At 43.7% G+C, this 253,827-nt stretch overlaps 10 protein-coding genes, 3 non-coding genes and 1 pseudogene across 21 annotated transcripts in view; 4 read left to right on the top strand and 10 right to left on the bottom strand.

The window, feature by feature from the left end:
* The first annotated feature begins 21,158 nt into the window (after positions 1-21,158).
* Positions 21,159-37,764, top strand: LOC120044521 (MAGUK p55 subfamily member 3-like). Of its 2 annotated transcripts, none has more exons than XM_038989177.1 (18): positions 21,159-21,183; positions 21,438-21,556; positions 23,470-23,547; positions 24,112-24,192; positions 24,931-25,068; positions 25,294-25,375; positions 26,812-26,897; positions 27,087-27,161; positions 28,761-28,957; positions 29,796-29,860; positions 31,275-31,295; positions 33,091-33,132; positions 35,450-35,611; positions 36,157-36,237; positions 36,375-36,468; positions 36,581-36,689; positions 37,017-37,145; positions 37,585-37,764. In XM_038989177.1, the coding sequence occupies exons 1-18, from the start codon at positions 21,159-21,161 to the stop codon at positions 37,762-37,764; spliced, it is 1,764 nt and encodes a 587-aa protein (XP_038845105.1). The 2 variants fall into 2 exon arrangements, with proteins under 2 accessions (XP_038845105.1, XP_038845104.1); XM_038989176.1 differs by having other exon boundaries at positions 24,094-24,192.
* Positions 37,765-43,084: 5,320 nt separating this feature from the next.
* LOC120043993 (sterile alpha motif domain-containing protein 14-like) lies at positions 43,085-70,409 on the bottom strand. Its single transcript, XM_038988585.1, has 9 exons — positions 70,370-70,409; positions 60,519-60,676; positions 59,181-59,514; positions 58,738-58,837; positions 58,549-58,617; positions 58,244-58,400; positions 52,437-52,565; positions 50,272-50,427; positions 43,085-43,249 (listed from the first exon to the last, which is right to left on the bottom strand). Exons 1-9 carry the CDS (start codon positions 70,407-70,409, stop codon positions 43,085-43,087), a joined length of 1,308 nt encoding a protein of 435 aa, XP_038844513.1.
* A 17,352-nt stretch (positions 70,410-87,761) lies between these two features.
* On the bottom strand, positions 87,762-104,854 carry LOC120035163 (suppressor of cytokine signaling 7-like). 3 transcript variants are annotated; one of them, XM_038981986.1, is made up of 10 exons: positions 103,023-104,854; positions 100,064-100,128; positions 99,746-99,850; positions 98,210-98,299; positions 96,786-96,931; positions 91,342-91,510; positions 89,879-90,007; positions 89,432-89,567; positions 88,871-89,023; positions 87,762-88,685 (listed from the first exon to the last, which is right to left on the bottom strand). In XM_038981986.1, the coding sequence occupies exons 1-9, from the start codon at positions 104,585-104,587 to the stop codon at positions 88,894-88,896; spliced, it is 2,535 nt and encodes an 844-aa protein (XP_038837914.1). In that variant the 5' UTR covers positions 104,588-104,854; the 3' UTR covers positions 87,762-88,685; positions 88,871-88,893. The 3 variants fall into 3 exon arrangements, with proteins under 3 accessions (XP_038837914.1, XP_038837921.1, XP_038837928.1); XM_038981993.1 differs by lacking the exon at positions 99,746-99,850 and having other exon boundaries at positions 103,023-104,853; XM_038982000.1 differs by lacking the exons at positions 98,210-98,299; positions 99,746-99,850 and having other exon boundaries at positions 103,023-104,853.
* A 1,889-nt stretch (positions 104,855-106,743) lies between these two features.
* LOC120035148 (importin subunit beta-1-like) lies at positions 106,744-127,928 on the bottom strand. Of its 3 annotated transcripts, none has more exons than XM_038981971.1 (22): positions 126,898-127,928; positions 126,582-126,640; positions 123,153-123,335; positions 122,552-122,752; positions 122,163-122,315; positions 121,807-121,875; positions 121,603-121,692; positions 121,192-121,302; positions 120,691-120,792; positions 119,668-119,892; positions 116,280-116,471; positions 115,628-115,758; positions 114,936-115,083; positions 114,631-114,702; positions 114,104-114,248; positions 113,130-113,212; positions 112,677-112,784; positions 112,225-112,368; positions 111,703-111,808; positions 111,072-111,186; positions 109,050-109,211; positions 106,744-108,656 (listed from the first exon to the last, which is right to left on the bottom strand). In XM_038981971.1, coding segments are annotated over exons 1-22 (2,625 nt in total). In that variant the 5' UTR covers positions 126,923-127,928; the 3' UTR covers positions 106,744-108,655. The 3 variants fall into 3 exon arrangements, with proteins under 3 accessions (XP_038837899.1, XP_038837883.1, XP_038837891.1); XM_038981955.1 differs by having other exon boundaries at positions 127,628-127,928; XM_038981963.1 differs by having other exon boundaries at positions 121,816-121,875; positions 127,628-127,928.
* Positions 111,386-111,529, bottom strand: LOC120045254. The gene has a single exon (XR_005476683.1). It is a non-coding gene; the product is annotated as a small nucleolar RNA SNORA79 (small nucleolar RNA).
* Positions 112,024-112,167, bottom strand: LOC120045253. The gene has a single exon (XR_005476682.1). It is a non-coding gene; the product is annotated as a small nucleolar RNA SNORA79 (small nucleolar RNA).
* LOC120045252 lies at positions 112,909-113,052 on the bottom strand. Its single transcript, XR_005476681.1, has one exon. It is a non-coding gene; the product is annotated as a small nucleolar RNA SNORA79 (small nucleolar RNA).
* A 661-nt stretch (positions 127,929-128,589) lies between the features above and the next one.
* On the bottom strand, positions 128,590-155,521 carry LOC120035141 (F-box/LRR-repeat protein 19-like). Its single transcript, XM_038981942.1, has 11 exons — positions 154,906-155,521; positions 148,469-148,654; positions 140,154-140,297; positions 139,882-139,968; positions 137,893-138,075; positions 137,115-137,147; positions 135,559-136,784; positions 135,226-135,389; positions 134,904-135,065; positions 132,401-132,622; positions 128,590-132,069 (listed from the first exon to the last, which is right to left on the bottom strand). Exons 2-11 carry the CDS (start codon positions 148,637-148,639, stop codon positions 131,912-131,914), a joined length of 2,550 nt encoding a protein of 849 aa, XP_038837870.1. The 5' UTR covers positions 148,640-148,654; positions 154,906-155,521; the 3' UTR covers positions 128,590-131,911.
* Positions 155,522-163,553: 8,032 nt separating this feature from the next.
* LOC120035134 (NEDD8-conjugating enzyme Ubc12) lies at positions 163,554-173,502 on the top strand. Its single transcript, XM_038981932.1, has 6 exons — positions 163,554-163,861; positions 165,407-165,501; positions 165,793-165,831; positions 170,703-170,806; positions 170,934-170,997; positions 172,655-173,502. Exons 1-6 carry the CDS (start codon positions 163,747-163,749, stop codon positions 172,793-172,795), a joined length of 558 nt encoding a protein of 185 aa, XP_038837860.1. The 5' UTR covers positions 163,554-163,746; the 3' UTR covers positions 172,796-173,502.
* A 2,611-nt stretch (positions 173,503-176,113) lies between these two features.
* LOC120043991 (E3 ubiquitin/ISG15 ligase TRIM25-like) lies at positions 176,114-189,679 on the bottom strand. Its single transcript, XM_038988584.1, has 9 exons — positions 189,056-189,679; positions 187,233-187,328; positions 186,563-186,796; positions 186,138-186,303; positions 185,416-185,493; positions 179,438-179,464; positions 177,743-177,769; positions 177,336-177,511; positions 176,114-177,101 (listed from the first exon to the last, which is right to left on the bottom strand). Exons 1-9 carry the CDS (start codon positions 189,677-189,679, stop codon positions 176,736-176,738), a joined length of 1,794 nt encoding a protein of 597 aa, XP_038844512.1. The 3' UTR covers positions 176,114-176,735.
* Positions 189,680-196,040: 6,361 nt separating this feature from the next.
* Positions 196,041-211,834, bottom strand: LOC120044520 (annotated as a pseudogene).
* Positions 211,835-220,610: 8,776 nt separating this feature from the next.
* On the top strand, positions 220,611-223,236 carry LOC120044519 (nucleoside diphosphate kinase A-like). Its single transcript, XM_038989174.1, has 5 exons — positions 220,611-220,726; positions 222,148-222,277; positions 222,357-222,458; positions 222,638-222,750; positions 222,993-223,236. Exons 2-5 carry the CDS (start codon positions 222,152-222,154, stop codon positions 223,108-223,110), a joined length of 459 nt encoding a protein of 152 aa, XP_038845102.1. The 5' UTR covers positions 220,611-220,726; positions 222,148-222,151; the 3' UTR covers positions 223,111-223,236.
* Positions 223,237-228,244: 5,008 nt separating this feature from the next.
* Positions 228,245-239,232, bottom strand: LOC120035123 (MBT domain-containing protein 1-like). The gene is made up of 17 exons (XM_038981920.1): positions 239,137-239,232; positions 237,908-238,109; positions 237,608-237,741; positions 236,491-236,605; positions 236,191-236,273; positions 233,474-233,591; positions 233,044-233,178; positions 232,593-232,681; positions 232,114-232,348; positions 231,853-231,908; positions 231,649-231,753; positions 231,379-231,526; positions 231,121-231,203; positions 230,504-230,738; positions 229,965-230,036; positions 229,115-229,309; positions 228,245-228,858 (listed from the first exon to the last, which is right to left on the bottom strand). The coding sequence occupies exons 1-17, from the start codon at positions 239,155-239,157 to the stop codon at positions 228,734-228,736; spliced, it is 2,151 nt and encodes a 716-aa protein (XP_038837848.1). The 5' UTR covers positions 239,158-239,232; the 3' UTR covers positions 228,245-228,733.
* Positions 239,233-246,250: 7,018 nt separating this feature from the next.
* The window catches only part of LOC120035104 (zinc finger protein 646-like), a 20,671-nt gene continuing 13,094 nt past the window's right edge, over positions 246,251-253,827 (top strand). For 2 of the 4 annotated variants that reach the window (XR_005474111.1, XM_038981889.1), the window contains exons 1-2: positions 246,251-246,507; positions 252,943-253,827. The exon at positions 252,943-253,827 is cut by the window's right edge and continues 1,904 nt beyond it. Coding sequence is in view for 3 of the 4 variants with exons in the window: in XM_038981889.1 (XP_038837817.1) it covers positions 253,141-253,827 (687 nt within the window). In the remaining variant the exon portion in view is untranslated. The remainder of the gene's footprint in view (positions 246,508-252,942) is intronic. The other 2 variants (XM_038981902.1, XM_038981910.1) reach the window with 2 other exon arrangements.

The raw sequence follows: 253,827 nt of genomic DNA, 5'->3' as shown, positions 1-253,827 counted from the left end.
ATCAGGGGGACAGGGACTACATTCAAAACCGTATAGCAGGACCTCTATACCAGGCGGTGTTAAAGGAAGGCCCTAAAGATTTTCAAAGACTCCAGCCGCCCAAGTCATAGACAAGTCTGGAACCAACAGGACCCTACCTCCAAGCCATGAGACTGCTAAATAGCTAGTTAAATAGTTAACCAATAGCTACCCAAACTATCTGCATTACCCTTTTTGCACTCTTTTGACTCATCACATTCGCTGCAGCTACTGTCTATTATCTATCATGTTGCCTAGTCACTTTATCCCTACCTACACTGAGTGTACAAAACATTAGGAACACCTTCCTAATATTGAGTTGCACCCTCTTTTGCCCTCACAACAGCTTCAACTCCACAAGGTGTCGAAAGCGTTCCACAGGGATGCTGGCCCATGTTGACTCCAATGCTTTCCACATTTGTGTCAAGTTGGCTGAATGTCCTTTGGGTGTTGGATCATTCTTGATACACACGGGAAACTGTTGAGCGTGGAAAAACCCAGCAGAGTTGCAGTTCTAGACAGAAACCGGTGCTCCTGGCACCTACTACCGTACCCTGTTCAAAGGCACTTAAATCTTTTGTCTTGCCCATTCACCCTCTGAATGGCAAATATACAAATATACAATTGTCTCAATTGTCTCAAGGTTTAAAAATAATTTCTTAACCTGTCTCCTCCCCTTCATCTACACTGCTTGATGTGGATTTAACAGGCGACATCAATAAGGGATCACAGCTTTCACCTGGATTCACCTGGTCAGTATGTGTCATGGAAAGAGCTTGTTTTGTACACTCCGTGTACAATGCCTTCGGAAATTATTCAGACCCCTTGACTTTTTCCACATTTGTTACGTTACAGCAGTGGTGGGCCGTCAGGGCCTGCAAGGCCTTCTCTGCTGGCCTAAACATCATCAGAATATAATTTTTTTTTAAATATATTTTCCCACAAATATGTATTAAATTATTCCCCAGAGTAAGAGTTATACTCTTCATTTCATAGCTTTCCTCTTGGTTGCACTGCTTCCAGCCCCATGTTGAGATTTGGAGGGCTTGTCTTTATGTTAGATCTTTTATCCAATCATATTCAGCCATCATGTGTTGCCAGGGGTCTAAAATCTGCCCTCAGGCCTTCAGAATCAACAGTGCGGGCGCTTGTCGCTTATAGTGAATGGAAATGAAAATTTAGTGTCAACCAATCAGCTTTAGAGTTGGCTATTGTACGCCTGCTGGCTGGCTCCAGTGTTACACAGGAGCCAGCTAGCAGGCGTAGTGCGTGCACGTCTTTTGATTGGATTACCAATATTGAGAGGCAGGTCCTATGGAGATCTAGGAAACTGAATTTGATAAACGAATTAATTTGCGTACTACTAAGCTGTTTTTTCAACCCACAATGGCGGAAGGAGGAGAAGATATCGATTTGGTCGAGGATATAATTATAACGCCATTCTCAAGACGAACTTTTCAAGAAAAGTTAGACATTGTAAGGAGAGGCGGGAAAGGGCTTCGTTCGCTCGCCACTTTCAAAGTTTCAACTACGAGCGCTGTCAATGGCTCCTTGGCTCCGAGAAGCACTGCAAACTGTACTGCTGGGAATGCCTATTATTTGCAAGTGATCGATTTGGTGTTTGGAGCCACACTGGCTTTGCAAACTTGAGTTGTCTAACCAAGGCAGTAACGAGACACCAAAGTACGTCTGGGCACTAACAAGCAATGGTGCTTTTGAAAACTTTTGGGGACACCGGAGTGGATCTACAGCTCAAAGAACACGCGCGCAGGGCAACGGAGCTGCACAATGAAAAGGTGAAGGGAAATATTGAAAAGACTCATTGATTGTGTCATGTTTTTGGGTAAACACTGTTTACCCAAAAATGTCAATTTGTCAATTTCAAGGTGACGCAACGCCTGGTTATACTGCGTTTCTGTCTCAATGTATAGTGTCTAGAGCCATGGCATCATAATGAGGTGGATTAATTCGGGTGGGACTGTGTAATACCTCACTGAAGGCCCAGGCCCACGGCACGCCACTGCTTACAGCCTCATGCCAACTCCTACCGGAGGATGTTTGAGTGTTGAAATGTTGAGATAGTTGTTCCTGTTCCCTCCTATGTGTTGCTAGAGGTAGTAGAGGCACCACAAACAGCTGCATGGAGAGCAGATGTTGAAGGGCTGCTGTATGGGAGTAGAAGAGGTGTAACACTGGCCGATGGTGGAAGTCATTGTTTACTATCACTCTGACTTAAAGTTTAACTGATGATGATAATAATACAATCTAGTACATTTCTAGGAAAGGGAATACTGGTACTACAAAGAGAGCTGGAGCCACCTGGCCTGGTCAACTATTTTATAGCTGTTGAAGGTTAGGATCCCGTCCACTGTCTCCTCACTCCCTACTCCCTCCCTCTTCTCCTTCCTCCCTCTCCTCTCTGTTTGGTGCAGACAGGCAGCAGGCAGGCTGTAATTGACTTAAATGAATGTATCCTGCTCCTGCACAACCGCTGCTATAAACACAATGAAACATTTCCCAGCTGCGAAAACGTGGCATGGTTCCCTCAGCCAGGCACCTCACTGAGAATCATACCCCTCCTTTCAGTTCTTCAGTCATACAACCATCCGTGTATCCATCCGTCAAGCATCTGTTTATTTTCTCGCACGTCATATCCGGAGGTTCTTCTTGCCCTTCATGTGCTCTGAAATATTGACTTTAACAACAAAATTCAAATGTAGCGTAAAGGAGAAAACAGGTGTGGATTAAATTGTTGGGCCGAATTTGCGGTGCTATGAGTTCATCCTATTTTCTAGTCCACGTGCAGTATCTCTGGCAAAGTGACTTATCTCTCTGATAGCTTCAATCTTGAATGTGTTCCACTGTTATTGGTCGTATCGGATCTTTCTCCGAGCTGTTATCTGCAGCAGCCTGGACAGAGAAGTGGAGATGGAGGGGCCTGAGTTGAGAGCTATGGCCTTGAGAAGGCTGTCTGCCAGGAGCTAATGCAGGGAGTGGTAGGGAGGGAGGAGATAGACAATCATATTGAACACTCCTGGCTGCTGCAGGAAGAGAAAACAGTGAGAACCTGGCGCCGAATGGCATTAGGCTAAAAGGGCATTAAGCCTCCAGTCAAACTAAACGACAGCAATCTGATTTATATAAGAGAGAGAGAGAGAGAGAGAGAGAGAGAGAGAGAGAGAGAGAGAGAGAGGGAGAGGGAGAGGGAGAGGGAGGGAGAGAGAGAGAGAGATAAAGAGAGAGAGATAGAGAGAGAGAGGGAGAGGGAGAGGGAGAGGGAGAGAGAGAGAGAGAGAGAGAGAGAGAGAGAGAGAGAGAGAGAGAGAGAGGTAAATATGAGGGCAGTTAATATCAGAACATTTCAGCACAGTCGTGTAGCTAGCTCTAACCAGGAGAGATTGATTTGGCGCCGTGATTTCCCCATTAATCATTTCCTATTTTTACATATCAAATAATAACAACAAGCCCTTTACACCCACTGGAAAATCAAATAATGTCGTCAATAATAATCCATTCTCATGAGATCATATTTTATCTAGACTGTAATACAAGAAAAGGGTCATTCATTGAGTGCCTATAAAGGACAGACTTCTTCCATAACGGAGGAACGACTACATTTCCTCTTAGATCAGTACTGAATCAGGTACAACTCCTGACAGAAGCTGATGCTTGGCAGTGGCACAGTCTGTGTGCATTCTGTCTTTTTATCGTCTGTTTATTTAGTATCTGTCTGAGTCTGTAAGTCATCCAGTCCTTGGAGAGAGGGGGGCGAGTGAGGAAGTGACTCATGCCCAGTGTGGGGGCCTGTTTCAGGCTAGGATGTGTCACGACTCCCTCTCGCCTGATCCAGGGGTTAGATCACAATGTGGCTCCTCTCAAAGGTTATTAATCAGGAGCTGTTGTTAATAGATGCAATGTCTGATCATTTCTATGTAATTGTTGTAATCCATTATGTAATGTGCTTATTGGATTGAGGCTGCTGGCTGTGGATATTGTGTTAGATTCTGATAGGCTGCACAATATACAGCATTCCCGAAAATATTCAGACCCCTTGAGTTTCTCCACATTTTGTTACGTTACAGCCTTATTCTAAAATTGATTTAAAAAATAATAATTATGACATAATGACAAAGCAAAAACAGTTTTTTCTACATTTTTTCAAATGTAGAAAAGATCAACTGAAATATTACATTCATATAAGTATTCAGACCCTTTACTCAGTACTTTGTTGAAGCACCTTTGGCAGCGATTACAGCCTCGAGTCTTCTTGGGTATGACGCTACAAGCTTGGCACACCTATATTTGGGGAGTTTCTCCCATTCTTCTCTGCAAATCGTCTCAAGCTATGTCAGGTTGGATGGGGAGCATTGCTGCACAGTTATTTTCAGGTCTCCAGATATGTTCAATCAAGTCCGGGCTCTGGCTGGGCCACTCAAGGACATTCAGACACTTGTCCCGAAGCCACTCCTGCATTGTTATGGCTGTGTGCCTAGGCTTGTTGTTCTGTTGGAAGGTGAGCCTTCGGCCCCAGTCTGAGGTCCTGAGCGCTCTGGAGCAGGTTTTCATCAATGATCTCTCTGTACTTTGCTCTGTTCATCTTTCCCTCGATCCTGACTAGTCTCCCAGTCCCTGCCGCTGAAAAACATCCCCACATCATGATGCTGCCACCACCATGCTTTACCGTAGGGATGGTGCCAGGTTTCCTCCAGACGTGACGCTTCGCATTCAGACCAAAGAGTTCAATCTTGGTTTCATCAGACCAGAGAATCTTGTTTCTCATGGTCTGAGAGTCTTTAGGTGCCTTTTAGCAATCTCCAAGCGGGCTGACATGTGGCTTTTACTGAGGAGTGGCTTCCATCTGGCCACTTTAACATAAAGGTCTGATTGGTGGAGTGCTGCAGAGATGGTTGTCCTTCTGGAAGGTTTGTCCCATCTCCACAGAGGAACTCTGGAGCTCTGCCAGAGTGACCATCAGGTTCTTGGTCACCTCCCTGACCAAGGCTCTTCTCCCCCGATTGCTCAGTTTGGCCGGGCGGCCAGCTCTAGGAAGAGTTTTGATGGTTCCAAACTTCTTCCATTTAAGAATGATGGAGGCCACTGTGTTCTTGGGGACCTTTAACGCTGCAGAAATGTTTTCTTTCCCTTCCCCAGATCTGTGCCTCGACACAATCCTGTCTGGAGCTGAATTGACAATTCCTTTGACCTCATGGCTTGGTTGTTGCTCTGAAAAGCATTGCCAACTGTGAGACCTTATATAGACAGGTGTGTGCCTTTCCAAATCATGTCCAATCAATTGAATTTACCACATATGGATTCCAATCAATTTGTAGAAACATCTCAAGGATGATCAATGGAGAGCTGAATTTCGAGGGTCTGAATACTTATGTAAATAAGGTATTTCTGTTTTTTTATTTTAAATTTGCAAAAAAAACTGTTTTCACTTTGTCGTTATGGTGTATTGTGTGTAGATTGAAGAGTTTTTTTTAATTTAGTCATTTTTAGATTAAGGCTGTAACGTAACAAAATACGGAAAAAGAGAAGGGCTCTGAATACTTTCCGAATGCACTGTATGTGGTGACAGGTGGTGTAGTCATGAGACATTGAATCCTTCCTACTCATTCTAACCTGAATGATATGAATCATAGAAACAACACAAGATAGGTAGTATTATTCTGTCTTTCTCCCTTATGTTGTCTTTGTAGTCGGAGATATCAGTGTGTCACATGTTGATTGCAGACCCTGCCTCTGTGACCTATATGTGAAATGGATGGCCGGCTGAGAAAGGTAGAGAGGGAGACAGGGATGATATGAAGAAACAGACAAGCACATAATGTACAGTACAGAGAAACAAGCAGATGGTAAAGCCCCTTTTTCTATTGACCCCCCCCCCCCCCCCCACACACACACACACACACACACACACATACACACACTCCCCAAATCCCACCATTGGTCCCTCCTTTCTCCCCAGAGAGGATGAGGTTAACAGATGCCTGTGAATCAGTTAGACCAGAGACCCATAACGACCTCTACTGTAATTAACGAGGCCGGTTGGCAGGGAGGAGGACGCCCCTCGTAACATGTGACCTCTCAGAGGCCAGGGGTGTCATGATGCTGATATACACACATATTCCAGGTCATGACAGCAACATTGTGTGTGTGTGTGTGTGTGTGTGTTTCTGTGTTTGTGTGTGTGTTTGTGTGTGTGTCTATGTGTCTATGTGTCTGTCTGTCTGTCTGTCTGTCTGTCTGTCTGTCTGTCTGTCTGTCTGTCTGTCTGTCTGTCTGTCTGTCTGTCTGTCTGTCTGTCTGTCTGTCTGTGCGCCAGTGTCACAGTGCACGAAGGCATAACATACATAGAACATACACATTTCCATATCATTCTGTGTCATGAAGGCATTTTAGTAAATCCAGTTGCCTTGCATATAAACCAGCCAAAACATAGTTAGTACAAAAACATAAGAGCGGCTGTGTCATTCATGATATAAACACTAAGACAGAGGAATGGCTGTCTGTCACATCGTTGTCCTTTATTGATGTGTGTAGGTACGTTTCTGTGAGAATGTGTTTCTTTATTTGAGAATTATGACTGTCTTTGTGTGTGTTGGTGTGTTTCTCTGTGCTTCTCACTTGTTACCCCGAGGACCCTGGGAGAAATCCTCACATGGCACAAAAGCACACAGACAACACTTGCCCTCCTGTATTACCATGAGAATACAGGGGGGAACCCCTTATTCAGACGCTGTGTGTCTCTGTGAGAGAGCTACACGTTAGCGGACAAAGGAGAAGCAGCCGCTACCTAGCCAGCGTCCACAGCACCGACACAGGAGGAGAGGGGGAGGGGACAGCACTCTCTCTCCGTCTCTTTTTCATCCTCTAGACTGATCGTGAATGAGAGAGAGAACGCGCCCGAGTATCAAAGACAGCCGGGTGAAGGCAATTAACCAGGAGGGCAGAGGGGAGAGGATAGGAGAGAGGGATTGAGAGAACAGAGGGAGAGGGTTAATGGAGGAGAATGGATGCTCTCTTCTGGAGGGTACTGACCATAGACAGTATACCCTGTATATATCATAACAGATAGCAATATAACAATCCCAGCTGTCAGCTCCAATACAGCTCCAAAGCAGTCTGATGCTGTAGAGAGAGAGAGAGAGAGAGAGAGAGAGAGAGAGAGAGAGAGAGAGAGAGAGAGAGAGAGAGAGAGAGAGAGAGAGAGAGAGAGAGAGAGAGAGAGAGAGAGAGAGAGAGAGAGAGAGAGAGAGAGAGAGAGAGAGAGAGAGAGAGAGAGAGAGAGAGAGAGAGATGGGGAGGGGAGGGAGGACCATGAGGGGAGGGGAGATTTGAGAGAGAGAAGAGAGAGAGAGGGGAGGAGGTTGGACACTCTGTAGCAGCAGGTTTGTGAGCGCAGAAGCCGGAGGAGGAATCAGAGCGAAAGAAACAGTGTGGCTGCAGCGAGGAAGGAGAGACACATACAGAGAGAGAAGGACAGAGAGAACGGTAAGAAAATCTGTGTGTACATTACTGTCATGTCTGCTCCTTATGTTTGTATTTCTGGTCTTTCTGTGAAGTGTCAGCTAGAGGAAAATGCTCTGTGTTGTTTCTCTGCCAGCCGGCCAGCCGGCAACATGAGAAAAGCGGAGCACCGTAGCACTGCAGAGAGAGGAGGATGACAGAAGGAGGGAGGAAGAGGGAGAGAGGGCAGAGGATGACAGAAGGAGGGAGGAAGAGGGGGAGAGGGCGCATCAGGCAGAGAGAGGAAGTGGGAATGGAAAGAGGGAGAGGAAGAGAGGAAGAAGCTGAAATAGAGGGAGCTCCCAGCAAGTGAGCCTGCCTGGCCATTAGAACGGTGTGGAGGTTTAAGTGCGTGGTAGAGAAGAGGAGAGGGGCGGGGTGTGTTTGACTGACACCATGCAGCAAGGAGGATGTGAAATGGTAACACAGAAGGTTTTCCTCCTTATTACTTAATGATATTTGGATTCCCTGGACCGCACTGCTACTTCTGCTATGGGTTCTCAACATGAGATTCCTGATGTTGTCACCTCCCTGTGTGTGTGTGTGTGTGTGTGTGTGTGTGTGTGTGTGTGTGTGTGTGTGTGTGTGTGTGTGTGTGTGTGTGTGTGTGTGTGTGTGCGTTCGCATGTGAGTGGTGTGTGTGCGCGCGCGCTTGAGTTTATGCGCATGTGTGTGCATGTCTGTGTGTGCGCCTGTCTGTGTGTGTGATTGTACAAAAGAGACAGGGTTTTTTTATTTTTTTTATTTTATTATTATTATTTTTTTTAATTTTATCCCCTTTTCTCCCCAATTTTCGTGGTATCCAATCGCTAGTAATTACTATCTTGTCTCATCGCTACAACTCCCGTACGGGCTCGGGAGAGACGAAGGTCGAAAGCCATGCGTCCTCCGAAGCACAACCCAACCAAGCCGCACTGCTTCTTTAACACAGCGCGCCTCCAACCCGGAAGCCAGCCGCACCAACGTGTCGGAGGAAACACCGTGCACCTGGCCCCCTTGGTTAGCACGCACTGCGCCCGGCCTGCCACAGGAGTCGCTGGAGCGCGATGAGACAAGGATATCCCTACCGGCCAAACCCACCCTAACCCGGACGACGCTAGCCCAATTGTGCGTCGCCCCACGGACCTCCCGGTCGCGGCCGGCTGCGACAGAGCCTGGGCGCGAACCCAGAGACTCTGGTGGCGCAGTTAGCACTGCGATGCAGTGCCCTAGACCACTGCGCCACCCGGGAGGCCCAAGAGACAGGGTTTTTGGCTGTTTGCCAAGGTCCATGTCCCAGCTGCTGTAAAATGCATGTCGATTAGAGGAAGATTGAGGGGCTAGTAGTGAGGGTAACGGTGTGTTGTGTGTGAAAGACACATTTGGACCTTGTCCAAGTATGGTAACCGCTGCTGTCAGTGGTGTTTAGTAACAGTGGATCCGTTGTGTGTTTGTGCAGCCAGTAGCCAGTAGAGCAGAGGTTTCAGACAAGACACAGTCTAACCTCATTATTGCTCAGGGCTGTCAGTGAGAAGCTGTTCATCACTTAGTCCGTGTGGTGGCAGGTGTACGTGGGTGCAGTAGGTTTGTCATCACTCGCTGATTTTAGAGTTTGTATGCACTGCGTGTCATCACCCACTCACTGGCTGTTGTGTAGAATGTTGATGTGCTGTCACACTGAGTTAGAAGCTATTTGGTATTGGCATCATGCCCCTCTCTACAGAATTTGGTGCCTGCAACATAACGTTTGGTGCCTGCTACATAACATTTGGTGCTTGCTACATAACATTTGGTGCCTGCTACATAGCATTTGGTGCCTGCTTTGTAAATGTCACTTCCCACCACATGTATAATGTAAACCCACAGGCTCAGAATGGAAGCATTTGACCCTAAAAGTTGGACAGACAGTGTTGACCCAAACCACGAACGCTTCCTTCTCCAACCGGTAATCTGTTAAAACAGATGTGTTTTCTTTATTTGCTTTTAGAGTAGTGACCAATGCTGTTTTATAATGTGTCGGCTGACCTTTTGACCAAAGAGCTCTTTTTGTTCCTAATGAGGAAACGATTCATTTGCACTTTCTCATGTTTACAACCCTTTAACATCAATGGAATGTGGTTCCAGGCAGCTTCAGTCCAATAATCAATGATATGCTTCAGCCGCGCTTCCTTGGGATGGCAGAATAACAGAATAACTTGTTGGTGTATACCAATCCATACTCAGGTACCATTTCTAGTCGTCTCACTAACTACTGCAGAGAGCACGGTGTGTGTGCCTGTCTAAGCTAACTACCAAATAGTGCGCTGCCAAACAACTTGATTCCCCCCTTGGCGTGACTGGTCAGACGCTTCAGAAGGCGGTCAAGTGCGTTTGCAAGGCGGAGGTCCCTGGTTCGAGCCTTGGTATGAGCTGAATCAGGAGGAAGCAAGCAAGCAGGGTGACGCTTGCACCTGGTATACATCTCATTAATGGTGAGACACACCAAGAACCAGTCAGACCAGTCAGAAGCATCACGTTGAGCCTTTATAGGAAACAGTGGTCATCGGAAGAAGATGATCACGCGATGCAAGTCACAGATCTGTGCTTCTTTCCAGTACAGTATATCCACTGGAGCGGCACTCTGAGTCACTCCTCATACCGTATTCTCACCCAACATCATTAGTATAGCCAGGAAATCTGTGCTCTCAGCAATCGCTGACCTTTGCCATGGCAACGCTAGAACAACAACAGCAACATACGTTGAGGAGTATGGAACACTCTAAAAAGGTAACATACGGTGGCTGTACCGTAGTAGCCTGCCTGAGGGGCTCTTATGGGTGCAGTTTTGATAGAGAAGGAACAAATGGTGCTGGGCCCGGATGGGTCTTGTTGTTGGGTCTGTTGATAGCAGCGAGGCAGGCGAGGCCCACTGGAGCATGTGCAATTGTCTCCTGCTGTTGAACCTGTTGACGTCAGGCAGGGCCACTCCAGGGAGCAGGGAAGGATGGCTGGGGACTGAGAGAGAGAGAGAGAGAGAGAGAGAGAGAGAGAGAGAGAGAGAGAGAGAGAGAGAGAGAGAGAGAGAGAGAGAGAGAGAGAGAGAGAGAGAGAGAGAGAGAGAGAGAGAGAGAGAGAGAGAGAGAGAGAGAGAGAGAGAGAGAGAGAGAGAGAGAGAGAGAGAGAGAGAGAGAGAGAGAGAGAGAGAGAGAGAGAGAGAGAGAGAGAGAGAGAGAGAGAGAGAGAGAGAGAGAGAGAGAGAGAGAGAGAGAGAGAGAGATATGCTTGTTTTGGAAAGAGACAGAAGTTCTGTGGGAGGGTCGTAGAGACTGGCATATGACTATGTACATATTTGAGCAGGAATGCTGTGTGAGTCCTGTTCTGTGTGATCTCAATCTTTGGATCCATCTAACTGAATGAGAATGTCCATTCAACATATTTACGTCCGTAAACCAAAGGGCAATACATTGACGCATGAATCACCATATTGGCAGTAATCCACTGGGTGTCACTAATAGATGCCGTCTCTGTGGACATTCTGGAGGTTAGGATCCGATTGGCTGAGTTCTGAGTTTTGCAGAAGAGCATGTTTGTGTGTGTAAGCTTAACTTGATTTGAGGAGAAATACCAATTTTATCGTGAAGATTTCTCAGTAGGAATGGAAATATGACGTTGGCGAGTTAGATAAGAAGCCGTGGTGTTTATGTGGTGTCTTTGAATCCTTTTGGCAGGATGTATCACTGTGCTGCTAGAATACTGCTAGAATACTGCTAGAATACTGTGAGAATACTGTGAGAATACTGCTAGAATACTGTGAGAATACTGCTAGAATACTGCTAGAATACTGCTAGAATACTGCTAGAATACTGCGAGAATACTGCGAGAATACTGCTAGAATACTGTGAGAATACTGTGAGAATACTGCTAGAATACTGCTAGAATACTGTGAGAATACTGTGAGAATATTGTGAGAATACTGCTAGAATACTGCGAGAATACTGCTAGAATACTGCTAGAATACTGCTAGAATACTGTGAGAATACTGTGAGAATACTGCTAGAATACTGCGAGAATACTGCTAGAATATTTGTGTCAGTGTATTTGACAGGAGCTAGCTTTTGATGGCTACAGCCCAGTTACAGTGAGATATGTAGATACCTGAAGCCCTCAGACTGGTTTGGCCAATAGGGAGCTCTGTCAGTCTATGTGTGCGTCCCAAATGACACCCTATTCCCTAATATTGCACTACTTTTCACCAAGGCCCACTGGTCAAAAGTAGTGTACCAATTGGGAATAGGGTGCCATTTGGGATACACTCTATAACCATAGATCACTTAGCTTTATTACAGTTGACACCCTACCCTGTTTCCCCCGTCAACACGGCCCCTGTCCCTAGTCCCCTGTCCCCTGCCCCTAAACCACGGACCTGTCTCAAATTGAATCCCCACCCCCATTGTTTCTCTCTGCCCCCCTCCTCCTCCTATTCCTGTCTCCATCACACCCCCGGGTCCTACTTAGATGTGCCTCTCTCTCTGATGACCTCACAATGGGACTGTGCAACTTGCCCTGACGGTGATGTCATCCTCCCAGCAGATTCAGAGAAACAACATTATGTTATGTGCAGTGAGGGACCAAGCTCCTCTCACTGCTGTAAAGATGCTATATATTCATACTTATCATTCACCTAGGAAGGTCCTCTGCTAATTTGTCCTCTGCTAACACTGCTCCTATCCTGTATGGTGGCTTCTGTTTTATTCTCTAGAATCTAGTAGAGTCATTATAATCTATGCTATAGTATGGATTGTAGTCTCTGATATGGTTGATGGGTAAAATGATGAAGATGATGACAATGTTCCTGCTGATGTTTCTTCCGAGGCACATTCTAGCCTATGACCCCTGTGTCTTGTTGCCTGGGGCGATGGGGTTCTAGAGCAGTATGGTGCCTGTCACACAGTATGTTGCCTGTCAGACAGTATGATGTCTGTCACACAGTATGGTGCTTGTCATACAGTACGGTGTCTGTCAGACAGTACGGTGCCTGTCAGACAGTATGGTGTCTGTCACACAGTATGTTGCCTGTCATACGGTATGGTGTCTGTCAGACAGTACGGTGCCTGTCAGACAGTATGGTGTCTGTCAGACAGTATGGTGTCTGTCAGACAGTATGGAGTCTGTCAGACAGTATGGTGCCTGACACTCAGTACGGTGCCTGTCATACAGTATGGTGCCTGTCACACAGTATGTTGCCTGTCAGACAGTATGATGTCTGTCACACAGTATGGTGCTTGTCATACAGTATGGTGTCTGTCAGACAGTACGGTGCCTGTCAGACAGTATGGTGTCTGTCATACAGTATGGCGCCTCTCACACAGTACGGTGCCTGTCACACAGTACGGTGCCTGTCATACAGTATGGCGCCTCTCACACAGTACGGTGCCTGTCACACAGAATGGTGCCTGTCACACAATATGGTTCCTGTCATACAGTATGGTGCCGGGCCATACAGTATGGTGCATGACACTCAGTACGGTGCCTGTCATACAGTATGGTGCCTGTCACACAGTATGGTGCCTGTCAGACTAGGAGACCCCTGCAGTTCCGAGAGAGAGGCTGAGGCAGGTCTACCCAGCTCAAGGTTACAACCTTGCTGTCAGCACAGGAGGCTGGTGGAACCTTAATTGGGGAGATGAATTAATGAATTAATGGCTGGAAATGAATAAATGGAATGGTATCGAACTTATCAAACACATGGTTGCCATGGTTTCAATGTGTTTGATACTATTCCATTCACTCCATTCCAGCCATTATTATGTGCCGTCCTCCCCTCACCAGCCTCCTGTGAGTTGTCAGGTATACCCAGGCCTCTAACCAGGCCTCTACCCAGGGCTTTACCCAGGCCTCTACCCAGGCCTCTAATCAAAACCCTCATTATCGCCTGGTCACGACCTAAGGTACCGATACCTATTCCCTATATAGGCACCATGTGGGCCTGCGTGGAGCTGTGTGTGTGCATGTCTCTCTGTGTGTGCATGTCTCTCTGTGTGTGTGCATGTCTCTCTGTGTGTGCGTGTTTCCCTGTCCTGTCCTCAGCTGTCTTTCTGCGTGCATGTCTTAGAGCCCTTTGTTTTTCTAACTTCATAGTTTTGTGTATCTTTGTGACGAATGTTTTTTTACATGTTCATTTTAGAACATGATAAGTGTGTTGAGGCACTGTGAGCCTGTCTTTCCTCTCTTCTCTCTGCCGCTCCCATTCTCTCGGCTGTCTTTGTGGTTAGATTTATTAGGCATTCACACCCTGTCTTTACTAACCTCAGTCTCTGCACATGAGAAAATGAGACATTAACATTTGATCTCCCTATTTCTGGTCGCCGTCCACTGATTCTGCTGTTCAAAGGAGCGGTTAGAGGGAGGAGGGGAACTTTTAAAAGGATACATACCCATCGTAGGTAATAGGCACGTATAATACATGTAAGTGAATGTTGATGTTGTAGCTCTCATGCTGGGTTTTGTCACGAGTTATAAACTGGTTAGAGCCCTGAATGCTGATTGGCTGACAGCCATGGTATATCAGACCGATTACCACGGGTATGACAAAACATTTATTTTTACTGCTCTAATTACATTGGTAACCAGTTTATAATAGCAATACGGCACATTGGGGGCTAAGGGCTGTATCCATGCACTCCACGTTGCATGGTGCATAAGAACAGCCCTTAGTCGTGGTATATTGGCCGTACACCACACCCCCTCGCGCCTTATTGCTTAAGTATACTGTATCAGCAAGACTGCTGCCAACTGTGGTATTTCTAAGAATGCTCTCGTGCTGGGCTTTTCCAAGACAGTATAGGGCCTACTGCTTCGGTTAGATTGTTACCAACTGTCATTCTGGTGCGTCTCCAAGAAAGAATTGTGTTCATGTTTCCTCTTCTTGTCTTCAGCTTCTTAGTGAAAAATGGCTGCCCTTGTGGTGTGGCACTTGGGAATAGAAGTTTCTATTCTCACAGGAGATACAGAACTCGAAAGAGGCCTCCATCCTCCCTCCCTCCTCACCTCCTCATTCTCTCATCTCTCCAACCCTCTCCCGCTGTTTCATTCTCTCTGTTCGTAATTCATGAGCTGGTTGCTGTCTCGGTAGGAGTCAAGCCTGCTGTAGTTACGTAGCATCGCAGCAGCACCGTGAGGAAGGATCTGGAGCACACTTGGATAGGAGAATACACCCTCGGTTACAACACTGCACCTATAAAGAGCTATGATTGTACCTGCTTAAACCGTACATGAAGCACTCTCCACCTCACTAGTTATTGTACAGGCAGAGCTAAACGCAGCTTGTCCTTATGAAACATCAAAATACATCAAACAGCTTATATACATCACATGTCTTATGCTGTAGAACCGTTTCCACAAGTGGAGGCTCAGTTTCTGCCAATAGAGATGTTAAAGCGGGCCGTTGATGTGTCAGTCCTTTGCAGGAGAGAGAACAGTGCAGTGCATTGTTATCCAACCCTGTACTTTGTTTTATTTTGTTTGACATGGCCGTCTAGCATCAACACCCTCGCAGGTGAGTGACAAACATCTCCATCAATCTCTCCATCTACTTTGTCTGCCGCCTACCTCCTTCTTCCCCCTCTCCCCCTCCAGCTCCATCTCTTGCAGTTAGTTGTGCTTCTCTCTCTCTCTCTCTCTCTCTCTCTCTCTCTCTCTCTCTCTCTCTCTCTCTCTCTCTCTCTCTCTCACTCTCTCTCTCTCTCTCTCTCTCTCTCTCTCTCTCTCTCTCTCACACTCTCTCTCTCCCTGTATCTCTCTGTCTGGCTGGTTGGCTGAGTTGATGCTGAGGATTCTGTGTTTTGCTTGAACAAGTGAAGTCCTTTGTAGCTTCACTGTTTGAAGTGCCTGCCTTCCAAATTGCCTTCGGCTTGGCATCTGTGAGTGTGAGTGCGACTGGGTGGATCTGCCTTTGTTTTCATTGTTTCTGAGTCTGTGTGTGTGTCTGTGTTTTGATGTGTCTAATAGGTGTCATTTGGATGTGTAAGATGCACTTGCATATGTGGTAATTGTTGTTTAATCAAGCCTTGAAAACTGTTAGTTGAATTTCAATAGCATTTCATTGGTATTAAATCAGCTGTGGCTGTAGTGGTGGCATCAGTGTTAACACTGGCCTTGCTGGCAACAGTGGCCGAATATCGTCTACAGTGCAGTGACACTACGCCCCCCACAGTCTAGCTATGCATTTCAAATGGCACTCTATTCCAATAGTGCACTACTTTCACCCAGGGCCCATAGGGCTGTGGTCAAAAGTAGTGGACTATATAAGGAATAGGGTGCCATTTGGGAACCAGTAGTCAGGGAGGGTGTATACTGGGTGGCTGTCTGTGATGTGAAGGCAGGATAAAAGATGGCGTGCATAAAGAGGAGTGAAGATGGGGATTGAAGGCCTGGTGTAAGATTGCACTCTGTCCATCACACTGCCTTACCGTACCTTATTGTACCGTATGCCTGGGTTACACCAGGAGGAGAGGGGGAAGAGAGAGGGCTGGGGGAACTGGGAGAAATATGCTGATGCTGTTTTGGAATCAGTACTTTTTTTGTATGAGGGATAGGGTTCTACCAAGAGCCGTTTTGATGTGAAAAACCCATTTTGGAAGACAAGGGTTCTCTGATCATTCTTTGGAAAGCAAGAAGGGTTCTACATGTCCCAGCATGCTCTATTGCAGGGTGATTTTCAGAATTGTTTGTTTTGATGTCTGTGTGTTTGCATGTACATTGATTGATTGATACATTTTATGCTACACAAAGATAAAGAGCATACATTTTTCTAAACTAATCCAATCGGACTTGTTGCACCCATTACTGAGATGTTTCTTTTTTTTACAGTTTAGGTGATTGAGGTAGTCTCAGTTTTCAATCTTTTCTACCATTCTGAATAGAGATTGTGGGTGATTTAAAACTCCACTTGTTGGATATCTTAACTCTGGCTGGATTTCAATAGGAATTAAACATCACTTTGCAAGCCAGCATAATGTTACTTGCAGGCCTGATGTAGCCTGTAAACCAGGAGTTTCCTAACACCACTGTGTTAGGGCAGGGGTTCCCAAACTTTTTCACTTAGGACCCCCTTCCAGCATTGGGGAACATCCCGCGCCCTCCATGCACGTGCACGACGTCTATTTCTATGGGCACAAGCACATTTCGCAGGTTTAAAGCAAATTTCCTTGAAATTCTATACATTGTTACTTGCAGGCCTGTGAATTCATGTGATATTTGAGTAACTGAAACACTGTAACAAAATCTATGCGCTAAAATACCTAGCTAAAAAACATGAACTGACCTGGGCTAGTTGATCTGGGCATTTCAGACAAGTTATAAATAGCTCTCTAAGGTATGCAATGACTGACATGACAAGAAGAAAACTGATGATGAATTACCCAATTTCAAAATTGCGCCTTGTGCATTCTACTATTACGACTTTCAAGAGTTATAGGGGGGCGCGCCCCACAGTTTGGGAACCACTGGGTTAGGATATAACTACAGTAGGCCCTCAAAGAAAGGCCTTATGATATATGTAATGTACAGTATTGTCATAAATCATTTCATTTGAAAGGCTGGTGAAACCCTTCATATAGGGTTCTAGTAAGAACCCTCCCAAGATAAAAGGGTTCTCGGTAGAACCCTTCATAGAGGGTTCTAGGAATAACCTTTAGATGATAAAATGGTTATTGGTAGATCCCTTCATAGAAGGTTCTAGGTAGAACCATATACAGGGCGTTCTATAAAGAACCCTACAGGAATGGTTCTAGGGAGAACTAGATGGTTCTACTTAGCACCTTCTTCTCTAAGAGGGTACTTTACTCAGAATTGCAGATTGTGGATCTAAGAATTAAGCACAATATAACATCTGTTTTGGGAGAATGTTCCAGTTTCAGTATGTGTAGTATTTGGTATATTTTGAGGGCTCTATTTCGTTTTTATAAGCATTTTGCTTCGTCCAGGACATGCCGTAATTCTCCCTGCCAAGAGACCAGGGAGCTTTATGGGCATTCATTGTTAGTTTGACAGTGAAGGAATGGCTGTTTAAAGGGGTAGATCGTCATGATTCTCCCACAGCTGACAGCAGACTTGAGTGTAATGGATGTGGTTGTGTTGTTGGTGTTAGTTGACAGACGAAGCAGAAAGGACAGATTCACACACACACGCACGCACGCACGCACGCACGCACGCACGCACGCACGCACGCACGCACGCACGCACGCACGCACGCACGCACGCACGCACACACACACACACACACACACACACACACACACACACACACACACACACACACACACACACACACACACACACACACACACACACACACACACACACACACACACAAATCTTCCTTCGCCATAGAACTGTTAAGGCTCTAAGGATGGATGCAGAATTGAAACACTGTATGGTTGAAAGAGATGGGGCAAAGGGAGTGTCTACTAAGTCCATCTGTACCTCTGGCTGGCTGACTTACTGCAAATTGAGAGATTACGTGACTAAACTCAACAAAAAGAAGAAGGAACTTCATTATGACGCCAAGATCAATGATATAAAGAATGATGGGAAAAACTTTGGAGTACTTTAAATGAAATTATGGGCAGACAGACAAATTCAACTCCATATTTCATCGAATCAGATGGCTTATTCATCACAAAACCATTTGGTGTTGCCAATTATTTTAATGATTACTTCATTGGCAAAGTGGGCAAACTTAGGCAGGAAATGCCCACGACAAACAGTGAGCAATTATATTTATGTATAAAAAAAAGGAATAATGAAAGAAAAGCAGTGAAAAGCAGTTTGAATGTTGTAAAGTTAGTGTGGGAGAGTTGGAAAAATGACTGTTATCGATCAATAATGACAAACCTCCTGGCATTGACAACTTAGATGGAAAGCTACTGAGGATGGTAGCTGACTCTATAGACACTCCTATCTGTCATATTTTTCATCTGAGCCTAGAGGAAAGTCTTTGTCCTCAGGCCTGGAGGGAAGCCAAAGTAATTCCGCTACCCAAGAGTGGTAAAGCAGCTGTCACGTTCGTCGTAATGTGGAAGAGAGGAGGACCAAGGCGCAGCGTGATTTGAATACATTCTTCTAATTTTAATGAAACGAAGAACACTAAACAAACTATACAAAAACAACAAAACGAACGTGAAGCTATATATCAAAAGTGCAGACACAGGCAACTAACATATAGACAATAACCCACAACCCACGATACAAAACAGGCTACCTAAATATGGTTCCCAATCAGAGACAACGCAAAACACCTGTCTCTGATTGAGAACCATATCAGGCCAAACACATAGAAATAGACAAACCAGACATACAACATAGAATGCCCACTCAGATCACACCCTGACCAAACAAAACATAAAACATACAAAGCAAACTATGGTCAGGGCGTGACAGCAGCCTTTACTGGTTCTAACAGCAGACCTATACGCTTGCTGCCAGCTCTTAGCAAACTGTTGGAAAAAATTGTGTTTGACCAAATACAATGCTATTTCTCTGTAAACAAATTAACAACAGACTTTCAGCATGCTTATAGAGAAGGGCACTCAACATGTACTGCACTGACACAAATGACTGATGATTGGTTGAAGAAATTGATAATAAGAAGATTGTGGGAGCTGTACTGTTAGATTTCAGTGCAGCCTTTGATATTATTGACCATAACCTGTTGTTGAAAAAACTTAAGTGCTATGGCTTTTCAACCTCTGCCATATCGTGGATTCAGAGCCATCTATCTAATAGAACTCAAAGGGTTTTCTTTAATGGAAGCGTCTCTAATGTCAAACATGTAAAGTGTGGTGTATCGCAGGGCAGCTCTCTAAGCCCTATACTCTTTTCTATTTTTACCAATGACCTGCCACTGGGATTAAACAAAGCATGTGTGTCCATGTATACTGATGATTCAACCATATACGCATCAGCAACCACAGCTAATGAAGTCACCAAAACCCATAACAAAGAGTTGCAGTCTGTTTTGGAATGGGTGGCCAGTAATAAACTGGTCCTGAACGTCTCTAAAACTAAGAACATTGCATTTGGTACAAATGTGCTAGACCTCAGCTGAATCTGGTAATGAATGGTGTGGCTGTTGAACAAATTGAGGAGACTAAATTACTTGGCGTTACCTTAGATTGTAAACCTTCATGGTCAAAACATATAGATTCAATGGTTGCAAAGATGGGGATAGGTCTAGCCGTTCTAAAGAGATGCTCTGCTTTTTTGACACCACACTCCAAAAAGCAAGTTCTGCAGGCTCTAGTTTTGTCTAATATTGATTATTGTCCAGTCGTGTGGTCCAGTGCTGCAAGGAAGTACCTAGTTAAACTGCAACTGGCCCAGAACAGAGCGGCACATTTTGCTCTTAATTGTAATCAGAGGGCTGATATAAATACTATGCATGCCAGTCTCTCTTGGCTAAGAGTTGAGGAGAGACTGACTGCATCACTTCTTCTTTTTATAAGAAACATTAATATGTTGAAAATCCCAAATTGTTTGCATAGTCAACTTACACACAGCTCTGACACACACACTTATCCCACCAGACATGCCACCAGGGGTCTTTTCATAGTCCCCAAATCCAGAACAAATTCAAGAAAACGTACAGTATTATATAGAGCCCTTATTGCATGGAACTTCCTTCCATCTCATATTGCTCAAATAAACAGCAAACCTGGTTTCAAAAAACAGATAAAGCAACACCTCACGGCACAACGCCTCTCCCCTATTTGACCTAGATAGTTGGTGTGTATGCATTGATATGTAGACTACGTGTGCCTTTTTAAAAATGTATGTAGTTCTGTCCTTGAGCTGTTCTTGTCTAATGATGTTCTGTATTATGTCGTTCTGTATAATGTTTCATGTTTTGTGTGGACCCCAGGAAGTGTAGCTGCTGCTTTTGCAACAGCTAATGGGGATCCTAATAAAATACCAAAATACCCTGGAGCCCACAGCACGGTGGACACGGTGCTGGCAGTCAATATGATGAATGGTGCCCGCATTGAGAGTGTATCACCCTACTTTACATCTATATCTTGTTCACACACACACACACACACACACACACACACACACACACACACACACACACACACACACACACACACACACACACACACACACACACACACACACACACACACACACACACACACACACACACACACACACACACACACACACACACACACACACACTGAGGTGAGGCGTTGGCTGGTTACTGCACAGGAAGTCTAATACGCAGGCTAGAACCTGTCTATAGAGGATGTACTGGCACCATTAAGAGTCTACCGCTCTCCAGATCCCAGCACATCTGTTCCAGACACACACACACACACACACACACACACACACACACACACACACACACACACACACACACACACACACACACACACACACACACACACCCACACTGAGATACACACATCATTAGAGTATGCAGTACTTTTAGGATCACCTAAAACTGCCTGCAAAGCCCTTAAACAGTTTTCACCCAGTGACATCCTCTTCAGGAAAACACAGTGTGTATGAGATCAAGAGAACTAAAGGGAGTATGTGACTTATTTTCATCAATTTTCTCTGCTTCTCTCTGCCAGACCTCACCTTTTTGCTGACCCATGAAAGAAGCCATGCCGGTCCTCTCAGCAGGCACAGGTAAGATGAAATACACCACACATGCGCCAACCTTTGTGCATCAAAATCGAATCCCAGGCTTAGTTGGCCAGGGTAGTGGGTTTGATTCCCAGGACCACTCCTATGTAAAATGTATGCATGCATGACTGAAAATCTTTTTGGATAAAAGCGTCTGCTAAATGGTATCTATCATTATATATTACATTACTCCGTCGGATCTGGAGGATGTAAACAAAGACGGATCCCAGTTCCTTCACCCTCCCTCCTCTCCACAGGCCTGCACGAGACTCTGGCCCTGCTGACGTCCCAGCTGCGTCCTGATGCCAACCACAAGGAGGACATGGTCTTCCTCAAAGATGTCTTCAGTGAAAAGAGCCTGGGCTACCTTATGAAGGTACACATAAGACTGGGTGGCAGAGGCAAAACGTTGGTTTTAGAAGTGTGGGGGACATAACTATATATATATATATATATATATATATATATATATATATATATATATATATATATATATATATATATATAAATATATATATAAATAGTACCAGTCAAAAGTTTGAACACACCTACTCATTCAAGAGTTTTTCTTTATTTGAACTGTTTTCTTGTAGAATAATATTGAGGACATCATAACTATGAAATAACACATATGGAATCATGTAGTAACCAAAAAAGTGTTAAACAAATCAAAATATATTTTACATTTGAGATTCTTCAAGGTAGCTACCATTTGCCTTGATGACAGCTTTGCACACTCTTGGTATTCTCTCAACCAGCTTCATGGGTAATGCTTTTCCAACAGTCTTGAAGGAGTTCCCACAAATGCTGAGCACTTGTTGGCTGCTTTTCCTTCACTCTGCGGTTGAACTCATCCAAAACCATCTCAATTGGGTTGAGCTTGGGTGATTGTGGAGGCCAGGTCATCTGACTCCATCACTCTCCCTATTGGTCAAATAGCCCTTACACAGCCAGGAGGTGTGTTTAGGGTGATTGTCCTGTTGGATAAAAAAATAGTCCCACTAAGCGCAAACCAGATGTGATGGCGTATCACTGCAGAATGCTGTGGTAGCCATGCTGGTTAAATGTACCTTGAATTCTAAATAAATCACTGACAGTGTCATCAACAAAGCACCCCCACACCATCACACCTCCTCCTCCATGCTTCACGGTGGGACCCACACATGCGGAGATCATCTGTTCACCTACTCTACGTCTCACTAAGGCACGACAGTTGGAACCAAAAATCTCAAATTTGGACTCATCAGACCAATGGACAGATTTCCACCGGTCTAATGTCTATTGCTCGTGTTTCTTGGCCCAAGCAAGTCTCTTCTTATTATTGGTGTCCTTTAGTAGTAGTTTCTTTGCAACAATTCGACCATGAAGGCCTGATTCACGCAGTCTCCTCTGAACAGTTGATGTTGAGATGTGTCTGTTACTTGAACTTATTCTCTGCAGCAGAGGTAACTCTGGGTCTTCCTTTCCTGTGACGGTCCTCATGAGAGCCAGATTCATCTTGATGGTTTTTGCGACTGCATTGACTGACCTTCATGTCTTAAAGTAATGATGGACTGTCGTTTCTCTTTGAATATTTGAGCTGTTCTTGCCATAATATGGACTTGGTCTTTTACCAAATAGGGCTATCGTCTGTCACAACACAACTGATTGGCTCAAACACATTAAGAAGGAAAGAAATGTTAATTGAAATGCATTCCAGGTGACTACCTCATGAAACTGGTTGAGAGAATGCCAAGAGTGTGTAAAGCTGTCATCAAGGCAAAGGGTGGCTACTTTGAAGGATCTCAAATTTAAAATATGTTTTGATTTGTTTAACACTTTTTTGGTCAGTGCATGATTCCATATGTGTTATTTCATAGTTTTGATGTCTTCACTATTATTCTACAATGTAGAAAATAGACAAAATAAAGAAAAACCCTGGAATGAGTAGGTGTGTCCAAACTTTTGACTGGTACAGTATATATATACAGTATTTATTTTATCCAGTTGGATAAACACTCGAAACAGCCTACCCGACCGCTCGGAGGCATCCGCATGGTCCCAAAGCACACCGATGCCTCTTTTTGTATCGCATTCCAATTATTAAACTAGAGGGACAAAAAGGCAAATTCAGAATTTTGGGGAGGCATGTCCTCCCCCATCCCCAGTGAAAGTTGGGCCCCTGCTGGGTGGCAATGTTGCCAATGTTAATGGAATTTACGGTACACTTATGTTGTTAAATTTGTGTATGTGTGCGTGTGTGTGTGTTTGACCTCCCTGACCTCTCCGGTGATTGGCTACATGTTGCAGATCCATGAGAAGCTGAGGCAGTACGAGCGCCAGAGTCCTACACCTGTCCTTCACAGCGCCGCCTCTTTGGCTGAGGATGTAAGTTCAACAAAGCACACGCACACAGACACACACACAAACAAGGAACACACACACACCACACACACTGCCGAAGTGTGAAGCGCCCGTCCAATAGAATCAGTCCCAGTGTGTTTGCTGAGACAGAGGAGCGGTAGATGCAGGTAGTAAAGGTATGGAGATTTATAGAGTTACAGTACGGTAATGTGTTGTGGTCTGAAAGTGCTGATTCATCTCAACACTAATGAAACTCTCTCCACATCCTGCCTCTCCTCTCTCTCCTCACGCCAGTTAAGTGGAAAAGTGCTGAGCCATAAGTCCTGGCTGCTTATTCTCCTGTGTGTGTATTTGTGTGTGCAAGCACACACTGTATATTTGCTGCTTTAGGCAACAGCCATACAACTCTACAGTATATATCTATATTTGTTGATTCTATTCTAGACTATTACTGCTAATAGTCTGCTACACTTTCAGTATATATCGGCTATATTTTTCAGTTATATCCCAAGCCCACACTGTTGGACACACAGGTTTATTCCAGGTCAGAGGTCATGGTCTGACTGACAGCTCTGTTGTGATTGGCAGGTGGCAGAGGAGCTGCAGAGTGGACCAATGAGTGTTGAGGAGAAGGAACTCCTACAGCTGTTGATGTCCCCCCATCTCAAGGTAAACAGAACACCCATACACACATAGAGACCTGGTTATGGAAGGTGGGGTGGCTATTCATGCATCCATATGTATTGGATCGCTCGATCTATGTCAATCTCTATGTACACTGAGTATTCAAAGGTGTTCCTAATATTTGGTATACTCAGAATCAATGGTGGAAAAAGTACCCAATTGTCATACTTGAGTAGAAGTAAAGATACCTTAATAGAAAATTACTCAAGTAAAAGTGAAAGTCACCTAGTAAAATTCTACTTGTAAAAGTCTAAAAGTATTTGGTTTTAAATATACTTAAGTATCAAAAGTAGTAGTATAAATCATTTCAAATTCCTTATATTAAGCAAAGCAGAAGGCCAAATGTTCTAGTGTTTTAAAAGTTACAGATAGCCAGGGGACACGCTCCAAATCAGACATAACTTACAAACGAAGCATGTGTTTAGTGAGTCCCCTAGATCAGAGGCAGTAGGGATGACCAGGGAGGTTCTCTTGATAAGTGTGTGAACGTTTACCTGTCCTGCTAAGCATTCAAACTGTAAAGAGTACTTTTGGATGTCAGGGAAAATGTATGGAGTAAAAAGTACATCATTTTCTTTATGAATGTATTAAAAGACAGATACCCCCAAAAAACTACTTAAGTAGTACTTTAAAGTATTTTTACTTAAGTACTTTACACCACTGCCCAGAATGCAGTTCTGCATTTCTAACATTAATCCTTCTCTCTCCGCTATCTCTCATCAGGCAGTTTTGTCCGTTCATGACACGGTTGCTCAGAAGAACTTTGACCCCGTGTTGCCACCGTTGCCTGACGACTTCGAGGACGAGCTGGAGGAGGAGTCAGTGAAGATCGTCAGACTGGTCAAGAACAAGGAGCCACTGGTGAGCCATTGTAACAGAGAGGATGACAGGGGGATGGGGGAAAGAGATTAAATGGTCAAGGATGAGAGGACAAGGGGTTGAGGAGATATATATGGAAGTGGGAAGTGGGACTGGTGCTGTGTTGATTGATTGATCGTTAAAGAAACAAATAAAATAAGAGAAAAGAGATGGGAAGAATGAGGATACAATCCCGGGAGGAGGAAACAATCATATCTCTGTTCCCAGGGGGCCACCATCAGACGGGATGAGACCACAGGGTCTGTGATCGTGGCCCGCATCATGAGGGGCGGAGCTGCAGACCGGAGTGGTGAGTGATTCTGTCCCTCTCTGTGTCTGGTCTTAACCCATACTGTCTGATACGTCTTGATTCATCATCCCTTTCCTCGGGAACTTGCACAGACAAGACAGGGAGTTTTCGTTGTTCTGTCAAATGAGATCTATGGACTGCTCAGATAATATTACCAGACATAATACGTCTGAAGGCAAGGCTAACCGAGACGATGTAACTTAGACAAATAATCAGAAGTCTGAACATATATGGCCTTCTATGCAGCGGTATACTGTAGCCTAAAGTATGTCAGTGGATATACATTTTATTGGTAACATCCTGTATCCAGCTACAGCTGGGAGAATCCTCCACTAATGATTCTGAGATGTTGCAGAGATTAAAGCAGCAGCATAGCGAGAGCGAGACGTTGGTAGACAGACAGACAGACGAGGATCTCTGTGGTTTTCCGGCTGTTTGAAGCTGTGTTCTGTCTTTCCCTTGAGAGCCAATCACATATCACACATTACACACTCTCTCCAACGAGCTGACCGCTGCTGTTACCATGGAAATACCATCTGCACATTGGGAGGGAGACGTGCGTGTCTTTATTATGTTTGGTGTGTGTTTAGTGTGTGTGTGTGTGGGGGGGGGTCATTAGAAAAAGGGGCATTACCGTCTGTTTGTTTCTCTGTACTGTACGGTACACTGTGTGCTTGTCTGTTTCTTCATATCATCCCTCTCTCCCTCTCTGCCCTCCCTTCCTCGCTCCCTTTCTCCCTCTCTCCCTCTGTGCCCTCCCTCCCTCTCTCCCCTTCTCCCTCTTTGCCCTCCCTCCCTCTCTCCCTCTGTCCTCTCTTCCTCTCTCCCACTCTGCCCTCTCTCCCTCTCTCCCTTTCTGTCCTCTCTTCCTCTCTCCCTCTCTGCCCTCTCTCCCTCTCTCCCTCTCTGTCCTCTCTTCCTCTCTCCCTCTCTGCCCTCTCTCCCTCCCTCCCTTTCTGTCCTCTCTTCCTCTCTCCCTTTCTGTCCTCTCTTCCTCTCTTCCTCTCTGCCCTCTCTCCCTCTCTCCCTTTCTGTCCTCTCTTCCTCTCTCCCTCTCTGAGCAGTGATGAGATTAATTGATCCTATCGCTCATCCCTCTTTGTCAGGTTTCAATGATGTGACTGCAGTAGATCATGACTGAGGAGAGTGATACCACCACTCCCAAGCCCTATTGTCCATATCTCATCCCAGTTAATAGCGGTATGATAGATATAGTACACCTGCTACTGATACAGTGCTGTGCAAGATCTCCTCGATACACGATATGGGGTGCAACCCAAACGGCACCCTAATCCCTATACAGTCCACTACTTTTGACCAGATTCTATAGGCCTTGGTCAAAAGGAGTGCACTATATAGGGAATAGGAACCCAGGCATATATCTCCACTCCAGCTCGCCTGTTGTCTCCCCTCACCACCTCCTCCCCTCCATCCAGGACTGGTCCATGTAGGAGACGAGCTACGGGAGGTCAACGGGATCTCCATCATTCACAAGAGACCTGATGAGATCAGTCAGCTTCTGGTGAGACTAGAGTAGAATACGTTATGTCTTCCTGTTATTTTAGACCACCAGCACCAACAGCACTGTTTTCCTTTGATTCATGTTGGCAATACATGCAGTATCAACTCTGTTGGGAAGATACAGGAGTTGAAATTATGTTCGAATTCTGTGAAGCTAACATCCTGCTCCTCTCTGTGTGTTGCCCTTCAGTCCCAGTCTCAGGGCTCCATCACCCTGAAGATAATCCCAGCCATTAAGGAGGAGGACCATCTGAAGGAGAGCAAGGTGAGGAACACAACACAACTGCCTGGGCACACTCAGTACAGACAAACACAGACACAGCTGCTCTGGAATGGAGGAAGGGTCAGAATACTGAACAGCCATGGTTCAAGCTCACACATACAGCAGTAGAGTCAATGGCAGACGAATTGAAACAGTTTGTGCCAACAAGCACTGAGATGTGTAGGTGTAATTTGAGACATGTTTCAGATACACTACATGACCAAAGGTATGTGGACACCTGCTCGTCGAACATCTCATTTCAAAATCATGGGCATTAATATCGAGTTGGTCCCCCTTTGCTGCTATAACAGCCTCCACACTTCTGGGAAGGCTTTCCACTAGATGTTGGAACGTTGCTGTGGGGACAAGAGCATTAGTGAGGTCGGGCACTGATTTTGGGCGATTGGGCCTGGCTTGCAGTCAGAGTTCTAATTCATTCTAAAGGTGTTTGATGAGGTTGAGGTTAGGTCTCTGTGCAGGCCAGTCAAGTTCTTCCACACCAATCTCGACAAATCATTTCTGTCATGCTTAAAGAGGAAAGGGCCTTCCCCAAACTGTTGCCACAAAGTTGGAAGTACAGAATCGTCTAGAATGTCATTGTATGCTGTAGCGTTAAGATTTCCCCAAAAACAGCCCCTCACCATTATTCCTCCTCCACCAAACTTTACAGTTGGCACTATGCATTGGGATAGGTAGTGTTCACCTGGCATCCACCAACCCCAGATTTGTCCAAAGGACTGCCAGATGGTGAAGTGTGATTCATCACTCCATAGAACTCGTTTCCACTGCTCCAGAGTCCAATGGCGGCGAGCTTTACATCACTCCAGCCGACGCTTGGCACTGCACATGGTAATCTTAAGCTTGTGTGTGGCTGCTTGGCCATGGAAACCCATTTCATGAAGCTCCAGACGAATAGTTTTGTGCTGACGTTGCTTCCAGAGGCTGTTTTGAACTCGGTAGTGAGTGTTGCAACTGAGGACAGACAATTTTTACACGCTACGTGTTTCAGCACTCGGCGGTCCCGTTCTGTGAGCTTGTGTGGTTTAGCACTTCGTGGCTGAGCCGTTTGTTGCTCCAAGACGTTTCCACTTCACAACAACAGCACTTACAATTGGCCAGGGCAGCTCTAGCACGGCAGAAATTTGACAAACTGACTTGTTGGAAAGGTGGCATCCTATGACGGTGCCACATTGAAAGTCACAGCTCTTCAGTAAGGCCATTCTACTGCCAATGTTTGTCTATAGAGATTGCATGGCTGTGTGCTTGATGTTATACATCTATCAGTACGGGGTGTGGCTAAAATAGTGAAATCCACTCATTTGAAGGGGTATCCACATATGTTAGTATATATAGTGTATGTTGTGTGCACATGTTGTTCATGCACACACACAGAAACATGCACAGATAGACTGTGATTCTGAAATCTATTTGCAAAAGCATCACTTTCCCTCTGTGTGTGTGCGTGTGTGTGTGTGTGTGTGTGTGTGTGTGTGTGTGTGTGTGTGTGTGTGTGTGTGTGTGTGTGTGTGTGTGTGTGTGTGTGTGTGTGTGTGTGTGTGTGTGTGTGTGTCTGTGTGTCTGTGTGTCTGTGTGGTCTCTCAGGTCTACATGAGGGCCCTGTTTGACTACATCCCTGCTGATGACAAGGCCACGCCCTGTCAGGAGGCGGGACTTCCCTTCAAGCGAGGTGACATCCTGCAGGTGGTAACCCAGGACGACCCCACCTGGTGGCAGGCCAAACGGGTGGGCGACAGCAACCTCCGTGCTGGACTCATTCCCTCCAAACTCTTCCAGGAGAGGTGAGCCTATAGGCAGAGAGGTCCATGGACAGGTGCTAGCTCATAGCTCAGAGAAGAGTCTAAATACAATATGAAAATGATCCGATCAAGCCTAGTGGTTGTACTGTACTGTGTCACATTATGCCTCTTATGCATGTACTGTAGGACTCTTATATTAGGTGCAGTATGTGGACTGAATTGCTTTCACAACAGCGCCGATATCGCCATAGAGCTGTCTCTATCTGTTCCATATTCATGTGCTCCACTTTCAGGGGTCAAATGTGTTTTTAAATCAAGTATCAGAGCCGCTTGGATCTTAACACATGGATCTAAATATAGGCTTGAATGGGAACGCTCCATTATGTCAGTGTCATAATCCCTCAATAGGGTGAATATGTAAACGTGTGGGGGTGCTCTGCATTGGGGGTATAAACACACCCAAGCCCCAACCCACTGCCCACTCTGTATTCTTCTTAGCTAAGCAGGGGGGAGCGATACCAGCGGCTGCAGCCTGATTGCGGACACACACACTCAAACACGCACACCGTGTTGGATTAATCATGGTGGCCGAAACACAGAGAGGGAACCTCAGCCAAGCCATGGGTTTAATTCATCTCTCATGCTAGCTTTACTCCTTTCACTGATAACACATACGAGGCAGGGGTCAGTATGTGTTATATCTCTCTGTCTCTCTCATGTTCTAATCTTCTCTTTCAATCTCTTTGCCTCCCTCCTCCACTGCCTCTCTTCCTCCCATCTCTGTTTACCTGTCTGACACTGTCATGGTCCCTCTCTTTCTCCCCCCTCCTCTCTCTCTTATTTCTTCTCCCTTTCTTTCCTCCTCTGTACATTTTCTTAGACGGCTGGCTTACCGGATAAAAATGGGCACACTTCCGAACCCTAAATCCCCTAAAAATCCGACCTGTAAGTTTCCACAAAAAGGTGCTATCTAGAACCTTAAAGGGTTCTTCGGCTGTCCCCATAGGAGAACCCTTTGAAGAACCCTTTATGGTTGCAAGAAAAACAATTTCTACAGAGGGTTCTACATGGAACCCAAAAGAGTTCTACCTGGAACCAAAAAGAGTTCTCCTATGGGGACAGCCGAAGAACTCTTTTGGAACACTTTTTTCGAAGAGTGTGCAGATATACAGAAACATGTTCGCTGTTGTAACCAATATCAAACTGAAGCTGAAGGATATCTTTTGAAGTATAACTTATTTGTCAGTGATGGTTCATGTTATTTTTCACAAGATGTAGATTTAACCACCAGATGTGTTTATGTTGACATTTAGTTACCTTTTTTGCCCGGTAATTGGCGTCCCCGGGTGTATTAGTATTGACTGCGTATTCTCTGCTGTCATGAGAGAGAGAGAGAGAGAGAGGGACAAATATTTAAAAAGTAAGAGATGGCTTTGGGAGGGGGGAGAAGAGAGGGAGGGATCACAAAGATATGAATTAATCTTTCATGTCTGGTCCATCTGGCCGGTCAGCACAAACTGTATCTCTATAGTGAGAGACAGACAACAGACTAGAACCAATTAACAGGATGAGTGTGTAACAATGTCCATTTTGTCCACTCTGGCTCTCTCCTGCTCTGTGTTGTGTGGTAATAGTATTGGGTATGTCTGAATAGAAGTGGCCAGGTGAGTGTTTAATGCGAGCGGTGGCGCTTCGTGGTCCATAATCCACAGGCGATCCGATTAGGTCTGAGCCCCAGGGAGACAACAAGAGCTTAGCAATATGTCAGCTAGCTGGGTTATACCATGGAGGCCCATGTCTCTTCTCTCTCTCTCTCTCTCTCTCTACCTCTCTACCCCTCTCTCTCTTTTCTCTCTTTTCTCTCTCTCTCTCTCTCTCTCTCTCTCTCTCTCTCTCTCTCTCTCTCTCTCTCTCTCTCTCTCTCTCTCTCTCTACCTTTCTACCCCTCTCTCTCTCTCTCTCTCTCTCTCTCGCTCTCTTTCTCTCTCTCTCTCTCTCTCTTTCCCTCTCTCTTTGATTAATTCCCATGCCCCTAGTGAAGCTCCTGAGGTTGCCTTTTTAATGTGGGTCAGGGGCTCGACCCCTCGATGACGTCATAGAACAGAGACTGAGACTGAGACAGTTTGTGCGTTTTAAAATCTATAATTCCCATCTCTCTCTCTCTCTCGCTCGTTTTTCTCTCATTCTCCAACGACTCGCCTGCTAGAAAAAAAGTATATTTTAGAGTTTGTGAATATCAGACAAAGAATTGAGAGAGGAGATAACACCAATACCCCATCCCATTGCCCGTTGGGGTTTTTTGTGTAACTGTTTGTCAAAGATTTCTCATCATCCTCCTTTCCCTCACTGCTTACCTCAGATGACCAGGGATGTGACAAAGGTGGGTATACTGGTACATGCCTGCAATCCTCTCTCTCTGTCTCTCTCTCTCTTTCAGTCTCTCTCCCTCACTCACACATAACCATGATCAGGGAATGAGGGCAGTGTGCCAGTAGTTTCATTGTCACTGTCAGTGATTAGACAGGACAATACTCCACATGGACATACTAGTAACCATCCACAATTATGCATAATCAGATACATGGACATGTGGTGACAGTTTATTACTCTTATATTTCTCATGACTTCCATTTGACTATTTGCGTTCCGTGTTTTGAAACTCCTTGGTATGACTATGAGAGGACGGTTACTGTCTGCTGGCAGGCTCCTACTAGAAGGTATATTAGTAGAGGCATCAAAGCTCTCAGCCGTCTCTCTTTCTTTTGGTGTGTGTGTGTGTGTGTGTGTGTGTGTGTGTGTGTGTGTGTGTGTGTGTGTGTGTGTGTGTGTGTGTGTGTGTGTGTGTGTGTGTGTGTGTGTGTGTGTGTGTGTGTGTGCGTGTGCTGCGGGGGTGGATGAGACCCCATGGGTCCTGTACTGCTCTGCTTCCAGCTGAAATCCTCCCCCACTGTAGGCAGCCTACGAGACCAGAATAGAGATTCACCGCGATTGCAGTGTGTGTGTGTGTGTGTGTGTGTGTGTGTGTGTGTGTGTGTGTGTGTGTGTGTGTGTGTGTGTGTGTGTGTGTGTGTGTGTTCGTGTGTGTGAGTTCGTGTGTGTGAGTTCGTGCGTGCGTTCTAATAACGGACTGGACACACTACAAAAAATCGAACTTTCCAAGATTTTTTTTGCATTTGAACTCGTTGTTCTGGTGAAATGTTCTGGTGTGCTCCCCAACCTTCATACGGTACTCACTTTCTAAGTCGTGGACCAGCTCCCACCGTACCTTATAAGAATATTACATAAAGCATATTATGGCTATGCTTAAAGAGCCCGTATTTTGAGAGCCCGTACCTTATTGTATGTGTGTGATGATAAGGTAGGCCTGCAGACTGGAAAGCACAGCCAATCACTTAAAGATAGCAGTGACCCATCCTCTCCATCATCATCAGCTTCTACTCTTTTGTTCTCTCTTTCGTTCTACTCTGTGACTCATCTTGTTCTGTCTACTGCAGTTTGCTATCCTCTTCGTCTCCTCTACTGTGTCTTGGCTACCTGTTCTTTTCCTTGCAGAGGATTTCTCTTCCTCCCTCTCCCTTTTCTGCCGTCGTCTTTTGTACTTGCACCGTTTTTCTGTGTCACCTATTTTCTAATCAGTATCTCTGAGTTGTGAATCTGCCATTGTCAGCACTTTTGTTGTATATCCAGAGTTTCAGAGACATCAGACATTGAAACTAGTTTTTTTGCTGAGTTAAATATTGAATTCAGCAGTTATAGAGTTGTGAATTGCACAGGTTTTTGTATCCTAGCTACCATAGCTTTGTGAACTGTCCATTTCACAAAGCCATGTGTGTGGGCCAGGGAGACCGGGTTCCCTTTTCCAGTCGACTGCCTCCAGAAGTACTCGGTGTGTCTGTGTGGTGTCTGTCAAACCTCCCCCATCATGGCTGCCACAGTGGCTGCGGGCTCCGGCTGAGGGCCTGTCCTGCTGAAACCTTCCTGTCCTGACCTGCTGGCTTAGGGACCTACCCTGCGCCCACCCCTCTGCCCGCCTGCCTGACCCTGCCTGTCCTGCTTCGGAGCCCGCAGCCCCCCCACCTCTGTACCCCCCCTCCCCACCCCTCTGATCCTTCCTTCAGGTTACTTACCCTCCGCTCACCCCTGCCCCCCTCTTCTCCCTGCTTGCCTCCCTACAGAGGACTGTGATTGTGAGGGCTATTTCAATGGACAGTACATAGGTGAGAGCCTGCACGTCTTCCTCCTTCTGCCGCCTTTACCTCTTTTGCTGTCTGATGTGTCTGTGTCCGCCAGGACCTTGCTGTGTGCTGCTGGCTAACTGAAATGCCGCTTTGGGTTGGGGAATGTACGGATGTCCTGAGGGTGGGACTGGCTGGAGTGTCCGTGTGGGAAGTGATGGAGAAGGGAGGAGAGAGGTGAAGAGAAAGGCGGCGGGGAGAGACACTGCTGAGAGGAGACGGAACTGATCCCAGTTCATTTGATAGGGAAGACTAGTATTGAAGGAGAGAGTGTGCGCTCCAGCACCAGTCTTTCCAGCTTAATATGAAAGAGGGAGGGCGAAAGAGGGGAGTTTAGTCTCTCACTCCTTCAGGTGTCGATAACAAATCGGTCTCGTTGCCTAATTAGTGTAATGAGAAAAGTGCTTAAGAGGGTGTGATAGAGAGCGAGTACCAGACTTGAAACAGTTTTATCCCCAGTAGATATTGACACATGCTATGCGTCTCTGTCAGAGTATTAACACGTCTTAGGATCAGTATCAGTTCCCCAGACACCAGAGTAGCAATCATTTCAGGGCATTCAAAAATGTTACTACTTGCTAATGAGTGTTATCAATTGGATTTAACCCTCAAGCTACCGACCGTGGTAAATACAGTTTGCATCCAGACTGAAATTGCATTGGCACGACAATATAACACTTTTCCCGGAATCCTCAGCCCCCTGCTGCCCTCCCACTGGCCTCCCCTCCTTCCACTGTCCTCCCCTTGCCTCCTTCACCCCTACATGACCTTGAGGCCTCACCCCATACCCCAGAAACTGTTGGAATGAAAAGCAGAGCACACGGAGGGATCTGAACACGGCTGACAGTCAAACACTGCCCTCCCATGGCAATAAGACCAACTGCATTATTCTACGTGATTGTTTACCTTCGTAATGACACAGAATACTGACATCAACCAATCAGGTTACTCCTTATATATGGAGATTAGACTCAGCACCCTTGCCCTGCCCCAAACTAAGCCGTGTTTGGATCCTCCTGAGACTCCCCTCTTGCCTCTGCCTCTGCTGCTATGGCTGGTGCACCCCTCCTACCCTCACCCCCCACGAGGGTCCTGCTGCGTTGGATGCATTGCACACTCAACCAACCAGACACGTTTTGCTGCTTGTTTCACCCTGTGTGGAGACTGAGGCGCGAGGCTGGGTTGTGTGATGCTCTAATGCCAGTTATAGTCTCTCCTAAGTGTAAAGCAGTGGCGCCCTCCTGTGGCCAGGTGTTTTCCTGGGAATTTTATTCAGGTACTGTTACCGGCTTGTTCCCTCAGGTATTCCCACTGTCCGCGGGCAGGGGGGGATGGGCACCCATGGGCCTGGAGACACTGTATGTGCGTGTCTACGTGTGCCCGTGCGTGTGTGTGCGTGTGTGTCACTAACACTGCACTGTGGTCTCCAGAGTCAGGCTGCCCTATCCCTCCTGGTCCACTCCTGTAGCCCTCTGTCAAGCAGCATGTCTCTGTTGTACTGTATACTCGTACATGTGTTACAAACCAGACCATTGTCCTTCCAATTCTATCAAGGCCAATTGATCTTTTATCCTTCCTGTAGTATTACTAGTTGTCCGTCGAGTGAAGCCAAGTCTCCCATAAGAAGAGAAAGGAGAGGCATGAGCTTGATATTGATAGCAGAAGTGTGTTCGCTTCACTCTCAGTCCCAGAGCTTATTTCTCACTGTCAACGTGGAGCTGACAAACCCCCTTTGTCAGATATCAGCTGCATGTGACTGATACGTGTTGGACACACGCTTGTAAATGAGCAGATTCAGTCGATATCTCACAATGCCGCTGGCAGCCCATTTACCTTAGAGATAAGCACGGGTCGGGCTGTCAGACCTGTAGTATCACTCACTGGTTAATGACGAATCCCAGTTTATCACTAGTATGTGAATGGTCACACGGTTCACTGGGGTTTTAATGCATGATTATCAAGGGTTGCACATTCTTTGTTAATTCGATAACCAACACCGAATAATCCAACAAAGAATAATGTTATGGTTATGTTGGGGTTTGATTTGCATGATGTCCTGATATGATGTCCTGATATGACGCGTTCAAAATGTTTGTCAGCAACACTAATTGCCGAGTGAGAACAACTGCAAGCGCTATCTAACATGCCTTAGAGAATACGGTTGTAATTATGTAGAAAGAGCATGTGTTAGACAGTGTATCAAACCACTTAAGTGGATGATCATATCTGACATTTTGACCCTTTGCCTCCCTGCCTCACCTTGCTCTCCCTGCCCCTCCCACCTGCCTGTCCTGCGCAGCGGGTCTGAGGAGGAGTTTCCGTCTGAGCCGGAAGGACCGGTCAGGATCCCTCGGAGGAGGGGCCAGCCGCGACCCCACCGATCCAGACTTTGCCACCTACGAGGAGGTGACTCGCTACCAGCACCGGCCCAACGAGAGACCCCGCCTGGTGGTTCTGATTGGTAAGACAGCAGCTTCAGGATGTCTATGGCAGTGTGGTCATTCTACTTTGACGATACTGCCCTCTAGTGGCCAATACTACAAACAGCAACTTCCTCTAGTTGTGTGGAAGCCTTATGAGAACCAGACCAATCTCCCGATAGCACATATTCTCTTTCATTTTAAGCAGTCAGTCTGCTTGACCAAGCTAGTTGTGTGGGCCTGTGACGTCTTATCTACAGTACCTAATGCTATTTATATTTTTGATAAGTTAATTCATCAAACTGCACAACAAATGGCACATCCTGTAACTAATCAGTGGACTTAACTTGATGTTGATGCAGATTTTTTTCAGCAAATATAGATTATTTGTCCCTGATAGTTATGTTTAAATAACTCTATGTCACTTCCTGTCTCTACCCTCTCTCTCTTTCTCTTTTTCTGTCTCTCTCTCTCTCCCTTTCTTTCTTTCGCTCTCATTCTCTCTCTCTCCCTTTCTTTCTTTCACTCTCATTCTCTCTCGCTCTCTCTCTCTCTCTCACTCACTCTCACTATCACTCGCACAAAGGCTCCCTGGGAGCTCGTATCAATGAGCTGAAACAGAAGGTGATAGCAGAGAACTCACATCGCTATGCTGTGGCCGTACCGCGTGAGTTACACCTTCTAAACCTCACCCTCTTCTTTCTACACTGACGGCGACACCCTCTGACACCCTAGTAAAGAACTGCTACACCAGTAAAACCATCGCAGCTTTCCCGATATTCCCCCTATCACTTGTGTCTCCAGATACCACCAGGCCCAAGAAGCCTCATGAGAAGGAGGGGGTGGAGTACCACTTTGTCACCAAACAGGCGTTTGACGCAGACGCTCTGAGCAACAAGTGAGTTCTCTTTGATACCATATGGCTGATCTGTGGAGCCATACTGTCCGTCTCTGTAGTACTCTGCCTTTTTTTGTCTGTTTCGTGCTTAAGTTGTGTCCTGTGTGTCCAGGTTCATCGAGCATGGGGAGTACAAGGAGAACCAGTATGGTACCAGTATAGAGGCCATCCGCTCTGTACAGGCCAAGAATAAGATGTGCCTAGTGGACGTGCAGCCAGAGGTAGGGCCAAAGCACATCCTCTACAGTGATGCATTTCCCATTCTGTCATAATGCACTGTACAATATAACCACGGCTATCACATGCAGTCTGTGTCACACCCTATTCTATGACGGCCCCTGACGTTTCTCCTGTGTTCTCTTGGTGAGAGTACTTTCTGTTTCAGTCCGGCAGGCTGCCATATTATCTTGTCCCGGTTATCCGACGCATCTCTGACATCTCAAGAGGACATTTCTCTGATAGTATCTGTTCTCTAAACCCTGTGCACTCTGTGTGACAACCAACGCAGACTGTGTGATATCGTGTCTGACTGTGTCCTGGCCCCTCAGGCTTTGAAGACGCTGCGGACATCTGAGTTCAAGCCCTATGTCATCTTCGTCAAGCCACGCGTCCCGGAGAGCAGACGCCGTCGTAGTGCTGCTACCTCACCAGCAGGGGGAGATCATGGGCGAGTGACGGTGAGACCTGCTGAGTCTGAAATGTGCTCATATGAATGTATCAATGAGTTATTTCACCTTTTTTTCTGTTACTCAATCTTCTTTTTTGGGTGGCATGCTTTCTCCTTTCCTATTTTCTCCTCTCCTAAATCTGATATCACCTTTATATCCTTACTCACTCTTATGCTTCTTCCTCATTTTCATGTCTGTCTGTCTGATTCTCCTGTCTCTGTCTGTCTGTCTGTCTGTCTGTCTGTCTGTCTGTCTGTCTGTCTGTCTGTCTGTCTGTCTGTGTCTGTGTCTGTGTCTGTGTCTGTCTGTCTGTCTGTCTGTCTGTCTGTCTGTCTGTCTGTCTGTCTGTCTGTCTGTCTGTCTGTCTGTGTCTGTGTCTGTCTGTGTCTGTGTCTGTCTGTGTCCGTTTCTCCGTGTGTGTTTCTCCGTGTGTGTGTGTCCGTTTCAGGATGAGGACCTGCAGGAAATGCGTCAGTCAGCCCAGCAGATGGACCAGCAGTACGGACACCTGGTCGACCGGGTCCTAATAAAGGAGGACTCAGCCAGCGCCTGCACAGAACTCCGAGGCATTCTGGAGCGGCTGGAGCGTGAGACCTTCTGGGTGCCCCTCTGCTGGGTGCGAACCTAACCCCCCTTTCCCCAACCACCACCCTCCAGAGGGGGGATCACAGCCCCCAGCCCTTCCTCCAGCAGGACCCCTACCCTACCCCCTCATCCCTTTCCTAATCTCCTGGATCCCTTCCCCTTGGCTCCATGGGCCAGCCTGTGGGGTGTGGAGGATACTGCCCCAAAACCTGATACCTGATGCTGGGCCAGCCACACACTGGCACTATGGGAGAATGGCATGCGGCAAAACCCTTTGGAACATTTCTGTGTTTGGGATGTTCAGAGGGAAAGACTGTTGTCCTGGCTACCCCCCCCCCCCCCCCCCCCCCACACACACACACACACACACACACACCCCCGCCCCACCCACACACACACGTACAGTACATGCAATCCATTGTTCAAATTCAGGTTTTTCAGATATTTCTTTAAGTTTTTTTTGTATTATTTATGTCACTCAGCCAGTCAATCAGTCAGCCAGTCAGAGAGACAGACATCTTTATTGTGGCTCCATGTGGAGTGTCATCTGTAGCTTCTTTTGGCCCGCAGTGTCTAGTACTTGAGTTTCCCCCCTTAATATAATAATATATGCCATTTAACACACATTTTTAACCCAAAGCGACTTCAAGTCAAAAAATGTATACAGGAATCCTGCAGGAAATCCAACACAATTCCTTCAGAAAGACAACATGACTGTTTTGTAAGGTTTCCTCGCTTCGTGTTTCCTCGCCTATGTCCGTTGCTCGTTGATACAATGCATTCTGAGTGAGGCCTGGCCATTGTTATTATAATGTTATTGAAATGTTATCCAAAAGCCAATCCACCTGCTTCCATTATACCTGGAGAATGAGTATAAATACATACATAGTATTATTAACCAACACACTCTGTAAATAGTACAGTAGGATAGATGTAATGGTACAGAAATATGGAATGTGAAATAGAATATTATTTCATAATGCTTTTTTTGGATCAATTATTTTATGACTTGGATGTGTTTTAAGGAAGTGCACGACAGTTGAATTATTTAGTCGCAGATGTAAATATTGCACATGCAAATCCTACCGTGCCAACGAACGATCTCATAGCACTTCAATGCAACCTGTTGAACTTCGACCCTAAGTGTCTAATCCTGTCTAATCTGCAGTAGGTGTGAATTACTTCAGTTCTGAGACTCTGGATGTGTGGATGTCATGTACACACACAAGTGCACTAAAACATGCTATGCTCCTTTTTGTGTACATAGGAATGCCCTTTGTATAGCTGACATCAGACACGTTTAAGATGCAGGTGCAGTGTGGGTAATAGGGTTTTGGGGAGGGGGTGTTCTATGGTCCATCTTGATAATCAGGGTCCTTGTTAAATTGTTCTGTATGAGTATTTATCTACAGGTGAGGACTCTGGGATTAGTGGGATATGGACTCATCCAAGTGTGATTGTGGGTTGGCCTGCTCCAAGTGTGATTGTGGGTTGGCCTGCTCCAAGTGTGATTGTGGGTTGGCCTGCTCCAAGTGTGATTGTGGGTTGGCCTGCTCCAAGTGTGATTGTGGGTTGGCCTGCTCCAAGTGTGATTGTGGGTTGGCCTGCTCCAAGTGTGATTGTGGGTTGGCCTGCTCCAAGTGTGATTGTGGGTTGGCCTGCTCCAAGTGTGATTGTGGGTTCAAGCCGTCATTATAAATACACACAGATGTGACGTGTTTCTGTTACGTTACCTTGGTGTTTACAGAAACAACGTTAAAAGCCATTTCAAGGTTACAAGGTAATACACAAGAGAGAAACGATGACTCGCGCTAGTCCAACTCTTGTTACTTGACTGAAGCAGTCAGAAAGGTTTTGTGAAACTCCGCCTGTTCTCAGTCTGTATATTGGCTCTGTCGCTCGGGGCTACTGGTGATCTTGGAGTAGAGGCATCAAAGCTCTGTGCTCTTTCTTTGTGTGTGGGTGTGGGTGGTTCCGTGCGTATGTGTGTGTGTGTGTGTGCGTGCGTGGACTTCAAGTCTTGTTTCATTGTGGAGAACTGATCAACTATCAACAGGTACTTCCAGATCCTCCTTTCCACCAATTCTAACCCTGTTCTCTTTTTAACATGCAACGTGTTCTTAATCTTTTACTGTGCTACGTAAACCAAGAAACCCCGAATGTTGACTTTGTAATGTGACATGTATAAAGTGCCATAGTAAAACCAGATGAACCAAGTGCTACGTCGTGTACGTTTTGTTATCGTCAAATCCTACCCGTTTTGAGTTGGACTCAATTGTTATTTTGAGTTGGGTTAGGGTTCTAACCGTACCCCCGATGTGTCAGATGTGTTGCATATTAGTTGTACAAACCTGAGTGTGAATCAGCCCACATGTTGAACTGAGAGACCAGAGATGAGAGACCAGTAGCAGCAGACGTTTGGGAGTGCTGACATGCATTCTGCATTTTAAACCATATTTATTACATATTTCCATTGGACACAGGAGTTGAAAATAAATGAAGTCACCGCATCATGGGAGGACGGAAATCAAGAAACGAGTCCTAAGGACCATGTATGTGTAAAACCTGGAGCTAATATCCATGTCACTGGTTCTTCTGACCACGAACCAGTCCATGAATTCAGTGTGAAAACTGGGCAAAATGGGGGGTACGGTTTAGATGGCATGTCCCAGCATCAGTCCTTATACGGGGCCCTGAATCCTCCAAAGATGATCGGTGCCTTTCTTGTCTTGTTCCAGGAGGATCCAAAAAGTTGGAGACTCTCAAGACAAAAACAACTAAGATGACGATTGGTGCAACGTGGGAGTAGAGACAGAAGATTGACAACACCCAGAATTCTAAAGTGGCCACCTCAGAAGACTCCTTTCAGGAGAGCCAATCCCATCCCCATACAGTCGTTACCAAGGAAATGACCTCAGATAGCACATATGCACACTTACACACACATAAACAGACAGTATATCATACGCCACAAACATGCACGTACACCACAAACATACAGTGTATACAAATATGCTCAAAAATCACATCTGTTTCATCAGCATCTTATCAATGTCAATGTCTTGGACAAATCTTCATGTTACTTCAAGTTTTACTCCTGTCCACTGACAGAGTATTGATGCATACTACAATATGAATGTGGTTGTGTGTTACTGGCTTGTGGTTATGAGTTTAAAAAAAAGCTGAATTCTGTGATTATATTCTTTGTAAAAATAAATAAATGCTAATTTCTGTAATTATATTCTTTCTATAATAACTCAGACCATGGTTAGGTTTTGATAGTGTGTAATTTGCTAGAATGTACTGCATGTGTGTATGGTCAAAAGCTATGGGAAAAGTATGACTTTGTTAATGCATTGAATGTGTGTAGAAGTCACATAAACTCAGCAAATAAAGAAACGTCCCTTTTTCAGGACCATGTCTTTCAAAGATAATTCGTAAAAATCCAAATAACTTCACAGATCTTCATTGTAAAGGGTTTAAACACTGCTTTACAGACGGTAGGCAATTAAGGTCACAGTTATGAAAACTTAGGACACTAAAGAGGCCTTTCTACTGACTCTGAAAAACACCAAAAGAAAGATGTGGCCAGGGCAATAAATTGCAATGTCCGTACTGTGAGACGCCTGAGACAGCACTACAGGGAGACAGGACGGACAGCTGATCGTCCTCGCAGTGGCAGACCACGTGTAACAACACCTGCACAGGATCGGGACATCCAAACATCACACCTGCGGGACAAGTACAGGATGGCAACAACAATTGCCCGAGTTACACCAGGAATGCACAATCCCTCCATCAGTGCTCAGACTGTCCGCAATATGCTGAGAGAGGCTGGACTGAGGGCTTGTAGGCCTGTTGTAAGGCAGGTCCTCACCAGACATCACCGGTAACAATGTTGCCTATGGGCACAAACCCACCGTCGCTGGACCAGACAGGACCGACAAAAAGTGCTCTTCAATGACGAGTTGCGGTTTTGTCTCACCAGGGGTGATGATCGGATTCGCGTTTATCATCAAAGTACACCGAGGCCTGTACTCTGGAGCAGGATTGATTTGGAGGTGGAGGGTCCGTCATGGTCTGGGGCGGTGTGTCACAGCATCATCGGACTGAGCTTGTTGTCATTGTGGGCAATCTCAATGCTGTGCGTTACAGGGAAGACATCCTCCTCCCTCATGTGGTACCCTTGCAGGCTCATCCTGACATGAGGGCTTGTGGGCCTGACAATGCCACCAGCCATACTGCTCGTTCTGTGCGTGATTTCCTGCAAGACAGGAATGTCAATGTTCTGCCATGGCCAGCGAAGAGCCCGGATCACAATCCCATTGAGCACGTCTGGGACCTGTTGGATCGGAGGGTGAAGGCTAGGGCCATTCCCCCCAAAAATGTCTGAAAACTTGCAGGTGCCTTGGTGGAAGAGTGGGGTAACATCTCACAGCAAGAACTGGCAAATCTGGTGCAGTCCATGAGGAGGAGATGCACTGCAGTACTTAATGCAGCTGGTGGCCACGCCAGATACTGACTGTTACTTTTGATTTTGACCCCCCCCCCCCCCCCCCCCCTTTGTTCAGGGACACATTATTCCATTTCTGTTAGTCACATGTCTGTGGAACTTGTTCAGTTTATGTCTCAGTTGTTGAATCTTATGTTCATTCAAATATTTACACATGTTAAGTTTGCTGAAAATAAACGCAGTTGACAGTGAAAGGACGTTTATTTTTTTGCTGAGTTTATAACACATACTCAATTCCAGTAACAAAATATTAGTCCGATTTTTTTCCACAAGGGTGGATAACCTTACTGATTGACAAAGAACAACACATGTTTCATAGCCAGGAAGAATGAGACATCTGAACACCAATATGGGCGGGACCTATCATGTTGCGTCAACCACTGATTGATTGGTCCAAAGCAGTTCTTAAGCTTTTTCACCTCGGGACCCAAATTAGAAATTGACAGTCCTGCCGTGACCCAATTGTCCTCCAACTACCCAAATTAAGAATAAATAGTGTGTGACTGTAGATGTATTCTCATAACTCGCGACCCACCTCTCACATGCCCACTTTGGGTTACCGAACTTGGTCTAAAATAAATCCATTTGACAAGAGCATGGAGCTTTCATTCTGTTATTATTCATGTGTCAGTGATAGACAACACACTGTCCCGCCCATCGCAGGGTTCAAAGCCTCACATCCAAACCAGAGGTACAGTACGAAAGTCTATGTGCAAATTCCAACTTTTTGCACAAAACTCCACTTAGCATCAATGCTGTCATGATCACGTGAAAGTTGGAGATGTGCACCAGCACCAGTTTCTAGTCAGGACTATTTCTGTGGTCATTTAGCGCCATCTGGTGGTTATGTCTAGCTTGTGTTTAGCTTGCGTAGCTCCTGGTCCTTTTTGCGCTGTTTCTCTTTCTGGCGTTCCAGTTTGTCCAGGGCCTTGCGCTCCTTTTCCGCTGCTGCGTGAATGTCTTTGATCCGCCTTTTCAGTGCACTGCGGTCCGTGGAACTGTTCACTCCCAAACCCTGAGAATAAAATATAATAAAATATCAAATAAAATTTTATTTGTCACATGTGCCGAATACAAAAGGTGTAGACTTTACCATCAAATGCTTACTTACGAGCCCTTTCCCAACAATGCAGAGTTAAAAATGAAAAATATTTTGTTAAATAAAAAAAGGTATAACGAGGATTGGAGCACCTTATATTTACACTGTAGCCTCGTTATTGTTATTTTATTGTGTTACTTAAATTTATTTAGTCAATATTTTCTTAACTCGATTTTTCTTAACTGCATTGTTGGTTAATAAGGGTTTGTAAGTAAGCATTTCACGGTAAGGTCTGCACCTGTTTTCTTCGGTGCATGTGACAAATACAGTTGAAGTCGGAAGATTACATACACTTAGGTTGGAGTCATTAAAACTCGCTTTTCAACCACTCCACAAATTTCTTGTTAACAAACTATAGTTTTGGCAAGTCGCTTAGGACATCTACTTTGTGCATGACACAAGTAATTTTTCCAGCAATTGTTTACAGACAGATTATTTCACTTATAATTCACTGTATCAGAATTCCAGTGGGTCAGAAATTTACATAGTTGACTGTGCACTTAAACAGCTTGGAAAATTCCAGAAAATGATGTCACGGCTTTAGAAGCTTCTGATAGGCTAATTGACATAATTTGAGTCAATTGGAGGTGTACCCGTGGATGTATTTCAAGGCCTACCTTCAAACTCAGTGTCTCTTTGCTTGACATCATTGGAAAAATGACATCATACAAAAATTGTAGACCTCCACAAGTCTGGTTCATCCTTGGGAGCAATTTCCAAACGCCTGAAGATACCATGTTCATCTATGCAAACAATAGTACGCAAGTATAATCACCATGGAACCACGCAGCCGTCATACCTCTGAGGAAGGAGATGCATTCTGTCTCCTAGAGATGAACATACTTTGGTGCGAAAAGTGCAAATCAATCCCATAACAACAGCAAAGGACCTTGTGAAGATGCTGGAGGAAACAAGTACCAAAGCATCTATATCCACAGTAAAATGAGTCCTATATCGGCATAAGCTGAAAGGCCGCTCAGCAAGGAAGAAGCCACTGCTCAAAAGCCGCCATAAAAAAGCCAGACTACGATTTGCAACTGCACATGGGGACAAAGATTGTACTTTTTGGAGAAATGTCCTCTGGTCTGATGAAACAAATACAGAACTGTTTAGCCATAATGACCGTCGTTATGTTTGGAGGAAAAAGGGGGAGGCTTGCAAGCCGAAGAACACCATCCCAATCGTGAAGCATCATGTTGTGGGGGTGCTTTCCTGCAGAAGTTAGCTTCTGCTAATTAGCAGAAGCTCAAATTATGTCAATTAGCAGAAGCAGAAGCTAATAATTATCAGAAGCTTTTAAAGCCATGACATCATTTTCTGGAATTTTCCAAGCTGTTTAAAGGCACAGTCAACTTAGTGTTTGTAAACTTCTGACCCACTGGAATTCTGATACAGTGAATTATAAGTGAAAATATCTGTCTGTAAACAATTGTTGGAAAAATTACTTGTGTCATGCACAAAGTAGATGTCCTAACTGACTTGCCAAAACTATAGTTTGTTAACAAGAAATTTGTGGAGTGGTTGAAAAACGAGTTTAAATGACTCCAACCTAAGTGTATGTAAACTTCTGACTTCAACTGTATACTTTTACTCAAGTATGACAATTGGGTACTTTTTCCACCACTGCATGTAGGTTGTGGTAAAAGTGACTAGGCAATCAGGATAGATAAACAGAGTAGCAGCAGCATATGAAGAGTGTGAGTGAGTGAGTGAGTGAGTGAGTGAGTGAGTGAGTGAGTGAGTGAGTGAGTGAGTGAGTGAGTGAGTGAGTGAGTGAGTGAGTGAGTGAGTTTAACAATGCAGTTAAAACAAAAATTGAATAACAATAGGAAAGAAAAGTAACAAGTAAGTAAAGAGCAGCAGTAAAATAACAATAGCTAGACTATACACAGGGGGGTACCGGTACAGAGTCAATGTGCGGGGGCCACCGGTTATTTATTTTTAATTTAAAATTTAACTAGGCAAGTCAGTTAAGAACAAATTCTTATTTACAATGACAGCCTAGGAACAGTGGGTTAATTGCCTTGTTCAGGGGCAGAATGACAGATTTTTACCTTGTCAGCTCGGGGATTCGATCTTGCAACCTCTCGGTTACTAGTCCAACGCTCTAACCACTAGGCTACCTGCCGCCCGGTTAGTAGAGGTAATATGTACATGTAGGTAGAGTTATTAAAGTGACTACGTATAGATGATAACAACAGAGAGCAGCAGCGGTGTAAAAGAGGGGGGGCAATGCAAATAGTCTGGATGGCCATTTGATTAGATGTTCACGAGTCTTATGGCTTGGAGATAGAAGCCTCTTGGACCTAGACTTGGCGCTCCGGTACCGCTTGCCATGCGGTAGCAGAGAGAACAGTCTATGACTAGGGTGGCTGGAGTCTTTGACAATTTTTAGGCCTTCCTCTGACACCGCCTGGTATAGAGGTCCTGGATGGCAGGAAGCTTGGCCACGGTGATGTACTGGTGCCGTATGTACTACCCTCTGTAGTGCCTTGCGGTCGGAGGCCGAGCAGTTACCATACCAGGCAGTGATGCAACCAGTCAGGATGCTCTCGATGGTGCAGCTGTAGAACCTTTTGAGGATCTGAGGACCCATGCCAAATCTTTTCAGTCTCCTGAGGGGGAATAGGTTTTGTTGTGTCCTCTTCATGACTGTCTTGGTGTGCTTGGACTATGTTGGTTTGCTGGTGATGTGGACACCAAGGAACAAAGCTCTTAACCTGCTCCACTACAGACCCATCGATGAGAATGGGGGCGTGCTTGGTCCTCTTTTTCCTGCAGTCCAAAATCATCTCCTTGGTCTTGATCACGTTGAGGGAGAGGTTGTTGTCCTGGCACCACACGGCCAGGTCTCTGACCTCTTCCCTAAAGGCTGTCTCGTCGTTGTCGGTGATCAGGCCTACCACTGTTGTGTCATCGGCAAACTTAATGATGGTGTTGGAGTCATGCCTGGCCGTGGAGTCATGTGTGAACAGGGACTACAGGAGGGGACTGAGCACGCACCCCTGAGGGGCCCCTGTGTTGAGGATCAGTGTGGTGGATGTGTTGTTACCTACCCTTACCACCTGGCAAACTTAATGGAGTCATGCCTGGCCGTGGAGTCATGAGTGAACAGGGAGTACAGGAGGGGACTGAGCACGCACCCCTGAGGGGCCCCTGTGTTGAGGATCAGTGTGGTGGATGTGTTGTTACCTACCCTTACCACCTGGGGGCAGCCCGTCAGGACGTCCAGGTTCCAGTTGCAGATGGAACGCTGAGCTGTAGTCAATGAATAGCATTCTCACATAGGTGTTCCTTTTGTCCAGGTGGGAAAGGGCACCTGATGATGCAATAGAGATTGCATCATCTGTGGATCTGTTAGGGCGGTATGCAAATTGGAGTAGGTCTAGGGTTTCTGGGATAATGGTGTTGATGTGAGCCATGACCAGCCTTTCAAAGCACTTCTTGGCTCCAGACGTGAGTGCTACGGGTCGGTAGTAATTTAGGCAGGTTACCTTAGTGTTCTTGGGCACAGAGATTATGGTGGTCTGCTTAAAACATATTGGTATTACAGACTCGAACAGGGAGAGGTTGAAAATGTCAGTGAAACTTGCCAGTTAGTCAGTACAGGGTCGCAGTACACATCCTGGTAATCCGTCTGGCCCTGCGGCCTTGTGAATGTTGACCTGTTTAAAGGTCTTACTCACATCGGCTGCGGAGAGCGTGATCACACAGTCTTCCGGAACAGCTGGTGCTCTCATGCGTGTTTCAGTGTTATTTGCCTCAAAGCGAGCATAGAAGTAGTTTTGCTCGTCTGGTAGGCTTGTGTCACTGGGCAGCTCTCAACTGTGTAGTCTGTAATAGTTTGCAAGCCCTGCCACATCCGACGAGTGTCAGAGCCGTTGTAGTACGATTCGATCTTAGTCCTGTATTGATGCTTTGCCTGTTTGATGGTTCGTCTGAGGGCATAGCGGGATTTCTTATAAGCCTCCGGATTAGAGTCGAGCTCCTTAAAAGCAGCAGCTCTAGCCTTCAGCTTAGTGCAGATGTTGCCTGTAATCTATGGCTTCTGGTTGGGGTATGTACGTACGGTCACTGTGGGGACGACATCATCGATTGCACTTATTGATGAAGCCAATGACTGATGTGGTGTACTCCAAATCAAATCAAATCAAATTTTATTGGTCACATACACATGGTTAGCAGATGTTAATGAGAGTGTAGCGAAATGCTTGTGCTTCTAGTTCCGACCGTGCAGTAGATCTAATAAGTAATCTAACAATTTCACAACAACTACCTTATACACACAAGTGTAAAGGAATTACTAAGAATATGTACATATAAATATATGGATGAGCGATGGCCGAACGGCATAGGCAAGATGCAGTAGATGGTATAGAGTACAGTATATACATATTAGATGAGTAATGTAGGGTATGTAAACATGATATAAAGTTGCATTGTTTAAAGTGACTAGTGATACATTTATTATATACAATTTTATATTATTAAAGTGGCTAGAGATTTGAGTCAGTATGTTGGCAGCAGCCACTCAATGTTAGTGATGGCTGTTTAACAGTTTGATGGCCTGTTTTTCAGTCTCTCGGTCCCAGCTTTGATGCACCTGTACTGACCTCGCCTTCTGGATGATAGCGGGGCGAACAGGCAGTGGCTCGGGTGGTTGTTGTCCTTGATGATCTTTTTGGCCTTCCTGTGACATCGGGTGGTGTAGGTATCTTGGAGGGCCCCCGGTGATGCGTTGTGCAGACCTCACTATCCTCTGGAGAGCCTTACGGTTGTGTGCGGAGCAGTTGCCATACCAGGTGGTGATACAGCCCGACAGGATGCTATCGATTGTGCATCTCTAAAAGTTTGTGAGTGTTTTTGGGGACAAGCCACATTTTTTCAGCCTCCTGAGATTGAAGTGGCGCTGTTGCACCTTCTTCACCTTGCTGTCTATGTGGGCGGACCATTTCAGTTTGTCCATGATGTGTATGCCGAGGAACATAAAACTTTCCACCTTCTCCACTACTGTCCCATCGATGTGGATAGGGGGGTGCTCCCTCTGCTGTTTCCTGAAGTCCACGATCATCTCCTTTGTTTTGTTGACATTGAGTGTGAGGTTATTTTCCTGACACCACACTCCGAGGGCCCCCATCTCCTCCCTGTAGGCTGTCTCGTTGTTGTTGGTAGTCAAGCCTACCACTGTAGTGTCGTCTGCAAACTTGATGATTGAGTTGAATGAACAGAGATACCGTGATTACCGTGCCATTCATCCACCGCCATCACCTCATGTTTCAGAATGATAATGCACTGCCCCATATCGCAATGATATATAAACAATTCCTGCAAGCTGATAATTTCAGACTCATTCCATGGCCTGCGTACTCACCAGACATGTGTCGTAGCTGAATCAAAATTAGTTAGGTAACATAGATAAATAAGATATTTTATTTACTTTCATACTATGCAGAATATCAGAAAGGGAGAAGGGCTCCACTATGTCTGTACGCTAGTCACTCCCTTCTTTTCCCATTGGGGGGAGGAGTATGGAAGTGTCTGGAATCATTGTATTACCCCTCTCATACTGTTGAACTTATATTTCATGGTATATGACCTAGAGAATCACTCCCCTTTCTGAGCTTGTCCAGGAGGGGGTGTATTTGAGATGGGAGTATCTAGAATTGACAATTGATATATGCCATTGGATGAGGTAATGTTTTGGTCCTAAGTGGTACCAAGAACGAGATTAGAACCTCGGTTAAAGAGACCAAACTGAACGATAATTTATAGCTAATGCTATAAATTATGGGATACTCCTCTTTCAAGTAAAAGGTTCTTTGTGAACTGTTCCTAAGATCTGTGTTTCGTCGTGTGAGTTGAGAGGGGTGTGTTTTGGCTATAAATGATACTAAGAATTGTTTTGTAGGGACTCTCAGAGAATTCATTTATAGACACTGAATTGATCTGAGAGTCAAAAGGGCTATGGTGAAGCTCATATAATTAAAGATGGACTTTATAATATAACTCTGACTTGTGTGTGGTTTGCTCTCTCATCACGTAGTAATACAGGAAATTACCACGACACATGTCACCCATTGAGCATGTTTGGGATGCTCCGGATACACTTGTGTGACAGCGTGTTTCAGCTCCCGCCAATATCCAGCAACTTTGCTCAGCCATTGAAGAGAAGTGGGACAACATTCCAAAGGCCACAATCAACAGCCCGATCAACTCTATGCGAAGAAGATGTGTCGCGCTGCATGAGGCAAATGGTGGTCACACCAGATACTGACTGATTTTCTGATCCATGTCGCTACCTTTTTTAACTGTGACCAACAGATGCATATCTGTATTCCCAGTCACGTGAAATCCATAGATTAGGGCCTAATGAATTTATTTCAATTGACTGATTTCCTTATATGAACTGTAACTCAGTAAAATCTTTGAAATTGTTGCATGTTGCGTTTATGTTTTTGTTCATTGTAGTTCACAGATGGCATGAAAGTGGTCCCTCTCAATAGCAGAGGGCAGTGAGATCCTACTTAAAGAGAATGACTATCTGTATGTTGTTGTTGGTGGGTGTTTACATGTTTGTTCTGAGTGTTTTTGAGTGGATCAATCAGAGAGTCAGAGATACTCTATGTTTTACTTTGATCCTACATGCACTCACCTCCTCTCATCCCTCTCCTGTACCTTACCCTCACCTCTAATCTTGTTGTCACTTCTCTTCCACTCTCATGGCCGCTTCTCCCCTTTCACCATCTGTACCATCCTCTCCATCCATCTGCTCTTCTTCCTCTCCTCGCCTCGCCTCTCCTCTATTCTCTGACCCTCTCCATCCATTTACCCTCATCTCCTCTGCTCCCCCTCCTTTCCTCTCCTCCCACCTTGAACTTAGTCCCCTTCCTTCTATCCTCCTCACTCTCCCCGTCTCCTTCCCTGAACCATCCGCTCACCTTGAGCTTGGTGCCGTCCATCAGGAGGAGCTGCTCCCCGTCGATGTCCCTGGCAGTGAACTCTGGGATGTATTGCTCCATGTTCAACCCCTTCAGCCACTGGCACACCTGCTGGGTGCTCCACGACGACACTAGGCACAGCGGCTCGTCTATAGGCTGGAAGGAAGGTTGCCCAAGATATTCAGTTATTGAGTACAATTGCATTGCTTCAGCTCCCTAATATGAAAAATAGCTTTTTGTGAGTTAGCAGTCAGAAGAGCATGTTAATCTGCCCCCTGGTGGTCATGAATAACATAACACAAAACAATTTAGCCTTGCCCCTCAGTGCAGCGACATACAGCTAACGTATTACACCCACTGATATGGCTCTTTAGGTTGCAGTGACTGAATTACAAAGCTGCCTCTATAGTCTAGACCCCCTTGAGTCACACACACGTACGCACGCGCACACAATCAACATTGTTTAACTGATCTAACCGCTGGTCTGGTGTTGTTAGCCTGGTGGCTAGCAGGGTCTTGTCAGGTTGGCTGTCTGCCAGACACTGAGGTGTTCTCAGAATGTCTCTCCACCAGCGGTGAAGCACAGGAACAAGTGAAGCGCTGCTAAAATTAACTCAGGGTGATGGAAGAGGCAGCCGGCTGAGAGGTCTCTCTCTCTCTCTCTCTCTCTGCATCTTCTCCCTTTTCCCTCATGTTATTAGCGTTGAATAAACATGATATCAACATACAGGCAGACTTATCCGATGGGACGTGGTTGGTTTGAGAGCCCCTCTATTTTACATTATTAGCCAAAGGTTTTATAAAAAGTGGATTACATGGCCTAGGCTACCATATACAAACACTGTTCCATTACTTCAACCATGCTAATTCAGGTCATGTGCTCTGCTGGAAGGCAAAACAGCACATTCCCCATTGGGATTTTCAGTCTCACCAGCAACCGGGACACACACCGACTCTCACACGCTTACTCAACCAGATGTGATTAAGTCCTGGGTTCAAATACTATTTATTTTAATTTTAAACACTCTGGGTGTTTCATTGAGTGAACCTGAGGTGTGTTTAACAAGGGGCATAGATTTTGATGGTTAGCTAATGTTAGCTTAGTGTTAGCCGAGAACATAAGGTTATGTCTGAGAAGGTGGTCGGTTATGGGTCTAAACTGCCACTACAAATAATAATGTGGCTTTCTGTTATTGTACATGTAGAAGGAATAGCAAAGTTATTTGCAGTTTTATTATTGCCGCTGAAATGGCATAGTAACTTTGACAAAAATGTGCTGTTTGATGTTTCACTGTAACATTTCAGAATGTTCATTGAAATCATCCCGCTGAAATTGCAACTAATGGAACATGTTCGGCACAAATGGAAACTCAGTTGAGCGCACCTCCGGAGTGGCAGATGGGCAGGGTTCGCACTTTTGAGACTATTCCATTGGTTCCTTTGCGCCAGACATGCGTCACACAATCAAGTGCAGTCAAAGTATTTGAACAAAAAGCAAATACTATTTGTACCTAGGTCTGACGTGCATCCTGCATCCCTCTGTAATGGCAGCTTAAGGAGATGAGAGGGAGAGAGTCATAAGCCCCTCTGAAAACCCAATATCCCCTCCAACAAGCTGAGCTAAATCAGATGTGACGGGAGAGAGAGAGCTAGTTTACCGGAGGTAATTGATTCCCTAATCACTGTGCAGCCGTGTCTGACAGCATCTGGCCAGAGAGTGTTTTTGAGAGAGCAGAGCACTCACCACACTCAGGCTTTAAAAACACGAGGACCACACACTCTGCACTCTTACTGTTATGGATCTAAGTGAACTGCTTGGAACTTCTAACTGAATGCAGTGTGTGCTATAGTATGAATAGTGTAAGCTAGTTGCCACAGGTAACCAAGAAGACTACAGGATGCCCAGTTGGGGTTATTTCAGGTAATGGTACATATTTTACTGAAGAAGAATTCAGAGTTTTGTTGGTACACTATTAGAGATTTGAGGGGAACGCTGCTTTAATCAAAAATAGTATCTTGCATTCTCTCTCTGAACAGTGATCCAGGCCTCAGGCAAACCCTCTGTCTCATATACTGTATCATAATGAAATAGAGTTTAGATCCATTTATTCCTAGGCAGAGAATGCCCACTAGCACCACCACAACTGCATTAGGAAGCCCCTTACCTCGTCTGAGGACTGGGAGAGGGTCTGGTAGCGTTGTGAAGAGCGGGAGGACGAGTCGGCTGTGGTCCCACTGGAGGCGTGGGGGGGACTACAGGGGGGCGGTGAGAACTCATCACTCAGGGCAGACTCCTGAGGGAGGGAGGGAGGGAGGGAGGGAGGGAGGGAGGGAGGGAGGGAGGGAGGGAGGGAGGGAGGGAGGGAGGGAAATGATCCAATCATGATAAATGAATACTGTTTTCTCCACATTGTTTCCAGTAATCTTTGACACTTTGGGATTAAGTACAAGTGCATAGTGATATTTTTATTGAGTGTGACCACTGTGGTCAAACAGTATTGGATCGATTGATTTATCCAGTTCAAGATCAATTACATCTGACATTAGTAGGATATTAATGCATTGTTTGTAAACCTTATTTTCAAACAGTTGTAGCTTAGAAATATAAAATGTTTGGTCACAGCAGTAACACTGAAAAATACTACATAAGCATCATATTTTGGATGAATTGCCCTCTCAAATGATGCCCCTGTAAACACATATGCATGCACACACACAACAAAACTCACACAGACACACAGCCCTATAACAGCCCTTGACAGTCCCCTTGAGAGCCACAGTGCAGGGGCCAAAATCTCCAGTGCAGAGGAGGAAGGCAAAGTCATGGGTATCTGCCTCCTCTCCAGACACCAAGCTTATTAGGGCTGCGTCCCAAAGGGCACTCTGTTCCCTACACTACCGGTCCAAAGTTTTAGAACACCTACTCATTCAAGGGTTTTTCTTTATTTTTACTATTTTCTACATTGTAGAATAATAACGAACACATCAAAACTATGAAATAACACATATGGAATCATATAGTAACCAAAAAATGGTTAAACAAATCAAAATATATTTTATATTTGAGATTCTTCAAAGTAGTCACCCTTTGCCTTGGACAGCTTTGCACACTCTTGGCATTCTCTCAACCAGCTTCACCTGGAATGTTTTTCCAACAGTCTTGAAGGAGTTCCCACATATAATGAGCACTTGTTGGCTTCTTTTCCTTCACTCTGAGGTCCGACTCATCCCAAACCCTCTCAATTGGGTTGAGGTCGGGTGATTGTGGAGGTCAGGTGATCTGATGCAGCACTCCATCACTCTCCTTCTTGGTCAAATAGCCCTTACACAGCCTGGAGGTGTGTTGGGTCATACTCCTGTTGAAAAACAAATGATAGTCCCACTAAGCCCAAACCAGATGGGATGGCGTATCGCTGCAGAATGCTGTGGTAACCATGCTGGTTAAGTATGCCTTGAATTCAAATAAATCACTCACAGTGTCACCAGCAAAGCACACCCACACCATAACCCCTCCTCCTCCATGCTTTACGGTGGGAAATACGCATGCAGAGATCATCCGTAATACCCACAAGCCGCATCTCACGAAAACACGGTGGTTGGAACGAAAAATCTCCAATTTGGACTCCAGACCAAAGGACAGATTTCCACCAGTCTAATGTCCACTGCTTGTGTTTCTTGACCCAAGCAAGTCTCTCCTTCTTATTGGTGTCCTTTAGTAGTGGTTTCTTTGCAGCAATTCGACCACAAAGGCCTGAATCACAGTCTCCGCTGAACAGTTGACGTTGAGATGTGTCTGTTACTTGAACTCTGAAGCATCTATTTGGGCTGCAATTTCTGAGGCTGGTAATGCTAATGAACTTATCCTCTGCAGCAGAGGTAACTCTGGCTGGATCTTCCATTCCTGTGGCAGTTCTCATGAGAGCCAGTTTCATCATAGCACTTGATCGTTTCTGCAACTGCACTTGAAGAAACTTTCAAAGTTCTTGAAATGTTCCATATTGACTGACCATGTCGTAAAGTACTGATGGACTCTCATTTCTCTTTGCTTATTTGAGCTGTTCTTGCCATAATATGGACTTGGTCTTTTACCAAATAGGGCTATCTTCTGTATACCTCCCTACCTTGTCACAACACAACTGATTGGCTCAAACGCAATAAGGAAAGAAGTTCCACAAATTAACTTTTAAGGCAGCACACCTGTTCATTGAAATGCATTCCAGGTGACTACCTCATGAAACTGGTTGAGAGAATGCTAAGAGTGTGCAAAGCTGTCATCAAGGCAAAGGGTGGCTATTTGAAGAATCTTTAATATAAAATATATTTATATTTGTGTAACACTTAATTGGTTACTACATGATTCCATATGTGTTATTTCATAGTTCTGATGTCTTCACTATTATTCTACAATGTAGAAAAAAGTAAAAATAAAGAAAAACTTGAATGAGTAGGTATTCTAAAACTTTTGACCGGTAGTGTATATAGTGCACTACTTTTGACAATGGTGAAAAAAGTACCTAATTGTCATACTTGTGTAAAAGTAAATATACCTTAATAGAAAATGACTCAAGTAAAATTGAAAGTCACCCAGTAAAATACTACTTGAGCAAAAGTCTAAAAGTAATTGCTAAAATATACTTAAGTATCAAATGTAAAAGTATAAATCATTTAAAAGTCCTTATATTAAGCAAAGCAGAAGGCACAATTTTCTTGTATATATTTTTTTACGGTTAGCCAGGGGCACACTCCAACACTCAGCCGTCATTTACAAAGTGTTTAGTGAGTCAGTACAGATACCCAAAAAACCACTTAAGTAGTACTTTCAAGTATTTTTCCTTATTAAGTACTTTATACCACTGATTTTTGACCAGGGCCCATAGGGCTCTGTTCAAAAGTAGTGCACTATGTAGGGAATAGGGTGCCATTTGGGATGCATTCTAGAGCCATTAACCCAGCTGGACAGGCACACAGTGGTAGAAAGGGATTTAAACGGCCCTCTGCTTTCAATGGGAAGCTGAAGCTTTAATTGCTGTGCAGAGGCGAAGGACCCCGGCCCCAATGCTGATGACTAAGTGCATCTGGGATGCTTTGCATAGCTACTCCTCACTATTAAACCCCATGAAGCTCTGTTCTAAATTGCACTCTAGTCCCTATAAAAGTTCACTACATTTGCCCTGTAGTCAAAAGTATTGCACTTTACGGGAAATAAAGGTACTATTTGGGATAGGCCCATGCTCCCAACATGTTGCTACTGGGGTTTTTAGATGTGTCATGAGGCAGGTGTTAGAGAGTATATATAAACAATCCCCCTGCCCCAATATTTGGGAGGGTTTTGAATCTGAATGGATCAAACCAAGTGAAGCCGAGAGGGGGGGATGGGTGTTTTCTCCCATAGAGGGCTATATTGATGAACTCACCGAACTTAGTCTGCCAATGGTTAATTCAAAAGTTGTTGTTTTTTAAAGCATATGTAAACAAGGGCATCATAATATCTATTAACCACTAAGTGGAAAAATGCTCTGCTGTGTTGCGTTCCTTCTTTTGTTAAACGGTAATCTAGTTGTCTTGACATTGATGTTGTGGTTAGCTAAAAGCATCGCAGCGGTCAAGTCACCAAGGTGAGTAAATCAACAGCATCGATCGCATCATGGGATTTCTGCCTACGACTGCAAATGTGGGCAAAGAGAGACATCCAACAAGAAATATGTGTATTGTTAGGTGTCCTGTGGGTTAACCTACTGCTTATATGTTTTCATGGCAAGGATATGGACAGGCTACACATGAACATATTAGCAGAAAGAATGTCATCATCTATGGCCGAGACATATCTCAATATGTAACATACCATATTTGTTGTGCTGACAAGGGCTTATAACACCTTTGATCTATAAAGCAATTTGTCCACATAAGCAGAACAACTATAAAGCTCCAAGAGCCAGGCGTGCTCTTAACTATACGTTTGACAGTGAAATAGAAACACTTTGATATGCGAACACACACCTTGTTTTGTCACATCAACGGTGTGATTGGACGGCTGTATATTTCAGTCCTTTCTGTGCCTCTTAGCTAAACGTTCATTGGCCCACAACCTTCTGAAATATAATCTATTTCCCTTAGAAATACTCAGGCCTTTGGCAGAGGCTTTAATTAGCTGGTGCAAAGTCAGTGGGAGGCATATGTCTGCCGTCCTGGGTATTTTGAACGGACAACCACTATACGCCTATCTCCTTCCAGCTTCTTTCGCCTGTATATTAAGCTATGTTTTCCATCCAATAGATGCGCATGTACCAAACCATGTAAGAGGAAGACAGCAACGCCAAAACCCCTCAACGTGGTCAATCGGATCTAACAACGGAAGAGTCTCTTGCATCGGTGCCATGTTCTTGTTTTAACTCCCGAAGTCATCTGTCAATATCTTTTCTGAAACAGGTTACATTTGACACGAGTATGTGACATCGTGCCGCACAATGGGCCATCGATTTCCCCTCTGTGTAAATGTAGCCATGCTTGTCGATAAATGTCGAATAGCAGCACCCTCTTGGACACAGAGGAAAACGCCCCCTTGTTTCCTAATTGGGTTTCAATCCCTCAGACTCTCCACAGGAGCTGAGTCACACCATGGGTCTCTCCAGATCAATTATATATATGTGTGTATGTGTGTGAGAGAGAGAGAGTGAGTGAGTGAGTGAGTGAGTGAGTGAGTGAGTGAGTGAGTGAGTGAGTGAGTGAGTGAGTGAGTGAGTGAGTGAGTGAGTGAGTGAGTGAGTGAGTGAGTGAGTGAGTGAGTGAGTGAGTGAGTGAGTGAGTGAGTGAGTGAGTGAGTGAGTGAGAGAGAGAGAGAGAGAGAGAGAGAGAGAGAGAGAGAGAGAGAGAGAGAGAGAGAGAGAGAGAGAGAGAGAGAGAGAGAGATGGATGGATGGATGGATGGATGGATGGATGGATGGATGGATGGATGGATGGATGGATGGATGGATGGATGGATGGATGGATGGATGGATGGATGGATGGATGGATGGATGGATGGATGGATGGATGGATGGATGGATGGATGGATGGATGGAGAAAGAGGGTGGGAGTGAGATGGAAGGAGAAGAAGAAAGAGGAAGAGAGGGAGAGAGGCTTAGGATGACAAACTAGAGGATGCTAGTCGCGTCTACACAAAAGTGTTTATAGAAGTGTAGCAGTTTCATATCTCTGGTGTCTGCTTCTCTCGTCTGGTGACTGTTTTCATTTGATGTGCATTTGAATCTCAGACCCAGTAGGAGAAAGTTTTCTCCTTCTTGACAATTTGTAACATGCATTTGGCATATCTCCAAGGGTAATAGCAGCATCCATTTCTCGGTTATTTAAACTGTGGAATGTATAGACAGTTTGGTTGTTTAGCAACAAAACCGATGCATGTGCAACTACAGTATGGGGCAAAACAAGGGTTGGCCTAGATTGTTGACAACATGTAAACTATATTTCGTCTCCAATGTTTATTGAAAACAAAAATACAGTTGCACATTGAGCACTTATCTCTCAAATACATCATTACAGTTATTGGTTAACTAGATATCTAGCCATTTCTTTCTCCATAAAAGCATAGAGGTGACAGTCAAAACACCTCAAAACAAGACATGGTATCAAGAACAAGTTTAAACGAGCTGAAACGAGCCACTTACAATTCACCATATGACAGCTTCTTAAAATTGTTGCTAGCTATCTGGCCATCCACAACCATAACAACACATGGCCTTCTGTCCCTTTGAAGCGCGCGCATCATTTTTGTGACATTGTCAGATGTGGCAGAAATCTTAATGACAGACATGAAATGAAGACTAGCCTATATGCTAATGCTAACATAAACACATGAGGCCTCTGATAATGATAAAAACACAAAGTGGACAATGGTAGTAGTAACATAATAGTGCAGTCTGACCTAAATATGATATCTGAAGGCGTCTGTCTATATGTTATTGTGGATGTGAGTTACCTGGGAGTTGGACTTGCGGGGGCTGCAGTCCTGTGAGACCAGTTTGGGGGAGCAGGGCGGAGTTGCCCCGGATGACACGGAGCCCCTGGTGCTGTCAGTGAACCAGGAGAAAGGCACGAAAGAGCCAGAGGACCTGGACGGGCTCTCAGATGGCTCCCTGTGCAGAGAAAGAGAGATATTCAATATGCTAACTGAAAGAGCCAAAAGGGTGCCTCTCATATGCTAACTAGGTCTAATAGAGCCAACATTTTGCCTCCTGTATTGAAACAGAGGGACAGAGACAAAATGGCTTCCCATGGACTCACCGGCTTCCCATTGACAGTCTGTTTGACTTGTCTTTTCTGACTCTCACATAGGAGCGTCTCAACGTGACCCTTCAGAAGAACAAAAAAATTGTGGGTTAAAATCAACAGAAAGCAACAGTTTTGAAACGGACAAATTTACAATGTGTTTACAATGTAAACCGTTTAAATGTCTGAAAATTGAGCACTTACCCCAGGTCCAAGAATCTCCTCTTGGTCTTCTTGTCGAAGATAAGGCTGTTGTTGCCGGGGTCGGCCGGGCTGGTGTCTCGACTGTCTTCTGAAACTAACACTGAGAAATAATGAAAAATGGCAATTAGCTCATTATTGATTAATCAAAGCATTTTGTTTATACATTAACCCACCATTACCAACATTTTGGTGTAGCCTTAATGGTATGGTGGTTGTGTATCAATAAATTTATGGCTGTTTGTTTGTTTGTTTGTTTGTTTGTTTGTTTGTTTGTGTTTGTGTTTGTGTGTGTGTGTGTGTGTGTGTGTGTGTGTGTGTGTGTGTGTGTGTGTGTGTGTGTGTGTGTGTGTGTGTGTGTGTGTGTGTGTGTGTGTGTGTGTGTGTGTGTGTGTTTTGCCTAGGGCATTTAATTCTTAGTTTGTGGATTTGTCTGCCTCTCATACCCTCACTGTCTGGGCATCGTGCCCGTCGAATGTAAACAGGCGAGCAGTCCGAACTGGGACACGACTTGGAGGGAGAGCTGTTGGGCGTGGTCACCAGGGCCTCCTGAGACGTGGCATTTGTCAGCTGGCGGTACCGCCCCCGAGGGGCAGGCGACCCGGTCCCGCCCTCCTCCGGGGAGCGCCGTAAGGAGGAGGTGTCGAAGGAGAAGACGGGGCTCCGTAAGGTGGGACAAGGGGAGGACGAGGAGAGGAGCGAATCAGGCGAAGGGGAGGAGCCTCCTCGCAGGGTGGAGTGGAGGGGGGAACGGACGGAGTGCAGAGGGCTGTCCAAACACTATGGCACAAAGATTCAGAAACACCACAACATGTTTATATGTGAACTGACTGACACAAACAATAAACACACACATGCACGCACGCACAAACACAACCACACACCAACACACCCACCTACACACACAGAGAGACAGACAGACAGACACACGTACATACACACACACAAGCATGCACTTACGCATATATACACATGCATGCACCCACTCATGAACACAATTAGGGACATATGAGTTTGGGTCAATTCCATTCCACCTACTGTATAGTAAGGAATAATTGGACATGAAATTTGAATGGGAAAATGCTAATAACTGTAGTATGGTACTTTTCAAATTAAGTGCTTGTCCAATGAAATGCCTGAATGGGCTGGAATGCAATTTGAATTGACCGTAACTCTAGTGAGAGAAAACACTCAAAACGACCAAACAACAGATATGAAGAGAGCGAGACACACTCTCCAATGCCCTCCAAAATTGCCTAGGCCATTAAGACATTTTCCCATCTGATAATCTCCATATCATCTGAAATGAGTTTTAGGACTAATAAACGGATTTCATATGGATGGTTGCATGGTATTTTACCGTCTACAACTAAATGGGTTTGAATCTAAAGAATTCAATCATAAAATCTGATTGTCAAATGAAACAGTGAAACATGATTCAATGCCTGATTGAGTCAAGCTTTGTTTTTCACCAATCAGGATCTACTCACGAGTATAGGCATGTACAGTGCTGTTAGTTATAGAGCTATAGTTGCTATGTTACTTAGCTACATGTGTGCAGTATTATGGTATAATGACTATATAAAATGCGCAATAAATACCTAAAATCTCCCTTGGTGCTGTCAATACAAAGATGTCTATCTATACTGTATTACCAAGACAAGACAAGGCCCTTGTCTTTTGTTATCACATGCTACAAGGTCATCATCAGACTACAAAGGAGTGTGCCTGTCCCTTTGAGAGTCCATCTCATCGATTGATTGGCTCTCACGCCTGTCACTCACCTTCCTCTCCAGACTGTCATCTCCCTCCGTGGAGCTGACGCTGTCTCGGAAGCGAGAGCGAGAGGGGCGGTGCCTCCTGGCTTTGACGGACAGCTGTGCACGCCCCTTCTGTATGCTGTTGTCCAGCAGCTCTGTCTCTGGGATGGCCTCGTTCAGGTCTGAGGGAAGATCACAGAAAAAATGATGATATTCAGATCATTCAGGTCTGAGGGAAGTTCACAGAGAAAAGCTCAAATAAGTAGTGGACACAGATTTGAGAAGCGCTTTCAACAGATCCATTTGATGCAGAATGTGTTACAAGGAAAGCCCAGACCTAAACATTAGACTACAACTATTATATAATATATTAATTTCACCTGGGACCTAGAAAGATAAACTACTGGGCAAAAGCTAATTCCCTGCATGTAAAATAAATCCTCTACGTCTGTGTTACAAGAAGGTACAAGATACCGTTATACCACCTTTTGCATGTCAAACTGAGGAGTTTAATTGATCAGATGAAATATGTTTATCTGATCCTCCCCCTGCTGTAACATCCTCTATCTGCGGTGAACCCAGAGGAACGATCCTTTTGCCTTTGACCTCTTGACCCCAATCTGAGAGCCCTTCAGCGTTTCCATCAATTATCTCTCCCTCTCCTCCCCTCATCCCTCCATCCTTCACTCCATTTATCCAGCCCCCAGCCCCCAAATACATGACAATGAATCTATTTAATCACATTGGACGTTCCCCTGTGACTGAGTCAGTAGAGGATTGTGGGGGATGAACATTGACCTACGACCTGGTCCTCTCTTACAGTGCCTTCAGAAAGTATTCACACCCCTTGACTTTTTCCACATTTTGTTATGTTACAGCCTGAATTTAAAATTCATTACATTTAGATTTTGTGTCATTGGCCTACAGACAATACCCCATAATGTCAAGGGGGAATTATGTTTTATAAATGTTGACAAATTAATAAAAAATAATAAGCTGAAATGTATGAGTCAATAATTATTCAACCCATTTGTTATGGCAAGCCGTAATAACTTCTGGAGTACAATGTTGCTTAAGTCACATAATAAGTTGCATGGACTCACTCTGTGTGCAATAATAGTGCTTAAAACTTCTTCAGGATCGGTGGGTCCCTCACGGGACGGTTGAGCTAACGTAGGCTAATGCGATTAGCATGAGGTTGTAAGTAACAAGAAAATTTCCCAGGACATAGACATATCTGATAGTGGCAGAAAGCCTAAATTCTTGTTAATCTAACTGCACTGTCCAATTTATAGTAGCTATTACAGTGAAAGAATACCATGCTATTGTTTGAGGAGAGTGCACAGTTTTGAACTAGAAAAGTTATTAATAAACAAATTTGGCAGATTTGGGCAGTCCTGATACAAAGGTTTTGAACAGAAATGCAATGGTTCATTGGATCAGTCTAAAACTCTGGACATACACTGCTGCCATCTAGTGGCCAAAATCTAAATGGCACCTGGGCTGGAATAATACATTATGGCCTTTCTCTTTCATTTCAAAATGGTGATACAAAAAAATACAATAAAAATACAAAAAAAAACTGTTGGTTTTTTCTTTGTATTATCTTTTACCAGATGTAATGTGTTATATTATCCTACATTCCTTTCACATTTCCACAACCTTCAAAGTGTTTGCTTTCAAATGGTATCAAGAATATGCATATCCTTGCTTCAGGGCCTGATCTACAGGCAGTTAGATCTGGGTATGTCATTTTAGGGGGACATTTTTAAAAAGGGGCGGATCCTTACATGATTTTGGAAAGACTACCTCATCTCTGTACACGACTCATACAATTATCTGTAAGGCCCCACAGTGGAGCAGTGAATTTCAAACACAGATTCAACCACAAAGACCAGGAAGATTTTCCAATGCCTCGCAATGAAGGGCACCTATTGGTAAATGTTTTTTTTAAAAAGCAGACATTGAATATCCCTTTGAGCATGGTGAAGTTATTCATTACACTTTGGATGGTCTAGCAATACACCCAGTCACTACAAAGATACAGGTGTCCTTCCTAAATCAGTCCCCGGAAAGGAAGAAAACCACTCAGGGATTTCACCATGGCTTTAAAACAGTTACAGAGTTTAATGGCGGTGATAAGAGAAAACTGAGGATTGATCAACAACATTGTAGTTACTCCACAATACTAACCTAATTGACAAAGTGAAAAGAAGGAAGCCTGTACAGAACACAAATATTCCAAAACATGCATCCTGTTTGTAACAAGGCACTAAAGTAACACTGCAAAAAATGTGTCAAAGAAGTTAACTTCATGTCCTGAATACAAAACGTTATGTTTGGGGCAAATCCAACACAACACATCATTGAGTACCACTCTTCATATTTTCAAGCATGGTGGAGGCGGCATCAAGCATACCTATAATTAGATATTTCTGTGTTTCATGTTCAATACATTTGCAAACATTTCTAAAAACCTTGTTATTATGGGGTATTGTGTGTAGAGGGGTGAGAATTGTTTATTTTATTCAGGCTGTAACACAACAACATGTGTAATAAGTCAAGGGGTTTGAATACTTTCTGAAGGCACTGTATCGATCCACACACACAGTGCCTCTGTCCCTCTACTAAACATTAGCTTTTTGCTTGGGAAGCATTGGCACTGTAGTAGGGATTGATGTACCACAATCACCTAATCAAACATGTATAAAAGTCAAAGCAATTGACATAATACAATTGATCTATTACTTGTGAGAAATATGTAATTAAATTGTATTCGTTTTTTTTTTATTCTTCCCCTCTCCCTCTGCAGGAACAGGTGCATCAGTACAGTTATGGAGAGGCACAGAGGGACCAGATGTGCGTGAGTCAACAGCTAAGTGCTCTTGTTACTGTTGTTGTTTCAGAATGGAGGCCAGTGATGATTCATTGCCAGGCCACGCTGCAGTGAAAGCGCCAACTAACAGGATGAATCTGGTACCTCTCTCTCACCATGCTGACGCTCAGATCTCATCACAGACTGTACTGTACTGTACTACACAGAACAGCACTGACTGCTCTATAATAGAGGATCTAACACCAGCCAGTCTGCCGAGACAGACTAAAAATAAGATACACCAGAGGAAAGTGGTGAGACCTTTCATCAGCTATGAACCACACATTATCACTGAAGTTCTCTTCTCTGATGCTCACTGCAGCCATTCAGGTTTGGGCAAGATTTTTGAAATATACAGTATATAGTAATTACTATCATGTCCTGGACAATATTAGGCTAAATAGCTAAGGACCTATTTTCAAAGGATCCCACCACCGACATCAAAAGTAATAAAACTCTGAAAAAATAAGAGTGGGAGAAAATATGACTCAAGTGTTTGTGATTTGTGTGAGAATGAAGAGGAAATCTAAAGATCGACTCATATTTCTTGACGTGCACATCCTCTTCCCTCTCTCCCATGGCTGAGTGTTCACTCTAATATAATTGGTCTTTAATCATGTAGAAATGCCCAGGCAGCACACTGTCCGCTCAGGCACTCAGTGAGGTTCAGAGACACTGGGATAATGATAAGGAAGGGAGTGTTGATGAACACACTCGGACACCAAGGACATGAGGTTCAATTAAGTAAAAAAAAAAAAAAATCTACTCCTTAGCAACACCGATTTATCTACAGCTCATTAAAATACATTGTTTTAGAATAGTTTTTAAAATATTCCGAGTCAGAATGTGAGGAAACGTTTCCCTGAACTGAATTGTGGTGCAGACGACTTCTACTGTTTTTAATTTAATGCAGACAAACTATTTAAACAGTATTACAGTTAATGGTCATTGCACCTAACATCAACGAAGGACTCTTCATGTAAACCTTATGCGGTATAGGATTCTGCATATGACTCGTAGCATTGGTAATGACACATTACTGTACTGTCATGACACCTATCTGTAGAAGGGCGCCGGAGAGGATGGCTGACATCTTATGTGCTCCTAACCAACTGTGTTATTTTGTTCATTTTTTTTGCGTTGTTTATAACTTATTTTGTAACTTATTTTGTACATTATGTTGCTGCTACCGTCTCTTATGACCGAAAATAACTTCTGGACATCAGAACAGCGATTACTCACCACAAGCTGGAAAGAAGCTTTTTCCTTTAACAAGTCCGACGTGAAGGATATACTGCTTTCCTGGGAACAGGCCCAAATCCCTGTCACTTGCCAGAAGAGAAGACAGACAAAAATGGGGCGGAGGTCGGGCTGCCTTCTGAGAATTCGTAGGCGAGCGAGTAAACCCCCACTGCCATCCGCTCTATTGGCCAACGTGCAATCATTGGGAAATGAAATCGATGACCTACGAGCAAGATTAAACTACCAACGGGACATTCAAAACTGTAATATCTTATGTTTCACTGAGTAGTGGCTGAACGACGACATGAAGGATATACAGCTGGCGGGTTTTACACTGTATCGGCAAGATAGAACCGCATCCTCTGGTAAGACGAGGGTTGCCGGTCTATGTATAGTTGTAAACAACAGCTGGTGCACGATATCTAAGGAAGTCTCAAAGTTTTGCTCGCCTGAGGTAGAGTATATCATGATAAGCTGTAGACCACACTATCTACCTAAAGAGTTTTCATCTGTATTTTTCGTCGCATACCACCACAGACCGATGCTGGCACTAAGACAGCACTCAATGAGCTGTATACCGCCATAAGAAAACAGGAAAACGCTCATCCAGAGGCGGCGCTCCTAGTGGCCGGGGACTTTAATGCAGGGAACTTACATCCATTTTACCAAATCTCTACCAGCATGTTAAATGTGCAACCAGAGGGAAAAAAACTTTAGACCACCTTTACTCCACACACAGAGATGCGTACAAAGCCCACCCTCCATTTGGCAAATCTGACCATAACTCTATCCTCCTGATTCCTGCTTACAAGCAATAATTAAAGCAGGAAGCACCAGTGACTCAGTCAATAAAAAAGTGGTCAGATGAAGCAGATGCTAAGCTACAGGACTGTTTTGCTAGCACAGACTGGAAAATGTTCAGAGATTCTTCAAATGGCATTGAGGAGTACACCACATCAGTTACTGGCTTCATCAATAAGCGCTTCGATGACTTCATCCCCACACTGACTGTACATACCCCAACCAGAAGCCATGGATTACAGGGAACATCCGCACTGAGCTAAAGGGTAGAGCTGCCGCTGTCAAGGAGTGGGAGTCTAACCCGGAAGCTTATAAGAAATCCCTCTATGCCCTCCGACGAACCATCAAATAGGCAAAGGGTCAATACAGGACTAAGATCGAATTTTACTACAACGGCTCCGACACTCGTCGGATGTGGCAGAGCTTGCAAACTATTACAGACTACAAAGGGAAGCACAGCCGAGAGCTGCCCAGTGACACGAGCCTACCAGACGAGCTAAACTACTTCTATGCTCGCTTCGAGGCAAGTAATACTGAAGCATGCATGAGAGCATCAGCTGTTCCGAACGACTGTGTGATCACGCTCTCCACAGCCGATGTGAGTAAGACCTTTAAACAGGTCAACATTCACAAGGCCGCAGGGCCAGACGGATTACCAGGACGTGTACTGTACTCCAAGCATGCGCTGACTAACTGGTAAGTTTCTTCACTGACATTTTCAACCTCTCCCTGTCTGTAATACCAACTAGTTTCAAGCAGACGACCATAGTCCCAGACTATTTACATTGCCCCCTCCCTCTTTTACGCTGCTGCTACTCTCTGTTATTATCTATGCATAGTCACTTTTATAACTCTAACTACATGTACATATTACCACAATTACCTCGACTAGCCGGTGCCCCCGCACCTTTACTCTGTACTGTTACCCCCTGTATATAGCCTCGCTACTGATATTTTACTGCTGCTTTTTAATTATTTGTTATTTTTATTTCTTATTGTTATTTTTGGGGGGGATTTTTTTTTTTAACTGCATTGTTGGTTAAGGGCTTGTAAGAAAGCATTTCACTGTAAGGTCTACTACACCTGTTGTATTCGGCACATGTGACAAATACAATTTGATTTGATTTATTGAGCAGTCTGAATAAAAGGGCAGGTGTGACAGATCACACCAAATGACCAGAGATCCATTCTCATCTAAGAAGACCACAATGCACAATGAGCTCCAAAATACTGCAGCACTTCCACTGGACTCCACTTGACTGTGGTCGGGCAAATTTGGACGTCGCTCTCTCTCTACACTGTCCTAGCTTATGACACTGTCTTAACATGAGGGGTTGAATTTGAGAATGAAAGTATAATGTCTTTATGACTCACTATGGCTGTATTCAGATCCCTGTTGTTCATCCATTCAAATTGTGGGTGCATGCCAAATGGCACCCTGATCCCTACTTTTGCACTACTTTTGACTAGAGCTCTATGGGCCTTAGGGAATAAGGTGCAATTTGGGGTGCACTCTGTAAATCAATGTTTGTGCTGCTCAGTGACCCAGCAGTGGTCAAATGGAGGCAGAGTGACATTTTCCACCCGTAGTTCTGTCATCAGCCTACTGACAAGGAAGGTTGAACACCCAACTGGCCTTTCGCCCGCTCTGTTCATGTTATGGGCTACATGCTCAGAGATGGAGGAGACCTTTTCATGCACCTCACAGTCGACGAAAGGGAACATCCTTTGCTTCGGAAATCACGACTCAACAGTAGCCATCTGCTATCTTACAGAAGCATTGTAATCGGTCCAAGTTAAAAACAGCACACAATATCACCAGGGGTCGGAACCAATTCAGGGAACAGAACCGAAAACCCGGAAAGAACGTCATTTTTCAAGGAACAGAATCAAAACCTGGAACGAAAGTGATCTATACTATTCTGGAACAGAACCATGGGAACCGGTTAATAACATTATTTTACATTCCAGGCATCCATTTGCAAAAACAAAATGCAACAAAGCTTCTATGCAAAGCCCTCACTCTTTTTCCAGTGTCTGCCTGCCTGCTAGCCTACTACTGAAGTTACAAGTGTGATTCAGAAATTAGGGAGAGAGATTCTTTATTAGAGAAGAATGGATTAACTTTTTCAACGCTAGTTAAGGATATTAAATAGTTATCACATTTGACATTTCATATATTAGCTACAAATGTTTTATTTTGATTCTGGTGCAGCTCTGCACACACAAGCTAACCAGCTAGTTTTGGTCCAACGTTAAAGTTCAAAGACATTCAATGTTCCTTCATAGAAGCTGCTCCTCCAGAGGTATAATTCTGATTATTAATGGTTACTTTTTTGGTTCAAACCGGTTAAGAACTTTATTTTGCCGGTGGGAACAGTGGAACTGAAAAAAAAAATATTGATTCTGTTATGAACGATACGATTGGGAGAAAAAAATTGGTTCCAACCCCTGCATGTCACACATCCCTCCAGAAATAGAATTGAACACAGAAGTTAATTGCTCTAGTAGTGTTGTCGAGTGGTACATCCTTGCACAGCAGGCTAAAACTCAAGCAGCACTCAAAGCTAATTTGTATAGATAGACACCACTGGGTCTAGTTTGGGCTATCGAGTCCAAAACCACAACACTCAGTGTGGTAGAGTGTAGGTTCATTAAATTCAATTTTCCTCAATCTGGGGGTGAATGGAATTGAGTGTGCTACCGTTTCGGATTGGTGCTGCGTTCCTCAAGCTGGTTAGGTGGTGGTGGCTGAGGTAAAGCTAGCAATCAATGCTACAGCTACAGCAGCAGCAGAGTGAGTTCCCTGTGGGATGCAGGCCAACCAAACCATCTCTGTCTGTAGCGGTCTGACTGATAATCATCCATACTACAGGCCCTGATTCAGCCCTAAAACAAGTCCTTTTCTCTGTTGGAGCGGAGTTAGGTTGGAGTATGATACAGGCTCTGTTTTGGGTTGTACATGTTTGGTTTCGCTCCCTGGGTGGTAATGTAAAGGTTGGTTTACTATATGACACATGTTTGTATCCAGAAGCAAGGTTTGGTTCAGTATAACTGAAGCCTTAAACAAGCTTTATATCAAGAATACCAGTGTAAGGATTGAGTGGATATGAATTCTCAGCCTATAAGATTGAAACTCTATTGCATTAGGTTGGGTTCAGTGTGTTATGGGCTGTGTGCTACGACAGCAGTGTGACTGCTAGTTCAGTATGACATTGTCTTTGTGGTTCATTGGATGAGCTGTGTATTGGCTGGCTCCGTGGTTCAATATTAGGATGTACACAGCCAGTAATGAAGGCAGACAGGCCGAACTGCCGCAGAAGGGAAACTGTTCTGCTCGCCCCCCGCCTACGTTCTCTACCACGTTTCCACTGAGCGAGTCAAGGGAGACCAAGCACAGCGACCCCAAAGACAACAGACGACAACAAGTTATTTTACAGGGTGAATCCCTCACATTAAAACAACAACATTTCTTGGCTCAAGTATCTCAACCCTCCTGCTCACATTGTTGACAACATTATACGAGACAACAAGGAGGAGTAAAGTGGGGTGAAGGAGGAGGGTGAACTGAGAATCACCTCTTCATTTTATTCCCATTCTGTTAGCCCCAGCGGTGCACATTACCCCCCCCCCCCCCCCCCCTGCTCTTATTAGACCTAGTCTCTGTGCTAAGAGGCACCATTAAATATTGACCAAACCAAGCCACACTCCCCTGTCATCCCCCATAAGCCATCCTCCCACCCCTTATTGGATTCTACACAGACCATACATAGAGTAGGTAGGAGACGGATATACTGCAGCCCACCCCCACTATAGGTCTACTGAGCGCACTCCCCCCGACTCTTTATTTCCCTGTGGGCCTTTCTAGAGAGGTATGAAGGTCAATCTCGCAGCTGCATCACTAGAGGAAAGTGTTCACAGTATATTAAAGAAAACGCCAGAGAGCTGGCGAAGCAAACAAGATACGGTCAGTTCAAAAATGTCTATTAGTGTCGCCCACTGTCACATCTCGAGGCTGTCAGGCTGATCCACCGGCTGTATTGTTTTGTCTAATTTAGTGACTGGATATCTGAAAGATGTGCTGTGGAGACACACACACATGCATGCAAACACACTCTAAAAATACCTCACATCCGAGCCAGCGAATGACTGGCAGGTAGATGCACGCTTCAATGTTAGCTACGTGAATCCATAACACAGTTGAAATGTATGGTTTTCAGAGGAGTTGAGCAGATTTGGGGCGTCTGGGCCAATAAGACAGTGTCAGAGGGTTAGAGGGGGGCGGGTATGCAGAAGTCGGCATATTGGGGAATTGGACTTGTCACCGCTGAGACCCAAACGGCTGAGTCCACACAAAGGGTGATGTTCCACATTAGTGCTGGGGTGTTTTATTCAGGGAGAGAGAGGTGACCTGGGAGCTGTTCCAAAGGGGAATAGGGAGTATTTATAGGACTCTGACTGAGAGGTAGCTTGGTCCCTTGCTTGTTCCAACGTTATATACAAAGGTGCTGTGATGTAGAAGTCTGAGTCATAGCCTCTTTAGGAATTGATTTTCTTAAAATAGGACATGGAGTGTTTGTGTGTGTATGTGTGTGTCTGCATGCATGTGTAGCCTGACTAGACCGCCCTTTAAGCTGAGAAGAGCAGTCATGAGATTTCGTAGCATAGGCCTTCCCACGTATCATTACAACAACAGACGCCCTCATGTTCCACAGACCCATGGTATTCAGAAAGTTATAGGTTCAGCGCACAGCACACACATACTGTAGTTTATGTCAGACACACACCACACAAACACTTTATTTCTGTGTGCCTCATGTCGTGTATTTTTCTTTGAGAGATGTGCGCACACAAACACACAATCTTCGTTCGTGCATCACATATACAACACTCATTAAACGTGCGAGACACAAACACACACAAACACAGAGAGAGAGAGAGAGAGAGAAACACTCACCAAAAATATTTTCTGTCTCCTCCAGCTGTGTGGCAGACATGGCGCAATGGGCACTGTGAAGAGAGAGGGGGTAGAGAGAGAAAGAGAGAGAGAGAGAAACGGAGAGGGTGAGGGGGGTAGAATTCTAGATTAGGTACTGTAGAAACAAAAACCTAACAGAGAGAGTGAGAGAAAGGCAGAGAGTGAGAGAGAGATAGAGAGTGAGAGAGAGAGAGACAGAGAGTGCAATCAGTTGCTGCATTTATGTATATGGACAAGTTTAGTCAGCCGTGTGACCAGCCTGCAGCCCTTAGCTTAGCTTCACCACCCCATCATCTAACAAGCCTCCTTGTCTCGTCTGTCTGCTGCAATGCTTAGCCCTGTGGCTGTTTCTCCCTGGAAGAACCCTCAAGGAAATCACATTAGGAATTTACCAGAAAATGAGCAGCGACCCCCCCCCCCCCCCCCCCATTTCTACTCACTCACACACAGATAAAAACACACTCATGGGCTAATGGGCACGTCTGCTCTGGAGCATAGTCATCAGGGTGATTGATCGCGAGGGCTCAGCTGATCATCACACTGCTGACCCATTTCCCTGGTAGGCAGGTAATTAAACATGTAGCTAAAGAAGAGAGAATGGAGGGATGAGAGGAGAACACAAACACACACAGGGGGTTCCACACTTTCCTAAAGGAATGGCTGCATGATAAAGATGGATGATGTGTGTATTTGGGCTGGAAAGGGGTTTGAAGGTGGGTTAATGCATTACATCTCAAATGGAGGGCGTTACACTGTCGTATAAAGTATAGACATTTTAGTGGATCAAATTGGAAATATATCTTAGAACACAAATAATAAGAATAGAACATTCAAGATGAAATGAAGACACATAAGGTTGTTGCAAATGAAGATGATTAAAGTTGCCCCAAGCTAGCTTGGGTTGTCCTGCGAATCCCCCAATCTTGTGCCTGTTAACCCCCCTATCTTATCTGTGAACTCCAATCGACACTCTGGACAGCATCCTTTCTACAGTGGCTTGTAAAAGTATTCACCCCCTCGGCATTTTCCCTATTTTGTTGCCTTACAACCTGGAATTAAAATAGATTTTTTGGGGGGTTTGTATCATTTGATTTACACAACATGCCTACCACTTTGAAGATGCAATTTTTTTTAATTGTGAAACAAGACAAAAAAAACAGAGAACTTGAGCGTGCTTAACTATTCACCCGCTCCAAAGTCAATACTTTGTAGAGTCACCGTTTGCAGCAATTACAGCTGCAAGTCTCTTGGGGTATGTCTCTATAAGCTTGGCACATCCAGCCAATGGGATTTTTGCCCATTCTTCAAGGCAAAACTGCTCCAGCTCCTTCAAGTTAGATGGGTTCCGCTGGTGTACAGCACTCTTCATATCACAGATTCTCAATTGGATTGAGGTCTGGGCTTTGTTGAACCACTCGAGTGTTGCTTTAGCAGTATACTTAGGGTCATTGTCCTGCTGGAAGGTGATCCTCCGTCCCAGTCTCAAATCTCTGGAAGACTGAAGCAGGTTTCCCTCAAGAATTTCCCTGTATTTAGCGCCATCGCTCCTTCAATTCTGACCAGTTTCCCAGTCCCTGATGATGAAAAACATACCCAGAGCATGATGCTGCCACCACCAATGCTTCACTGTGGGGAAGTGTTCTAGGGGTGATGAGAGGTGTTGGGTTTGCGCCAGACATAGCATTTTCCTTGATGGCCAAAAAGCTCAATTTTAGTTTCATCTGACCATAGTACCTTCTTCCATATGTTTGGGGAGTCTCCCACATGCCTTTTGGCGAACACCAAATGTGTTTGCTTATTTTTTTCTTTAAGCAATGGCTTTTTTCTGACCACTCTTCCGTAAATCCCAGCTCTGTGGAGTGTACGACTTAAAGTGGTCCTATGGACAGATACTCTAATCTCCGCTGTGGAGCTTTGCAGCTATCTTTGGTCTCTTTGTTGCCTCTCTGATTAATGCCCTCCTTGCCTGATCCGTGAGTTTTGGTGGGCGGCCCTCTCTTGGCAGGTTTGTTGTGGTGACATATTCTTTCAATTTTTTAATAATGGATTTAATGGTGCTCCGTGGGATGTTCAAAGTTTCAGATATTTTTTTATAACCCAACCCTGATCTGTACTTCTCCACAACTTTGTCCCTGAACTGTTTGGAGAGCTCCTTGGTCTTCATGGTGCCGCTTGTTTGGTGGTGCCCCTTGTTTAGTGGTGTTGCAGACTCTGGGCCTTTCAGAACAGGTGTATATATACTGAGATCATGTGACAGATCATGTGACACTTAGATTTCACATGTTGACTATATTTAACTAATTTTGTGACTTCTGAAGGTAATTGGTTGCACTAGATCTTATTTAGGGGCTTCATAGCAAAGGGGTGAATACATATGCACGCACCACTTTTTCGTTTATTATTTTTGAGAATTTTTTTAAACAAGGTTTTTTTTTTTTTTCACTTCACCAATTTGGTCTATTTTGTGTATGTCAATTACATGAACTCCAAATAAAAATCTATTTAAATTACAGGTTGTAATGCAACAAAATAGGAAAAACGCCAAGGGGGATGAATACTTTTGCAAGGCACTGTATTCTACCTTATCAGACAACTCTAATGGATGGTTGCTCTGTGCTGTAATGGATGCTTGGGGAACACAGTACTGGTCATTATATGGCTACAGTAACAGTTGTAAGCACTGGACAGAATAGTTTGCTGCAGTCTATGAGAACAGTGGGCGATTATTTTCTTTAAAAACATAGCTGGGCTTTTGTTTTTCTCCTCAAAATCCACTTCTACCAGAACTGGCCTGGGGGTTAATCCAGCCAATAATAAACTTACTGCATTAGAGTTTGCAACAAACATCACATCTGTGAGAAACTGCCTCAAGACACTTCTGCACAACTTTGGACAAAGAAACTATTATCCAAAAGTGCAGCTTCACCATAAATGATAACCCCTCTGTTTTTAGACATTCCGTTACTCATCCGTTAATTCAGCGAGTGCTAGGCAGCATAGCATCCCCTTGACGACACTATCAAGAGTCTCATGGAAGGACTCATTGCATATGTGACACGAGATAGCTCCATGCTCCTATCGTTTCCCGCATGAAAGCCGAGCAACCCCTTGGTTCCACCTATTCAGTCTTAGAGCCACGGTCAAAACGGGATAGAAACGGAGACCATTTGATAGTAATGGACAGCCAGTACTTTAAATCAATGATCATCAGAGAGGAAGGAGATGAGGAAACGAGACCATCTCCCCTGGTTTGTAGATGAATAAGCCACTAACATGGTGCTGACTGCACCAGCTACCAGGCCCAGAGGAGAAGAGGGGAGGAGGAGAGATGAGTGGGCAGGGGGCCCAGGAGAGAGAGGCCATCTGCTGCCTACTGCCCTTGGTCCTGTATCCCTGGCAGGGCTGCCCTGGTCTCCATATGGACCTGGCCTGGAGGAGGGGACACCTTAGATAGGTGCAGGACACAGCAGCATGGTTAACAAAGCACAGGAATATGTGTGTGTGGGAGGGGGATGAATGCTCTCTGTGCGTGCATGTAGGTGTGAGTCCCGGTAAGAGACAAAAAACATATGGAATGTAAAGAGAAGTCCTGTATTAGAAAAGACAGGCATCGATAAACAGACCAAAAGGGCAAGAAAAACACGTACAAAAGTGGGATAAAAACATCAATGTTAGCTTAGTGAAGGAATCATTTTACAGCTCCATAATAACTCACTTAAAGAGATGACTAATATTGTCCGGAAATAAATAAATCATAAAGTGCTTTTTATTGTATTTTTTATTTAACTAGGCAAGTCAGTTAAGAACAAATTCTTATTTACAATGACGGCCTACACCGGCCAAACCCAGATGACGCTGGGGCAATTGTGTGTCGCCCTATGGGACACCTAATCACGGCCGGTTGTGATACAGCCTGTATGAGTCATCCGTTCTATAACCTCTTCTAGTAAGAAGTTAGTGTATCATTCCATCCTCTTGTTGGGGAGAGAAGAGGGACACACACAGAGATTCCTGAGATTCCTGACCGAGCAGGGTGTTGCAGTACATCACATAGAGGAAACGCCCAGAGATAGAGCTGTGTGTGTGGCAGATACAACAGTCGCACACACACACATACACGCGCACACACACCCAGTGGAGAGAGAGAGGGAGAGGGGGGAGAGAGAGAGAGAGAGTAAGAGAGAGAGAGAAAGTGTGAGAGAGAGAGAGAAACAGAGAAACAGAGAGAGAGAGAGAGCACACAAATGGATGGGTGGTTAAAAGGAGGGAACTTCCTGTCTGTAGTGTAGTGCAGCAGATGACTGAGATGAGGAGAAAGACAGTGATGAGCCGAGCATCATCCTCCATAAACCAACTAGCTAGTGAGCCGTAGCAGTACAGACAGCAGTTGATTGAATAGTAGGACGTGCTGTACTGATGGTTTAAAGGGAAACAAACTGCACACAGAGACATAACATTTTTCTTCACAAGTTCATCTGACTCTAGGGAGGTAGATAAATGCTTATTTGCCAAAATCCTGAAGTCCACCTTTAAAGGTGAAAGATACTTCATATGCAATCTGCTTAAATCTGTGATTTTGGTTCAAACTATTCGCGTCGCATTGTTTGTTTGGGAAAAATAATGTCCCTGCCTTCCCTCCTTGGCGGGATGTCTGAGGGAATGTCTCATAGTATTAGCAGCAGAATTGAGTCTCGCTTTTCCCCACTTTGATGCTATGTGGGAAAGGAGTGGGGGCTAACAGTCGATTCTGGGGGATGCAATTTAGGCAGCGCAGACCTCAACCCAACCCCCCCACTTCCCTCTCATGACCCCTATTCCAACAAATCTATGGGGTGGCCTCTTTGCCTGAACATGGTTCCTTAAAACATGCATGAGGTGTGGACAGGACACAGATTGCCACACACACAGATATAGAGATACATGCTCTCACACACTCAACACACACAGCACGCGTTCATACCCAGGTCCCAAGACTGAGTGTCCCACCATGGATCACTTACAGGGACATGAAACTAGGGAGAGGAGAGAATGAGTGTTGAGGCAATATACTGTCTCTGCCTCCAGGGAATGGTCTCTATATATTTGACAAATGGGATTTCACACGTGTGTGGGCACGTGCACACACTAAACCTTGATGATAAAGAAATCACAAGACAGACACACAACGTGGCTATCAACGATAATGGCCTTACGAACACACACACACACACACACACACACACACACACACACACACACACTCTCACTCTCACTCTCACACACACACACACACACACACACACACACACACACACACACACACACACACACACACACACACACACACACACACACACACATACACACACACACACACACACTAACCCTGTGTGATATAACGACAATGAGAACAGCCGGCTTCTCAGAGGTTCGGTGAAGCCGTACAACCAGTCACCCTCTTGAGGAGGAGTCAACGGGGTCAGAGAAGGTAGGGATGATGGATGAAGGGAGGGGCAGGAAATATGAACCGATCACTTCCTGCAGACAGAGACAGGTTTAGGAGCTGAGAGACGGCCATGGGGCCAGACAGTTGGAGGAAAGTGGCCTATAAGAAGAGCTCAGTCCAAGACAACTTCATGTACCATTATACACTGTCCACAACTACTACACCACTACTTTATGTTGAGTCCAAGCTGGCTCACTATGTTTACATTGTTTCACTTCCTTGTAACCTTTCCATGATAATTGATAGGTGAAACAATAGGATATAACTCCATTAAAGTTCTCCAACAAATTGAGTCCTGACAGGTCAGTGCCCATGAAGCAAAGGAAACTAGGAAAGGAAGACATTTCAGACTGCAATGACACAGTCCTATGGGGTGTCATGGTTTATAAGGACAGTGTATCTTTCCCCATTAGTTGCAGTATTTTACCACTGGACATGATGAGAGGGGCTTGCTCGTTAGGCTGTGTGAACACGCCGTGTCCCATCTGTGTGTTAACGTGTTAGGAACAACACAATCAACCCTGGGGGAAGACAGACACTCTCTCACGTGGCGGCGAGAGAGAGATAGAAGGAAGAGGAGGACGATGGAGAGATGGAGGAAGAGAGAGAAAAAATAGGGGGAGAGGGAAAGAGAGATGGAGAGGCAGATATTTAGAAAGATACCCAGAAGAAAAATTGCTAAATGTTGCAACAGACTTCAGGAGGGTACATACCTCAGGAGAAATCAAACGAGGGGAGTGAAGGAAAACAGTAGCCTGACAACAACCCAGACAGAACTACATGGGTCAATGCAGCTGAATATCTAATAAGCTCTCTACTCAGTCAGAGTGAGGAAGCCTTGGCTTGAGTGACCGCACCAAATGAGACAAACACATCCCAAAGCAAGCACAGCTTGTTGCCAAAAGAGGGGGTTTGTTCCCAACAACAAAAAGCATTGTCGGGAGATAGGGCTAGCAGGCTCAGAGAGGGAGAGGAAGAGGAAGAGGGAGAGAGAGAGGAGCGAGGAGAACAGAGATGGTAAGAGATAGGCAGAAATAGAGATGAGAACAGAGCAGGGCGGAGAGAGGAAAAGACTAGAAAACAAGATCGGAATCGAGACAACAACAAGGTAAACAGTCCGGGCGGTAAAGGCAGTGCAGCTCACCTTTAAAACGTGTTCCCCTTAGGTTGGCACTCAGTCGACATGACAGACTGGCATCGGCCCTCGACTCCACTGGCAGCACGGCAGGCCGACTGCGTATCCCGGGTAACGGCAGCAGCGTTGGAAGAGACAGAACAGTATGTATCCACTGGGCAAAGGCTGGCTGCCTGCTTCCTCCTGCACAACCCAGCACTACAGCTTTGCTTTGCCACAGAGCACCGTCAAGGACAGCCGAGAGAGAGTGAGAGGGAGGATGGGAGGGCGGGTAGGAGAGAGAGGGGGGGGGGGGGTAGAGAGGGAGGAGGGGTGAAAGAGAGAGGGAGGGGAGAGAGAGAAGTGGGAGTGGATGACAGTGTCTAAGGCAGAGCGAAAGGAAAGAGAGAAGGATGGGGTAAAGAGAGAGAGGGACAGGAGAAAAATCAAGAGAGAGAAAGAGAGAGAGGCAGGCTGAGGTAGGGACACACAAGCACACACTCAAGCACAGCTGTCTGGTATGATGGAGACGGCAGCGCTCTGAAGCAGGTCCTGGTGATTCAGCCCTGGTGTGTGTGTGTGTGTGTGTGTGTGTGTGTGTGTGTGTGTGTGTGTGTGTGTGTGTGTGTGTGTAGGGGGAGGATGGGGGCAGTAAGAGCCTAAGGGGAGGAGGAAGAAGTGATGGAGGAGGGGGAGGAGGGAAGGAGGGGGGTGTCAGTCAGCAGCACTCCACTCAGCTTATTATCAGGCCACTCAAGGAGATGTGAGATGCCTCTCTTGTCTGCCTGGGGAGACACTGAAAAGGAGGAAGAGGAGGAGGTTTAAAAGGGGATGGAGGGAGGATAAAGGAGATGCACTTCTCAAGACAGGTGCATCCGCTACGGTCCTCCAATAGAGATGTAAGTTGCGCCTGGCCATTAAGGTGGAGCTCTGGTGAGATACATTATGGCAGGGCTCGGCAACAAGCATTTTTATTTTCTCCAGAAGACCAGGGCCCAGATTCACAAAACCTTCTTAACTGAAATGTTTTCCTTAACTATAGACTTATGAAGAAAGTTAAGCAAAGTTGATATTCCTCAAAAATGTTATTGGAAATGTTCTTGCACTATGTTTCTCCTTAAGCAAAAAGTTAAGAAGAAATAGAATCTTAAAAATAAAGTTTGGGGTTTTTGTTCTTAATTCCAAGATGGCGAAACCCTTGTCTTAAACTCAGGGCAGGGAGAGAATAAACTCATGAAAGCAATTTCACATGTTTAATTCACTCACAAACTTAATCTGAAAGTTTCCGTATTGATTATTTTGAACCCAAGAACATGTTTTAGAACAGCAGGAAATATGCCAACATCATTGCCATTGCTAGCTAGATCGCGAGCTAAATTCGTAAGAAGAAATTTGAGGATTTCGTGAGAAAATCATTCTATCTTAAGATATTGTTGAGGAATATCAACATCTTTTTTTTCTTGAGCAGCTTTTTGCATAAGAAGTGTTTTGGGAATCTGTGCCCAGGAATTCAGTTTAAAAGTATCCCCCATGAATAAAAAAAGGGGTGTGTGTGATCGTATGTCATCGTGTCTCAATGTAATCAAGGTATGAAATTATTGTTATTTTCAAATACAATCTCTTTTTGGGCTTGGTTGTGGTCAATTTGCAGTGTACAAATGATTAGAAATATATTCCGGCCCCCCTATATCCAGTCCGAAAATAATTAGCACCTGAATGTCGTTGCCTACCCCTGCTTTATGGAATGTCTGACGTCAGCAAGTATCTCTACATATGACTCTGGTGCCCTCACTTGGCTGCATAGTTAGCTAAACGTAGACAGTTCAATCGGCTTTAGACATGCATCAATGCTGCATCCACATGACCATCAGCAGATATTCGTATGCTCAAGGCCATTATACAAGAACTGAGTACATTGATGCATGCACATGATCTTTTGACAAATGCTTGCTTCTCGATGGTAGTCTGATGTTTTCTCACAGTACCATGATATGCTGTGAGTCTTTAAGCATCCATTTTCACCAGTCCTATCTATCCTACAGGCATTCCTGGGTCGTTAATACCCGCCTAGCTGTCAAGCACTTAACTGTGTGTGTGCATCAGTGGAGGCTGCTGAGGGGAGGACGGCTCATAATGATGACTGGAATGGAGTGGTATCAAATGTGTTTCATAACATTCCATTTACTCCATTCCAGCCATTATTATGAGCCGTCCTCCCCTCAGCAGCCTCCACTGGTGTGTGCGTGTGTGTGTGGTGGTGGTGGTGGGGGGGCTCAGTGTAACACAAGAGCATAAATATGCCCCTGTTGAAATGAGTGAATCACTCCCCAGGCGTTGCTGCTGATCTCTCATAAAGCTCTATTCAAATTCTGGCCCTTCCTCTTTCTCAGCTCAGGTCTTGTTGTACTAACTCATGTCATCCTCACACAAAGTCATTGCACACGCCCTAACCATCTATAATCATCAACTATTATTTCAGTCAAGTTGTCTATTTACTGTATGTGCTGTATCTCACACATTAGCCTACATAAAGGACATGCGTGCATACTGTATTAGTACACACTCCACCAGGTAGATACACCGCCGCATTCAGTGCACACATACACACGCACGAACACATACCAACACTAAATACATGCACACCCGCCCACCCTCACTGCATTGTCGATTTACACATCAGTATACTGTTCCCCTTGTGGTGATATTGCCAGAGAATTCAAGTTTATCAGAGGGACATGGGGGAGCAACAGAGCACATACACACACACACTAAAATATAACCTTGAATATATCTACAAAATAAAGGTTGGCTACGTCTAACTGGTACCAGGAATATCTCTAAGATGTAAAGGTTTATCATGTAGAACATACGGATATGGTTTGTATACCTTTTCACATGCCATTGTTTCCAACCAATCTAACCTACACAAGGGGGAGATCCTGATGAGATGTAAATGAGATGCTGCAACCACCCTAATATTGTTAGCTACTGTCGGGGATGTGGGGAGGAGCTGGGAGTGTAGACTGCAGGATGGAATAATTTGGTCCTCAAGGTTCTGGCGCCAACTAGTGTCTACTTACCAACATTACTGTAGTGAAGAGGAACACCATGTACAGTTTTTTATTTGATTTAATTCACCTTTATTTAACCAGGTTGGCTAGTTGAGAACAAGTTCTCATGAACAACTGAGACCTGGCCAAGATAAAGCAAAGCAGTTCGACACATACAACAACACAGAGTTACACATGGAATAAACAAACATACAGTCAACAGTCAAAAAAGTATATATACAGTGTGTGAAAATGAGGTAAGATAAGGGAGGTAAGGCAATAAAACAGGCCATAGTGACGAGGTAATTACGATATAGCAATTAAACACTGGAGTGATAGACGTGCAGAAGATGAATGTGCAAGTAGAGATACTGGGGTGCAAAGGAGCAAAATAAATAAATAAATACAGTATGGGGATGAGGTAGTTGGATGGGCTATTTACAGATGGGCTATGTACAGGTGCAATGATCTGTGAGCTGCTCTGACAGCTGGTGCTTGAAGTTAGTGAGGGAGATAAGAGTCTCCAGCTTCAGCGATTTTTGTAGTTTGTTCCAGTCATTGGCAGCAGAGAACTGGAAGGAAACGCAGCTAAAGTAGGAATTGGCTTTGGGGTTGACCAGTGAATATACCTGCTGGAGCGCGTGATGCGGGTGGGTGCTGCTATGGTGACCAGTGAACTGAGATAAGGCGGGGCTTTACCTAGCAAAGACTTGTAGATGACCTGGAACCAGTGGGTTTGGCGACAAGTATGAAGCGAGGGCCAGCCAACGAGAGTGTACAGGTCGCAGTGGTGGGTAGTATATGGGGCTTTGGTGACAAAACGGATGGCACTGTGATAGACTGCATCCAATTTGTTGAGTAGAGTCTTGGAGGCTATTTTGTAAATGACATCGCCAAAGTCGAGGATTGGTAGGATAGTCAGTTTTACGAGTTTTTTTTTTAGGCAGCATGAGTGAAGGATGCTTTGTTGTGAAATAGGAAGCCGGTTCTAGATTTAATTTTGGATTGGAGATGCTTAATGTGGGTCTGGAAGGAGAGTTTACAGTCTAACCAGACACCTAGGTATTTGTAGTTGTCCACATATTCTAGGTCAGAACCGTCCAGAGTAGTGATGCTGGACGGGTGGGCAGGTGTGGGCAGCGATCGGTTGAAGAGCGTGCATTTAGTTTTACTTGCATTTAAGAGCAGTTGGAGGCCACGGAAGGAGAGTTGTATGGCATTGAAGCTCGTCTGGAGGTTAGTTAGCACACTCTCCAAAGAAGGGCCAGAAGTATACAGAATGGTGTCGTCTGCGTAGAGGTAGATCAGAGAATCACCAGCAGCAAGAGCAACATCATTGATGTATAAAGAGAAGAGAGTCGGCCCGAGAATTTAACCCTGTGGCACCCCCATAGAGACTGCCAGAGGTCCGGACAACAGGCCCTCCGATTTGACACACTGAACTCTATCAGAGAAGTAGTTGATGAACCAGGAGAGGCAGTCATTTGAGAAACCAAGGCTATTGAGTCTGCCGATAAGAATGTGGTGATTGACTGAGTCGAAAGCCTTGGCCAGGTCGATGAATATGGCTGCACAGTATTGTCTCTTATCGATGGCAGTTATGATATCGTTTAGGACCTTGAGCGTGGCTGAGGTGCATCCATGACCAGCTTGGAAGCCAGATTGCATAGCGGAGAAGGTACGGTGGGATTCGAAATGGTCTGTGATCTGTTTGTTAACTTGGCTTTCGAAGACCTTAGAAAGGCAGGGTAGGATAGATAGGTCTGTAGCGGTTTGTGTGTTACGTCCGTCGTTGAAGACCAATGAAGACCAAGGTGCATTCACCGGCCTGTGAATGCTCACTGATCCCCAATCAGAGACAACGATAGACAGCTGCCTCTGATTGGGAACCATACTCGGCTAACAAAGAAATATAAACATAGATTTCCCACCCTAGTCACACCCTGACCTACCAAATAGAGAATTTAAAGGATCTCTAAGGTCAGGGCGTGACATTGTGTCTAGAGTGTCTCCCCCTTTGAAGAGGTGGATGACCGGGGCAGCTTTCCAATCTTTGGGGATCTCAGACGATACGAAAGAGAGGTTGAACAGGCTAGTAATAGGGGTTGCAACAATTTCGGCAGATAATTTTAGAAAGAGAGGGTCCAGATTGTCTAGCCCAGCTGATTTGTAGGGTTCCAGATTTTGCAGCTCTTTCAGAATATCAGCTATAAGGATTTGGGTGAAGGAGAAGCTGGGGAGGGTTGGGCGAGTTGATGTGTGGGGTGCAGGGCAGTTGACCGGGGTAGGGGTAGCCAGGTGGAAAGCATGGCCAGCCGTGGAAAAATACTTATTGAAATTCTCAATTATCGTGGATTTATCGGTGGTGACAGTGTTTCCTAGCCTCTGTGCAGTGGGCAGCTAGGAGGAGGTGCTCTTATTCTCCATGGACTTTACAGTGTCCCATAACTTATTTTAGTTTGTGCTACAGGTTCCTAACTTCCCTGAAAAGTTGCATATCACGGGGGCTATTCGATGCTAATGCAGTACGCCACAGGATGTTTTTGTGCTGCTCTAGAGACAGCAGGAGCGGTAGAGATACTCTCAATGATTGGCTATGAAAAGCCAACTGACATTTACTCCTGAGGTGCTGACTTGTTGCACCCTCGACAACTACTGAGATTATTATTATTTGGCTATGCTGGTTATTTTTGAACATTTGAACATCTTGGCTATGTTCTGTTATAATCTCCACCCGGCACAGCCAGGTTCCTCTCCAGGTTTCTTCCTAGGTTTTGGCCTTTCTAGGGAGTTTTTCCTAGCCACCGTGCTTCTACACCTGCATTGCTTGCTGTTTGGGGTTTTAGGCTGGGTTTCTGTACAGCACTTTGATATATCAGCTGATGTAAGAAGGGCTATATAAATACATTTGATTTGATTTGATTTGGTCAAGGGCAGTCAGGTCTGGAGTGAACCAAGGGCTATATCTGTTCCTGGTTCTACATTTTTTGAATGGGGCATGCTTATTTAAGATGGTGAGGAAGGCACTTTTAAAGAATAACCAGGCATCCTCTACTGACGGGATGTTGTCAATATCCTTCCAGGATACCCGGGCCAGGTCGATTAGAAAGGCCTGCTCGCTGAAGTGTTTTAGGAGCATTTGACAGGGATGGGGGTGGTCGTTTGACCGCAGACCCATTACGGATGCAGGCAATGAGGCAGTGATTGCTGAGATCTTGGTGGAAGACAGCAGAGGTGTATTTGGAGGGCAAGTTGGTTAAGATTATATCTATGAGGGTGCCTGATGATATCTATGAGGGTGCCGGATTTGGGGTTGTACCTGGTAGGTTCCTTGATCATTTGTGTGAGATTGAGGGCATCAAGCATGTCCCAGTTTAGGTCACCTAGCAGCACAAGCTCTGAAGATAGACGGGGGGCAATCAATTCACATATGGTGTCCAGGTCACAGGTGGGGGCAGAGGGTGGTCTATAGCAAGCGGCAACGGTGAGAGACTTGTTTCTGGAAAGGTGGAGTTTTAGAAGTAGAAGCTCGAATTGTTTGGGCACAGACCTGGAAAGAACTCTGCAGGCTATCTCTGCAGTAGATTTCCACTCCGCCCCCTTTGGCAGTTCTATCATGTCGGAAAATGTTATAGTTAGAGATGGAAATGTTAGGGTTTTTGGTGGTCTTCCTCAGCCAGGACTCAGACACGGCTAGGACATCCGGGTTGGCAGAGTGTGCTAAGGCAGTGAATAAAACAAAATTGGGGAGGAGGCTTCTAATGTTAACATGCATGAAACCAAGGCTTTTACGGTTACAGAAGTCAACAAATGAGAGCACCTGGGGAATGGAAGTGGGGCTAGGCACTGCTTGGCCTGGATTAACCTCTAAATCACCAGAGGAACAGAGGAGTAGTAGGATAAGGGTACAACTAAAGGCTATAAGAACTGGTCGTCTAGTACGTTCAGAACAGAGAGTAAAAGGAGCAGGTTTCTGGGCGCGATAGAATAGATTCAAGGCATAATGTATAGACAAAGGTATGGTAGGACGTGAATACAGTGGAGGTAAACCTAGGCATCGAGCGACGATGAGAGATATTGTCTCTAGAAACATAATTTAAACCAGGTGATGTCACCGCATGTGTGGGAGGTGGAACTGTAGGGTTAGCAAAGGCATATTGGGCAGGGCTAGAGGCTCTACAGTGAAATAAGACAATAATCACTAACCGGAACAGCAATGGACAAGGCATATTGACATTAGGGAGAGGCATGCGTAGCCGAGTGATCATAAGGGTCCCGTGAGTAGTTAAGCTGGCTGGAGACATGGCGATTCAGGCAGCTAGCCAGTTGAAGTCGGAAGTTTACATACACCTTAGCCAAATACATTTAAACTCAGTTTTTCACAATTCCTGACATTTAATCAGAGTAAAAATCCTTTCTTAGGTCAGTTAGGATCACCACTTTATTTTAAGAAAGTGAAATGTCAGAATAATAGTAGAGAGAATTATTTATTTCAGCTTTTACAGTGGGGCAAAAAAGTATTTAGTCAGCCACCAATTGTACAAGTTCTCCCACTTAAAAAGATGAGAGAGGCCTGTAATTTTCATCATAGGTACACTTCAACTATGACAGACAAAATGAGAAAAGAAAATCCAGAAAATCACAATGTAGGATTTTTAATGAATTTATTTGCAAATTATGGTGGAAAATAAGTATTTTGTCACCTACAAACAAGCAAGATTTCTGGCTCTCACAGACCTGTAACTTCTTCTTTAAGAGGCTCCTCTGTCCTCCACTCGTTACCTGTATTAATGGCACCTGTTTGAACTTGTTATCAGTATAAAAGACACCTGTCCACAACCTCAAACAGTCACAATCCAAACTCCACTATGGCCAAGACCAAAGAGCTGTCAAAGGACACCAGAAACAAAATTGTAGACCTGCACCAGGCTGGGAAGACTGAATCTGCAATAGGTAAGCAGCTTGGTTTGAAGAAATCAACTGTAGGAGCAATTATTAGGAAATGGAAGACATACAAGACCACTGATAATCTCCCTCGATCTGGGGCTCCACGCAAGATCTCACCCCGTGGGGTCAAAATGATCACAAGAACGGTGAGCAAAAATCCCAGAACCACACGGGGGGACCTAGTGAATGACCTGCAGAGAGCTGGGACCAAAGTAACAAAGCATACCATCAGTAACACACTATGCCGCCAGGGACTCAAATCCTGCAGTGCCAGACGTGTCCCCCTGCTTAAGCCAGTACATGTCCAGGCCCGTCTGAAGTTTGCTAGAGAGCATTTGGATGATCCAGAAGAAGATTGGGAGAATGTCATATGGTCAAATGAAACCAAAATAGAACTTTTTGGTAAAAACTCAACTCGTCGTGTTTGGAGGACAAAGCATGCTGAGTTGCATCCAAAGAAAACCATACCTACTGTGAAGCATGCGGGTGGAAACATCATGCTTTGGGGCTGTTTTTCTGCAAAGGGACCAGGACGACTGATCCATGTAAAGGAAAGAATGAATGGGGCCATGTATCGTGAGATTTTGAGTGAAAACCTCCTTCCATCAGCAAGGGCATTGAAGATGAAACGTGGCTGGGTCTTTCAGCATGACAATGATCCCAAACACACCGCCCGGGCAACGAAGGAGTGGCTTCGTAAGAAGCATTTCAAGGTCCTGGAGTGGCCTAGCCAGTCTCTAGATCTCAACCCCATAGAAAATCTTTGGAGGGAGTTGAAAGTCCGTGTTGCCCAGCAACAGCCCCAAAACATCACTGCTCTAGAGGAGATCTGCATGGAGGAATGGGCCAAAATACCAGCAACAGTGTGTGAAAACCTTGTGAAGACTTACAGAAAACATTTGACCTCTGTCATTGCCAACAAAGGGTATATAACAAAGTATTGAGATAAACTTTTGTTATTGACCAAATACTTATTTTCCACCATAATTTGCAAATAAATTCATAAAAAATCCTACAATGTGATTTTCTGGATTTTTTTTCTCTCATTTTGTCTGTCATAGTTGAAGTGTACCTATGATGAAAATTACAGACCTCTCTCATCTTTTTAAGTGGGAGAACTTGCACAATTGGTGGCTGACTAAATACTTTTTTGCCCCACTGTATTTCTTTCATCACATTCCCAGTGGGTCAGAAGTTTACATACACTCAATTAGTATTTGGTAGCATTGCCTTTAAATTGTTTAACTTGGGTCAAATGTTTTGGGAAGCCTTCCACAAGCTTCCCACAATAAGTTTGGTGAATTTTGGCCCATTCCTCCTGACAGAGCTGGTGTAACTGAGTCAGGTTTGTAGGCCTCCTTGCTCGCACACGCTTTTTCAGCTATGCTCACAAATTTTCTATAAGATTGAGGTCAGGGCTTTGTGATGGCCACTCCAATACCTTGACTTTGTTGTCCTTAGGCCATTTTGCAACAACTTTGGAAGTATGCTTGGGGTCATTGTCCATTTGGAAGACCCATTTGCGACCAAGCTTTAACTTCCTGATGTCTTGAGATGTTGCTTCAATATATCCACATAATTTCCCTTCTTCATGATGCCATCTATTTTGTGAAGTGCACCAGTCCCTCCTACAGCAAAGCACCCCCACAACATGATGCTGCCACCCCCGTGTTTCACGGATGGGATGGTGTTCTTCGGCTTGCAAGCATCCCCCTTTTCCTCCAAACATAATGATGGTCATTATGGCCAACAGTTCTATTTTTGTTTCATCAGACCAGAGGACGTTTCTCCAAAATGTATGATCTTTATCCCCATGTGCAGTTACAAACCGTAGTCTGGCTTTTTTATGGCGGTTTTGGAGCAGTGGCTTCTTCCTTGCTGAGCGGCCTTTCAGGTTATGTCGATATAGGGCTCGTTTTACTGTGGATATAGATACTTTTGTACCCGTTTCCTCCAGCATCTTCACAAGGTCCTTTTGCTGTTGTTCTGAGATTGATTTGCACTTTTCGCACCAAAGTACATTCATCTCTAGGAAACAGAACGCATCTCCTTCCTGAGCGGTATGATGGCTGCGTGGTCCCATGGTGTTTATACTTGCTTACTATTGTTTGTACAGATGAACGTGGTACCTTCAGGTGTTTGGAAATTGCTCCCAAGGATGAACCAGACTTGTGGAGGTCTACAATGTTTTTCTGAGGCCTTGGCTGATTTATTTTGATTTTACAATGATGTCAAGCAGAGGCACTGAGTTTGAAGGTAGGCCTTGAAATACATCCACAGGTACACCTCCAATTGACTCAAATTATGTCAATTAGCCTATCAGAAGCTTCTAAAGCCATGACATCATTTCCCAAGCTGTTTAAAGGCACAGTCAACTTAGTGTATGTAAACCTCTGACCCACTGGAATTGTGATACAGTGAATTATAAGTGAAATAATCTGTCTGTAAACAATTGCTGGAAAAATTACTTGTGTCATGCACAAAGTAGATGTCCTAACCGACTTGCCAAAACTATAGTTTGTTAACAAGAAATGTGTGGAGTGGTTGAAAAACGAGTTTTAATGACTCCAACCTAAATGTATGTAAACTTCCGACTTTAACTGTATATTTGTGGTAGGGTGTGTTTGGTTGCAGACAATCACAGACAGACAGGTCAATACTCAATCCAAGGTACGTTATATAGCAGCGCACTGAACAGCCAACAATGAGCCTTTTCTATTGGGCGCCTTGGATTGAATCTCGGCCATAGACATAAAGAAAGGCGCTTTTCTCATGTTTTAAATTCCATCAACAGTTTTATTATTATTTGTTCTGGTAACGCATTTGCTCAATAACAGTATAGCAAGAGAATTCCAGTTGGATTCCAGAGTTGAGAGCCAACCATGCTATCCTCCAGTGATGTTACATCACCAAATAACTCTGGTTAGCCACCAACCGCTAACGCCAACGCACAGTATTTACACACACATACAGGCACGCAGACACACACACACAGCCCAGGCAGTCAATTCAAAAGGTGCAGATCAAATCAGTGGCAATCAAATATTTTAAGAGGAAACAACAAAAAATTTGATTTCTCTGTACTTGAGAATGTATCACATCAGAAAAGTGTGTACAGTTTCTCCTCCTTGGCTGACATACAGTAGACAACTTTTTATACTCTGGTCCAAACAACGAGCTGTCCCTTTTCCCAGACCTTTTCAGAGAAGGGGTACAAAAAAAGGTCAAGTGTATCATTTTCCAAACTGATTTGGTTCCATATACTTCGACCCTCAACCTATCGTCTTAGCCTCCATGCTCAAGGGTGCGCTCGTTTCGGTTGAAATGTTCTTCCTACTCAAGTACATGTGACGTTTCCACAACGTTGCAGTGATGTCCAGTCTTAGCTGGGGGGCTTACTGTAGTTAGCACAATGGCAAGTAGTCAGTTAGCTCTTCCAGTTCAGCCCCGGGGTCAGATATCTTCCTCACTGGCCGGGTGGGTGGAGTTTCCTCATCCCTTGCCCCTCCTCCAGTTTCTGTGAGCCAATCAAAAAGGGAGGAGGGTGGATCATCTAAAACCCTGCCCCCAGACGTCCGGATACCGAGTCAACCAAGAGCGCTGATTAGTGCACAGTCTGGCACAAGAGGGTTTGAGTGAGACTGTCCCCAATCACAGTCACCATCAGTCTCAGGTAAGCTGTCCACGTGTATAAAAACCCTGCAACAACAAAGGATAAGGACATTATATACACTGACAAGTGGCCACACTAAACAATGAACACCACAATGTTTTCATTGAAAATATATGGAAAAGTCAATTGTATAATGTACCGAATACAGTATTTCAGTATAAACGTATTTAACAACACTGCTCAATTGGTGGCCCAAGCGTCCATCACTCACTTGATCCAATGATCTTCCAAGTGCTACGTTTGAGACTCCGGCTGGCCAGTCGCCGGTTGGGTGGTCGTGTCCCGCCCCATCTCCTTGATTGACATGTACATCTCCTCCTCAGGATCGTAGTAGTAGAACTTTCGCAGGTAGACTATGAGGGGCCTACAGGAAGAGACGGGGTACATTTTACACAAGCTCTTCCAATACAAAACTGTCTGCCTGTGTGTATTAATGGATAGAAAATATAACCATCCCAATACACACTATCAAAATCTTCCATTATGTCAATATCTTAAAACACTCCCACCATTGTACACAAATCCCAACATCTTGTGGAGCCATTTTGGCCTGCCTATGTGGTTATTTGTTGTGTTGATTATATTTAGTCTGTCTTTGGATGTTTCACTTATTTTGTACACTAGAGGGCACTATATGTCGCACTATATCCTGGGTCACTGGTCTATACAGGCAGGGCAGTGCATGTACATGGGCAGCCAGGAGCTCTTGGATGTGGTCTATATGTTGCGTTTCTATAATGTGGGCAGATCTATGTGTTGTGTTTCTACGTACGTGGGCAACGGGAGCTCCTGGATGTGGTCTATGCGGACCAGCTGGCGAATGCAGAAGCGACAGAGGTGCTGCAGGGACTTGACACTGCTGAAGCGGGACACTGGGTACAGTAGCTGGACCGGGGTCGGGGGGAGGCCTGGAGGAGGAACCATGGTCACACACACAAATTAATGTACATCATTGGCTGGAACACACATCACAAACATACTAAATTCTACCCTAGATAGTGAACTACATCCTCCACCATAAATAAATACAACACTAATTGTGAAAATATAGTAAAGTCAAAACAAACCTAAGGCCTAATTAATTATGACAACCCAGTGCTAAATAGGTGTTAGTAATAGCAACTTTAAAACGGTGCTATATGTAACCTATGATTCAGATCCATATACAGTGACAGAGCTGTCATTTAGCATTCTCCCACTCTGATTGGTAGGTTCTTACCTGGGACCCGTGAGCGCAGGAAGTAGAGGAATTTTCCGTTCTTGGAGTGCATGATGGCCCGTTCGATAAACTCCACCACAGAATGACAGCGGTCCTCAAACTTTGGGTGACACCAGAGGCTGAAGGTTCCTGTGAAGAAAGAGAGAAAAAGACCAATCAATAAGACACGACATAAAATCATCCAACGGCAAGACACATCATGAACTATAAGCTATACAAATAATAAAGAGTTGCACACTCTATATGCACACTCTATATGCGCACTCTATATACGCACTCTATATACGCACTCTATATACGCACTCTATATACGCACTCTATATACGCACTCTATATACGCACTCTATATACGCACTCTATATACGCACTCTATATACGCACTCTATATACACACTCTATATACACACTCTATATACACACACTCTATATACACACACTCTATATACACACTCCCAGTAAATTATTGGGTAAATCACCGATGTTTCGGCATCACTGTGCCTTCTTCTGAAGCTTATAGTTTATTCGCCGTTAGTCAGCACCTCCACATAAAATAATTGTCTCTGGGTGTGCGACAGCTCATGTTTTTGACACGACATGAAACCATCCAATGGCAAGACACGACATGAAACCATCCAACGGCAAGACACGACATGAAACCATCCAACGTGTGTGTACATGGCTTACATCTTCAGTAAAGAGTGCTGCATGAGAGTGCATGTAGAGTAGGGGCGTGCAGAGTAGTCTGACAGAACAGGATCGTAACAGATATGGGCAATTGCTGACACCAACGCAATTTTATTCATTATCAGTGAACGGAACAAAAAAATAATAATTTGGGTGCCAGCGTGCATCTTTAAATAAAGTGTGAGGTGCTACGTGGTTTAAATAACTCAACTGGTTAGTTTGCCTGTCTGTAAAGAAATGGGCGGGTTCTACGTCGATCCTGCTTCTCTGACTGGATAGAGTGAAGCTGTATTTCTCCGTCCACCCGCTTCACTTCATAATTTCACCCGATCACTTCTCCCCGCATGTTTCAGTCTGACCATTTAGATTGCTACTGCCTCCTGTTAGATACTATGCAGATTGCTAACAAGCGGGCCCAGGGCAGGGTGAAAAGATGAACTGCCGATGCGCACTCTGAGTGACAGCAAACGTGTCTAGTCGCTGTACACAGAAACAGACAAGACACCCCTCCGCACGCTGCTCCTCATCTGCAGCTAGTTTGGTCTTTACACGTGCAGGGAGATGGGCATTTTGCCAACATCTACTTAAGCATATTAAACACTTCCACGTTTTTCTGATCACGAGTATCATCCAATTTGACTAGCAACTGTCAATTTACGGATACGATGACAGAGTATAGCCAGATTGGAACACCCCTAACGTAGAGTACCTATAGCGTGTGTGTATGTGCATGCCTGCTTGTGTGTGTGTGTGTGTGTGTGTGTGTGTGTGTAACTCACCTCTGTAGTGCTCCATGCGCGTGTGGTGTGTGACCCCCTGGGAGCGGAAGCTCAGGCTGAGGATGTAGCGGGGGTCAGAGCTGTCCCTCACCAGGAACGCCCCGTCTGGCTTGGCCTTCAGCTTCATCTCCGCATCCTCCCAGTTCATAGGACCCCAGTACCAGCCACACTATGATCACACAGATATAGGCAAATTCACATCAAATATAAGTTTGGACACCTGCTCATTCAAGGGTTTTTCTTTATTTTTTACTACATTGTAGAAAAATAGTGAAGATATCAAAACAATGAAATAGCACATATGGAATCATGTAGTAACCAAAAAAAAAAAGTGTTAAACAAATCAAAATATATTTTAGATTCTTCAAAGTCGCCACCCTTTGACTTGATGACAGCTTTGAACACTCTTGGCATTCTCTCAACCAGCTTCATGAGGTAGTCATCTGGAATGCATTTCAATTAACAGGTGTGCCTTCTTAAAAGTTAATTTGTGGAATTTCTATCCTTCTTAATGGGTTTGAGCCAATCAGTTGTGTTGTGACAAGGTAGGGGTGGTATACAGAATATAGCCCTATTTGGTAAAATACCAAGTCCATATTATGGCAAGAACAGCTCAAATAAGCAACGAGAAATGACAGTCCATCATTACTTTAAGACATGAAGGTCAGTCAATACAGAACATTTCAAGAACTTTGAATGTTTCTTCAAGTGCAGTCGCAAAAACCATAAAGCACTATGATGAAACTGGCTCTCATGAGGACCGCCACAGGAAAGCAAGACCCAGAGTTACCTCTGCTGCAGAGGATAAGTTCATTAGAGTTAACTGCACCTCAGATTGCATCCCAAATAAATGTTTCAGAGTTCAAGTAACAGACACATTTCAACATCAACTGTTCAGAGGAGACTGTGAATCAGGCATTCATGGTCGAATTGCTGCAAAGAAACCACTGCTAAAGGACACTAATAAGAAGGAGAGACTTGCTTGGGCCAAGAAACACGAGCAATGGACATTAGACTGGTGGAAATCTGTACTTTGGTCTGATGAGTTCAAACTTTAGATTTTTGGTTCCAACCGCCGTGTCTTTGTGAGACGCAGAGTAGGTGAACAGATGATCTCCACATGTGTGGTTCCCACCGTGAAGCATGGAGGAGGTGTGATGGTGCTCTGCTGGTGACACAGTCTGTGATTTATTTAGAATTCAAGGCACACTTAACCAGCATAGCTACCACAGCATTCTGCAGCGATATCCCATCTGGTTTGCGCTTAGTGGGACTATCATTTGTTTTTCAACAGGACAATGACCCAACACACCTCCAGGCTATGTAAGGGCTATTTGACCAAGAAGGAGAGTGATGGAGTGCTGCATCAGATGACCTGGCCTCCACAATCAATATATTTAGATTTGTTTAACACTTTTTGGGTTACTACAAGATTCCATATGTGTTATTTCATCCTTTTGATGTCTCCACTATTATTCTTCAATGTAGAAAATAGTAAAAATAAAGAAAAACCCTTGATTGAGTAGGTGTGTCCGAACTTTTTTTACATGCATATCTAAAGACCAGAAGTATTAGAAGTATCTGCCTGTGTTACAGGATGTGTTTGTTATGATCTTAGTATTATCTAACTGAACCGAGCTCTGGGCGCGTTCGTAAATTCACTCTGGCTATCTACTCTGATTTCAGAGCACTCTCGTCTGAGTGTGCCAGAGCGCAGAATAACTGATGAATTTACGAACGTCCAACACCTATTGAATATGGCCGGTGCCAGTAAACGTTGGGGAAAAAAGCTTAATTAAATTGTTGCCAGCATCACAGTTAGTCAGCAATGTCCTGGATAACATGAAAACAGCCTAACCAGCTCTGTTAGGGCAAGTAAACTGCTCAGAGTGAGGTGTTCTCTCATTTGTGTCTGGAAGTAGCTAGCAAGCTGGCCTTAGCCTGTTAGCTTGGGTGCTTGTCTGCCGTTGTGATTTACGAACACACCCTCTGTGTCTCAACCTAGCTCCGTGTGTGTGTCAACTAGAGGTCGACCGATTAATCGGAATGGCCGATTAATTAGGTCCGATTGAAAGTTTTCATAACAATCGGTAATCTGCATTTTTGGACGCCGATTATGGCCGATTACATGGCCGATTACATTGCAATCCATGAGGAAACTGCGTGGCAGGCTGACCACCTGTTACGCGAGTGCAGCAAGGAGCCAAGGTAAGTTGCTAGCTAGCATTAAACTTATCTTATAAAAAACAATCTTCACATAATCACTAGTTAACTACACATGGTTGATGATATTACTAGGTTAACTAGCTTGTCCTGCGTTGCATATAATCAATGCGGTGGCTGTTAAATTTGTTAAATCATGATAAATTAACAAAAGCGCATTGCCGAAAAAAGCACAATCGTTGCACAAATGTACCTAACCATAAACATCAATGCCTTTCTTAAAATCAATACACAGAAGTATAGATTTTTAAACCTGCATATTTAGTTAAAATAAATTCATGTTATCAGGCGATATTAACTAGGGAAATTGTGTCACTTCTCTTGCGTTCATTGCAAGCAGTCAGGGTATATGCAACAGTTTGGGCCGCCTGGCTCGTTGCGAACTAATTTGCCAGAATTGTACATAATTATGACATAGCATTGAAGGTTGTGCAATGTAACAGCAATATTTAGACTTAGGGCTGCCACCCGTTCGATACAATACGGAACGTTTCCGTATTTCACTGAAAGAATAAACGTTTTGTTTTCGAAATTATAGTTTTCCGGATTTTACCATATTAATGACCAAAGGCTCGTATTTCTGTGTGTTTATAATTAAGTCTATGATTTGATATAGCAGTCTGACTGAGCGCTGGTAGGCAGCAGCAGGCTCGTAAGCATTCATCCAAACATTACTGCGTTTGCCAGCAGCTCTTAGCAATGTTTGAAGCACAGCACTGTTTATGACTTCAAGCCTATCAACTCCTGAGATTAGGCTGGCAATACTAAAGTGCCTATTAGAACATCCAATATTCAAAGGTATAGAGAGAAATAGTCAACGCGTCATAATTCCTTTAATAACTACAACCTAAAACTTCTTAACTGGGAATATTGAAACACAGCTTTCATATGTTTGAGCAAGGAACTTAAACGTTAGATTTTTTACATGGCACATATTGCACTTCTACTTTCTTCTCCAACACTGTGTTTTTGCATTATTTAAACCAAATTGAGCATGTTTCATTATTTATTTGAGACTAAATAGATTTTATTTATGTATTATATTAAGTTAAAATAAATGTGTTCATTGTTCATTCAGTATTGTTGTAATTGTCATTATTACAAATATATATATAAAAATAAGCTGATTAATCGGTATCGCTTTTTTTTGGTCCTCCAATAATAGGCATCAGTGTTGAAAAATCATAATCGGTCGACCTCTAGTCTCAACCTAGCTCCGTGCACGCGTCTCAACCTAGCTCTGTGTCTATACTCAGTCTTGTCTCAGGGTAGTAAGTTTAAAACATTTTTTTATTTTATTTATCCGTTATTTTACCAGGTAAGTTGACTGAGAACACGTTCTCGTTTACAGCAACGACCTGGGGAATAGTTACAGGGGAGAGGAGAGGGATGAATGAGCCAATTGTAAACTGGGGATTATTAGGTGACCGTGATGGTTTGAGGGCCAGATTGGGAATTTAGCCAGGACACCGGGGTTAACACCCCTACTCTTACAAGTTGGTGGTCTGTTGATATCCCTCTAGTGGTGTGGGGGCTGTGCTTTGGCAAAGTGGGTGGGGTTATATCCTGCCTGGTTGACCCTGTCCGGGGGTATCGTCGGACGGGGCCACAGTGTCCCGACCCCTGTCTCAGCCTCCATTATCTATGCTGCAATAGTCTATGTGCCGGGGGGCTAAGGTCAGTCTGTCCTATCTGGTGAAATTTACCTGTCTTATCTGGTGTCTGGTAATTCTACAATTTCCTCTGAATGCTCGGCTATGAAAAGCCAACTGACATTTACTCCTGAGGTGCTGACCTGTTGCACCCTCTACAACCACTGTGATTATTATTTGACCCTGCTGGTCATCTATGAACATTTGAACATCTTGAGGAATGATCTGGCCTTAATGGCCACGTACTCTAATCTGAACCCGGCACAGCCAGAAGAGGACTGGCCACCCCTCAGAACCTGGTTCCTCTCTAGGTTTTTTCCTAGGTTCCTGCCTTTCTAGGGAGTTTCTCCTAGCCACCGTGCTTCTACATCTGCATTGCTTTCTGTTTGGGGTTTTAGGCTGGGTTTTTGCTGATGTAAAAAGGGCTTAATAAATACATTTGATTTGTCTGAACCTAGCATTGTGTCTGAACCTACTGTAGCACCGTGTCTGAACCTAGCACCGTGTCCAATGTTCTCTCATTTTTTCCCCCAGTACTGAACACATTTTTAGGGCCTGCTGAGCGCAAACTTGTGAAAATTCTGTGCAACTGTGGTTATTTGATCCTAATGTAGGCCTATCAGAGTGGCCTGCCATAAAAAAACAATGGCGAAAATGCGTCCCATAACATTTTAACATGGAAATAGCTGTTCCATCATTCAGCCTACAGTAATAGCCGATGTGTGGTGTTCAATGAAGACCTACATTCCATGTGACTTTTGGAAAAAATATGCAGGGCTTGACATTAACCTGTTTATCCACTTGTCCTTCAGATCAGGAGGTGACTGAAAATGTGCTATTTGATGCAAGAAACCACTTTACAAAATAAAAGTAATTATTCCCATACCATTATTACAGAGAATCAGACAAATGATGCTACCTTTTGCCTATTACCTACTTAGCTTAATCAAGCCTGTCTCAAAATACAACACTGCCCCTTTAAGACAGAAAAAAAATGTCTTTACCTGACTCGCTTTTGTGCTCTTGTAGGAAGCAACCACTCCCCCATTGCTGACTACCTATAAATGGGCAAATAACTCACTTACTAGCAAAGATTATGAACAAATGTGCACATCTATGTGCATATCTACTCACGACCACTCATGGTGTAAACACTGTCCAGTGCAAAGTGAATGACACAGATCCATATATGGCAAAGGTCTATTTGCACATTGGGATACTGCAGCTCTGATTGGTTTTGCCGGTGTGTAGAGTACAGGCTCAGTCGTGCCTGTCAATGCAATAGAATCCTACTCCGGTGTGTTCTGCCTACAAGAAAATCTCTTGCATAGTTAGTTTTGCATACTAAGTCTTGCATAGTTCATTTTCTTTCGCTATGTTGAATTGAAAGTGGTTAATATTGGCAATTCAAGTTCAATCTCATGCTTCTCTGCGCGGGCTGATATTTCTTATGCGCGGCAGTCCCGGGGGAGCTGCGCGCCCGTACGCAGCTTAGAGGGAACATTGTCTGAACCTAGCACTGTGTCTGTAAGAATGTCAATGTGCCTATGTACACGTGACATGTCCTACTTTTTCCAGTTCTCGGAGGCTGGTGGCAAAGCTGCTGGCATCGGGGCGGCTCAGTGGGCACAGCAGTGGGCGCTGGTCCACCCGAGACGGGTTCTGAACGTCGCCAGGCAGCGGGATGGGCCGGGGGAGACCCCGCAGGAACGTATCTGAAACACAGGGCCACACACTCAGATCCAGGGTTCATCCTTCACTCTTACTGGTCGCTATGAGAACATTAGGTAAAAAAATATATATATGTTTTTTTAAAAGGCATTAGAAACACATGGTATTTCCAGAAATTGTTGCCAAATTAGCCATAAATTCACCCTGCTTAAAAGAAACATGAGCAAGTGTGTACCTCAGGGTAAGCGCTTGTGCGTCATTGTCCTGACTATGTGACCTAACAAACAAAAAAATTGGAGCCTCCGTTATAGGTTAAATTAGTGTGTGGAATGACACGTCTGTGATAATATAACGAATAAGTCTGTATCATGCATGTACTGGAGTAGCCTATAAGTTAATCTCTCTCTCAGGTACAGACGGCCATCAAATGGATACAGTCACTTCATCTGCCTCGGTCTCTGACAATCTCACCAGTCTGTCTGAATATAATCACCAAATCATTCAACCAGACACGTTTTAACATCATGCAAATTGACCAGGCTTAACTGGGCACAAGCATACGTTCCGTGTGCACAATGTGATATCTACGATTAAACTATAATTTCGCCATTTTCAGGAGATGGTCATCAATGCAATCCTTTTCCTGAAATGATAATGAGTATCATTATCTGCCTATTTCTAAATCTCGTTCTTCATTAGGGATCCCCATGTTACTTTTCCTTCCCTGCTGCCTCTGATCCCACCACTTTGCCAAGGCCTTTCTTTGAGCCGACCCTATTAAAGCAAGAGAAATGGTCCTGTAAACCTGCAGGGGCTTATTCAGGAGGTTGCAATGTTTCACAATGTTCAAATACCAATGTAGAAGGATATCTGACTCTGCGTCAGAATACGGAAATGCGTCAGCTCTACCTACACACTATAATTTCTGATTATATAACGTAGCTCAGTAGATAATACAATACCAATGCTAGTAGTCTGTATGTGCATATGCAAATGGTTACAGAAGGAAGAAGAAACCCTGTCAGGGAAAGCAATAATATCCCAACCATGAACCTGACTGTAGCAGAATATCTGTTAACCAAACGTATTAAAGTGTCCAGAAACAATACTGGCCTTGCACCAACGCAATTACAACATACTTTATAACAATGTAAAAACAGCCTACCCACTGAAATTAGTTAGACATATCACAGTATAATAGAAATGTTTAAGAAGGGTACATAGTCTATGATTTTTCAATTCTCCAGCCTGTCTTTATGAGTCTCTCTCTGTGCCCCACTGGTAAGCCCCCTTGACCTCTCTTGCCCCGGCTTTGCTCTTACCATTGAGGCTGAAGCTATGCTGGATGAAGGCATGGGAGGGATGAACGCCACTCTCTAGGAAAGGCCCAGGCTGCGGCCCACCAAAGTCATCTGGAACAGAGCACAGGCTTTAAGAGGCCAGCCACCACCCTGAACTTTACGGAGATCAAAATGGCAATATGGGCTTCCTCTCCCTCTGGCTTCCTTTCAAGTTGATCATACTGACGGCTGAACGTCACACTATAAGATAAAGGACTGGTGGTGGTCACATTGTACAGGAAGCACTTTGCCTCAAAAGAACCACAATGAATGTCTCACAACCAAACTGGGTACTGTTGGTGTCAGAAGTGGGATCCCGACACACAGTGATGTTACAATCAAGCCACAGAGCGAAAGTGACACCAGGCAGAACATATGAAGAAAGCAGTGACAGATCACCAAGCTGGACAGACATTGACATAGCAAGGCATCGAGCAAATACCCATCTGTACCCCCATTCCCTTAGTCTCATTTGTCCTCCAAAATGTTGCTGGAGCTCCAGTATCGTCATCCTACATGAAATGGACAAAACCTCTATCACAACCTGGATGTTAAGCCCCTAATGATTGTCGTGTGTTGAGGAAGTGTGGCCGGAAGCCCAGGCAGAGGAACCAGAATGGCTTTAGTAGCTAGAGGCATAGGTATGAAGTAGGCTAATAGGGAAACGTGGGATCTTTAGTCATACAAAAATGACCTGTACCTTAGCAACGCAAGCGCTCTCCGGACCGTTGTCTGATACTGACTGCATCGCGACTTGTGTGTATCTTCAGTCTGATGACGGTCTCAGCCTTGGCATCGACCACATTACTAATGCTAATTGGGTGCTAACCTACTAGAACATGGTCTAAAGAAAGAAACCCACACCTCGTCTGAGGCCAACACAGCCAACAGAAAGAGGAACAGAGAGAGGACTCCGTTGCAATACAGACAGGAACGCTAGGAGCAACACACACACACACACACACACACAGAGACAAACAGACAGACAGACAGACAACTGAGTGCTTCTTAAAACAAATTCAGTTCTGCAATTCTGACCCTGTTCCATAAGTCACAAGGCCTAATGCATTTGAAGTCACAGAAAACCAACGAGTCATTGTTGTACTGCAAACCCAAGTGGCACCGAACCATACATGTTTTAGTGTCTGTCCTATCACGTATATTCCTATTGAGTTTCTGAAATTGGTTTACACAGTGAACCGTTACAAACATGCCAACTATAAAACATTGAGGCAGCAACTACTGCTACTGAGATTGGAGAAACTACCCATGCTTAACTCCTGACCACCTTTTCTAACCCGCCTAGATATTTTTTTGATTTATTATAAACGTCTGTCCCTTACACAAATCCTCAATGTACTTTTGTATTTGCATCAATGTTTTTGTGGAAAACGAGAAAAGCCCAGGAAAAAAAAGAAAGTGAAAAGGGGCAGCCCAGCAGCAGATGGAGAAGAAGAGGGTGACGGGACAGAAGAAACGCCAAGGAAATAAATGTAAGCAAGAAAGAGAGGAAAGTACCCAGCAGACTGAGGCTTCGTCTGGGCGGAGGCGGTGGTGTCGGGGGGTGCAGAGAGTTCACCCCTCTACGAGAAACATCCACGTCTACCAGGGACACAGTCTCACCTGGAAGGAGAGATCCAGGGACAGAAAATGAGAAAGAGAGAGAGAAAAAAGATGAAGAGATATAGGATCTAGGTACATAAGTGTACATGCGTATGTGAGTCGCACACACTCTCCCGAGCACAAGCAACCCATTACCAACCCATATACGTCGACATAAAGCTTACGCCACAGTCAGAAATAGAAGCGCACAAACACTCAAGTACACACAATTACCGGTGAAGGCAGGACCGAAGGCCAACGGAGAGAAGGCACTTTGGGGCCTGGAGAGCTGGAGTTTGCTGTGGAGAGAGAGACAGACAGAGGGTCAAACATAAGAGAAGCCCGTATATAGTCCTAAGAACCAGTATTATCCAATAGACTTCAATCCCACAACATTCATTTTGAACCATCTCTCTCAGCCTCATGTCTTTTTAACCCTTCTACTGTATGAAACCAGTGGCCTATTTCTCAAGGGTACACCGTGTCTCAACACCAAGGACTGAGATCCATCTCTGGGATGTGGTGGGTCAGACGCTTACCTCTGGCTGGTGGACCTGACCAGTCATGATCTACCGGACTGCCCTCGAATCGGCTTGTTTCTTTTTTAAGCAGAGCCACTCACACTGACCCTGTGAAGTCAGCAGCCAGCGATGCAAAATGATCATTGAGGGTCTTGAGGGTGTTGTCTATTCCAACAGACTTGATTGGTTAAAAATGAAGTCAGTTGTGCCTGCTTGATGGTTTTGCATTTCAGTTGTCATTATTTGAGCATCAGTTTATTTAAACAGCAGTTGCATAAAAAAAATATATAGCCTATTTTCTGAAGCAAGAAGACATCGTTAAGATTTACGCTATTAAACTGATACATAGAAGCACAACGAGCTCCTCTGATTACACGGTCCTTCGTTGATTGGAGCATTTCTGTGCTGTAACTTCTTGTTTGGATAGTCATCCTTAGCTTAACTCTTCCCCCTAAAACACAGCACCACTCCACAGTTTTTCACATTTGGGGATTTTTTAGGAAGCTTCTGGAAGGCCTGGCTGGGTGATAGCTGTGCCTTGCTGACTGCCAGATTCCTTTGCTCTGTGCAGCGGGGGCCAGCTTGTGTGTGTGTGTGTGTGTGTGTGTGTGTGTGTGTGTGTGTGTGTGTGTGTGTGTGTGTGTGTGTGTGTGTGTGTGTGTGTGTGTGTGTGTGTATGTGTGTGTGTGTGTGTGTGTGAGAGAGAGAGAGACAGTGCTAGTGGGGAAAACCCAGCATGCCGCATGAGCTAAGCCTGATGCACAGCAGGGCAAACAGCAGCTGATATTCACCCCCCGCCACCTACAAACTCCTTCCCACAATCCTACCTCCCTCCCCACACCCTTTCCCCTCGCTTAAAAGAGGAGCCATGTTTGCCGAGAGCAGGGAAAGAGGAAACTGCCTGGAGTGGAACACTGGTTCCCCATGATGTTCAGTAACGGCACATCTCAGGTTTGTGCATACTGAATAAAAGGAAACATGAGAACACAGTTGAGACTACAGGAACTCGTGGGAGCCGTGCTCAGACAGACAGGCATGATGATGACTGGCTGGGTTAGATCAGGAACCGTGAACCTGGCCTAGATTTGACTACAGCAAGTCAGCCAGTGAGCGTCTGAAGGGTCAAATATAACGCCAGTTGTCCCAACAGTAAAAAAAATAATTTAAAAAATATATAAAAACAAAACATGACTGAAATTAGATATGAACATTTCTCAAAGGACATGTTGAATGAATGCACATGCTGTACTGGCAGTTGGTCCAACATCCGCGGGCTGAACTCGTTAAAACTAGCTCCAACTGTTTCCCCTGACTTTTGACAACATAAAGCAAAACAATGCACTGAGGGCATCTACAAAAGGGAAAAGGCTGTAATGCTAAACTACGTTCACGTCCTTGCTATGGCCAGCTGCTTTCTTTGCTTTCAAAAAGGTACAGCAACATACTGCGTTCATGACAAATTTGTTAGGCCAAATCTACACGGCGAATGGGGTGAACCACATGTCTAAAGGTGGCAACTGGCAACCAAATGGGCACAGTTATACTGTGATGGATTCCTGCTAAAGCTGTAGCCTATAAGCCAACATGGGCCACTCTCTAGATACATTAGGCCTAATCTTACCACGATCCCTCCGACACAAAGTCCTCCAACAGCATGAGGATGAAAACAAGGCATTAGCATGGCATGAGGGATGGTGTGGCAAGCCCATAAGATGTCCCCAGAGGCTTCTGTTGATAACCAAACGGAGTGGGTAGCCTAGGCTACATAAACGACGATGTGGTGAGGTAGCCTTTGCCTGCTGCTCCTGTCTGCTCCTGCTTTCAGCACACACAGTATAGAACCAGGATGATGCCGAGGGATGCCAAATAATACCAGGAGGTGAAATGCAACACGCACTGTATTTTGGATGCCAGAATATCTCAGTAACTATGGAGTATGATGTCAAGGCTATATAATAGCAGGTGTTTACAGGTAACAGTCCTAAACTGCATTTATCTGTGAACAAACAACTATGGCAACATTGGTTGACATTTTGAATCTTCATTGATTTGGTCGTTTAGAACATGATAAAGCCATCATGCCTAAGGGAAATGAAGTTAGTAACCAAAGTTTAATTACTTGGATTCATCACACTGCTGTACTGTAGCATATGGTCTACTCAATAGGCCCAAGTACCAGCATGTTTCTTTAAGAACATGATAAGATAATCACTTTTCTTGTACTGTTTTCAGCGCTAATCATGAAACAGCTGGATAAGAGGAGTACTGTAACGTGATTCTGTTGACGAGGTGAGCTAAAAGCTCTCATATCGAAAATGTTTGTCTCTCACTGGGGAAATTGACTGCAGTTCCACTAACCACTAGTCTACCTTTAGTGCCTGTGGCATTATAATCATCCTTCATTTGGCTCCTAATAGCTTAACTTCTATAATAATAACTCTACTACGCCCACATTGTTTGAGTGCCTCCAGCGCTACAATAATCCCCTGTAAAGCCACTAATAGCTTATAATGATAACTGTACTAGACCAACACCAGCTGAGACCGCAGAGCTGTCGCGCACCCTCAGCCTTTACCACCCTGTCCTCTCCCAGTCCCCCCAGCTAGACCAACACTATTGACCCAGTCAGAGACACAGGGCTGTCCCCTTCCCTTCCCTCTCCTTAACCTCACCTCCCTGTGTCCTGGTCTGTGCTGGTGGATCCAGAGCCCCACACATCCATCAGGCTGCCCCCGGAGGAGGTGGAGGAGGCCAGCGAGGGCCTCTTGTCCAGTAGGTGACTGGAGCCGCTGCTGCTCTTGGTCCGGAATAGTTTGCTCAGACGGATCTTCAGAGAGCCTTTCCTGGACTTCCCTCTGGTCGTCTTCCCGCCCCCTGCCGCCCCCTCTACTACTACGGGTGAGGCGGCTCGCAACATCACCCCTAACTTCGGCGTGGTGGCCCTGCTTTGGGGCTGGGACTGGGAGGTTAGGCTGGGAGGGTCCTGTGAAGGTAAGGTGCAAAATAGGGTGGCGGAGGCTTCTGCTGCCGGCTGCCCCGTGATGTTAGAGGAGGCCAGAGACAGGGACGATGTTAAGGCTGCAGCAGAGCCCAGGGCATCCAACGGGGAGGGACACACCTGGGGGTCACAGGCACAGGACTCCCCGGCAAGCCTGTGTACCTGTCTCATTAGCCCCGTGAGGGAACCGCTTGAGAAAGCCCCCCGCCCGCCCTGTCCCATGTCTGTCTCGCGCTCCTGCCCAGGGACATCACCTTTAAACTCCTCCCCGCTCATCCCCAGGTCCCCCACTTCCTCAGAGTCCAGGCCCTCCAGCACCAGGAGGGCGTCACTGGTTTCACTAGGGTCCTCTCCGGGGCCTATGCCCCCCGTTGCCGAAGCCAGGATGCTCTGACAGGAACAGCGAGGCATCTCTCCACCCTCCTTCAGCAGCATCTCTGAGGCTTGGCCCAGCTCCCCCAGCCTCCGGGCCAGGTTGAGCACCGTGTCGTCCAGGTGGTGGTAGTTCGTGTTCCCTGTCGAACAGGTCTTCTTGGGGTCCAGGATGCAGAAGCGGAGGGACTTGTCCAGGAGCGGAGGCCAGTCCATGGCATCAGTGACCAGGCGGTGCCGGTGGCAGAGCCCATCTCCCTCTCCAGCCAGGTCACCTGCATCTGCAACCACCTTGGACAGCTTCATAATGGGGTGCCACTGAAGCCGCTGGTGTTGCACATCCATATTGTTGTCACTGGTCATCATGACACAGGCAGAACTGGCTTCCTGTTGATCAGCCTCACTTACCTGGAAGCCAGGAGGTTGCTCGAGGCCGCATTCCAAAATACCGTCGCTTGTCCTAAGGACGTTCTGAAACACCATGAGCTGAGCCCGCGAGCCTCTGCCCGCGCCATGAGGGAAATCGAAGCGCTGAGCCACTGCGAAGTCGGGAGGTTGAGGCGCATCAGAAACTATGGGTCGAGTCAGCATCAAGCGGCTGTCAAGGGCTCCCGTCCGGCTCTCGACCTGTGAACTATAGTGCGGGGAGGGATTGCTCGAAATCGCCGGGGCTGCTGTGGGGTTGTTCGGATCAAATTCAAACCCATTGTTGATATTGTTGCCATGATTACCCAAGACAGCTTTCCCGAATCCGGAAACCACTCCACCGCCCGACGTCAAATTATCCTCGTCCAATCGGTCATATTCAGCCGCAGAAACCAAGCGCATCAAGACAAAATCAGGAGACATATCTTGCGCGTTATTCATTATTACGCCTCAATTCGGTACAAGAGGCGCCGCGTACCGTCTCTGTTCTTACATAACATTAAGAAAAAATAAATAACACGGTTGCTGACTGCAAACACATCATTCTACCTAACGACAGCCATTTGAAGTTCCATATTCCTCGTGGAAAAAATCTGATAAATGTATGCGAATAAACAAAAACACATCTAAAACGTTCCGTCAGTATTGCTGACGCCGATTCCCTCTTCGTAGACAACATGGATGTAATGGGTGGCTCGCACACTAGGGCTCGCGGAGCGGCTGCGCAGAGGCGACATCAATAATCTACTTCTTCTGGTAATAAAGGAGGCCCATACCCATACAAAAACTAATCGCTTGGAGAGCGAAAAAAAACGGAAACTGCCACCTGCTGGAAAAATCTGACTTTGGGCCGATTTATGCCTCGAAACGAGTGATAACTGGGCCCAAAATATGTATTCTCCAGCAGGTGGCGTTTTATGTATTTTTTTGCTCACCATGAGTGATAACTGTTTTTTGTATGGAGGTCAGCGAGTATCGAATTTGGTCAACCAAAAATGTAATGGCTTATTTGTTCGACTATGAGTTTCTTAATGAATGCTTAGGTTGTTATGAGCGTACTGATTGATATAAGTAGGACATGTGACTTCCCGGCAACTTTGAGAAAAAAACACTTTATATATGAGTTGTGCCTCTTGTTCTCACGCGTATCTGCCCTCTCATTGGCTAGAATGGTCCCACCTGAGCTTGCCTCCTCTGCCTTCCGTTTTTGAAGACATAACTTTCCATTGTTAGAGCGGACACTTGAGTATCTGGTCAATATAATAGATAACCTGTCTCTGCCCATGCCCTGAACGCTTCCTGAAGTAGAAAGGACCCCAAAAGCCCATAAGATTCTGCTTCCGTCACACCTATTGGTTAGGGCGTTGTGCCAGTAACCGAAAGATTGCTGGATCGAATCCCCGAGCTGACAAGGTAAAAATCGGTCGTTCTGTCCCTGAACAAGGCAGTTCCGTCATTGTAAATAAGGATTGCTCTAAACCGACTCGCCTAGTTAAAAGTTACATATAAATAAAATAAAAACCTCTTCTACTTCCTGCGCTTTCTTTGGAACAACGCACTATTTAAAGATTTCTACTTAGTGTGCTCTTTGACCCTGGTCCTCGAGCCTTTTAGGTGACTGTCCAACAACGTCACCGGTTGCTGCTCTGCTCAACCCTGATGTTATCGCTCTCTTCAGGTCAAGTATAAATGAACCACCCGGTTTATTATTACACTAGGTGCATTGTATCTCTCTTAGAAAATGTAGCCTCCACAATGAGTCGAGTTCTGCATTTCACCCGTTAATAAGGAGTCACATTTCAGGCTAAATCAGTATGGCAGGTTTACGAGACAGCACTGTACCATTTCAACATTTAAATTGAGTTGTGGGGAAACAAAACCAACACTTGCAGTTCAGTCAGCTAGGCACTAGATGTGACCTGATACCTGATAATAGATTGTATATGGTAGTTGACAGTGTACTGCACTTCCATGTTTCTTTCCCTTTATCCTTAGGATTGGATCAAGTAATATCATACATCTGTGTTTTGGGTTAACTTCTAACATAAAACAAAGCAGCAATTCCAAATTCTGTTCAGGTAAAATTGACTTTGTCTATGGTCCCTGTTCAGAGTAGTGCACTACGTGGTGAATGAAGTGCCATTGGGGACAGCCCAAATTTTGCATTACTGTCACATGCAAACATGATCAACCTATCATGTTAATTTCTGGAGGGACAAGATTATGGTTTGCTGACTTTCCTTTTAACCATTATTAACCAAATCATTATTCTACACACACTCAATACAAGTGTAACAGTATAAATTTAGACCGTCCCCTCGCCCCGGGCGCGAACCAGGGACCCTCTGCACACATCAACAGTCACCCACGAAGCGTCGTTACCCATCGCTCCACAAAAGCCGCGGCCCTTGCAGAGCAAGGGGAACCACTACTTCAAGGTTTCAGAGCGAGTGACGTAACCGATTGAAAGGCTACTAGCGTGCACCACCGCTAACTAGCTAGCCATTTCACATCCGTTACACAAGGGTATAAGGTCAGCAGGCACAAGTGACAGCCATTTACAGAAGAACATTGAATGGAAAGGTTACAGCATTAAGTACAATATAGATTTTTATTAGTTTACTAGGTTGGATATGAAGAAAAAAGCAGGTTAATGTTCACAATTCTATATTCAAGTTGCAATTCTTATAACTTCAACACATGACATAAATAGCCAAGCCCATGAGGACAATGTCACACAATCCAAACTGGTGTGAGAACCAAAGTCACTGCAAAAAATATCCAATCTCAAATCAAATGGAAAATGGCTCATATCCAACGCTTATGTATTGGAGAAGGTAAACAGTACAAAACAGTGAAGACAAGTTAAATTGAACCCGATTTGATTATGTCAATATAGAAATACATTTTTGGAAGTTTAGAGATCTCACCAACCAAGTGTTGCCATGGAAACTGAAGTCATCACAGTGCATTACAAACATTTGCAAGAAACAAAATACAGACCAAAGTACCAGAACTGCTTGGGGAATGTTTGATATCATTTTATTGTTTTTCATAGCAATGGAAAAATATAACCTTGTACAAACGTCTTCGATTCTCATTTTAACAGCTTGGTGAGTGACCCTTTTCCAACTAAGTGCACTGAGAAACCAACAAATAGGAACTGAAACAAGCCCAATTCACTAGTTCAAATTATAGATGTATTTCTGAACTGCATGCAAGTATGTGTTTGCTTGTTGTATTTTACCCTGATGAGTAGTCTAAATTTGGCACTCGTTTTCTACTCCTTGCTCATCTTAACACTAAGAAGATGTCAGTGTTACATGTCAAATGTAGTTATCTTGGGAGTGTTCCCTAGCCTTGATTGATCCTGATGCACTCAACACAATTCCTCACCGATTCTTGTTAACAGGGCTGGCAAGAAATGGTCTTTATCTAGAAGCCCACACTGAAGATGAAGAGAAACAACTGATGCCATTAAAAGAAAAAGGTGAACAATTGTCAGTGATTCCTCTTGCAGGAAATATAGAAAACCTTCTTGCCAATTCACTCAAGTGCTGCTAATAAGTCATCTACCAAGCCCCCACAGCCCTCTCCCAAACAGCATCAGAAATATATCTTACTGAATTTGCTTCAAGCTTTATTATTTATTTGAAATAACCGGGGAGGGAGGGGGGGTAGAGACAGTGAATCGCCTCCCTCACAGACACACTCCATCATCCAGGCTGGTCAGCTCTACCCCTGCCGCGCTCTGGGGGCTCCGTGCAGGGGCAGACTGGAGGATTGCAGAGAGGCTAGAGGTAGGAGACGAGGGGGGTGGAGACCGCCCGCTCGTCCCGTCTTCTTTCAACTCCAGCAGTGATCCTTTGGGCGCATTTCCAACACCCCAAAAGTGAGCTTTTCTCAGATTCCGGTTCAGTTCACGTTTGTGTAAAATTGACCATCTCCATTTTTGAAGTCCACAACCATATAGTGCTGGAAGGAACCAAAAAGAGTCAAGGGAAAAAGTCTTCCACAGATCGGTCAAAGAGCAAAATAGTTGAGTTCTTTCGTATCATGTTGTGTTTGTAATTTCCCCTCAAAAGAAAACCACATTTGTCAGTTCATTTTTCTCTACTCTGGTGATCCTGTTGTAGACTAATATTAGTTTTTCAGAAGAGTTCTAGAACTAGCCGGCTACAGCGATCCACGTTTTTGTGTGGAGTCCTTGTCGTCAAGTCAGAATCAGTCCACAGGTGGCCGAAGAAGAAGAGGGTATTGGGGGAGGGGAATAAGGAAGTGGTGGTGGGGGTTCAGGGGTGTGGCGCTGCTGGTCTGCCGGCGACTGCTGGAATTGTACTCAGAAGGTGGTGTGACGTCGATCCTCGCTCACTCTCGCTCTCACATTCTCAGACACTCATCTCAGCGCACGCTTCACTTCTGCTTTAACTCGGACACGACGCAAAAGACAGAAGAAACTCCAGTGGGGTGTATTCATTGTTGTCTAGCTTATCCCCAACAAGCATGAAATCTGTAGAGGGAAAAGAAGAAAAGGTTATTTGCTGTAGGAGCCAAAGTTTTGTGTTCACGCGCTCAATGCATGTAAAGTGATCCCTCTCATTAGGCTGCTCCAGTGAAATTCTGGTGACTTTATAGATATCAGAATTGGTCACCAATTTACACGATACATGCGCTTTCATGAAATCACTAATGGTTACAATTTCACGCCACCGCCAAAATAAAATGGACAAGACTAGCATTTCCTGCGTAAGTACCTCCCAACGCAACATTAACTTTCAAAATGTACATTGTTTAAAAAATAAAAATAAAATTCTCCCTTGGCTATTCCCTTGCGGTTTCATGGTGCCCTAGAGGTGCTGTAGGGGTGACCGTCAGTCAGTAGGTCATTAGATCAGTAACTCACCAGGCCTGGCTCTTGAGCTTGCGCAGCTCCTTGGTGGCCCATGTGGCCAGCATCTTGGTTATGGTGACCTTGGACCTCCGGCCCTCCGCCAGCAGGTCGTTGATGAGGGGCCGCAGCTCTACCAGCTTCAACACGTCCTTCCCAAAGGCCGTGCACAGGTCTCTGAGGAAAGGGGGGGGATTAACTTCTTATGGCTGGGGACAGTATTGAGTAGCTTGGATGAATAAGTTGCCCAGAGTAAACTGCCTGCTACTCAGGCCCAGTTGCTAATATATGCATATTATTAGTAGATTTGGATAGAAAACACTCTGAAATTTCTAAAACTGTTTGAATGATGTCTGTGTGTATAACAGAACTCATATGGCAGGCAAAAACCTGAGAAAATATCCAACCAGGAAGTGGGAAATCTGAGGTTTGTAGTTTTTCAACTCATCGCCTATCGAATATACAGTGGGATATTGGTCATATTGCACTTCCTAAGGCTTCCACTAGATGTCAATAGTCTTTAGAACCTTGTTTGATGCTTCTACTGTTAAGGAGGGGGGAATGAGGGCTCTTTGAGTCATGGGTCTGGCAGAGTGCCATGAGCTGACCACGCACGTTCACGTGAGAGAGTTAGCTTGCGTTCCATTGCATTTCTGAAGACAAAGGAATTCTCCGGTTGGAACATTGAAGATTTATGTTAAAAACATCCTAAAGATTGATTCTATACTTCGTTTCACATGTTTCTACGAACTGTAATATGACTTTATCTGAACTTTCGCATTGACTTGCCGGCGCGTCGTGAGTTTGGCTTGTGTACTGAACGCGCGAACAAAAGGAGGTATTTGGACATAAATGATGGACTTTATGGAACAAATCAAACATTTATTGTGGAACTGGGATTCCTGGGAGTGCATTCTGATGAAGATCAAAGGTAAGTGAATATTTATAATGCTATTCTGACATCTGTTGACTCCACAACATGGCGGATATCTTCATGGCTTGTTTGGGCTCTGAGCGCTGTACTCAGATTATAGCATGGGTTTTTTTTGGTTTAAAAAAATAAATAAATCTGACAGTTGCATTAAGGAGAGGTTTATCTAAAGTTCCATGTTTAATACTTGTATCTTTTATCAATGTTTATTATGAGTATTTCTGTAAATTGATGTGGCTCTCTGCAAAATCACCGGATGTTTTGGAGTCAAAACATTACCTAACATAACACGCCAATGTAAACTGAGATTTTTGGATATAAATATGAACTTTATCGAACAAAACATACATGTATTGTGTAACATGAAGTCCTATGTGTGTAATCTGATGAAGATCATCAAAGGTTAGTGATTCATTTTATCACTATTTCTGCTTTTTGTGACTCCTCTCTTTGGCTGGAAAAATGGCAGTGTTTTTCTGTGAATAGGTGCTGACCTAACATAATGAATGATATGTTGTGCTTTTGTCGTAAAGCCTTTTTGAAATCGGACACTGTGGTGGGATTAACAAGTTTATCTTTAAAATGGTGTAAAATACTTGTATGTTTGAGTAATTTTAAATGAGATTTCTGTTGTTTTGAATTTGGCGCCCTGCACTGTCACTGGCTGTTGTCATATCGACCCCGTTAACAGGATCCCAGCCATAAGAAGTTAACTAAGCATGTCACAGGAACAACACCATTTACATACTGTAAGGAGAAGCAGAGGAACCAGTTTAACATTGACCAAGTCGCTGGAAACACGACTCCGATCTACCTCAACTCCTTTTCAGGCCTCTTACTGACAAGTGTCTGTGCAGGTTTCAGATAAATGCTATTAAACATCAGGGTTTAAGAGTGCAAGATCTCACAAACTAGACAGGTTTTCCTTAGATTTATAAAAAAAAAAAAAAAAATTTTTTAAATGATAAGAATTCAGTGTTTTTCAAGCATCTTAGCCCAAGCTGCCCCTAACATTTTTATGCTATGTCATACCAAAAGCATCTTCAATATTATTGTGATCCACAAAGCAAGCGTCACTCCCACTGAGATAATCCTAGTTGCTTTACCCTATAAGTCCGGCGGCGTTTGCCACCACGCCATTAGAGTGGTCCTCGTCTTCAGCGATGTGATGGATGAAGGACAGGATGAACTCCACTCTGGGCTGCACCAGCATCACGTCAGCTACAGGTAGGACAGAGAGCGGGACAGAACGATAGAATGAAGACAATGTTCAGCACAATCATGAGAATTAAGGCAGAGGTGACAGATGCCCAATATTCACTCAAAGTGGCCATAATTCTGGCGAAGAGGTGATTAAGGATGCTTGTTAGGAAAATCTGGCATACTGCGAAGTCTGAAAATCAGCAAATGCCACAATGGCAAGTGTAGGGTCTCGCAAAGTCCAGTGTAGACAATGGCAGCCCTGCTACCTCATGAACACTGGGTGAAATAGACCCTACTTTACTCTGTGACAACCTAAAATCCCAGCTGCCACAGCTCAGAGCAGCGAGAGGAACAGGCGTCAGCGGAAGGACTCAGTCTCCACTGTAAACAGAAGTGCAGGAAAATCCTACAATTTGCATTTTAAGACAATTAAAAGACACATCAATACCATAGTCAGCAAAACGCCAAAATACTAGATCCACAAAATCTGTAGATTAGTTATGATACTGGGAGGATGGTGGCTAGGGGACTCACGGTGCACGTTCTCTTTGTCTCCCTTCAGGCCCTGGATGATGCCAGTGTAGGCCTCCAGACAGCCCTCCCGCAGCTCGTTCAGATAGTCCACCATGTCATAGTCCGTCTGCCAGAGGGAAGGAACCAACACACACAGCATGTTAGAGGGACAGAGGACAGACCACATCGAGGTGCGCAACGGTCATTTGATGAATCCAAAAGGCCTTCAATAAGAGTAACTGGTCAATTAACAATTTTGCTAGAATGAACCATTGACCACCATATTACTAATACCACTAACAAACTCTGGAAGAGGCAAGCTTAAGGTTGCTCAAGGAAGAAACTTGTGGGGTCTCGCAAAGTCCAGTGTAGACAATGGCAGCCCTGCTACCTCATGAACACTGGGTGAAATAGACCCTGCTTTAGTCTGTGACGACCTAAAATCCCAGCTGCCACAGCTCAGAGCAGCGAGAGGAACAGGCGTCAGGGTCAAACGAAACAAGGGGATGCCAATGTGGTACAGTGCGTGTCCATCTGTTCTACCTTGTCGACTTGTGCCTGCGACGCCTGCTGCAGCGTGTCCAGGACGATCTCCAGGTACTTCTTGAACTCTCCGCCGATGGCCAGGGCAATGTCTCCAAACACTGACAGGATCTGAGGCTTCACTGACCGGTGCACATTCTCATTCTGCAGGGGCAACACACACGCCCTTAGTCAGTACTGGTGACAAACTGCATTAGTGTCCACAAGACTTAACCTATTAAACAAAGACAGCTGGAATTATAACCCTTATCTTTCTGATAAAACACATTTTTTGGTGTCCACAGTCAGCTTGACACGAAGGCATTTGCATGTCTCTACAAAGTAACCAATCAATAAAACAGAGGCTGTAAATCTGCAATAAGACTCAAATGTATGGTCCTCCACATTCCAGGATCGATAATGGCAGCCTTGTCATTACCAACACAGGTGGCAGAAACTAAAGTGCAACTCACTCCCAGGTTCTCCAGCAGGAGCTGCATGATCTCGTCGCAGTAAGGCAGGATGTTGGACATCAGGGCCCGGCACAGGTCACACACCAGGCCCACCGCGGCCAGACACACCTGACAAGGGAGGGAGAGAGAGGGAAGGGTGGGTGAGTGAGCGGTGTAGCTAGGTGAAATAATCGAGTGTTGACTCACAGCAAGCATTACTAGAAGTAACTTGGCTACTAAATCAGTGCATTTCAAGTGTGGGGTCCAGCAAAGTCCAGTGTAGACAATGGCAGCCCTGCTACCTCATGAACACTGGGTGAAATAGACCCTGCTTTACTCTGTGACGAACTAAAATCCCGGCTGCCACAGCTCAGAGCAGCGAGAGGAACAGGCGTCAGGGGAAGGGAGGACAATTATTTATTTTTTTACTTTAAGAGATTAATATGAATATAAATCCTTAAAAACAGAACGCACTTGATATTCTGCGTAATTCTTCAATCCAATTCCCAGGAAGGGTTTAAAGGCATCCATGTATTTCTGAAAGTCAGCACCCAATACTGAGGAGGAAGCATGGAAGACATTACAGCACAACATTGAGTACGGTTACATGCACACAATAATACGATTGTGAACAGTAGGATTAATATGACAATTCAAATTTCAAATGTTAACATGCTTTGCAAGAAGAATATCCCTAATAATCCTGTACACTTGGACATATCTAAAATCAGTCTACCGGACGGCACTTTGATAAAATGTAGAAAATCTTCAATCAAAATAAGCGTTCTGCCATGGCGACCATGTTATTTTTGGAAAAAACTATTTGATTTGGAGTTCGGACAAAGTTTCGACGTGAAAACTAGTTCTAAGATTCATACTTTTAGTTTGTCCAAACTCACGCATTCGAGGGAGGCTTGAGTTGCTGGTGCTAGCACAGGCACAGCTCAAACGCACAGCTGGAACACCGACAGCCGTTTCTATAGCCTAATCTTTCGAGAGATACCCGGGTTTTCTGAGCTGTTTTAATTGGCTTATGTTTACTTTGATCGTGACCGTACAGCGATTAAGATCAGCAGAGTAAGGTGTTTATACGACCAAAGCCATAACACCACATGTTTAGTGTGCATGTAATCGCGCTCAGTGAGGCATGTGACACTGGACATGCGACACACCATATACATACTGTAAGAAGCGTGGAAATCAGTTTAACATTGACCAAGTGGCTGGAAACAGGTCTCAGATAAATCCTATTAAACATCAGGGTTTTCAGCGTTTTGAGTACAAGATTTTTCATCACAGACCAGATACGAGGTTTTACGGCTTAGATTCACAAACATCCCACTAAAATTCACAGAAAACCCTAACGTATGTGTGACTTAGGTAAAAAATAAAAATAAAAACTTTAAATTAACTCATCCACTACAGTGTGACAGTTTTAAACGGCTCACCTTCCACCAAGGTTGAGACGGCCATGAGTGCATCCTCCTGTACGCCCCCGGAGCCGGCAGTGTTCTGGAACATTCTGAGCAGAGAGGCCATCACCACGTCTGAGATCTGCAACGCGTCCTGGTGCTGCACCTTCCTCAGCACATTCTATAGAGAAGTGGGGAGGGAAAGGGTTAACCTAACATAGCACAGGCTAACTTGAACGTCGTTTAGCTACTGTGAGGAGAAGCGGGAAAGAGGATAAGTCCAACCCAGAAGTTGTTTCCTTGCCGGTACCTTTCCTCATAAAGCCTTCTCCTTTCCTAGTATGTTTTAGATCTTCCTATTAGTGTCATCGGGGTTTTCAGTACAAGATTTCTCGTCACAGACCAGACAGGTACTAAAATGTGTATCGCCTTTTCTAAGGCTTTAAAATACTCAAGACAGCAAAATATATTAATTGAACGCCCTAGGTATCCTTCTTCTACCTCTTGTTCGAGGAGGTCGAAATAGTTTGAGGGTCAAACTGAATGAAGTCGACTCGTCTCACCTGCAGGGTGGCACACAGCAGAGACTGGAGGTCGTTGAACTGAATTCTGTCCGACGTGCTCTGGATGTGAGACTGAGGAGAGAGAGAACGCATGAAAAACAGATTATTCAAATGGGATTCAATATAGAAATGACTCCAAGCAAAATGTATAATAGTTTAAAGTAGGTCTCAGATAAATCCTTAAGTAAACATCAGAGGTTTTCAGAGTAGTGAGTACATAATTTCTCATCACAGACCAAAAAGGTTCCCCTCTCCCTTTTTGCCACCCCCCGATCCATCACTCTCCTCTCTCGGTTGGGACCCACCTCCATCTGCAGGACCTGCTGCAGGCGCTCCATGATGACCAGGGTGGTCTTCTGCACGGCTGGGTAGCAGTCCTTGGCGCTGTTCTTCACAATCTCCATCAGGGCCTCGTAGGCCGCGCTACGCAGGTTGTTCTGGTGACCGTCCGGCCTGGTGGACACAGACGGAGAACATTGATTTATTTCACTTAAATCATTACTATGCAGCAGCAGCAAAACAATATTATACAGAAATGTGTACAATTCTTAGCACAAATTTGGTGCACTTAAATACATAAACCTCATCGACCTAGGATGACGAGACTGGATAAGAGACTCACAGCCTTCAAAAGGATATGTACAGCTAAGGGCTTCAAAAGGAATTCCTAAGGAAATAAGATTTTAACGCCATTCTACATCTCCAAATGCATTTTTGGTCTCAGATATTGTGGTAGGGGTTATCCATCACACATTCAGCGTGGTACATGATTCCTCATCACAGACCAGAGAGTTATTCTCTAGCCAACTCTAGAACTCCTCCATACAAAATGTCTAGTTTGACTAGCCAAGTTGAGAGGTTTCTAAACCTTTACAGTCCTGACAATAGAAGGTGCCGTTCCAACCCACTGTCCTGCTTACCCGCCTGCGGTTTCTGGACAGTCTTGCCTGCGGTTTCTGGACAGTCCTGCCTGCGGTTTCTGGACAGTCCTGCCTACCTGTCTGTGGTTTCGAGGAGTTTCTGGACGATGAGTTCGAAGGAGGAGGAGAGGCAGTACGTGGCAGGCTCCTCCTGTTCCTCTGCTGCATCTGTGCCTTCGTACGCGGCTTCCGCCAGACTGGAGAAGGCCTGAGGGAGGGAAAGGGAGAGAGAGGGATGGAGGGAGAAGTTATAAGGGCATTCATATGAAAACCCATGAATCATCATTACTTTTGGTCCTTAAATAAAAATAAAAATTAAAGACATTTTTAGCAGGTCTCAGATATTGTGGTAGGGGTTATCCATCACATGTTCAGCGTGGTGCATGATTTCTCATCACAGACCAGACCATTATTTCTCTCAACTACAGGTACTTTGATGCAACATATTCCACTCGAGTGGGGTGGACTGAGATCAATTGTTGTAATTGAGCAAGTGTCTTTGTACTGTGCAGTATATCGTTGATGCTTGTGGTGATAAAAATCCTTATCTGTGGGATTAACAAAGAACTACTGCTACGTGTGGAGGCCCACAAGAGGACCACAACGGAAATAAGCGGTTCAACTTCTGGCATTATCCTCAATGATTTTAAATGCATTGTATATCCACGTGTTGAATTGTTTTTTTAAACGGTAAAGTAAATAAATCAGCGGCTCTAGCTTCTGTCTCACCCAGCAGACGTTGGACGCGACGCGTGGCTCGGCCCCCAGGCCCTCGATGAGGCACTGCAGCAGAGGGGCCAGGTACACCTCGTTGATGGCCGCCTCCGGCAGAAGCTCACAGATCCTGCCCACCGTCCAGGCCGTGGTGTCCCTCACCACAACACTGGGGTCCTTCATCAGCTCAATCAGCGTGGGCATCGCCTGGGAGGGGAGAAACAAGAGCAGACTGCTTATTGACACTACTGTGGTTAACGACCAGAGGGGAGCAGAGATACATGAAGTCTCCCCATTTAAGAGCTTTGAGATTCTACGAAAAGCGCTATAGAAATGTAATAAATTATAATTTATTCATTATTAAGTACTGTTAACCAGTGTTTAAGAGTAAAAAGACAGGCATGGATGGGCAGAGAAAGACAGGTACTGTTAATATAACAGCAGTATTCAGGTGTAGCGAGAGAGGCATGGACTGGAAAGAGCGGGAGGGCAGTGGACGAGATTTTACAACAGTAGTGCGTCAGACTACAGAAACAGGGAAAGGGCCACCAGGGAAAGGGCCACCAGGGATTGTCTCAGAGCCTCTACAGCAGGGGTGGGCAATTCCAGTCCTCGGGGCCTGATTGGTGTCACAGTTCTGTCCCAGCTAACACACCTGACTCCAATAATCACCTAATCATGATCTTCCGTTTAGAATGCAATTTGATTAAATCAGCTGTGTTTGCTAGGGACGGAGAAAAAGTGTGACACCAATCAGGCCCCGAGGACATGAGTTGCCCACCCCTCGTCTACAGAGTAGGGCTGGGAATTCGATAGTGGGGTTTTATTGCGATTGATGTTCCAAACATATTGTTCACCATATGTCTGCTGCAGAGGCACAAGAGAGCCATGAGAAAATACGGTTTGATCAGTCATGGAATTAAGTGAAGACAAAAATTGTCTCCATACTTAAAAAGATGAACAAGCTATGAAGGAAAAAAAAAAAGTTTTGGTGCAGGTACAGCCAATTAGCACAAAAATATTGCAATTGTCAAAACGATACGAGTTATGAAAAATAATATTCCGATACCCAACTACCGATTTTTCCCCCGCATCACTACTACAGAGAATGTCTAAATCCAGCCCTAATGAACTTGTCTGTGCAGGTCTCAGATAAATCCTATTCAACATCAGGGTTCTCAGGGTCTTGAGTACAAGATTTCTCATCACAGACCAGATACAAGCTTCCACTGCCTACATTTTTTGCTTCATTAGATTCACATATTTCCATTTTATAACGGAAACAAGAGTATTTTATTGGACAACGTCAGGTAGTCCCGTTTGTCAGTTTTCTTGAATTTGGTGCCTAGTGAATGACAGGTTTTAGCAGTGTGATTAAAGACACTTGCACAAGCTTATCAGCAGCTCACGCTGAGACAAGCACCCAATTCAGTTATCAGTTCAATAGGGCTTGGGGGTCAAGGATTTGGGCATAGTCTGTGTCCAAAATGGCACCCTATTCCCGACATAGTGCATTACTTATGTGCCCTGGTAGAAAGCAATGCACTAAATAGGGAGCCATTTGAAAACACAGCCACACACACACAGCCATGAAAGAACATGGTGGTTCAGCTGATACCACCCTATTCACAGCCTCTCCAGTCCACCCTACATGTGAGTGAACATGTCTGTAAATACCCGATCACCCTTGAACCACAGTCTACCCTAAGTTGTTGCATCTAAAGATGAACTTAAAATGTAATTAAAGCCAAACCTGCGGATAGTTTCACTATAAACCATAGGGGAGTTTTAGAGCGCAAAGAAAAGAATGCATTATCTGATGGGCGTGCAACAAGGAAACTGAGAAATGTTTGCCGCCTAGAGATGACCTTTACAACAGATACATTTCTACTTGGCCACAAGCTATCCTCTTCCTTGCTCGCCACACCCATCAGACGATGGATTGTTAGTACCCGTGTTAGTCTACGCTGCTGTGAAACTCCACCGAAACTTCCCCTGGGGAAAATCAGTATCAGTAAGTAGGTATCCTTATACAGTTGGTAGCTGGTGTAGTTACCTGCATGACAAGGGGTTTGAGCTGGTTGGGCCGTGCCTTAGCGATGTGCAGTTCGCAAATGATTCCTTCTTTTTGAACAAATCTTTTTACTGACTCGAGACGCATGATTCGTTTTTCCTGAGTGACTGGTTCATTTTTGTCTTTCGTTTTGACCTGCAAGTACTGGCCGCAGTGAGTCCTACCTACAGCAGGATTAATACACGCTCCCCTGGCTCAGCGGCTCCAGAGATGTGCGCCGACCACCAACCGTCGGTCACATGCGCACGGGGAAATAGATCATAAGCGCTGAGAAGAAAAATACATGTTTAGAACTGAATTGATCGCATGGCGCAAGAACGACTGCAATTAATTGATTATCGAATGTCATTGACACAGCTTTTTTCTTTAGAACCAAAACATACACAGCCTCTGCTCAACAAACTCAAACTGGAGAATGAATCGTTCTGGGGGCTGCAGTTTGAACATTTTGCTCATCACACACAGAAGACATTTAAACAATGCATTACACCAAGAGTCGTTCACGATCTAGTCCGGTTGGAGCCACAAACTATACCTCGTTTCAAATGTATAAAGAAACAATCTTAGTTGTGTGCCTAGCAATCAACCAATACATTACATTACATTTAAACATTGTTTAAAGCACAGTTTCACATGTCTCAATCACAAATGACAGCTTCAATAATGGTGAACGAGATGCTTGTAGAATCATGACTTGAGTTCTCAGTTCATCGTTCACCGGTAGGGGTCCGGCGTGCGCGGGGAATTACTGACTCAAATGAACAAAAAGGCGTCTAACGAGTCGTTCCTTTGACTGAACGAGCGAAAATATCAGAGTCAGTCAAAAGAGCCCGAACATCCTATCACTGCTATGCATAAGATGCAAAGATCATTTCCTAGCAGATAGTCAAGTCTCCTCTATCTGATATGTTAGCTTATAGCAGGCTCTCTGGTTGAGATCATAATATGGTGGTGTTGCCTTCATGTCTAATAAAAAGCATGAGCTGGCGCACACCCAGAGAAAATTATTTTGCGTAGAGGTGCTGACTAACGGCGAATAAAATGGATATATAACAATAGTCGCAGCATATTAAATATATATATCTATATAAAAACTCCCAGTAATTTATTGGGTAAACCTACTTTTCAGCATCACTGTGCCGTCTTCAGGGTAATGCCACGAATGCTTGAACCAGGTTATGTTGACAAAGACTGCAACCACTGACATCAGTGAGGGGTTGTATCATAATTATTAGGTTAATTAGAATGAATTGAGCAAGACCGTTAAAAGAATAGTTTACAGCACGTTGAATATGTGTCTTCGTGTCTACATGTGGTGAAGCTAGTCACCTGGATGACGAGGGGTTTGAGCTGGTTGAGCTCGGGCCCCTCCAGGATGGAGCCGAAGGCCATGACGGAGGCGTCGCGGTAGCACCAGTCGGGGTGCTTGATGTGCTCCTTGATGAAGGGCAACACGTGAGGCACCACGTCGTCCTCGCAACACGTGGCCAGCAGCATCAGGCACACGCCCGCCGCCTTGCACGGGTTCCAGTCGTCATCGTCGTTGTTCTCGTCCTGAGGAGGAAGCGAGAGGGGTGAATGAGAGGAGACGTATTTACATGAAACATTATGACATTGAGAAAGGAGGGATAAAACCAATGTCACATGACAGAGGAACATAGAGGGGGGGTGGAGGGAAGGATAAGTATGAAAGGAATCTATACTGGACTTGCACATAGGAGAGGTGAGAGGAAAGACAGGCATTTACATAGAGATGACCAGGGAAATGGCATATATTTACATGAACAGGTATCTATAGCATATCAACAAGGACATTGAGTAGCAAAGGACACAAACAAAAGAACAGATACCAACACGAAGGACAGACAAACTCAGCTAGACAAGTCCAGTGCCTCTCATTAAAGCCCCTAATAGATAGACTGCGATGGCATGTACAGAAACCCTCACACCTCCCTGCTAGACTTCACATGGTACACTTGTACTAATTATAAAAATGGGTGGTAGCAGTAGCACAGTCTTCCTGGGGGACCATCTGTGGTATTAGACACAAAATGGTGGTGTCCGGATGGGTGAGCCCCCCCCCCCCCTTAACTCTCGATTTTGTGGTAGGGGTTATCCATCACATGTTCAGTGTGGTGCATGATTTCTCATCAGACCAGACAGGTTTTCCTAGGAGTCAGAATCTTCATTTAATCTAAAGGTGGAGAATTCTGCCAGCTATTCTGCCAGCTGTGGTGTTTTAATAGAGATTTTAATACCAGTAAATGATTCATCCTTTTCAACCATCCTTAACGTGTAATGAAGAGGTTAACGAGGTGTAAAATGACTGCCGCGGGCTCTTCTCCTGCGTACCTGCTTGGTGAGTGTCTGGGTGAGGATGGGCACCAGGTATTGCAAGGCTCCTTTGGCGTAGAACTTGCTGGTGTGCTCCGGAGGCCGGCCCTGCTCCAATGCCTGGGGAGAGAGAGAGAGGTACCAAGCTTAGAGGAATATTGACCTTTTTGCTGTCCATTGTATGCATTTTGCATCGAACATAAACACCCTCAAGGTAAGGGTGCCAGCTTAATGGCTGATAGTAGAGCGTTAACAAAATAACAAGGTACATGCAGGTCTCAGACAGTGGAAGAGGTTATCCATCACATGTTCAGCGTGGTACATGATTTCTCATCACAGACCAGACATGTGAGCTATATCGTCACTCAGCAACATGGCTAACTGGAACCCTTTCTGGTGTTATAATATATAAAACATATTTACACATTCGTGGGCTGGAGTGTTGCCTTGTGTTTAGTTTATAGAGTTGAAACACGTTTGGAAGTGTGTGTTGGGGGGGGGGGGGGGGGGGTCTCTCACCTCAGTCGCTTCGATGGCCAAGTCCATCTCCTCGTCGCACACGTTCGACCAGAACTCGATTCCTTGTAAGGCAACTTCATCAATGTCACTTTTCATGGCTTCTATTGTGATCTGTTCGGGGTAAGGGACGGAGAGGACAGAGACCAAAAGGGGGGGGGGGAAGGTGGTTCTGGCGTTGGTGTCCGTGCAGGTCTCAGATAGTGGTAGGAGTTATACAACAGGATTTTTCAGCGTGGTGCATGATTTCTCACCACAGACCAGACAAGTGGTCAACAAGCGACGCTACAATATCAGTAACTGATAAGGTCCATCGAGACCTTGTTTGGAGTTCTCTGCCTCAAGTACTTCAGAGAGTAGAAGCACATCTAAAGACCACAGAGCAAGACCAAGTTGCTGCATGGGGGTGCTTACCGCAAACAGTGCTGGGCCCATGTACGTTTCCATGTACTGATAATACAAAGACATTATCTTCACCAAGTTCTGTAAGGCAGCCACTCGTACCTGTGGGAGACAGACATTGCATTTCACCAACATTGGTTAAGAACATGATTATTGGCTGAAAGCATGGAATAAAATGTGCCCAAAAAGGGTTTTAAATAGAAAAGAGAAACTCACAATACTCACTCTGGTGTCTGGGCACTGCGTGGCCTCACAGACGACCTGCATTATAAAGTGCCTCTCCGTCTGGAAAACACAAACCCATTCACTGTTACGACAGGCACATAGACAAAGCATTCAAAACCCAGCCTTGTGTGAAGGTCTCAGATATTGTGGTAGGGGTTATCCATCACATGTTCAGCGTGGTGCATGATTACTCATCACAGACCAGACCGTTAAGTCGATAAACAAGCTCAGATTTGTCCATTTCATCTTTCCATTTTTGGGGTCACAGCATGTGACAAAGGAGGAACTTAAACACTAATATGTGGGATAGTAGTGGGACACAGGCAGGGCAGGAGACACAAACACACCTCTTTGTCGAAGTTGGCTTTGGTGAACTCCAGTGAGTTGAGCAGCGCATTGGTGGCAGCCAGCTTGACGTTGTTGCTGGGCTCCTCCTTCCTCATGCCCTGGATGATGGCTGTCAGGATCTGGTTGGCGTTGTCCTGCAGCTGCTCAGGGTCCTACGGCACAGGGGAGGAGAGAAGACAGCTGTTCATGGAAGCTACGTCTGCTCTGCAGTGGAACATGCACATGAAAACAAAGACATCACAAGTTAGTCTAGGTGCGATTTTGAAATCTTGTCTTTGTGCAATTGAGGACACAATGTCACAAGTTTCATATTACAGTAGTTTGATTTTTAGATCATAACCCCCGTGTCCCTCATGTGCGCAAGTGTGTGTGTGTCAGGAGCACTCACTATATCCTGGCAGATGTATCCGATGGCCTCCAAGGTGGACTCCTTCATGTGCTCGGTGCTGCTGGGGTCCGTCACATTGGCCACCAGCTGGGGAATGAGCTCGGGCCACTGTGTGACGGGGATCTCTGCGCAGGCTATGCCGGCCACGCACTGGGAGGCCGAGCTGGGCCGGTACGTCTCCGTACCCAGGGTCTGCAGAACCTGGAGGGGAGTGAAAGGGAGGTGAATCAACTGGTGCATTTGGCTGGGTGAGATGGAGGACATTGGTTCTTATAGGAGCCAAGGGCTTAAGAAAAATAAGTCATTTGGTTGGGTAGGTTTCTTGAGGTTAAATTATCTTTGGGGGGGGGGGGGGGGGGGGGGGGGTCGAAGAGTAATCAACTTCAGCACCTGGATCCTCTTTCCACCAGGGGGTATTTGAATTAAATGATTGTCACTGTGTAACCCACACTGTCACTTAAAACCGTAATAGACTTTAATATACTTCAACCCCAAAAAAGAAGGAGGGGGTGGTGGGGAGCCAGGAGACCACAAAAGCCTACTAAAGCAAGAAAGTATAAATAAATCTGCACTAAGAGGTGGAAGAGGAGTTTCTCCTTACAAAGTTCTTGATCTCCCTCCGGGCGTTGGCGTCGATGGCCAGCCATCTCTGCTGGTAACGCGTCTTCACGTCCGGGTCTTTGGAGGTGAGCGAGTTCTTCACCTGCAGCCCTGCGGCCACACGAGCCACCTGGGTGTTGCCAGGGTTGGCGAGCACCTTGGAGAGCTCCACCAGGAACGTGGGCTGGAGAAAGAAAGGGAGAGTTTGGTAAGATGGTAGTGGTTTAGTAAAACAGGTAAGAAAGAAATTGTCATCACCACAGTCTTTCAGTCCTTGGCATGAGTAAGATTTCACTGCAGTGACACTGAAGTGTTCAACAGTTACATTCAGCAACTGAAGGATGTAGAAGGCTAGCAATCAACAGACACGACGGAGCATGTTCGTACGCAACAGCAAAGCAATTTAGACACTAAATTCTGTTCATGCTGCAGTCAGTGAGTTGCAGCAGTGTGCTCCACAAAACACTAATGATCCATATGTGGTAGTTTTAAATCAGATCTGTAATGCGTTTGTGTAACCAAAACAACAAACTGCTAAATTCATACAAGTCCTGGTGAGTTGTTTATGTCTGTTTTACATATACAATGCCTTCGGAAAGTATTCAGACCCTTGACTTTTTCCACATTCTTACATTACAGCCTTATTCTAGAATGGATTAAATAAATAAAAATCCTCAGCAATCTACACACAATACCCCCATAATGACAAAGCGGAAAACAGGTTTAGACATTTTTGCAAATTTAAAGAAATTAACCGAAATACCTTATTTACCTACGTATTCAGAACCTTTGCTATGAAACTCGAAATTGATCTCAGGTGTATCCTGGTTCCACTGATCATCCTTAATATGTTTCTATAACTTGATTGGAGTCCACCTGTCGTAATTGAGCATGATTTGGAAAAGTACACACCTGTCTATATAAAAAGTTCCACAGTTGACAGTGCATGTCAGAGCAAAAACCAAGCCATGAGTTAGAAGGGATTGTTTGTAGAGCTCTGAGACAGGATTGTGTCGAAGCACAGATCTGGGGAAGGGTACCAAAAAAGTTATGCAGCATTGAAGGTCCCCAAGAACACAGTGGCCTACATCATTCTTAAAAATGGAAGATGTTTGGAACCACCAAGACTCTTCCTAGAGCTGGCCGCCAGGCCAAACTGAGCAATCGGGGGAGAAGAGCCTTGGTCAGGGAGGTGACCAAGAACCCGACAGTCACTCTGACAGAGCTCCAGAGTGGAGATGGGAGATCCTTCCAGAAGGACAACCGCTCTCTGCAGCACTCCACCAATCAGGCCTTTATGGTAGAGTGGCCAGACGGAAGCCACTTCACAGTAAAAGGCACATGACAGCCCATTTGGAGTTTGCCGAAAGGCACCTAAAGACTCTCAGACAATGAGAAAAGATTCTCTGGTCTGATGAAACCAAGATTATACTCCTTCGCCTGAATGCCAAACCTCACATCTGGAGGAAACCTGGCACCATTCCTACAGTGAAGCACGGTGGTGGCAGCATCATGCTGTGGGGATGTTTTGCTGCGGCAGGGACTGAGAGACTAGTCAGGATTGAGGGATAGATGAATGGAGCAAAGAATAGAGAGAGCATTGATGAAAACCTGCTCCAGAGCACTCAGGACCTCAGACTGGAGCGAAGGTTCAACTTCTAACAGGACAACGACCCTACGCACACAGCCAAGCGAAAGCAGGAGTGACTCCGGGACAAGTCTCCGAATATCCTTGAGTGGCACAGCCAGAGCATCTCTGGAGAGACCTGAAAATAGCTGTGCAGCAACGCTCCCCATCCAACCTGACAGGGCTTGAGAGGATCTGCAGAGAAGAATGGGAGAAACTGTCCAAATACAGGTGTGCCAAGCTTGTAGCGTCATACCCAAGAAGACACGATGCTGTAATCATTGCCAAAGGTGCTTCAACAAAGTACTGAGTAAAGGGTCTGAATACTTGTGTAAACGTGATTTCAGTTTTTTTAATTTATATAAATTAGCAAGAATTTCTAAACCTGTTTTTGCTTTGTCATTATGGGGTAGTGCATGTAGATTGCTAAGAGAAAAAAACGATCGACTCAAATTTAGAATAAAGCTGTAACAGAATGTGGATAAAGTCAAGGGGTCTGAATATTTTCCGAAGGCACTGTATACTCTGCTTTGTGACCAATTTTCGCTCTAAGATTTCATCTGTGGATACCACCTGTGACCCATATTCCAGATCCCACTAGTGGGGCATATGAGGCATCAAGTGTCTAGCTTGGTGTCACTAACTAGGCTTCCTGGAGATTAAAAAAGTATGTCCAAATATTTAGATGAGAGGAAATCTCTATGTCCTTCAGCTGATAGATTAAAAGACAGATTGGGTTTAATCATAACGTGGTCTTCAATGATAATGAAAGACATGCGGGCACCACAAAAGACCATTTAGCAAGACTTGTACCATGGCATCTTCTGACTACTGATTTGGGTAAAACTCCCTTAATAGTTTTTGATCTGCCTAGCTAATTATGTGACTGATCATTAACAGAGCTGCACAGTCCAGCAAACAGCGCATAGACCTTTGAGGTGCTTAGTGGTTAAGAGTGTAGGGCCAGTAACCGAAAGGTCACTGGTTCGAATCCCTGAGCCAACTAGGTAATAAAAAATGAAAAAAAAGAAAGAAAATGGACTAATGTGCCATTGAGTAATGCACGAAACACTAACTGCTCCAGTAAGTCGCTCTGGAGAAGAGCGTTGCTAAATTACCAAAATGTTATTATATTTCTTTGACACAAGCTACATAAGGTTGTATGGCCAAAGAGATTACACAATACAAGTGTAGCTTGAGTACCCTGCAGAATATACAACACATGTAACTTGTATGTAACACATGGACAATATAGAATGAGCAGGAGAAAGGGTAAGTGTCAGATGTGAGAGTGCTCTTGCTTACTACTAAACGCCTATCAGGCAGCTTTTCGGTTAACTATTAGGTACATGAATATCATACTTATTTCAAATCCAGCTATAGGATTACAACATGTTAGCCACATGTGTTCATATCAAAGCAGGGTAATCGTGATCTATCACTAGTAGTGAACTCGTTTTCGATGACGGGGTTATATTGCTCAAGTGATATTCAACTGAATTAATTTTAAAATAACTTAAAACGAGAATTTGCCATAATTTAGTTTGTGCAAAGTGATCATGCCGAGGTACTGGATGCCTACATGGGTGTAGCTGGTGTGCTAGCTAGCTAACGTGGGATAATGCTAGGTCCCATTCATTCGCGAAAGCTGAGGTGTGTGACGTTGCTGCCATAATGTTAAGATGGGGGAAGGAACGACCCAGTTGAAAACGCCGGCAATTCAATGCCCTGTGTTTCTGGCGCCAGGCCTGAATGTGATCGGAATAAATTATCCGTCTGCCTGAAATGTGTAGTTATACAAACCAAATTCTCAATTGCCGCCTGCTCCAGAAACTTCTGTGCCGCCTCCAGTTCATTTCGATCTGAGGGGGCGAGGGGGAAAATGTTAGCGTTATACTATGTGAATAGCTAGTGCACTTGCTAGTTAGCCACAACATGAAGCAGCAAAGTTATGTTAGCATACATCTACAATTCCTAGCTAGCTAGGCTACCACGATTAGCAGTGATCACATTCAATGCGATAATATATTTGGGAAATTGTGGTTGTTCATTTCCTGATAAGATATTAGTTCGTTAACTAGCTAACGTTAAATTAAACTGCCAATTTATCAAGCCTTACTCGTTAGAAAGGTGACCCATGTCATGCAACATGCTGGCTCCCGGGGATGCTTTGGTCACTAGCGGATAGTTACTTGATGCCAAAGATTGAGTTAGCCATCGAGCTAACCAACTCATATCCAACTTTAGCTAACATAGTTAGCTGTCCAAGTTACATCACCACGGACAATGCACAAGTGTTTACTTCACTAGCTAGCTAGCGTATACGACCTAATAAGGTTTACATGATCGAGTACAGGCCCTATTCTATTTTTTCACATCGGCACATGCTAACTACATTACATAGCTAGTAATCTAGACTGTAAAGTTAGCTGGCGTGCAAGGCAGGGACGACTTAATTGCACATGAGTGGCTGGCTAGCCAAGTTAATTGATAGGTAACTAAACGTATCAACCCAGTAAAAACATGACATCAAAATGACAAACTATGTGGGTGACAACTTTTTCAACGGATAATACATTTTGACAACTGGCAGCTCCATCAATGCCGCCCAGATTGAACTATTAACAGTGCTAAAAGTTAGCATGTTAGCGAGTTCATAACAGAAGCCGGATCCGCGGAGTGAATAGGCCGTAACATTAGCAGCCTAGCTAGCAAGGCATTTCACTACTCCCTTTTTCTGATTTAACTCTCACCCGTAATCGTTATCAAATACAGATATGTCAAGTTGCTGGGCCTAAACTTTTCACATAACAAATGTTAAAGATGAGTATATGGAGCTGTATAATCACCCGGAGAGACAGTTTTTTCGAGGATTGTTATCAGCTCCATTCTGTACCAACCACTCTTAACAGAAGTCGCTAGTTAGATTGCCGCGGACAACCACGGATTTTATTTCTTCAGTGTTCAACCAATGTAACAGGACCGTGGATAGCACAATGAAAGAAGGTGAGAAAAACATACAAGCCCGGTATCCCCCAGCCGATTAGTTTACTCTGGATATGCGCGATTTCCAAACGCGGAACCTTAAAACAATTGTTTAAGCAACAATGCCGCTTGTTCATTCTGTTGTCGGGAGGGAAAAGGCCTTGTTTGACTCCCGCGGAAGGATATCACACGCGCTGCTATGGCAAAAAACTCCTCCCTCCGGAGCATGTGCGCGCACCTTGTCTGAAGATAAATATATACATTTTTAACCAAAACATTTAAGGTATTAGCCAACTGTTGTATAATTGTTGTCGAAGTTGTAACTTTGATGTCCTGTACTTAATCAACCATACAATTATCTGACTTCTCAGTAAATTCTAAACCAAATGTGGAGTGGACAAATTGGCTAGCTAGCCTAATGTAATTTGACCATAATTTCAGTTGGTACGACTCATGTAAGTAATCCCCCTATACTTATTTTCTGCCTATATATTTTAATTTCCAATGAACGTGATGAAATAAGCCATGGAAGAGTGCAACCAGGACACCGAACTTGGAGGTCCACCTGCATAACAATAATAATATTTGGACAAAGTTAAAATAAATCGTCCCTTACCCTGCCATCCAGGTCCATAGGGGGCACTATTGATTTGGTCAGTGATAGTCTTGGTTGAGCCATCACAGCTGCCCAGTTTTGTGCACCAGTTCAGAAACTGCCAGCAGCTACATTGAAAGTGGACTATGAGTGAGCTGCTATGTAGGCAACATCACTTAATGTAAAATCTGAGAAATCAGCAGAGGCCACACAGTGTAAAAAACACCCCACTGTCTTTATTTAGTTAGTCATTTTACAGTAGTCACTCAAAAGTAGCTGCCTTGAGTTTCTTTTTGTCTCTTTTTCACATTGTTCTACTTTTCTTTCTCATTTTGATCAACACAATGGAAGGAACAATGAACAAATAAACAAGAGCAAAACAAATGGATAAAATGCCCCTTATCAAAGAAAGCAGGAATTTTGGCAAGAGGTGATGATGACAATGTTGATCCAGTGCGTCTCTGGTGCAATACAGTTTGGTAGAGACAATACTGTACAATCTAGGGGTCAAATCTGAGTCAACTTGACTAGGCTGGGAGTGATAAAGATGACAGATTTGAGTCTGGAATAATTTCCTTATCGGACAACCGGATCAATTCCCATGAACCGCTACCCATTTATTTTCTCTCTGAAAGTGGTTGTCAGTTTAACTTTTGATATGCTTTCGCATGCTAGATTGTGCTCTGGTGAACATACTGGATGACGAGGAGTAATAACAACCCCACATTACTGATGGAAGTAAACATTTTTGGAAAACTGACCCATTCAGTCTATGAAAAGTTAAATATTGATTTGGATGAGTGTGTATGGCACAAGGCAATTTTCCACCATATATTGGACATTTGCTTTGCTGTAAGCCTCAGCCCACCACAATTACAGTTGCTACGTGGTAAGCTCAGCTCTGTAAGCAGCATAGCTTAGTGGCAAACAACAATGACTCATCTATGATCTAAAGTAGGACTCGACCTGAGCTAACATTGAAACACGCTGGACTACCCAGCTAAATGGTAACTAGCATGGGCAGCTAATTAGTTCTACTTTTGAATCAAGTTCTTTTTTTAAGGTTCATGATTTGGCTGTGTTTTAATTTGACCTGTTTTAATAGATACCGTTTCAGGGTAATAAAGCACACTATAGCTCAGTGTCCCCTCTTAAATTGTCTTCTGATCAATCAGATAGTGCAATCTTGGTACCAATGCTTTGTACGCAAGTCAATAAATTCACACAGGAACACTGGACGCGATTTAGAATACACAACTGGGTAAAGATGAAATCACTGTCCAAGCTGGGCATGTGACCTTTCAAACCAACCTTTTAGGGAAAGAGAGATACCTAGTCAATTGTACAACTGAATGCATTGGGACAACTACCATTTGTCTAGTGGCTCTATAATTACTTGGCAGGTCTCTAGCCCTACATGTTATACCCAAAGGAAGCTGATTTGAGTTCTAATAATGGTATTGGGAATTGAAACGATGAGGATGGAATCACAAACAGAATAGTTGAAAGGATACAGAAACACGTGATTTAGATGAGAATTACAGATCGAGGTTTAAGACCGTTCACCAACCCACCTAGAGCTGGTGGGGTTTAGTTCCAGATAGCACACAGCAGCAAGATCCACTGTGGCACTGAAGCACAAATACAGATCAACATGGCTCAGGAAGTGGACAACCGTTATTGAAGGAGACAAGGGAAACACTTGACCCAACCTGGCATGGTTGAGTCCAGCATTGCACGACAAAGTGATGTCCAGTCCAATACTGAATGAACTGGCCCGTTCAGTCCGATAGCTACTGTCTGAACTGGTCCAATGCAGTCCCATTCAGCTGAATGGCATTTACTCATGTCAAATACTGCTCATGTTAATTCAATACAGCTCAACCAAATAAAATGCAGCTTGGGCTCTGGTCTGAACAACCTCCTGTACATGCTGGTTTCAACCGATAAAATCCATTATTAATAATGATAGGGTGAGCAGGAAAAGGAACAACTGACTGTTGACGTTGGCCTCTGAACTGGATTGAGAGTTGATTGGTTAAAAAAGTTGAGCCTGAATAAAATACTGCACTGGATTTGTGATTAGAGTCCAAACCCAGCATGCACAGGGGTACCCTAATGGAGAAACGATTTGGGGAATTGCTACAACTGATTCAATCAAACCCTCATCCTACAAGACCTTTAAGGTAATGACACTGCGAGGCAGGTTGGATGGGCTGGGATGTTCCTGGCTTTGGAAGATAAGCAGCATGTGAACACTGAAATGAAAACCCAATTCTGGGGAAATCTTCAAAGTCCCTCACATCTGAGGCAGAAGTCCAACCAGGGTCAGCCTTCGTTTTAATCCCCCCTGCCACGTGGCGCAGCGAGCGCAGTGCAACGGACGGTCTCTTTTATCGACACAGTTTTCCCAAGTCATACTCAAAACGTGTCAGTCATTCACTGGAAGTTGGTGCGGTCGTGATCTAGACTGAACCCGTCTGCACATATACAAGATAATGTTACATCAGCCAGGCATTGTGAAGCAGTGAAGAAAGGGGCCTTGGCAAATTCCAGGTCTGGTATGAAACAGTACGGTAAGCATGGTTCATTGCAGTCGGACACAGCAAGGTCCAGCTCTCTGCATAATGTACGCACACAGCACAGACGGTGGGCAGCAGAGAGACAGAGTGTGATGGGAAGGGCTGTCCAGGGTACAGAGTAGGACAATCAGATTGACAAGGATGGACAGACCCCATAAGAACGGCACATTGGGCAGGAAAAGAGAGGAAAATAAGGGGTTGTGGTCGGGGCTAGGAGTTATAGGCTCTAGTGGCTCTCCGGCCGTTGAACAGGATATGTAGGGCCTTGAATGTCCTTAACCCCCAGAAAGATTGAGGGCAGCAGAGAGCTTAGTGGTGAAGGCGACGTACACGGGTAATGTTTCCGTCTCTTTCTTGCGCCAACTGTCACATTAACACCGTTTACATCTCTCACACATACTTACAAAGACACACATACACACACACTAACATGAGCCCAGCATTCGTCTGTACATTAAACGGCTTCCGATGGGGCGCAGCCTCTGGCATTGGGTACATTCTTCGTAGTCTGACGCCACGAAAGAGGAAATTGATTAGTTCGTCAGGAGCTTTTGATTATGGAGTGCAAATGATGCTAGTTCAAGACAGTGGCGCAGTGCAGTGCCTTTACACATGTCAGCTGGATAATGGTTGGTGTGAGGGTAGGAAAGCGGGAAGGGGCGGATTGGGTAATTTACAGTAAACTACATTTATATACACACACCCATTGTACAGATATTGAATATGTACATGCTAAAACATTTTCAATGATGTCCTTTCACAAACAAGTCGATCCAGAGAAATGTAGGCAAAGGTCTATGGTTCTCTCATTCTCTAATCCCACTTTTCTCTTTCATGGCTCCCACTCCATGTCCTTTTCCCCCAGTGGCTGGCTCACTGCCCACATCGCAGGGTCCCTCTCGTTCTCTTATCTCTGTAGTGTGGCGGGGGTTGATGTGGGCGGGGTGGCGGGAGGAGGGCTTCGCAGGCCCTTAGCTGTTCTTGAGCAGCACTCTATCATCAGGGCAAGGGAAGGAGAGGAGCTGACAGGCATCGGGGGTGAGCAAGGTGCAGGAGCGCAGGTCAGCGCTCTGCAGGGAGGCACAGCGGCGCAACAGGGGCAGGCACTGCTCAGTCACCTTCACACAGCCTGCGGACAGGAGGAAACAACAGGAGGTTAACAACCAACGGTCAACCTACATAACCACAATGACTGCAACACTTCAATCCGTAAACGTGGTTTAAATATTTCAACCAGGAGCCAGGTTGATATCGTTGGGAAACAAGAGGACAAGTATCTCTGAATGTTGCTACTTTAGCATGATTAAACATCTCAGAGGGAAGAAGAGGTCAGTATCTGGAGCAGATCCCTGCTCATCAGTAGTCTGATAACCTACAATACTCAAGTACACAAACAAACAAAAAACAGGGTACCTACCTTGGTGTATTTGGGGCTAGTGAGTCTACCGTGTAGTCTTTACCTGCCAGGTTGAGGTGGGTGAGGCTATCTTTCAGTGGAGACATGGGGGAGGTCAGTGTGTGGATGGTCTGGTCCGTGATGTTGCCACACTGACTCAGGTCCAGCTTGGTCAAGTGGGGCAGGTAGCGCACCAACAGGCGGGACGTGACATCTGTCAAGTCCAGCCCGGCCAATCGCAGCTCCGTTACGTTCTGGAACCGCCCCCCTCTGCTCTCGCCATGAGCTTTTCGACCAAGAAAAAAGCAAAACATGTTACAGGACTTTTAAGATTCACAGTCTGTGTGTTTATCATTGTAATGCACTAGGACAGGTATTCCCAAATTGGGGTACGCCAAATAAAAATGTGATTCATACAAAAAATGAGCTGTTATCAAGGGGCAAAGTATTGACACGTATTTTTGAGAGACAAGCTTACATTTTTTACTAAACCATTTTCACTTGTCTGACCGCTTGTATGATGAGTTTCACACGACTGGCCTATCTGGGTGATGTTTTTCCCGCCTGAATGATCTGAATCTAAGATTACAGGGACTCTCCGCAACTCTATATTCAATGTGCTATGATTAAGAAGTTGGAGCTCTTCTCTGTCTGCATTAACAAGGACAACACACAGGTCTTTCCATCATTGTATGATTTTTTGTGTGCAAATTAACTCAAGCTTACGGAAAATGTCAAATGTGATATAGCGAAGCACTGGATTGAGTTGGGTGCGCAATTACTTTCCCCAAACGGATGACACAAACAACTGGATTCGTTATCCCTTTCTTGCCCTGCCTCCAGTCCACTTACCGATATCTGAACAAGAGAGCCTCACCGAAATTGCAACAAGCGGTTCTGTGAATTGCAGAGTATCCTGCCTTGGCAAATCGCGCTGTTAAGACACTGATGCCCTTTGCAACCATGTACCTATGCGAGAGTGGATTCTAAATAAAAACTAAATACAGGCAGACTGTGTGTGGAAAATGATTTAAGACAGACTCCAATACAACCCAACATTGCAGAGTTATGTGCATCCTTTCAAGCACACCCCTCTCATTAACCTGTGGTGAGTTATTCACAAATATTGATGAACAAATATGGTTTTATATGTAAGATGGTTAAATAAAGAGCAAAATTATTGGTTATTATTTGTGCCCTGGTCCTATAAGAGCTCTTTGTCACTTCCCACGAGCTGGTTTGTGGCAAAAACTCACTCATTCTTATGTTTAATAAATGTATCGTATAGTGTGTGTGTGGCAGGCTTACAATGATGGCAAAAAAACAACATTTGAGAGTGCGCTGACCCTGGTGCTGGAGGGGGTACGCAACCGGAGGTTGAATGTTTGAAAGCGTACGGGACTATAAAAAGTTTGCGAACCACTGGACTACGAAAAGGGAGTGGTTGTTCACTTGCAACAATATTCACTGGAAACAAGCATGACAGTACAGTGAAATTAAACAGTACATTTTATAGATTGGATAGACGATGTCACAAATGCCAATAAACACAGCATGGCATCTTCCCTTCCATAGTGTAGTGCAGGTTACTTCTTCTTCTATGAGGTTTAACAGCGGTTGGCATCCAATTTGTTGCATTACCGCCGCCACCTACTAGACTGGAGTACAACTCCCTTATACTTTACTTGAAAAAGAAAAATGTACTAAATAAATACCCTACCATCTAACACTATACTCACTAATCTCAAAATTATACAAAATAAAATGAACCCCCCTACTCCACTAATTAAATGTATTTATTCCTACCTCATGACATCACCCTGAAAGGATGGGACATCACAACTTAACACATCCTGTAACTCTCCTGCTGTCAAGTCTCGCACACCCAAATACCTCTGCAGCTGCCACAACAACCTCAATTTTCTGAGACTTCAGATCCATCCCTGCAGTACAATTAATAACCATTGCTATAAATGCTAAAAATCCAATCTTACTGAAACTTTTTTCACTTTTTGGCCTATCCCTCTATACTGGTATATCTCTACTACTCTCACCACTCCTCTCCCTTAACCCATCTTCCTCTACTTTCTTCACTGCCTCAGCATATGACAACTTCTGCTCTACTCTAACCCTAGAAACCTCAACCTGCCTCTCTCGCATGGGACATTTCTGATCCCCAGCTCCATGGGCACCCCTACAATTAACACATTCCACTACTTTCCCCAATACTACACATTCCTTTGTCTCATGCCCTTCTGCACACTTCTCACACCTTCGACCCTCCCTCCTGCACACTGCTGCCACACGCCCATAAGCTTGACACCTGTAACATCTTAATGTATTTGGCACATACACTCGTACAGAATAACTTATATACCCTAACTTCACTTTGCCAGGCAAAGACTCAACTTCAAAACTCAAAAAGAATTGTTCAGGAAGCCAGGGCTATGTTAACACAGACCAATTCTCTGCATTTGCAACTGTATTTCGTTTGCACCAATATAGCGTTCACCTCGTATTGCAGGTTATGGATGGCTAATCAATCATGTGAGTGACTCGTCACTAACCTGTCCGAGTGTCAGCAGGGGGCACCAGTAGCTCCCTCAGGTGCGAGTCCTTCATGTCTTCTACCCGGCTGAGGTCGAGCAGACGCAGGCAGGGACAAGCAGCCTGACACAGGGCCGACACAGAGGACCAGGGACAGCCCGACACATTCAGCTCCAGTAGACCTGGGAGAGAAAGAGGCCAGGAGTTAGCGTAATCCCTGAGGCAGACTAGCAATACAGCAATGAGGTGACAACAGCCCAACTACAACAGGACATGATCAGGCTATATTGATGGAAAAAAGATGTGGTAGGGAGGCAGAGGTGTTGAATGAACACAAGATACCTTGTAGACGGTTGATAAGCCACATGAGCTGCTTCTTCGAGATGTTGGTATAGCCCAGGTTAAGGGAGACTGGTTGCCTGCGGATTATACCACTCAGCATAGGAGGGGTGATAGAGCGCTGCCGGCTGAGGTCAATCTGAGTCCACAATCTCTTATCACAGCACCTGAGAGAGCAAGACAGAAAATAAAAGACTGGGATGAGAACAAAAGAAAGTCTGGTCTACTGTACGCCACAGAATTCGAGCCACTGCAGTCAATGAATATCCTTTCAGGGATACCCCCTTCCAGCCCAACCGGATGCTGACCACATCTGAACCTTTTGTCTAGACTTACCACCGGCTCCATGTCCGACAGACCCTCATGCAGACGCACAGCTCCCTCTGGCTGAGGTGCTGGAAGACGTGGAGCCAGACGTCGCGGGGCATCACGTGGGAGGAGCCGCTGTCCAGGGGCAGGCAGTGGGGCTCGGGGCAGGCGGGCGGTGGCCGCACCAAGTGCCGCTCCATCTGAACAGGCCGGGGAGGCGAGGGCACAGCAGGGGGGCTGCGTTTCATCATCTGCGAACGTGGAGCCATCCGGGACGGCTGTGACCGGGGTGAGGCGGCGAGGGCTGACATGCCCCCTGAGGAGTTGCTGCCTGGGCTCAGCAGCCCCCCCCCTCCCCCATTGGATGTGGTAGTGGCAGTAGAAGCGGAAGAGTTGCTACTGTTCCTTGACGTTGGTTGGGACCCTGTTTGCTTGTTGCTACGGATCTTGTTGCCCTTGTTGCCCTTGCCAGTTCCATGTCGGTGGTTGGCCACCGAGCCTCCGCTGCTGTTGTTGGCGTTCTCCTTCTCCTGAGTCTCCCGGTCCCTCACCCCCGCCCGTGTCCGTCCATTGCGCGTCTCAGAGCCGTTGCTGCGCTTACCGGAGAATCCCTCGGAACCTGGCGAGGGGCCGTGGCCGGAGGAAGGTGGAGGCTGGGTGGAGGAGAGAGGGGAGGGTGGAGGCAATGGGGTAGACTTCCGACTCCTCTCCCCACTCTCCTCGTCATTCCCGTCCGTCGTGAGCCCCTTGCGGCCCCGTGGAGGTCCCTCCCCTCTACGCCGAGGCTTGTCTCCCACAACCTGCTCCTCCACCGCCTCCTCCTCCTCCTTAACACTTCCCTCTCCCTCAGAGTCCTCACTGGCACTGAAGCCCAGCTCCGCTAGCCGCCTGTCCCTCTCCCTGTCCCGTTCCCGGTTGCGCTCCCTTGCACTGTTGCTATAAGTGACGGGTACGGGGGATGAGGGTTCAGAGCCGCGGCGGCCATCTGAACCGGAAGGCGAGTCAGAGTCGGACTCCGAGTCGGACTCAGAACTAGACGAGCTCGATGAGCTGGACTCGCGGACACGCTCAAGGAGCTGGCACATGCGCTTGAAGCGCTCCAATTTCTCACGGTGGTGCGAGCGCTGGTCCTGGCTGGCCGTAGAGGTGGGGGACTGCGTAGAGTTGGAACCCCCTCCGGAACCCTGGCCACCTCCGGTGGAGGAGTTGGGCCCATTGGACTCTGCAGTCTCTGACACGTTAGGCTTCTGTTTCTGTCATGGGAGGGATAACGTTAGTGAAGAGAGTGACAGAGGAGCATGAACCCTAACCTTTACCATTGAGAAATATAACTTGAACTCAACTAAGAGCTGGATTCAGTCCTTATCCCAGAAGATTCGCGTTATACCTCGATTGAAATTCAAGGGCAATGTTTGCGCATTCGCAAAGACTGCATTCAACGGTAAACACTGCAGATGTCGGCTCAATCGGGAATTACCTTTAAAAGAAAATTTACGGGGAACTTCAGCGATACAGATTGAATCCAGTTCGTAGTTACCATATGCTTTATGACAGAGCTTAACATTTTGTTCACATGAAATTACCTTTTTCAAGCGTTTTTCATGCGCCCCTTTCATCTGAGGTAAAAGGTCAGACAGAGACAAGAGTTGGCAAGCTGCATTCATACAATTGGTCACAACTAGTAGGCCTCTTAGCAACTATACACTGAGCATACAAAACATTAAGGACACCTGCACTTTCCATGACAGACTGACCAGATAAAAGCCATGATCCCTTTTTGATCCCTCCACTTCAAAAATCAGTGTAGATGAAGGGGAGGAGACAGGTTAAATAAGTTTTTTTAAGCCTTTAGACAATTGAGACATGGATTGTGTATGTGTGCCAGTCAGATGGTGAATGGGCAAGACATTCACCAGCAAAGGAAGATGTGTTATCTAGGGTGCTCTTTCACTTAGAGTAAGAGGAATAATGAAGATAATTTGTGTCAGAGACTGCCTTTGAACGGGGTATGGTACTAGGTGCCAGGCACACCGGTTTGTGTCAAGAACTGCAACGCTGCTGGGTTTGATACACAGCAGCGTTGATAAACAGTTTCCCGTGTGTATCAAGAATGGTCCACCACCCAAAAGACATCCAGCCAACTTGACACAACTGTGGGAAGCATTGGGGTCAACATGGGCCAGCATCCCTGTGGAACGCTTTCTGCCCCTTTTAGAGTCCATGCCCGACGAATTGAGGCTGTTCTGAGGGCAAAAGGGGAGGGATGCAACACAGTATTAGGAAGGTGTTCCTAATGTTTGGTATACTCGGTGTGCATGCTAAATGTTTGCATACTGCAACACTTCACCAAGATCGTCCTACCTTCTTTTTGGGGCCGCTGTCCTGGGGAAGCTCCTTCTCCTTCTTCCTCTTGTGACCGTCCTGCCGCCCCCCATCATCTAAAGAGGGGGGTTTCTTTTTGGTGGGCGGAGGATCGTCGGTCAGCTTCCATCGTCCCACCTCCCCGTTGTCCATCCGCCTCTTCCCTGAGCCATCACCCCCATCCTGATGTGTGGAGAAAGGGGAAGAGGATTGAAGAATATGTACAGTACATTCGGAATGTATTCAGACACCTTCCCTTTTTCCACTTTGTTACGTTAGTCTTATTCAAAATGTATTAAACCCCCCCCCAATCTGCACACAATAACCCATAATGACAAACCAAAAACAGGTTTAGACATTTTCCCCAATTTTTTAAACCGAAATACCTTATTTACATAAGTATTCAGACCCTTTCCTATAAGACTCGAAATTGAGCTCTGGTGCATCTTGTTTCCATTGATCACCCTTGATGTTTCTACAAATTCAATTAATTGGACATGGTTTGGAAAAGGCACACACCTGTCTATATAAAAAGGTCCCACAGTTGACAGTGCATGTCAGAGCAAAAACCAAGCCATGAGGTTTAAGGAATTGTCCGTAGAGCTTCAAGACAAGATTGTGTCAAGGCACAGATCTGGGGAATGGACCCCAAAAAATTCTGCCGCATTGAAGGTCCCCAAGAACACACCATCATTCTTAAATGGAAGAAGTTTGAAACCACCAATACTCTTCCTAGAGCTGGCCTCCCGGCCAAACTGAGCAATCGGGGTAGAAGGGCCTTAGTCAGGGAGGTGACCAAGAACCCGATAGTCACTCTGACAAGAGCTCCAGAGTTCCTCTGTGGAGATGGGAGAACCTTCCAGAAGGACAACCATCTCTACGGCACTCCATCAATCAGGCCTTTATCGTACAGTGGCCAGACAGAAGCTACTCCTCAGTAAAAGGAATTAACATGACAGCCCCTTGGAGTTTGCCAAAAGGCACCTAAAGACTCTCAGACCATGAGAAACAAGATTCCCTGGTCTGATGAAACCAATATTGAACTCTTTGGCTTGAATGCCAAGCGTCACGTCTGGAGGAAACCTGGCACCATCCCTACGGTGAAGCATGGTGGCAGCATCATGCTGTGGGATGTTTTTCAGCAGCAGGGACTGGGCGACTAGTCAGGATAAAAGGGAAAGATGAACAGAGCAAAGAGCAAAGAGAGATCCTTGATGAAAACCTGTTCCAGAGTGCTCAGGACCTCAGACTGGGGGCGAAGGTTCACCTTCCAACAGGATAACGACCCTCAGCGCACAGCCAAGACAACGCAGGAGTGGCTTCAGGACAAGTCTTTGAATGTACTTGATTGACCCAGCCAGAGCCCGGACTTGAAACCGATCTAACAGCTCCCTATTCAACTGACAGAGCTTGAGAGGATCTGCAGAGAAGAATGGGATAAACTCCCCAAATACAGGTGCCAAGCTTGTAACATCATACCCAAGAAGACAAGGCTGTAATCGCTGCCAAATGTGTTTTAACAAAGTACTGAGTAAAAGGTCTGAATACTTAGGTAAATGCGATATTTCCGTTTATTTTATTCAAAGATTTCTAAAAACCTATTTTTGCTTTGTCATTATGGGATAATGTGTGTAGACTGAGGGGGGAAAAACTATTTAATCCATTTTAGAATGAGGCTGTGACATAACGAAATGTGGAAAAAGTCAAGGTGTCTGAATACTTTCCGAATGCACTGTATATGCAATAGCCTACTACAGTATATGAAATGGGGATCGGGTCAATGAAACAAAATTACATTCCAATTTAAAGAGCTTATTTACACAAATAAATTCTCTATAAAGGACTAACGTGTTCCATTCCAAATCAATCCTCCTACCTTATCAACCATTATTGATTAATCCATACATCATTGTTGTCCTTTGTCACCCTCTCTTGTTTAGTTTTATCAGCAGAGCCTGACAGACCAGTGTTCCCAGTCACAGTTCTCACCTTACTGGTCTTGCCTTCCTTGTGGCATTTTGGACACTCCCAACAATTCGGGATTTCATCGTTTATGATGCCTTCTGCTTTACCCATCTGTAGGTTGGAGAAAATAAAACAATGAAATCACAATAATCATTCAATCAATAAATGTATGTAACCAATACTAGATAGAGCAGACATTTGACTTAAGACCGTATGAATGGAAGAGAGACACACACACACACACACACACGTCTCCAGCTATGACAGCCGGCCATACACAGAGGGTCTGGCCCCACCTTGAGGCAGCTGGGGTGGATTATCTCGTTGCAGATGGTACACTCCATCAGAGAGAGGCTAAACTTCTCTTCTTCTGTGTCCACCGTGTCCTCCTTCCCCGCCTCCCCACACGAGAAGCACACCGCTGTGTGGGGCAACACAGGCTGCAAGGAAGAAAATAATAACATAACACGTTATATAACCATGTTACACAATATCATATTTATTCAATATAAATCAAATATTGTATGTGCGTAACCAATATAAATGTGTATATGTACATAAATCAAATATTGTATGTGGGTCCATTCAGGATAGAGGGATCAGAGGTGGAGCTGTAACCATGTATTCATTCACTACGGATGGTACATTTATTATGCATTTAAATTGAAACTCAGGAATAAATAAAACAAAATTGGACACCTGCTGCTCTTAGGAGGACCTAGTTAATTGAGTGTGTGGATGAAAGCAAATGCATTAATATAGAGATATTTGCCGGCCACTTAAAGGAGGTAAAGGGAGGAGTGCTTTTTCAGAAGCACGGGGACAGAGCACTGTATTTATTATGTTAATTTTCTTTGACACATTACCCCAGTTGTCCAGCTCAACATTTTCATGAACCTGCCAACAGTGGAATTTTGACTATCAAAAAAATAAAACCTGTACCGAGTTGAAAATGACTCACTTATCAAGCCAAACAAGTTTGAGGCCAACAGAATCTAGCCAAGATCCATTGACCAACGATTAGAAATGAGATTGAAGACCTAATCTGCACAGATTCTGTGGATTAGTATCTCTGTATACAACCTAATTTCCTTCCTTCGCCACAAGATCAGTCTCCCAGCTATCCGTCGAGAAAACATAACTGATCAAAGCAAATTGCAAATTGCTGCCCGCCCCCCCAAAAAAATAACACCCAAGTAACAATGTGCTCAGTTACCAAGGAAACACATCACATTTCCCACGTCTAAGCAACCAGCCGTCTATGCCATTTGAGGCATTCGCAAACCAAATCGATAAAAATCACACCCTAAATCATTAAAGGTGTTTGAACAAGCTTATCCACTTTCATGCAGGGGATGACTACTCTATTTTGTTGACATTTGCTCTCTGAAACAGCTTTGCTAAACCAGAGGCCGATTTGCAGAATGTAAGCAGCAAAAAACAGTTGACATGTTGTATGTCATACAGTGCCTTCAGAAAGTATTCATTCCTCTTGACTTATTGCACATTTTGTTGTTACAGCCTCAATTCAAAATTGATGAGTGATCTCTCTCACCCAACTACACACAATAATGAAAAAGTGAAAGCATGAAAAAAAAAAAAAAAAAAAAAAAAACTATTTTATTGAACATTTTATACAGAAATCTAATTTACATAAGTATTCACACCCGAGTCAATAGAAGCACAATTGGCGGCAATTACAACTGTGAGTCGTCTTGGGTATGTCTGTATCAGCTTTGCACATCTGGATTTGGGGATTCTCTCACAATTTTTCCTTGCAGATTTTCTGAAGCTCACTGTCACTTTCCAACCTTGTTGAGGATGGCTCATTGTCAGGCTCAAAAAGCCTCAAACTTTCCCGGATATGCTTTGGTGTGTGTGTTCCCAAACAAGGACCATTTGCGCTCTGAGGCAGCTGATGTTGGTGGGATTTGGAGGATGATGGAGGCAATAGGGGAAAGAGCCTCAGATCCACAAAGTCCCTTCCACTAGGTGGCTGATGAGATATGTTTGCATCTCCATCCCAAAGACCTTGCTTGGAAGTGTGCTTCGCCAGACTGCCAAGAACCTTGCCCTCATCCAGGCCAAGGTGGCAAGACACCATAGGCCTTGTTGATCTCTGTAACAGACAGGAAGCTCTTGCCAGCATACTTGGGGTCCAACTTGTACGCTGCGGCGTGTATGAGCTTAAGGCAGAAGTCTTCACGCTTTTTGATGCATTTCAGAACTGCAGTTTCCTTTGCTTGGAGCAACAGTGAAGTGGGCAGGACAGTACGGATTTCTCCTCTTACATCTGCAAGCAGAGTCTGAACATCAGACAGGGTGGCATTGTCTCCCTCAACGCGTGCAATGGCTACTGCTACTGGTTTCAGGAGTTTCAGGCTGCTTACCCCTCTCTCCCAAAATACATCATCCAGGAGGATCCTCTTGATGGGGCTGTCCATAAATCGGCAGACTGTGATATGGCCATTTCTTGGGAGACTCCTTCCCCTCCAGGAGACTGTCAAACATGACAACACCACCCCTACGGGTGTTGCGGGGCAGCTTCAATGTGTTGCTCTTATTCTTCTCACTTTGCTTGGTGAGGTAGATTGCTGCTATAACTTGAGGACCTTGATCACATACCTAACCATTTCCTTGGCTCTTTTGTAGAATGTATCCATTTTTTTCAGTGCCATGATGTCCTTGTGGGGAAGATTTAATGCATGAGCAGCACAGCCAATGGGTGTGGTGTGAGGGTAGGACCCCTCACTTTAGACCAAGCAGCCTTCATGTTCACAGCATTGTCTGTCACCAGTGCAAATACCTTCTGTGGACGAAGGTCATTGATGACGGCCTTCAGCTCATCTGCAATGTAGAGACCGGTGTGTCTGTTGTCCCTTGTGTCTGTGCTCTTGTAGAATACTGGTTGAGGGGTAGAGATGATGTAGTTTATTATTCCTTGCCCACGAACATTCGACCACCCATCAGAGATGATTGCAATACAGTCTGCTTGACCTCCACTTGATCTCTGTATCTCAGAGTTCAACAGGTTGGAGGGGTGTATGCTGGGCGAAGAACATTCAGAAATCTCTTCCAATACACATTGCCTGTAAGCATCAGAGGTGAACCAGTTGCATACACAGCTCAAGCAAGACATTCATCAGCATTTCTCTGACTACATTCCTCCATTAAGTCAAAAAACCTGATTCCAGAAGGCCCATGAGCTGTTGCTATCGATAAGGTGTCTGATTCATCATGTTCACATCGAATAGAAGTAGAGGGACTTTTGTCAGACGTTGCGTGTTGTGAGCGCTGAATTAACTTTATGCACTTGGCCAGATGATTCTGCATCTTTGTTGCATTCTTCACATTTGATTTGGCACAGTATTTGCAAAATGTACACAGCTTTTCCTTCTACATTAGCTGCAGTGAAATGTCTCCACACATCAGATCGTGCCTGTGGCAGTGCCCGTGGCATTGGCCTGTAAAGATATATTTTTTTTAACGTAGTAAAATAAATACAAATAAACTAAGAAAGAAAAAAAAACGTCCTCTGTGTTTCTTTTCAGCAAACTTAACATGTGTAAATATTTGTATGAACATAACAGGGTTCAACAACAGACAAACTGAACAAGTTCCACAGACATGTGACTAACAGAAATGGAATAATGTGTCCCTGAACAAAGGGGGGGTCAAAATCAAAAGTAACTGTCAGCATCTGGTGTGGCCACCAGCTGCATTAAGTACTGCAGTGCATCTCCTCCTCATGGACTGCACCAGATTTGCCCGTTCTTGCTGTGAGATGTTACCCCACTCTTCCACCAAGGCACCTGCAAGTTTCCTGACATTTCTGGGGGGGAATGGCCCAAGACCTCACCCTCCAATCCAACAGGTCCCAGACGTGCTCAATGGGATTGAGATCCGGGCTCTTCGCTGGCCATGGCAGAACACTGACATTTCTGTCTTGCAGGAAATCACGCACAGAATGAGCAGTATGGCAGGTGGCATTGTCATGCTGGAGGGTCATGTCAGGATGAGCCTGCAGGAAGGGTATCACGAGGGAGGACGTCTTCCCTGTAACGCACAGCGTTGAGATTGCCTGCAATGACAACAAGCTTAGTCCGATGATGCTGTGACACACCGCCCCAGACCATGACGGACCCTCCACCTCCAAATCGATCCCGCTCCAGGGTACAGGCCTCGGTGTAACGCTCATTCCTTCGACGATAAATGCAAATCCACCCATCACCCCTAGTGAAACAGAACTGCAACTTGTCAGTGAAGAGCACTTTTTGCCATTCCTGTCTGGTCCAGCGACGGTGGGTTTGTGCCCATAGGCGACGTAGTTGCCGCTGATGTCTGGTGAGGACCTGCCTTACAACAGGCCCACAAGCCCTCATTCCAGCCTCTCTCAGCCGATTGCGGACAGTCTGAGCACTGGAGGGATTGTGCGTTCCTGGTGTAACTCGGGCAGTTGTTATTGCCATCCTGTACCTGTCCCGTAGGTGTGATGTTCGGATGTACCGATCCTGTGCAGGTGTCGTTACACGTGGTCTGCCACTGCGAGGACAATCAACTGTCTGTCCTGTCTTCCTGTAGCGCTGTCTTAGGCGTCTCACAGTACAGACATTGCAATATTGCCCTGGCTACATTTGCAGTCCTCATGCCTTCTTGCAGCATGCTTAAGGCACGTTCACACAGATGAGCAGGGACCCTGGGCATCTTTCTTTTGGTGTTATTTAGAGTCAGTAGAAAGGCCTCTTCAGTGTCCTAAGTTTTCAAACTGTGACCTTAATTGCCTACCGTCTGTAAGCTGTTAGTGTCTTAACGACCGTTCCACAGGTGCATGTTCATTAATTGTTTATGGTTCAGTGAACAAGCATGGGAAACAGTGTTTAAACCCTTTACAATGAAGATCTGTGAAGTTACTTCACAAGACAGGGTCCTGAAAAATTTACATTTCTTTTTTTGCTGAGTTTACAATTCCATGTACAGATAAATAGTTAAGCAGTTAGATTAAACAATTAATTTGTAAGATACATGTTATAAAATGAAACATGTATGGAAACAGGTGAATTAACACTCCTCAGTTAGCAGGCTCAAGCAAGCTAAAACCCACATGGTAGAATAAACTAACTAGCAGAAATTGTTAACAAGTTAAAATTATTTAAACACCTTGCTGTAGGCTACTATTTAATAGTTAAAACAAAATCATGTATGTCATAAAATATATTCACCCCACCCAGTATTGTAATCAAAACTTACCAGAAAGCATATAGTCCTTGGCTCAGACAGTGTAGTAATGTGGGCTCAATAGAATCTCATTAGTGTGCAAGATCTTGAGAATCAGCTGCACATGTGATAAAATAATGCACCGTGCATGCAGAGGGTTGCAATTCCATTGAATTTGGGATAGTTTAACCAGAATATGCCACAAGACCTAGTATTGCCTTGTGTATCCCACAAAAAAAGGTTCACTGTTATAAACTGACTGATGAATTTAAGCAAAATTCCAGGGATTAACTTCCTATGGAAAATTTCTCAATAAATTTCCGACCCTTTGTAACCCTATATACAGCATACCCACTGGCATACATGCAAAAGCACATATAAGAACGCTTTCCTTCTGGCAGGTTCTCCCATCTCAGCCAAGGAACTTCGTAGTTCTGTCAGAGTAGTTATTGGGTTCTTGGTCACCTCCCTGACCAAGGTCCTTCTTAGCAGGTTGGTCGGACGGTCACCTCCAGGCAGAGTCTGGGTAGTTCCATATTTTTTCGAGACCAATGTGCCCTTGGAAACTTTCAAAACTCTAGAAGTGGTTTTATACCCTTCCCCAGATATATGCCTCATCACAATTCTATCTCAGAGATCTACAGACAGTTCCTCAGACGTCATGGTATAGTTTCTGCTCTGACATGCACTGTCAACTGTGGGACCTTATGTAGACAGGTGTTTTTATTTCTCAATCATGTCCAAACAATTTAAATTGGCCACAGGTGGACTCCAATCAAGTTGTAGTAACATCAAGGATGATCAAAGGAAATTGGATGCACCGGAGCTCAATTTGGAGTGTCAAATGGGTGTGCATATTTATGCAAATCAAGGAGTATGAATATTTTCTGAAGGCACTGTAACTGTAGTCAATGGGTTGTCAATCGATTGTGTATCATAAACAACGTGAGTTTATATTCCAGTCTAAACAGTGGTTTCTGTTTAGACGGGATCTCAATAAGTGCGAGGGATATGCCAAAAGCTCTTAAAGCTCGTCCTTTCACGTTTGGGAAAAGACGCGGGTCACAACATGTTAGCAGTGGATGTGGAGACTCCCTTCTTCACGTTTATTGTTTGGCAGGGTGGAAGGTTTGTGTAACAGGAAAAACAACCTTAACTTCAGTCTTACGTAGATAAATTACAATATTTGATACTGAGGTTAATTAAGCTATAGGTTAGGTAATGTGCTCTATATACCAGATGCCAATCAAATCTCATTACACATTGAAAACGACAACAGTATACAGTGCACTCGGAAACTATTCAGACCCCTTGACTTTTTCCACATTTTGTTACGTTACAGCCTTATTCTAAAATGTATTAAATTGTCACACCCCCTAATCTACACACAATACCCCATATTGATAAAGCAAATAAAGGTTTAGAATTTTTTGCAAAAGTATAAAATATTAAAACCGTAAATAACATTTACATAAGTATTCAGACCCTTTACTCAGTACTTTGTTGAAGCTCCTTTGGCAGTGATTACAGCATCGAGTCTTCTTGGGTATGACGCTACAAGCTTGGCAAACCTGTATTTGGGGAGTTTCTCCCATTCTTCTCTGCAGATCCTCTCAAGCTCTGTCAGGTTGGATGGGTAGCGTCACTGCACAGCTATTTTCAGGTCTCTCCAGAGATGTTCGATCGGGTTCTAGTCCGGGTCACACAAGGACATTCAGAGACTTGTCCCGAACCACTCATGCATTGTCTTGGCTGTGTGCTTAGGGTCGTTATCCTGTTGGAAGGTGAACCTTTGCCCCAGTCTGAGGTCCTGAGCACTCTAGAGCAGGTTTCCATTAAGGATCTCTGTACTTTACTCTGTTCATCTTTCCATCGTTCCTGACTAGTCTCCCAGTCCCTGCCACTAAAAAACAACCCCACAGCATGATGCTGCCACCACCATGCCTCACCGTAGGGATCTTTCCAGGTTTCCTCTACACATGACGCTTAGCATTCAGGCCAAAGAGTTCAATCTTGGTTTCATCAGACCAGAGAATCTTGTTTCTAATGGTCTGAGAGTCCTTCAGGCAAACTCCAAGAGGGCTGTCATTTGCCTTTGACTGAAGAGTGGCATCCGTCTGGCCACTCTACCATAAAGGCTTGATTGGTGGAGTGCGGCAAAGATGGTTGTCCTTCTGGAAGGTTCTCCCATCGCCGCATAGGAACTCTGGTGCTCTGTCAGAGTGAATATCAGGTCCTCGATCACCTTCCTGACCAAGGCCCTTCTCCCTCGATTGCTCAGTTTGGCCGGGCAGCCAGCTCTAGGAAGAGCCTTGGTGATTCCATACTTCTTCCATTTCAGAATGATGGAGGCCACTGTGTTCTTGGGGAACTTTAACGCTGCAGAAATGTTTTGTTACCCTTCCCCAGATCTGTGCCTCGACACAATCCTGTCTCGGAGCTTCACGGACAATTCCTTTGACTTCATGACTTGGTTTTTGCTCTGACATGCACTGTCAACTGTGGGACCTTATATAGACAGGTGTGTGCCTTTCCAAATCATGTCCAATCAATTGAATTTACCACCGGTGGACTCCAATCAAGTTGTAGAAACATCTCAAGGATGATCAATGGAAACAGGATGTACCGGAGCTCAATTTCGAGTCTCATAGCAATGGGTCTGAATACCTAAGTAAGGTATCCGTTTTTTAATTAATACATTTGCAAAAATTTCTAAAAACCTGTTATCGCTTTGTCATTATGGGACACAATATTTTTTTCTTTAATCCAATTTAGAATAAGGCTGTAACGTAACAAAATGTGGAAAAGGTAAAGGGTCTGAATACTTTCCGAATGCATGTACTGTGCATGTTCCAGAAGTTAGTGTCAGATGTTACATCCTATCTAGAAAACGGCATCAGTTGTACAATTGATACATTTACTAATACATTCACTTTTGGATGCAATAGAGCAGTGGCACTTTTCCTAGTGAGAGTAGAATAATATTGGTAACGAGGCAAGAATGAGCAGTGCGTGTTAGGGCTGGGAATTGCCGGGGACCTCACAATACGATATTTGGTGCCGATACGATATATATTGCAATTCTCAATTCTATATGTATTGCAATTCGATACTGTGATTTTATTGCGATTCAATGTTCAAATATATTGCTCACCATATGTCTACTGCAGAGGGACAAGAGAGAGCATAAGTTGCTGAAAACAAATAGGCTGCCTATTTAAAAAGAAGATGGAGAACAAGCTATGAAGGAAAAAATACTGGAGTTTTGGTACAGGTACAGCCAACTAGCAGAAAAAAACAATATTGCAATATTGTAAAAATGATAACACCTCAAAAATAATATCCTGATATGTAACTGATTTCTCCCCCCATCACTAGTGTGTGTGTTCTAACTTACGGCTGTGCACTGTCGGAGCAGACAGGACTGCTTCATCCTTCCGGGCCCGCCAAACTTTTTCATGTCCTTGCAGAAGTGGCACTCGCCGCACTCGGTCCGCATGCAGGCCTGACAGCGTCGGCACCGCGTCCGCCGCCGCCGTGCCCCTCCCAGAGCCTTACTGCCTGACATCCCCTCTGCAGTCAACTGGGGAGAGGAGACACACAGGTCAATACAAATATAAACTACATATACTAGATGCCAGCAGCCAGACCTCCCCTCTGGAGAGAAAAAACGATACAGGTAAACACAAATGTATACAGTGCATTCGGAAAGTATTCAGACCCCCGTTTTGTTACATTACAGCCTTATTCTAAAAAAATATATATGTTTTATCTACACAAAAAAATAGATACCTTATTTACATAAGTATTCAGCCCCTTTGCTATGAGACTCAAAATTGAGCTCAGTTGCATCCTGTTTCCATTGATCATCCTTGACAGGTTTCTAGAACTTGAATGGTCCATTTGTGGTAAACTCAATTGATTGGCCATGATTTGGAAAGGCACACCTGTCTATCTCTATAAAGGTCCCACAGTTGACAATGCATGTCAGAGCAGAAACTAAGCCATGAGGTCAAAGAAATTATCCGTAAAGCTCCAAGACAGGATTCTGTCGAGGCACAGATCTGGGGAAGGGTACCTACAACTTTCTGCAGCATTGAAGGTCCCCAAGAACACCGCAGCCGCCATCATTCTTAAATGGAAGAAGTATGGAACCACCTTCCTAGAGCCGGCCACCAGGCCAAACTGAGCAATCAGGGGAGAAAGGCCTAGGTCAGGGAGGTGACAAAGAACCCGATGGTCACTCTGACAGAGCTCCAGAGTTGGAGATGTTTTTCAGAGGCAGGGACTGGAAGAGTAGTCAGGAACCAGGGAAAGATGAATGGAGCAAAGTACAGAGATCCTTAAAGAAAACCTCCTCCAGAGTGCTCAGGAGCTTAGACTGGGGTGAATGTTCACCTTCCAACAGTACAACGACCCTAAGCACACAGCCAAGACAACGCAGGAGTGGCTTCGGGACAAGTCTTTGAATGTATTTGAGTGGCCCAGCCAGAACCAAGACTTGAACCAGATCGAACATCTCTGGAGAGACGTGAAAATAGCTGTGCAGTGACGCTCCCCAACCAACCTGACAGGATATTGAAAGGATCTACAGAGAAGAATGAAACTCCCCAAATACAGGTGTGCCAAGCTTGTAGCGTCATACCCAAGAATACTCAAGGCTGTAATCGCTGCCAAAGGAGCTTCAACAAAGTACTGTAAAATGTAATACTTCAGTTTATTTTTAATAAATTAGCAAACATTTCTAAAACTTGTTTTTGCTTTGTCATTAGGGGTATTGTGTGTAGATTGATGGGGGGGAAACGATTTAATCAATTTTAGAGTAAGGCTGTACTGTAACAAAGTGAAGGTTTCTGAATTCTTTCCAAATGCACTGTACATAACAGATAGGCTGTAACTGTATAAGACTATACCATATGCACATACTGTCTGACATCTCCTCTGCAGTCAACTGAGGAGAGCGGCCAACACAAACTTTACATACACGGCAGTCAACTGGAAAACGGGAGACAGGTTAACATCCGGACATCCACTCTGCAGTAACTGAAGAAGATTTGACCGGTTAGCACAAATATGCACTGCAAATACAGATAAGCACCCCAATCGGAATATCCCCTCATGTCATATGGGAGGGAGGACAAACAGTTCAGGAACATACACAAACTGGGGTGTGCGCCAAAGAGAGCAGGATAGATAAAGAGAAGGAAAGAGGAGAAAGGACAAGAGCTTATTCAGTGAACATACTGAACACGCATGCCAGTGCATTCATAGACCCATGTAAGAGACCAAGAGAAAGACTGACAGTGCAAACACTAGCGGGCAACAGGAGGCCAGTCTGCTCTCTAGACTACTCCTCAGACAGACACCATAAGTGCTGACAGGCTATAGTGTATGCTATATGCTCCTTACCCCCGTGTTATCAAATACAACAGGGCACATACTGTAGGGAGTGTATGGACTCTCCGCATTCCATGGCCTCTAATAAAAATAGGGTTGGTTTACTCTTAGCCCAAGCCCATGTTACAGGCCCCAAACTAGTTGCTTAACTTGGAACACAAAGCCTCGGGAACTGAACAGATATTGTTTCTTGCAACAACAAATCCCGCCTCGCCCCTTCACTCTAGGAACTATCACAGGTGATCCTACATTTCCGCAAAACAGCCAGGATCAAAGAGCCCGTGGCGAATGCACTGAGGCCCTGGGTCTTCTCTTCTGTAAAGAAGAATGTGGTTCCTGCCTCGAACGAGAGACTGGTCAGGAAGATCATTATTGCATCATAAGTGACTGAGGATGTTGAGGGGTTTTGGGAGGTTCAAATTGCATTGCGTGGGCAACTAAACTAATATATTTTAGGCTGAGGGAATAGGCTTTGAAATGTCTAATGGTCCCATGATTCATCAGTAGATCTTGGACATTTGTTTACACTCTCTGACATTTTGAGTAACTGCGTTTCAAATTAAGTGCTCACTGATGGCACAACCGTTGTCTCTGTGGACCTTCAGCCAGTGGATGAACTGGATTAGGATCCATTTCTTCTGTTTTCAGAACCTTTAAAAAGAAGCCAAGTTTAATGTTGGTGCCACAATCTCTGGATGGTACTTTAAGGCATAGTACTTATTTAAAAACCTATAGGAAACAACTGTACAGGCCTATCTACTGCACAATTACATGAGGGTTAGGCATATTTTGCCTGTTAACAACAACAACTGATTCCCTTCGGATAGAATTCAAAAGGCTTTTTTGGACTTCAGTGGATACTTCAAAAATACATTTTACCTACGGGGGAATTGTGGCGTGCAGTGTCTGGATTTGAAGGACCAGCTATTCAATGTGTGCATGTCATCTGCTTGCACAGACTGGAATATGTTCCGGGATTCATTCGATGTCATTGAGGAGTTTACCACATCAGTCACCGGCTTCATTAATAAGTGCATCGACGACGACATCCCCACAGTGACAGTACGTACATTTCCAACCAGAAGCCATGGATTACAGGCAACATCCACACTGAGCTAAAGGCTACAGCAGCTGCTTTCAAGGAGCGGGACACTAATCCAGACGCTTATAGGAAATCACGCTACAACCTTCAACGATCCATGAAACTGGCAAAGCATCAATACAGGACTAAGACTGAATCCTACTACACCAGCTCTGACACTCGTCAGATGTGGCAGGGCTTGCGACCTATCACGGATTACAAAGGGAAACGCAGCCGTGAGCTGCCCAGCCAGCCTAGCAGCCGTGAGCTGCCCAGCCAGCCTACCAGACAAGCTAAATGCCTTGTAAGCTCGCTTTGAAGCAAGCAACACTGAACCATGCACGAGAGCACCAGCTATCCCGAACGATTGTGTGATCACTCTCTCCGTAGCCGACGTGAGTAAGACATTTAAAACAGGTTAACATTCAAGGCCCAACTGGCAAGTGTCATCACTGAAATGTTCAGCCTCTCCCTGACCCAGTCTGTTATACCTTCATGTTTCAAGCTGACCACCATAGTCCCTGTGCAAAAGAATGCCAAGGTAACCTCTAAATGACTATCCCCCGTAGTACTCACATCTGTAGCCATGAAACATCAACACCATCACCCCAGATAACCTGGACCCACTCCAATTTGCTTTCCGCCCCAACAGATGACACAATCTCTATAGCAATCCACACTGCCCTCTCCCACCTGGACAAGAGGAACACCTGTGAGAATGCTGTCCATTGATTACAGCTCAGCGTTCAACACCATAGTGCCCACCAAGCTCATCATTAAGCTAAGGACCCTGGGACTGAACACCTCCCACTGCAACTGAATCCTGGAATTCCTGACGGGCCACTCCCAGGTGGTGAGGGTAGGCAACAACAAGTCCGCCACATTGACCCTCAGGGGGGGGCCCCTCAGGGGTGCATGCTTAGTCCCCTTCTGTACTCCCTGTTTACCCACAACTGTGTGGCCCCACGACTTCATCACCATCATTAAGTATGCTGACAACACGACAGTGGTAGGCCTGATCACCGACGGCAATGAGAAAGCGTATAGGGAGGAGGTCCGAGACCTGTCAGTGTGGTGCCTGGACAACAACCTCTCCCTCAAAGTCAGCTAGATAAAAGAGCTGATTGTGGACTACAGGAAACGGAGGGCCAAGCACACCCTCATTCACATCAACAGGGCTGTAGAAGAACGGGTTGAGAGTTTCAAGTTCCTTGGTTTCCACATCACTAAGGATCTATCATTGTCGACACACACAAACAGTCGCAAAGAGTGAACGACAATGACTCTTCCCCTCAGGAGGCTGAAAAGATGGGCCCTCAGATGGCGTGGGCGCTAAGAGCCTCAAAAAGTTCTACAGCTGCACCATTGAGAGCATCTTGACTGGCTGAATCACCGCTTGGTATAGCAACTGCAAGGCGCTACAGAGGGTGGTGCATCCGGCCTAGTACATGACTGGGGCCAAGCTCCCTGCCATCCAGGACCTCTATACCAGGCATTGTCAGAGTAAGGCCCTTCAAATTCTCAAAGACTCCAGCCACCCGATTCATTGACTGTTCTCTCTGCTACCGCACAGCAAGCGGTACCGATTCACCAAGTCTGGAACCAACAGGACCCTGAACAGCTTCTACCACAAGCCATAAGGCTGCTAAATAGTTGACCAAATAGCTACCCGGACTATCTGCATTGACCCTTTTTACACCATTTTTTTTATTACTCATCACATATCCATCTGCTACTGTTTATATCTATCCTGTTGCCTAGTCACTCTATCCCTAGTTTTATGAACACATACCTCAATTACTTTGTACCCCTGCACGTCGACTCGTTACTGGTACCCCGTGTATACAGCCCAGTTATCGTTACTCATTGGGTATCTATTATTACTTTTCTATTATTTCTCTATTTTCGTTGTCTCTGCATTGCCACTGTTAGTCTACACCTGTTGTTTACGAAACATGTGACGAATAAAAATATATTTGATATCATGTCAGATGTGTAGTAGGGTTGGGTCATATTTGAGAAGACCTCTTCTACAATATGCTACTCCAAATATCGCGATATTCAAAAATCGTTTTGCGCTGTTGATGACTAAATCATAATAGACTGTAAAATTTGTGTGCTTATTTACAATATTAGTTGCATTCTCATTAAATTATCTCTGTTAATTCATTTGGACTTCATTTACAACATATTGATACAGCCTAACTGATAAAACTGCACAGTTTTGATTTGTAAAGATCAAACAGAGTATAGTCTTGCATTTCCCGATATATCATCAATGTCAAATATCACGATATTCAATTTAATCATATATCAGCCCAACCCTAATTTGTAGGCTATACTTTGCATGAATCCATGTAGATAAACAGATACGTGTGGAATATAATGAGACATTAATGCAATGACACCTTGCTGGCTTAAGAGGGGGGGGAGGGGGGGTGAAAAGCATAGATGATGATAATATAGGATGTTATAAATTAGAGCCAAACATGGACCAAGTGTATGGTCTCTCTCCATCTCACACAAAGAGGGGCTAAGGAAGGAGAGAGGGTAAGGAAGGACAGAGGCATGATATTGCAGAAACTGAACTGAGATAGATGTTAGTACCAGCCAGGCACTCGTGAAATCAAAACAGTCATTTCAATGTGTGCCTCCCCAGAGGAACCTTTGCCAATCAAGCCAAGGCATTAAATGGGTGTGTTATAGCGCAGTAAACTTACATCCAGTGACATGTTTTATAGGAAATAATTCAGTAAATACTGGGGTTTGATTCATTAGATGGAAACAAATCATTCAACCAAGTATTGGCGTTGCTAGCTGCTGTGGCAAGCAAGCTTGTTAGCCTGCTTGCTAACAATCACAACAAGCATTTACTTAGCACATAAATCACGTATTGACAAAACATGCTTGAAATGTAAATAGCAATGTTGTTTGTTGGGAGGGACTTCTGTAATAATACATGGCTGCACGTATTATGGCCTGTAGCGCAAGATTGATTTGGATGACTAACGTTAGCTAGCTAGCTACAATATAGATGCGCAGCCAATAACCTAGCAGCTAACGTTAGCTAGCTAACTAGTGTGACTGCTTTACTGGCTACTGTACGTAGTTAGTTCACTACATGTTTTGTAGTGAACATGCTGTACATGAAATAAATTGAAAAAAAGGTTTGTTATTTCAATTAATAAAATTAGCAATTAATTACACACAAAGTCCTCCGTCATCTCTCCTCCATTCGCTTCCCTGCACTATGATCTTCCTCTTTCATATTGCTCAGCATCTTGCAAAAACAATGTAGTAGATACCTGATCACATTGAAGATGTGACTTTAGTGGTAAACTGTTATAATTACTAACCTCTTGATATCGAGTCGCATACTCCTTGGTCGCGCATTAGAAATAATATTATTAGCCAACAGCTAGCTAGCTTTTATATTAGCTGTTAGGGGATCGCTTCCTTGTTTCTTTCTCCTGCAGCCTTTCTTGCTGATTCTGGGTCCCGTGTGGCACGTTCACATGCGTTCCATGTTGTTACAGTGATAATTGTAGCTAGAAAGATAGCTCGATTTTTCCTTCTTGCCAGTGTTCTCTCTACTCTAGATTAGGCAGATATGTAAAGTGTTGCCGAATGGGTATGTAACAATACATTTCAAGACGCAACACAGCGTTTTTTTGTGCCATTCACTCCTTTCTTTGACCCCTATCCCTGTTTCTTGGTCTCTCAAATGTCTTCCAACGTGTTCTTGAGGTCTTCAAAACATGCAAAATGGCATATGATTTTGAGACAAAGCGTATTAAAAAAAAATCTTATTTCGCAGTTTAAATGTCTGCTGCGGTTTTCCCTATAAATTCCAGTCAAAATGAAAGAGACAATCTGAATAGACGGGTGAACGTGGCTATTGTTCTCGTTTTCTATTGTGTGATTCTTGTTTTGTGGGTTTTTTATTAGCTCGTCAGCTACCTTGCTACCGAATTGAAGACACGTTTAATCGTCCGTATGCTCTTGGTAAGATTTGAGGACATCGTTCTCCATTTTTGTCTAGAAAAAAATTAATAAATAAATAAATAAAATATAGTAAATAAAATATGGGAAGGAAAAATATTGCCGCGCCTCCCCTTCAAGACGTCAGAAACTAAGCATATGGAATTGTGGGATTTGTAGTATAAAGTATGTAGAACCAACCAAGTTCTAATTGTCCCACTGAAAGGCTGCAAAGGAAGCCTTGTTGGACATTCAAATAGTCAGTTAACATCTATTTATTCTTTGATGGATGGAGGATTGTGGAGAGCCGTGGGCATGTACTTTCTGTGTCTACAATATCCACAAACAAAAGTATGTTTTGAAACTACATTAAAAAAGGTGAAGAGACATAAGGGTAGATTACCCCAGGGTTTCCCAAATTCAGTCCTGTCCTAGCACTACATCATGCTTTGATTATTTGAATCAGCTTATGTAATGCTAGGGTAAAAACCAGAATGTGCACCCAGAGGGGGCCCCAGGACAGAGTTTGGGAAACCCTGGGTTACCCAATACCAGGTTGATGTTCCTTGGACAAATAGGTATGATGCCCTTAGGACAACATATAGGTATGGGATAATGTCATCCACCACCTGGCTCTCTGTCAACCTGTCTATATGCAGTAGCAATTGAGCCTGGAGACGACATTAGGTATGGGACAACATAGAACATATAGGTATGATGTTTATGGGACAACATAAGATATGTGTTTCTGAATGAGGTTCCTAAACTTGAAAATGCTTTCTAAAGTAAGACTTATTGTTGCTTTTCTCTCTCGCTCTATTCAAGGGGCTTTATTAGCATGGGAAATATGTTTACATTGCCAAAGCAAGTGAAATGAATAAACAATAAAGTAAATACACTCACACAAGTTCCTAAAGAATAAAGACATTTCAAATGTCATTATGTCTATATACAGTGTTGTAGCGATGTGCAAATAGTTAAAGTACAAAAGGGAAAATAAATAAATATGGGTTGTATTTACAATGGTGTTTGTTCTTCACTGGTTGGTCTTTTCTTGTGGCATCAGGTCACACAACTTGCACACTGTGGTATTTCACCCAATAGATATGGGAGTTTATTAAAATTGGATTTGTTTTTTAACTCTTTGTGGGTTTGTGTAATCTGAGGGAAATATGTGTCTCTAATATGGTCATACATTTGGCAGGAGGTTAGAAAGTGCAACTCAGTTTCCACCTCATTTTGTGGGAAGTGTACACATAGCCTGTCTTCTCTTGAGAGCCAGGTCTGCCTACGGCAACCTTTCTCAATAGCAATGCTCACGGAGTCAAATCAAATGTTATCTGTCACATATGAATACAACATGTGTACCCTTTCCCGTGAAATGTTTACTTACAAGCCCCTAACCAACAATGCAGTTCAAGAAAGAGTAAAACAATTGGAGTCTGTACATTAAGATATCCTTTTATTTTGGGTCAGTCACAGTGGTCAGGTATTTTCACTGTGTACTCTCTGTTTACGGCCAAATAGCATTCTAGTTTGCTCTGTTTTGTTAATTCTTTCCAATGTGTCAAGTAATTATCTTTTTGTTTTCTCATGATTTGGTTAGGTCTAATTGTGTTGCTGTCCTGGGGCTCTGTGGGTTCTGTTTGTGTTTATGAACAGAGCCCCAGGATCGGCTTGCTTAGGGGACTCTCTCCAGGTTAATTTCTCTGTATGTGATGGCTTTGTTATGAAAGGTTTGGGAATCGCTTCCTTTTAGGTGGTTGTAGAATTTAACATCTCTTTTCTGGATTTTGATAATTAGCAGGTATTGGCCTAACTCTGCATGCATTATTTTACATTGTACACAGAGGATATTTTTGCAGAATTATGCATGCAGTCTCAATTTGGTGTTTGTCCCATTTTGTGAATTCTTGGTTGGTGAGCGGACCCCAGACCTCACAACCATAAAGGGCAATGGGTTTTATAACTCATTCAAGTATTTTTGCCAGATCCTAATTGGTATGTTGAATTTTATGTTCCTTTTGATAGCATAGAAGGCCCTTCTTGCCTTGTCTCTCAGATCGTTCACAGCTTTGTGGAAGTTACCTGTGACGCTGATGTTTAGGCCAAGGTATGTATCGTTTTTTGTGTGCTCTAGGGCAACGGTGTCTAGATGGAATTTGTCTTCGTGGTCCTGGCGACTGGACCTTTTTTGGAACACCATTATTTTTGTCTTACTGAGATTTACTGGCAGGGCCCAGATCTGACAGAATCTGCGCAGAACATCTAGGTGCTGCTGTAGACCCTCCTTGGTTGGGGACTGAAGCACCAGATCATCAGCAAACAGTAGACATTTTACTTCAGATTCTAGTAGGGTGAGACCGGGTGCTGCAGACTGTTCTAGTGCCCTCGTCAATTCGTTGATTTATATGTTGAAGAGAGTGGGGCTGAAGCTGCATCTCTCACCCCACATCCTTGTGGAAAGAAATGTGTGTTTATTGGCAATTTTAACCACACACTTGTTGTTTGTGTACATGGATTTTATAATGTATGTTTTTCCCCCAACACCCCTTTCCATCAATTTGTATAGCACACCTTCATTCCAAATTGAGTCAAACGCTTTTTTGAAGTCAACAAAGCATGAGAAGACTGCCTTTGTTTTGGTTTGTTTGTTTGTCAATTAGGGTCTGCAGGGTGAATACGTGGTCTGTCGTATGGTAATTTGGTAAAAAGCCAACTTGAGTCTGCTGTTAATGATAATGCAGAGGATTTTCCCAAGAATGCTGTTGACGCATATCCCATGGTAGTTATTGGGGTCAAATTTGTCTCCACTTTTGTGTATTGGGGTTATTAGTCCTTGGTTCCAAGATGCCAGAGCTAAGGATTATGTTAAAGAGTTTAAGTATAGCCAATTGGAATTTGTGGTCTGTATATTTGATCATTTCATGTAAGAAACCATCAGCACCACAGGCCTTTTTGGGTTGAAGGGTTTGTATTTTGTCCTGTAGTTCATTCAATGTAATTGGAGAATCCAGTGGGTTCTGGTAGTCTTTAATAGCTGATTCTAAGATTCGTAATTCATCATGTATATGTTTTTGCTGTTTGTTAAAGACCCAAAAAGATTGGAGAAGTGGTTTATCCACACATCTCCGTTTTGGATAGTTAACTCTTGGTGTGGTTGTTTGTTTAGTGTGTTCCAATTTTCCCAGAAGTGGTTAGATTCTATGGATTCTTAAATTGCATTGAGTTGATTTCTGAAGTGCTGTTCCTTCTGTTTGCGTAGTGTATTTCTGTATTGTTTTAGTGATTCACCATAGTGAAGGCGTAGACCCAGGCTTTCCGTGTCTCTATGTTTTTGGTTGGACAGGTTTCTCAATTTCTTTCTTAGGTTTTTGCATTCTTCATCAAACCATTTGTCATTGCTGTTAATTTTCTTTGGTTGTCTGTTTTAAAATGTTTAGATTTGATAGGCAAGCTGAAAGGTCAAATATACTGTTTAGGCTTTCTACTGCCAAGTTTACACCTTCACTATTACAGGGAAATGTTTTGTCCAAGAAGTTGTCTAAAGGGGATTGAATGTGTTGTTGCCTAATAGTTTTTTGGTGGGTTTCTACACTACTTTCCTTCCAGTTATTTCTTAATATTGCGCAGTTCCTTTGGCTCATGATTGAGTATCGCGCTGTTCAGGTAGACTGTGATTTTGCTGTTATCTGATAGAGGTGTTAGTCAGCTGACTGAACGCCCTGAGAGATTCTGGGTTGAGGTCAATGATCAAGTAATCTCCAGTACTACTGCCAAGGGATGAGCTGTAGGTGTACCTACCATAGGAGTCTCCTCGAAGCCTAACATTGACTATGTACAGACCCAGCGTACGAAAGAGCTGCAGGAGTTATGATCCATTTTTGTTGGTTGTTTTGTCATAGTTGTGTCTAGGGGGGCATATTTGGGAGGAAATACTGTCACCTCCAGGTAGGTGTTTGTCCCCCTGTGTGCTGAGTGTCAGGTTTTTGTCCAGTTCTGGCATTTAGGTCGCCACAGACTAGTACATGTCCCTGGGTCTGGAAATGGCTGATCTCCACCTGTAGGATGGAAAAGCTGTCATCGTTACAGTATGGGGATTCTATTGGGGTGATATAGGTAGCACACATGAGGAAATTTCTCTGTTGAGATCATTTCCTTATTAATTTCTAGCCAGATGCAAAATGTTCCTGTTTTGACTCATTTAAGAGTGGGTTAGGTCAGCTCTATAACAAATTTGCATACCCCCTGAGTCCCTTTCCTGTTTCACACCTGGATGTTTGGTGGATGGTACTACCAGCTCTCTGTAACCTAGCAGGCAACCAGTGGGTCTGTCTCCTCTATACCATGTTTTTTTGTAGGATGACAAAGTTATAGAGCCCCACAGTGGAGGTGTCATAATACCCATAAAACCTAGCAGTTACAGGGACATGGTTACAATTGTTTTTCCATAGGGAATTTTATAAACACTTAATAAGGGCTGTGTTTCATGTAGGCTTACCCTGGCATGATGTTTTGATAAGCATGTAAAACTCTCAGACAAGGTGACTTTTTTTCACCTTTATTTAACCAGGTAAGCTAGTTGAGAACAAGTTCTCATTTACAACTGCGGCCAAGATAAAGCAAAGCAGTGTGACACAAACAACAACAGAGTTACACATGGAATAAACAAGCGTACAGTCAATAACACAATAGAAAAAAAGAAAGTCTATATACAGTGTGTGCAAATGGCGTGAGGAAGAATGGCAATAAATAGGCCCTAGTAGCGAGGTAATTACAATTTAGCAAATTAACACTGGCGTGATAGATGAGCAAATGGTGATGTGCAAGTAGAAATACTAGTGTGCAAAAGAGCAGAAAAGTAAATAAAAACAATATGGGGATGAGGTAGGTAGATTGGGTGGGCTATTTACATATGGGCTATGTACAGCTGCAGTGATCGGTTAGCTGCTCAGATAGATTATTTTTTTAAGTTAGTGAGGGAAATATAAGTTTCCAGCTTCAGCTATTTTTGCAATTCATTCCAGTTATTGGCAGCAGAGAACTGGAAGGAAAGGCGGCCAAAGCTGGTGTTGGCTTTGGGGATGACCAGTGAGATATACCTGCTGGAGCGCGTGCTACGGGTGGGTGTTGTTATCCTGACCAGTGAGCTGAGATAAGGCGAAGTTTTACCTAGCATAGACTTAAAGATGACCTGGAGCCAATGGGTCTGGCGACGAATATGTAGCGAGGGCCAGCCGACTAGAGCATACAGGTCGCAGCGGTGGGTGGTATAAAGGGCTTTGGTGACAAAACGGATGGCACTGTGATTGAATGCATCCAGTTTGCTGAGTAGAGTATTGGAAGCTATTTTGTAAATGACATCGCCGAAGTCGAGGATCGATAGGATAGTCAGTTTAACGAGGGTATTTTTTGCGGCGTGAGTGAAGGAGGCTTTGTTTCGAAATAGGAAGCCGATTCTGGGTTTAATTTTGGATTGGAGATATTTAATGAGTCTGGAAGGAGAGTTTACAGTCTAGCCAGACATCTAGGTATTTGTAGTTGTCCACATATTTTAAGTCAGAACCGTCCAGAGTAGTGATGCTAGTCGGGCGGGCGGGTAGCGAACGGTTGAAAAGCATGCATTTGGTTTTACTAGCGTTTAAGAGCAGTTGGAGGCCACAGAAGGAGTGTTGTATGGCATTGAAGCTCGTTTGGAGGTTAGTTAACACAGTGTCCAAAGAAGAGCCAGATGTATACAGAATGGTGTCTGCGTAGAGGTGGATCAGGGAATTGCTCGCCGCAAGAGCGACATCATTGATACATACAGAGAAAAGAGTCGGCCCGAGAATTGAACCCTGTGGCACCCCTATAGAAACTGCCAGAGGTCCGGACAACAGGCCCTCCGATTTGACACACTGAACTCTGTCTGAGAAGTAGTTGGTGAACCAGGCGAGGCAGTCATTTGAGAAACCAAGGCTGTTGAGTCTGCCGATAAGAATATGGTGATTGACAGAGTCGAAAACCTTGGCCAGGTCGATGAAGACGGCTGCACAGTTCTGTCTTTTATCGATGGCGGTTATAATATCGTTTAGTACCTTGAGGGTGGCTGAGGTGCACCCGTGACCAGCTCGGAAACCGGATTGCACAGCGGAGAAGGTACGGTGGGATTCGAAATGGTCAGTGATCTGTTTATTAACTTGGCTTTCGAAGACTTTAGAAAGGCAGGGCAGGATGGATATAGGTCTATAACAGTTTGGGTCTAGAGTGTCACCCCCTTTGAAGAGGGGGACTACCGCGGCAGCTTTCCAATCTTTAGGGATCTCGGGTGATACGAAAGAGAGGTTGAACAGACTGGTAATAGGGGTTGCAATAATGGCGGCGGATAATTTTAGAAAGAGAGGGTCCAGATTGTCTAGCCCAGCTGATATGTACGGGTCCAGGTTTTGCAGCTCTTTCAGAACATTTGCTATCTGGATTTGGGTGAAGGAGAAGCTGGGGAGGCTTGGGCGAGTAACTGCGGGGGGTGCGGAGCTGTTTGCCGGGGTTGGGGTAGCCAGGAGGAAAGCATGGCCAGCCGTAGAGAAATGCTTATTGAAATTCTCGATTATCGTGGATTTATCGGAGGTGACAGTGTTACCTATCCTCAGAGCAGTGGGCAGCTGGGAAGAGGTGCTCTTATTCTCCATGGACTTTACAGTGTCCCAAAACTTTTGGGAGTTAGAGCTACAGGATGCAAATTTCTGTTTGAAAAAGCTAGCCTTTGCTTTCCTGGCTGACTGTGTGTATTGGTTCCTGACTTCCCTGAAAGTTACATAACGCGGGGATTATTCGATGCTAGTGCAGTCCGCCACAGGATGTTTTTGTGCTGGTCGAGGGCAGTCAGGTCTGGAGTGAACCAAGGGCTATAACTGTTCTTAGTTCTACATTTTTTGAAAGGGGCATGTTTATTTAAAATGGTGAGGAAATTACTTTTAAAGAACAACCAGGCATCCTCAACTGACAGGATGAGGTCAATATCCTTCGAGGATACCCGGGCCAGGTCGACTTAACAATATTTCCGGCTCTATTACTCAGATTAAAAAAATGCTAAATAATATCAAAGTAGACATCATGCAAGACTACAAATCCCTGCATGCTCCTGCACATCATCTCTAGCTGACACCTTTGGTAACAGGTATTGTGTCAACTTAAAACTTACACAAGACAGTTCACAAATTGTCAACTTAAAGAAATGTAGCCAATTTATTCATTACTAAATGTAGCTGACATTACATAGTTAATCCAGAGATTCTTACCTTTGCTTTGATTTGGCAGTCTCGTCCAGATCATCATGGCATTTGTAGTTCTTTATGATAGTCACATTATCACCTAATTAGCATTGGCAGGTAAATACAGGTGAATATATTGATAAGTCTCCTTGTCCTAGAGTGAATTACAGTTATCAAAATGTCACTCCAGGGTAAGCCTACACAAAACACAGCCCTTGTTTTAAGTGTATCTAAAATCCCCTATGGGGAAAAATGAATGATGGAAAAGTTATTGGAACGATTTCCTTGTTTCACCGCTAGGTTTTATGGGTATTATGACTCATACTGTGGTACTCTGTACTGAGATAGTAATAATTAAATGTGAGACATTTAAAAAAAAAAAAACTTATTTTCTAAGCATATTGTTCTTGTCTGAGAGACAAAATACTGTCCAGTGTGGTGCTGCAAATACATAGCTATGTGTATCCTACATGATTATTTTGTGTAAGCTATGTACAACACTGATTTAACATTGTACATCTGAATGAAATCGTTTCTGTTTTGCTTTATCCTTGTATACTTCAGGGTGCTGTTCCTCAACCATAAAAAGGGAACATGTGCAGTCTCTAACCCTCCAATATGAGTGTAAGTTAAATAAAGCTTATGAATATGAGTAGCCCAACTAGTCAATATCCAATGATTTCATATCAAAAGAAACAAACTGGTCCAGTTTGTGTACCGCCACTGTTCTTTCAGAACTCCCCCTTCTTTCACACTCGCTACCTTGGCATCGTAACGTTACTGTCTCACGCACCAGTGCTACCGAGCTAGGCTATCAGCTAGTCTTCCGATATTGTAGCTGAGACGCACCGGCTCCAACAACATTACGGTGCTGTATTGAGTCATAACTCTCTCCATAAATTTAAGACAAAGAGCTGTTTCTAATTGAAGGAACTGAAATATAGATCTTCAATAAACTAATTGAAGATGATTAAGCTCTTTTCTCTGAAGCAGCAGAAGAAAGACGAGGAATCTGCTGGAGGAAACAGAACAGGAGCCGGGGGTAAAAAAGCAAGCGCGGCCCAGCTTCGAATACAGAAAGGTAGGCTAACTGGCTTCTTTAAAAGCAGATGGTTTATTTTTAAACCACGAACATGTTTGTTTAATTAACGTGTCTGTCCACATGTTTAATAAATGAGAAACAACAAAAACGGGTCTGTATTGCCATAGGAGGCTGAACTAGCTAGTTGGCTAATTAGCTAGCTAGCCATCTGGCTAACGTTAGCTAGCTAGCTATTATGAAAACAAAACTCAAACGTCGCAGCCAGAAGATGGTGAAGCCAGGGAGTCAACTCATATTTACAACACTTCTTGTTAGTTAGCACCCTTGTTAGTTCATTTGCCCTGCTGGTTCAGTGACTTAGATAACGTTAGCTAGCTGAACAAATAACTGTATAACGTTATTTGTTCAGTAACTAGCCATGTTATCAGTGTTTCAATTTAGATGTGTCACTAAGCAGTTTGTGCAAAAGAGAACACAAGCTACCAGTAGCTACACCCATTAAGCCGATAAAGTTAGTTAGCTTGCTACTTCTGTCTGATGCTAACTAGCTCAAAAACGTGGGTATAGTTGTTCATTATTCATCAGAATATCACAAACGTGTCTTAAACTATTGTGGATATCACTATTGATGTTATTGAGTAACGTAAAAGTAACCTTTGATTTTCATTAGTCAACAACTTATACTATGCTAGTTAGCTACATCAAGTCAATACAGCTATCACTAGCCAGGATGTTTGCCACACTTACTTACTTACCTAGGTTACAAACAGTTTTTGGCCAATGTGCTGCACTTCACTGTATGTCACAAAGTAACTGTGTACAACATGTAGATAGGCTAGTTAATCTTATCAATACACAAGATACATGTGAGATATTGAAACGTTTCATACCTTTCATGACAGAACACATGACAGTTGGAACAGTGAAAGACTGACTGGGAGTTGGATGGCAAGAAATATGAATATTGTTTTATAACCTCGGCCTTTTAAAGTAGTTACAGAATTGTTAAGCCAGGTCTTTAGCTAATAACATTTATTCAAAAGAGAACGTGACATTTCCAGATATCCAAAATGAGGAAATGCTGTGAAAAGACATATGCATCATGTTTTGAAAGGCCCCCCACAACCATGTCAACAAATGCTTTCCCAGATACTTGGATAATGAAATTCAAACCACCCCTGTGATGAGTGTGGCGATTTTGTTCAAATGGCTCACTTGTTTGGTTCATGATCCTTGTAACACTATGGACCCCATATAAGATATCCAGTTGGCCTTTGACTCAAGCCCATGATTTTGAAAGACTAAGCTAATCTCCATTTCATAGTGGATGAAGGCTGTCTAAAACCAACAGGACCTCTATACCTAAAGAATGTTGTTTAGCTTTTAGGCTAGAGGACCACCACATAGTCACAAATTGGTTTTCCTCCTTTTGAAGTGAACTGACTCTGTTTGCATATTAAACTTGTAGAAAAATATCAGAGTTGTTATTCAAAGCAGAATATAGGAAATTACTGCAGGGCAACCATTACAGTTTGAAAGACCTCAGAGTGAGAGGTCATTGAGACATTCATTTTCTCCTTGCAGACATCAATGAGCTGAACCTCCCAAAGACGTGCGAGATCGTCTTCCCCGACCAAGATGATCTGCTCAACTTCAAACTCATCATCTCACCAGACGAGGTCTTCACTCTTTCCTGAAACAAGCTGTAGCTACTTGTCAGAGAGAATCCTCCATATGGCATATGTGTTTATTAAACATTTAACTATTGTACTCAAACTTGTACAGTTGCAACTAACGAATGGTTTGTAATGCTAACATAGTGGCTTATCAACTAATATCCAAGGATAAATACTTTGTACACAATGTATTATTTAGCACTTATCTTATGCCAACCCACCAAACAGTCTATGAACAGCATTCATAGAAACCTGTATGTAAACACATTCTCAGATTATTTTCTCTCTTTTTAGGGATTTTACAAAGGGGGAAAGTTTGTCTTCAGCTTTAAGGTAAGGGGGCTTAATGTGGGTGGACAGACATCGGGACGACATGAGTCACTACACCCTTCTTTACTTTCACACTAAACTGTTGTTAATGCCAATTACACCTGCTTGATAGCTATTGTTTTGTGGTATTTTTAGGGTCACAATTTGGTATCGGATGTTTTTAATGTCAGTATTGAATGGTTAAAGGCCCAGTGCAGTCAAACGTGATTTCCCTGTGTTTTATATACACTCAGTGGCCAGTTTTAGGTAGACCCACCTACTACTGGGTCGGACCCCCCTTTGCCTCCAGAAAAGCCTGGATTCTGCGGGGTATGGATTCTATAAGGTGTGGTGTTGAAATGTTGCTCAATTGGTATCAAAGGATCTAATGTGTGCCAGGAAAACAGTTCCCACACCACCACCACCAGCCTGTACCGTTGACACCAGGCAGGATGAGGACTCATGCAGTTTACGCCAAATCCTGACTCTGCCATCAGTATGACGCAACAGGAACCTGGATTTGTCGGACCAGGTCATATTTTTCCACTCCTCAATTGTCCAGTGATGGTGATCACGTGCCCACTGGAGGCGCTTCTTCTTGTTTATAGCTGATAGGAGTCGAACCCGGTGTGGTCGTCTGCTGCAGTAGCCCATCCGTGACAAGGTACGACGAGTTGTGCGTTCCGAGATGCCGTTATGCACACCTCTGTTGTACTGCGCCGTTTGTGGCCCGCCTGTTAGCTTGCACGATTCTTGCCATTCTCCTTTGACCTCTCATCAACGAGTGGTTTTCACCCACAGGACTGCCGCTGACTGGATGTTTTTTGTTTGTCGCACCATTCTCGGTAAACCCTAGACACTATCGTGCGTGAAAGGCCTTCTGTTTCTGAGATACTGGAACCGGCGCTCCTGGCGCTTATGATCATACCACACTCAGTCGCTTAGGTCACTCATTTTGCCCATTCTAATACTCAATCAAACTATCAGAATGCCTCGATGCCTGTCTGCCTGCTTTATATAGACGGCCACTGTCTGTAGGAGCGAACCATTTTCATGAACGGGGTGGTGTGCCTAATAAATGGACCACACTATGACGATGGAATAATACTGTGAAAATTATGATAATGCCCTTTTAGTGTAAGAGCTGATTTGAAAAGACCGCCTCAAATTTCAGCCTGTTTTAGTGGGATGGAGTTTTGGCCCTGGCTGGTGACATCACTAGGTGTACATTGGTTAATAGACTAATGAGAACAAGAGTTCCAAACCTTAATTCCAATAACACCTAGTTTTTTGTTTTCCACTCCCAGACAGTCCGAGCAAAATTCTTGCTTGAGAAACTGTACTTTGCTAAGAAGCTGTTTTGGCTTCTTGTTTACAATTTCAATTGAAAACAATCACAGTAAGGTATTTATTTGTTACCCAGATTTTTTTTTATACGGACATAAAAATGGCTGCACTGGACCTTTAACAAAAGTTGTGCTGCTGCATGTTTTTAGATTAAAGCTGTTCTCTTTTTGGTTTTTCTGATTCTAAATGCCTTAGAGATTCTCCGGTACTTTTTAGCCAGTAGTTCTGAAAGTAAAGCTCACGAGCCAAAAGTGGCCTCTGAAAATGGTGTGCTATATCACATACGCTAATTAAGAGTACCTTTCTAATATTGAGTTGTACCCCCCCACCCCACCAAGCCTCAATTTGTTAGGACATGGACTCTACAAGGTGTTGAATGCATTTCACAAGGATGCTGGCCCATGTTTACTCCAATGCTTCCCAAAATTTTGTGAAGTTGGCTGGATGTTCTTTGGGTGGTGGACCATTCTTGATACACACAGGAAACTGTTGAACGTGTAAAAACCCAGCAGCGTTGCAGTTCTTGACACAAACCGGTCCGCCTGGCACCCCGTTCAAATGCACTTTACAGTGCCTTCAGAAACTATTCACATCCCTTGACTTTTTCCACATTTAGTTGTTACAGAATTTTAAAACGGATTGAATTTAGATTTTTTTTGTCACTGGCCTACACACAATACCCCATAATGTCAAAATGGAATTATGTTTTTCGAAATGATTGCAAATGAGTTAAAAATAGAAAGCTGAAATGGCTTGAGTCAATAAATATTCAACCCCTTATGGCAAGCCTAAATATGTTCAGGAGTAAAAAAAATAAATAAACATAAGTTGTATGGACTGACTGTGCAATAATAGTGTTTTAATATGCTTTTTGAATGACTACCTCATCTCTGTACCCCACACATACAATTATCTGTAAGATCACTCAGTCGAGCAGTGCATTTCAAACACAGATTCAACCTCAAAGACCAGGGAGCTTTTCCAATGCCTTGCAATGAAGTGCACCTATTGGTAAATGGGTAAAAAAAACAATTGCAGACATTGAATATGCCTTAGAGAATGGTGAAGTTATTAATTACTCTGGACGATGTATCAATACACCCAGTCATTACACCGATACAGGCTTCCTGACTAACTCAGTTGCCAGGGAGGAAGGAAACCACTCAGGGATTTCACGATGAGTCAAATCAAATTTATTTATATAGCCCTTCTTACATCAGCTGGTATCTCAAAGTGCTGTACAGAAACCCAGCCTAAAACCCCAAACAGCAAGCAATGCAGGTGTAGAAGCACGGTGGCTAGGAAAAACTCCCTAGAAAGGCCAAAACCTAGGAAGAAACCTAGAGAGGAACCAGGCTATGAGGGGTGGCCAGTCCTCTTCTGGCTGTGCCGGGTGGAGATTATAACAGAACATGGCCAAGATGTTCAAATGTTCATAAATGACCAGCACGGTCAAATAATAATAATCACAGTAGTTGTCGAGGGTGCAGCAAGTCAGCACCTCAGGAATAAATGTCAGTTGGCTTTTCATAGCCAATCATTGAGAGTATCTCTACCGCTCCAGCTGTCTCTAGAGAGTTGAAAACAGCAGGTCTGGGACAGGTAGCACGTCCGGTGAACATGTCAGGGTTCCATAGCCGCAGGCAGAACAGTTGAAACTGGAGCAGCAGCACGGCCAGGTGGACTGGGGACAGCAAGGAGTCATCATGCCAGGTAGTCCTGAGGCATGGTCCTAGGGCTCAGGTCCTCCGAGAGAGAGAAAGAAAGAGAGAATTGGAGAGAGCATACTTAAATTCACACAGGACACCGGATAAGACAGGAGAAGTACTCCAGATATAACAGACTGACCCTAGCCCCCCGACACATAAACTACTGCAGCATAAATACTGGAGGCTGAGACAGGAGGGGTCAGGAGACACTGTGACCCCATCCGAGTCCAATGCGACTTTTTAAAACAGTTACTGAGTTTAATGGCTGTGATTAGAAAATTGTGGATGGATCAACAACATTGTAGTTACTTCACAATACTAATGTAATTGACAGTGTAAAGAAGGAAGTCTGTACATATTTTTTTTAAATTCCAAAACATGCATCCAGTTTGCAACAAGGCACTAAAGTAATACTTTAAAAAATGTGCCAAAGCAATTCACTTTTTGTCCTGAAAAGTGTTATGTTTGGGGCAAATTCAATACAACACATTACTGAGTTACCACTCTTCATATTTTCAAGCATAGTGGTGGCTGCATCATGTTTTCGGTATGTTTGTAATCGTTAAGGACTGGGGAGTTTTTCATGGTTTTTAATTTTCAATGGAGCTAAGCACAGGCAAAATCCTAGAGGAATATCTGGTTCAGTCTGCTTTCTAACAGACACTGGGAGATGAATTCACCTTACAGCAGGAAAATAACCTAAAACACAAGGCCAAATATACACTGGAGTTGCTTTACCAAGAAGACCGTGAATGTTCCTGAGTGGCCGAATTACAGTTTTGACTTAAATCTATGGCAAGACTTGAAAATGGTTGTCTAGCAATGACTAGTTTTGACAGAGCTTGAAGAATTTAGAAAATAATAATGGGTAAATATTGTACAAATCAGGTGTGCAAAGCTCTTAGAGACTTTCCCAGAAGGACTCGCAGCTGTAATCGCTGCCAAAGGTGATTCGAACATGTACTGACTCATGGGTGTGAATACTTGTGTAAATTAGATATTTCATTTTCAATACATTTGCAAAAATGTCTAACATGTTTTTTTACATCGTCATCATGGCATAGATGGATGAGGGGGAAAAAAGTACTCTTCTAAATTCAGGCTGTAACACAACAAAATGTGCAGTAAGTCATGTATGAATACTTTCTGAAGGCACTAAGTATTTTGTCTTGCCCATTCAACCTCTGAATGGCACACACACAATCCATGTCTCAATTGTCTCTAGACTTTAAAAAATCGTATTTTAACTGTCTCCTCTCCTTCATCTACACTGATTTTTGAAGTGGATTTAACAAGTGACATCATTAAGGGATCATAGCTTTTACCTGGATTCACCTGGTCCGTCTATGTCATGGAAAGAGCAGGTGTCCTTAATGTTTTGTACACTCGGTGTAAGTGAAGATATATGCACCACGTCATTGCGCTCTCTCTCTGGTTCGACTGTGTGTGCATCTTGTTAGCTCTCACTCGAGTGGCGAGGGCTGAAGTTCATTGGCTAGAACTCAAATTGCTAGGGGCTGGCTCACGTGGTGAAAATGTAGGGAAAATGGCGGTATACAGCTTCCAGAAAAACAGTTACTTTCAATCTAGGGATTTCATGGCTAATTGAGGTAAGACTGTAATTCAGATCATAGCATGTATGAGCTACACATTGACATATTCAGCCCAAAGTGTGAGGTTTTAAAAATACTTTGTGGTCGCCAAAGTTCCCGATCATGTCTTTAAGACTCTTGATGGTAAGCATGTTGTTAAAACTCAGTTGTTAGTCGAAAGAAAGTGAATGGATATAAGGTTAGAGAATATCTTCCTTTGACTTCTTGTGACTGCTCTGTTTTCCAGGTAGGACAGGGCTACCCTCATGATCCCCCGAAGGTCAAGTGTGAGACAATGGTGTACCACCCGAACATTGACCTGGAGGGCAATGTCTGCCTAAATATCTTGAGGTACACCACCTGCACGGTGGTCACTTTGTTTTCGTTGTCTCGTTTGATAATTCAGAATGACTACAGAATTCTACATTTTTACTATTATATCGAGCGGTGTCTTTTAACATCTCTTTTTCTCTTACAGAGAGGACTGGAAGCCCGTGTTGACAGTAAACTCCATCATATATGGACTACAGTATCTATTTCTAGTGAGTACAGGGATTATCCTATTTCCAATTTTGCCTAGCATAGTTTGATTACTCTTCCTTGTTCACCATGCTTAGAATCGGGAATGTAGCAGGATGTACAGTGCATTCGGAAAGTATTCAGATGCCTAGACTTTTTCCACATTTTGTTACGTTATAGCCTTATTCTAAAATGTATTCAATCTTTTTTCCCTCATCAATCTACACACAATACCCCATAATGACAAAGCGAAAAAAAGTTTTTTAGACATTTTAGGAAACATAAATACCTTATTTACTTAAGTATTCAGACCCTTTCCTATGAGACTCGAAATTGAGTTCAGTTGCATCCTGTTTCCATTGATCATCCTTGAGATGTTTCTGCAACTTGATTGGAGTCCACCTGTAGTAAATGAAATAGATTGGACATGATTTGGGAAGGTGCCACACATCTGTGCCATGTCAGAGCAAAAACCAAGCCATGAGGTCGAAGGAATTGTCCGTAGAGCTCAGAGACAGGGTTGTGTCGAGGCACAGATCTGGGGAAGGATACCTAAAACTTTCTGCAGCATTAAATGGAAGTTTGGAACCACCGATACTCTTCCTAGAGCTGGCCGCCCGGCCAAACTGAGCAATCGGGGGAGAAGGACCAGATGGCCACTCTGACAAAGCTCCAGAGTTCCTCTGTGGAGATGGGATAACCTTCCAGATAGACAGCCATCTCTGCAGCACTCCACCAATCATGCCTTTATGGTAGAGTGGCTAGACTGAAGCCACTCCTCAGTCAAAGGCACATGACAGCCCGCTTGGAGTTTGCCACAAGGCACCTAAAGACTCTGATCATGAGAAACTAGATTGACGTCTTTGGCCTGAATGCCAATAGTCACGTCTGGAGGAAATCTGGGGCCATCCCTATGGTGAAGCATGGTGGTGGCAGCATCAGGCTGTGGGGATATTTTTCAGGGACTGGGAGACTAGTCAGGTTTGAGGGAAAGATGAACGGAGCAAAGTACAAAGAGATCTTTGATGAAAACCTGCTCCAGAGCTCTCAGGACCTCAGACTGGGGCAAAGGTTCAGCTTCCAACAGGACAATGACCCTTAGCACACAGCCAAGACAACGCAGGAGTGGCTTTGGGACAAGTCTCTGAATATCCTTGAGTTGCCCAGCCAGAGCCCGGACTTGAACCAGATCGAACATCTCTGGAGAGAGCTGAAAATAGCTGTGCAGCGACGCTCCCCCATCCAACCTGACAGAGCTTGAGAGGATCTGCTGAGAAGAATGGGAGAAGCTCCTCAAATACAGATGTGCCAAGCTTGTAGCGTCATACCCAAGAAGACTCAAGGCTGTAATCACTGCCAAAGGTGCATCAACAAATTACTGAGTAAATGGTCAGAATACTTATGTAAATGTTTTTGTTGTAAATTAACAAAAAATTCAAAAAATTGTTTTTGCTTTGTCATTATGAGGTTTTGTGTGTAGATTGATGAGGGGGGGAAACTATTTAATCCACTTTTGAACAAGGCTATAATGTAACAAAATGTAGAAAAAGTCAAGGGGTCTGAATACTTTCCGAATGCCCTATGACTTGGCTATGACTTTCAGATTCTGATAGATTGGTCAACTGGTTGGAGTAGGTAGGAACACCTGGCAAATAACCACGCCCTTCTACTCCTCCTCAGGAGCCAAATCCAGAGGACCCTTTGAATAAAGAGGCGGCGGAGGTCCTGCAGACGAACCGACGGCTCTTTGAGCAGAATGTCCAGCGGTCGCTGCGGGGGGGCTATGTGGGCGCCACGTATTTTGAGCGGTGTCTCAAATAGTTCCTAGCCTATGTCGCTTTTCTTTTTTCCCCCCAAGATGCATTACCGTTTACACATGCTGAGACACTGACTGACACACAGACTTGAGTGGTCGGGGAGGGAGTGGGTCCATGGGGCCGGGAGGGGAAGTATGGGGGGGGGGGTGGGTCCGAAGGTAAAGATGACAGGTTTGGATGGTCAGTGAATGTCGCTCAGAGAATCGGTAAATGCCACTATGCTGATGCCCACAGTTGTTATTTTGCGGAGATAGACATGCCAACTGATCCTCCCACTCGTGGACAAGGACAAAAACACACAGACGAGATATGCACTTAGACACCTCTTGCTCCCTTTTACAAAAGAATTGCGTTATGTTTTGAACGCTATGCGAGCGCCTCTCGATTACTAGAGCTCTGAACCTGACGGATCGCACACATGCTTGGTGGCAAAACTTATATATATATGCGCACGCACACACGCCTCAACAACATGCCTACTGACACGCAAGGCATATGCTATCACATGCGCACACGTGTTTCAGACAGGTACACATCCCAACCCAGATGCATAATACAGGCCATAGACACACTGGCAGAGGACTGACTGACGGACAGGACAGACGCAGACATAGATTGACAGGATCAGTAATGCAGGCAGGGCTGTTGTGATATTGGGAGATCTTTTTAGTTTTGTTATGGTTTTCTGGGTGGGGTGGGCGTTAGATTTCATTGGGCAGGGAGGGAGGGGGGTGGGGGCTTACAATGTTACAATTCTATTGTGTATATTGAAATCCCAGCTGTTCACAATGACTGCAATATGAATTATGTTAAATAAAATATGAACTGATTATAATTCTTGTGTCTATACAAATTACAACATATGTCAATAGGACTATAATTCAATGAAGGTGTATTTTGTAACCAAACTCGAACCTTGGTTTAAGCAGTCCTCTTCTCAAATAGTGGGGGGCTCGTGTGACCCCGGGGAACATGCTTTTTTTTGCCAGCAGGGAGTAGGTTTTTTTTGCACCGAACGGGGAGCACACAGCACAGAGCAGGATATATGAAGTGCAGATAACAAACCCTTAAGAGACACCATGGAAAAATATTTAACAGGGATGAAAAGAAAGGCGGAGAGAGACGGAGATAATGAGACAAACGTAAGTCTCCCGAAAGCTAAGACGAGGAAATATGACGACGCGTATGTAGCGCTTGGCTTTACTGTGACTACGGTGGGAGACGAGGAAAGACCGGTATGTTTACTGTGTCTAAAAATGTTGGCAGTGGACAGCATGAAGCCAAATAAATTAAGGCGTCACTTAAAGACATTACACCCCAATCACGCTGATAAGCCGCTTGAGTTTTTTCAGCGAAAACGTGCCGAATATTGCCAACAATCCTCCCGCTTTGTGAATGCTACTTCAGTAAACCAGCGAGCACTGTTAGCATCATATAAGGTGGCGTACCAAATTGCTCAGTGCAAAAAAAAACACTCCATAGCAGAGGAGCTGATACTGCCTGCCACATTAGACATGGTCTCTGTCATGCTGGATGACGCAAGTGCTGCAAAAATAAAAACTATGACTTCCTCATTTTGATTTTAAAAAATCAGCACAAATTGTTTTATTCATTTTTGTTTTATAGATCAGTGTTTCATATATTGTGCTCCTGAGTTAATGTTGCTGATCAATTTGAATGTATTATTTATTGATTATATTTTATTTTTCAGTATCAAATAGTTTTTAAAAAATTAGTTTAAATAAGGCTTGACATTTTTTTTTTTCAGGCAAATCGATGCACTTTAAGTCTTTTTCTGTTACAGACTAAAAAACAATGTTAATAAAGTTATTCTTTGTTGTAAGTTGATCTATATTTCTTTCTTTTTTGTTTTCTTTAATGTTAATAAGGATACAATGTTATGCAGAGGTGTACTTATAACTATTTTATAGACAAATGATACTATTTACAGTCGCGGCAGAGAGTTGGGGGCGCGAAATGTTTACTTCCTAGGGGGGGCGTAACAGAAAATAATTGAGAAGCACTGGTTTAGGGTTTGAAACATGAGTTATACAACCAATAACGTTTCATTGTACCTTTTCACTTTGGCTGTGCTCAAAACCAAGGTAGTGACTGGTTATTGTTCTGAAATGTTGAGGCCATAAAACAGTGATAGTTTACTCACAGGCCCAGTCAAGGCTCTTAATGATTTGGTTATGTAATCATCTCACGGCTGCCAGTGGTGATTTAGCTTTTTGAAATGAACCATGCGTTCTCACTTTAGTGGCTAGGATTCAACAGTGACAGGATCCTTTGAAGGATCAGCTGAACAAAGATGCAATTGTTAGCCCCTACTGTTGAATTAGATTTCCTTGCCCTGGACCAACGCAATATATTGCTGGTTAATAACGCTTTCCATTATAATTGAGCTATAGTGACGCAGTGTCCATGCTCTTCGCATTTGTCAATGTTGGGAGTTTGGTGCATGACACATCTCATGAAATGCTGGGTTTGAGTTTGCGCCTGCACAGAATGGCTATCCAAGAGCAGGGATGAGGGAAAGACTGCTCTTGTACTCCAGCACCCTCTTGTGGCTGGAATCAACAGCAGCTAGTGCAGCTTTAGTGATTTATTTTATTTAACCAGTTAAGAACAAGTTCTTATTTACAATGACGGCCTACCCAGGACGACACTGGGCCAATGGAGTCCCTATGGGACTCTCAATCACAGCCTGGGTACAGAACAGGGACTGTAGTGACACCTCTTGAACTGAGATGCAGGGCCTTATACTGCTGCGCCACTCAGGAGCCCCATGTAACAATAATGGAAAGGTTCCAATGACCAACTGTAAAACATAACTGAGACAGTCCTTTTTTCCACCCAATACATTTTTATTGTTAAAATATTTAAAAACATACATATGGGACAGGACAATAACAAGCAATATTGCCACAAAATAAATTACCAACTCATTGCTGTAAATAGCCTTACAAGCTAATAGCATCTTTCACGGCCGTCCACTTGAATTGTGTAAGGGTAGTGATTCAGCAAATGTCTATGATCATCGTCCACCATTCTCTGACAACTGTAAAACATGTACACAATGCTGCAAACAGGACAGAATTCAATTCCAGATACAGAATCAAAGTAGTTTGTGCAGCGTTTCCCCAACTCGGTCCTCGGGACCCCAAGGGGTGCACGTTTTTGGTTTTTGCCCTAGCACTACACAGCTGATTCAAATGATCAAAGCTTGATGATTAGTTGAATCAGCTGTGTAGTGCTAGGGCAAAGAACAAAACTTGCACCCCTTGGGGTCCCGAGGACCGAGTTTGGGGAAACCCTGAGTTAGTGTGAAACAACCTTGAACAATACAAGATATCCTCAACAGGACCTATCCACCAAGATAAATAAGAACCTTAGACTGAAGCCATTTTGACACATATTAGAAAATTGTGACAACAAAGAGGGTTAGAATACAAGTGTATCATTGTGATTTCAGATATCAATACTGATTCCTGACCATGAAGTAATTCCAAGATGCCACACAAGTGTTTTGCCCCATCACCTGCCTTTCAGTGCATTGTGAACCAGTGTGTGTGCAATGAGTCAAATGTTCAGTGGGTACTGGACAATGCCAACAGCTGAATTGGAGGTTGCAGGCAAAATGTAGAGATGAGATTTCTCTCCATCTTATTTTCACCCCAGACGACTCCATTTCTCTTTGTCCCCTCCCTCCATCTCACATACCTCATCTCACACTCATCTTCAAGCACATTCAACCTAAAATATTTTCACCAATATGTTCATCATCCACTCAAACTTGCACTCACTTTCCCACTGACTCATCCAAGCTAACCACACTTTAATCCTCAAGCAAATTCACCCTAAAACACATTTTCACTTTCATAATTTTCTATACATGCACACACTTTCATGTCATCTCACCATTCATTCTCACTATCCTCTCACTCGGGCACGCTGCCACACTGTGTGATCATGAGAGCCAGGGGCACCTCCCTGTCCCCAGTGCCCAGTAGAGGAAACATCCTCTCAGAGAACTCGGCCACGCTGAAGCTGTACACCTCCGAGCCAGTCTTGACATTGTAGAAGGTCACCTGACCCTCCTCACAGTCCAGGTAGATGCCCACTCTGCGGAGGCGCACCGAAGTCTTAACCTTGGTGAGGGCCGGGATAGTGAGGGCACGCAGGTGGGTGCCCCCCCACCAGAGGGCGTAGTAACCACTATTAGGGCTCATGTCAAACAGCCCTTTCCTCTGGGCTGACTCCCGCACCACGCCCACCTTCCAGTCTTTATTCTCACCCACATTCACCTGAGATGAAGAGACAGAAAGAAACAAAGATAAAGTGATACCGACAAAAGTTGAATGGGGACGAGCATGCAAGGTTGAATCCTAAGTGATTTACTCTCCTAGATTGCACGACATACACTTGAACATCAAACGCCTAAATAGATTAAACCAATAAAACTGAAACGACTATTCAGTCATTTCTCCCACCCTCCAATTTCTATGAGATCCCCCAACCCTTGACCCCTGCCCTCTCACCTCCCAGTAGTGTCGCCCCGAGTTGAAGCCCTCTTTGGCCAGCACGCAAGACCAGACGTCGAAGCGTTGTGTGCTGTTCCTGTAGAACTGCAGTTTCTCTCCTCTCTTTACCTGCTTCCTGTCGTCAGAGAGGATGAGGAAGGGGTACGCCGTCACCGGGTTTAGCGTCACATCCTCTGAATGAGAAGGAACACAAAAAGGTCAAGGCTCTGGTGTGAATGCCACAGCCGAATAATGTTAGGAATCATGGCCAAAAAGACAGTGAGATGGTGTCTTGTGTAAAACAGACTATTTGGAGAGCTTTATTGGAAAACAGTCAATCACTACATCCAGTAATACAGTAAGAGCAATGGTAGAGATAAGACCAGGACAGGCTGGTATTTAGAATTAAGATCAGAACAACTCACCTAAATAAGACTGGATCTTCTTCAGCCCTGTATGAAAAAGTAATTACAGTGAGTCTCTTTTCCAATACATAGAAACTACTGTTGGTTTGATTAAAGGTCCAATGCAGCCGTTTTTTTATTATATCAAATCATTTCTGGGTAACAATTAAGTACCTTACTGTTTTAGTGTTCCGTTAAAATTGACAAAAACAGCTTTTTAGCAAAAAACCTAATCAGGGAAGAATTTTGCTAGGACCGTCTGGGAGTGATCTGAGTGGGGAGGGGGAAACTTAAAACAAGCTGTTATTGGCAGAGAAGTTTGGAACTCTTTGTCATTGTTTATTAATCAATTTACCGCCTGGTGATGGCACCAGGCAAGGCAAAACTCCCTCCCATGGAAACAGGTTGATTAGAAGGTCCTGTGTAGATTAATTCCAACCAGAAACTATCAGGAAATAACACTAGCTAGGTTTCCATCCAATTAGCGACAGATACTTATGCAAGTATTCTAGAATCCCCATAAAGAAAATATGCATTTCCCACCAGTGTGCTTTCACCAAACTCACTATTGCGGATAAAAATCAGTGGGTACTTTTTTTCCCGCTTAAGTTTTCAGGTACTGAACAAAAATGTTATGTTCAATGTATTTCCATCCCATTTTCAACTCTACAGATAGTTTTGTCACAAACTGTTGCATTAAATAGCAAATGTGTCTACTCTGGTCTTGGCACGTGTGCTCTAGCCAACAGCTCACAGATACTGTATGGGTAGGCTACTCAACATGAGATTATTATGGATAAGAGAGAGAATATTTGTATGTCAGACAGCACGTCACCAGAATAAGACCCTCAATATTTATTGGAAAGGAGTGTCAAAAATCACAGGGTACTGAAAGTGCACAGTGAAGCTCATAACTTCTTTCACCTGTAGCCTAATAAATTGCATGGCTTCCCTAAGACGTAGCAAGAGGACCACACACCATATCATCACGTGACTCCAAGTTTACTTCAATATGATGGTTATGTCAATATTTATGCATTTCTTGCCTAATTAATTTAACTGACACTAAAAGATCCAACCATTTCGAACAAAATTCTGTTAGCATTTTACAAATAGTCCCGAAACGTCCCGTTTCTATCACGATCAGCTATCATGATTATTTTTCATACTGTACGACTTTACTTGCATAAAACTATGGATGAAAATGTGGCTAGTGAGCAAAATTTTTAATACTTTTACAGTGTTCGTTTCATCAGCTATTGTACAATATGATACAAAACACAGAAAACCTGAACTTTGACTGCACTGGGCCTTTAAACTATTGGTGAACCATTATGAAGGTGGGGGAAGATGTTCTATTAGATGTGTGTGTTTAAAAATAGCATACCTTGTCGAAATATATGAAGTGAAAAAAACAACAGAATCTATTGAGGCCTACATCAAATTAGTTATTTTAAAAATTCTTCAGAAGAGGCATCGTGAATCATCAAGCACCAATCTTCTTAAAAAAGGTATTTTAAGTAAGTAAACTAGGTTTGTAAGCTTTTTCCTTTAAAACAAACTCTTGACCTTTGTATAACATTTCCTTTGAGCTAAAACAAAGGCTCTGCAAAATATCCTATCTCATTACCCATTACTTCATTCACATGGGTCCTAGACCTTAATCCAAAAGAAAATCTTTGGAGTGAAGAGCTCCAAGAGTGCAGACAGACATACCTGATCCAGATTTGATCTTTTTTAGATCTGAGGGGAGAAGAAACATGAAGACATGTTGTTTAATGGAAGTATGCGTGAGTACAGAATGAATGCAGCCATTTTTATCTCAATATCAAATCATTTTTGGGTAACAATTAAGTACCGTACCTTGTTTTCAATTAAAATGGTCAAAAAATAAACAAACAAAAAACGCTTCTTAGCAAAATGCTATTTCTCAAGAAACTGTCAGAGTGGTCCAAGAGAGGAGCCTAATTAGAGGAGCTTAATGGTAGAGATGTGTCACTTTAAAACTAGCTATTATTGGCAGAGTGTAGGGCAAAATCTGGTTTCAGGAGGCCTTTTCAAAACAGCTCTTACACAAAGTGCTTTATCATAGATTTAAAAATGTCACAGTATTATTCCAACCATTGTGTGAAAATACAGTGCCTTCGTAAAGTTCAGACCCCTTGACATTGTCCACATTGTATTGATATATTTTTAGAATAAGGCTGTAACAAAAACAATTCCTCAGCAATCTACACACAATACCCCATAATGACAAAGCGAAAAAAGGTTTTAGAAATGTGCAAATGTATGCATGTACATTAGTATTCAGACCCATTGCTAAGAAACTTTGGAATTGAGCTCAGGTGCATCCTTTCCATTGATCATCTTTGAGATTTTTCTACAACTTGAATGGAGTCCACCTGTCTTAAATTCAATTGATTGGACATGATTTGGAAAGGCACACACCTGTCTATATAAGGTCCCACAGTTGACAATACATGTCAGAGCAAAAACCAAGCCATGGGGTCGAAGGAATTGTCCGTAGAGCTCCGAGACAGGATTGTGTCGAGGCACAGATCTGAGGCAGGGTACATAAAAATGTCTGCAGCATTGAAGGTCCCCAAGAACACAGTGGCCTCCATCATTCTTAAATTGAAGATGTTTGGAACCTCCAAGAGTCTTCCTAGTGCTGGCCACCCGGCCAAACTGAGCAATCGGGGGAGCAGGACCTTGGTCAGGGAGGTGACCAAGAATCTGATGGTCACTGACAGAACTCCAGTGTTCCTCTGGACATCTGAGAACCTTCCAGAAGGACAACCATCTCTGCAGCCCTCCACCAATCAGGTCTTTATGGTAGAGTGGCCAGACAGAAGTCACTCCTCAGTCAAAGGCACATGACAGCTCGCTTGGAGTTTGCCAAAAGGCACCCAAAGACTCTCAGACCATGAGAAGCAAGATTCTCTGGTCTGATGAAACCAAGTTTGAACTCTTTGGCTTGAATGTGAAGCGTCACATCTGGAGGAAATCTGGCACCATCCCTACGCATCCCTATGGTCAAGCATGGTGGTGGCAGCATCATGCTGTGGGGATGTGTTTTTCAGCTGGGAGACTAGTCAGGATTGAGGGAAAGATGAACGGAGCAAAGTAGAAAGAGATCCTTGATGAAAACCTGCTCCAGATCACTCAGGACCTCAGACTGGTGCGAAGGTTCACCTTCCAACAGGACAACAACCCTAAGCACACAGCCATAACAATGCAGGAGTGGCTTCGGGACAAGTCTCTGAATATCCTTGAGTGGCCCAGCCAGAGCCCAGACTTGAACCAGATCGAACAACTCTGGAAAGACCTGAAAATATCTGTGCAGCGACACTTGCCAGCCAACCTGACAGCGCTTGAGGATCTGTGGAGAAGAATGGGAGAAACTCCAAATACAGGTGTGCCAAGCTTGTAGCATCATACCCAAGGAGACTCGAGGCTGTAATCTCTGCTTAAAAGTACTGAGTAAAGGATCTGAATACGTATGTACATGTGATTTTTTTTTAAATTACACATTTGCAAAAATGTAACAAAGTGTGGAAAAAGTCAAGGGGTCTAAATACTTTCTGAATGCACTGCATGTACAATACCAGTCAAAAGTTTGGACACCTACTTATTCAAGGATTTTTCTTTATTTTTACTATTTTCTACTTTGTAGAATAATAGTGAAGACATCAAAACTATTAAATAACACATTTCCTTCCTCTGGAGGCCGCCAAACTATATATGCATGGTATGATCTTCTCACATTTGAGATATTACCTCACATGCTGGTCACAAGCAGGAACTACTATTCTGAAATCACTCTACAAACAATAAAGATTTTTGATAACAAACCAAACAGTTACCACTGTTATCATATAATTTACAAACAATTGATTTAGCCTGGATAGCTTTAAGCAGTATGTAGATGTAGAATCTTGATGACCAGGCTTGCAAGGGCTTTCCAGGATTACAAGGGACACAGTAAAATCGGCCTTCTCTGATAGAGCTACAATATACTGGAATGCAATGCCCACGGACTTGAGAAGCTGCACTGATTGTACTTTTAAATTTGAATTGAAAACATGGCTAAAATCTATGCAAACCTGCACACATGTGTTGTGGTGCCTCATATGTAAGACAACAGTTGATGATAGTGGTCGTTAGAATTATATATTATTGGATGCATTTGTATTTTGTGTTTTAGTGAGTATTTGTATTGTGGCTGTCTAATTGTCCTTAGCTGCCCTGGGATGACGGGTGTAAATGAGCTTTTGGCTAACCCCGGCACATTTACATGTTGCATTATTGTAATATTGCTGATTAATGTGCATTGTCCCCTATAAATAAATATGGTTGAGAGAATGCCAAGATTGTGCAAAGCTGTCATCAAGGCAAAGGATGGCTACTTTGAAGAATCTCAAATATATTTTCATTTGTTTAACACCTTTGGTTACGACATAATTCCATGTGTTTTTTTCATAGTTTTGATGTAGAAAATAGTTTTTATTTAAACTAATTTGAATGAGGTGTTTCCAAACTTTTGACTGGTACTATAATATACTGTATATACAGTGGGGAGAACAAGTATTTGATACACTGCCGATTTTGCAGCTTTTCCTACTTACAAAGCATGTAGAGGTCTGTAATTTTTATCAAAAATCCAGAAAATCACATTGTATGATTTTTAAGTAATTCATTTGCATTTTATTGCATGACATAAGTAGTTGATACATCAGAAAAGCAGAACTTAATACACTGCTCAAAAAAATAAAGGGAACACTTAAACACAATGTAACTCCAAGTCAATCACACTTCTGTGAAATCAAACTGTCCACTTAGGAAGCAACACTGATTGACAATAAATTTCACATGCTGTTGTGCAAATGGAATAGAGAAAAGGTGGAAATTATAGGCAATTAGTAAGACACCCCCAAAAAAGGAATGGTTCTGCAGGTGGTGACCACACACCACTTCTCAGTTCCTATGCTTCCTGGCTGATGTTTTGGTCACTTTTGAATGCTGGCGGTGCTTTCACTCTAGTGGTAGCATGAGACGGAGTCTACAACCCACACAAGTGGCTCAGGTAGTGCAGTTCATCCAGGATGGCACATCAATGCGAGCTGTGGCAAAAAGGTTTGTTGTGTCTGTCAGCGTAGTGTCCAGAGCATGGAGGCGCTACCAGGAGACAGGCCAGTACATCAGGAGACGTGGAGGAGGCCAACAACCCAGCAGCAGGACCGCTACCTCCGCCTTTGTGCAAGGAGGTGCACTGCCAGAGCCCTGCAAAATGACCTCCAGCAGGCCACAAATGTGCATGTGTCAGCATATGGTCTCACAAGGGGTCTGAGGATCTCATCTCGGTACCTAATGGCAGTCAGGCTACCTCTGGCGAGCACATGGAGGGCTGTGCAGCCCCACAAAGAAATGCCACCCCACACCATGACTGACCCACCGCCAAACCGGTCATGCTGGAGGATGTTGCAGGCAGCAGAACATTCTCCACGGCGTCTCCAGACTCTGTCACGTCTGTCACGTGCTCATGTGCTCAGTGTGAACCTGCTTTCATCTGTGAAGAGCACAGGGCGCCAGTGGCGAATTTGCCAATCTTGGTGTTCTCTGGCAAATGCCAAACGTCCTGCACGGTGTTGGGCTGTAAGCACAACCCCCACCTGTGGACGTCGGGCCCTCATACCACCCTCATGGAGTCTGTTTCTGACCGTTTGAGCAGACACATGCACATTTGTGGCCTGCTGGAGGTCATTTTGCAGGGCTCTGGCAGTGCACCTCCTTGCACAAAGGCGGAGGTAGCGGTCCTGCTGCTGGGTTGTTGCCCTCCTACGGCCTCCTCCACATCTCCTGATGTACTGGCCTGTCTCCTGGTAGCCCCTCCATGCTCTGGACACTACGCTGACAGACACAGCAAACCTTTTTGCCACAGCTCGCATTGATGTGCCATCCTGGTTGAGCTGCACTACCTGAGCCACTTGTGTGGGTTGTAGACTCTGTCTCATGCTACCACTAGAGTGAAAGCACCGCCAGCATTCAAAAGTGACCAAAACATCAGCCAGGAAGCATAGGAACTGAGAAGTGGTGTGTGGTCACCACCTGCAGAACCATTCCTTTTTTGGGGGTGTCTTACTAATTGTCTATAATTTCCACCTTTTGTCTATTCCATTTGCACAACAGCATGTGAAATTTATTGTCAATCAGTGTTGCTTCCTAAGTGGACAGTTTGATTTCACAGAGGTGTGATTGACTTGGAGTTACATTGTGTTGTTTAAGTGTTCCCTTTATTTTTTTGAGCAGTGTATTTGGTACAGAAACCTTTGTTTGCAATTACAGAGATCACACACTACAGCAGGGATTTTGGCCCACTCCTCCATACAGACCTTCTCCAGATCCTTCAGGTTTTGGGGCTGTCGCTGGGCAATACGGACTTTCAGCTCCCTCCAAAGATGTTCTATTGGGTTCAGGTCTGGAGACTGGCTAGGCCACTCCAGGACCTTCAGATGCTTCTTACGGAGCCACTCCTTAGTTGCCCTGGCTGTGTGTTTCGGGTCGTTGTCATGCTGGAAGACCCAGCCACGACCCATCTTCAATGCTCTTACTGAGGGAAGGAGGTTGTTGGCCAAGATCTCGCGATACATGGCCCCATCCATCCTTCCCTCAATACAGTGCAGTCGTCCTGTCCCCTTTGCAGAAAAGCATCCTCAAAGAATTATGTTTCCACCTCCATGCTTCATGGTTGGGATGGTGTTCTTGGGGTTGTACTCATCCTTCTTCTTCCTCCAAACACGGCAAGTGGAGTTTAGACCAAAAAGCTCTATTTTTGTCTCATCAGACCACATGACCTTCTCCCATTCCTCCTCTGGATCATCCAGATGGTCATTGGCAAACTTCAGATGGGCATGGACATGCGCTGGCTTGAGCAGGGGGACCTTGCGTGCGCTGCAGGATTTTAATCCATGATGGCGTAGTGTGTTACTAATGGTTTTCTTTGAGACTGTGGTCCCAGCTCTCTTCAGGTCATTGACCAGGTCCTGCCGTGTAGTTCTGGGCTGATCCCTCACCTTCCTCGTGATCATTGATGCCCCACAAGGTGAGATCTTGCATGGAGCCCCAGACCGAGGGTGATTGACCGTCATCTTGAACTTCTTCCAGTTTCTAATAATTGCGCCAACAGTTGTTGCCTTCTCACCAAGCTGCTTGCCTATTGTCCTGTAGCCCATCCCAGCCTTGTGCAGGTCTACAATTTTATCCCTGATGTCCTTACACAGCTCTCTGGTCTTGGCCATTGTGGAGAGGTTGGAGTCTGTTTGATTGAGTGTGTAGACAGGTGTCTTTTATTCAGGTAACGCGTTCAAACAGGGGCAGTTAATACAGGCAATGAGTGGAGAACAGGAGGGCTTCTTAAAGAAAAACTAACAGGTCTGTGAGAGCCGGAATTCTTACTGGTTGGTAGGTGATCAAATACTTATGTCATGCAATAAAATGCAAATTAATTACTTAAAAATCATACAATGTGATTTTCTGGATTTTTGTTTTAGATTCCATATCTCAGTTTAATTGTACCTATGATAAAAAATACAGACCTCTACATGCTTTGTAAGTAGGAAAACCTGCAAAATCGGCAGTGTATCAAATACTTGTTCTCCCCACTGTATATGAGACGTAATTTAAAATTGACCCACCTCGTAGAGACCACTGACTCTTAGTGGTCCGTAGTGTCTGTACACTCATCATACTGTCGCTCTCCCGTAGGGAAGTAACTGAAACACGCATAATGGGTTATAGTAACAAACAAATAGGTTGGTAACAACATACAGTGCATTATACTTTCAGGCCAGGTGTGATAATAGTTATGCAGGTAGTGTTTCCTCATATGTTCGTGTTCCTCCTGGTATTTTTACAACCCACTTTTGTGAAAGACTCATTCTTCACCTGACCGATGTTTCAACACAGCGATGGATGACAGAAGGTTTGAGTTCTATTGGCATGAGGTATTTGAGTAGGAATGGTATTTTGACTGCTTACAGACTAGAGTGACTACTTTCAGAATACCTTTCTCGATATCTTCAACTCAGTAATTTATGAGAAACTTCACCCGAAAACCACAGTAAGGGAACAACTTATGATTTCTTTACAAAATAATAATGTTGTAGGGATTTTTGGTAACGATATGATGAACATTATGTAAATGATGCAAATAATCTACAATCTATATGCAATATTAAAGCTGATCTACCCCCCCCCCCCAGAAAGAAAAAAATATTAAATGAAATTACCATTATTATGAATATTTGTTAACTGTGATGTCCATTTTGAAAAGGATAATGAGGATATTAAATAATGATATGACTATGGTGATTATGAGATTGGTTAAAACGATGAAAGTGATGATGGTGCTACTCACGGGAGCTTCGGGAGCGCACCTCCCCCATGCGGATCTCATCCATACTCTTCTTCAATTCCCCCAGAGCCACCTTCACATCCCCCAGAGAGAAATGCAGCGACACATCGGCATCCAACTCCTGGGTGTCAGAGTCTGCCTGTAGGGGGGCACTCGCCTCCTCAAAACTCTGAAAGTAGGTTGAAGGCAGGCATTGACAGATATGTTCAATTGAAAGACTTACAGTTCAGAGTTGAACATCAGTGGAATGGACTCTGATAATATCTCTGATAGCTTGCACTTAGAGGCCATTGGAATGTACGCGTGGCACACCAGGTGCATGTCCCATCAAAGTGCAAACCCCACCCAACTGTTACAACAGATAAGCTAAATGAAGTGCATCCACAAATGATAATAGGTGCCTCAGCTAAAACACATTCCCTCCGTACCTGGAGGAAGCCAATGTGGTCCTCAGACGTTGCCTGGGCTTCCAGTCTGGATCGCCGCACCTCCAGCTGGCCAAGCTCCGCCTCCAAACGGGTCACTAGCCCCTCCCCCCGTGTTTCCACTGATGCCCGCTTCTCCTCCATCCCGCCCACCAGCTCTTCACGGATCCTGTCCACTGAGCGACTCAGCTCCCCCAGCAACTGCTCCACCTGCGACAGCTCACCCCGTGCATAGTTCTAGAGAAAACAGAAGGATTAAGTTACTCCTTGACACTAATTTAAGGTCAGTTTCTTTCTCTCCAGTTATGGTCATTATTGTGATCGCAGGTCACACAACTGAAAAATGTGCGGTTCATCAAGCCTAAAAAGTTTTTTTATTATAGTTTTTTTCTGTAATGTATCATAACAGGGGTATGGCAAACATCATTTGGGTGGACTAAACAGATTGGCTAGACCTGCTAATAGCTACTGGTTGACTAAACAAACTGTCTTGACCTGCTAATAGCCACTGCAGTGGGAGTAATGGTTGTTGGTACGGTCACCTAACACTAGACAGAGTGGTAGCGTAATCTGATGAATATGAAGCCTGACACGTTGAGGGGTTTAGTGAAGGGGTCAAATAGATCTAACACAATGTTGATACAATGTCGGGGCCTGTGAATCAGCTGCCTACCCTGACGGTCTCCAGTCGGCTCTTGAGCTCATTCAGACGGAGGTGCTTCCCCTCAATCCGGTTCTGAATCTCCAGTTCCGTCTTTCCAATGAGTTTCTGTGTGACAGACAAAGGACAGTAAAGAGGTGGAGGATGAGAGACAGACCAATTATGTGAATGCAGTGTCATTGAGAGTAGATTTGGCATCATGTCAGTTCACTACTTGTCCTAACTAGACAATGCTGCTGGCCTGCTGCTGCTTAAAACAGGCGCTCTTAGGGAACACATTCAAGTAAAAATGTGCTTTGAAGTGCCAAAAAAAATACCCTAGAATTTTTTTTTTTAGATGCAAATAGAAAAACATTGCCCTTGAAATAGCCATATACATTTCAGATAACATAATGAAATACATTCATTCAAAAAATCATGCATGTTATTAATTTGCCTTGAGCCAAACCCATTATCCACAAGATTAGACCTAAATCATGTAAAATTGCTCATGTTTTTAGTCAGATGCCCGACCCATAGAGATATGAGGATTCTAGTGCCCAAAAGCCCATTTTAGCACCATTGAGGACTTTAACCATAGAGTACCACAGTATGAGTCATAATACCCATTAAACCTAGCAGTCAAACAGGGAAATGGTTCCAATAGTTTCTCTCCAAAATTCATTATTCCCATAGGGGATTTTCAAAACACTTTAAATAAGGGCTGTGTTTTGTGTTGGCTTACCCTGGCGTGACTTTTTGATAACCATGTGAATCTCTCTAGGACAAGGTGACTTTTATCAATATATTCACCACTGTGGGGATCTATTTTGAAGTAATCAACTGCATGAGACTTCCTATAGGTTAAGGAAGGATCACATGATTTCATCCGCGTCATCAGGAGGGATCAGAATTATACTCATGAGCAAACATTCCATAACTGCAGGTGGCAGTAAATCACAAACCTTGGCTTTATACCTGTTCATACAACACATTCCAGGCCGCAGTGTGCCCCCTCCCAGTTTGTTTGCTCATAGAAGTAGCAGTAGAAAATTGAGTTCTTCAAAATAGAGATGGCCTCAATGGAGCTGCCCATTTTCTCAGAAACATTTATGCGATGAGCTGTTTCTTTGTTTTCTGCTCAGAGCCAAAAGGAGGATCATATGTTATATTTAATGACTTAAAATACAGTGCAACCGGCAGCTGTCAAATTGTGATGCAGTTATTGAAGTCATTGAATAGAAATGTGTTACTAAATTTGAAAAGTTCCAGTTCCCCATTACTTTTTTATCCTCTTGGTTCAGGATTTTACAGTTATCTGAAAGTGAACCAGATAAATAGCAAGTCACTGTTTCTATGCAGGTTGTTTACATTAGAAACGTGGCTGCAACTTAGACAAGAACATCTCAGATAATCTTTAGAGTAAAATCTGCATTGCAAAAGGGATTTTAGTGGCTTTTTTACATAGGGGTTATCTATCTATGTCATCTGCATTGCAAGAAGCTGAGAGCCCCCTATGACCTACAAACTCGTAGCCAATCCTCAGTCTTTCAAAGGTTCAAAATACAAGTTGTAATATAAAAAATAGTCACCTAAATAAAATACCTGACACTGTCCTCTCTTCATTGGCCATTGTCTGTTTTGACTGTTAGGGCACACCAACCACAGAACTAGAATTAAATTATATTTCTTTAAAAAGGCACACATCCAACCCCAGGAAACACACCACACCCTTAAGTAGCCTTCAGACCATAGCCTTGGCACAAAAGCATCTTTGAGCTGCTTGGGCCATTGAGGTTCTGAAGGGGTGTGTGCTCCAAGCGCCTGATGTGAAAGCCGCTTTGCCTTCTCCTCACCTGTTTGTTGACTCGCTCTGTCTGCACGGACACAGTGCGATGTGTGCGGTGCTCCTCCAGCACACAGATGGCACAGATACAGATCTGGTCCGTGCGGCAGTACACCTCCAGGAGCCGGTGGTGCAGTGGGCAGGTGCGGCCGCGAAGCGCTTCCCGGGGCTCCAGGAGCTGGTGGTTGGCATAGAAGGGCGTGTTCAGGTGAGGCTGCACATGGGCCTCGCAGTAGGATGCCGTGCAGGTCAAACACGAGCTGATCGCCACTTGTTTTTTCCCTGTACACACATCACATTTGATCATCTCCTCCAGGAATGGGTTGCTGTTGGCCATGGCTCCCGGTGTCTTCACGTCCGACATGTGCAGCTTTCCCGTGCCGTAGTGAGCTTCTTTGTATTTCTCAGCAATATGGGCGAAGACTCGGTTGATGTTGAGCTGAGGCCGCTCGGGGAACTCATGCTTGCAGAGCGGGCAGGTGCAGGTGGTGCTGGAGGCCCAGTAGCCTCCGATGCAACCCTGGCAAAAGTTGTGTCCGCAGGGCGTCGACACTGGGTCGTTGAACAGGTCTAAGCAGATGGAGCAGGTCAGCTCCTGCTCCGAAAACATCTCCATTACCCCCGCCTCAGCCATCATTTTCTCCTACCAGAAGCCCTACGGGTGAGACAACATACTAGTTCACACAAAAACATTTCTACTAGGCCCATAGGTTAACACGTCACAAATATTGAACTAGGCCTATACAGGTTCGATAAACCAGATTGCCATGTTGTAGAGGCCGATGACTCATGCAACTATAACTAAGCTATCATAGTCACTGGGCTAGATGGGCCTTGTGGTTGTAGCCCTACTTGTATTGAAGGAAGTTTAAGACATTTGCCATCACTAGTTCAATAACCAACACAGAGCACAACAACTAGCCTACTAATTATACTGCTGGTTGATGTTAACCGACAAGTACTTAGGCTTGGGATTTAGAATTTGGCCTTCCGTCTGAGGACTGCCCAAGCTGTTGTGTGTGTGGTGGTGACCCAAGTTAACATCCCTCAGGGCACTTCTCAATCAACAGCATATTATCTTGCAGAGAAGAGGTTAGGAAAAATCTCACCAACAGAAACTGCTTTGAAAATCACAGCTAGATAGTTTTAGAATGGGACAAGGCCTATTATCCCTCACAAGGCAAACAAATGATGGTCACAAAATTACAAGGGCTGATAAACAATTCATAGTAAGGATTGCATCACAAATAGTCACAGTAATTCCTACACAACATTTTTATCGAGCATTTTGACTATGTATTCTAAAAGATAATTAACTTGTCTAGGTGTATATTTTTGAATAAACTGAACATACCTTAACCGATACCAGAGTAGTATTTGTTGCCTGTTTTCAGACTTGTTTGTTGTAGATTAGAGATAAGAGGTGTGTCTGACAGTGGACAAACTATCACTGGTATGCACAGGTGCATTGTGGGCCACCTCCACCGGGATTGGCCTAACACCTGTTTACGATCAGTGCTGATTCACTCCAAGTGGCTGCCTTTGCTCACTCCATTTAAACGTGATTCGATTTTCATATGCGGTACGTTCATATCGCATCAAAAAGTAATTTCACAAATGCAGAATACACACTCGCTGTACACTGTTTTAACACAGTTGCAGCAGACAGTATTTTTCAGTGACAACATGTTTGTGGCGTCCATCTTCCATTTACACACAGGTGTTCAGAGATGCAGATGGCTAATTAGCACAGGTAGTACACTCTGTTTTCCGTCTGTTTTCAGTAAGCAATCGCTGTAATGGAAATATGGCTGTGTGCGAACCCTAACCCTAAACATAATGAACGTGTCTTTCATATTAGCAAGAAATACTTTAAAAAAAGTTAAATTTACCACACACCATTTACCTTAAAAAAAAAAAAAAGTATTTCTTGCTAATATGAAAGATATGTTCCTTATGTTTACAAAACCGAACCTCAAGCAATGCGTGTTAATTTTTTGAGCAAGCTTCTGGGCTCTTAACAAAAATCCAACAGTCAGAAGATACTATCGTCAATAGGCGCTAAAGCAGTTACTGTCTATGAATGTGGTTGTCTTAGCCATGCCTATATTTTTTCCATGGGTGTAAAGGAACTGTACACCATGAACTCATGCAAGTCACGTACCACAGCAATACGTTTTATTGACTCCCAAAACAAACAACGGTAAACGAATAAACCGTGGGAAATGCGATGATGATGCAGAAGTCTGTCTGTTTTTTTCAGAATGTTCTTTATTTGAGTCTATTGATATTTCTGGTCCTGCAGCATTCCATTCCATTTTCAAAAGACTCTCTCCCACTCCTATGCTGTGTGTGTGTGATTTCTCAACAGAATTCCTACAGTGCACCTGAAAGCACAACAATAGACTGTTCTACCCCACATAGGCGTAATGGGAGCACACACATGCAAGAGAGGTTGAAATAATTATTCTGCCGTGATACTGACAAACATCATCCATGCAATTTAAACTGACGTGTGAGCTCATGGCTTTTATCCAACCATGTTTTAAGAATCGAAGTCACTGAAGAATTGTCTCTGATTTCAGTGCTTCCATTGTCATTTGAACACAGGTCTCTGACCACAGGTACATTTTCAGACAGACAGGCTGGCATTGAATTTCCAACATTGCCATAGTATCATTCTCCGCTTAGAGGCGGGGGTCTCCATACTTCCGATGCCTTCCAACCCAATTTAACATGCAATCTGTCAGGTTCCTCATTACGTTTTTTGTAGTTTGTCCCAAAAAAAGACTCCCTTGTCCAACCATTAATCTACCTGTGTGGCATGTAAGTGATTTTCCTCTCGGTGACCTGAGAAATGATCAGGACACTGTGATGTCACAGGGCTTCACATCTGAGCCAATGGAAAATAACATATCTCTGTATGCTCTGTGTAGACTATGTTCAGTTTTGTTGCGTGTGGCTTAGACATGAGTGAATGTGGATGTCATACCATACATGCTGTCAATGTATGTGAACTCCAATGTACCATCTCCCTCAATAAAAACAACGATGGCCTCTTTGTGATGCAGTAAATTACTCTTTCAACCCTAAGACCTTTAAAATGTATTTATTTGGAAAGTGATCCGTGAATCCCAACAAATAAGTTATATAACCTCAAAAACATAGGGGCATGCTTTCAAGTTTCCCTGCCAGTCAGGTAAACAATATCCCAGGTCTTATCTACTCTAATCTACTACTAACAACTGCAAGCTGTCAAAAGGCTGATTCTTGTGTCCCATTCATGCGGCCTCTGTTTGGCCCAAAGCCAATGGCTGTCCAAAGCCCAGGTTTAATTTACTGTATCCAGTCGCACCGACGTTACCATCCAAAAGGACATGACACATGCATTGTGCTACTAGATTTTATACTTTACACAATTGGTGCTAGCTTGTCAAACCTGTTCACCAACAAGTTGCGTTGAGGGTCATATGTAACCAAGTCTATGTAAATGGCTGTGAAGAATGGAAAATAAAATACAGTCAATGGTTGTCCTGTACTGAGGTCTACCTGGAAACTTCTCTGTGACTAAACCATTGTCAATCAAGGAAGAAATCTGCCAAACTTGGATGTTCACTGTTACATGTTCTGATGATAATGCCACTATTGAGTTGTGTGTGTTTAATTTTGAAACGTATCTGACCCACATCAACAGTCAACAGGCAGAAGATTGGTTGGAATGAAAACATAAGAGTATTTACAGTACTGTAACTGTACAGAAATCAATATTGCTACACAAAAAAACATTGTATGAGCAATTGGTGTAATTGTAATACAATACATAGGCATATTTCACATACAGATAATATTTGTAAAAAATTGCTATAGGCTACTCGTGATCCTGTTACAAGAATTGTTGACACACAAACTTACCGTATATCTTTCTTCTGCAATGGAGTTGAAAGAATGAAATAAGTTTGTGACTGTCCTACAAAGACTGTCGTACAAAGCTGCTGTCACCACTGCCAAAGAAGGTACTTCCAGCTAGTCAGGTATATGTGTGACTGTGTGTGGGTGTGTGTTGTGATGGTTGACAACAGCTTGCACAGTAGTCAGGTGAGTTAGTGAAACAACTACCTTGCCCTCAAAGTATTCACACCCCTTGATGTTTTCCACATTTCTTTGTTACAGCCTGAATTTAAAATGCATTACATTTAGATTTTGTGTCACTGATCTAACACAATACCCCATAATGTCAAAGTGGAATTATGTTTTTAGAAATGTTTACAAATTAATAAAAATGGAAAGGTGAAATGTCATGAGTCAATGAGTATTAAACTCCTTTGTTATGGCAAGCCTAAATCACTTCAAGAGTAAACATTTGCTGAACTAGTCAGATAAGTTGCATGGACTATCTGGGTGCAATAATGGTGTTTAACACCATCTCTGTACCCCACACATACAATTTATCTGTAAGGTCTCTCAGTCGAGCAGGGAGGTTTTCCAATGGTTTGCGAAGAAGATGGGTAAAAAAAACCAAGATATATAATTTTCCTTTGAGCACGGTGAAGTTATTAATTATACTTTGGATGGTGTATCAATACACCCAGTCACAACAAAGAGGAAGGAAGGAAGGATTTGACCATGAGGCCAATGGTGATTTAAAGCAGTTACAGAGTTAAATGGCTGTGATAGGAAAAAATTGGAGGATGGATCAACAACATTGTGGTTACTCCACAATACTAACCTAAATGACAGAGTGAAAAGAAGGAAGCCTGTACATAATAAAAATATTCCAAAACATGTATTCTGTTTTCAATAAGGCACTAAAGTAATATTGTAAAAAAATGTGGCAAAGAAATTAACTTTATGTCCTGAATACCAAATGTTATGTTTGGGGCAAATCCAACACAATGCATCACTGAGTCACACTCTTCATATTTTCAAGCATGGTGGTGGCTGCATCATGTTATGGGTATGCTTGTCATCGGCAGGGAGTAGGGAGTTTTTTTAAGGATAAAAAGAAAAAGAATAGGTCTAAGCACAGGCAAAGTCCTAAAGGAGAACCTGGTTCAGTCTGCTTTCCAACAGACACTGGGAGAAAAATCCACCTTTCAGGAAGACAATAACCTGAAACGCAAGGCCAAATATACACTGAGTATACCAAACATTAGGAACATCTTCTATGGCAAGACTTGAAAATGCTATCTAGCAATGATCAACAACCAACTTGACAGAGCTTGAATAATTTTTAAAAGAATGGGCAAATATTGTACAATCCTGGTTTGTAAAGCTTTGTAAAGCTCTTAGAGACTTACACAGAAAGACTCAGAGCTGTAATCGCTGCCAAAGTTGATTCTAACATGCATTGACTCAGGGGGTTGAATACTTACCTAATCAAAATATATTAGTATTTTATTTTCCATTAATATAAAAAAAGTTGAATTTTTGTGCCAGTTTGAAAGTATTTTGTGTAGATCATTGACAAAAAATGACAATTAAATCATTTTTAATCCCACTTTGTAACACAACAAAATGTGGAAAAAGTCAAGGGGTGTGAATACTTTTTGAAGGCACTGTATTTCTCTAACATGCGTGTGAAAAAGAGACACACTGTGTAATAAGATATTGCTCATTTTGCTACTAGCACATATATTCATAAGAGATAGATCAAGGAGTTTGTGATTATTTTGAGAGGTTCACCAACTACACAGCTGCAACCTGCTGCTGGAATCGCAAATCTGTAAATTAGTCAGACAGACCAGAGAATAGACAGAATCTGTGTTGATCCTAAACCTATATTTACACAAATGACCATTTATTTCACAATTGCAGCTATTTTCCATGTCTGATCTGCAGGGCAAATATATTTATTGACTCTCAAGACACCCTCATGAGAACAAAAAGAAAGTAAAATGCTGATGAGGCTCATTATTTGTTTCAGTACTTCCCACCCGTTATAGTTTCTATTGGTTTCTGCATTAGGGGGAGTACAGGGGAAAACTCTTTTGTTTGTTTGGTGTTAAGGTTCATTCATCATAAAGACATTTCTCCAGCCTATTATATTACAGAAATACCTCAGGACAGACCAAAACAATAAATGTGATAAAGACGCACTTAAACACAAGGAGAGAGATATGATTTGGCTGAATGCAGATACAAACGACAACGACGCCTTGGGGAGGACACAATGCTTTTACTAATGAGAAATGTAGGTGTTGGAATGCTGCCTATCCTGACTGACCTCCTAAAGGAGGATCTAAAGTATGTAACACATGGTGCTGTGACTGTCATTCATTTGAGGTCTGTAGGTGTATGTGTAGGTGTTTCTCTCAAAGCTGTGGCTTAGCAGGGAGGTAGGTCCCTTTGGTGGAGTAAAAAAAAAAAGCTGTCAATTTCAGTGCGAATAGCACCATCAAGCAAACTGTTCTTTGAGCCATAATGTAAGCATGAATGCAAAGTAAGGGTTTATATTAGCTTCACTTTCTGATGTGCCTTTCTGGCCTTGGTCTGCTGATAAACTGGGTCAGATAGGCTGTTCCTTCAGAAAGTATTCATACCCCTTGACTTTTTTCATCAGTTTGGTCAGAGGTCCAGCTCTAGGCAGAGTCTGGGTAGTTCCATATTTTATCAATTTACCAGTGATGGAGACCACTGTGCTCTTGGAAACTTTCAACACTCTAGACATTTTTTATACCCTTCCCCAGATATGCCTTGTCACAATTCTGTCTCAGACGTCATGGTATAGTTTCTGCTCTGACATGCACTGTCAACTGTGGGACCTTATGTAGACAGGTGTTTTTCTTTCTCAATCATGTCCAAACAATTGAATTGAACACAGGTGGACTCTAATCAAGTTGTAGCATGGCTGAAGGATGATCAAAGGAAATTGGCTGCAGCTGAGCGCAATTGGGAGTGTCATAGCAAAGGGGTGTGAATACTTATGTAAATGAGATATTGCTGCATTTAATTTTCAATACATTTGCAAAAATTTCAAAAACATGTTTTCACTTTGGCATTATGGGGTATTGTGTGTAGATTGGTTAGAAAAAAAAAGAAAACATCCATTTAGAATTAAGGCTGTAACAACAAAATGTGGAATAAACACTATCAGATTTAGAGGAGCGCCTTCCTCATAAAATGGCAGCTTTGGTCAAGCTGGAATTCACAGTGAATAGTTCTAATCCATTGTTGTGGCTGGTAGCAAACAGATTCTCAGGTCAACAGAGAATAGACTAATGGGGCTATAGTGCATACAAGTTTGACAGCTTTTCTATACTAGTTTAAGCATTATAGTCAATCTATAATGTTATTGTTCTCCAAGATATATAGAAACAGAAGAAAATATAATAATAGCCAAGTATCAAGGAAATTAAGTTGTATTTTATCCACTATACAAACATTTGTAAAACCCTAAAGTATACAGAAAGAAATATACAAGATGTGCATTTTGAAAACAGAACACTTTAAAAAAAAATGTAATTACTCAAATTTGAAAGGGAAAAAAACTGGATAACGAAGACATGGTATCTTGCTGTGACACTTTCATAGATGTAATAAGCATAACCGATTTCTCAATTCAAGTCCTTTTCATTGTAAAATGTCTTCTTGAAGACAATGGTAGTTTTATTGAGGGAGCTTGGTGTCTTGATGTTGATTACGAGCCTGCTTGGGATGCTCTTCATCAAAAGTTTTTGTAATGCAACAACCTGAAATGTAGTTGAGAAAAATAAACCTAATTATTATTCTAATATTTTGTATATTTATTTGTATCAATGACGATGTTTTAATTTTCTGCAGTCCGAGAAAAATATATACAAAAAAATAAGGAAAAACAAGAGACTCACCTGAAGAGAGGGGCATGGCCCTTGTTGTTGGCCAGGGAGAAGAAGCCGCTGTTTGGGGAGAAGTCCAGACGGTGGGCCCTGTACATGGTTTTTCTCTGGAACATGGGGAAGTTGGAGAACACTGTGAAGCTGGGGATATGAACCTGAAATGAGAAGGGTAGACACATGACACTTGATGACAGTGAAAGAGTGACATGGTTTTACTTCATTTTAAATCAATTCAAACTTTATTACTATCCAAGTCATGCTGCAATAAAACCTCTTATTTACAAGAGACCAGGTGTAGCTGTAATGATGACAAAGACAACATTAGGTGTGTGTGTGAGAGCGAGAGACTGACCAATCGGGCAGCCTCGTCGTCAGCCCTGGAGGCGATGGCTAGGATCTCGGAGGTGGGGTTGAAGCAGAGAGAGGTGGCAGAGGTCACCATGGCCTTCAGAGGCTTGGGGTTGTTCTGCCGCATACACTCCTCCTGGGAGTACACGTTCACCACACCTGCCGCTGACCTGAGATAATAGAAACGGTAGAAAAAGAATGTGAAAAACTTGTCTGCTACAGGTATACTATATGAAAAAAATATAATTGGGTTATTCCACAAAATGGGTGCCTTTTGCATCCCTTTGATATTTTAAGTAGAAATTGTGCACAAATATTACATTTTAAAAGCCTGTTATATTAAATTAGGTGCCCTTTAATTTAGACCACATGGAGAATTCAATAAATCTGTTTTTTTTATATGAATAAAGACTTGCTTACGTGCCAAAAATTCTGCATTTTGACATGTCTCTCTGTCATCCATGTGTCACCTCTAGGAAGGTTTTAACCCACTTAACCCAAACATTTCTTCAAGTTTCACCATCATTGTACAGCACTATTTTGTTATCCTCCTGAAGATCATTTATTTCATGTGATTAATTTACAACTGCCCTTCATTTTAAGATCAACCATGATACCTGAACTGAATTCTCATTTTAATATGGTGAAACTATTCCTTTTAAAAGATTTCCCCCCCCAAAAACATAGAACACCTAATAGTCAAATCAGAATAAAAGCAGGTTCTACTCTTTTTGGCCATTTTCTGGTGTTTTGTGGTGGAAAACTGAGCGGGTCAAGCATAACATGTCAACCCTGTTACCCATGGATAGACAGGCTAGAAATGTTAACTATATATATTTTTTTGTGAAGCTTGCATTTAATTAACACTTCCTGTTGCACAAAACAAGATTCCATTCCCCCACGAGGAAATGTACAGCTGATTAAAGATGAAATCCCCAACCCTGTTACTTTATTTTGCACTTAATAGGCACTTACTACAATTGTTTTATTTAAACGCTTAAAGTGGGAAAACATGTTTTTTACTAAGTTGAACGTGCTCTTTATGACAGAATGTTAACATTTGTTACACTTCTTTAAAAAAAGGACACCTAATTGGTAGAACGACCCAACTATCCTGAAGGTTTTGTGGCAGAATCATGCATAAAAACTAAAAAAAGGACATCTGAAGCAAGATAAACAGGACAATACACAAACATTGCAATGGTTTTATCACAATCGCTGCTGAATCATATCAGCAAGGAAATGGTTGAACTAATAAATGAGCTACCCACCAACAACCTTATGTCACAAAACGAGCTAAAAATTTTGAAAACAAAATGGCTGACTCACCCGCAGGCCAGATACTGTCCGTTCTTGGATGCAGCTATGGAGGTCCCACTTACACAGCCATCATCTGTGAACCTGTTCAGGCATTTACTGCTCCTCATGTCCCATATGTACACCTCACCCTCCTCTGCAACATCAAAAAGGTTTAGTACATACAGGTACCCATGTACAGCTTTAAAGGTGCAATATGCAGAACTCAATCTGCCATTACTTTTTTGCTAAAATGCTAATAGTTCACCTAATTTCAGTTTGTGACAAAACAAGCAGTGATCACCAGGGCAGTGGTCACCTTGAGTCAAAATAAAAGCCAAGATCTACCGCTCAGATTTTTATTTTATTTTTTAAACATGACAAAAAACAAAAGCCTGAGTATGAACCATTAACCTATTAAAAACTGTTCTGTAGCAATTAGGTTTGTAGTAGGCTATATTTTGGAGCGGCGGGTAGCCTAGTGGTTAGATCGTTGGACTAGTAACCGAAAGGTTGCAAGATCAAATCCCCGAGCTGACAAGGTAAAAATCTGTCGTTCTGCCCCTGAACAAGCCCATTGTTCCTAGGCTTGTCATTGAAAATAAGAATTTGTTCTTAACTGACTTGCCTAGTTAAATAAAAGGTAAAAATAAAATATGCCCAATACATTATCACTGCATGCTTGAATTGCCCTGCCAATGTTGTTCTTCTCAGACCATTTCAAAATTGTAGGTATATGATCATTTGCTGTATTACTTGAGGCACAGCTGAGTGAGCATAATCATTTGATTTATTTTACTGGACTGATGACCTGCATCTGATAATCAGTCTGAGGGGAAGGCGAGAGCAGCGGTGAGGCTTTCAGCTGATAGCGAAACTCATTTCTGCCTCATGCACCAATTCATGTTGTTTATCCGATGGCCAGTTAGTGAAATATTACTCTATATAAATAAAGAGACACCCTGCTAATAACACTGCTATACTGCTTGCAGTGTGAGTGGATGTAGGGAGAATGAGCATTGACAGTGCTGAATAACAACTTCAACATGAACTTACTCATAAAAACAGCAGTGCTTTGCTATATTTCGTTGAGTCTCTCTAGTCATGGTTTTAAAAGTTTTGAAATCTCACAGTATCAACTTTTATCAGCTTCTTTTTACCGTCTATGGCTTGAGGAAACTGTGCATACACAGTGATCTGAGCTATCTGATTGGCCAGCGGTAGGCCTGTAGGTGCACTTGATTTGCTCTTTGGGCCTGCCAGATAAGTGGAGTTCTACCTTCAGACACATTACATTTTTCAAAGTGCACCTACCACCAACAGCACAAACAAATACAAAAAATAGGAACAAGGATTTATCGTTATTTTTTTTTTACAGAAATGTTTGGTGACCGACTACGACCACTGAGAATCATTGTACCATCTCTGTTAGATATATTTTCCATTAACAAAAATATTGTTTGAAGCTTGTGTACAAAACCAAAAGTAAAAGACATACAAAATAACTTAATGTGAAGCATAATAATATCGCACATACAACAAATCTACTGCTTCCAAAGAGAATGACAGATCTATAACTCACATTTCTATGTGAATTTGGTCAGGTCGCCCAAAAAGTCACATATTGCAGCTTTAACTAAAATCATCTAAAAAAGGTTTTAGGATGTGATTGGGATGCTAGGCTGTGTGTCTTTTTAGACCAGGGTAAAACCCACCACAATTGGTGAAGACTTTGCTGCCGTCGTGGGAGAAAGCCACTCCTGCGATGTTTCCGTTGATCTTCATGCTGTTCACTACCTCCTTTGTCTGAAAAAACAACAACAGTGAGAATATACAGACATTTATGCAATGCACGTATGCACCTGATCCAAAACGGAGTCTTATGTTTTGATCCATTTTGGATGCATGGTATACCAGGTATTTGCCATCTACAATCACCTACCTTCATTGTTAACACGTGGAGGTATCCGGAGGTGCCAGTGAGAAGGAGGGATTCTCCATCAGGGGAGACTTCAAACTCTTTCACGCTCTGTTCCCTCAGACCTGAGGGACAACAATATTTGTTACTGCACTCAATCACACAACCAGTCACTCCCCCACTACCCATTTAAAAAATAACAGTGGCTGAGAATACAGTGATTTTATCTTTAAACCAATCATAGAACACAATCAGTTGCTCGGTAACAACTAGGCTTGGGTGGTATACCGTATAGCAGGGTATTTGGAAATAGCCACGGGATGGTTTTCAATACCGTCAATTAGAGGTCGACCGATTATGATTTTTCAACACCGATACCGATTATTGGAGGACCAAAAAAGCTGATACCGATTAATCGGCCGATTTTTTATTTTTATATGTAATAATGACAATTACAACAACACTGAATGAACACTTATTTTAACTTAATATCATAACTTAATAACATCAATAAAATCAATTTAGCCTCAAATAAATAATGAAACATGTTCAATTTGGTTTAAATAATGCAAAAACAAAGTGTTGGAGAAGAAAGTAAAAGTGCAATATGTGCCATGTAAGAAAGCTAACGTTTAAGTTCCTTGCTCAGAACATGAGAACATATGAAGCTGGTGGTTCCTTTTAACATGAGTCTTCAATATTCCCAGGTAAGAAGTTTTAGGTTGTAGTTATAGGACTATTTCTCTCTATTCGATTTGTATTTCATATACCTTTGACTATTGGATGTTCTTATAGGCACTTTAGTATTGCCAGTGTAAAAGTATAGCTTCCGTCACTCTCCTCGCTCCTACCTGGGCTTGAACCAGGAACACATCGACAACAGCCACCCTCGAAACAGTGTTACCCATGCAGATCAAGGGGAACAACTACTCCAAGTCTCAGAGCGAGTGACGTTTGAAACGCTATTAGCGCGCACCCCGCTAACTAACTAGCCATTTCACATCGGTCACACCAGCCTAATCTCGGGAGTTGATGGGCTTGAAGTCATAAACAGCGCAATACTTGAAGCACAGCAAAGAGCTGCCGGCAAAACGCACGAAAGTGCTGTTTGAATGAATGCTTACGAGCCTGCTGGTGCCTACCATCGCTCAGTCAGACTGCTCTATCAAATCATAGACTTAATTATAACATAATAACACACAGAAATACGAGCCTTAGGTCATTAATATGGTCGAATCCGGAAACTATAATCTCGAAAACAAGACGTTTATTCTTTCAGTGAAATACAGAACCGCTCCGTATTTTATCTAACGGGTGGCATCCATAAGTCTAAATATTCCTGTTACATTGCACAACCTTCAATGTTATGTCATAATTACGTAAAATTCTGGCAAATTAGTTTGCAACGAGCCAGGCGGCCCAAACTGTTGCATATACCCTGACACTGCGTGCAATGAACGCAAGACAAGTGACACAATTTCACCTGGTTAATATTGCCTGCTAACCTGGATTTCTTTTAGCTAAATATGCAGGTTTAAAAATATATACTTGTGTATTGATTTTAAGGCAAAACACTTTTTTTGCATTATTTAAACCAAATTGAACATGTTTCATTATTTATTTGAGGCTAAATTGATTTTATTGATGTATTATATTAAGTTAAAATAAGTGTTCATTCAGTATTGTTGTAATTGTCATTATTAGAAAATAATTTTATTAAACTTTTTTTAAACGTTTTTTATATTTTTTTAATCAGCCGATTGATCAGTATCGGCTTTTTTTGGTCCTCCAATAATCGGTATTGGCGTTGAAAAATCATAATCGGTCGACCTCTATAAGACACATTTCAGTTGAATACGTTCAGGTGTACAACTGAGTTGGTATCCCCCTTTCCCCTTGTTACACAACTAAATGTTTGCCAGCTAGATATCAAATAAAATGTTATTTGTCACATGCGCCGAATACAACAGTGAAATGCTTACTTACAAGCCCTTAACCAACAATGCCATTAAGAAAAAGTGTTTCCTCAAATAAACAAATAAAATAGAAAAATTACAGATAATTAAAGAGCAACGATAAAATAACTAACGAGGCTAAATACAGGGGGTACCGGTACAGAGTCAATGTGCGGGGCCCAGGTTTGTCGAGGTAATTGAGGTAATATGTACAAAAGCTGAAGAAAATACGCACATCCAAGTACTTTCAGCAGGTGCTGGAGGTGTAGGCAAATGGAAAACAGAAAGGAAAACGCCGCACACTGCTGCTCATGCTCCCAGGTGAGGTCCTGGATGGCAGGAAGATTGGCTCCAGTGACGTACTGGGCCGTAAACACTACCCTTTGTAGTCCCTTGCGGTCGGAGGCTGAGCAGTTGCCATACCAGGCGGCTGTAGAACTTTGAGGATCTGAGGACCCATGCCAAATCTTTTCAGTCTCCTGAGGGGGAATAGGTTTTGTTGTGCCCTCTGTCTTGGTGTGTTTTGACCATGACAGTTCGTTGGTGATGTGGACTCTCAACATGCTCCACTACAGCCCCGTCGATGAGAATGGTGGCGTACTCAACCCTCCTTTTCCTGTAGTCCACGATCATCTCCTTTGTCTTGATCACGTTGAGGGAGAGGTTGTTATCCTGGCACCACACTGCCAGGTCTCTGACCTCCTCTCTATAGGCTGTCTCATCGTTGTCGGTGATCAGGCCAACCAACGTTCTGTCGTCGGCAAACTTAATGATGGTGTTGGAGTCGTGCTTGGCTATGCAGTCATGGGTGAACAGGGAGTACACGAGGGGACTGAGCACGCGCCCCTTGAGGATCAGCGTGGCGGATCTGTTGTTACCTACCCTTACCACCTGGGGGAGGCCCGTCAGGAAGTCCAGGATCCAGTTGCAGAGGGAGGTGTTTAGGCCCAGGGTCCTTAGCTTAGTGATGAGGGCAATATGGTGTTGAACGCTGAGCTTTATTCAATGAATAGCATTCTCACATTACTTTTGTCCAGGTGGGAAAGGGCAGTGAGGAGTGCAACAGAGATTGCATCATCTGTGGGTCTGTTAGGATGGTATGCGAATTGGAGTGGGTCTAGGGTATCCGGGAGGATGCTGCTGATGTGAGCCATGACCAGCCTTTCAAAGCACTGCATGGCTACAGACGTGAGTGCTACGTGTCGGTAGTCATTTTAGGCAGGTTACCTTGGTGTTCTTGGGCACAGGGACTATGGTGGCCTGCTGGAAACATGTTGGTCAGGGACTGGTTGAAAATATCAGTGAAGACACTTGCCAGTTGGTCAGCGCATGCTCGGAGTTCACATCCTCGTAATCCGTCTGGCCCTGCGGCCTTGTGAATGTTGACCTGTTTAAAGGTCTTACTCACATTGGCTGCGGAGAGCGTGATCACACAGTCGTCTGGAACAGCTGGTGCTCTCTTGCATGCTTCAGTGTTGCTTGCCTTGAAGCGCGGATAGAAGTAATTTGGCTCGTCTGGTTCGCTTGTGTCACTGGGCAGCTCGCGGCTGTGCTTCCCTTTGTAGTCCATAATAGTTTGCAAGCCCTGCCACATCCGACGAGCGTCGAGGCCAGTGTAGTAAGATTCAATCTTAGTCCTGTATTGACGCTTTGCCTGTTTGATGGTTCGGAGGAGGGCAGAGCAGGATTTCTTATAAACGTCCCGGTTAGAGTCCCACTCCTTGAAAGTGGCAGCTCTACCCTTTAGCTCAGTCCGGATGTTGCCTTTAATCCTTGGCTTCTGGTTGGGGTATGTACTGTAGCAGTTTCAGGGGTTGTGTGGTGGATGGACGTTATGTGCCTGCAAGGTTTCTGTGTTTTCTGGCTGCCAGGACCATGGACAGCTCAGCGGAAACTGCCAGACTGCAGTAGAACAGCCACACCTGTCTCCAGTTGTAATTAGAGACTAAACGGCAGACAGGTAAATCCAATCATTGGCTTCTACTTTACCGCGCCCTGGGTTTGCTTGGCGGCTATTGGAGAGACTGAGCATATGGTGGAGGAAGTGGTTTACCGCAATAATGGAACTGAAGATTTCAACAAGGAGTGAACACCAAAGACCAAGAGTGGAGGACCTTTCACTGGTGACGACGTATTTACTTTGATTGAGTTTTGTATATCAGGAACCCTGCCGGTACCTGATAAAAAATAAACCGTGTTAACCCTTCCCATGGACTGGTGGTGTGTGTTTGTATGTGTAAACCCTGCCATACCAAGATAATGGCGCCTAAACCGCCACAGTACGTACGGATACTGTGTGGACGACGTCATCGATGCACTTATTGATGAAGCCAGTGACTGATGTTGTGTACTCAATGCCATCGGAAGAATCCCAAAACATATTCTAGTCTGTGCTAGCAAAACAGTCCTGACGCTTAGAATCTGTGTCATCTGACCACTTCCGTATTGAGCGATTCACTGGTACTTCTTGCTTTAGTTTTTGCTTGAAGGCAGGAATCTGGAAAATAGAATTATGGTCAGATTTGCCAAATGGAGGGCGAGGGAGAGCTTTGTACACACCTCTGTGTGTGGTGTAAAGATGGTCTAGAGTTGTTTTACCCTCTGGTTGCACATGCTGGTAGAAATTAAGTCAAAAGGATTTAAGTTTCCCTGCATTAAAGTCCCCGGCCACTAGGAGCGCCGCCTCTGGATAAGCATTTTCTTGTTTGCTTATGGCCTTATACAGCTCTTTGAGTGCGGTCTTAGTGCCAGCATTGGTTTGTAGCAGTAAATAGACATCTAAATATAGAAACTGTCTAAGTAAATAGTGTGGTCTACAGCTTATCATGAGATACTCTACCTCAGGCGAACAAAACCTGGAGACTTAGTTAATATCAGAATTCGTGCACCAGGTGTTATTGACAAATAGACACAGACCGCCACCCCTTGCACAGAAAACCCAGCCAGCTGTATGTTATCCATGTCTTCGTTCAGCCACAACTTGTGAAACATAAGATATTACAGTTTTTAATGTCCCGTTGGTAGGATAGTTTTGATCGGTGTTTATTATCCAATAATTGCACGTTGGCTAATAGGACTGATCCACTCACTGTCGGATTCTTACAAGGCACCCCGACCTACACCAACTCATTCAAGGGTTTTTCTTTATTTTGACTATTTTCAACATAGTTGAAGAGAGAAGACATCAAAACTATAAAATAACATATGGAATGTAGGAACCAAAAAAATTGTAAACAATTCTAAATATATTTTAGATTGTTCAAAGTAGCCATCCTTTGCCTTGATGACAGCTTTGCACACTCTTGGCATTCTCTCAACCAGCTTCACCTGGAATGCTTTTCCAACAGTATTGACGGAGTTACCACATATGCTGAGCACTTGTTGGCTGCTTTTCCTTCACTCTACGGTCCAAATCATCCCAAACCATCTCAATTGGGTTGAGGTCAGGTGATTGTGGAGGCCAGGTCATCTGATGCAGCACTCCATCACTCTCCTTCTTGGTCAAATAGGCCTGACACAGCCTGGGGGTGTGTTAGGTCATTGTCCTGTTGAAAAACAAATGATAGTCCCACTAAGCGCAAACCAGATGGGAATGGCGTATCACTGCAGAATGCTGTGGTAGCCATGCTGGTTAAGTGTGCCTTGAATTCTAAATAAATCACTGACGGCATCACCAGCAAAGCACTGCCACACCACCTCCTCCATGCTTCACGGTGGGAACCACACATGCGGAGATCATCCATTCACCTACTCTGTGACTCAAAGACACAGCGGTTGGAACCAATAATCTCAAATTTGGACTCATCAGACCAAAGGACAGATTTCCCCCGGTCTAATGTCCATTGCTCGTGTTTCTTGGCCCAAGCAAGTCTAGTGGTTTCATTGCAGCAATTCAACCATGAAGGCCTGATTCACGCAGTCTCCTCTGAACAGTTGTTGTTGAGATGTGTCTGTTACCTGAACTCTGTGAGGTATCATTTATTTGGGCTGCAATCTAAGGTGCAATTAACTACAATGAACTTATCCTCTGCAGCAGAGGTAACTCTGGGTCTTCCTTTCCTGTGGCAGTACTCATGAGAGCCAGTTTCATCATAGCGCTTGATGGCTTTTGCGACTGCACTTGAAGAAACTTTCAAAGTTCTTGACATTTTCCGGATTGACTGACCTTCAAGTCCATAATATGGACTTGGTCTTTTACCTAATAGGTCTCTCTTCTGTATACAACCCCTACCTTGTCACAACACAACTGATTGGCTCAAACGGATTAAGGAAAGAAATTCCACAAATTAACATTTAACAAGGCACACCTGTTAATTGAAATGCATTCTAGGTGACTACCTCACAAAGCTGGTTGAGAGAATGCCAAGAGTGTGCAAAGCTGTCAAGACAAAGGGTGGCTATTTCGAAGAATCTCAAATATAACATATATCCGGCGCCATTAAATTCCATTAAAATATATCTTATAACTATTAATTGAACTGTCTAAAATGTGCTAAATACTCTGCAGTTGTGCATTTAGTTTGCTAACTTACAGTAGTTATATAGCTGATTAGCTTCTTGCAAAAAACAAGCTACTCCTGGTAACAGCAGGGAATCCCCTCCTGGATCAAGAACCTTGCTGTCTAATATTTGTTTTCTGTGTACAGCAAATTGTGAGTAGTATTTTTTTGTTTTTGTATAACTTTGAGCGGGGATGTCTGTCCTGCAAATAATTTAGGTCAGAGACTGTATAAAATTTTACATGTACTTGTTAGCATTGCTAACCTTCGGTTTACAGAGGCTCAATGGGGTTTGTGTTCAGTGCCAGTATTGCCTTATATCCTGGGATGGCACAAGGTCGGTATGAAGGTTTGACAATCTCAATACCCCCCAAGCCTAGTAATAAAAGGCTACGTCCCTACCTAACAGCCAACGGGTTAGATTACTACCTAACAGCCAACGGGTTAGATTACTACCTAACAGCCAACGGGTTAGATTACTACCTAACAGCCAACGGGTTAGATTACTACCTAACAGCCAACAGGTTAGATTACTACCTAACAGCCAACAGGTTAGATTACTACCTAACAGCCAACAGGTTAGATTACTACCTAACAGCCTTGGGGTCCCGTGTGGCTCAGTTGGTAGAGCATGGCGCTTGCAACGCCAGGGTTGTGGGTTCATTCCCCACGGGGGGACCAGGATGAATATGTATGAACTTTCCAATTTGTAAGTCGCTCTGGATAAGAGCGTCTGCTAAATGACTTAAATGTAATGTAAAATGGCTCTAGTGACTCCTCATTGCTTCCTGCTCCTCACCTCTGACAGTGTGGACTGGGATGACCTTGCCCTCCATCATGTCGTAGATGTAAAACAGCTTGTTCCTGAAACTGGTGGCCACCACCTGCTCCCCGTCCACACTGAACTGGGCCTTGTGCACCGGGAACTTCTCCAGGTGAATAGTCTGAATCTTAGGGTTGGTCTTTCCATCAACCTGGAGACGAAGGAAGGACATTTAGAGTGAGGTGGAAGGTAATTTATATTAGTACAAACTTGTCTGTTAGTGTGCGAAGCTGTCATCAAGGCAAAGGCAAAGGGTGGCTACTTTGGAAGTCCATTGAGAGTTTGTATTTTTTGGGGGCGTATAGTTTGTATGGTCAAACAAAAGACCTGGAGGATATTATTAAAAGCAGCAATGTCTCACGATGACAGCCACAAGAATGCCTGAGAGAAAACTGAGCTGATGAGTAAAATGAATACCTGGAACAGAGAGATGGACTGGTCGAGCCCTGCTGTCATGACAACCTGGGCGGAGGGGTGGAACTGCACCGTGGTCAGCCGGTCCTCAGACGGCCGGTCGTTGTTGGCGTGTAGGCACTTCTTCATCTGCAAGAGAGTTAAATACATCCAGCATAAAATGTACTAGTATCACACGTAAACATGACGTTGAAAATACTCTATTGTATTTAACTATGCAAGTCATTTAACAACAAATTCTTATTTACAATGATGGCCTACCCTGGCCAAACCTGAACAACGCTGGGCCAAATGTGCGGCGCCCTATGGGACACCCAATCACGGCCGGATGTGATACAGCCTGGATTCGAACCAGGGACTGTAGTGACACTTCTTGCACTGAGATGCAGTGCCTTAGACCACTGCGCCACTCGGGAGCCCACTATTGTGATATCGATTGCGAAAACCACATGATCTAATACTGGAAAATGTCATGGTTTTGTAACTCCTAAACCTCTAAAGAACTCTGGTTAGAGTCCCCATTTGCAGTCAGAGAGAGAGCTGGTTGTTTTACTCCAACTTAATCTCAAATTTAGTAGTGGCGAGATGATAGGAGAACAGAACTCACCCGTATGATTCCTTTGGGAAGACTGTCGGATGAGCCCACAAAGTTGCCCGTCTTCCTCATCAGGTCATCTCCATCCTCATCATCGGAGTCATCTTTAATTTTTGAAAATAGACACATCTTTCATTGAAAATACACAAATGTATACTATATACACCAAGGATCATAAACTAGATTCAGCAGCGTGCCAATTTTTTCTTGAGGGGATGGTCAGGGGGCCGGAACATAATTACAAATAATTTGTAGACTTCAAATTTACCCTAAGAAGCCCAAACATATATACAATGTTATTAAAGCAATCATTTCAAACAGTCTATACCATGAAAAGAGTAGGTGTTCATAATGTTTTGTACACTTAGTGTGTATCTTTTATGTGTGGGAATACTTTGGAACAGATTTCCAAAATTAAATCACTTGGAGCTGACTTGGTGTTTTTACAGTCTTATGTTAAAAAATAAAAAATATTAACTTCAGGAAACTTGGGAGGGCAAAAGAAAATCACCAAAATTTGGCCCGCGGCCATCGGTTGGGGGAACCCCGCTATATACCCTCTCATCATTATATAGTAGGTATCATCAGTGAGGGGCATCTCTCATAACATATTACATGGATCATGAAGATGTTGATTACCAAAATGTGGGAGTCTACCTTTTTTCTTATTCTTTTTCTTTTTCTTGACTTTTGTCTGCCCAAGACGGCATTCCACCCATTGCTTTTTGGAACCTGGCAAAAATGAGTTGGAAGTGTGAGTTTGAACCACCAGATCCCAGTGGTATTTACTCCATGGCTGTGTTACTAATATCCACGTACTGTTCTTTCATCCTCTGCTGTAACTTCTGTTTGGACATCTTGGCCTCTGCGTCACTCTTGGTCAGGTCTCTACGGAACCGGTGTGTCATGTCCACTCTGAGAAACGGGAGAGAAAGGTCATGGAAGAATAAACATAGTGACAGAACTGCTAGGGATGTAACCGTTCACCGATACGCATCGGTCCTCGGTTCAAATGCTTAAGGTACAAATCGATCTAAAAGTACCATGCATCGGTCAGAAAATCGATTCAAACGTTTTAAATTGTCAGTTCACTAAAAAGGTTTTGCTCATGTTACTTTCTTTCTACCTTCTGAAAATACCTCTGATCTTTAGTGAAAACTGATGCTTCCTCGCCTTCATTGTCAAACTAAGCATGTAACTGCGGTGACAGTCATTGATCTACAAGTCATTTTGCATGCCACACAACCCCAAGCAATATCAGTAGCCTACTCAAACGGTGAGCGCTGCTGCTTCGCACGCTGACCAATAACACCTTGATCACACCGATAGTGTCATTGCATTTTGGTACACCAGAAGGTGAATGTTGAACTTTTGTTGCACACATCCAGATGATGCTGCGTACCATTTTGCGCAATGACTCTGTAGGTGTGATCGAGGCTTAACAAAAGTTCAACATTCACCTTCTGCTAACACTTTTGTCAATCTGTCTGCGCAAAAAAGCCCCCTAATCTGATAGTGGGTTGGTAGATGCCCACTAGACTTCCTTATGGCTCAGCTCAGGTGACAAAATACACCATAGACATTTACACACACACGTCAGCTCGAACAGAACCAGCTCAGAGAGGCCCAGCCCATGAGCTCCATCAGCAGCAGATTTGAATTTAGAATGGAAAATGAATGTGTTTATGCAACAAATGTTGTAGCATCAAATCTTATCGCGTCGATTTGTTCTTCTCATCAAACCAAATCATTGCAAACTAAAACGTGTCATTCCTGTGAAAGCTTGACTGGGGTAGGAGCTCACCGGAGCAGAGTACCAGCACCTCAAATGTTCTACTGCTTGAACTCCTGTTCATCTTATAGAATATTAGCTCAAAGGTATTGTGGCGCTACTGCACCTAAATATAAAACAGTATCAGCACCCAAAATGAGTACCGGAACCTATTTCAGTCCAAATCAAGCACTGATTTCTGTATCATACTGGAGCCCATGTATCTAGATACATATCAATTCATCTTCAAAGAGAAAGATGCATATCACCAGTAACTGCCCATACAAGCCATGTTTGATTCACATATCAATGTAATTGACATTAGGGTTACATGACTACAGCTAATGTAGTAACATGAAGTGTGAAGCATTGTACATGATGATGCTGAAAAGAAACAATAAGACATTGTCGTTGCAGTCCCAGGTACTAACTCTTCCTCCAGATCATCATCCTCATCCTCCCACACTGCTGTCCTGGTTGTCTGAACCTTCAGCCGTACTTCATTCTCTACATCGGATTCGCTGGAATCGTCATCATCCAGAAGTGTGGCACCGCCATCCTCTCTGTCCTGTTGACAAGAAATTGATTTGATAAAAACTGACTGCAATGAAACTAAAAGTAAATGATATGTGACAGACAGATATGACACTGGAGATTATTAGTCTAGTACCTGGTTGTAACTAACTATTAATCAATATTGGATTTACATCTATGCCATGCTGACAATGTGACAACATAATCCACTGAGAATCTTTAAGAACATTGGCAGGCAGGATCATTCTGTATGGAATCATGGGTGTATTCATTACGCCGACTTTTCGGATTGGAATGGCAACCGTAAAATTAAAATGAACTACAACTTCCGTTAAAGAACCCAACAGATTTTACGTCACGTTGAAGAGCGTTTGGAGTTGTTGCCAAACGTTTTGTAACAGACGAAACGTTAAGCTACAGAACCGACGTAATGAATACACCCCAGATGTAACTAATGAATTCCTACCTCCACGAGCCTTTCCACAAGATCATCTTCTGCACCAAAAACAAGATATTCAAGAAGTTTTACAGATGCATCTTCTTCGCCTAAAACAGTCACTGCTTGGGCGTTTTTGTGTCTTTTTAACACTTCTTCCTCGTAGTCAGGCTCTGGTTCAGAGACTCTCTTCATCGCCTCTCTCCCCTTTCTAAAGTGTATACCGACTTTGTCCATGTTTATCGTTTAAACCTTAGCATATGAAACGAATTGTAAGTTGTCTCAGGATACACTAGAATTTTAGAAGATTCAGTAGAGCCATAGATGTGCTAGCTAGCCTTTTACAATAACATGCCTCATGCACCCAATGTTTTCCACATGGGCTGGCTGCAACGCTGTGCTAGTTGTGAGCAAAGTCAACGTGTGGCTGCACTATTTCACAAAGTTGCAAAGTATGTGCACCGAGAAGAACGCAACGCTTCAACGGTGTAGGTGTTTTATTAATCAGTGGTTGAGCGCAGGCTTAGTACAAAATTCACTATCACGTGATTCCGTTATCTTGACCCCTGAACTCGGAATATTTTTTTTCTTCTTCTCTCTTTACAAACGGTCTGACAAAAATACTTGCGCCCTGTTCTCCATGGGGTGTAGAATGATATCCAGCTATTGACTTTGACATTGACAAAAAGTTTAAATGTATTTTGAATTGAATGTTCCTAACTATTTCATCAATCTGTATTTATTTATGTTTTCGTTGAGAGTGTACATATTAGTGTAATCATTGGGTATGTGTGAAAGTATGTGAGAGACAAGCAAGAGACAGATAGATACATAGAAAAAGAAAAACAATTATGCATAATGGTAACATATTATCTTCATATACAGTATTGGAAATGGGAACTTTACTATATTTTCAAATACACAAATCTGTATTCTCTTACATTTCCCTCCTGGTACCCCTCCATCTATAGGCCATAGTTGAGATAATTATTTTGTAAAAATACAAGAGATTTACAGAGGTGATCACAAATCAAACTATCAAAGGGTTTCAAGAGAAACAGAGGGATTATGTAAATTGACAGAAGGAGCGAGGGAAAGCAGAAGCTCTAAATAGCAACTGTCAATGGCCCATTTTCAAGCCCACCCTTGGCCTCCAACCAACAGATACCTCTCAGTTTCAGGCTGACCCTAGCCCCTATTAATGGACCCTTCTTCATTCCAAATACTGTATGATCAGCAGGATGATAATAGCTCCACTTTGACCTTGGCAACCTCTCCCGAAGAGCTGTATAGAATATAATGGGCCACAAACCATACCCCTTCCCACACTGGAAATGTATGCATCAAAATGTGTTGAAAAAGGGACTTATTATATTAATATTGTGCTGCAATGTAATATAAACACATTTTCAGGTCAATAGAAACAAAGCTGGTGTGAAATGCCTTCTCAGTTTGCAAGTATATTACAGATATTGAAATCATGTACTTAAAACAGCAAATGGAACATACAAATATGGTGTGAAATGTTACATTGGGTCAACTCCTTATCACTTCAGTGTTTGCAGATAGGAAGGAATCAAAAAATAATAAGCAATATGGTAAAACCCATGCGGTGGCAGGTAGCCTAGCGGTTAAGAGTGTTGGGCCAATAACCAAAAGGTCACTAGATTGTATCTCCAAGCTGACTTATGCACTTAACCCTAGTTGCTCTGGATAAGTGTCTGCTAAAATGCCATGTCAAGAGAGTCTATTAAATTTGACTGCAGAAACACAAATCAATGCTGCTAATATGTTTATTAGATGTTGATAGCTAACCCTTTCCTAATTCTTCTTGCAAAAAGCACAGCCCTTGAATGGCTTTGGGATGGCCCTGGAAATGGCCCGGAACATTCTCACCAACAGGGGACGTCTACGGGACTCCTGTGCAGGTGCTGGTGGCAGGTCGTCCTCAAGTTGGGGAATGAATGGGACAGCATGATCATCATCTGTGATAAGAGAACATTGCAGGATCAGAATTGAACATGGCAAATGTACTTTCATTCTCTCCGACCACAGTCTATACCAACCAGACAAACGGTAATACATCAAAATGACAGCATCTATAATTTTGACTTTGGGAAATGTAAGAGTCGCTACAATGTTTGCCTGACAGCTCGTCAAACTCAGTGGTCTTGATCAGAGAAAGCATTATGGGACCAGAGATGAATAAACCTCAGCATTAAACTCAGTAAAGCTGCATTCACTCTGACCACTGGCCACATCTTGGCAATGCATCAAAATAAAACGATCATCATTGTGTGTCGCTTACGCAGTGCAACTCGAGAGGTGCTGAAACGCTGCGAAGGCAGCTCCTTTTGAGCGGGGTGGCTCTCTGGTTCCACTCTGCTCTTGAACACCTGTTGCAGAGTAAATTCATCCTTCCATTAGACGCCCCACAATGTCTCACTCTGACCCCATTAGCTTTGGATTCTATTTCAGCTGTAATGAAGGGGAAAAACACCAAACATGGAGCTCCATACCTTGATCCTGACCGTTGGCAACTTTGGGCAGCAACTGAACCTCCGGCCCTGACTCTTCTTCTTCACTCTGGCAGAGGGGACGTGGCGAGTCTCTGTATCGCCAGCAGCTGTAAAAGTGCACCTCACAGGCAATGCGGTGTCAAGGCAGTTGGCATGGAGCTCAGACATGTACTCAACAACAAGGTCACTGGAGGCCTGGCTAGTGCCTGACCTGTGAGTACTTGTGGCCTGAGAGAGACAACTCTCTGACCTGTACACATTATCTGGGGGCACAAGAGATAAAATAATTAAGCTCAGGATTATGTTGTGCATATTTTACAATAATACACAATCTTGAAAATCCAATGAACACAATTGCAATAAATCTATTAAGCTCAAAATGAGTGAATCCTACATTCACCAGGAGTTAATCAATTTATTGCATATTACAAAAGAAAATAAATGAAAAGTGTTAATTTCACTTACCATGCACATAGGCCGTGGCAGACACATCATCGGTCAACGCGTCCATCACCTGGCTACTCATCACCATACAAACCTGAGAGGTTTTAGATGAGACATCCTGGTAGATGTCACGGACAGACATCACATGAAGATGATCCTCTTCACCCACATCAGGCTCATCATCTTCTAGTCTGTTCAGAATGGAGTCCAACATCTCTGTGGCAACTTGGCACTCTTCGGTCATCTGCTCGCCCACAGATAAGTGCTCTGAACCAGCTACTCCGGCCTTGATCACATTCAGAACCTTTGTGAGGATCTTCTTGGCGCTGCGTCTGACTGACTCCTGGCTGACTGCAACTGTTGGGTCTTTGAGGTCATTGTTGGTAGACACTTCCATGTCCTGGATTTTGTCAGCGGTTACATGGGTATCCTGGTGGTCTTGCTCGTTGGTGAGGAGGCAACTAGTGTACAAACTCTTCAGCTTGTCCACAGCTGTGCTGTAAAGTTTCTGGGAGGATAACTGGACCTTTTCCCAGAACTTGCTCCCCTCTGCCCTACTCACCTCATCTGCCTTGTTTAAGTCCACTAGAAGGGACTCAAGAATGTGAGTTGAGGCCTCAGCAATGTTCTTTGAGGAGACGTGGGCTGACAGGATGTCCATGGTCAAAGAAGCATCTCTTATGACCTGAGTCACTACCCGTTGTGCCTTGGCAGGGTATTTTGCCATTAGGCTGTCGGTCTGAAGGTCAGCAGAATGCTGCTTTTCCCCCTGTGTGGTCACGTCCTGTGCAGTGAGTGGATGGCTTAGGATAATTGTTTCCTGAACCCTCTCTGATGGTGGGAAAGGACAATCAATGAGCAGGGAGTGGTAGATGGCAGTGGAAGATATTTCTGGGTGTTCTCTCACAGCCTCCGGCTCCATGATTGCTGAGGGGCCCTGGAGCATCTCACCAATTTCCAGATCGTCGATGCTCTCGACACCCGACGCTAGACGTGCTAGAAGGTTTCTAGCCATCTGGCGCGAATCAAAGGACGTGTCTGAGTTGCTGTCAAGCTCTGTTTTTAACACTTGCAGGACAGTTCTGACTGCCACTGCTGACTGGACACAGAGCAACCTCAGGTCGGAGTGGGAGCGAGACAGAAGTGAGTGGTTCGAGGGACCACTGCTGCTCTGTGAGGATCTGGATCCCACCTCCAGCTCAAACTCAGACATGGATGCCTTGAGTTTGGCTGCAGCTTTCCAGACCATGTCCCTTGCCACACCATCAATGTCGAGGCCTTCAATCCCTGTCAGGTAGCCAACGCTCTGGGGCCCGGATAATGCCTGGTTCTCTAGATATCCAAGGGCATCCAGGGTATCATCGACCACCAAATCCACCAAATCACTGGACATGGCAGACTGTTCTGTCAGGGACCAATCCCACAGGGATCCGCCGTACATTTCAGCCATTTTCAGCTCGACGGCCCTGGTGATCTTCGCCTGAGACAGGTTCAGCAGGTGGTTGCTGCCTGACTGTCTGGCTGACATCCTGGTCCCTGATCTCTGGACCACCAGACTCTGCACCTCAGCCGACACAGCTGACAGGAAGTAGGTACAAGGTGAGGAGACCCGAACCTCATGTCCTGTCTGAGCGTCGCTCTTCGCCCTCTGGATGCTGCTGATGGTTGCAACAATGACCTGACCTGCCAGTGGCCCTAGCTCTGTCTCAAGCCTGCTCTCGATCTCCAGAGGGGACTTTCCAGACAGCCGAGTGAGCGCCATCTGTCCCATGATATGGCCATTCATTGTGGTTGTGATTGCCCTCAGCATCTGCTCAGCAAACTGACTGCTCGGTGAGCTGATGCTGGTCGAAGGAGCTTCGGCTCCCTGACTGGCACCTCCTTTCAGCACAATCTGGGCTAGTCTTGCATTTATCTGCTTGATGATGATCTCCACAATGGCCATGATCAGCCTGGTGTCCGCAGACAGAATAATAGGCCTCATCTTCTTCAGTCTCCTCTGGATGGACGGCAGCATGACCTCACTCATGGACCTGTGGGCGTCTCTGTGAACCTGACTGAAGATAAAGCTGTGAGACAGTCCAAACACAGACCTCAGGGGGTCTGAGCGGGGTCTGTCCCCATCCTCTCTATCTCTGTCCTCAGATGCGGAGGAATATCTTCTTGGGTTGTCATCCTCTTCCTCATTTCCCAAAGACTCCTCTGAGCTGAAGAGGGCCCCACAACAGAAATATGGTAACAATGACAATAATAAACCTTTCTGGACACAAACACTGCTTTAAAACATAATTTAAAGGCAGCAGAGGAATTTGATAAATTAATCAAAAAACTAAAGTCATACAGATGCAGGATCTTAATTTGATCACCATGTTGCAGGATAACTTTCCTGCAATGTAGGAAATGTAAAACGTGTAGTGTATTTATGGTTTAAAAAGGGTTCTGAGGTTTGTAATTTCCACTTGATTTTCTCTTACGAAAAATGTATCAACCCCTACAAAAATGTCCATTAATTATAATCCAGATAATAATCTACATTTCCTGTTGCTGCAGAATTATTTTCCTGCTGTAGCAAACTTAAGATCCCACATCTGTATTCAGTGGAAATGAAACATTTTAGAGAAGTCATTATTTATACACAAGGAAAGGAAATAACTGTTTCAACCATTATGGGGAGGAATATGCTCATACATACAAAATGGGTGAGGGGAAAGGAGTTGGGTTCCGTGTGCTAGCACCAGTTCTAGAGTTGGTGACCTCGCTTGGCCCATAACTTGGCCCAAGGCTGAATCTGACGCTGCGGCATGTGGAGGCCGCTCCCAGATCTGCTACATTGATTACGATTGAAGACCAGGAGGAGGAAGTTGATGATGATGATGATGGTGTCCAGGGCAAATCCCTATCCATGCTGAGATCAAGGGCAGGGACCACCTCAGTTGAAGAGGCCTTCTTCACCCATGACAGGATGTTCTTGCACTTAGCATGAGCCTCAAATATGGTGAACTGTAATGTAAAAGAACAGCCGGGAAAGATTGTTCTAAAATCTAACAAGATCTAACATTCACTTAAATCCACCGTCTGTCTACATTGTGCTGTTTGGCCTATGTCTTTATTACCTAATCCAAATGACACAACTTCATTTATTAAATAAAATTATTCTATTCAACTTCCTCCCATCTTGTTTTTGAGATATAAAGCTTGCTCACCAGGTTCTCATTGTCTAGACTCAAAGTGCTGACTTGCCAGCTCCTGGTACATTTACTGAGGTATTGTAATAGAATATCTAGGCCAGGGATGGGCAACTTTTATGGGGGTGGGGCCACAAAAAAATCTGAAATCATCATGAGGGGCCACAGTGGCTCACAGGTCTGCATACCCACATCCATACCCACACTTGCAGTCAGAGTCGGCCCTTGCGTTTTAGGGGCCCTAAGCAAAATTTTGTCGGGGCCTGCCCACTTTGCGAGCAAATCATTTTAGCGGACCCCCTCTTGAAAGTGTAGAGAAAAAAATAGAAGTTTTAGTGTTCATTTCTTGCAATTCTTACTTTTACCCCTTTTCTCCACAAATTCGTGGTATCCAATTGGTAGTTACAGTCTTGTCTCATCGCTGCAACTCCTGTAAGGACACGGGAGAGCTGTGCGTCCTCCGAAACACAACCCAACCAAGCCGCACTGCTTCTTGACACAATGCCCACTTAACCTGGAAGCCAGCCGCACCAATGTTTAGGAGGAAACACCGTGCACCTGGTGACCGTGACAGCTTGCACTGTGCCCAGCCCGCCACATGAGTCGCTAGTTCCCGATGGGACAAGGACATCCCTGCCGGCCAAAGCCTCCCCTAACCAAGATGACGCTGGGCCAATTGTGCGCCGACCCATGGGTCTCCCGGTCGTGGCCGGCTGCGACAGAGCCTGGACTCAAACCCAGAATCTCTAGTGGTTTAGACCACTGCGCCACTCGGGAGGCCTAATTTCCTGCAATTCTACATATTTTGCCATTGGGTATTTAATAAAATGTTGCCATTTTAAATCAAGTTTGCTGCAATTCTACACATTTTGCCCTGCGGCAGAGAGAACATTTTGACATTTTAGAACTACTTTCATGCAATTCTTCTCATTTTGCTATGGGACAGAGAGTCGGCAATTCAACAGTTGGCAATTCAACCATGATTACCACAAGTTTAGATAGATGTCCGCTAGATTAATTTAGCCCCCCAAAAATGTTTTAGCTAACATGGGCTAATTGAGTGACTGTCAGTGACTGACATAGCAAGAGAAAAATTGCTGATGCAAAACCACATTTTTAAGTTGCACCTTGTGTATTCTACTATACTAACTGTCAACAGTAAGTTGAGACCCCGACAGAGTTACAAAGAATAATAATAATAATGGATCCGCGGGCCTACACAAGGGGCCGCCAGTTGCCCATCCCTGATCTAGACTGTGTCCCAAATGGCACCCTATTCCCTATATAGGGCCCATAGGGTTCTGGTCAAAAGTAGGGCACTATGGAAAATGACACAATTTGGGATGCACTCATAGTCTATTTTACCGTTTCCTTGATGTTAGAAATTCCAGAGCTAACACTACTCACCCTTTCATGCATATTCTCAGTAAAAATAATCCTTTGCCTGCAAAAGGGGTAAATAGATGAGTACTGTTAATTATTAAAACTATCTAACCCTTGACCTCTACAGGACTTTCATAGTTTCATAGTTTTGATGTCTTCACTATTATTCTACAATGTCGATAAATATAAAAATAAAGAAAAACCCTGGAATGTGTAGGTGTGTCCAAACTTTTGACTGGTACTCTACATGTAGACTACAAACACTCGTTCTGATTGGTTCTTTGCCGGTTGCAGAACATACAGTATAGCGAATAGGAGGTAAGTATGGGGAAGACAAAGAGCAACCTACTTCTCAGTCATCTCCTCCCCTAAGAATTTGAGTTCTGAGGAGGAGCTTCTCCGGGCCAAGGATAGGTTGCAATGAAAAGTCTGATGTGGCTCCCATGTGTTAGATGGGCTGGCTAAGCCCTGATCAGCCTTCTGCATCTCTCTCTCTTCTTCAGTCTCCTGTGACTGAGATGGGCCAGCTGACTCTGGATCAGCATCCTCCATCTCTCGCTCTGCTTCAGTCTCCTGTGACTGAGATGGGCCGGCTGATTCTGGATCAGCCTCATACATCTCTCTCTCTGCTTCAGTGTGCTGTGACTGAGATTTTACATATCACCTTTTTCAAACTCTCATTAATTAGCCTACATTATTTATCAAAAGGTTATATAACCTTTGACCTCTAACCCTGGAATCTCATCAGAAAGTCCTCTATGCATAATGTCACCTTAGTGATCACCTTTACCCAACTACTCACTATTCCTGACTTTGGCAGATGGCAAGACTTATCTTGCCTTTCAAAATGTGTGATATAAAAAAAATCTGAAAAACAAAGCCTACCTCAACTTCTTTTTTCTCCATATTATCACCGGATGTATCACCAAAAAAAAAGATGATGCAATGTAATTGCAATAAAATGCGGATTAATACATTTTCGACCATCAACGACGCCAACTTGATGACTGAATGGATGGTCAAATGTCTGATTTGTTTCAAACATATGGAAGGCGTTCCATACAAACACGATCACTTATGACGTATTTGATATACGTCTCAAACGTAATTGTGCGGTAACTGCAACAGTCAACAGGTGGCAGCAAAATCAACAATGAAAACAACAGATACCAGACTAGACCACTGAGCGTTACACACTATTCCAGTCAAATCAATTCTGCCTCATAAAAAACGTTGCTCCGCCTCGGGCCTCAGAACAGCCATTGTCGCGAGTTGTCATACAATAATTCCCGGGTTCTCAAGCATTATTGCATAAATGCCAACAACAGATACTAGACTAGGCACTATTCCAGTCAAATAAAATCTGCCTCATAAAAAAATAACATATAATAACATTTACACCCACCCTTTGCAACAGATACCATTTTTGGTTAGTCTGCTGATATCAACCTTTGGTGTTACTATGGTACATAATTTGCACTTCTCATTGTCTAGACTCGAATATTTGACAGCACATGTCGATATCACCATGAACTGTTGTGTGGCGCTAGAATGCACAAAATAACATTGGTGATTAATAGGCAAGCAACATGTCAATGTCCATTTTTGACCTCATCCAAGCCCCACCCATTCACTCCGCAGCCTTTATAAACTAGCTGTCATCATTTCTTGTTTTTACTGATTGTTTCCCTGCCTTGAACGGTTGTCTCCTGGGTCTTCTGTCAGTCTCTTCATCTCAACTTTAAAGGTATGCTACTTGAATGGTGGCGCCACAACTCCCTTAATTTTGCATTAAATCACAGCGTTGTGTTTTACGCGTCTTTTCGTTGTCGATTTATTCCTTTCATGGTTTTAGGAAGTTGGTAGATCAGTCTCGCTTGTGTTTTGCCTTTCGCATTGACTAACGTTAGCTAACTGTTAGCTAGGATGCCACGTAACGGCTTGGTTCTTCGCCGGTTTCTACCCAACTAGCGAGCTAATTGACATGCATTGAGTGACGCTTTAAACTAAAGTTAAGTCCCATCCTAATAGTAAGCCAATGACTTGGATTTGTCATAGCATGCTTAATGATAGTTAACGAGATACATTAACTAACACCGGGGGTGTGCATTTCAGTTTCACCGGACGTGATTGGCTTGCGTGGTGTAATCAGTTAATTTACATTGCGAACTAGTTAAGCCTTGCGGGTTACCTTAAGCCAATTTATTTGTCGCATTCGTGTTACAATAAGCTCAGTTGTAGGTGGCAAGTACTTGACAATTCGACTAATCTACTTGGAATTTGTTTCGATTAACGACAGTGGCAAGCCGGGCCATGTGGCATCTACTAAATATGGCTTCTTTCAACAATGGGATGTGCTCAAGTTCATTTAGCGTCCTGCTTAGAAAGTTATATTAATGTCAGTGTAACTCGGATTTGCATTAAATCGGGACTTGGCCAGGTAACGTCAGCTACGTTTCTTTGTCATTCAAACAATTTAACATTCTCGATGTAAAAATGCTAACGAATTTAACTTCTGCCAAATTCGCTTATCTGTGCGCAATTCGTGTGGTTGTGATTTAATTAGCTGACTGTCATTTTAATGTACTTAAGTCGGTGTAGGTTTTTGAATTACTATTTTAAAAAGCCCAATGAAGTTATGCTTGCGCTGGAGTTCAACACTGCTGCAGCATCTGGTTGCAGTCGAATGTAGTGAACCGTACTTTTCATAGATCTAAACATAAAACTGCTAAAGCCTGAGCTCAATTTGCACTACCATTAACTAAGCTACAGTACCAGTAAAACAAACTTCGTTTGCCAATGTATGTAACATGAGTTGAGCATTGGCAACTAAACAAATTCATCCTAAATACCCCATAGGCATGGAATGGGCATGTGGGAATACTTTCCGCAGGATGGTGATAAGAATAGATTTGTACTGGCCTTGGCCACTTTCCCACTAGCTACAGTACATCTGTTCACTCCATAGCAGTCTAGGTGACATTGAAGAGGTGTCAACTGGCGGTACGTTGGTAAAAGGTTGAGCTGATGTATTGCGCAGAGTGGCCTGGCTTACTCCAGCCAATTCAGGGCCCATTTGCATCTCCACAACCACAAATGAGGCAGTTAATTCATTGTTAATGTGCGTTTCACTGATGGCCCACTACCATCTCTATCCTCCTGTTGCAGCACCATGGCAAACAACGAACGTACCTTCATTGCCATCAAGCCCGATGGTGTCCAGAGGGGGCTTGTGGGGGAGATCATTAAGCGCTTTGAGCAGAGGGGCTTCAGGCTTGTGGCCATGAAGATGATCCAGGTATGTGATTAACTGCATCTTTTCAGAGTTGAGTCTATTAGGGTTCAACGGCATTGAACTTAGTCTTTGTGATTTACAGGCATCTGAGGACCTTGTCAAGCAGCACTACATTGACCTGAAGGACATGCCCTTCTATGGTGGCCTTTGCGCCTTCATGCACTCCGGTCCCGTTGTTGCCATGGTAACTGTCCTCCAGACACTACTCGCTGGCCTTTTCAAAATGCTCGCTCTTCGCTAAATTCCTAGTGGCTCACTGCTAATGCCACCCTGAACACAATACTTCAGGTTCTCTTGAGCATTGATTGTGATAGAATGTATTGTTCCACTCAAGCCTCAATTTTTATCCTCCCTTGCATTCAGATCTGGGAAGGCCTGAACATTGTGAAGAACGGCAGATTGATGCTGGGAGAGACCAACCCTGCAGACTCCAAGCCCGGCAGCATCCGCGGTGACCTCTGTATCACGCTTGGCAGGTAAGTGTCCACCGATGCCTGTCCATACAGAATCTATGGGAAGAAGGAAAGTGCTAAACCAATGTGAATAGGGGTGCATCTTAAAAATGTGTAGACCATCGTTGTCCAGGAATCTGATAAAAATATTCAAGCTGTAATGGATGTTGTGTAGAGATGTCCCCTGCAGTGGCTGTAGTTCCAATAAACTTCAAGCCTGTTATGCCCATGATGCAGAGTTGCTGATTTGCCTTTTGCCATTACAGGAACATCATCCACGGCAGTGACTCCCTTGATAGTGCCAAAAAGGAGATTGGCCTGTGGTTCAAGCCAGAGGAGATGGTTGAGTACAAGAGCTGCCAACATGGATTCCTGTATGAGTAAATACAATGAAATTGGAAATGTCTTCTCATCGCAAACCATTCTGAATGCTGTTGATCTGGAATTGTTCATGTACCTTGTGACTTTAAAGCACTTACAAATGTCAATAAAAACAATCATGAAGTAGAATATGCAAGGCTCGCCTAGTTTACTTGATTAAAGTGTTGGTTTCATGAATTGGTATTGTCCTCTGGCTTCTGTTCAGTCAGTGTGGGCCTGTATTGAAGGGGCTTCAATATAGTCATAAATGGCAAGGAATGCTGTGATATTCTTCACAATATGGCCTATTTGCAAGATGTCTACATGCCATTTGTTTAAGGTGCTACCATTCAGGGTGCCCTCTAGTATTGCTGATTAAGCTCTCCTGTGACTTAATGTGGGGGTGTGGCAGCTTAACTCCACTGGGCAAGCCTGACAAAAGGTTTTGGTAACATTACAGACGATTATATTTGCATTGTCATGATTGGGTATTAACTACACCCTTCTGGATGTTTGACTTGACAAGGTGAGACCCTATGCCTGCTATATTGGTTCCTGTTTGAATTGGCTCAACTTGGTAACAAACAATAGCAGGGGTATTCAATGCTTACCCTGTGAGGTCTGGAGCCTGGTTTTCTCCTGTGTCCCAGGTCTAAATCAGTGATATGGGGAGGGAGCAGTGGAACTGGTTGAGGTCGTTGCTTTTGCTGGCACAATAACAATGTTTAAATTGCGAGAACATGGTTCATTAAATGTAACTTGACAGAATAGAACACTTCAGGATTTTGGCAAACATTTCATCTACTTCCCCAGTGTCCAATGAACTGGTGGATGAATGTAGAGTATGAAGGAAGTTGGCATTGGCTCAACTTTAGCACAATGATGACCTCTATACCAGGCCATAATTGTCAGACTCCAGCCACCGTAGTCATACTGTTCTCTGCTACCACATGGTAAGCGGTACCGCAGTGCCAAGTCTAGGTCCTCATTGCCATAACCCTGAAGTATTCCTTTATTGTGTAGGTAACAAAACAATGGACGCTGGCTTATGCAGTGTAAAAAAAGTAAGTTGAATAATTTATTTTACGATAATGCTTTTTCCACAAACATGCTGCAAAATTAAAAAGTAAACATCTAAATATTTCTATACATTTGATATACTGTAGCTTAAACTTCATGTTCACAGCACATTTACCATGGAAACCAAGGAACAAAAACAATATACTTGGATGTGGGAAAAAAATGAATTTATCCCACAAGTGCCATGCAAAGAATGTTTTGGCAGTTAATTCAATACAAATTTTTCATAGTTGTATCCAAAATACAAGAGAACTGAATTTCTCCACCATGGCCAGTTTTTTAAAAAATCATTTCATTCTTATAAGGTTATGACTATCAAATATATATAGCACCATAATACAAAGACAATGAAGGGGTTTCACAATAGAAACAAGCACACATACACACAGACCCATGTTAGTGCAAAGACCAACAGTTACACATAAACCAAGATCAACTAGTTAAGCACAAGAGGACATGATGTTCACACTGCTGCATGCACATATTTTGGTTTCAACAAACACAGTCTTTTCTTATGATGAAATAATGCATTTGAACGTCAATGAACATCATGATCAGAATAGCGTAGCCCTATATTGAGTACATTTGTGCGTTTCTTTTCTTCATTCAAATACCATGAATTCTCATGTTTAACATTTGTGTTAGAAGGACGATGGAGACAAGGTTTGTCACCTCAAAACAGTCATACCATATATTAACGTAATGTATATTTCCACCATTCGGTCTTTGATGCACAGTCTGAAGTTTGAGTGTAAGTACAGCTCAAAGCTTAGGATCTCACTGCATTAGGAGAGTACTGTGATAAGACGTTATTGCTTGACAGTGACCTTAGGCAATCTTTGGCATCACCATGGTCACCTGAGCTGGTTTACACCAGCCAACGCGTAAAATGTACATTTTCATTGAGACTTATACTAGTTTGAGTTTCACTCAGGGCCAGACATTGAAACATACAGTAACAACAGTAAGACAAATCGACAAAGCTAACATTTAACTGAACTTTTGGAGAAAAAATAAAATAGTTCAAGAAACACCTACACATGATCAAACAGTGACAGACAGTTAATCCTACCTCTAGAGACAAAATATATGACAAATCCACTTGAAATGGGACCTTGTATCACAATCAGATAGGTCTCTACATTAGTGAGATGGTTTACCAAGTGACACATTTACTTTAAAGACCGATCTTGGACTAACACATTTTGTTAATACTGTTGACCACATCAATCTCTGAAGCCTAATTTCAGCATGCCAACAGCCAATGACAACACCTTTCTCAATAACCATAACAACGAAGAAGAAGCCTATAATACAATACGCTAAGATTTCCTGAGAGTAAATTGTCAACCTTACTGGTATATAAAGTGAGACAATGGAGTGCAGTCGGTATTTGATAAAGTATGTAGATTATATAATCCCTCTTTAATTTCTCATATGGCACAAAATAAATCACCATATCATGTTTGTAAATTGGCTCTGTTATATACTGTATGCTTTGTTAATAAATATTTAATGTGATATATTTTGTTTTATAAATCAATATTGACATTCATTTCATATCTCCCAACGAAAGGATGGCCTATGAATAAAATGATCATGATCATGAGTCAGTGAGTGTGACAATTTAACCCAAGCCTATCAATCACTTACTAAGAAATATGCACACAAAGTGATTTAAATTGTCATGAAAATCACCTTTATGTGTGGTTTGACCAGAACCGGACTACCTTGCAACAGGAGATTACATTCAAGTTCTAAAAGAGGAAGAGTAAACAAAGCATTATTTTGAAGATTTTCTTTTACAAAGGCAGTACATTCTCTATTTCGATAAATGGTTCTCATGTTGTTGATGGTAGTGAAGTGATGAAACACTAATGATGAACAATAGCCCGACTATTACAGTGGCTTGAATATTTCCTCTACTCACATTTATAGTATCGCTCTGAATTATGACATAATTAATGTAGAATAATGCTACATACATTAGATATAAAACATTTCAGATAGATGAATTATAACATAATTCATGTAGAATAATGCTATATACATTAGATATAAAACATTTCAGATAGATCTCTGTATTATTTGACACAAGAGTCAAGGTTTGCATATCATTGTGTAGTAAACTGTGATAGAACTAAATATTACCACAGTGAATGACTTGTTTTTCATAGAGTATAATTTTTTGATTTGACAAACTTGCCTGCAATCAACTGGCCAAGAGGAGTAATATTTGTAAACATACTTTAAATAAGGCATGGTAAATATAGTGTGGGAAAAGGATCAACCTGAGATTTGGGGCTTTACCACATTCTCCTTGGTAAATGTCCCAGTGATAGCTGTCAGTCATGATTGGCTATCACACAAATGGAACACAAGATCCAGAGAATGTGGTCAGGTGCTCAAATCCTAGTTGAATGTGTGGAACTGGTATGAAGCTGATTGGTGGGGTGTTTCTACTTTATATCTGAGTGATTGTTTTTTACCAGTAAGGTTTAGTCCATTCAATACCAACATAAAGTTGAAGTCGGAAGTTTACATACACCTTAGCCAAATACATTTAAACTACGTTTTTCACAATTCCTGACATTTAATCATAGTAAGAATTCCCTGTCTAAGGTCAGTTAGGGTCACCACTTTATTGTAAGAATGTGAAATGTCAGAATAATAGAGGAGAGAATTATTTATTTCAGCTTTTATTTCCTTCATCACATTCCCAGTGGGTCAAGAAGTTTACATACACTCAATTAGTATTTGGTAGCATTGCTGTTAAATTGTTTAACTTGGGTCAAGCATTTTGGGTAGACTTCCACAAGCTTCCCACAATAAGTTGGGTGAATTTCGGCCCATTCCTCCTGACAGAGCTGGTGTAACTGAGTCAGGTTTGTAGGCCTCCTCGCTGGCACGTGCTTTTTCAATTCTACCCGCAAATGTTCTATAGGATTGAGGTCAGGGCTTTGTGATGGCCACTCCAATACCTTGACTTTGTTGTCCTTAAGCCATTTTGCAACAACTTTGGAAGTCTGCTTGAGGTCATTGTCCATTTGGAAGACCCATTTTCGACCAAGCTTTAACTTCCTGACTGATGTCTTGAGATGTTGCTTCAATATATCACATAATTTTCCTTCTTCATGATGCCATCTATTTTGTGAAGTGCACCAGATACTCCTGCAGCAAAGCACCCCCACAACATGATGCTGGCACCCCCATGCTTCACGGTTGGGATGCTTCTCCCCCTTTTTCCTCCAAACATAACGATGGTCATTATGGCCAAACAGTTCTATTTTTGTTTCATTAGACCAGAGGACATTTCTCCAAAAAGTACAATCTTTGTCCCCATGTGCAGTTGCAAACCTTAGTCTGGCTTTTTTATGGCGGTTTTGGAGCAGTGGCTTCTTCCTTGCTGAGCGGCCTTTCAGGATATGTCGATATAGGACTCGTTTTACTGTGGATATAGATACTTTTGTACCTGCTTCCTCCAACATCTTCACAAGGTCCTTTGCTGTTGTTCTGGGATTGATTTGCACTTTTCGCACCAAAGTACGTTCATCTCTAGGAGACAGAACGTGTCTCCTTCCTGAACAGTATGACGGCTGCGTGGTCCCATGGTGTTTATACTTGCATACTATTGTTTGTACAGATTAACGTGGTACCTTCAGGCGTTTGGAAATTGCTATTTTTTCTGAGGTCTTGGCTGATTTCTTTTGATTTTCCAATGATGTCAAGCAAAGAGGCACTGAGTTTGAAGATAGGCCTTGAAATACATCCACAGGTACACCTCTAATTGACTCAAATGTTAGCCTATCAGAAGCTTCTAAAGCCATGACATAATTTTCCGGAATTTTCAAAGCTGTTTAAAGGCACAGTCAACATCGTGTATGTAAACTTCTGACCCACTGGAACTGTGATACAGTGAATTATAAGTGAAATAATCTGTCTGTAAACAATTGTTGGAAAAATGACTTGTGTCATGCACAAAGTAGATGTCCTAACCGACTTGCCAAAACTATAGTTTGTTAACAAGAAATTTGTGGAGTGGTTAAAAAACGAGTTTTAATGACTCCAACCTAAGTGTATGTAAACTTCCGACTTCAACTGTACATACACCCTGTTTTTTGGAAAATCTGATTATATATATATACACTAAAACATCACACAGTTTATCCATCAAAAGATTACCCTACCTCAAAGTAACGAATACGAGAGATGCACAAAAAGATCTCGGATTTTAAAAAATCGTACAAAAACTTTTTTTTGTTTTAGTACAAAAAACTGAACTGAAATGTAAAGTTATTGTCATTTACGCACCTCTCTTTTTTCCTTTATTTTCTACACTCCTCTCCCCGTTTGCGCTGTCTGTTTGGAACTAGTCTTTGAGCCGTTCTGTCCTGAATCTCTCTATGGGCACAGCTTGGACCCCTTGGTGACCTTCCATGTTAATGTTGTGGGGATGCCACCCAGGGCCCATGGTCTCTGGTGCTGTGGAGAGAGAGGGAGTGGACAGGCTCCTTCTTGCCCCCAGGCTGGCCCTCCGGTGGTAGGTGCAGCAGTGCCCCATGGAGGCTCAGGGTTCCTGTTTGATGTAGTAACTGCAGCCGGAGCCGTTGTTCTCTAGGTCAGAGGCTGCGCCCTGCGGGAAAGTGAACTCGTCCGTCTCCTGAACCTCCTCCTTCAGCTGCAGCGTCACCCCTTAAAAAAAAGAAAAGAGGGCCAGTAGAGAAGTAGGAAAGATGGGGAATGAAAAGACAGGAAGGGGAGGATGAATTATAAAACTCAGGAGATAAAGGAGAAAATAAGTTGCCTTATCAAGATGGTTGATGTTGAGATGGGGTAGAGTACTTGGACTACTACACTTCTCCGTTTCAGTAGCGGACATCCCTAACCAACTACCAGGCTTAACATGGGTTTCTAATTTGAGTTCAGTTGGTAGGGTGGCTTAGGTTACCTGGCTTTCCGTTGGGGCCGAGTTCCTGGGCTGCCGAGGGAGGCTGTGCGTTCCCAGGGGCAGATGCTGGCGTGGGAGGAGATGGGTAGTCTGGCGGGGTCATGTTCTCGTCTCCAGATAGGTTCCTCTGGGGCACTCCACTCAATACCACCCCCGACAAACTCACTGGCCGCTTACCAATGGGGATCTTCCTCTCTAAAAACCAAGACAAAGGTAAAATGGTTTATCAGCTCTGCTGTTACCTTCATGTCTCTTATACCTTTGCTCTTTTTGACCTGTGACTACTTATGTTATTCATCATTAGTAAGGTAAAATTGAAATATTCAAATCGAGGTAAAAATGTCTTAGAAATGTAAGTTATTCAGGAAAAGCTTGATGTAATGTCTGGCATGACTAACAAAGACTGAAGGAACATATAAAAACCAAGCATACTATAAAAAGATCTACACTATGGGCCTACATAATCAAATAATTTGTATTTTATTGCAGTCATTGAAGATCTTTCTTCAGCCTGAAGTCTCATCCAGTAGTAACAGCTTCACACTGGTACATAAATTCAATCTGGTGTCGGAGGGTTTTGACTTGGTTTCAATGCTCTGTTTTGGTGTGAATAGAGATGCCCGCAGGGCATGAACCGTGAAGAGCCGCGGTGAGTGCAGCTTTGCCCTTAAATAGAGAAAGAAATTGGGAAAGGGGAGGGTGCAGGGGAGGAGGCAGAGGCATGGGCAGAAAAGAGATGGGGAGGGTGCAGGGGAGAAGGCGGAGGCACAGGGGCAGAAATGAGAGGGGGGGGGGGGTACAGGGGGAGGGGGCTGAGGCACGGGGCGAAACGAGGGGACGGATGACCCACTTTTCTTTTGGCCTTTGTACTGCTGGGATTTCTTCTTCTGCTTTGTCACACTCGGAGGGAGCTCTCTAGAGGCTGGGAAAAAAAGCACAAACCAGAGAACAACTCATTCATTCATACATTCGTTCAGCACAGCTCGTCTGAACTCATTCAAAAAAATGCAATGCTTTAGCTCAATTTTCCTACATTACTAGAATTAGTTTCAGATTAAAGGTTTGCGTAAAAGTCACAGTGTTTTGGTTAAATGAAGTTTGATGTTTTGACTGTCTTTGTGTTTTTTGTTGTTGTATTTAGCAGTTCTACCTGTATTGGTAGTTTTGGTTATTTGGGAGATTACAGTCAAATTCATTTGGGAGATTACAGTCAAGGTCATTTGGGGGATGATGCTAATGAAAAATCTGACTTGGTTTTCCAAAAGGTTGTTTTGGGCTAGACTAGAGCTAGTTCAGACCTTGCACTAAGAAAATTATATCTTTGTCCGTCTTTGTCTTTGTGGAAAAATGCTGAAAAATCCGAATAAACAGAATATTTAAAAAACTCACCTAGCACAGCTGGTGGCTGTAGTTGGTAGCCAGTCAGCTGACACCAACCCACAGGGTAGAGGTCAGGTGATTCACAATCCACCCACTGATCATACTCGTCCTCCCAGCCATCAAAATGGATGCGCAGTAGTCTATATACAATACGTGTCACTGTGGCAACACACACCAGCCGGGGCTCCATCAGGTCCACAGCCTCCAGCTTCATGCCAGGGCGGAACCCATGGTTTGGAACCTCCTTTAAAGTCAACAAAGAGAAGGGGACAGTCAGCTGGTGGACTCAGGGAATTTCTCATAACACTACAACTACAAGCAAGCAAAGTTGTACATTGGTGGGCTACTAGTCTTAACTTCACTGCACTCAGATGCGCTTGGTCTTTCTTATTTCGGACTAATATCCTGTAACGACTACACTACTGACAGAAATCAAGCAATTTGAAAAAGCCAAAGTGCATAAACAATCAAACTTCAAATAGATGAAAAATGTAAAGGGTTACTCAGACAGCAAGTAGTTGGTTTTGACAACAAATTCAGTCTAACTAACAGACTGCGAACAAAAGTAAAGAGCCAAAACGACCTAACAGGCAAAATAGCTAGCAGACAAAGCTGAACAAGGTTACCTTGTTAAAGAGCTTCACCGGAGCTGCCACTGAACCCGTTTCCCTGAGGTAGTCAAACCATCTGAATGGGAGTTTTGTGTACCCTGCAGAAAAGACTTACTTATTGAGGCTACAAGTAACAGCAACTGGCTGGCCAATTGAAATAGCCACTGTGAGGTGAGAATCAGTGGTGCGCACTCTCTTGGTACTACAAATAAACTCAAATAGACAATTGTGATTATGCTTTTACCACACAATGTAATGTAATTCAGTGTGTACCACGTGGAGGGGTGAGTTCAATTGTGTTGATTTCACAGAATCCAGCAGGAAAGATAGAGGGAGATGTGGAGTGATAGCAGAACCAGTCAGAGCCATCAGCTGCCTCGGAACCATCAATTCCGATCATGAGGTATCCATCCGCCAAGACCTGGAAGAAGAGAAAGCAGGGAGCGTGAACGTGTACAACTCTGTTACACGTGCAATGTCATTTGTCTTTATTTCCCTCAATTCTCTGTCAGTCATATTTCTCATCACGATTATAGGGCTTACCTTTCTAACAGTAGCAATACAAATAGCTGATAGATTCAAAGGGTCAATAGCCTCCAGCTTCATGCCATCTTTAAACCACTCCCCGCTCTGGTCAACATCCTTCACCTGAGAGATTGTACCACGTATCAAATAAATGTCAGAGACTAGAAAAATATTTGAATCAACGAAGTCAAGTGGCAGATTGAAACATTTATTTGAACTCACCTTCACAAAAAGCTGTCCTGGGGCATCTACTTGGCCATCAAGTTTCTTTGAAACATCTGAAACAAGGAAGAGTATCTGTCATTAATGGACAACAATCAAACCCTAAAAGTCAAAATAAATCATTCAGAAACAACTAGAATCTTAAAGTGCCTAAGTGTTTCACCCATGTTGAGATTTTCAGGATCCTTAAACCCTAAGCAAATCTTTACCCTTATGTGTAAGACCCTAGTTCCGCGTGCCCTCCCCACTATGGTCACTGACCAGATCTCTTGAAGCGGTGTCCGATGCCGCGGGACCAGCCGATGCTGTGTATCAGTGGGCTGTACATGTGGCACCAGAAGTCGTCCGAGCCGTCCTCGCACTCCTCGTAGACGAGCCGAAGCCGACCTCCGATCACCTGCTCTACCAGGGCCACCCGCGTCCGGCACAGGTGAGTCTTATCCACCACCTCCACACGCATCAGTTTCTTAAAGGGGAACTGCATGCTCTGCTGCACCTGGGGAAGGGTGAGGAGGTGAAGATTCTACAAGGTTACTTGACAATCCAGTTAGGCATTATAGAATATGTCACTATATAATAATACATGCAATGCATGTTTGTACTGGTAGTGCCATAAGGTTATTAGCATTGCATTTGTGGAAATAATACAAGCATATTCATCTTCTCATATTGATATTTGATGCATGTTTGTACTTTGAGTGAGGTGTTGGAGTGTCTTGTGATGAAGAGTTGTAGCTCACCTTGGTGGAGAAATCAATAGGTAGAGTCTTTGCTCCTGTTAGGCAGTTCACAAGAAACGCTTTCCAGTTGGTGCACTTGTGCTGAATGGCTAAGGTGAAACAGTCAGACAACGTTTGGGAAAGATTAGAAATGATTCTTTCAAACCGGTCAGAAATTTTAAATGACTTAACACTTGCCCCACCACTTGTAACAGAGCATATATCCTTATCTTGGCAAAACAAAGTACAGTACTATAATTTGTTCTTATTACCTTTCAGAGAACAGACTACGCATGCCGTATACATAACAAAATACAGTACCTCGTTTACAAAGAGTACTGAGCACTGATTTGGTGACCTTGAGCATAATTCAGGAAAGGTGCTTTTAAAAATAAAGGCATTATCATTATTAACCTTATGGCCACAAATATCCTGGCTGTGTTTTCTAAGTGACTCCCTCTGTTACTCTTACACTTGGGAGGAACCAGGGGCTTTCCTCCTGCTGCACACCAGCCCACCGGGTGGATGTCAGGGACACAGATGTTACACCAGAAATCCCTGCCAGAGTCACCATCAAACCCCTCGTACCGTAGCAGTGCCTTAAAGCCTGCGGAGAGAAGCACAATGATGTTTTAAGATTAGGAAAACCACTGAACCTTATTTGTGATTTTCCAATCATTTTGTTCCTGAAATACCCATAAAAATGAATCATAGGAGTATTGTTGGATGAGAGAAGTATCTATGTTTCCAAGCATTGTGTGTAGGTTACATCTAAGTGTAACATGTCTATGTGTAAACAGAGTTTAATGAAAACAATGAATGCAGAGAAAGTACACTGTCATCTATGAATCCAAACAGGTGCATTTCAGAGTGAAGAGGATTCTCTGGGGCTTCTTTGTTACCTGCTAATTTGATAACTCCTGCTATCCAGTACACCTTCATTGGCAGGCCGCTGTCTGTATTGGGCACCTCTACCCTCACCCCTTCTGCAAGGTCACCCCAAGAAGTTCCCATGGGAACCTAAGGCAGAGAAGACAACACACGCTGAACATAGAGAACGACATCATCACAATATAAATATGTCCGCTCAAAAAGGACTGCTATTGCTAATACACTTCATTGTCACCTATCCTCACAATTTATGCAGCTTCAACAACAATTTTTTTTTATACATATAAATACACACACACACACACACACACACACACACACACACACACACACACACACACACACACACACACACACACACACACACACACACACACACACACACACACACACACACACACACACACACACACACACACACACACACACACACGTACATACAGTTGAAGTCGGAAGTTTACATACACCTTAGCCAAATACATTTGAACTCAGTTTTTCACAAATGCTGACATTTAATCATAGTAAAAATTCCGTCTTAGGTCAGTTAGGATCACCACTTTTTTAAGAATGTGAAATGTCAGAATAATAGTAGAGAGAATCATTTTATTTCCTTCATCACATTCCCAGTGGGTCAGAAGTTTACATACACTCAATTAGTATTTGGTAGCATTGTCGTTAAATTGTTTAACTTGGGTCAAACGTTTTGGATAGCCTTCCACAAGCTTCCCACAATAAGTTGGGTGAATTTTGGCCCATTACTCCTGACAGAGCTGGTGTAACTGAGTCAGGTTTGTAGGCCTCCTTTCTCGCACACGCTTTTTCAGTTCTGCCCACAAATTTTTTATAGGATTGAGGTCGGGGCTGTGATGGCCACTCCAATACCTTGACTTTGTTGTCCTTAAGCCATTTGCAACAACTTTGGAAGTATGCTAGGGATCATTGTCCATTTGGAAGACCCATTTGCAACCAAGCTTTAACTTCCCGACTGATGTCTTGAGATGTTGCTTCAATATATCCGCATACTTTTCCTCCCTCATGATGCCATCTATTTTGTGAAGTGCACCTGTCACTCCTGCAGCAAAGCACCCCCACAACATGATGCTGCCACCCCTGTGCTTCACGGTTGGGATGGTGTTCTTCGGCTTGCAAGCCTCCCCCTTTTCCCTCCTAACATAACAATGGTCATTATGGCCAAACAGTTCTATTTTTGTTTCATCAGACCAGAGGACATTTCTCCAAAAAGTACGATCTTTTTTCCCATGTGCAGTTGCAAACAGTAGTAGGCTTTTTTATGGCGGTTTTGGAGCGGTGGCTTCTTCCTTTGCTGAGCGGCCTTTCAGGTTATGTCGATATAAGACTCATTTTACTGTGGATATAAATACTTTTGTACCCGTTTCATCCAGCATCTTCACAAGGTCCTTTGCTATTGTTATGGGATTGATGTGCACTTTTCGCACCACAGTACGTTCATCTCTAGGAGACAGAACGCGTCTCCTTCCTGAGCGGTATGACGGCTGCGTGGTCCCATGGTGTTTATACTTGCATACTATTGTTTGTACAGATGAACGTGGTACCTTCAGTCGTTTGGAAGGTGCTCCAAAGGATGAACCAGACTTGTGGAGGTCTACAATTTTTTTTATGAGGTCTTGGGAAAATCAAAAGAAATCAGCCATGTCAAGCAAAGAGGCACTAAGTTTGAAGTTAGGCCTTGAAATACATCCACAGGTACACCTCCAATTGACTCAAATTATGTCAATTAGCCTATCAGAAGCTTCTAAAGCCATGACATAATTTCCCGGAATTTTCCAAGCTATTTAAGGGCACAGTCAACTTAGTATATGTAAACTTCTGACCCACTGGAATTGTGATACAGTGAATTATAAGTGAAATAATCTGTCTGTAAACAAAGTAAATGTCCTAACCGACTTGCCAAAACTATAGTTTGTTAACAAGAAATTTGTGGAGTGGTTGAAAAACGAGTTTTAATGACTCCAACCTAAGTGTATGTTAACTTCTGACTTCAACTGTATATGTATATATATATATATATATATATGTTTTATTGTCACATACACCGGACAGGTGCAGTAAAATGTGTTGTTTTACAGGGTCAGCCATAGTAGTATTGCGCGCCTTGAACAAATTAGGATTAAGTGCCTTGCTCAAGAACACAGACAGGTTTTTCACCTTGTCGGCTTGGGCATTCGAACCAGTGACCTTTCGGTTACTGGCCCAACGCTCTAACCGCTAGGCTACCTGCCACCCCAGAGTTTCCCACCAGAGGCAGAATGACACCTATATCTCCAAAACATCCAGATGAGCTATTCATCACACTGTTTGATGGGTCAATAGGGATGAGGTATATTCTAACATACTTGCTCTGTTGAGTTTTGTTGTACTGGAGCATAAAACATCTTACCAGGTTACAAATCAACACATTCTAATATCTAGAAGAATATACTTCTTTATAACAACCAAGAAAGGCCCAAGCTGAAATTCAATTACTTTGTATTTATTGTAATATTAGTCACTTAATAAGTAGTCGTCATGAGAGGCAACCATAGACGCTTGCATCTCTTATCCACTGAGTGTGATCTCTACTTTAGAAGTATAATGTTAGTTAAGACATACCATATTGGCTGTGTCTACATGTTCTGACTTCCACTTCACTTTCACTGTCACTTTTCACCAGCAACCATTTGGAGTGTTTGAGCTGAGCGTTGCTTACATGTTTGAAACAGCCGACAGGTGCCCCGTTAATGTCGCCGGTGCCTATGTAGCGTCCCCAATCAAAGCCTTTCACAGGAATCACTGCAACCACCACAAGTATCGTCATGAGAGATAATACAACTCAATCAACGACTAGCTTATTATCATTACCTTCTTTATTTACAGTGAGAAAGATATCATCTCAATCTAGTCCTAGTAGAATCATCTTTGAAGACTGTTGCACCTATACTGTAGTCATTTGTAATTGGTAATAAATGAATAAAATTTCACGTGTCATGGACTTTTACATGGAACTTACCTGTTTTTGATTTGACTTGATTCTGTTGGTTGGCTTGGTACTGGGCATAGGCAGCCAACTTCGCCATGAGAGGCTGCTTCTGTAATACTTTAGCCTTTTTCGTTGGTGGTTTACCCTTTGAAAATAATAATAAAGGAACGACTATTGAGAGAGATAGAAGAAGAATCATACAAGCCAGGCAGGTTTCCTTTGTCCCAGGTTTATTCGACAAAAGAAATCATTGCGACGTGTGTAATGGAAACGGCAGATTATGGGATACATTTTCTGAAGATCAACAACATTTGTATCAGTTCGACTGAGATGGATTTATTTGGTCTAACTTTCTTTATTGCGACAAATTATGATGGAAACTGTGTTTTTCGAAAAAAGGATTGCAAAATAATTTAGAAGGTACGCGGGGCACATGATGTCCTCACGTAGCCCTAACAAAAAAGATCCACTCAACATTTAATGCTAAATACCTATTGCTGCCAACATCTATTTTTTCAACTATTAAAATTGTGTTTTTTTGCAGGACAACGATTGTCCTGAATTTCAAGAATGCCTGAACAGCTTCGCCTTGCTTTTCTGGTTGGCTGGATGCACGTTTCACCATGGCATGGACCGTTGCAATATGTGGGAACATGATAATTATTAGAATATGACAAATATTAGTAAATTATTGCAGTATATCCATCCTGGCTTTTGCGTGCTACCCGAGACATGACACACATAGTTGGGAGGGCATCCAGGCGGTCAACAATTTATTAATGCTCAATTTGCCTTAAAGGTTAATGGAAACACTTTAACTACTTCATTTGTATTATTTTTTTGGTGTGATGGCATTGCGTCCAGCTGTTTTTATCGACAATATAGTTAAATGGAAACACACTGTAGCAGGCAATTGTTGCATCTATTTTCTATACGAACTTTCTAAATGTCAACAAACAAACAAAAAATGGTAAGGTAACATAGCTACTTATAGATACACAGAGGATGATACACAGAGGAAGGAATTAAAATGAAATAAATACAACCTGTTTACACAACTTTTCAATGTCAATTCAACTTAAAAACAGTGGTTATAGAGGAACATACAAGGACAATGGAAGTAGACTGAGTGCAGTTTGCATGTTACCTGCAGTCTGGCCAGTATGCTGGCTTTTTTAGAGTTGGATGAGTAGCTCCTTGAACAGGATACACTGCAGAAGCGCTTGGTTTTGGAGTAGAAAGCATCTCTCACTCCCACCATCCCACACATCTCACAGGTGGCTAAGGAGAGTGAAACACACACACACACACGAGGGATAACGAGGTGTGAGTACTGTTCAGTCGAAGAGATGGCCATATAATAGAATGCTAAAATCTCAGTTCAACCCTGTAATAACATCATCAGCAGTTATGTTCAATAGGCAGAGGCAGTCACAGTACTACTAACCCATTCCTGCCTTCCCATCGGGGTAGGTGTAGACCTGGCCGTTGGTCTTGATGATGGGCAGGCTGGCAGGGAGGGAGGGCACCTCTTCATCGCTGTCCTCGGAGCTCGAGCTACTGCTAGAATCCTCACTGCAGCTGTCATAGCCATCGAACATCCCAAACGAGTCCCGCCTCTTCCTTTCTGAACGAACAGTCCGTTCAGCCTGTAGGAGAGAGAGGATTGTGTCAGATAGAGATAGCACAATGCAGTCTCACTTACCCGCATGCCACTACAGGTGGTTGCTTTGCATGATAACCTACTGCTGATCATTTTTCAGAAAACGGCAAAGCAATCACTGCATCCATAAACCTTTCATATAGAGGTCCAAGAGGATATGTAGCCTATGTGCAATGTTTCCATGCAACACGGACAGATTTCGGATGAAGAGTGAAGGGGACTTTGAAAGTATAACATGTCAATTCAATAGCTACATACCAATTAATTAATCTATGAATAACACTGCATTGAACCAACATGGAAATTGCTCAGAGCTCAACATGTTAACCAATTATACCTGTAACACCACCACATATCTGGTGGTAGCTCACCTACCATTCTTACACTAAAACAAGTCTGTTCTCAGTGATCAAAATAGCGACATATTGTGACAACATACAGCAAGTAAGCTACATGCCAAACGTTTTGCACTGCAGTAACCGATAGCTAATGTCATCGGTGGTGCACCGCCCCCTTTCTATTCAGAACCTCTGTTGCCAAAGCACAATATTGAAATGACAGCTGCACGCGCTGGCTCATGACCTGATATCCCAAGAATTAGTCTGCAAGACACTCCAATACAGCGTCAAAAATCACTGCAGTGCGGTCTATTTAACATGACGGGCCTGCCTTCTTGCAATGATTTGCTAGCCAGCTAACGTAACGTTAATGGTAGCTGCTGGATCTTGCGCCATTATACAAGCGGACAAGCTGCCCTAGAAGGTTGGAGAGTTGTTGAAGAAGCAGCACCACAGCTTGCCATCAACAACAGCTAGCTTTATTAAACAATTGAAAGGCAGGCAATGCTGGAATAAAGCTGTCTGTTTTATTTTCTGCGGCTACAGAAACTAGCTGGCACTACTGCTGCCTAGCCTACCTAGCTAAACTAGCTGCTGCAGTCTGACAACCACAACAAAGAAAGGGGAAATAGGATTACAACAGAAATGTACACAGAACACAATAATAGCGCTCACCAAATCTCTTGCGTTTTCCATCAGCCCTTCATGCAGAGCGTTTTCTATTTTCTCTTGATACAGTGGCGAGACAGTGAAGAGAGGAAAGTTAATGGTAACCTAACATGCAAAAATAAACTCCGCTAGCTAGCTAGCTAGCATAGCATATCAACAAAATTATCATATTTCAAACGCGCAGGCGCGGAATACAGCTGCTATTTCCTGATTGGGCAAGACACTCTTCTTCATCTATATAGCATGCAGGTTAGCCAAGTAAAAGTACTTTACCGCCATCTACTGTACTGTATGCACATACGTACAGTAAAATGCATCAAAGTAAATACACTACATGACCAAAAGTATATGACACCTGCTCGTCGAACATCTCATTCCAAAATGATGAGCATTAATATGGAGTTGGTCCCCCATTTGCTGCTATAACAGCCTCCACTCTTCTGGGATGGCTTTCCAATAGATTAGGGAACACTGCTGCAGGGACTTGCTTCCATTCAGCCACAAGACCGTTAGTGAGGTTGGGCACTGATTTTGGGCGATTAGGCCTGGCTCGCAGTCGGCGTTCCAATTCATCCCAAAGGTTTTCTATGGGGTTGAGGTCAGTACTCTGTACGGGCCAGTCAAGTCCTTCCAAACCGATCTCGACAAACCATTTCTGTATGGACCTCGCGTTGTGCATGAGGGCATTGTCATGCTGAAACAGGAATGGGCCCCAAACTGTTGCCACAAAGTTGGAAGCACAGAATCGTCTAGAATGTCATTGTATGCTGTAGCGTTAAGATTTCCCTACAGTGGAACTACGGGGCCTAGCCCAAACCTTGAAAAACAGCCCCAGACCATTATTTCTCCTCCACCAAACTTTATAGTTGGCACTATGCATTCTGGCAGGTAGCGTTCTCCTAGCATCCGCCAAACACAGATTCATTTGTAGGACTGACAGATGTTGAAGTGTGATTCATCACTCCAGAAAACGCGTTTCCACTGCTCCAGAGTCCAATAGCGGCGAGCTTTACACCACTCCAGCCGAGGCTTGGCATTGCGCATGGTGATCTTAGGCTTGTGTGCGGCTGCTCGGCCATGGAAACACATTTCATGAAGCTCCCGATGAACAGTTTTTGTGCTGACGTTGCTTCCAGAGGCAGTTTGGAGCTCGGTAGTGAGTGTTGCAACCAAGGACAGACGATTTTTACGTGCTACGCACTTCAGCGGTCCCGTTCTGTGCGCTTCTGTGGCCTTCCACTTAACGGCTGAGCCATTGTTTCTCCTAGACGTTTCCACTTCACAATAACAGCACTTACAGTTGACCGGGGCATGGCCGAAATTTAACAAACTGACTTGTTGGAAAGGTGGCATTTTATTACAGTGCCACATTGAAAGCCGCTGAACTCTTCAGTACGGGCCATTCTACAGCCAGTGCTTGTCTATGGAGATTGCATGGCTGTGTGCTCGATTTTATACCTGTCAGGAACGGGTGTGGCTGAAATAGCCGAATCAACTCATTTGAAGGGGTGTCCACATACTTTTGTATATATAGTGTATGTCTGTACCAGTATGGAAATGTTGGTCATTATATGAAATGCAATATATTTCTGAATGATTACCCAGTGTACTCTATAAATCAATTCATAAAGAAATAAGGCAGAGATTGGGAGAGGGGTATGAAAAATACTCAAAATATCCCTTTGAGCATGGTCAAGAATTATGCAGTGGATGGTCTATCATCCTAGACACAGTAGATCAGGCCAGCATCACTGAGGTGCATGGCTCAACACCCAGTGGCCAAAACCTTTCATTGAGTTTGCAACAGAGTAGTGAAGTAATAAAGAAGTGCTTGATGGAGCAAAGAACTGGCAAACCTTTAGGCCTATCTAACCAGCGTCAGCCAGACAGAAGAAAACCTGACCACTGTTGAGAAGATTACCTTTGACCTTGCTGGATGAATACATCAGCAAATGCCCGAAGCTATACTAAAGATAGAATTTCAAAAATAATTTCAAAAAGTATATATTACAGTATTTATCTTGGGAATAGACTGTTCGCTCTGCTAGTGCACGGCAAGCGGTACCTATGCACCAAGTCTGGAACCAAAAAGACCCTGAACAGCTTCTACCCCCAAGCCATAAAACTACTAAATAGTTAACCAATAGCTATCCGGACTATCTGCATTTACTCTTTTTGCAACTCTCATCACATACGCTGCTGTTACTTTTTATTATCCATCCTGATGCCGGGTCACGTTATCCCTACCTAAATGTACATATCTATCCCACTTACCTTGTACCCCTGCACATCTACTCGGTACTGAAACCCTGTGTATTAGCAGTCGTGGAAAAAGTACCCAATTGTCATACTTGAGTAGGAGTATAGATACCTTAATAGAAAATGACTCACGTAAAAGTGAAAGTTAACCAGCAAAATCCTACTTGAGTAAAAGTTTTAAAGTATTTGGTTTTGAATATACTTAAGTATCAAAAGTAAATGTAATTGCTAAAATATACTTAAGCATCAAAAGTAAAAGTATAAATAATTTCAAATTCCTTATATTAAGCACACCAGATGGCACGATTTTCTTGTTTTTAAAATTTACGGATAGCCAGGGCCACACGCCAACATTCAGACATAATAATTATGTCTGAGTGTTGGAGTGTGGCCCTGGCTATCCGTAAATGTCAAAAATAAGAAAATCGTGCCATCTGGTTTACAAACAACAAAGCATTTGTGTTTAGTGTGTCCACCAGATCAGACGCAGTAGGGATGACTAGGGATTTTCTCTTTAAGTGTGTTAATTCAACCATTTTCCTGTCCTGCTAAGCATTCAAAATGTAACGAGTACTTTTGGGTGTCAGGGAAAATGTATGGAGTAAAATATCCCTTTGCATGTTATACCAATGGCCCAAATTTGGCCATACCATATAGGTCATCATATGAGGTTGCAAATCAAAATAAAACATTCCCAATTATTCAAATGTAAAGCTATACATTTTAGGTAATTGACCCATTATTGTCTGTCCGATAGCCTCTACATTTACAATGAAACTCATGGGTGTGTTTAATGGGATGTGGAGCTTTATGGTGGGTGCAGGGCAATGGCGTCTTTAGCCCTGGGCTTCCGGGGCTACAGCCCCAAATGTTTTTGGTCCAGGCCCGAAACCTTTTGATGGTCTAACAACTGCACAATTGCAGGCTGTATGTCTAAAATGAGTTCCCATAACGGTGCATCACTTACACACTAAGTAGTTTGGTTTCACCATTACTTGACTGAAAACCGTGTATCCCTAGTCCAAACCGTTCAAAAGATATGATCCATTTTACTGGAGTTATATTGGGTGGTTTTTTTCTGTCACGAATTCACAGGAAGCATTTGATAAATAAACAATGTCCCAGGCCATAATAAAACGAGGCTACTCGCAAACCGCTAATTAGTTTAGGGTGCACTCGGAAAGTATTCAGACCCCTTGACTTTTTCCACATTATGTTACGTTACAGCCTTATTCTAAATTACAATACCCCATAATGACAAAGTGAAAACAGGTTTTTATACATTTTTGCAAATGTATTAAAAATGAAAAAACAGAAATGCCATATTTACATAAGTATTTAGACCCTTTGCTATGAGACTCAAAATTGAGCTCAGGTGCATCCTGTTTCCATTAATCATCCTTGAGATGTTTCTATAACTTGATTGGAGTCCACCTGTGGTAAATTCGATTGATTGGACATGATTTGGAAAGGCACACACCTGTCTATATAAGGTCCCACAGTTGACAGTGCATGTTAGATCAAAAACCAAGCCATGAGGTCGAAGGAATTGTCCGTAGAGCTCCGAGACAGGATTGTGTCGAGGCACAGCTCTGGGGAAGGGTACCAAAAAATGTCTGCAGCATTGAAGGTACACAAGAACCCAGTGGCCTCCATCATTCCTAAATGGAATAAGTTTGAACTACCAAGACTCTTCCTAGAGCTGGCTTCCCGGCCAAACTGAGCAATCAGGGGAGAAAGGCCTTGGTCAAGGAGGTGACCAAGAACCTGATGGTCACTCTGACAGAGCTCCAGAGTTCCTCTGTGGAGATGGCAGAACCTTCCAAAAGGACAACCATCTCTGCAGCACTCCACCAATCAGGCCTTTATCGTAGAGTGGCCAGACGGAAGCCACTCCTCAGTAAAAGGCACATGACAGCCCGCTTGGAGTTTGCCAAAAGGCACCTAAAGACTCTCAGACCATGAGAAACAAGATTCTCTGGTCTGATGAAACCAAGATTGAACTCTTTGACCTGAATGCCAAGTGTCATGTCTTGAGGAAACCTGGCACCATCTCTACGGTGAAGCATGGTGGTGGCAGAATCATGCTGTGGGGATGCTTTTCAGCAGCAGGGACTGGGAGACTAGTCAGTATCGAGGGAAAGATGAACAGCGCAATGTACAGAGAGATCCTTGATGAAAACCTGCTCCAGAATGCTCAGGACCTCAGACTGGGGTGAAGGTTCACCTTCCAACAGGACAACTACCCTAAGTACACAGCCAAGCCAATGCAGGAGTGGCTTGGGGACAAGTCTCTGAATGTCCCTGAGTTGCCGAGCCAGAGCTCGGACTTGAACCCGACCGATCTCTGGAGACCTGAAAATATCTGTGCAGCGATGCTCCCCATCCAACCTGACAGAACTTGAGAGGATCTGCAGAGAAGAATGGGAGAAACTCCTCAGATACAGGTGTGCCAAGCTTGTAGTGTACACAAGAAGACTCGAGGCTGTAGTCGCTTCCAAAGGTTCTTCTGTGTTCTTGGGGACCTTCAATGATGCAGACATTTTTTGGTAGCCTTCCCCAGATCTGTGCGTCGACACAATCCTGTCTTGGAGTGCTACGGATAATTCCTCATGGCTTGGTTTTCACTCTGACATTTCAAAACTTGTTTTTGCCTTGTCATTATGGGGTGTGCAGATTTATTTATTTAATTTAACTAGGCAAGTCAGTTCAGAACAAATTCTTATTTACAATGACGGCCTACCAGGGAACAGTGGGTTAACTGCCTTGTTCAGGGGCAGAACGACAGATTTTTACCTTGTCAGCTCGGGGATTTGATTCAGCAACCTTTCGGTTACTGGCCCATTTTTTATAACAAAATGTGGAAAAAGTCAAAGGGTCTGAATACTTTCCTCATGCACTGTGTGTGTGTGTGTGTATATATATATTTATATTAAATGCTAGCGAATTTTTACTCATTACAATTATATATACATTTATTTTTTCAATATTATTACAATTATTTATTTTATGTAGCGCTCTATCATTCTCCTTCTTGGTCAAATAGCCCTTACACAGCCTGGAGGTGTGTTGGGTCATTGTTCTGTCGAAAAACAAATGATAGTCCCACTAAGTGCAAACTAGATAGGATGGCGTATCGCTGCAGAATGCTGTGGTAGCCATGCTGGTTAAGTGTGTCTTGAATTCTAAATAAATCAGTGTCACCAGCAAAGCACCCCCACACCACTTCCTCCATGTTTCACGGTGGGAACCACACATGCAGAGATCATCCGTTCACCTACTCTGCGTCTCACAAAGACACGGAGGTTTTAACCAAAAATCTCAACTTTGGACTCATCAGACCAAAGGACAGATTTCCACCGGTCTAATGTCCATTGCTCGTGCTTCTTGGCCCAAACAAGTCTCTTCTTATTATTGGTGTAATTTAGTAGTGATTTCTTTGCAGCAATTCAACCATGAAGGCCTGATTCACTCTCCTCTGAATAGTTGATGTTGAGATGTGTCTGTTACATGAACTCGGTGAAGCATTTATTTGGGCTGCATTTTCTGAAGCTGGTAACTCTAATGAACTTATCCTCCGCAGCAGAGGTAACTCTGGGTCTTCCTTTCCTATGGCGGTCCTCATGAGAGCCAGTTTTATCATAGTGCTTGATGGTTTATTTGAGCTGTTCTTGCCATAATATGGACTTGGTCTTTTACCAAATAGGGCTATCTTCTGTATACCTCCCCTACGTTGTCACAACACAACTGATTGGCTCAAAAGCATTAACTTTTAACAAGGCACACCTGTTAATTGAAATGCATTCCAGGTGACTACCTCATGAAGCTGGCTGAGAGAATGCCAAGAGTGTGCAACGCTGTCATCAAGGCAAATGGTTGCTACTTTGAAGAATCTAAAATCTATTTTGATTTGTTCAAAAAAGTGTTAGGTACTACATGATTCCATGTGTCATTTCATAGTTTATGTCTTCACTATTATTCAACAATGTAGAAAATAGTAAAAATAAAGAAAAACCTTTGAATGAGTAGGGGTGTCCAAACTTTTGACTGGTACTGTATATAAAATAACTGGTTTAGATTATTAAATATTCCTACAATATTCATAATGATAATGATATACAATAATAATAATAAAAATAAAACAAATGATAAATATTTTACTCAAATGCAGTATCCTATAATCAGGCGTATGTGGCTACCTCCAGACTCCTAGGTAACTATACATTTTCAAAGCAAAAATAGAAATCTCATGGATCAAATGTTAATGTCACTGATTGAACAATCATAAATGACTGCAATAGCTTTGAATGATGGTTAGGAAGGCTACATCTGTGAGCCAAGAAACATATATGCCTTAGAAATACTAATAGACTCACTAAGACAATGGCATAAAATGTATTCGATTGCTGTGAATTGTTAACTGATACATGTGATTCTATTTTACATGCAATAATTTTGCATGTGAATCACTTCAAACAAAATTTGGAACAGGCTAATACAAAATAGATTAGATCACAGTGAAGCACATTGGACAGCCTGAGAAAATCAACTATAGGTTACCAAGTGTTGCAATCTAATAAACTAAATCATTTTGGAGTATTATACTATCACTCACAAACCATAAAAGAAACGATGATAGTAATTTACAATATCATACAGACATAGTGACCTCAGAATGTCATTTCCTTCATGATCCACGAAGCAAAGGCTGTTTTCACGGAAATCTATTCTGAGCAGCTCCTGCACCAACTGTGGACATTTGTCTGATTTTGATTAACAACACGATTGAGCGCGCAGGAGCAAAATGGACAAGTAATAGTTTCTGGAGCGCAAAATACAGTACAGCATGCAACAAAGTAATCTGTTTAAAAAAAGATAGGTGTTTGATGCAGACTAAAATGTTATTCTGCGCATGATGACGCGTAAAAGTACGTATGTCTCCACTTCACACCGCTAGCTAGCAGGAAGTATGTTGAATCCGTGGAGAAAAAAATGACCGAAGAACCAAAGTCGGTTGTTGATCTGAAAAAAATAACAAGTCTCCTAAATGAGAACGCAAATGCTGCGGTTTTTGGATTCGGCGTCATTCTCTCTGGTGCAAAGAACTTCATTAAACGGGTAAGTCGACTGCGTAAAACGTATAAAAAAATGATGTTTTACACTCTGGCCCATTGATGGATTTGTCGAGATCTTTGTTGGTTCTAGGCTAGCGCACGTTAGCCAGCAAGCTAACCTTTGCGTGCCACGGTTATTTGGCTTGCTTGGACATTAATTACCCCTGAAATAATATGGTCTATGTAGATAACAAGGGAATATACATACATTTATGCAGTGTGCGCATCTTCAATTTCGTTGAGCTTGCAAAATGTAGAGTTAACGACTTCCGTTCTCCTTGTATTTTTTAGCATCGTGGGGGGGGTGTAACGTTACTTAGCTAGGCGGCCGCGCTAGCTAGTTTGTCGGGTCGTTGCAGATTATTACATTAGTTTGATAGTTGGCCAGGTTAAATGCCCGTTAAGGTGAAGTATGTCTCACATTTAGCTACACTTGTATACAAATAATAGTATGCATTTATATGATCCGAAGTAATATATTTTCACGACTTGACCCAGCTAACAGGCTAATGTTTGCACAGCTAACTAAAATGCGGCTAGTGTACTAGCTAGTTGCAAATAGCTTATTAGAAAGCAATTTTTTATGGAAATTGAGTCGTTTTTGTTATTTTGGGGCAACGCGTATAAACGTTATATTTTAACATTTAATAACTCGATGTTTCAGTTACCTATGCATTTATGATTAAAATGTCTTATAGTTTATGCTTTCTCGGTCCTCCGGCCTTGACGTTGCCTAATTTGGGGAGTCGTCCGATGGAAAAGAGCACGGAATGTCTCGCGGATCGGCGGTAAAGATGTCCTGCTTTTGTCCTGAAAAATGTACGCTGTGTGAACTCAGTGGAAAGACAAGCCAAGGTCAGGGAGCACGTTAGAATCGCCTCCCACCACGAAATCAGATGATACTTTATTAAAATGATTTCGTATTACAGGCTCTTGGGCCTCCCTATTATGATAGAAAAACGTTATTTGTTGAAATGTGCTCCAGACCCCGAGCTCTCAATCAAAACAATGCACGTGTAAACATCGAGTCACACATAAAGTAATTGTAAAGATATTAGCCTAGGTAAACGGTGTATGTACAACTATCTGAAATATATGTATATTCATATTCTTTTTTTTGTGGTTCCTTGCCCTCAGGCTGTTTACAGAATCCTGCAAACCGTTTTTGCACGGTGTTTGTGATTTCACTGTTTAAAATAGTTTGATTTCCTTCTATCAAATTAGTTTAGCTTGTTTGCTAGGCTAACTACTTTTGTGCACACTAGTTAGTTAATTATATTTTACAGTTCTTAGACAGTGTAAATATATATTTTTCTGTTTGCACTTTGTTGCAAATGGGAATTAGTCAGTGAAGGTAAAATTATTTCAAAGTTGTTTATGCTTCACCTCCCCATTTCTGTCTCTTACGTATTAATAATTCTTCTACTTGCATCATTTACACCACGTTTGATAATGGCCAATCGAGCTGAAGTGTGAACATTCACATTACATTTTCCTCCCCAGAGAGAACCTGAAACCCTGGCTTCTGCAGGCCAGAGATTTATGAATTCACTTTTTACACCATGGGCCCATTGTGATTTTTGTTGTTGTTGCATCCCATAAGTTAAGCAATCAAGGTTTTAATTCTCATGCCTTGCTCACTGGATGTTTCTATATAAATCTAGATCCCTCCCACCCCGCTTTCATTTGAATAGACATATGCCTTTATTCCAACCTGGGCCCACCTCAGCTCAGCAATGAATATATAAACTCAGCAAAAAAAGAAACGTCCCTTTTTCAGGATCCTGTCTTTCAAAGATAATTCATAAATATCCAAATAACTTCACAGATCTTCATTGTAAAGGGGTTAAACACTGTTTCCCATGCTTGTTCAATGAACCATAAACAATGAATGAACATGCACCTGTGGAACGGTCGTTAATTGTTAGGTTAGATTACTTGTTGGTTATTACTGCATTGTCGGAACTAGAAGCACAAGCATTTCGCTACACTCGCATTAACATCTGCTAACCATGTGTATGTGACAAATAAAATGTGATTTGATTTAAGACTAACAGCTTACAGATGGTAGGCAATTTAAGGTCACAGTTATGAAAACTTAGGATACTGAAGAGGCCTTTCTACTGACTCTGAATAACACCAAAAGAAAGATGCCCACGGTCCCTGATCATCTGTGTGAACGTGCCTTAGGCATGCTGCAAGGAGGCATGAGGACTGCAAATGTAGCCAGGGCAATGTCTGTACTGTGAGACGCCTAAGACGGCGCTACAGGGAGACAGGACGGATAGCTGATCATCCTCGCAGTGGCAGACCACGTGTAACGACACCTGCACAGGATCGGTACATCTGAACATCACACCTGCGGGACAGGTACAGGATGGCAATAACAACTGCCCGAGTTACACCAGGAATGCACAATCCCTCCATCAGTGCTCAGACTGTCTGCAATAGGCTGAAAGAGGCTGGACTGGGGGCTTGTAGGCATGTTGTAAGGCAAGTCTTCACCAGTCATCACTGGCAACAACGTCGCCTATGGGCACAAACCCACCGTCGCTGGACCAGGCAGGACTGGCAAAAAGTGCTCTTCACTGACGAGTCGCGATTTTGTCTCACCGGGGGTGATGTTCGGATTCGCGTTTCTTGTCGAAGGAATGAGCGTTACACCAAGGCCTGTACTCTGGAGCGGGATCGAGGTGGAGGGTCTGTCATGGTCTGGGGCGGTGTGTCACAGCATCATCGGACTGAGCTTGCTGTCATTGCAGGCAATCTCAATGCTGTGCGTTACAGGGAAGACATCCTCCTCTCTCATGTGGTACCCTTCCTGCAGGCTCGTCCTGACTTGACCCTCCAGCATGTCAATGCCACCTGCCATACTGCTCGTTCTGTGCCTGATTTCCTGCAAGACAGGAATGTCAGTGTTCTGCCATGGCCAGCGAAGAGCCCGGATCTCAGTCCCATTGAGCACGTCTGGGACCTGTTGGATCGGAGGGTGAGGGCTAGGGCCGCCCCCCCAGAAATTTCCGGGAACTTACAGGTGCCTTGGTGGAAGAGTGGGGTAACATCTCACAGCAAGTACTGGCAAATCTGGTGGAGTCCATGAGAAGGAAATGCATTGCAGTACTTAATGCAGCTGGTGGCCACACCAGATACTGGCTGTTACTTTTGATTTTGACGCCCCCCTTTGTTCAGGGACACATTATTCCATTTCTGTTAGTCACATCTGTGGAACTTGTTCAGTTTGTCTGTTGTTGAATCTTGTTATGTCATACAAATATTTACACATGTTAAATTTGCTGAAAATAAACACAGTTGACAGTGAGAGGACGTTTATGACCGACAACCCAAACTGTAGAGGAAGTGCTGTTTGTGACGTTAGACCCATCTGGTATTTCGCTATACAGATCTTGGTGAGCCTAGCACATCCAGACGGCCTGGCATCAGAGTCCTGGGTCAGGGTACCTTCCCAGAGGTTATGAGGCTTTCACTTTAACATTAGAGCTGTAAGACTAACCCATGCAGGTATAAAGTGTATTCTGTTGAGGTCACTTGACTACAGGAACCAATACTGGTAGGCCTATGTCAATAAACCATTCTGGAATAGGATGCCTTATACAAATATAGGTTGGGTGAAAAATGGTGGAAGGCTCTAGAATAGTGGATTGAGCCTATATTAGACTACTAGGCCTATGTTACTGAAAATGACCAATGTGGCATTTGACCCATTGTTTTCCTTTTTATTATTAGAATTGTTTGTGCAACTGCAATATCAATCTTGCATTAGCTTATTTTAGGCCAACTTCTCAAATTTGGATGAATTATCACGGAGCTTACATAGATTTTTCACAATGTGAAATTATGAAATGAAGTATTCCACAAACCTTTCTATTGTCTTTTGTGCTGTAAATGTGCAAACTATAGGTGTGTGGTTCTCAAGATTCTGCAGGAAGTTCTTGGCACACGACACATTGGACAGCCTGGATGCGAACACAAGCTGCAAACGTGCCACATCTAATAAAACTAAATCCATGTCTAAAAGTTGTCACAACACAAGCCTTTATTTAGCACATATGCCTAAATACTAAGACTTTGAATCCGCACTGACAATTGTCAGTAGATGATAAATCATATGTATGCATAAAATATAGGTTAATGTCAACAAATGTCTTATTCATCACACATTGGCAAAACATAAAGCGATAAATTCTATAAATGTAAGACAACATATATGTTTTGAACTGATCATGTATTTTTACCCCACAAAGCATAAGTGTTGAATGTTAAAAGGGTAGTGCAGTTGAAGATGAGATTTTCCTTTTATATTTCCTCACGGGTCAAAATAACACAGAAATTGTGATAATGCCCCTTTTGTTTAAGAGCTGTTTAAAAAAAATAAAAGCCTGGAATTTCAGCCTGTTCAGGTGGGATGGAACTTTTGGCCCACAACATGACGTCACAATGTGATCTGAGTATAATAGACCAATGACTGTTCATCTGATGTGGGTGGGCTCTAGACCATCCTATCAGCCTTTCAGGGCTGTGTATGTAAAAGTTGCCCAATTTGTTTCCCAATGCCTACATGATCAGACTGAGGATTTCGAGACATACAGTGGTGATTTTAAAAATACAATTCCAAAGACTGCATTAGGGCTTTAAGAATAATGATTGATTTCCTGGTGGAATTGAAATCTCTAAAGCCCTGTAAGAGATACTCGATACAATGATGAGAGCGTCTTGTTTCCGCCCTAACAATGGGAGGAGTTGTCAAAGGCGGGTGGGGGCGGAGATCAGGTGGGACCGTTCTAGCCAATGAGAGGGCAGATATGCGTGATCAAAACAAACAACTAGATACAATTTCATTCAGTTATCACTACATTCGTAACAACCTAAACATTATGAAACGTCTATTCAATCAAATAAGCCTCACTTAGCAAATTAGCACTCACATTTTCTGTTGAGCAAATCCACACACTCATAGATCTCGATACAAAAACTCCCCACTTGGTCTGCTTATTGCTGTGTTCGCCTGTGGACCAAGTGATGGGAGTGGAGCCTCTCGCTTTGCCTGATCTTCCTACCAGGGGTAGGCAAATAAACACTCCAGCTGAATCTTTGTCAGAGCAGATTGTCGGGGTGACGGATCATAATCATTTTCAATGCAAATTGAACGCAACTTAGCCCCCCCCAAAAAATAACTAGTGGGCCGATATTGGCCCGCGGGCCACCTGTTTTCGACACCTATCCTGGACACGTGATCTGAGAGGATTGAACAGGTGGAGGAAATATGGCTATCTCTTGGTAGATATTGCCTCTTAGATCTGTGTCTAGGGCAGAGATATAAAAAAATTAACTTCAAGGTCAGGACTACTGCTGATTTTTCTTTTCAACCTGATAATTCATTGCACACACATGGTGTACCAGGTCTAAATCAGTCCCTGATTCGAAGGGAATAATTTACAAAAGCAGTGGTACTGGGTCTAGGGACCTCAAACTAAGCTCTGGACCTTCAAAGCCATTGTTCCCCTAAGGGACTGATTTTTGACCTGGGACACTGGGTGTGTGTAATTAGAACCAGCAGCCTCTGGACCCTGTAAGTGTGTGGCCCTGGTCTAGGGGAAATGGGGCTAGGGGTTGGCCCAATCCCAAATTGAACCCTAAACCCTTCGCACAATGTACTTGTGGAGATCTGAGAAGATTTGATTGGCATAAGCAATATGGTGAAACTTCCCCCTGGTCTATCAGAGGGCAAAGTGGAGCTATTGCCATGTTACTTACAGTACACCTATCAAATGGCCGTATGGGATTATGGAGAGGGAATTTAATTGTTTCATCTTTTTAGGTAGTTATCTAGCTGTGGCCATCTGGCTAATATCAACAAGGGCATTCTACAAAACAGCAACATCAGCGCAGCTAGCTAGCTAACTTTGGAATCTAGTCCATAAACTAAGCAACACACACAGACATGCATTGCCAAACAACGCTACTTCCTTCTTCTGGTTTGTAGTATTTTAAGGCTTTGTGGCTGATGACTTCAAGGTTTTTGCTCTGTGAATACAGAGATTGACTGCCGACACTGTTAAGAAGTGCAAATTACTCTCGGCTCGCGAACGGTGAACAATCCTGTGTGTGTTCCTGCTCTTACATGTAGGTGTGCTTGATTTACCCTGCCCAGCACCCTTGATAGGTAGAGTTTCAATGTTGGGAACTTTTAATTGGTCTGAATGTCTGATGTGGGGGATTTGTAGACTGTGTTTGCGTTTGCCAGACCATTATTATTCCAATGAAGGTGTTCTTTGTCATATTTCTTGCAGTATAGAATAGATAACCTTTCCACATTGACTGTGCAAATGGCTAGACGTTCAGTATGTCTAATCGTTTCTGGTTTGAGTCTCTTCTAAATGATTAAATGCCCTTTTTAAAAATGTTTTTCCTATTTCAACAGTGCTCTTCCATTGCCTGCGCCGTGTCCAGATCCTTCCGGTGCTGCCCTGACGAGGTGGCATTGAATGGCTGAAAGAGAAGACTTTCTTCAGCTCTGGGAAGAAAATGGCTGACACCACAGAATCCAAGAGCTAAGACTCTCTCTTTTCCCCTTGTCTACTTTGTTGATTATCTTGAGACTTGATTTCCCCTTCCTTAAATGTATACGCCTGCTATGGCAATGCATGATATGAGCCGTGTCAAGGGTTTCCCCTGTAAAGAGTGTGATATGGTTTGCCCCAGTACCCCTAGTCTGTTAGAACACATGAAGGCTCACTACCAGCAAGAAGAAAATGGCAGGTTTGAGTGTGAGCAATGTGGCCGCATCTATAAGCATGCTGGCAGCCTGGCCAACCATAAGAAATCCCATGAAGTGGGTTCCTTTCAGTGCCCAGTCTGCACCAGAACCCTGCCCAATGCTGTGGCTCTGAAGAACCACCTCCGTATCCACACACTATCCCCAAGTAGTGCCCAAGCAGAGGAAGACGGCGGGGACGAAGGCGCTGAAGACGGACATGATGAGAGGAACTATGGTCTTGCACAGGACCTGTCTGATGGCTTTGCCCGCAATCACCTGAACAACAGTGGAATGGGTCATGGTGTGATGTCACATGACCCAGATGATCATAAGAAGTCACCTGTAACTGATGATGCCTGGGATCGTCCATTCAAATGCGATCAGTGTGATAGGACCTACCGCCACCATGGCAGCCTGGTTAATCACAAGAAATGTCACCAGGAGGGTGCGTTCAAGTGCACCGTCTGTTACAAGCAGTTCAACAACCTGGCTGCTCTCAACGGCCATGAGCGAACCCACTCAAAGTTTAAGACTCCTGGAGCATCGATG

The sequence above is a fragment of the Salvelinus namaycush genome, chromosome 3 (assembly GCF_016432855.1).
Source record: "Salvelinus namaycush isolate Seneca chromosome 3, SaNama_1.0, whole genome shotgun sequence".
NCBI lineage: Eukaryota > Metazoa > Chordata > Actinopteri > Salmoniformes > Salmonidae > Salvelinus > Salvelinus namaycush.
Note: the sequence above shows the minus strand (reverse complement) of the source record. Positions and strands in the feature narration are given on the sequence as shown.

What these genes read in the sequence shown, in the direction of transcription:
- LOC120035163 (XM_038981986.1), bottom strand. Translation starts at nt 104,587, where the DNA reads ATGAATAACGCGCAAGATATGTCTCCTGATTTTGTCTTGATGCGCTTG. An exon ending in CTTCGGTCCTGCCTTCACCG is followed by an intron (nt 99,851 to 100,063) that starts GTAATTGTGTGT and finishes CTCTCCTTCCAG; the next exon opens with GTGAGACTGTGTCCCTGGTA. An exon ending in GCATAGCTTCAGCCTCAATG is followed by an intron (nt 96,932 to 98,209) that starts GTAAGAGCAAAG and finishes CCTGTGTTTCAG; the next exon opens with ATACGTTCCTGCGGGGTCTC.
- LOC120035123 (XM_038981920.1), bottom strand. Translation starts at nt 239,157, where the DNA reads ATGGAAAACGCAAGAGATTTG. An exon ending in AGGAGTTATCAAATTAGCAG is followed by an intron (nt 233,179 to 233,473) that starts GTAACAAAGAAG and finishes TTCTCTCCGCAG; the next exon opens with GCTTTAAGGCACTGCTACGG. An exon ending in CTATTGATTTCTCCACCAAG is followed by an intron (nt 232,349 to 232,592) that starts GTGAGCTACAAC and finishes ACCCTTCCCCAG; the next exon opens with GTGCAGCAGAGCATGCAGTT.
- LOC120044521 (XM_038989176.1), top strand. Translation starts at nt 21,159, where the DNA reads ATGCCGGTCCTCTCAGCAGGCACAG. An exon ending in TAGTGGACGTGCAGCCAGAG is followed by an intron (nt 36,690 to 37,016) that starts GTAGGGCCAAAG and finishes CTGGCCCCTCAG; the next exon opens with GCTTTGAAGACGCTGCGGAC. An exon ending in GAGATCATGGGCGAGTGACG is followed by an intron (nt 37,146 to 37,584) that starts GTGAGACCTGCT and finishes TGTCCGTTTCAG; the next exon opens with GATGAGGACCTGCAGGAAAT.
- LOC120043991 (XM_038988584.1), bottom strand. Translation starts at nt 189,679, where the DNA reads ATGGCTGAGGCGGGGGTAATGGAGATGTTTTCGGAGCAGGAGCTGACC. An exon ending in AAAGATCAAATCTGGATCAG is followed by an intron (nt 177,770 to 179,437) that starts GTATGTCTGTCT and finishes TTTTTCATACAG; the next exon opens with GGCTGAAGAAGATCCAGTCT. An exon ending in CGGGGCGACACTACTGGGAG is followed by an intron (nt 177,102 to 177,335) that starts GTGAGAGGGCAG and finishes TCTTCATCTCAG; the next exon opens with GTGAATGTGGGTGAGAATAA.
- LOC120044519 (XM_038989174.1), top strand. Translation starts at nt 222,152, where the DNA reads ATGGCAAACAACGAACGTACCTTCATTGCCATCAAGCCCGATGGTGTC. An exon ending in CCGGTCCCGTTGTTGCCATG is followed by an intron (nt 222,459 to 222,637) that starts GTAACTGTCCTC and finishes CCTTGCATTCAG; the next exon opens with ATCTGGGAAGGCCTGAACAT. An exon ending in CTCTGTATCACGCTTGGCAG is followed by an intron (nt 222,751 to 222,992) that starts GTAAGTGTCCAC and finishes TTGCCATTACAG; the next exon opens with GAACATCATCCACGGCAGTG.
- LOC120035134 (XM_038981932.1), top strand. Translation starts at nt 163,747, where the DNA reads ATGATTAAGCTCTTTTCTCTGAAGCAGCAGAAGAAAGACGAGGAATCT. An exon ending in CCAGCTTCGAATACAGAAAG is followed by an intron (nt 163,862 to 165,406) that starts GTAGGCTAACTG and finishes TTCTCCTTGCAG; the next exon opens with ACATCAATGAGCTGAACCTC. An exon ending in TCATCATCTCACCAGACGAG is followed by an intron (nt 165,502 to 165,792) that starts GTCTTCACTCTT and finishes CTCTCTTTTTAG; the next exon opens with GGATTTTACAAAGGGGGAAA.
- LOC120035148 (XM_038981955.1), bottom strand. Translation starts at nt 127,667, where the DNA reads ATGGAGCTGATAACAATCCTCGAAAAAACTGTCTCTCCGG. An exon ending in TCAAACCCCTCGTCATCCAG is followed by an intron (nt 116,472 to 119,667) that starts GTGACTAGCTTC and finishes CTCCCCTCCCAG; the next exon opens with GCGATGCCCACGCTGATTGA. An exon ending in AGAATTACGCAGAATATCAA is followed by an intron (nt 112,785 to 113,129) that starts GTGCGTTCTGTT and finishes CTCCCTTGTCAG; the next exon opens with GTGTGTCTGGCCGCGGTGGG.
- LOC120035141 (XM_038981942.1), bottom strand. Translation starts at nt 148,639, where the DNA reads ATGTCAGGCAGTAAGGCTCTGGGAGGGGCACGGCGGCGGCGGACGCGG. An exon ending in AGGAAGGCAAGACCAGTAAG is followed by an intron (nt 138,076 to 139,881) that starts GTGAGAACTGTG and finishes TCCACACATCAG; the next exon opens with GATGGGGGTGATGGCTCAGG. An exon ending in ATGAAAAACGCTTGAAAAAG is followed by an intron (nt 136,785 to 137,114) that starts GTAATTTCATGT and finishes CTCCCATGACAG; the next exon opens with AAACAGAAGCCTAACGTGTC.
- LOC120043993 (XM_038988585.1), bottom strand. Translation starts at nt 70,409, where the DNA reads ATGTCTGCCACACAGCTGGAGGAGACAGAAAATATTTTTG. An exon ending in AGGAGATTCTTGGACCTGGG is followed by an intron (nt 58,618 to 58,737) that starts GTAAGTGCTCAA and finishes GTTCTTCTGAAG; the next exon opens with GGTCACGTTGAGACGCTCCT. An exon ending in TGGACGGCACCAAGCTCAAG is followed by an intron (nt 43,250 to 50,271) that starts GTGAGCGGATGG and finishes TTTTATTCTCAG; the next exon opens with GGTTTGGGAGTGAACAGTTC.